At 43.2% G+C, this 288,358-nt stretch overlaps 4 protein-coding genes and 1 pseudogene across 7 annotated transcripts; 2 read left to right on the forward strand and 3 right to left on the reverse strand.

The window, feature by feature from the left end:
• Positions 1-4,887: 4,887 nt before the first annotated feature.
• Positions 4,888-165,287, forward strand: CMTM8 (CKLF like MARVEL transmembrane domain containing 8). Of its 2 annotated transcripts, XR_010410918.1 has the most exons (5): positions 4,888-5,838; positions 97,912-98,085; positions 107,765-107,881; positions 109,911-110,065; positions 165,149-165,287. XR_010410918.1 is itself a non-coding variant. In XM_045903931.3 (4 exons), the coding sequence occupies exons 1-4, from the start codon at positions 5,692-5,694 to the stop codon at positions 109,992-109,994; spliced, it is 522 nt and encodes a 173-aa protein (XP_045759887.1). In that variant the 5' UTR covers positions 4,891-5,691; the 3' UTR covers positions 109,995-110,347. The 2 variants fall into 2 exon arrangements, 1 of the variants encoding a protein (XP_045759887.1); XM_045903931.3 differs by lacking the exon at positions 165,149-165,287 and having other exon boundaries at positions 4,891-5,838; positions 109,911-110,347.
• LOC123834899 (U2 spliceosomal RNA) lies at positions 13,609-13,751 on the reverse strand (annotated as a pseudogene).
• On the forward strand, positions 125,144-177,086 carry CMTM7 (CKLF like MARVEL transmembrane domain containing 7). Of its 2 annotated transcripts, XM_045903933.3 has the most exons (5): positions 125,144-125,363; positions 165,149-165,322; positions 171,584-171,682; positions 174,584-174,665; positions 176,441-177,086. In XM_045903933.3, the coding sequence occupies exons 1-5, from the start codon at positions 125,208-125,210 to the stop codon at positions 176,452-176,454; spliced, it is 525 nt and encodes a 174-aa protein (XP_045759889.1). In that variant the 5' UTR covers positions 125,144-125,207; the 3' UTR covers positions 176,455-177,086. The 2 variants fall into 2 exon arrangements, with proteins under 2 accessions (XP_045759889.1, XP_064445116.1); XM_064589046.1 differs by lacking the exon at positions 171,584-171,682.
• Positions 177,087-187,726: 10,640 nt separating this feature from the next.
• Positions 187,727-210,288, reverse strand: CMTM6 (CKLF like MARVEL transmembrane domain containing 6). 2 transcript variants are annotated; one of them, XM_045903936.2, is made up of 5 exons: positions 210,057-210,288; positions 199,299-199,475; positions 194,865-194,963; positions 191,179-191,344; positions 187,727-187,918 (listed from the first exon to the last, which is right to left on the reverse strand). In XM_045903936.2, exons 1-4 carry the CDS (start codon positions 210,192-210,194, stop codon positions 191,207-191,209), a joined length of 552 nt encoding a protein of 183 aa, XP_045759892.1. In that variant the 5' UTR covers positions 210,195-210,288; the 3' UTR covers positions 187,727-187,918; positions 191,179-191,206. The 2 variants fall into 2 exon arrangements, with proteins under 2 accessions (XP_045759892.1, XP_045759891.1); XM_045903935.3 differs by lacking the exon at positions 187,727-187,918 and having other exon boundaries at positions 188,573-191,344.
• Positions 210,289-220,650: 10,362 nt separating this feature from the next.
• DYNC1LI1 (dynein cytoplasmic 1 light intermediate chain 1) lies at positions 220,651-267,461 on the reverse strand. Its single transcript, XM_045903937.3, has 13 exons — positions 267,173-267,461; positions 266,916-266,989; positions 243,567-243,683; positions 242,574-242,804; positions 240,286-240,455; positions 237,951-238,044; positions 234,568-234,703; positions 233,611-233,722; positions 231,369-231,428; positions 231,202-231,246; positions 230,417-230,537; positions 229,306-229,461; positions 220,651-227,684 (listed from the first exon to the last, which is right to left on the reverse strand). The coding sequence occupies exons 1-13, from the start codon at positions 267,316-267,318 to the stop codon at positions 227,572-227,574; spliced, it is 1,575 nt and encodes a 524-aa protein (XP_045759893.1). The 5' UTR covers positions 267,319-267,461; the 3' UTR covers positions 220,651-227,571.
• Positions 267,462-288,358: the final 20,897 nt, after the last annotated feature.

Raw genomic sequence — 288,358 nt, forward strand, 5'->3', positions numbered from 1 at the left:
ACAGATGTGTCTCCTCAGACAAGGGAAACAAAAGCAAAAGTAAACATTGGGACTACATCAAAATAAAGGCTTCTGCACAGTGAAGGAAACCATCAACAAAACAGAAAGGCAACTTACTGAATGAGAAAAGATATTTGCCAATAATATGTCTGATAAGGGATTAATACCCAAAATATATATATTAAAAAAACTTCAACACACACACACACACACAAATAATTCGATTAAAAAATGGGCAGAGGATCTGAACAGACATTTTTCCAAAGAAGACATACAGATGGCCAACAGACACACGAAAAGATGCTCAGTATCACTAATCATCAGGGAAATGCAAATCAAGACCTGAATGAAATATTCTCTCACACCAGTCAGAATGGCTAGTATCAAAAAGACGAGAAATAAAGGGGTATCTGGGTGGCTCAGTCGGTTAAGCATCTGACTCTTGGTTTCGGCTCAGGTCATGATCTCAGGGTAGTGATCTCAGGGTCATGAGATCAGGCCTCACATCAGGCTCTGCGCTGGGCATGGATTCTGCTTGAGATTCTTTCCCCCTCCGACTCCCTCCCCTTCTGCTCCTCCCCCCCAGTGCACTCTCTCTAAAATAAATTTTTTTTTAAATCTTAAAAAAAAAGACAAGAAACAACTAGTGTTGGTAAGGATGTGGAGAAAAGGGAGCCCTCACACACTGTTGGTGGCAATGTAAGTTGGTACAGCCACTTTGGAAAACAGTATGGAGGTTCCTCAAAAAATTAAAAATAGAATTATGATATGATCCAGTAATTCCACTACTGGGTATACAAAGAAAACAAAAACCCTAATTGAAGATATATGTACCCCTGTGTTTATTGCAGCATTATTTACAATAGCCAAGACATGGAAGCAGCCGAAATGTCCATAAAGAGATGAATGGATATGGATAGACTATTACTCAGCCATAAAAAAGAACAAAATTTTGCTATTTGCCGCAACATGATGGACCTAGAGGGTATTATGCTAAGTAAAAGTCAGACAGAGAAAGACAAATACCATATGATTTCATTTATATGTGGTACCTAAAAAACAAAAGAACAAACAAAAAAAACAGACTTTTAAATACAGAGAACACCCTGGTGGTTGCCAGAGGGGAGATGGGTGGGAGGATCAGCAAAATAGGAAAGGGGATTAAGAGGTACGGACTTCTAGTTATAAAATAAAGAAATCACAACAATGAAAAGTACAGCATAGGGAATATAGTTAATAATACTGTAATAATGTTGTATGGTGACAGATGGTGGTTACACTTATCATGGTGAGCATTAAGTCATGTACAGAATTGTCAAGTCACTACGTTGTACACTTGAAACTAATATAACACGGTATGTCAGCTATACTTCAATAATAATAAAAAAAGAAAATGACTTTATAAATGATAATGCCCCTTGTTCCTCTCTCAAACAGCAGGTAGAAATGACAAGGTGTCCACTTATTTCATTAAATTATTGATGAGTCCTGGGTCCTCATGGAATGGCTTGGGCTCCGCGGACCCTTGAAGTGCTAGGTCTCAAAACTTGCTTGTTGGGTGATACCTTCTTTTTAAATTTTTATTTATTTATTAGATTTTATTTTATTTATTTTGAGAGAGAGCACAAGCAGGGGGAATGGTGGGCAGAGGGAGAGGGAGAAACAGACCCCCCCCCACCAAGCAAGGAGCCCGATGTGGGGCTGGGATCATGACGCTTAATGACTGAGCCACCCACGTGCCCCTGGATGATACAGTCTTATGGAAACCATATCTCAGATTCTGGATAAACCCTCTACCCCACTACACTCCACACACCTCCCTCATTCCATTCAAACAGATCACCTTAGATTCCTCCGTATCTATTTGCACATGGCCTGCTCATGCTGGCACTGTGATGTCACTTGGGCTGTTCCTGTAGGCTCTTTCTCCTCCATTTTTATCAATTACATGCTTCCCACAAGTCCCCACTCAAAGCTTTGTTCTGCATGAAGTCTTATGGGAGAGTAGGGCCTATCTTTTCTTTCTTTGCTGTTTTTCCACACTTAAGAATAAAGTTGGGTTTCAATATTCATTCAATACTTCCTATGGCTGGGGGGAGGCAAAAAAGGTTCATTCATAGACCCTCAAGAAGTGGAAAAGAGAAGTGCACAAAATTAATGAATTCTGAGGCCAAGAAGAAAAGAACAAGCTTTATGGCTATCCAGAGGAAATCACAGAAAAAGGAGGCTGTTGAGCTGGATTTTGAAGGATGCAGATTTTGAGCTGTGGGTGAAGGTAGGAAGCTTTCTTTCTTTTTTTTAAGATTTTATTTATTTGACAGAGAGAGACACAACGAGAGAGGGAGCACAAGCAGGGGGAGTGGGAGAGGGAGAAGCGGGCTTCCCTCGGAGCAGGGAGCCCGAGATTCAGGGCTTGATCCCAGGACCCTGGGATCATGACCTGAGCCGAAGGCAGACGCTTAAGGACTGAGCCACCCAGGCACCGTGGTAGGAAGCTTTCTAGGCTGAGAGTAAAGCTGGTTATAAAGTGGTCACACCTACAGAGACATATGAAAATGTATGTGGGGCTGGAATGGGAAGCATTCTAGACTGGTTGGGAAGAGGCCGGTTGAGGCACCCTATAGAGGCCCTTACAATGTGCACAGTGGAACGCAAGGCCAGCTTTGAGCCTGGGATTTCAGGATAATAATTCTGGCAGGAAGAAGGAGGGGAGTTTGGATAACGGTATTACTGGAGGAAGGAATACAGATCAGGAGGGTTCCAGGCGGAAGAGGAGCACCTCAACTTAGGCAGCAGTTGGAAAGGGGCAGCCCATTTGTCAGCATCCAGTGTGTAATTGCTTCTTTGCAATTCTGGAATTTAAAAGGCTGAAAACTAATATTTTCTTCTTAAGTTTGTAGAAAATTTATTTTATGGAAAACGTGACCTAAACTGATGTGATGATATTTATGGTCTTTTTTAATCCTACTTCATGGATCAAAAGATGGCCACCATTCTATTCTGCTTCTCCCAGGCAGAGGTGGTATCTCTTTCCCCCCTGTTTGAATCTAGGCTGCTCTTGTCACTGACCTTGACCAATAGAATGTGCTGGAAATGATTCTGTGTAGCTCTCAAGGCTGGGCCTTAAGACATCTACAACTTCTGCTTTTGCCCCTCTTGGAATGTTCTGGAAGACAGTCGCCATGTAGAAGTCCAGCTACTCTGAGCCTACCATACTGTGAGGACACCCAGGTTTCATGAAGAGAGAGAGGCTACGCAGAGGAGCACTGATGTGCCAGAATGGGAGCCAACAGAATGTCAGCAAAGCCTTTCTGGACTCTCTAGAACTGCCCAGCCACCAGCTGAAAGCTGCTGAGTGAACGACTCCATGCAACACAACACGGAGCAGAAGAAACTGTCAGCCAAACCCTGCCCAAATTCCTGACCCCCAGATTCATGAGTAAATAAGATGGTTGTTATTTTAAACCACTAATGTTTTGGGAGCATTTGTTACATTGCAAGAGATAACCCAAACACACACTTACGTCATTTATATATTTTTTATTGCAGAAAATGACTGCATTTAATGAAAGTGCCACTCTAGACTTCACCAAGGGTGTTATGTAGGATATGGTCTGTGTATATTTTACCTTTTTAAAATAAAAAAAAAATCTGAATTTTGAAATTCACCTGGGCCCAAGGGTTTTTTTTTTTGAGAAGGAATTGTCCTTTGTATTACAGAAATAGAGTTGTCTAGACTTCCTTCCTGTCTTCCTGCATTCACTAAATGTCATGCATGATGCGATAGACTTTTTCCCAGCCACTTTCTATGTGCACCCCTGATCTCCCCAGCTGCATGGCCAGGTTCTCTAAAGCAGAAGCTCTCAAACTAAAGTGTGTATCAGAGTCCCTTAGAGGGCCAGTTCAAACACAGCTTCTTGGGCTCTGTCCTCAGAATTTCTGACTCAGTGGATCTAGGGTGGGGCTTGAGAACTTGCATTTCTGACAAATTCCTAGGTGAGAGAACCATTGCTCTAGGGGAGATTTATTTCCATTTTTGTTGCATTTACCCACCAGCACAAGGTGCTTAGTAAACTCTCATGGATGGAATTTCTCCAAATCCTCATCTTTATAATGCTGTTGAAGCCTTAACTTTTACTCCCTGAGGTCATCCTGAAAAGGCCCTAGACTTAAAAAGAAACGAATTCCTTGTTTTATTAGATCTAGTTTTTCTTTCTCCTCACCTGATAGGACATGGTGAATAAAATGTCCCTTCTGACCTCTTTTTTGATCTGTCTTGGAGCAGATCAGAGGGAAGGCCTTTCCTGTGACCTGGAAGCAACCCTCTCTTTGTGACCAAATTATTATTCCTTTCCTCTTGGTGGCTTCCGAATAAAATTCGGTTCTTGCCAGCCAGCCTTTTACAAAAGAGAGGGAGGGACCACCCAGAAGATCCTCTTTTTGGCGAGAGGACCAGTCTCTGAGCCTGCATTTTACAGGTGGCACGACTGAGGCCGAAAGGGGTGGAGCCCACTGGCTCATGGTCATACAGCTGAAACATGCAAGTGCCGCGCTGGAGCTCAGGTCTAACTTGACCCTGTAACAAGCTGTCTCACTCACGCGGCACCCTCATCCCCTCCCCCATCCCAGAAAAGCACAGCCCGTTTGACATAACCCACCCCTTTCAACCTTCCACCCCCCTCCAAACATTTCCTTCCGAGTGCGACGGGATGGTCACACCGCTTCATCGTGACCGGGGACCCCCCCCCCAGACTCCCCCGTCCAGTCTCCGGGCCAGGCGCCGTCACCTAGACTCCACGAATCCCCGATAGAGCCACTGCGAGCGCCTGGAAGAGTCTCGCCCTCGAAGCCCAGCGATTAGCTTGGTTCCTCAAATTGTTCCCGGCAGGAGGGGCAGGAAATAACGCCGGCCCTCGGCGGCGGCCGCAGAGGGAGGGGGAGAAGCCCCGGCCGGCTCCCGGGCAGTCGCGGCGGCCTCGCATCGATCTCGGGTCGAAGGTCCGGCCGGGTCAGAGTTCCGGCCGCTCTTTCTCGCGTTCGAGTCACCCCCCGACCCTCGGCCTCCGTTATCGCGCAGGGGGTGTTTCCCGGAGCCTCGGAGCCCCTCAGGGGCCTCGCTTTCCCCGCGGCCGCGCAGCGCGGGCCCCGCCGCCAGGTGGAAGGAGACAGGTCGCGGAGCGGCCGGCGCGAGGGGGCGGGGCCTGGCGGAGGCTGGGCGGGCCGGCTGCGGCAGGCGCCCGGGACCCCCGCGCCCTCCCCTCCGCGCCGCCGGCCCGCGACCCCGGCCGCGCGGTCCCGGGCAACAGGTGGAGAGGGCTCGGCCCGCGGCGCCTCCGCGGGGCGGTCCTTCTCCAGCCCGCCTCGCGCCCGCCCCTCTCCACGCCCCCTCCCCTCCTCCCGGCCTCCGGCGCCTAGCTCGGCGGTCCGGCGCGCTCCCCTCGCGCGGTCTCCTCCTCCTCCTGGGCCCCAGCGCAGCCCGAGAGCCCCGCGCCGAGGAGCGGGGGAAGCCGCGCACTCGCACGACACGCGCCGCGGCGGGACTGGCCCCGGGGGTGCCCCCGGCGCGCCTCGCTCCCCGCGCCCGCCGCGCTCCCCTCCCCCCGCCGGTGTCCCCAGGGCTCCGGGCCGCGCGTCCACCGCCAGACGCGCGGGGGGTCCCCGAGGAGGGGCCAGCGCGGCCGCGGCGCGGCGATGGAGGAGCCGCAGCGCGCCCGCTCGCAGACCGTCACCACCACTGCCAGCTCCTTCGCCGAGAACTTTTCCACCAGCAGCAGCAGCTTCGCCTACGACCGGGAGTTCCTCCGCACCCTGCCCGGGCTCCTCATCGTGGCGGAGATCGTGAGTGCCGAGCGCGCGCGGGGAGGTGGGGCGGCGGCGCTGGTGGACCCGGGCGTCGTGCCTCCGCAGATCCGCTTCCAGGGAACCCTTTTTGCTCAGTCTCGCCTTCTTCCCAGCGTGCAAAACTCGGAGACCCCCTCTCCGAGCGAGGCCCGATCACCTGCGCTCTCTTGGGCAAGAGGGTATTGACCCTCAGGATGTCTACTGGGGGAGAGACCCGACTTGCTGGGCCCTCTCGGTGGTCGTGGCGTCTCTTGGGAGCGGGATGCTTGGCGGGCGTGGGGTTTGTTTTAATGACTGTCATGGACACCTGATGCCTCTCTTGCCCGATCTCCACGTGGATGGCTCCTCCCTAAAAGCAAAGCTTTCTAAAATATAGGGGAGCGGAGGGGACTTTTTTCTTTGCCTATTTATCTCCCTGGTAGTAAAATTGAGGTGAATTAAGAAACTTTTCCTGAGTAAAATCTGAGGGCTTCAGCCCCGTTGAGGACCAGAAGTTTTCCTGCCTGGTTTAGGCTCAGAACATTCCTGGGGAGGAGGCCTGGCATGGGCATTCTCCTCTTCATAGGACATGGAGGCTGAGAGATCAAGTGATTTCTCCTGAAGTCCCAGCCAATCCTTCTTGGCTGGAGCCCTATTAACAGCTAGTGATGGCTACTGTTTATTGTCCTCATCATGGGCCGGAGTCCCCGCAAGACCTTTAAATGCCTTTGTGCCCTCATGTATCCCCTCAAGACCTTTAAATGCCTTTGTGCTCTCATGTACCCCACACAACAGCCCTACCCTGTAAAGGTGGCTTTAGTTATTCCATTTTACATGGGAAGAAACTGAGGCATAGAGAGCGGAAGTCAGTCACACCTGGGGCTGGTGGGACTGCGATTCAACCCCAGGCCAGCCTGACTCCAGGGCCCTGCTCTTAACTGCTAAGGGGTATCCTTCCCAGCTGTCTAACCAGTCCCCTTTCCATCATATGTCACACACATTCATTTACACATTTGTGGAGTTGAAATCTAGCTTATGTGGGGTTAGAGAATGTGAGCTATGGTGGTACAGACGTGGCAGAAGACTCAGATGCTTTCTCCGAGAAGCCCCCAATAAAACCTGTGTACATCAAGTAGCTTCCTTGCTCCTCGAAGTCTCAGACCCCACCCCAGATCTACTGAATCGATTCCCCTGCACATAAAGTTGGAGAAGCGTTGGCTCAGCTCAGCCCCCAGCTGGTTCCCTCAGCTGGTATTGAGGACTTCAGGAGACCCAATAAAAAAAAACTAAGGTATGGGACTCACCTTGCAGGGCCTGGCTTATAGGAATTCGACAAATATTTGCTGTGTGAATGAAGTAGTTGGCAGACTCCCCTGCTTGAGCAGAACAAACAGAGCTAAAGCCAGAGATGGGGGCTTCTCCCGCAGGGTGGATTCGAATCAGGAATGAAGTAAAATGCCTCTTGTTTTCTGATTTCTGCCCAATGTGCTCTATGTTCCATGCTTTTGCAGAAAATAGAAAAGTGAAGGACAAAATGTAAATGGCCCACAATCCATTAGAAATAGAATATCAACCACTCGTGGTTAGAAATAACCACGAGTGGTTGATATTTTGGCATATATCTTTTTAGATCTCAATAAATTTTTAAGATGGAAAAACAGGTGAGAAAAATTACCCGTGCCACTACAATAGTTCAATTTTTATTTTTGACAACTATATATGCACATGTTTTAAAGAGTCAGTGTTACAGAGTTGTAAGTTTGCCCCAGCGTCTCCTCACTTGCAAATCTCTTAGAGCCATAAATGTTTATAATCGGGTCCTTGATTGTTTTTCCCCCCAGTTGTAGGTGTTATCCACTGGCTTCCCTCTCTGAGAGAAGAGGCTTTAGCCCTCTCAGACCACTTTTTACCTTTCCCCCCACCCTGTATTATACATATATCCTTCCTGTCTCCCACAATATTTTAGGTTAGATTAATAACCAGTGTAGTAGTGTTGACCTTAGGACACCATAGACATTGTTCACAGTTGAGCCACTGAGTGGTCTATGAGCCCTTTTCCTTTCCTGCCCAGTTTGTTTCCCTGGAGTTGGTAATTTTCTTTTGCCATTTCTTCATTCTCTAGCTGTTTAGTCACTAATTTTACCTTAATTGTCAAAATCTCCTATCAGGCAAGTGAGAGACATCTGGGAGTCTATTGAGGTCATCTCATGACCAGTCCTCTCTGGGAGCCTCTGCCCTGCTCCCACCTGGCCTGCTCACCTGGGCATGGGGTCTCCTGCAGCAGCACCCTGGAGAGTCTTTCTCTCCCCTTCTCTTCTGGGTTGGGTCCCCTGTTTCTCCTGACCAGTGCCCCTCTCTGTTTTGCCTTACTCCCAGTGGGGAGACCACACAGACTTTAGTCCTTTCCTGAGAAAGAATTATGTGTGAATTGAGATTTACATCTTCCGAAATACCTTGATTTGACTGTTACACATAATTAATAGTTTGACTAGGTAAAGAATGTTAGATTGGAAATTGTTTTCCTGCTGAATTTTGAAAGCAGTTTTCCATTATCTTCGAGCTATACTATTTTTTGTTTTCATAAATTTCAATTCTTCATCCTTTTTTTTCCTTTCCCTTTGGATCTTTCTCCTAAGAGATCTGTCAGATCACACTAATGTGCCTTCTTCTGAGTCCATTTTCTTCCATTATAATGAGGACCTCATGTCTTCTTTCAATCAGGAAAGCTCATGTATGTGTAAGGAGATTTTTTTAAATTGATTTTTGCCTTTCTGTTTTCTATTTTTTTTCTGAAACCCCTTTTACCCTTTTTTTTAATGCATATATTTTCTTGTAATTTTACACATGGGCTCGGACATGCTGTGTTCAATTACCATGCCATAAGCATTTCTCAGGATCTCGGATTTCTCGATTATTATAGTTTCTGTTGTAAGGAAGTACCGTATTTGATTTCCTCCATTTTCATGTTTTGGGGGTGCCTGGGTGGCTCAGTTGGTTGGGTGTCTGCCTCTTGATTTTGGCTCGGATCTCAGGGTTGTGGGATCGAGCCTGCATTGGGCTCTGTGCTGGGTGTGGAGTGTGGAGCTGGCTTGGGATTCTCTCTCTCTCTCCCTCACCCTCTGTCTCTCCGCCGCCCCCCCTCCCCCGCCCCGCTCATCCACAGCGCACACGTGCACTCTCTCTCTCAAAAGAAAAATAAAGTTCAAAAAAAATAAAACCTAACATGTTTCTAGGTTTTACTAGCCTAGCCAGTGCTATAGCAATTTTCCTTCTTTGTCCCTCTTTCCACATTTATCCAGTGATTTTTTTCAAGGAAAAGTTCTTTAAAGTACAATTGTGTGTCAAAGAGTGCACAAATTTAAGGGTTTTGTTACATATTCTGAAATTATCTTTCCACGAAGTTCTGCTGGTTTAAATTATTATCAGTAGTGTAAAGCTATTAAACTAAAAATACTTTTTTAAGTTAGGAGAACTTCTAAAATAAAAAATGTGAAGGATCATCTTAAATGATATATGCTTTCTTGATCTAAGATACTTTTTTGTTCATGTTTTGATGTCTAAATCAGGATGTGGCTTATCGTGGCTGGTTTCTTGGAGGTAATGCAATCCAGTACCACTGATTCTTTATGGGGGGTGAGGGGAGCAGGTTTCAAACTATTGCTGTCCCCGCGCTGGCATTAAGATAGACCGGTCCCCAGAAGAATATTACTTTCTGCCTTAAAAAACCCCCAAATATCGAGACAAAGAATTGCTAAGACTGACTTTCTGCTTGAATCTGGGAGAAATGAAGTAATAGAGAACAATGTTTCCCCAAATCTGTTGTCAAATTCGCTAGCCCTGGCTTTCCCCCAGGAGTGAGTGGTCATAACCTACTCAAACACTTCGGGCTGTGCCAATGTAACATTGTGTTGAAACCAAATTGTAGTCATTTCCTTCCATTTAAAGTTTTATAACAAGCTAGAAGCAATCCAGTACTTGACCTGTGACTTGTAGGGTGCTGTGATCTTATGACAATTACGAGTACTTGAAGAATTAAAGTGATTTGTCAGAAGCTGAGTTAATTGCACCCTTCCTGTTATTGGTGACTTCAAAATGAATTACAGCATCCGTGTAATAATTTAGGTCACCTTTCGTATGCTTACTGTCATGAGCAGACTTAGGTGGGGAAGGACGAATAGAGTTTACTGAGAGCTGGAATCTAAATCACTATCCTGTTGAATTCTTAAAAAAACAACAGTGAACATAGTTTCCATTTCACAAAACAATACCTAGTCTTTGTAGAAAAAATAGAAAAATGTAGTTAAGAAAAACCCCCTGTCATTCTAGCACCCATGGTGGTTCCTAACAGGCATGGTACTAGGAGTGGATAGGATTTAAAAAAAAAAAATTGTTTATTGTAATACCTGAAGCTTCTACTGGTGTTTAGTGCCCTGGGGGTCAGGGTCGCTAAATGTCCTGAAGTGCATGAGACAGTCCCAACAATGAATTGCTTTACCAATTGCCAACAGCACCACTGTAAAGGAACTCTTGAGTGAATCACTATTTAGCACTTGGAATAAACCATTCCAGAATTTTTCAAGTGGTTATGTATCATTTTTCTGTAATTTTTTTGGATGCAGTCACTTGTAAACTATTCTTTCATTTACTGCTATGGCCATCTGTGCTGGATATCTCCCATTTGTCCCTCAGATCCACTCTACACCCTTCTCCACTCTGTTCTCCACCCTGAAGGCTGACTTGCATGGACTGTCTCAAGGGGCTCCCCTCTGATGTTTGACTGGATTCATCCAAAACTGGTACCTGCAGGGGGTTGGGGGGTGAAAAGGGGAGCAGGTTCTGGGTATTCAGTCCCTGGGATCCCTCCCTGCTGACTTTCAGCAGGTTGACTGTGTCCCTCCATGCAAGGCGGGCCGTCTGGCAACCCTCTGCACACAGCTGTTTTCCCTGGCTCTGATAGCCATTCACTTCCAGCTGCTCACCATTGCCAGGCCCTACACTTTAATGTATTCTCCTATGTGGTTTTCCTGCACCCTGCTTTATAAATAACACCTTTATTAAACTCAACTTGGATTACCCAATCTGAAAGTGCCGGGTGTCCTGCTGAGTCCTGATAAATTACCTTTCCTCATTAATAATTAATTTCTTATGACATTCTTAATAGCCACATAGTATTCCATAAATATCCAGGCCCCTACTGTTCAGGTTATGTTTCTTTCCTTTAAAAATGTAACAAACTTCCTTTATGCTCTTTCTGGTGGTTCTTTAGTGCTTTCTAAGGATGAGTACCTAGAATTGAATAAAAAGTCTATGAATTTTCTTTAAAGTCAAGTTTATTGAGGTATCCAGGAAAATTCACCCTTTTTAGTGTAGAGTTCTGTGAGTTAAATTTAGCATATCCATTCTTAAAAAGCAGCTCTATGGAGATAGATCATAAAATCGACCTTTTTAACATGTACAATTCAAGGATTTTTAGGGTACTCACAGAGTTGTACTACTATTTTAGAACATATTTGTCGCCTTAGAAAGAAACCCCATACCTATTAGCAGTTACTTCTTATTTTTCCCTCCTCTCAGCCCTTGGTAACCACTAGTGTACTTTCTGTCTCTAGATTTGGCTATTCTGGACATTTCACAAAAATGGCCCTATAATATGCGGCCCTTTCTGTCTGGTTTCCTTTACTTAGTATAATGCTTTCAGTGGTCATCCATGCTATAGTATGTATCAGTACTTCATTCCTTTTCTTGCCAAATAATATTCCGTTGTTTTATATATATATTATTTTGTTTATTCATCAATTGATGGACATTTGGGTTGTTTCCACATTTTGGCTATTATGAATAATGCTGCTATGAACCTTCATGAACAAAGTTTTTTTGTGGACATATGTTTTCACTTCTCTTGGGCACTTACGTAGGAATGGAGTGACTGAGTCATAGCTTGAAGCACTGCTAGACTGTTTTCAAAGTGGCTGCACCACACTACAATCTGGCCAGCAATCCGAGTTCCAATTTCTCTACATCCTCACTAAGATTATTTTCTGTCTCTTTGATTCTGGGCATCCTACAGGGTGTGAAGTGGTATCTCATTGTGGTTTTGGTTTGTATTTCTCTAACGACTAATGATGTTGAGCAGCTCTTCATATGCTTATTGGTCACTTGTATATCTTCTTTGGGGAAATGTCTATTCAAATCCCTTGCCGTTTAAAAAATTATTGTTGAGTTGTAAGAGCTCTTTACATATTCTGGATACAAGTCTTTTATCAGATAGATGATTTGCAAATATTTTTCTACCAAGCTGTGGGTTGTCTTTTCACTTTATGTGATGGTGTCCTTTGAAGTGCAAAGATTCTTAATTTGATAAAGTCCAATTTATATATATTTTTTTCTTTTGTGGCTTATGCTTTTGATATCGTATCTGAGAAGACTTTCTTAACCCAAGGTCATGAAGGTTTACTTTTATGTATTCTCCTAAAAGTTGTATAGTTTTGTCTTACCTTTGAGTCTGTGATGCATTTTGAGTTACGTTTATATAGTGTGAGATAGGGGTCTAAGTTGATTCTTTTCCATATGGATAGCTAATTGTCCCAGCACCATTTGTTGAAAAGACTATTTTTCTCTCATTGAATTGTCTTGGCACCCTTGTCAAAAATCAAATGTAGTATAAGGGTGTATTTCTGGATTCTCAGTTCTATTCCATTGATCTGTGTCTTTTGGCCAGTACCACACTATACTGATTACTGTAGCTTTGTAGAAAGTTTTGAAATCAGAAGTTGTGAGTGTGCCAAATTTTTGTTTTTTCAAAATTGTTTTTTGGCTATCCTGGGTGCCTTGAATTTCCATATGAATTTTAGTATCAGTTTGTCAATTTCTGCAAAAAGGGGCAGCTGAAATTTCAATATGGATTGTATTGAATCTGTAGATCAATTTGGGGAGTATTGCCATCTTAACAAAATTAAATTTTCCAATTCATGAACATGGGATGTCTTCCCATTTAATTAGGTTTTCTCTAATTTCTTTCAACAATGTTTTGTAGTTTACAGCACACAGGTCTTGTTTTTCTTTTGTTAAATTTATTCCTAAGTATTTTATTCTATTTGATGCTCTTGCAAATGGAATTATTTTCTTAATTTCATTTTCAGACTGTTCATTATTAGATCATAGAAATCCAGTTGAGTTCTGTATCTTTGATCTTGTATCCTATAATTTTGATGACATCATTTATTGGTTCTAATAGGGGTTTTTTTTGGTGGTTTAGCATATGTGTTTTTAAGACTTTTGATTCTGCTGCCAAGATGTACAGAAAAGTTTATACTGATTTGCATTTCCTCTAGTGGTATTTCAGTGTGTAACAGGGTTTGTTTCTGCAAATACTCAAACTTTCTTTTTATTTGCCAATTTTGTTGGAGTGGGAGATACTCAAAATAATAAAAACTAGTTTGGCATAGACACCATTAAGTCAGAAAGAACATCAGCTGATATTTAGGGGACCCCCTAAATATGTGAAAAAGAACAAATTGTTTTTATTTGCATTTCTGTGATTATTAAAGTTGAATATTTTAAATATGCTCATCAACCATTTATTTCTTCTTTTGGTAACTGCTTGTTTTTTCCACTTCATCTAAAACATGGGCTCTTTCTTTCTTTCTTTCTTTTTTTTTTTAAAGATTTTATTTATTTATTTGAGAGAGAGAGAATGAGAGACAGAGAGCACGAGAGGGAAGAGGGCAGAGGGAGAAGCAGACCCCCTGCTGAGCAGGGAGCCCGATGTGGGACTCGATCCTGGGACTCCAGGATCATGACCTGAGCCGAAGGCAGTCGCTTAACCAACTGAGCCACCCAGGCGCCCGGGCTCTTTCTTTCTTTAAAAAATGTTTTAAAGATATAAAAGAGAGAGACTACACTTGATCTTAGCCAAAAGGCCGAGAAGCGATAAAAGATATAAAAGAGAGAGAGAAAACTTAAATGAATATTACCTCCCAGAAGAGAAATAAGATTGGTTTGGAGAATGTGTTTGAATGGGTTGTTTGCTTTTTAACTGCTTATCTTTTTATAGGTTTACATTTTTTATAACGAGGATGTATTTATGGGTTAATGGAATTAAAGAAGCCTACAGCAAAGTAATAAGTGCTCATTGTAAAGATAAATTTCAAATCATTTATATATAGAATGAAAACTGAAAGTCTCTGCTAACCTACATCCTCCATGCCACCCCTCATCTACCCACCTGCCTTGACGTACTTACCATTCACATTTCTCTCAGACCTTTTTCTGTATATGAGCATGTTACATAAATTCTGCAACTATTTCATCATTTAATAATATCTTGATATTTTTCTATGTTCTTTGCTGTTTATAAGTTTTCTATATACTATGGGTATTAATTTTCTCTGTCGCTTATTAATAGCATCAATCATGCCATTTTCATCAAAATAAGTTTCTAATTTGCATGAAATCTAAACTGTTATCTTTGGGTGCCTGGATGGCTCAGTTGGTTAAGTGTCAGACTCTTGATTTTGGCTCAGGTCATGATCTCAGGGTTGTGAGATCGCGCCCCACATCAGGCTCTATGCTCAGGATGGAGTCTGCTTGAGATTCTCTCCCTCCCTTGGATGCTTTCTAAATAAATAAATAAAATCTTTAAACTGTTATCTTTATTTAGTCTTCTAGGGTTTACTTTGCTTAAACATGGCTTCCCTACCCCCAGGATTATGCAGATATCTGAAGAAAATATAGTAGCATTTTTTTTTAGTGTTATAAGTATTTACCATCTTAAGCCATTAAGTTCCTTTTGTGTGTATAAGGTAAGAATGTGATTTCACCTTTTTTCCCCAAATGGATATGTAGTCTCACCATTAATCATATCATATTACCATATATGTGTAACTATTTCTTGACCCTAATGTGTTCTATTCCTGAGTCAATTCCAAGCCCTTTTAATTACTGTAGCTTCATCATGAATTTTAATATCCAGTAAAGTCTTATAGATTTTTGTATTTCTTTGCTATTCTAGTATATTTACACTAATACAAGTGATTTCAGAATCAGTGTTCTTTAAACCCTCTTACAACTTTGATTGAGTTGTATTAAATTTATAAGTTAATTTGATAATTTATAAATTAATATAATTATTAATATTATAAATTAATATGATATTGAATCTTATAATCTAGGAATATTGTATGTCTCTATTTATTTGGGTCTATTTATGCTCTTGAAGTGCTAAGTTTTTTCCAGATGAATCTTATGTGGTTTTTAAAAATATTTATTTATTTGAGAGAGAGAGTGAGCGAGAGAGCCTGAGTGGGGGGAGGGGCAGAAGGAGAGGGACAAGCAGATTCCCCACTGAGTAGGGAGCCCAGCTCATAGGGCTCAATCCCAGGACCCTGGGATTGTGACCTGAGCAGAAGGTAGACGCCCAACTGACTGAACCACCAGGCACCCCTTGTGTATTTCTTACTAGAATTAAGAATTCTCAATTTTGATAAGGGAGATTTGTCAAAAATTAATTGGATTTATAAATTTCTGATTATTTGTGGTTTATAAGGAAGCTGTTATTTTTCTTATTTCAATTTTGTGTGTAGCCATCTTATTTGAGTTACTAGTTCTAATAGTTTTATTTATGTTATAAGTAAATTATAGTAGTATCTGTGAATAAGGATTGTTTTCTTTTTCTCTTTTTTTAAAGATTTTGTTTATTAGAGAGAACATGAGAGGGAGAACACAAGGTGGGCAGAGGGGCAGAGGGAGAAGACGACTCCCTGCTGAGTGAGGAGCCCAATGTGGGGCTCAATCCCAGGACCCCAGGATCATGACCTGAGCCAAAAGCAGACCCTTAACCAGCTGAGCCACCCAGGCACCCTGGATTTTCTTTTCCTTTTTATATTTATACTTTTCTTTTTTTTTTTTTTTTTTCATTATTGCATAGGTTGGGACTACCAGTGTAATGTTGAATGATTGGGATGATATGAGTGTCCTTGGCTGGCTCCTAACTTTAGTTGGGCTGTTTCCAATGTGTTAATGATAGTACAGGTTTAACTACAGGTTCTGGTAGATATTCTTTATTGAGTTAAGGAAGGGAAGTTTAACTTGTACCTATTTTAATCAAAAACGATTATTGAATTTAGAAGATAGAATTTGGGGGGAGGAGTGTTTATCAATGTGATCATCCAGGGTTTTATGTCCCTTAATTTGCTAATGGAGTGAATCATATTAGGAAATCTAATGTTGAATCATTCTTGTGATCTTGGAGTAAATCTCTACTTAGTTATATTCTTTTAATATTCTATTATATTTTAAAACTTTTTTTTACTCTTGAATTTAATTTGTTAATATTATATTTGATTGTTTCTACACTCATGTAAGACCAACCTTTTTGATTCATTTGCTGTGATCTATTTTGTTTGATTTTAATATCGCCATACAAGCTTTTTTGGCTAACACTTTTCTGTTATATTCTTGTCCCTTTATTTTGAATTGAAGTGAGATTCACAAAACATAAAATTAACTATTTTATTTAAGTTTTTATTTTAATTCCAGTTAACATAGAGTGTTTTATTAGTTTCAGGTGTACAATGTAGTGATTCAGCAATTTCACACATTGCCTAGTACTCATCAGAATAAGTGCCCGCCCCTATCCCCATCATCCACTTCACCCATCCTGTCACCCCCTTCCCTTCTGGTAACCATTAATTTGTTCTCTCTAGGTAAGAGTCTGTTTCTTGTTTTGTCTCATTCTCTCTTCCCCCCGCCCCCACGCCTTTGCTTGTTTGTTTGTTTTGTTTCTCAAAGTCCACATATGATTGAGAAGCAGGAGAAGCAGGCCTCCCGCTGAGCAGGGAGCCCGATGCAGGGCTCCGTCCCAGAACCCTGGGATCATCACCTGAGCCCAAGGCAGACGCTTAAGGACTGAGCCACCCATGCGCCCCAAGGGTTTTTCTACCTTTTAACTATTGTTGATTATGCTGCTAAGAATATTCACGTACAAATTTTTTGTAGACATATATTTTCATTTCTCTTTCATGTATTCCTAAGAGTAGAATTGCTGGATCATATGAAAACTCTACTTTTAACCATTTGAGAAACTGCCTGACTTTTTTCCAGAGTGGATGCACTGTTTTATAATCCCTACACTACTTTTTATTTATTTTTTTAAAGATTTTTTTAATTAATGAATTTGTTTTTTAAATAATCTCTACACCCAGCATGGGGCTCAAACCCACAGCCCCAAGATTAAGAGTCACACGCTCCACTGACTAAGCCAGCCAAGCACCCCACTGCACTACTTTTTAAAAAGTTGATTTCTTAGGAATTGTCCCTTGCTGGTTATCTGAAGCTTCCCACGCACATTACTGAACAACTATTTAGACTTAACAAGTTTAGATTTTTTCACACTCTTCTGTCAATTTTTTGTGTCATTTACTTTCTTATTTTTCAATTTCCAGATAACTCCTTGAGTAATTGTTTTAGAAAGACTTTGAAGATGGTAAACTTTTTAAATTATTGCACATCTAAAAACATTTTTCTTTTATCTTCATACTTGAATAATAATTTGGTATAAAATTATAGGTCCTAGCATTTCTTTTCATTAATTCTTTGAAGACCTTGCTTCATTGTCTTCAAGCATCCAGTACTGTTAATAAGAGACATGATGGTCTGGTAGACCCTAGACAGGCCTTGAGGTTCAGTCCCTCCCAGGTCTTGTCCATTCATGATTGTGCATTCCCACACTTAGTTGCAGTCCAGCCTTGCATGAAGTGACTTGCATGTTGCATTACCCATGAGAATGTAGAAAGGTGGCATTGGTGGTATAGCAAGAAATTGTGGGTGGAATGTTGTTTTATTGGGGTGAAATGGTTTGTGAAAGGTAGTTTTGCAGCCGTATCTGGTAATTACACTGGAGCTTCATTCAGGTTGTTGTGGTTGGGAATTAAAGAAGATTGTTAAACCCTCACTTGGAGTTTTCTGAGTCCTGATGGGGTCTCTCGCTGGGTAGACAGAATGCTGTTGCCCCAACCTGGTATTGATGGAGAGGACCTGAAGTCCCTCTCTCAGGGCAGTTCTAGCCTGATGTCCCCTGGTGATCCCTGCTGAGAATATGTCCTTTGCATCTCTTGCAGAACATAATCTTTGTAACATTTAAGTCAGAGGGCTTGTTTACCCTAGGCTATAAAACCACTCCTCTGTGGGAATAATGTTCTTATTTCCTTTTAAGCAACCAAATGGTTTTTTTAAAAATCTCCCTAGAAGCTTTTGGAATTTTCTCCCTATCTTTAGAGATCTGTAGAGATAATATAATTTACCACTATGTATCTAGAAAAACATTCTTCATTTATCAGCCTTCATTGGACCCATGTAACTAATATCCAAATCTCTCTTCAGCACAGAAAACCGTTTTGTATTTCCTGCATCTGTTCTGTTTTCTCCTTCCAAAAACTCTTTATTCAATCCAGAAGTTCCAGGAAAGATTAAACTGTCTTCAGTATCTCCTTGCTTTTTTTTTTTCCCGCAAACTTTCCTTCTCTTTGTTCTTTTGCAGAGTTTTAGGGAAATAACAGTTCCAGCCCCAATTCAGATTTTGGGCTTTGATATTTTAAAATCCCAACAGTTTGTCATTCTTTTTAGTTCGTGGCCCGATTGCTTCTTTTTTTCTAATTGAATCATTTTAAGACCCTTTAGTATATTTACACTTTGCGGAGAGACCTCTTCTGTTTGTTGAATCTGTTGGCTCCTTCTCTGGCTGATTTCCTCAGTCATTTGGTGATTCATGTTTGTTGGTTTGTAATTGTAGATGAGATGGCTGGAGAGTGCTTAGTGTGAGTGAGAATCCCGTGCCCCTGGCAGTGAACACAGGTTTTCATCACATGACCGGTATCTAGTCAGTTTGGTTTTGTTTCGTTTCCAGAGGAAGAGAAATATCAATCCGGCGAAGGGGGGACATTAAGGAGCAGTGTACCTGTGTGGACTTTTCTATGAGGTGTGCACATATAGCTTGTTGAATCATCTGGCTGTCTTGAAGCTTCGTCTTGGGGGCTATTTCCAGAAGTAACTGCTGGAGGGAATCGGGGAGACGATGATTAACTTGGGAGCTTCTAAGCCTTCAAATTCATAATTAGCAGATTACTCTCGGCCTATTCCTTCTCCCACTTCTGTTGTTAACTCTAGTCTGGATTTTTCTGAGGGTCTGTTTGGAAGCTCACCTTTTTTGATAGGTCCTTAATTTTCCTTTCCAGAGCTATAGGTTAGAAATCCCATGTTTGTCATTAGTTTGTTCCTGTGCCCCTCACTGTTCCAGGCTGCCGCTGCTGCGCTATCCAGCTTTTCAGCACTAGTCTGTATTTTTTTTTTTTTTTTTAGATTTTATTTATTTATTTGACAGGGAGAGGGAGAGAGAGCACGCACAAGCAGGGGGAGCAGCAAGCAGAGGGAGAGGAAGAAGCAGGCTCCCCGTGGGGCTCGATTGCAGGACCCTGGGATCATGACCTGAGCCAAAGGCAGCTTAACCAACTGAGCCACCCAGGCGCCCAAGCACTACTCCGTATTTTTAAAGTACTTGTGGGTTTTGTTTGTTTATTTGGTTTGGTTTGGCTTTTTGGTCATTTCAGTGGGATTTAGGGAGGATGAAGAGGTAAACATACAGGTCTGGTCAGCTACCTTGAAAGAGAAGTTCAGCTGTTTTGTTATTCACTTACAGGTATTTTTAATATACAGAAGGAATATTGACCTTCTCTCTGTGTTGCAAATATTTTTTCCAGCCTATCACACCATAATTTTATTTATGATGATTTTATTTACAAAATCCAAAGTTTATCTTCAAATTTATTCATCTCATTCCCCCCCATTTGACATCGTGCTTAAAAGTTTGTACCTCACTAACAAAAACCAAATACATTAGTATTTAACCTTTTTCTTTTAGTACTTTTTAGTATTTAACCTTCATATTGCAATTTATTGTAGCAGAAGGTATAAATTCGAGCTCTAACTTTGTTTCCAAATGTCTGTTCAGTTGTCCCAACAGGATATATTGACAACTGCTCTATTCCGGTCTTTGTTCCCATGTTTCAACATCTGTAGTTCTAGGATACATTTTAACATCTGCTAGGGGAAACCACCTCAGGCATAACTTTTAGAATTTTTTTAAGCCCTACGCTGCTGTGTCCCCTCTCTCCTGTCAAATTGCATTGGCTTTTGATTGGATTTTTATATAATGCATGGATTAATTTTGGGACAAAGTATTTACATTACTTTAGTTCCTACGAAGACGACTTCTCAACTGTTCCCTGTCTTCAATGATGTGTTAGGATTGATTCTTACACTCTTCAAGGTCTTTTCCAGGGTTTTTTACAGTGTAAGTTAATAATGCATCTCTTATGTATTCAATCATCAGGTATGTGGTGAATATTTATTGTGTGCCAGAATCTGTGTCTGGCATTTAGAATATGGTGGTAAGTAGCATCTTTCTATTTTTATTATAACAAATGATCAGAGATAGGATGTAAGACATAAAAAGAAAAATATGCTTAGGGGGTACTGAAGGATAGTTTAAAACTTCAAATTTTCAAATTTGATCTGAAATTCAGAAGGCATTTATTCCTTGTAGGCCTTTGGTCCATTATTCATCTCAAAATCTAAAATATAACAGATGCAAAATATAGTTTGTTTCTTTTTGCTTAGATTTATGACTAGAACTATTCCCAGGAAGGTAGCAGTACTTTTCCTTAGATGAGTATTTTACCATTAATTTTCTTTCTTTTCTTCTTTTTTTTTTTTAAGATTTATTTATTTGTTTGTGGGGTGAGGGGCAGAGGGAGGGGGAGAGAGAGAGAATCTCAAGCAGACTTCCCACTGAGCACAGAGCCAGACTTGGGGCTTGATCTCACGGCCATGAGATTATAACCTGAGCTGAAATCAAAAGTCGGATGGATGCTTAACCACCTGAGCCACCCAGGTGCCCCACCATTCATTTTCATTTAAAATGAAATGTTTTTGTTTTTTGTTTTTTTTTAGATTTTATTTATTTGAGAGAGAGTGAGAGAGAGAGAGCATGAGTGGAGGAGAGGGGCAGAGGGAGAGGGAGAAGCAGACTCCCCGATGAGCAGACTCCCTGCTGAGCAGGGAGCCCTATGAGGGCCTCAATCCCAGGACCCTGAGATCATGACCTGAGCTGAAGGCAGACGCTTACCCAACTGAGTCACGTAGGCGCCCCACCATTAATTTTCATTTAAAATGAAATGAATTTTCACTCTTATTATTTCAATTGATATTAAGCCAGCCCAAGTTTTGGGGAATCCCTTCTTAAATTTACTTTCTAGTTGAGCATTGATTTGAGGAAACAGTTCCTAAATGACACATGAATGAGTCAACCATACTTGTGGAGTGCAAGGTGAAAAAATTCTCACCTGATTGTATCTCCCTCTTCTATAACCACCCATCAGGTTCATGCTAACCTGTCCAGTAAAATCTCCTTTCAGTGGGAAAGCAGGATATCCATTTGTCTTGGTCAAGGTTCAGTTGCAGATGACAATATCCACTCTAGCTGGTTGAAGCAGCAAGAGATTTATTATACATCATTAGATGGCTCCCAGAATTTTTTGTAGGGCTGGAAGAGCAGGCTTTTAAAGCTGCTAGGACTGCTAAGCTTCCAGTAAAACCTTCCAGAATCACACCTCAGAACCCCCTGTCATGGGTAGAAAGGCAAAGAAGTAGGATTTACTCTCACAACTGCTGGATCCTGGGGCTCCATTGCCTCCATTGTGACACACGGCCCCAAAAGGCTTCCCGCTGACTTGCCTCTCAACCCTATGAAGCAAGGGATGGGACACTGGGATTTCAGGATAGTGACCACAAACAAACCACTCCTTGGTTTGCAGTGGGAACACAGAAGCAGGCAAAGCATGTCTTCTAGCCCCATGATGTTGTCTTTTGCTTTCCAAGCCTTGGATGAGTGTGACTGCCCAAGCTACGTCATGTATGGAACCTGGGCTATAATCTGGTTTCCAGCCTCTGGTGAGCAATGAGGCATACTGCAAGGGGAACTGAGTGGAGTTGAGTGGATCTACCTGCCATACTTACCACAGCCACTTTCTTTGGATTCTACTAGGCTCATTGTGTTGGAAGTGAAAGACCTGTGACTTGTCACACTTCTAGGACATTCAAAGGACTTGCCCTTTTTCAGTTTAGACATGCATTCAATTTCTAGCTATATGACCTTGCACAACTGACCTAATATTTCCTGAACTTCCATCTATAAAAATGAGAAGGGTGGGGGCGCCTGGGTGGCTCAGTTGGTTAAGCGACTGCCTTCGGCTCAGGTCATGATCCTGGAGTCCCGGGATCGAGTCCCTCATCGGGCTCCCTGCTCAGCAGGGAGTCTGCTTCTCCCTCTGACCCTCCCCACTCTCATGCTCTCTCTCTCTCTCTATCTCATTCTCTCTCTCAAATAAATAAATAAAATCTTTAAAAAAAAATGAGAAGGGTGATGATGACTTAGAGGGATAGCAGAAGGTAAAATTAGCTAAAATACATGTAAGCCCTGCCCCAGAGGTAAACATTGGTTTATTTCATGGCTAAATATAGATTCCTTTCTTTCCTTCTTCCTTCAGTAGATCCAGACTATGTAGATTAAACCCACTTGGACAGGGCTGCATTGAGAATGAATGGTCATATCTTAGCTTCTAGTGAGTTTTTATGCACCCAGCAATGAGCATGAACATAGAATTTAGCTTCTGTGGTATGTACTGAGGTTAGGAATATGATGATACTTCTAATTAAAGAAAGCTTAAAGGCTACAGTGAGAACTACAAAGACCCATTTACCTTTTAACATGATCAGTTCACTTAGACTGTGAATAGGAGAATGACCTAGCTACAATTATGAATGGTGCCAACTTTGTAGGTGTAGTGGAAACATTTCATCCGTTTATGTTCTTGTGTAAACTCTATTCAAAGAAGGTCTAAAAAGCTATGGGGTAGGTCAGTTTTCCAGAGGTCTGAGTTTAATGGCCTGTTTTGGAAAAACATACAAAGTTCTGACCTTCTTATCTTGCCTTACCCTTTCCTTCTTCTATCAAAAACCTAATTATAAGTGGTGCCACTTTCTGGGAGGAAAATAATTCAGAGGAGAAAGACATCTTTATTGTTGATTTGTAACCTGCCTTGTTTCCAGAAAGGACTGGAGGCAGGACAGACATCTTTAAGTTGAGGTTTTAGGGGCACCTGGGTGGCTTAGTCGGTTGAGCGTCTGTGTTCTGCTCGGGTCATGATCCCAGACACCTGAGATCGAGCCCCGCATCGGGGGCTGCTGCTCCCTCTGCCTGTGCCCCCCCCCCCATGCTGTCTTTTGCTCTCTCTCAAATAAATAAATAAAATCTTAAAAAAAAAAGGATCTATACAATCTTTATCAATCAAGGATTGACAAACATCAAAGATCACTTTAGAAAGAGAAGAACTTTATCATAAGCACTAAACCGTGAGCAGACTTGAAGGGACATTCTTGAATAAGATTCTTTAGAGACAGAGAACAGTTGTGTTTCCTGATACTGTGTGTGGTGGTCAAGAGGAGAAAATATCCAGGACTTGTCAGCTCATCTGCCTTCAACTCTAGGTTTACTTTAGGGGGAAAAAAATCTGTGTGCTTTGAGGCTCTGGCCTCCTTCTGGTTTCACAAGCCCAGAAATTTCCTTAGAGATGGAGACGTTAGAGGAGACCTATGTAATCGCTATATTTAATATTCTACTAGCTTATACTTTGGAAATCATGTCTCAGGTTCCTTTAACTGTGACATGAATCTTGAGTGGTTTTCCTGTTCATTCACATTTCAGATCACGAGCTTATGTTCTCACTGCCCTGGGAAGCTAATGTTGGATTTTTTTTTTTTTTTTTTTTTTTTTTTTTAACTTCCCTCTATGTGACTAGGTTCATTTAGTGAAAGGTGGAAGACCAAAGCTCAGTGAACCAGGTCACTGGTTAATACCAGGCTGGCTTAGCTGCTAGCCGGTAGAAAGAGAGCTCAGGTGGGAGGTGGTGTTTGTGTTTCCTGTCCCTTGGGGGACTTGAAAAGGTTGGGCCACAGTAGCTCAGTTGGTGACTTGCATAATTGAAGAGTAGGGAGGTGTCTTCTGCAGACTCGTACCATGCCCCCAGAACTAAGATTCCTGAAAACTTTTTTGTATGTGAAATATCATACGGTACTAAACTTAAATATGATTTAAAGAATAATAAAACAAGTATATGCCAACCACTCACCTTAAGAAATAGAACTCTACCATATCTTAGAGGCCCCTTGTGTGCCCTGTCCTCTTTCCCAGAGGTAACTCCTGTCCTGGCTTTGTATTCTATAAAGTTCAAAGTGTTCCAGCCATTGTTTAGCCCTGACTCATTTTGTACTTTACAGAATATAGAATCATGTGATACTTTCTTCTGTTACTTGCTACTTTTATTCATCATTGAGTGTTTTCCATGTTGATCCATGTAGCTGCTCATTAACTTTTAAAATTGTATCTATTATAGAAATGTATCATAATTTGTCCCTTCTGTGTTGATGGCCACCTGGATTACCATGTTTTAAAATGATTAAGCTTTCCATTTTGTATTTCTTACCTGTTTTTCTTCTATTTGTTTGGAAGTTCTGCTCTATCTATCCTTTGGTGGATTTGTTAGCTATGTTAACATTCATACTTAGTCTGCTATACAGGTTGAAATTAATGTGTATTTTTAACCTGCTCCTAAGCAAAAACAAAGACCTCAGAACTCTGATTCAGATGACATCCCTCATAATTTATAATATTATACTCTTTTCCACCTACATGTTAGGCATTATAATTATTGTATACAGTCAACAGTTTTGTTTTACCCACAACCCACATGGTTGCCCTGTATCTTTGCTCATTGTTTTTCCTTATATCTCAGGCCCACCATCTGTGTTTGTTTTTACGAAAATCTTTTTCTTCCTCATTCTTGAAAGATAATTACACAGATGATAGAATTCTAAGTTGTCAGTCCTTTTTGTCTCCATTCATTAAAGGTGTCATTCTTTTGTCTTACTGGTTTCCATGGCTGCCGTTGAAGTTGGCAGTCAAATTGCAATTTGCCTCTCCTTTTTAATTTGGCTTTTTTTTTTTTAATTGCCTTTGTCTTTGTATACAGCAATCTCATTGTATGTCTGAGAATTTCTTTTTATTTATCCTTGGGTTTAATAGGGATTCTTGGATCCAATTATGTGTTTCAACAATATTGGAAAATTCTCAGCCATTCTCTCTGGAAATGTTGGAAATACTGTCTTTCTCATTTTATTTCATGTCCTTCTGAAACTCTAATTAAATATGTATTAGATCCTCAGACTCTATCTTCTGTCTTTTAAATTGATAATTTCCGACTCTGTGTTCCTGGCCTGAATTTTATTATTTATTTATTTTTATTATATCTTCTATTTTAATAATTCTTTTTTAGCTGTTTAATCCATAAATTCAACTTTTAAATTCAATTCTTTACATTTGTAGAAATTCCTTAACTTTTTCAGATCTACTGTGTTCTTTAGGGCCTACATAGACTCAGACCTAACCCAAATGAGAGACAGAATGTTGCTCTGAATTGAAAGGGATATTTTTTGCTCTCTACCCATTGCCAAGATTGAGATAGCTGTTATCTTGCTGTTCCCTCTGGACAGTGAGTTAATTCTTATCTGTCTTGACATTGGAGGGATGGTCCTTTAAGATTCCACCTGTACTTGGGGTGGGGGTGGGAGGTTTTTTCCTGTTAGACTTTTCACCTTGGGTGGGCCCTTGGCTTTTTTTTTTTTTAAATCCAACTATCAGGATTTAGAAAAAAATTTTATTATGTTAATCACCATACATTACATCATTAGTTTTTGATACAGTGTTCCATGATTTATTGTTTGCATATAACACCCAGTGCTCCATTCAGTATGTGCCCTCTTTAATACCCATCACCAGGCTAATCCATCCCCCCACACCCCTCCTCTCTAGAACCCTCAATTTGTTTCTCAGAGTCCATAGTCTCTCATGGTTCGTCTCCCCCTCCGATTTTCCCCCCTTCATTTTACCCTTCCTACTATCTTCTTCTTTTTTTTTTTTTAACATATATTATTTCTTTCAGAGGTACAGGTCTGTGATTCAACAGTCTTACATAATTCACAGCACTCACCATAGCACATACCCTCCCCAGTGTCTATCACCCAGCCACCCCATCCCTCCCACCCCTGGGCCCTTGGCTTTAATTATCTTCTACCATCTAGCACCAAGATGGAAGTTTGGCAAAGGATCTGAATGGCAGTTTCTCAAAGAAAATATACAAAGGGCCAATAAGCACATGAAAAGATACTCTTTCTCCTTAGTCTTTAGGGAGATGCAAATCAAAAGCACAATGAGATAACTCTGCACACCCACTAAGACGGCTGTAATTAAAAAGACAGGCAATAACAAGGCTTGGTGAGGATGTGGAGAAATTGGAACCCCCACGGGCTGCTGTTAGGATTGTAAAACGGTGCAGCTACTTTGGAAAACACTTTGACAATTCTTCAAAAGGAAAAAACAGAGTTATTATATCACCCAGCAATTCCATTTCTAGGCATATGCTCAAAATAATTTAATAAAACAAGCTTCTGTTAAACAAAAATTGAACACGGGTGCCTGGGTGGCTCAGTTAGTTAAGCGTCTGCCTTTGGCTCAGGTCATGATCCCAGGGTTCTGGGATCGAGCCCCACATCGGGCTCCTTACTCAGCGGGGAGCCTGCTTCTTCCTCTCCTCCCCACTCATTCTCTCTCTCTGTCTCTTTCTCTCTCAAATAAATAAAATCTTTAAAAAAAAATTGAACACGAATGTTCATAGCAGCATTAATCATAGTAGCCAAAAGGTGGAAACAACCCTAATGTCGATGAATGGATAAGCAAAACCTGATATATTCATACAATGGATTAATTTTTTAAAAAAAGATTTTATTGATTTAAGAGAGCAGGCCTGCAGAGCACAAGTGGGGAGAGGGGCAAACGGGGAGGGAGAGGGAGAGAGTCTAGAGCAGACTCCGAGATCACGAGGTCATGACCTGAGCTGAAACCCAAGAGTCGGACGGTTAACTGACTGAGCCACCCAGTTGCCCCCACAGAATGGATTATTAATTTAGCTATAAAAAGGAATGAAGTACTGATCTAGGCTATGGCATGGATGACCACTGAAAACATTATGCTCAGTGACAGAAGCCAGACACAGAAGGCAACATATTGTAGGATTCCATTTTTATGAAGTGTCCAGAATAGGTAACTGCATAGAAACAGAAAGTAGATGAATGTCATTGGGGCCTGGCCCTGGAGGGGCAGTGGGGGAATGATAAGGGAGTGACTGCTAATGGGTATGGGGTTTCTTCTGGAGATGATAAAATGTTCTGACATTAGGTCCTGGTGATGGTTGCATAGCTTTGTGAATATACTAAAAAAAAAAAAAAAATACTCGTACATTTGAAAAGCTGAATTTTATGGTATACAAATTAGATCTCAAAAAAGCTGTTCAAAAAAAAAAATAATAAGCTCAAGGACCCTACGAGTTTCAACAAACTGTCAGCATGAAAACTGGCTTTGGCATTTGACGATTCCCCAGGATTCCTGTTTTATTTCCTTTTTGGCGTCTTAGGGTTCTTTCTTTTCATGCCAGCTCAGTTAACATGTTTAAAAATGTTTTATATTTTATCTATACTTGTTTCATTTGGGAAGATAACCAGCCTGTCATACCACTAGAAAGTGAAGGCAGAATCTTTTTAATGTTTTAATTTTAAAAAAGTTCAAGTTGCTAAGGAAAATTGTAAAAACAGTATAATGAATTTCCTCCTCCATTCACTCATTTGCTTTCTCAAATGTAAATATCCTACTTCATCCTCCCTCCCTCCCTGTCTACTTAATATTTTTTGTGGAACCATTTTAGAGTAGGTTGCAAAATTCACAACCCCAAATACCCAAGATATTTTGGCCTGTGTCTCCCAAGGACAAGAATATTTTCCTATGGAACCACGGTACAACTGTCAAGTTCAACAAATGTACCCTGGATACTAAGACAGTTCATACTTAAATTTTACCATTTGTCCCAATAATTCGCTTTATATGTATTCACTTTTTCCCTATCTGGATGTACTCCAAGATCACGTGTCACATTTAGTCGTCCTGTCTCTTTAGTGTTTTGTACCCTAGAACAGTTCCTCAGTCTTTCTACCTTTCACGACTTCGGCAGGTGTGAAGAATCCAGGGGAGTTGCTTTGTGGAATGCTTCTCGAATTGGGCTTATCTGAGGTTCCCTTCTGAGTAGATTCATGTTGCCTTGTCCGAGATGCCACTGAAGTGAGGTGTGTCCTGGGTACAGCATAGCAGGAGGCACGGGATGTTGCTGTGTCTCGTGATTAGTGAATCTAACCTGAGTCCTTTTCCAAATGCTAAACATGGCATATTTCTGAGCAGAAATGGCAGAATTTGGAGTCAAACAGATCCAGCTTTTAGTCTTGGCCTAGCAACTATTAGCTCTCCGATCATAAACAAAATATGTAACATTTTTTTTTTTAAATTTATTTGACAGAGAGAGACACAGTGAGAGAGGGAATACAAGCAGGAGGGGTGGGAGAGGGAGAAGCTGATTCCTGCTGAGCAGGGAGCCTGACGCGGGACCCGATCCCAGGACTCCAAGATCATGACCCCAGCCAAAGGCAGATGCCTAATGACTGAGCCACCCAGGCGCCCCAAAATATGTAACATTTGAAAGCCATCTGTGAAACAAGGCCAATAATACCTACTTCTTGAGACTATTGAAAAATCAAATGCAAATTCGTGTAAGTTGTTTAGCATGGTGACTGGCACAGGAGGAAGTCATAACTCTTGTTTTGGGAGAGGTGATGTTACCTCAGTGTCCTAGGAGCCTCCCTGGCCCTCAAGGGTGTTGGTGAAATTACTCAGAATCTCAGTAAAGGAGCCTAAAGGCCTCCCATATGCTTCTTTGATTTTCAGAGAACGAGCACTCTCTTGGTCTTCTCTGCCTTCTCACCCACTTCCCCTGCCCTTTGCTATTGTCAGTCTCCAGTGTCCCTAAGAAGCCCACTTGCCTGGTGGTTGGATTAGTTTTAGGCATTGACCAATGATGGGCAAGAGGCTCTTGGCAAATGCAAACAGACGTCCCACTCCATTCTCCTCCCCCTCTTGTTTTGTCACCTTCCCTCCTGGATTACTCATCCTCCTCACCTCCAAATCCTTCTCCCTCTGTTCAGGGAAACTCTCAAGCTCCTACCTCCAAATTTGTATATCTTATCCAGTGGGAGCACCCACAGAGCAAGGGCTCTGCCCCGAACTGGACCCCAGCTCCCTAGAGGGCAGATGGTGTTAGGAGTAGGAACCTCTTTTCCTGGAACATGATCTTTAGAGTCTGTTCATTGTGCTGCTTGGGCAACAGTAACACCATGGTATTTCTCTTATCTTTAAATCGGCTTTTGACGATGTGCGTGGTTTGAACCTGTATGGGGAGTATCTTCATGGAGACACTGCCCTGCTGGCAATTAGAGCGATCAGTTGCCTGTGGCTAGCCGTGGACGTTTGCATAGACATTTAAACCTGAATTCCAGGGGACAGATGGGCTCAGCTGATGTTGCATCACACGGGATCTTACTTTTCAGAAGTGACTGTAAGTTGGGACCCTGCAGAGTGGTGAGGCCACCTAGGCTATTTTCTTGTAACCTGTCTCGTCAGTGGGTCCCACAAAATGAGCATCGGATGTCGCATCTCCTGTGTCTCATGCCACCTCCCACCCCTTCTCCAGGGAGTGGTTTGTCTGGGTGAACTTGTTTGGTGAGGCTACCAGACCTTCCATATGAAACGGAGGGATGCCTTTCTCACCTTTGATTTTTTGCATAAATGGCTGACACTGGCATGGTACTGTTATCTATCCCCATCTCATGAGAAACTCCTTAATCTCGAAAAGGAGGGGGAAGGGAGAGAAAGAAAGGGGCTGTGTTCAGCCTGGTAAAGGCCACTGGTCTCCAGGGAGGCTGTGCGGTGGGCTGTGGGCAGGTGAGAGCCCATTGCTGTTGGTGCTGCTGACTTACAGGCCTGGGCAGTCAGTGCTCCAGGGAACGGAGCCACCTTGGAGACCGCATTTGAGGCTGGTGTTTGTGGGAACACTCTTGTTTTGCCCAAGCTTTCAGGACTCTGAATATCTTGCCACTGTTATCACCCTAAATTATGTTGCTCATTTCAATAAAAAGTCTTCGTTTCAGGGAAGCCTGTGGGAGAGAAATGAGGATGGCCGCCAGGTTTCATTGGGCTGTATGGTGTTGGAAATCAGAATTACTTGCCAATATGTAAGAGTCAGATATCTTAAGAAAATCTGCATTTCCATCTACATTGGGCAAATGTACAGCATTGGACCCACAGTCTCTCATGGCAATAATCCTTTGGAGCCAAGAAATGGCTGCCATCGGCATGTAAGAGTGTTGGTCAAGATGCACGTTTGACTTTTGTGACAAAGACCAAAGTAAGTGACTCAGACAAGATAGGAACTTGTTTTTCTCTCATTTGACAGTCAAAGTGCTAGTTGTCCAGGGTAGAGAGGATGACTCCACAGTGCCAGAGTTCCAGCTGCTTCTGTCTTGTTTCTCTGTGTCCTCCACGTTGGGGTCCATCTCGCGGCCCCTGTGCTTTGTTTCCCATCATCACGTCCGTTCCAGCTGGTGTAGTAGGAAGGGGAAGTGGAGGGTATGTGCCTTCAAGCCCCAGCCTGGAAGTTGCATGTATCACTTCTTCTCCCACCCTTTTGGCCAGAATGTACTGGTGTGACCACATCTGGTGGCAGATAAGGCCGGGGAAGCATGGTCTCCATCTCTATGGCCATGTGAATAGGTAAAATCCAGTTCTCACTAAAGGGAGAAGGTGAGAGCGGGTATTGTGGACAGCTAGAGTTCTGTGTCGCCACAGGCCAAGAGTCATGGCCATTCACTGCTTTATACCTGATGTGTTTCATTCATTGATGTTACCTGTTTTGTCCCTGTAGACAGTCGAGGTTCCATTCTCAGCTCTGCCCTGATAATCTCATGCAGCACACTTCCATGCTTTAAAAAAAAAAAAAAAAAAGGGGCGCCTGGGTGGCTCAGTTGGTTAAGCGACTGCCTTCGGCTCAGGTCATGATCCTGGAGTCCCGGGATCGAGTCCCACATCGGGCTCCCTGCTCGGCAGGGAGCCTGCTTCTGCCTCTGACCCTCCCCCCTCTCATGTGCTCTCTCTCTCTCATTCTCTCTGTCTCAAATAAATAAATAAAATCTTAAAAAAAATATATATATATATATATATAAATTCAATTTAGGGGCGCCTGGGTGGCTCAGCTGGTTGAGCGTCTGCCTTCAGCTCAGGTCATGATCCCAGGGTCCTGGGATCAAGCCCCGCATCCGGCTCCCTGTTCTGCGGGAGGCCTGCTTCTGCCTGCCACTCTGCTTACTTGTGTTCTCTATCTTTATGTCAAATAAATAAATAAAATCTTTAAAAAAATAAATTCAATTTAATTAACATATACTGTGTTATTAGTTTCAGGGGTAGAATTTAGTGATTTATCAGTTGCATGTAACACCCAGTGCTCATTATATCACGTGACCTCCTTAATGTCTATCAAGCAGTTACCCCATGTCCTGACCCACCTCCTCCAGCAACCCTCAGTTTGTTTCCTAGAGTTAAGAGTCTCTATGGTTTCCCTCCCTCTCTGTTTTAGTCTTTTTCCTTCCCTTCCCCTATGTTCATCTGTTTTCTTAAATTCCACACATGAGTGAGATCATATGGTATTTGTCTTTCTCTGACTGACTTATTTCATTTAGCATAATACCCTCTAGTTCCCTCCATGTCATTGAGAATGGCAAGATTTCATTCTTTTTGATGGCCAAGTAATATTCCAGTGTGTGTGTGTGTGTGTGTGTGTATACATACCACATCTTCTTTACTTTCTGCTGCCTCTGCTTAGAATTCCCTTCCCTGCCTTTCAGGCTGGCAAACTCCTCCTCAGGGTAGCTTGGCCCCTTCTTTCCCTTCCCAAATTGACTTCTCTCTCCATTGTCTCATCCTAATACATAAATGCTAATTTTTATATAATACCTTTTAATTTACTTACCTTTATGTGTTCAGTATACCAAGTGCCTGGCAAAGCACTTGGCACATAACGGACTAGTGATCATTACTGACCATTCAGAGAAAGACACTTTCTAAAACTTTTATAAACGTTATTTTTAATACCTCACAGTGAAATAGTGTGTTAGTCATGGCTTTTGCAGTTGTAGATGATGAAAACTTGGCTGAGACTGATTTCAACAGCAGCAAAAAAGGAGGGAGCACTTGTTAGTTCATGTATCTGGCAAGTGGAAATGTGGGTCTAGCTTCAGGTATGGCTGGGACCAGGAGCTCCAATGATAGAAGTAGGTCTCTTTGGCCATGCTTTCTTCTTTATAGACTTTGTTCTCAGGAAAACTTTCTCTGCATGATGGTAAAGATGCTCCTCACAATTCTGTATTATCCATATAGTTCACTGATTCCAGAAAAAAAGAACATGAATCCATTTCTTCACAGTGGTAACCAAGGACTGGAGGAAGTCCCTCATTGACCTGGCTCGGATCCTATGGCCATTCCTAGTCCATTCAGTAGGGCCAAGGAGATAGAGTACACTGGCCATACTTGGATCATCTGTCTACTTCTGGTACCCGGGTGTGGAGTCAGCCCTGCTCAGATTACATTACAAAAACATGGGCCTGCTACATTTGGAACTATCATTATCCCATTTACAGATATGGTGCCTGAGGCTAAAAGAAGTGTGGTGACCTAAGGTCAAAACAGGAAGTGGCAGAGGTAGGAATCGAACCAGGTCTTTCTGGCGCCAGATGGTAGGTAGGCTCTTCATTCACTACACTTAGCTTTTTCTGGAACGAATGATGCTGGAACTTCTCTCTCTGTGTGGGGAATACTCTGAGGTTTGATGCTTCTGTGTGTGGCAGTCAAAATATAGAAATATCTTGTAGCCCCACCAGGGCAGGATTTTATGTAGAAATACAAATGTAGCTGTGAGCTCTGTTCTCCCTGGAACACCTGCAAGTGGCTATATCTGAAAGCATTTCGTTGGCCAGCAGAAGAATTCATTTCATGTTGATGAGAGTGGGAGGACTTAGGTAGCTAGATTCGTCTCTTCTCTTGGAGCATTTTGGTTACGTTAGCACGTGGATTCTCAGCAGAGGTGATAACTACCCTCAACGAAGTAAAAACTCGTTCTTGGGGGGAGGGTAAGAAAAATCTTATCCTTTTTGTGTATAAAGTACATACATACATATCATATATAAATATACAGTTTATGATATTAAACTTGCATGAGGAGGATATGCCATGGTGGGTCCCCTCTTGAAAGCAACAAGAAATTTCCCCTCAAGGTCATCCATACCTCCAGTTGTCCCCTCTTTTCTCTGCTCGCCTTTGAAGCAAAACTTCTTGAAAGACTTGTCATTATTTCCTGAGTCTTCCTCTCCAATCAGCCTGTCACTAACCCACGCGGCCTGCTCTGGGCAAGGCCAGCAGAGGCATCCACTTCGCCAAACCTAATGGTAAACTTTCCATCCTCATCTTGCTGAACCTGTGGACTACATTGACACAGCTAACCACTCTTTCCTTAAGTACCTTCTTTTCTTGCATCTGGGGTTACTGTCCTAAATTTCTTCTCTCTTATTTAACTAGATGTACTCCTCATCTCCTCAGTTGTAAGCATGGGAGTGCCAGGGTTCGCCCCTTCCAACCTTTCTGTTCTCTGTCTAGCCTCATTCCCCCAGGGCTCTCCAGAATTATGGCTTTACATGTTTTCTGTCCAGGACTTCCAGTGTGTACCACCAGCCTGGACCTCTCCCCTGAATTCCAGATTTGTAATTGCTTGCACACCGTCTCTCCTTGTATGTCTCATAGCAGCTCAACCCTAAGTACCAATTTTCAGGAAATGTAGGGGACAGAGAAACATGTAAAAGGACCCATGAGAATGCAGTCAGCAAAGTCCAGACTGTGTCACTAGGACAATTTCCCCAAACAACCAATGTTAAACTAAAAAACAGAAAGGCATAATGGAGGAGAAACCTACTGATGAAGGGAGACTTAAAAGAGGTAAATGTCAGTCAGTTGAAATATACAATATATATACCTTATTTGGATGTTGATTAAAACAAACAAATGGTAAAAAATTATGAGACAATCAGGGATCTTTGAATATTAATAAGTATTGATGTTAAATAATTATTGTGTTTTTTTTTTAGCTGTGACAGTGGTGATTCGGTTATGTGAGAAAAGAAAGTTCCAAAAAAAAATGTACCCAGAATGTTATCAGTACTCACCACCTCCAGTATTTCTACCCTCAGCCAAACTAACATCCTCTCTTGTTTTGACAGTTGCCTCTTTTTTTAAAAAATTATTTATTTGAGAGGGAGAGAGCAAGCAGCAGGAGGGGCTGAGGGAGAGGGAGACAAGCAGACTCCCTGCTGTGCATGGAGCTGTGGGGGGGTGGTGCTGGATCCCAGGACCCCGAGACCATGACCTGAGCTGAAATCAAGAGTCAGATGCTTATATGTTAATTAATTGATCTTAAATTAAAAAAAAAAAAAAAAAAGAAGAGATGCTTAATCGACTATACTACCCAGGCACCCCCTTGACAGTTGCCTCTTAACTGGCCTCCCTGCTTATACCCCCATCTCCGATCCCCCAGTCTGTTCTCTACCGTATGTCATAGTATGCCACTTCCTGCTTCATTTGGAGTCAGAACCCAAGTCTGTTCAATCTGTAAGACCCCATCTCCCATCCCCCCACTCATTGGTTAGCCCCTCCAGCCACTCTGGCCTCCTCCAGTCTGCTTTCCTTTTCTCCATACCATTTATCACCATCTGACAATCTTTTTTTTTTTGTTCTGATACTTCCCCTAGAATGTGAGCTATGTGAGAGTAGAATCCGTATTGTTCATTACTGTATCTCCAGGGTTTAAAATTGCTCCTGGCACATAATAGGCACTAAGTAAATGTTTAAGGAAAAAAATTTTTTTCATGGGAAGAGGAGTGGGGGCATTAGGAAAAAAGTGTTTTTGCAAAGGTTCCTTGGAGGTGAGGGGCAATAAGGAAAAAAGGTTGAAAAACAAGGCCTTAGCCCAAGCCATGAGGACGGACATGGTTATCTAGGGCCTGCTCTTGTTACTGAATTTTTCTTTCCTCTCTTCCCATCATTGGGACAATTTGTGTTGTTTTATCTATGACGTCTGGTTGTCAGCAAAGTTTTGCTAATTGGCTCCCACTGGGGAAAGGCCATTTGAATTTCTTCTTTTTGGACTGTACCACAACCCCTTGAGCTCTTCCTGTGTGGCTAATATTCTACTAGTTGCCATGGGGAGCTACAGGAGATGTTGGTATGCTTTGCCCTCTGGAGAAGTCTCAGATTTGCAGAGACGAGGCTCCCACCCATAGTGGGTGTATGCAAAATAAGCGGCGCCCAGGAGGGCTGTTAGCTTCCTTTTCCCTATGTGAGCTGGAGCATGCAGAGCAGTAACTGGGGGAGTTTACTGCAGTGCCGTCACCCCTGGGGCACTTGGCATTTTAGGCTGGGCAGTTGACTGTTGTATGGGACTGTCTCCTCCAGGGCAGGATATTCAGCATCTCTGGCTCCCAGGATTTATCTAGACACCAAAAACGTCTGGAGGCGTTTCACACATGGGCACACATCCCCCCAACTTTGAGAGCTGAGGTAGCAGAGGAGGAATAAGGAAGACATGAAGGCAGTCCATTCGGAGACTCAAATTCACCATGAGTTTGTGGCCAGAAAACAATGCTCTAGACATGTTGAGATGTCTCTGGTATCTTTTCTGAAACTGTTTGTAATAATTTGTAATTGCAGCCCAGTTCTTTCTAAAAAGGGTTTGAAGTGTTTATGAGTCCATATAAACCCCCATGCACATATACACTGAGATTTAACAAAACAGAAGTGGAAAAAAAAAATCTGAGAGAACAAGGGGAGGCAGGAAAGTGAGCTGTTGGGCTAGGATGGGGCCTCTGGTGGAGGACCACATGCTGCCTGCCGCACGTGCCAAGGGGCACGAGCTGGGGGGAGGTCTGCCCCTCTGCAGCCACTATACCTTTCTTCATGACGCCTGTAATTTTTCTCCTTTGTTCATCACATTGTGTGTGTGTGTGTGTGTGTGTTTTTAATTAAGTAAACTCTACACCCAATGTAGGGCTCGAACTCATGGCCCTGAGATCAAGAGTTTCATGCTCCACCCACTGAGCCAGCCAAGTGCCCCCCCCACTGTATTTTTTTATTGAAAAATCTAAGTAACTGATTCTATAACCTTATTTTAAAAGGGGACCTAGGCATTTTAGTAGAAATTCTAGACGATCCGTGTCTGTCTTCAACACCAGCTGGCAATCACAGCTCACGGAGGCCACGAACTGTAACTATTCATCTTTGTTCTCCAGTACCTGGAAGACAGGAGGAACTCAATAAATATTTTATTGAATAAATGAATGGTGTTACAGTTCTCCTTACTGGAAAAGAAGAAACGAGTTGATTGAGGGAGAGTTATTTTTTTTGTCTTCCACCCCCAAGTCTATTTTGAGAATTTTCCATGTGGGCAGTTACTATCTTTTTAAAGATTTTATTTTTTAAGTAATCTCCACACCCAACATGGGGCTTGCTTGAACTCACAACCCCAAGATCAAGAGTCGCACGCTCCACCGACTCACCCCTCGTGTGAGCAGTTATATCAAGAATGTTAAATGGTGTCCTGAGTCTTGTTCTCAAGAAAACTTGGGAGAAACTTCTCAGAATTCATGTGGCCTTTCCTCGTAGAGGGGAAGTTGAAGGCCTGACACTGAAGGGCAGCTTAGTGGAGGAGAGTCTCAGGGGCCAGAGCTATAAGGCAATCTAGGTAGGCACATACCTTTCGGTCATCTGCCCCGATCCAGGAACGAAGCTTAGGGTCCTTAGGAAGGGTGGAGAATGGTCCTTAAAAAGACTGCTTCCAGCACAGCTATGTATACACTGGAGGTGGTTCTGTTTGAGCTTATGTAATACAGCAGTAAAGAGCAGGCACCTTGCATAGAGTTGTAGACAAATCTACACCCCCATCCTCCCAAAAAGGACTATATGCAAAAGCGAGTGAAATCCATAAACTTCATAGACTAGTTAAGTATACTGTGCACGTATCTGTGTCTCGGTTTTGGCAAAGTACTGTTGTTATGTAAGATGCCACTGTTGGGAGAAGCTGGGCCATGGGTACAGAAGACTTCTGTCCCATTTTTACACTTCCGTATGAGTTTATGTTTAATTCAAAGCAAAACTTTTTTAAAAGGAGGGTCACGGGGGGCGCGTGGGTGGCTTAGTATATTAAGCGGCCGACTCCTGATTTCGGCTCAGGTTGTGATCTCAGGGTCCTGGGATCGAGCCCCTCGTCGGGCTCCTGGTCACTGGCAACAGAGCTGGATTCAGTCCCATACCACCCCATGCTGAGTGCTGACTCTTTTCTTAGCACTTACCATGACTGGAAACTACGTTTTGCTCTTTGCCTTTCTTCCCTTGGAATTTAACCTCCTTGAAAGGAGAAGTGGATCTGTACCGAGCACGGGGCCTGGCACCCTTTTTTTTTTTTGTATTCGAATGTTTGAGTGAAGTTAGCACCGCTGATTTAAACTCTCTGAGACTGTTCTGTCCTTGTTACAGTGAGAACAATGCCACCTCCTCAGGATCTCGGGAGGAGAATTATGTGTATGGAGAGTAGATGCTCAACTCCAGAGGTCAGCAGACTTTCTGTAGAGGACCAGCCAGTCAATGTGCTAAGCTCTGCAGGCAACACAGCCTTGTCGTTGTTGTCCCTACTCCCCTCGCCACTGTGGCACAAAAGCAATCATGGATAATATGTAACTAGTGAATGTGGCCATGGCCCAGTGAAATCTTATTTGTGAACACTGAGACTTGAATTTCATATAGTTTTCACATCACGACGTATTCTTTTTTTCCCCCCGAGCCACTTAAAAAATATTAAAACCACCCTTCGCTCCTGGGCCGTACAGAACTAGGCCGTGGTCTCCGTCTGGCCTACAGACCGCAGCTTGCTCGGTACAGCCGGCACCGCGCTTTCGGGCACGTCCGTTCTCCATATTGCAGGCACGCACACACTGTGGAAACTAGACACTTCAGTGGCCAAGTTAATGTTCCCTCGCAAAAGGGGATCTGTGGCCTGGACCATCTCTGGGACTGGGAGCAAAGCTGCTCCCGTGGCCTCAGTCTACCCAGTCTGTATTGTACTCTGGAAGCTCCATTTCCCGTGTGAATTCTTAAAAATCCTCTTGCTCTAGGCACTCGAGGGCATTCTCCACGTGCACTTGTCTAGTGGGGAAAGGTCACATAGATTTGGGCTCAGACCCTGCTGGAACAGCCTCTTCAGCTAATGAGCTTGGGCAGGTCACTCCGACCCTCTGAAACTCGTTTGTCTCCATTTAAAAATCAGAATGGTGATGTATAGTGGAGTCATGTTTGTGGCGCTTTGCATCTTGTGTTTTGGGCTAGGTAATATCCATTAAATTCCTTTTCTGCCTAAAGTAGTTCTACTCACCTAGTACATTAACAGGTTGTTTGAGAACTGGCACAAAACAGTATATTAAGGGACTGAACACTTACCCGTCATGTTCACTGGGCACCTTCTGTAATATTTAAACCTAGATGAGGTAGGGGACTTCCCACCTAGAATGGATTAAGGTAAGATTGTTTCCATTCTTTAGACACTCACACACAGAGCTACTCAGTTCTCTCAGTTTGAAGTTTTTCCTTCAGTATTTTGCCTTTATTAGAATTAGCTTGACATGTAGCCATCATCTTTTTTTCAAAGTTTTACCTAAATCTCTCAGATATTTTGTTCCTGAACAGGGTGGAGACCAATGTGAAACTGCTTTTACTCTTAAAATCATGAAACACTTCAGCTGTTAATACTATTAAATTATTACTAGCTGAATTCTTTTCTTTTTTTCTTGAGAGAAAAAGAGAGAGACTGGAGGAGGGGGACAGAGGGAGAGGGAGAATCCCAAGCAGGCCCCATACCCAGCATGGAGCCCAGTGCAGGGCTCAATCTCATGACCCTGAGATCATGACCTGAGCCGAAATCAAAAGTCGGATGCCTAACCGACTGAGCCACCCGGGTGCTCCTAGCTGAATTATTTTCTTTGTGTTCAGATAAGTTGTAGGTAGATTGATTGGGTGAAGACCACTAGTAAAGATTTATATTTTGTCTTTGTATATGCTAGGAATTACAATTTTTTGCCAATTCACAATAAAGTTAAATTAGAACATTATGGAAATAATAGTTTAGTGGAACATATAAATGCCTCTTGGAAGGCTTTTAAAGGTTGATTAGATTGATAGAATCAGAATAATATTTTCAAAAATTATTGGTTAACTAAAAATCTACATTATGTCATGTGTTTCCTCAACTTTATGGAGACAGCCAAATCAAAAAGGCACAAGTCTGTTGATTCAGACTTTGGTTGTGAGCGAAGGAGATGTGAAAATCATCTGGAGGCTGTTGATAGGATTATGGAGAAAACCACGAGAGAAGCTGGAAATACATTCATATGCCAACTGACTCTCACAAAGCAGCAGTGTTCTGGGCTTGAGGTTTGGCAACGAAAGAGACAGTCTGTCCAGGGCTTTTTTAAAAAAATATTTATGAAATCTTAACTCATGTGATCTATACTATTCACTTGACATATTTTATGGTGGATCATAAAACTGAGGCTCCAGAAGATAAGTCACCTGCCAGATAATAGCTAGCCCTGGGATCTGAAGCCATGCAGCCAGACTGAACAACCCATGATCTTTTCGCAACATCTCTGTGTCCAGGAGTCTGCGACCATAAGATGATAGACAACAGAATCCCCGCCCTCAAGGGGCTTAGAATTTCGCCGAGGAACTGACTTTCATGCATGACGGTAATGAGATGAAAATACAGCCATCATTTCCAAAGCCCTTTTTTTCCAAACAGACTATCTCATCTGAACTTCCTGCAACTATAAATTAACGGAGGCACATGCCATTAGCTCATTTTTTTCCTGGTGAGGAGACCAAAACTCAAAGAATTAGTGACTTAAGGTCATGCCAGCAGCAAGTGACAAAGCCAGAGTCCTGATCCTTTGTCTCTCGCAGTTTCCTTCATACCAGAAGTTGCAAAAGCCACTGCAAATAGGGGCCAGGCAGGCAGCATTAATGAACAAAGCAGGCTGGTCGCTGGGCAGCACAGAGTGGTGGGTTTGTGGTGAGCCAGAGATCGCACCTTCCATCTACGGGGAGCTGCTGCTTGTTGCCGTGGAGGAACGAAGGGGCTTAGCAGTAGCAGACCTGCTGATTTTTCAGAGAAGCCGTAGTCTGAATTTTAGTATAAATTTTCTTACTAACCTCTTAAAAAATTCTCAAACCACTGTATTTGTTGGTGAGAATGTAAAATGGCACAGCTACTGTGACACTCGGCATGGAAGGCAGGTCCTCAAAAAATTAAAAATAGGGGCGCCTGGGGGTCTCAGCCAGTTAGGCGTCCGACTCTTGGTTTTGGCTCATGGCATGATCTCAGGGTTGTGAGACCAAGCCCTGTGCTGACTCCACCACACTCAGTAGGGAGTCGGCTTGAGAGTCTTTCCCTCTGCTCCTCCCCCCTGCTTGTGTTCTCCCTGTCTCTCAAACACATAAATAAAATCTTTAAAAAAAAATTAAAAATATAACTACCATATGATCCTGCAATTTCACTTCTGGGTTTAATCCCGAAAGGATTGCAAGCAGGGTCTCAAAGAGATATTTGTACATCTGTGTTCATAGCAACATTAATCACAATAACTAAAACATGGAAGCAACCCTAGTGTCCGTTGATGGATGAATGGATAAGCAAAATGTAGTGTATACGTACAGTGAAGTATCATGTAGCCTTAAAAAGGAAAGAAATTCTGACGTGCTGCATACAACATGGATGAACCTTGAAGACCTCATGCTAAGTGAAGTAAGCCAGTTACAAAAAGACAAGAACTGTATGATTCCATTTAGATGAATTAGTTAGAGTAGATAAAATAATACAGACAGAAGGTTAGAAAGGTGGTTGCCAGGGACTGTGGGGAGGGGGAATGGGGGTTAGTGTTTAATGGGTATGGAGTTCAGTTTTATACAATGAAGAGAGAGTTCTGGAGATAGATGGTGGTGATGGCTATACAACAGTGTGAATGTATTCAATACTACTGAACGGGCGTCTGGGTGGCTCAGTTGGTTGGGCGACTGCCTTCGGCTCAGGTCTTGATCCTGGAGTCCCAGGATGGAGTCCCATATCAGGCTCCCTGCTCAGCGGGGAGTCTGCTTCTCCCTCTTACCCTCCCCCCTCTCATGTGCTCTCTCTCTCTCAAATAAATAAATAAAATCTTTAAAAAAAAATACTACTGAACTATGCACTTAAAAATGGTTAAGATGTTAAATTTCATGCGGTGTGCACAATTTTTTAAAAAATTTAAATTCTTTAAATTAAAAACAACAATCTGAAAAAACACTGTGTGCTAAACAGATTTGGCCATTGGTCCTCAAGTTTGAGAATGAAGTCTGCTGTATACTCTGTGGCTTCTAAGACAAACTCTGATTGCATTTCCCCAAATCAGTAGGAAGTCAGGAAGCTTCAGACAGCCATGGTGTCAGAGAAGGCTTCCTGAACGAGGTGGAATATGAAGGGGGGCTTTAAGATAATAAGAAAGAGGGGCGAGGTCTTTTCAAGCTAGGAAGAGTAATACAAAAAGAGAGAGGATGTACAGTAAGTGCTGAGCACCATGACACTCAAAATATTAGCCAAAGTAATAATACCAACAGTGATACCATTATGCTCTTAATGGCATATTCACAAGAAAGCCAGTATGATAGAAATGGGTGCATGGAGGACGTGGGGCCAGCCACCAAAAACCTCCAGCAAGCCGCATACTTAATGATGAAACTTTAAAAGCAATCTAATCTGGGCGCCTGGGTGGCTCAGTCGTTAAGCGTCTGCCTTCTGCTCAGGGTCATGATCCCGGGGTCCTGGGATCGAGCCCCGCATTGGGCTCCCTGCTCCGCGGGAAGCCTGCTTCTCCCTCTCCCACTCCCCCTGCTTGTGTTCCCTCTCTCGCTGTGTCTCTCTCTGTCAAATAAGTAAATAAAATCTTTAAAAAAAAAACAGAAACAGTCTAATCTGAATCAGGAACATAAGCGTGTTCATTATCACCATTTATATTCATCATAGTATGGAAGGCTCCAACCAGTGTGGTAGAACAAGAAAAAGAAATAGCAAATATAAGGATTGAAAAGAAAGAAATCAAGCTGTCCTTATTCGTGGTCAATATTAATTGTCTACATAGAAAATCTATAAGTGATTAGAATTACAGTGTTCAGCAAGGTTGCTTGATAGAAGATCATAATACAAAAGTCAATTCCATTTCTGAGTACAAGCAACAAACGGTTTGCAAATAGGATTTTTAAAACTTATATATGACCTTTATGGAGCAAAACTATGAAACCTCGTTAAAAGCTAAAGATCTAAATAAATGTAAAGCTATACCATGTTCATAAATGAGAAGCATAAATATTAGAAAGATGGCAGTTCTTTCCCAAATACATTCAAAGTAATTATAATTCAAGTCACAAGAATTTTGTGTGGGTAATTATAAGGGTGTGTAACTTAAGCTGTTTCTAAAGTGTGTTTTATGTGAAGCAGTCTGAAGCCAAATTTAGAGGACTTTGGTGCCAGAAGATGGAATTTTGATCTGATCTGAACGCTAAATGGCAGTTTCTTAGGCTGGGGCCAGTGTTTGTATTTTTGGGGATTTAAAAAATTGTGTTATTTTAGTGTGATAGGCAAATTCTGGACATTCTGAATTTTCCCAAGGGCCTCCAAGGTGATGACTTCACGGCAGACACTTGTGTTTGTAGTCAACTTGGTGCTGTTATAGGAATATGTCCTAGGCTGAGGAGAAAAGAACAAATGGACTGATTGATTATATAAGTATCTGGTTAGACCAAGCGTAGGCCATGTAGGGTGACAGTCCAGTAAGGGGCTTGCAGCCCCTAGAAAATAAATGATTGAATAGTTCTTTTTTTTCTTTTTTAAGATTTTATTTATTTGACAGAGAGAGCACAATCAGGGGGAGCAAGAGAGGGAGAAGCAGGCTTCCCGCCGAGCAGGGAGCCCAACATGGGGCTCGATCCCTGGACCCTGGGATCATGACCTGAGCTGAAGACCAATGCTTAACCGACTGAGCCACCCAGGCGCCCCTGATTGAAGAATTCTTACCACATAGGATATGTTAGATGATACTGGTGTAGGAAACACAAAAGAACTAAGATGACTGGGGCCTCTGGGTGACCCTCTCTCACTCCCCCTGCTTGTGTTCTCTCTCTCGCTGTCTCTCTCTCTCTGTTAAATAAATAAAATCTTTAAAAAAAAAAAAAAAAAAGAACGAAGATGACTGCTGTCGGTACCATATTTGAGTTGCAAATGGTGGTCCAGTTTCATAAAATCTTACTACCTAATAATACCTAATGTCGATTTGAATTTCATTGGATTTGTGGTTTTGTTCTATTTAATTTGCAGATTTGATTTGGTTTTATCATGTGGAGGAACCATAAGTAAAATATGTACATTTAGGTCCTGTTCCTACTGACACTCCCTGACTTAGCCATGACTGAAATTTGTTTCAAGAATTATTTCCACTTTAAAGAGGCCCATACACTATTCAAGCTTGAGAAATACTGAAATAGGCTAAGCAGGGCTGGGGTGGGATGTAGATTTTATTTTTGTTACTCTGCTGGCAGTTTGCAGGATAGATGGGAGGTGAGAGGCAAAGATGAGCTTGGGTAGAGAAGAATATTTGTTGAAGGTCAACTGTTGACAGGTCTCGAAGCATTTCATTTAATCCCCTTAAGACAATCTTGTGAGTTAATTTCCTCTTTTTTTTTTTTTTTTGGTAAAAATTACAAATGGGGAAACCAAGGCTCAGTGAAATTAAGTGACCAGCACTACAGAGCTAGAAGTGAGGCAAGTGGGATGTCAGTTCACACTGCATCCCTTTTCTACCAAATGATAATACAGGGGTGAATGGTGGCCTCACTGGGACGGTCACAGCTGGATCCAGAAAAAGCAATGAATCTGGGAGCCTTATATCTTGAATTTTCCTTTCCCCACCTCAAGGTCTGAGGTACCCAGTAGCACCTGCCCTGTGTGTGACAAGTCAAGCCAGTGACCCTGGCTCTGTAAGGCCTGCTCCTCAGACTCTCTCCTTAGCCCACGTTCCTCTCATGTGAATTTACTTTCTAGAGGAGCAGAGACAGTCTCTGCCCCAACTCTGCATATGGCTAGCGGGAGATAAGATTCCCAGCCTGTGTTACTGTTGTTTTTCCATACATGGTGATTGAACGTAGGATGTAAACTTTTTCTTGGATGTCGGAAAAATGAATCCGGTGAGATTATGTGTCCTTAAGTCCCTCCAATGCTCTGTTGCTCTCATGATCTTCTATCCAGATTTATCTTGTGGTTTGATTTTTAGCTATCTGGTCTGGAAACAGAGACTGTTTCGTGTCTTTCGAGGCGATTATTGGGGAAAAGATTCAGAAAAATCTGAGCATTCCTGTGCTTGAGTTTGTTGTGTGGTAGAAAAGCCTGCCTCCCTCATTCAACTCACATCACCTTGGATTGTGACCCCCACCCCCCTTCCTCTGTGGTTCAGGGCAGCTTGAAATTGGAGCAGATTTTGAGGAGACTGTCAGCTCCTCGTATAGAGATGCCACGCTTCACAGTTGAGAAGCCTGGGGTCTGGAGATGGGCACACTCCATGTTTCTGACAGACTTGGATCCCGAGCCCAGGCTTCTGACTCTCAGTTCCAGAGCTCTCCCGTCGCTCATACATCACAACTTTGTGTGTGTTTCTTCTCTCTTCATTTACAAATAGGTATATACTAGGTACTATGTCTACATGGTTCAAAAGGCAAAATTTGGAAAAGTGGCACAGATATCTTGTTATCCACCCCCCACCCCCCCACCGCTGTCCTTAACCCCGCCTCTTACACAGGGCAACTTTGAGTTTCTTGTTTATCCTTCTGTTGTTTCTGTGGGCCAGGGTTTCTGTACCTCAGCACTACTGATATTCGGGGATGGGTAATTCCTTGTTGTGGGCGGCTGTCCTGCGCATCGTGGGGAGCTCACCATCCCTGGCCTCTACACAGCAAATGCTAGTAGGCTCATGTCCACCCTCTTCCCGCCAAGCAGAGACAATCAAAAATGCCTCCAGACATCGCCAAACGCTCCTTGGGGAGCAAAACTGTCCTTGGTTGAGAACCACTGCTTTAGGCAAATAGAAGCAAATGTGGATATATATATATCTTCATTTCCCACCCCTTTTTCATTTAAAGGTGGCAGTCTGTGTATAGTTAGCCCTTGAAAAACACGGGTTTGAACTGTGTGGGACCACTTACACTCAGACTTCTTTCGATAAATACAGTAGAGTACTGTAAATGTATTTTTCTTCCTTGTGATTTTCTTAATAACATTTTTTCTAGCTTTATTGTGAGAATATAGTATAGAATACATGTAACATAGAAAATATATGTTAACGGGCTGTTTATATTATCAGTAAGGCTTCTGGTCAACAGTAGGCTATTAGTCGTTAAGTTTTGGGGGGGTCACAAGTTATGCACAGATTTTTGACTGTGTCAGGGGTCAGGGCCCTGAACCCTTGTGTGGTTCAAGGGTCAACTGTACGCAGCTCCGCTTCCCGAGTTGCCTATCTGTATTTTTTCCTGTTACATGTATAGATATCCTAGAGATCCCTGGTCAGTACACGGAGGTTGCCCTCACTTTTGGCAGTTGCGTGGCATTCCCTGCCGTGGAGGGGCCATAACTGATTCAGCCAGTCCCCTCTTGTTGGGCACTTCTGTCCAGTCTGCTGTCATTCGGCCGTGCTCAGTTCTTCCTTGTGCAGGAATATCTGTAGGATAGACTCCCCGAGGCAGGGTTTCTGGATCAAGGGTAAATGCGCTGTTGGCAGATTTCCCCTTCCCAAGGGCCATGACCTTCGATACTTCCATCAGCAATGATTGAGAGGCCTGCTTCCCCATGGCCTCACCAGACATGTTTTACAGCCTTTGGATCCTTGCAATTTCTATAGGTGAGAAATGCCTCATGTTTCCTAGTAGACCAGCACTGCATTTATTTTAATAGTCTTACTCATTCTGAGCAAGAGCTCAGTGAAACTCAGCCTTCTCTGCTTTCCCCTGAGTGGCAGGTGCCCTACACTGGTCTGTTTGGGGGCCTCTGCCCTTGCCATGCCCTCCACTAGGAATGCTCTTCCTCCTTACTTTCGAAATTTTTACTGTTCCCTGAGGCTTCCAAGTGCTATCTCCCCTGAGAAACTTCCTGATTCTGTTTTCTACTCCACTTTGCAGTCATTTCCTCCTCCATATCTCTCTGGCTTACCACCGTTGCCTTGTGCTATTGCCCATCACAAGGCTGTCATGTTGCCCAGAGGCAGGTGGGAGTCCAACGTCAGACAGGTCTGGTTTTGAATTCCAGCTTTGCCATTTACCATCTATATGTCTTTGGTCAAATTTCTTAACTCTGGGCCTCCCTTGGGGTGCCTGGGTGGCTCAGTTGGTTAAGCGTCTGCCTTGGGCTCAGGTCATGATCCCAGGGTCCTGGGATGGAGTCCCGCATGGGGCTCCCTGCTCAGCGGGGAGTCTTCTCCCTCTCCCTCTGCAGCTCTGTGCTCTCTCTTGTCAAATAAATAAGTAAAATCTTTAAAAAAAAAAACAACACAAAAAACCTTGAGCCTCACTTTCCATGTCTGTAAAATGGGAACAATGCTTCCTTCTAAGATTATGGGCGAGAGTAACCAGAGAACCCACATGAAGTAAGCAGCAGCATATAGGCATTTAATAAATGCCAGCCCCCCCGGCAAGCAGATCCATCCATTTGTTTTCTACAGTGTCTTCCGTGTACTCTTGCACACAGTAAATGAAGGTATCACATCTGTTCTTTAAAAAAAAACAAAACTCTTTATATAAAATGAATAATAATTTAGTCAACAAGTACTTGAGCACCTATTGTGTTCCAGGCATTGATCTCAGAACTGAGGATTTAGCAGTGAAAAGAGACAAAATCCCTTCATGTGTGGCTTACATTCAGTTGTGACAAACAATTAACAGAAGTGAATGATACATAGTAAATATAGATACATCTATTCAGTACCATTTCTGAAATCCCATAGCGCCATCTTTTTGTTAATTGCTTCAAGAATTACTCATTTCATCTTTATTGCATGGTAAGTTCCTTGGGGCAGGAATGATGACTGCTTTTTGCAGAACCTCCTTGGTGCCCGGTCTGATGGAAGAAACCCAAACCCAAACCTATGCATGTCTGCCCTCTGCTCGAACCCCTCCAAAGCGATGCCATCCAGCCTCCTTCTGGGGCCTGCCTGCTTTTCAGCCTTGTCTATTATTACCTGCCAGTTTGCCTGCCCCTGAACCCTACACAGGCTTCAGCTCCACTGGACCTCTGCGTTCTAGAATGCCCCCGTGCTGTCTCATGTCTGCTGCTTTGTGTGTGCTGTTCCATTTGCCTGGAGTAGTTTCCTTGCCTGCTGCCCCTGGTCTCCATTAGATGTCACTTCCTTCGGGAAGCTATTCTTGATCCACCCCACCCCCCAGTCTGGGTCACATGCCAGGCTTATGTTTTAGTAATAATCAGGATTTCCTTTTCTGCAGACTTCCACAGCCTTATTTTGAAATTGCCAGTTTACTTGTCTCAGGCCCTCTAATTGTGAAGCCCCCCTGGGAGTAGGGACATGTTTGTCTCTCATCTAGTAGTATGTCCACAGTGAGTACCTGATGATGAGTTGATTGGACAGATGGATAGTTGAAGCCTAGAATGGGCCATAGGTACATGTTCCAACTTGTCTTTATTCAGGTCAGCCCAGTTGGAACCTGTTTTCCTTTGTGGGAATCTGGTTTTTCTTTGCCACTCCCTTGAGATAGGCAACATGTTCTGTTTCTGGCTCTATTACTGGTCTGATGACCCTTGAGAGATCACTTATTCTTCTGGAGTCTTTATTAAATGACCTACTGGGGCTCTAGGGTTGCTTAACTCTTGAGGGCTCTGTTGACATTGTATTCCATGGGAATGGTGCCCTTAAGATTGCATAATATGCTGTGTTGCTTCACATGTTCCTGCCAGATTTGAGGTTCCATAGGTCAGGCCCCTGCCTTTCCCAACCAGGTTTTTTTTTTTTTTTTTTTTTTTTACAGGAAGAGCAGTGCCTAATTCAAACACCGGGGGACAGGAGGAGCGTGCTTGCGCACCTCTGAGTGTGCCTTTGTGTGTCTGTTGATCCTGAACTTAGCCAGTAGAGGGCAGCAGAGCAGCCCACCATAATGTCCACATTTTAATTTTTTTTTTATTTTTTAAGGTTTTATTTATTTATTAGAGAGAGAGAGAGAGAGCACGAGCAGGGGGAGGGGTAGAGGGAGAAGCAGCCTCTCTGCTGAGCAGGGAGCCCGTGCGGGGATCGATCCCGGGACTCTGGGATCATGACCTGAGCCCAAGGCAGACATTTAACCGATTGAGTCACCCAGGCACCCCTATTTTTTTTTTCTTTTTAAGGATGATCCCTTTTTTTCCTAAGTAGCCTCTACACCCGGTGTGGAGCCCATCCTGGGGCTCAAACTCATGACCCTATGATCAAGACCGGAGCTGAGATCGTGAGTCGGACGCTTAACTGACTGAGCTGCCCAAGGCGCCCCTTACATTTTAATTATTTTGATAAGCCATCATGAAGTTACCTTTTCAACTCACCCTCTCTGTGTTTGCTCCCAAAAGATGGTTGTTTTCCTGGAAGATCTGTGGTCTAGCCACTGAACAGAGAAAAAATCCTCCTATTATGTGTTAATGTAAGAAGATGATTTTAGGAAAATTGCTCTCTGCTTTTGAAGAGGGATCACACCATTTCCTCTCCTTGAGTTGGTACAGTCTACCTAAATTTGAACTAAGCCATTCTCTTCTGTGAGCCAACATCTATGACTAAAACTCCCCTCGTGGAGTAAATGGTGGCCTCACACAGAGAATGCCCCAGCCCGTGTCAGCCCAGTTTGCTGCTGGGATGGACCTTCCAGGCTGCTGTGTCTGTCTGAAACCCAGCAGTATCATCACAGTATCTTGTGCAAAACGGTGAAAGATAACAATTTCTTCTATTGTTCACCAGCCTTATCTGGAGGAACATTTAATTACCAGCTGTGGGAGTTAAGGAAAAATAAAATTCTTAAACTCGGGGGGATTTGGCAGTTTAAAATAAAGGCCTGTGTGTAGGAAAATAAGATCTGTACGTGGGAAGGATTTGGGGAAATCGTTCAAGTACTAATTTAAGGACTTGAAGTGTTTGTTTATGAAGGAGCTCTGGATAAGAATAACATTTTAAAAGTCAAGATGGTGAGAAACTCAAGGGCAAAGAGGTCTGGTTTGTGTTCTCCAGCAGGGTTTACGGTCATTAGCCATGTTCATTGCTCATAGAATTCCAACAAAATCTTTATAATCTCCTAACTGACTACAAGCTTTCTGTGGATATTAGAATATCTAAAATAGGAGAAATGCTATTGACATGTGACTTTTACTTTTTAAAATCTTTTGTTCTCGGGTGCCTGGGTGGCTCAGTTGGTTAAGCGACTGCCTTCGGCTCAGGTCATGATCCTGGAGTCCCGGGATCGAGTTCCCGCATCGGGCTCCCTGCTCGGCGAGGAGTCTGCTTCTCCCTCTGACCCTCCCCCTCTCATGCTCTCTCTCTCTCATTCTCTCTCTCAAATAAATAAATTAAAAAAAAAAATCTAAAAATAAATAAATAAATAAATAAAATCTTTTGTTCTCTTAAAAAAGTTTTTCAGAATAAGAACTTTTGGTGCGTTTCCAGGGAGACCCTAGCTAGGAATTTTCCTTACATTCAGCTTCCGCTTATTAAATTAAAACAATCCCGATTTCATATTTTATTTGCTCTCCTATCATCCAGCCCCTCATCAGATGAGGTTCACATCTCAAAGAGTGCTGTTTCCATACAGAATGTTCTGTGGACCTGGACGTATCGTGTATGAAGGGAGAGAATGTCAAGGCACCATTTCATTTTCTCTCTACCTCTCCTTTTTGGAGAAGAATTCAAAAGAGAACATTGGTTTGAATCAATGAAAATATTGGCTTAGGTTACCCTGTATTTTGTAAACACGTTGGAATGCCAGACTTCTATCTCCTCCGCTCTCCCTGCTCTGGAGATAGAGATATGCTCTCCCTTCTACCTCCTCCGCTCTCCCTACTCCCTTTTATAGGAGTCATTGACTCAAGGGGGAAAACACACATAAATTGGTAGAAAGGCATTTAAAAAAAAATTATCTCATTGTTGGAAATAAGGCAATAAAAGATTACTGAGTGCCCTTTTAGTATTCTACTAGAACATTGTTTAACAAATTCACCAAAGATCACCTCATGTTCTAGGGCAGAAGTGAACAATTTTTTTTCTGTAAAGTGCCAGATAGTAAATATTTTAGGCTTTGTAGGCCATATGGTCTCTGTGGTAACTACTCAACTCCTCCATTGTATTGTGAAAGCAGCCATAGGTAATGCATCAGCAAACGCACGTGACAGCATTCCAATAAAACTTTATTCATGGGCATTGACATTGGGATCTAATATGATTTTTATGTGTCATGAAACATTTTTTTAAAAACTTCAGCCAATGGTGCCCCTGGGTGGCTCAGTCGTTAAGCGTCTGCCTTCAGCTCAGGTCATGATCCCAGGGTCCTGGGATCGAGCCCCGTATCCGGCTCCCTGCTCCGTGGGAAGCCTGCTTGTCCCTCTCCCACTCCCCCTGCTTGTGTTCCCTCTCTCACTGTGTCTCTTTCTGTCAAATAAATAAATAAAATCTTAAAAAATAATAAAAAATAAAAATTTCAGCCATTTAAAATTTTAAAAATCATTCTTCACTCATAGGGGTTATGAAAACAGATGGCAGATATTAATAAGTTGCAAATGATTTTTGTCTGGTTGAGATGCCGTTGATTTCTCCCAGGTAGAAAGGGACTGTGAAGGGTATTACTTTATGCGCTGCAGCACATTAACTTACTTTTGTGCTGTTTCCAGTCTTCTCTAGAATTCATTTTTCCACAGGTTCTTTCCTTCACTTAGATTTTTGTAAGCCCCCTTTGAGCCAGTTTTGACATCCTGTTGATGCCCTCATCAGTAAGTTAAATCTGTCATGTGCTTCTGTATATTTATATGAGAGAAAAATGTTTAACTTTTTGAAAATGATAATTAGCCACATATACAAAAATACGTGGAACATTTTGAACAATGTATAAATTTCAGTTCATTGAGTTTTAGAACTGAGAACAGGGCAGTTCAACCAATCATTCAGTATAAGGGTAAAAGATTTACACCTCATCTTCCCTCCTGCCAATTAAATGCAGGAAGTGGTCAAGGGAGAGTGAGGGTGGATGAAGGGGGGCAGACACGGAGGGTGGGGCTCCCTCTTGTGCCCACTTGGACTCGGCGGGGTTGTAGTGTTGCTATTCCAGGCAGAGTGGGGGCAAGGCACTGGGGATGCTTGACATCTCCTACAATTTTCCGGAATGATTTTGGTTCCCAGTCAGAGGTTCTTATCCACTGATAATATATTTAGAAAGAAGAAGAAAAGGAATTTTTTCTTTTAGAAGGCATTAATGTGAAGAAGCCAGGTGAGGTCCCCGAAAACATTGAACTGGGTGTCAAGAAGTTTGTAGTTTTGAGTCTGTGACCAACTAACTATGTGACACTGGGTATCACAGGACTTTTATTTTTGCATATGTAAAATGAACAGCTTGCACTCTAGTCACTGACATTTTTTCTGGTGCTGAAATTTCACAACCAAAAATAGACTCAAATTCCATTTGGTAGAATTAAGTGGTCACTGATTCCTATTTTTTTTTCCTAAATAAGAATAGTCTGTGTTCAGAATCTAGATTTCCAGATTTGATTTCTTTTTTATAAAAGCTATAAAAGACTTATTATTATAAAAAATAAAATAATCATATATAGTAAAATGATATGTGAAAGATAACCACTTTCAAGTTAATTCTCTACTTGGAACAAATCGTGGTGGAAAAGTACAGAATGGAATCATCTGCCTTTGTTTGGTATTCAATTCATGGTGCCAGGTGCCTCCAACAGGATCTTTCTGTTACTTAGACTTTAGGGTCACTTCCCTGTGCAAAGTTGGTTTTAAGTCTGAGAGCAAAGATTTCCTTGGCTAAGGGAGGAAACGATGAAACAGAGCTCCAAAAAAGCAGGTTGGCGTCCTGACAAGCCAGCACGTTGGTGAAAGAGATGGAAATAGAAGATAAGGGATCAGGGGCCCCTTTGAATGTAAAAGTACACTTGTGGGTGCTTGAAATTCCCCGGGTATTTCAAGCCCTGGGAGGAGATTATAGCCCATCTCAAAAGGCATTGGCTCTAACCTTTTTGGGAGCCAGGGATCTGTTGAGAACTGAAGAAAGTGAAGGTCCCGTTTCTGATAAACATGTGGGCATGTGCATGCGCCCCTGCACCCCCCACCCCCTCACACCCCCCAGTCTCACCCCACACATCCCCACCAAGTTTTCCCTTAACTTCAGGATCTTCTTTTGAGACCCAAGACACAAAGAGATTGCTTGCTAAATTTGAACAAAGGGACCAGGGCATTTGGTGTAGAAACTTGTTGTCTTTGAAGAAGGACCTGGTCCCAAAGTTTTAACACCCAAGTGGCCCTATTAAAATATTAAACTAATTTTTTCTCTCTAACCCCCTTGCAAACAACCACATGCTCGACTGTGCAGCTTTCTCCTTTTTGCAGCAAACTGTTCTTGTTGACTATTATGTGAACTCTAAACTGAATGTCCAAATTGCACAAGTCCAAAATCCAAAATAAATGAATTCAGGTTGAGAATAAGTAAGGTTTACTAAAGAAAATCTTTGTCGTCTTATTCTAAGTTGCTGATAGTTACTGCTTGCTGAGAGTGCAGGCCCTTCCTGGCAAGGTTTCTCTATATTCTCTTGAGAGCATTTACGTTAACAAATTACAAAGATTACTTTAATCTTTGCCTGGGATTCATTTGGTGTGTGCATAAATCTTCAAGCCCATTGTCATATCGATGAGAAATTTCTAGGGTTTTTAAGAGCTCTGATTCATCAAAACTTCTGATTTCAGCTCATTCTTAATGTGACAACAGAGTCAAAACATGTTGAAGTAGAATCAGAGTTTTTTTTTAACCTTATGCTTCCAAACAAAGTAACTCTGGTTACTTCAGATTTGAGGCAGAATATATAATATTTGGTTCTTTTTTAAATAATTAAAAAAAATTTTTTTAAAGATTTTATTTGAGAGAGAGAGAGAGTGAGAGACAGAACACGAGCAGGGGCAGAGAGAGAGGGAGAAGCAGGCTCCATGCTGAGCACTGAGCCCAATGTGGGGCTGGATCCCAGGACCCTGGGATCAGGACCTGAGCCAAAGGCAGATGCTTAATTGACTAAGCTACCCAGGCACCCCTAATATTTGGTTCTTAATACCTTTTCCCCCTGTGCAATGCATCTCTGAAGCATTCTGGCTTGATTATATATCATAGCAAACAGATCTATACCTACCGTTCTCTGCCCCCCCCAACTTTAATTTTGAAAAATTTCAAATCTGTAGGAAAACTGAAAGAACAATTCATTCTCCCTCACTTACATTTTGTAGATTCCTTCGTTTGCATTTGCCAGCTAATGTTTTGCCACATTTGCTCTATTTCCCTGTGTGTATGTGTGTGTTCATTTATTTTTGTTGTTGCTCAATCACTGTGAGATAAATTGCAGACATGACACTTACTCCCTAAATACTTCAGTTTATATCTCCCAAGAACAAAGATGCTCTCTTATAAAATCCCAGTACCTTCATCACACTGAAGGAATTTAGCATTGATTTAATGCTGCAAATGCAGCCCCTATTCAGATTTCCCAAAATGCCCCTTTCCCCCACTTTTTGTTCAAGGATCCAGTCAGGCTCTAGAAATTGCATTTGGTCGCCATGTCTTTTTAGTCACTTTTAATCTGGGAAAGTCCTCAGCCTTTTCTTGCCTTATGACATTGACATTTTAGAAGAGTCCGGGCCAGTTTCTTCTAGAACGTTCCAAAGCCTGGTTTGTCTGTTTCCTCACGATGAGGCTCACATTGACAATTTGGACAAAAACCAACCTAGGTGGTGCTGGACGTTTCTGATCATATCACACCAGGAGGCAGATGTTAGCAGATTGTTTCCATATTGGTGTCACCGTTTGGTCACTTGGTTGCAGGGATATCTGCAGGATCTTGTAAAAGCGTCCCTTTCACTTATAATAAGTCTGTGGGGACCCATTTTGAGACCATGTGAATGTACTTTTTGCCAACAACCTTTCGGCCACTGATTTAGGCATCCACTGATGATCTTAGCATTATTTTGATTTGAAGTTGGAGGTGGCAGAGGAGGAAAGTGAAAATATAAAGGAAGAGGATCCAGTCAGATCTTTGTAGAACCATCCTTACTTGTATAATTGCAAGAAGTGAATGATGTGAGTGCTCTGTATTTTCCAGATTGTTACACTCCGTCTCTATGAACAAAAGAAACGTAGTTCAGCTCTGTCTGTCCATAGAGGGGCCTCCAAGGCAAATACTTGTCTGGAGTCAGTCGCCTGCAATGATTACTGACGGTCCGAATGAGGTTGTTAAAATGCCTGATGTTTGCCCTGGTGGCACACACAAGACAAATAAGCCAGAATTCTTTTAGCTTGGTTACACATTGGTTTTCATGTTTTAGTTAATAGTATGGAGCAGGAACGTCTGCTTCAGAGGCCTCAGCTGGTGAACAGCCTGTGCAGTGTCATAGAGAAAACTTAGCAGCCTGTCTTGTGGACTTAAAGACGGAGATCTAAACTTTGCAAAGAAAAGGTTTAACTAAAACTTATAAGGAGAAATATTTCTGTGTGGATGTGAAAACTCTCGTGAATTCTGTATTCCGTCTTTCCCCTGGGGTAGTGAGCTAAAACAGCTTCAGGCTGGTGAGTGATAACCATCGAAGAAGGAAAAGTGTTCAGTACCAGGGAGGTACTTCCTCCCTGGGAAGTACCATGTACAGAATGATGTAATTTGAGCAAGCTCTAACAATATCTGTGTCAAACTCGTTAAATGTTTCTAGGGTGCCATCTCAGGATGGTAGCATCGTGTAGCCCAATCCTTGATGTCAGCAGTTCCCAATCAGGGAGGATTTCGACCGTCAGGGAACAGATGGCGACATCTGGAGACATTTTTGATTGTCACAGCTGGAGGGCGCTATTGGCATCTAGTGAATGGAGGCCAGGGATGCTGCCAAGCATCCTGCAGGACACAGAACGGTTTCCCCTACGCACACACACCACTGTCAACGACAAAGAAAAGTCAGGTCCAAAATATCAGTAGTGCCAAGGCTGAAAACTCTCTCTTACAGAATGATAGAGTTCCTTTATTTACCAGTGTGTACTGTGTATTGCTGTGTGGGCATGGGGCGTTCCAAGAAAATGAAGACTCTACACTCAGAGCTACCATCTAGTTAGGAAAACAGACCTGTAAACCACCACAAAATTGTGGCAAATGCACTTTCTTATTCTTTTACAAGCTTTCTTCACTGTTTGAGAGAAAATGGTGCAGCAGGCTATAAAGAGAAGCCTCATTTGGGCTGGAGCTTACCAGAGGAGTGGGCATTACTAAGTGTGGAGGGTTGAGGAGTTGTATTCCTCAGTTCACATCATTATCATGGGTACATGTGAGGCCTCATGTTGTTTCCCCATTTGTCCCTCCTTTTCTGCCACACCATTGGCAACCATGTTTGTGGGTTAAACGTGAATCTTTAATTTTGGCTTTTTTTTTTTTGAGGGATTCCAGCTTTTTTATTTTCCCCCTTTTACACAAAACAAAGTAGAAGAAATAATACAAGATTAAAACTGCAAAAGTAGTTAATTAGTAGAACACATATACACAAAAAAATTCAGATAGCAAGATAGGCTTATCTACAATGAGGAAACACATGTAAAAATTAAGGTAGTTTGTAGTTTTCATAGGAAACATTAAAAAAAAAACCCAGACATATGCTACAATGGTTGCCACTGTTTACAGTAATATTGAAGGGGAGAAAACACTTATTTAGGGGCAGATATACCCCAAGGTCCAGCATCAGTGCAGTAAATTCACAAAACTATATTACAGCTAGTTAATCAGAGTTTAAGAACTGTTCCTAAATGTCACATTTTCGGCCCTCAGAGGTTCATGCCTACAGATTTCAGCTATTCTAAATTTCTAGCTACTGTGTGGGAGAATGATTCTAAGACACTTTCTAAGCAGTTACAAAATCTCTGTAGACCAGAGGCCACCTATTGTCGCCAAAAGTCTGCTCTCCCCAGCAGCCCTTGCATTCTTCAGAGAGAGAGAGAGATTTAGGAAAAAAGTCAGATGCCAGCATAAACATCACCTCCTGTGCCAAATCTCTGGGGACCAAAGCAGCCAGCAATTACCTTCAAATAAGAATCTTGAGGGGCGCCTGGGTGGCTCAGGCGTTAAGCGTCTGCCTTCGGCTCAGGTCGTGATCCCAGGTCCTGGGATCGAGCCCCGCATCGGGCTTCCTGCTCTGCAGGAAGCCTGCTTCTCCCTCTCCCACTCCCCCTGCTATGTTCCCTCTCTCGCTATATCTCTGTCAAATAAATAAATAAATAATCTTTAAAAAAAAAAAAAAGAATCTTGAGGCTTACCTTCAAAGGCTTAGTCTGGTCTCGAAAAATTAGTAGGCTAAGATTATTTTCTACTGAAATGACTCTTGACTAAGTATAGGAAGACTTCTATCCTTTATTAGCTGGTGTTGGAGTAAAGGTCATAGACCTGAGTCTTAACCTATTACATACTTTAGTTTCAGTCGGCTGAAAACCTGAAATTAAAAATATACTAAAAATCCTAAACACAAACTTCTGGAAGCCTGCTGTTAAAAAGCCTCTACAGATCTACTAACTTGAAGTCTAAGAGCAAGGAGAGACGAGCTCAAAGCCTGTCATATTCCCCGTTTGGGAGGAAAGATCAATGTTTCTTACAAATTACTAAGTTTTTCACAAGGCAGAAACCAGCACATACTAGGGCATGGAATTGGTTTCATCTTATTCCAGAGGATTCTTCTCCCATTATATAGAAACAGCATGAGGAATGAATCTTAATTGGCCCCTTCATTGGAAGTGGTCAGCTTGGTCTCTGTATTCATGAAGCCAGGCAGTTTAAGCAGACTGTGGAAGCAGACAGTAGAACCAGCTTCCTGTAGCTACAGACCACTAACTCATATCTAGCTAAAGCAAAGATCAACTGGAACAATTATCCAAAGTCACAGTTAACTGTACTAAAAGGTGAAGTTCACCACTATATTATTTTAAAGGAAGTTGCCTAAAAGTAAGAATGCAATTAACCTGGGTGGAGAAAAATCAAAACAAGTCATACTCACGAATGAGTTGTCCATATAAGGCCAACTGATGAGAATGCATCCAGCTGCACAATTTTGGCATGATTTTTTAAAAATAAGATACGCACTACTGATTTGCATGGCTACCTTAACACAATTACATTTGTATAAATGATCTCAGTTTCTTTTCCAGGTAGCTCTATGCTGTTAAAATCAATTCATGTTGCTGTGGACCCATCTATTCTGTTACTTCTAATTGCTGCATAGTACTCCTTGGGGTGTGTATCAGTTAGTGACGCTTCGCAATAAACCACCCCAAACTTAGTGGCTTAAAACAACAGTCATTCATTTTTTATGTGTCTTTGTCATTGGTTGAGTGGTTTGGCTGATCTGTGTCTGGTTCTGCTCATCTCAGCCGGTGTCACTCATTAATCTGTGGTCTGCTGGGGGCTGGATAATTTAAGAGGGCTTTGGTACATTGTTGTCATCCATCAGGCCAGCCTAAGCTTGGTCACACGGTGGCAGGGCAAGTCCAAGAGAGGGAAAATGCACGAGGTCAGGACTTGGAACCTACACACAGTCATTTCTGTCACATTCCATTGGCCGAAACAAGTCACAGGTCTCACCCAGATTTGGAGTTTGGGGGGGGAAAGATTCTGCCTCTTGAGGGTGTGGACTGAAACGTCACATTGCAAAGGGTATGGTTATGGGGAGGTCCACTGGGGCCATTGATACGAGTAGTCACCCAAAGCATGCATCTGCCGCCTTTCACCTGTCCAGCCTCCCAGTGACACCTGTCCAAGTTGCTTCCAGCCTGGATACTGTGACAAACATCCTTGTATGTGTCAAGGATTGACCTTATGGACCTAAATAAGAACTGTGGGGCTATATTTCCAAGAATAGGATTGCTGAGGTATTGCACACACCTATCCTTACTTTGACTGCACACAGACATTCTCCCAGACAATTGCTGTGGTCCTCACAGCCACCAGCACTGCTCAGGACTCCTATATGTCCACACTGCAGCCAGCTCCTAACACCACCCAACTTTTAGATGCTGGCTGGCTTAATATGTGTAAAGTGATATCTGGTTGTCATGATTTGTTACGCATTTCTCTGATGACTGAGTTGGGACATTTCTTCCTGTGCCTGTTAGCCTGCGGACTTCCTGGGCAGACACACTGAGGAGAGAAGCCGCTTGGGGCAGATGGTGACATCTGTCTGGTATGGCCGCAGGGACAGCAGGAGGCAGGGCTGGGGACTGAAACGAGACTCCCTTGTCGACAGGTGGGGACTCGGTGCTGAGGGCAGCGGACAGCCTGAGGTTGGAGGTGAGGCCTTTGCATTTAGGTTCTTGTTCTAGAGGGGTTCTCTCGACAACAGTATGAAGGGATCAGAAGGGACAGATACTGCATTTTTAGGTGCTGGATGTCTCATTGGTAGCTGGTTTAGTTCAGCTGAGAAATGATAAGGTCCTGAGGTGAGGCCACAGAAAGGAAGAGAACAGGTACAGTCCACCTGACCTGGGGGCTGATCAGAAGGGGGAGATGAGGGGAAAACAGGGGTCTACAATGTCTTGGTGGTGTCTGTCTTGGGTGGGAGGGGATGCGGTGTTGGCATGAGTTTTGGGGGAACGTGGGAGGACGCCCAGACCCTGGGGGAGAAGAGAAGTCCTTTTGGGGTGGCGTTAAGTTTCAAAGCCTATGGAGTGACAAGGCAAAGACGCCTAGAGAGCACAGCCGCATGCATGGATGTGCAGCTTGAGAAGAAGCTGAGGTTCAAGGTGAGGGAATGGGAATCACCAGACAGTACGAGTGGGTGTCTGCCAGGCACAGGTTCATCAGAGGCAGGGAGTCTCAGCCTTCAGCATGCGTCAGAATCACCTGGAAGATGGTTAAGTCACGGGCCACAGATCCCAGCTCCAGAGATTTTTAATTCAGTAGGTCGGGAGGGAAGCCAGGGTGACAAGCTTCCAAGTGATGCTGATGCTGCTGGGCTGGGGACCACACTTTGAGAACAATGCAGAGCAAGAGCACAAATGGTGAAAGGCCATGGCTAACGGTCAAAGAATGGGGGGGAAAAAAACCCCACAAAGCCCCCAAAAGAACCTGAGACAGTGTGAGTCCTTAGAAGACAAGAGAAGAGTGTTTTAATAGTGCACTGAGATGCACCTTAAGGCCATTCATTTTAGAAGCTCAATTCAAAAGGAAAAGAGAGGGACATAGAAAAAGAGAAGATAAGAAGCATTATTTTCCTGGCCTTCTTATTTTTATTAGTAGGAAGATTATTTTAGGATGGAAGAGACCTAAGCATCTTTTTAGGACAAATTAAAAACCAGGTGAAGAGTCCCTCCTGCCTCAGACTCCACCCCACGGCTGTCTCCAAGTGGGCATGGGTGGGAGGGGACCTTTGGGCTAAATGGCTCTGCCCTCTGAAGCATCAGAAAACACAGATGTCTATAGATTGCCAGGGCCATTAGTGATAGATTGTAAAGAAAGAAAAAATCAAGCTGTGGAGTAATATGTTGAGTTTTCTATATAAGGGAAAACAAAGGTATTAACTCTCCTGCCCCATCTATGTGTGTATTTGCTTCAGGAAACCAGACAAATCTGCAAGAGAGCTCTTTAGCATACCTCTTAGTCATTTCCATCCCACAGCTTCCCCAGAGCCATAGAGCACTGGGTGGAACAGTGGAAAGGACATGGGGAGATCTAGACTCTTTGTGCATGACCTTGGTATTAATCTGTGTGCCTCGGTTTCCTCATCTATACAGTGAGGCTAATCATGGTACCTAACTCACAATCCTGGTGAAGATTAAATGAGAATATGTATACAGTCCTTAGAACCCTGCCAGGCACATAGTAAGTGCTTAAAATAAACATGATCCTCGATTATATTTTAACGCGGGTTGAAAGACACAGTGCGGCTTAGTGAATTTTATTTTGTTATCTGTTAGATCACATGGCATAAACTGTTAGGAAAAAAAGGTTGTAGCACCTTTAGGAATCTAGAGTTCAAAACTGTCTCACAGTTTGGGGTCACAGCAGCCCCACCAATTAGAGATGCTCCTTCCTCCACATGCTCTCTGCTGGGAAGTTGTCATGATAGCTCTTAATCGACAATGACTAGAGGTGAGTGGCCCCCACCTGGGGATAGCCAAGGTTGTGAGGGTGATGGCATTAGGAGGTTGGGAGGATTTAGGATGTTTGAATATTTCACAGATAGGACCAGATAGCTGTGTGTTCTGGAGAGTACTTGTGTCTTGGTTCATATGTACTGAATTGCTTATTTCTAGACAAACATTTTTAACCAGCTACTGGCCCACTGAAATGTCGAGTAGTTGCAAAGCATCACCTGGGCCTGCCTTGACTTCTCCTGGTGCGGCAGCAAGACCAGCTAATTTGAGTTTAAACTTGGAAAGGCTCATGCATGCCTGAGCTGAAAACCAGTTTCTTATTTTGCCCCCATGCTGGACTCATGTGCCCACAAAATGTCCCAAATGTAGGGCATCTGGTATCTCATTTTTCCTCAAAGGCCAGCCCCGTGAGAGCCCAGCCATGTTTTGAGTAATTCAGCTCTTTGAACTGAGCCTTTGGCCCATCAGGAAGTCCAGAATGGATGTTCAGATCCCGTGCTAGTCTTGTCTGTGTGCTCTGGGCTTTGTGGGTTCCCAGCTCACAACAGGGCATGGGAGCTTTGCAGGTGACCCCACACCCACCGCAGGCTCTTGGCGTTCATGGTGGGAGAATTTGTTTGCTCCCCTGGGCATCCGATGACTGCGTTCGGTCACCCTGGACTGTGCTTGGTTGCCTCTGCTTTCTGCAGGATTATTTGAGATTCTCACAGCCGGTCTTTAGATTCCTAGCTCAGTCTTCATAAGGGAGAAGAGGAAGCAAGCAAATGATACTCAAAACAGGACTAAGCCAAAACAGAGCAGGAAATTCACTCACTCTAATTTTTACCATATAAGTTGCACGTGTGGAAAAGAGTGGTGGAGTTCTGGATGATTTTGTAAATTCTGTGGGTTTTTTTTCCCTGAATAACTCAAGGATCTCAAGGCAAATATGTAGCTTTGAAGAAGTCACATCTGTACTCATCTGTGGGGGAAGGTTCTGGAGATGGTTTCATTGGAAGGAAGGGCCCATCAGAATGCTATCGGAGGAATTTTGCTAGCACTGTTAGGCTACAGCTTGAATTTACAGCCCAGCTGTGTTTTTGTTCCAAGAAAAATTATACCTGAGCTGCAGATATGCCGTCTGGAGGCTCTTCAGAAATCTCCCATTCAGTAATTAACATCCTTTTTTTTTAATTTTTTTTTTTAGTTTTAAGATTTTTAAGTAATCTCTACACCCAACATAGGGCTTGAACTCATAAGCCCAGATGAAGAGCCACATACTCCACCAACTAAGGCAGCCAGGAGCCCCGAGTAAATAACATCTTACTAGGAGGCTTTGTCCTTGCCTACGAAGGGTGCCAAAGGAAGAAATGAATTTAATGAAAATAGGTTGGAGTTGGAGGTAGCCCTTTAACCACTTTCTCCTAGGGTTATTTTCCTTCAATATGAGGAAGAAATCATATAGCTAGGGGCACACTGCCGTTGTGGGTTTCCTCCTAGGAGCCTGAGAATTTCACCGCCAGGATTATGTGTTGGTAATCCTTTATCATCAGCTGTGGGCACAGGCCTCGAGCAATGCCAGGTACCCAGCATGCCTCTGAACCTGCAAACTATTTAGGAAATACTGTGACTCATTTTATAGGGTTGGTTTGCATTCTTTTTAATTTTTTTATTTGAATTGATTTTTATTTTACTTTAGTTAAGTAGGCTCCATACCCAATGTGGGGCTTGAACTCATGACCCTGAGATCAAGAGTCACACGCTCTACTGACTGAGCCAGCCAGGCACCCCTGGTTTGCATTCTTATGTTATACAAGTAAAAGAATTATAGAAATTTGGAAAAAGTTATAGAAATTTAGAAATTGGGGGAAAAAAGTATGCTTTTCATCCTGGACATTTTGTAGAATATATTGTTAATGTTTTAACAATTAATAAAGATTATGATAAAGAAAATGTAAATAGGGATGCCTGGGTGGCTCAGTCGGTTAAGTGTCTGCCTTTGGCTCAGGTCATGGTCCCAGGGTCCTGGGATGGAGCCCCACATTGGGCTCCTTGCTAAGCGGGGAGCCTGGTTCTCCCTCTGCCTGCCGCTTCCCCTGCTTGTGCGTTCTCTCTCTCTGTGTCAAATAAATAAATAAAATCTTCAAAAAATAAAAAAGAAAATGTGAATAGTCGGGCCCGTTTATCCACTGGTAAACGAATAAACCATCATGGCAGAGCCATACAGTGGGATACTGCACAGTAATCGGCATTGCTGATATATACAATACAAATGAATTTCAGACATTATACTGAATAAGAGAATCCAGACACAGTAGAGTCTATACTGTACCAGAGGTCAGCAAGCCCCAGTCTACAAGCCAAACTGGGCCCACTGCCTGTCTTTACAAAAACACTGAGAGTGACTTTGCCATTTTTTTTAGTGGTTGGGGAAAAAATTAAAATAAGAATGCTAATTTTGCAAAATGTAAAAATCACATGAAATTGAAGTTTGTGTCCACAAATCGAGTTTTGTTGGAACGCACTCACACTTCATTTATGTGCTGTCCGTGGCCGCCTTTGTGCTCCTCAGACTTGGCCGGTCGTGACAGACTCTACGGCCCACAGTGCATAAAATAGTTACTGTCTGGCCCTTTACAGAAAAAGTTGTGCTGGCCTCTGTGCTGTAGGATTCTATCCGTATGAAATTCAAATACAGCTTAATCAGTAGGACAGAAAACAGATCGGTAGGCTCCCAGGTGGTGGCGGGAGGGTCTGACTGGAAATGAGCCCAAGGGAGCTTTGGGGGCAGCAGAAATGTTCTGAGTTCTGACTGTGGTGGTGGCTCATGGATGAATACATTTGGCAAAACTTATAAAGCTATATACTTTAAATGGGTGTCATTTATTGTATGTAAATTATACTTCAGTGAAGTTGTGAAAAAAAAATTGACTCCAAATCCCCCCACCCCCATGGTAATTCAGCTACTTTAAATTTTGAGTTCCTGGGGTACCTGGGTGGCTCAGTCGTTAAGCGTCTGCCTTCGGCTCAGGTCATGATCCCAGGGTCCTGGGATCGAGCCCCACATCGGGCTCCCTGGGCGGGAAGCCTGCTTCTCCCTCTCCCACTCCCTCTGCTTGTGTTCCCTCTCTCGCTGTGCCTCTCTCTTTCAAATAAATAAATAAAATCTTTAAAAAAAATTTTTTTTGAGTTCCTTCCTCTTTATACGGATGTATAAATATTTTCTGCAGCCGGGATGATAAAGCATGTCATTTTTGAAGGTATTTGTAGTATATTCACTCTTTTGTGCCCATTCCTGGGTCAGTTCTGGTGGGAGGAAGTTTGTCACCTAACTTAGGATGATGCTTTCAAAAGGTGCTTCCTGAATCCAAACTGTCCTCCATGGCACTTGGGCCCCACACCGCAGCTTTGCTTTCCGACTGAAGAAGAGTCTGGCTGAGTACGGGCATTTGGCCCGTAGGTCCTCAGAGCCACCCTAGAATTTTCCGCTCGGTGGCCAGTCACCCAGGCCCCCCAGCCTACCTGTGGCTTCCATGTCTGGCCTGACTCTGTCCCCTCCACCCTCTAGGCTACCGGGTTGAACTGCACCGCTTGCTGTCTGCAGCTTCGCTAACCTAGACCCCCTCCCTCCCCACGACACCTGCCTCCCAGCACCTGCGAGCCAGCGCAGCTCGCTTCCCCTCCCTGGGTTCCCGCCCCCGCCTCACGCTCTCCAAGCCCCGCCCACCCCTGGAGACCGCGAGGTTGCCGCCCCGGCCACACCTCCCTCTTCCTCTCAGGGAGGTGGTCAGCTGCCCCGCCGGGTGGTAACTGCCCAATGGAATTGTGAAGACGACGCGAGCCCACGCATGGGAGCGCTCAGGACGGCGCCTGGCACGGAGCAAGAACCGGGGGGCGGGGGGCGCTTACCACCTTCAGCGCCACCGCCGACATGCCCCCCAAGCTGTTCCTGCCTCGGTCTTCTTCCTCCGCCTTTAGGGCCAGAAGCATTTAGATGCGTTCGCCGGCTGGCATGTTTCACCTAAAATATCTGCCTCTTAGGAAGGAGATATATTTGACATCTGGGCTACAAGCTTGACGCAGTGCTGGCTTTTTTTGGGCTTGTCGCTGTTTTCTTTCTTTCTTTCTTTCTTTCTTTTTTTTTTTAAGATTTTATTTATTTGAGAGAGAGAGCATGAGAGGGAGGAGGGTCAGGGGGAGAAGCAGACTCCCTGCCGAGCAAGGAGCCCCATGCGGGACTCGATCCTGTGACTCCAGGATCATGACCTGAGCCGAAGGCAGTCGCTTAACCAACTGAGCCACCCAGGCGCCCCTTGTCACTGTTTTCTTTTGTGTTAGGTTTCCTATCGAGTCTATAACAAACTATGACAGATTTAGTGGCTTAGGGCAACACAGATTTATTCTCTTACAGTTCTGGAGGTCAGAAGTCCAAAGTCAGTCTCACTGGGCTAACCTCAAGGTGTTGGCGAGGCTGGTTCCTTCTGGTTGCTCAGAGGGAGTCCTTGGCTCGTGGCTTCTTCCTCCATCTTTAGAGCTATCTCCAGATCTTTCTCTCTGACTCCCCTGCCTCTGTTTTTCACTTTTAGGGGCCCTTGTGGACCCTTGGGCCCACCAGTAATCCAGTATAACCTCCCTGTCTCAGGATCCTTAACTTAATCACACCTGCCATGTAAGGACTTGGATGTCTCTAGGAGGCCATTACTCCTCTAACCACGATATCATCCCTTCTCCCACTTTTCCCTCTTCACTTAGTCTTTTAAAGCAGCAGTTTTCAAAGTACCGGGCATCCATCAGTCACATGTAAGTTGTTAAATGTAGATTGCTGAGCATACCTCCACCACCCACCCAGAGATTCTGACCCAGGAGTTCTGGGATGGGGCCCAGGCACCTGCATTTTTAACAAACTCACCAAGAGATTTGGGTGCCAGTAGTCTAAGCATCACGTTTTAAAAGGAAGACAATTCAGTCTCAGAGGTGTTCCTAAGGCTAGTTCCTGCAGAAGGTTCTACAGGATTTATTTCTCATCTTGGAGGCTGGTACAGCTGCAGTAGCAGCCAACCCCACAAAAGTAGAGCCTTAATGCTTTGTTCTGCATCAGCTAGTGACCCCTCTGGAGAAGGGGGAGCAGTGGATTCAAGTTAAGAAAGTGGCAGCTTTGTTATTCTATGGTTGTGCTGGGGTGAGAGGAAACACTGTATATGGGGATGCCTGGGGAAGAAAGGGATGAGCGGGGTGCCTTTTGGGAGCACCTGACCCATAGTCACTGTGTTCAAAGTTGAGGGACAGTTAGAATGAATCTTCAGGGGCTGGCCGTGTGAAAGCAGGTCTGGCTCAGGGGGAGCGTGGGTAAGAAGAGTAAGACAGGAGCTTTTTCCTTAATGTGTCCATTTTCTTTCTTTTCATTATCAGGAGGGAGAATCGTTTGGGGTGGGCTTTGTGGATTCGTTTGAGGCATCGCCGATGGGGATATTGACAGCCTTTTACAGAGATCTAGGGTTGTGTGTTCTAGTGAACATAGCTTAACACTTTTGTAAGTGCTAGAAATCTCCACCCTCTGGTTTCTCTGTTCATGCTTCCTGACTTTTGAGTGCCGCAGTCAGCGTCTGGGGTCAGTCATTCAGTGGTAAACTGAGTGCTGTGGGAAAAACAAAGGTGGCTAAGCCACAGTCCTGCTTTCAGAACTTTACAGTTCAAGGGAAAAGAGATGGGGAGACAGTGACCATGAAGCACAAGGCAGGGCGAAGAAGGTGATAGAACAGAGATGTGATTGGCCGGGTGCTCCACGAGGACTCCCCACAGACATTCCCTGCCTTGTTGGGTTTCAAAGTGAAAGCTGTTCCATGGCCAAGTGAGTAAGGAAAAGGCCAGGTTGACAAAGTTAATTTTATTACTGTGAATCCCTTCAGACCCTTTAATATACTACATTTCCAAGAGATGGCTAGAGGCCACCTTTCCCAAATGAATCTAACTATCCACCCTGTTTTCCTGGAGGACCTTTGAGAACATACTTTGAAACAGGCAGGTGGCATATTTTTTGGTGGCTTTTGGTATTAGATACTAATTCCTAAATTATCTGGAATTGACAACCTATACTTCACTCCTTTTAAGAAAGCCAAATGCTTCTCATTCTCTCTTTTTTTTTTTAAATGAATTAGTTCTATCTTGAGAATCTGTTGACATTCCTTGAAATAACTAGACATCCTCTTGGATGTTACAAAAGGAAATCGCTGAAATCTAAAACTTCTGTGATTCTGCCTCTTTACTTGCTCAGGTCCGTCGACTGGTGAAGTAGATTTGATAAAGTTTTGGCCATTGTCTTTGAAAAGAGAATTCCTCTGAGGTTAACTCAGACTTTTCCAGATGCCCAGTGTTTCCATGTTGGGTCTCAAGACTTGACAGATGGGCAGCTTTTTCAGAGCAACTTAGAAGACTGGTAACAGAAGGCATGACAAGAATGTGACCTTTATTGTTAGAAGGTTTGTGGCTAAATGTGTAAGGCCTTATGGAGACATTGAATCATTTGTCGATAGCTATGCTATCTGAATACGAAATGGAAGCTGAATATAGGCGTGCCTGCTTGCTAATTCTGGGGTTCTTTTTCCCAAGACAGCAGTACATTGAGACTCAATGTATTCAAAGGGAATGCTGTTTGGGGTTGAGGAGGGAAGGCAAGTTGAATGATTTGAATTGAAAGCTGAATTTTTCAGTAAAGTTTTTAGAAACCAGTTGGTTATATGGCAAGAGAACTCCTCAGGGCTAACTTTCTTTTTCTTCTGAGTCATAGAATATATGAACTGTTGTGATTTTTTTTTTTTATGTGAAACATTTTCCATTTATAAATATTTCAGGGCTTAACACTCGGATCAAATCCCTGACTGATTGCGAGCCCGATTGAAGGTCCACTTGCCAATATGGTAGATATTTTCCTATGATAGGAAATTGCTTTTGTGTTTAATTTATTCCTAAAAATGTAGGACAAGCCGGTGTTTGAAGATTGAACACCAGACGTACATATTACTGTAAGAGACCTAAATACTGGGAAGTGGCTTGGGATCTAAATTTGGAAGTTTTCTGAGTCTCTAGGGGGTTGTGCACAGATAGGCACAGAGGGAGAGGATGCGGTGCATCTGACATCACCTTGTTGCTTACAAGCCGTATGACCTGGGACACTTACTCACACCTGGGCTTCTTTTCTCATCTGAATTGAGGTTGGCAATAGAACTGCCCTCAAGGCCGTGTAAGGATTCAGCTCAGAGCACTGCCTGGTCCTTGGGGGCTGCTCAGTAAATGTTAATTTATTGTTTTATGGAAGTACTTAAAACATAGATTAAACAGTATGTATGGACAATTGCGATGGCTTTTCTGAAGTGCATTCTTCACATCCAGCTTGGTCCATCTTACTTGAAATGGCATTTAGTAGGAAAATAAACGTCCATATTAGAAGAAAGACTTGCTGCTAAAGAAGAGGAGGCAAGCGATGGTTGTAGCAGGTTTTATTTTTACATTTGGTGGTAAAGTACATAGAAGCAAATGAGAGTCTAACTTTTAGGAAGGGCCACTTAACAATAGCTATCACAAGGATAAATGGTATTCTTGGACCTGGTAGTGTCAGTTCTGTATAAATTTACCCACAGCAAACCTGAATGCATACAGAATGGTATCTGTACAAGGTGATTCTTTGCAGCACTGTTTGCAATAGCAGGAGACTGGAAACAACCAGAATGTCCACCATCAGGGAACTGTCAGGAATATTATGTATCAGTTGAATGAAAAATAAGGATGCTTTCTAAGTTCTTAGAAGAGATCTCCAAAGCGCATTAAGTTGGGATAACAAGGGGCAGGGAGTTGAGTAGAATTTTGGAAAGATACTAATAACAGTGTTTGCCTCAAGGGGTTAAGGAGGGAAAGCTGTGGCAAGAGAGAGACCCAGAAGGGGATTGGTGATAGACTTCTCACCGTCTCATTTCTTCAACTTTCCAATTTCTGAGCCATGTCAGTATATTACCTATTTGAAGAATTTAAATAATCAGGAAGAATTTCAACCTCAGTCTTCCTCCTTTGATACCAAGGTGTCTACAGCAAACTGTTGCCCAATCAGCGGTGCCAAGACTCTGGGAATTTCTCTCTGCCTTTAGGTCTCAATATGTGGTTTTATTTTTACTTCTTTATGGGAAATTTCAAACTGAGCATGATACACTCCCATCTGCCCACTGCCCAGTTTCAGTAATTACTAATTTATGGTCAGTATTGTTTCATCTGTGTTCTTACCCATTCTTCCTCCCTGAGGATTTTGCAGGAAATCCTAGATGACATGTCATTTCATCTGTAAATATTTTAGTATGTAGCTCTAAAACATAGGAATTTTCTTTTAATATTTTTTAAATGTTATATTTTAAAATAGAATTTTCTTAAATTAAATTTCGGTCCCCTGCCCCCCTCTCCCATCATACACAAAATCATTCCACTCTCACACTTGAAAATGGACCATGCTGTATTATTTTTTGAAATATGAATCCTCAACCCGGACTTTTTTTTTTTAAGATTTTATTTATTTATTTCACAGAGACAGTGAGAGACAGAACACAGGCAGGGGGAGTGGGAGAGGGAGAAGCAGGCTTCCCGCAGAGCAGGGAGCCCGATGTGGGGCTCGATCCCAGGACCCTGGGATCATGACCTGAGCCGAAGGCAGATGCTTAACGACTGAGCCACCCAGGCGCCCTTCAACCCGGACTTTTAAAGGTTTTACCACTTCATCCGTTACTCCCCCTTGCATTTCAGACGCTCTTCAGAGAGTGACTTTCAGCATCTCCTGCATGTTAAGTTTGTCCTTCTCTGTTGACCAGTCTGGTGGCTTTCATCCTGTGAATGTGTAGTTAACAATATTATCACTAGCACCAGCGATTCCAATTTTCCACTTCCCACCCAGTTAAAAAATCTAATAAGGGTAAAAGGCAACAAAATGTTGAGATATTGGTGCAAACTAGCTCTGCTGTAAAGGTAGGCATGACAGAGCTGTCAAAACCACCCTTGGAAAAACAACCCTCGGTGGAAATATTGGTTTGTCAGCTGATGTCAGGACACTTAACATTAAAGGCATTTGAGGGTTGCAATCAGTAATGTGCAAAAATTGAACTTGAAAGTTGAGGCCCCTGTGTATTTCCTCATATAGTTCTGCTCTGCTCCGAGCAGCTGTGTGGGAGAGGGGGTGCCCGGAAAAACTTCTGCTCCTTCTGACTAGAGGTCCTGCAAGCCCGTTACCTAAAAATCTAAACTGACCCCCGCAGGGCCACTCCCTCGGATCCTCAGCAAGCTTCCCTTGCTACGTCCGAAATATGATTGGATTTAAGAGAAATGAACATGTATGCACACAAAAACTTGTACATGAAGGTTCAGAGCAGCATTATTCACAAAAGCCAAAACATGGAAACAACCCAGATGTCCGTCAGCTGATGAAAAGACAAACACAATGCGATATATCCTACAGTGGAATGTTATTCAGCCATTGAACAGAATGCATACCGCTGATACCTACCACAACACGGACGATCCCTGGCAGCATTATGCTACGTGAAGGAGACCAGACACAAAGGGCTGTATGTCACATGACGCCGCTTACATGAAATGCCCAGAATAGGCAAATCCGTAGAGATAGATCAGTGGTTGCTTAGGGCTGAGGGTGGTGGTGGTGGGGGTGTGGGGGGTGACAATGAATAGTGGCTGCGGTGGGTCAGGTGTTTCCATAGGGTGATAAAAATGTTCTACAACTGTGGTGATGATTGTACAGTTCTTTTTTTTTTTTTTTAAGATTTTATTTATTTATTTGACAGAGACACAGCGAGAGAGGGAACACAAGCAGGGGGAGTGGGAGAGAGAGAGAAGCAGGCTTCCTGCAGAGCAGGCAGCCCGATGCGGGGCTCGATCCCAGGACCCTGGGATCATGACCTGAGCCGAAGGCAGACACTTAACGACTGAGCCACCCAGGCGCCCCTGATTGTACAGTTCTGAGGAGACACTAAAATCCATTCAGTTGTACCCTTTAAATGGGTGACTTTTATGATGTGTAAATTATATCTCAATAAAACTGTTATTATAAAAATAGGATTTGACTAATGTACCATGCCTCAAGATGTCCCTGAATCCCCTCCTTGTCATCTGTCTTTGTTTTCTTTTTTCCTGGAGTTGGGGTGTGGTGCATTCCCGGGGTGGAGGGTGTGGTAGCCATGATAAGGGCGGGAGGGAGATGTGGCTTCCTTTCACCTTTGAACTCTGTGTAGGACGCCTGGGTGGCTCAGTCGTTAAGTGTCTGCCTTCGGCTCAGGTCATAATCCCAGGGTCCTGGGATCGAGCCCCACGTCTGGCTCCCTGCTCCCCGGGAAGCCTGCTTCTCCCTCTCCCACTCCCCCTGCTTGTGTTCCCTCTCTCCCTGTCTCTCCCTCTGTCAGATAAATAAATAAAATCTTAAAAAAAAAAAAAAAGAAAAGAAACTATGTAAACTTAGTTTCTCTCCCAGAAAAATCACCTGGAAGACAGTAGTGACTTTATTTGACCCCACCATCTTATTTTACTTCCAGTTGTTCATTTGGGGTTATGATAGTTGTTCCTTTAGCAGATAATAGCTTCCTTCCTTCGCTACCCACCCCTGCCCCTTCCAAACTTATTTTAAAGCATCATTGTACTTGTTGGGCGACAGCCGATGACTTTCCTTTTCTGGAGTTTTCCTGCATTGGAAATTGCTTTGTTCTTCAAAAACTAGTACTGGTATCTGCAAAGGACAGGCCCTTTTATTTATATGGCCCAACCAGAAGGCAGGGTGTAAAAACAACGCTCAAGTCAGAGGGGTGGTTTCCTGCCAGCAAAAGAGCCACGCCAGCATTGTTTCCCAGGAAAACACGGAGCTATTTAAACAACACAGGGGACCTATGTGAGGCTCAGGTTATACACCAGCCTGTCCACTTAAAAATTGGCTGAAAACAGAAGACCAGTGTAGGAAGAGGGAAGAACAGACAGCCGGCAAAAGTGTGTATGTACCACGTGGGTGTGGGTGAGTGTGGACGGACTCCACAGGCCCCTCTCCAGAGCTTTGGGAGGAAGAAGGAGAGGCAAGCTCCGACTTCTTCACGGAAATGGAAATGCCAGGGTGAGGAGGAATGTGCCTTTCTGGGTAAGAAGCCCCACCGCATTATCCCCAACTTCGTGTGATATGAAGGGAAACTATAATCTACTAGATTAGGAGACGGCAAACTATAGCCTGGGGGCCAACTCTGGCCTGCTGCCTGTTTTCAGAAGTTCTTGTTCAAACACAGCCATGCCCATTTGTTTACACATTGGCTGCTTTCAGGCCTCAACCATGGAGATGAGTTATTGTAACTGTCTGTCCTGCAAAGCCTAAAATATTTACTCTCTGGCCCCTTACAGAATAAGTTTGCTGACCTCAGGGCCAAATGCTGGAATTCCCTTCCCCTGGGGAACAGGCCTTTATTCGTGGTACTTGGAACATGAGCCTGATATGTGTTTGAGAGGGAAAAAAGACCGCACAGGTCTCAGAGTATATAGCTAGGGGTTCAAGAACCCCAGTTAGCATGCAGTCCCATTTAGATTATTCCAACATGGCATATACTAGCTCTGTATTAATCAGAAGGTTTCTTACGTTTTTCTTCATGGAGGGTCAAGAAGGCAATTATTTGGTCATCTTTCAAATATTTATTGGGAGCATTTGGAGTCAGTGCTGGCTGGCAGGAAAAGAATTTAAATTTTGTATGACTCAAGTTTAATATTTTTCCCATAAGGATTTTAACCTCCTCATAGATAGATAAGTAGATTCTGGGGTGGGCCACTTTTATTTTATTTTTAAAGATTTTATTTATTTGACAGAGAAAGACACAGCGAGAGAGGGAACACAAGCAGGGGGAGTGGGAGAGGGAGAAGCAGGCTTCCCGCCAAGCAGGGAGCCCGATGCGGGGCTCGATCCCAGGACTCTGGGATCATGACCTGAGCCGAAGGCAGACGCTCAATGACTGAGCCACCCAGGCACCCCGGTGGGCCACTTTTAATGCTCTCCTGGTCATGGAGCCCTGTTGAGTTCTTTGCTCTTGGAGTTTCTAGGAATCGTCAGTCCTTCTCTTTACACAGGGTGGTGGTAGCAGGAACAACCGCATTCACTTACTGAAACATACCCCTCCCAGACCCTGCCCCAGCCCAGGCTACCGTGGTGTGGACGAGGGGCAGGCACCTGACACAAGCTGGGCCAATCATTGTGTTCCCCAGGAGTATGGACTTGAGACTGAGTTGCTATAGTTCCCCCCGCCTAAGTGGCTAGAGCCCTGACGATGACAACGTGGGTGGCCTTTTTCTTCCATGTGGCTGGGATACAGAGAAATCCTGAGACAGAGACAGCAGAGGGAGTGTCTTGTGCTCCCCAGAGCATCTTGGTAGATCTTGGTTCCTGCTTCTCCAAACTAGATGGTTTGGGGGCTGGGCGGGGTTAGATCTCATGGAGAACTTCATGTGCTCTCATCAAAGACATTGGCCCAGGTGCCAGCCCTGACCTTTCCTCCAAGCAGGGTGGCAGTGAGGTCAGGTGGCCCGGGGATACTCAAGCCAAGAGAGAGGGTATTCAGATGGTCTGGTCGGAAGACTGGGGGTGAGTCCTCCCAGCTGCTCATCTGGCAGCTGCTGAGCTCCCGAAGCCAGCATGCATGAGCTGGAGTGATAGGGATGGCTGGGTGGCTGTTGTGGGCCAGTCTGGTAGCTTTCCACTGGTCACTTGTCTGTCAGGCCTCCTGGCCCCCGTTTGCTTCCTGGAGATGCATTCATGGATTTCTAGGAGTAAGTAGCAGTGATGAAACAACCATTTCCACATGTCCCCCTGGTTCACCATCTCTGTCTTAGGTAATTTATAAACACAAGCTTGTTTATGTATATGTATAGGTCTATAAAATGAATTTTTAAGTTTAATGTCAGCATGGCCAAACTTTGACTCTCAAACTTGATAACTGTTGCCCACAGTGTAGGCCTGTGGCTTTTATTCCTTTTTTTTTTTTTTTTTTAAGATTTTATTTATTTATCTGACAGAGAAGAGAGAGCAGAAGCAGGGGGAGCAGCAGCAGGCTCTGCACTGAGCAGGGAGCCCGATGCGGGGCTCCATCCCAGGACCCCGGGATCATGACCTGAGCTGAAGGCAGACGCTTAACCGACTGAGCCACCCAGGCGCCCCCTATGGCTTTTATTCCTAATCGTGCTTGCACATAAATAGTTCCCTGTTGTTCCCAAACCAGAGACCAAGTTATCCCAAGCTTTGCTTTGTAGCCCAGAGACTCGGAGAGCTTTGTGGCAAGAGCCCCCTTCCTGCTCGAGCTTACCCAGAATGGTGTCTGGTACCCAAGGAGTCTGCACTGCTATATCCCTTTCTGGCTTTTTGAGCATAACTCAGAAGAGGTGGCCAAAGATTTTATAAGTGAGTATGGCCTTTAGAGGTTAGAAAAATCAGGTGCAGATCCTCCACCTGTTGCCGGCTTTGGGCACATTGCCAATTTTGTCTCTATGTCTCCCATTTTTTAAAATGTGGACAAAATTACCTTCATTGTCAAGCTATTGCAGTGACTGGTGGTGATACTTAGGAATCCCTCAGTTCATGATATGGACTCAGGGAATAGCTAGCTGTTTCTTTTTTTCTCTACAAAATGAGGCAGGCCAAGGCCAAGGCTGGTCAGTTTTGCTAGTTGCAAAAATTTAGGTGGATGCAGCCACGAAAGGCTTTGAAACTGGTGAGGTGAATTTTGGGGATTTCTGGCCAACTTTGATTTGGGTTTGCCAGCCCCATGTTGCTTCCCTTCATGTCTATGTTGTTTACAATTATCAGACTTTTAAACAAACCATTGTTATCAGTCTGGGAGCTGTACCTGTACCTCGTGAGTTCTGAAATATAACAGCATTATATATATTTGTTATATATATTTGTTAAAATCATCTGCCTCCAGTGGGTGAGCCACAGTTCAGTGTAGTCACCTTGGGTTTACTGGCATGTTGTGGTGTGACCTTCTCTGACACGGAACTGTGCCCCTCGCTTCTCTGAGATGGGGGAAGAAGCTAGCAGTCTCATTTAGGGAATTATTCCCTCATTTAGGGAATTATTACTGTTAAACTCCTCTAAGGCGAAGGAGACTGGGGTCTCCCACATCATCTTGTTCAGGAAGGAGTTTAGCGAACTGTTTAAAATCTCAGCCTAACGGGCAGCTGCATCTTGTCCCCATTTTAACGGGAGCACTGATTTATGACTATCCCCAGTGGATCATTACATGCCTATTTAAATTGTGAAGCAGAGCAAAGGGTGTTGAGGTGTAACTCAGTTACAGGGGGAAAAAGAAGTTCCAATAATAGAGATGCGTGGTTATTGACAAGCTTGAAAAAGCCCCCATGATCGCCTGTTCTTCAGAGAAAAGTCTGTGCTGAGCCACGAATAATATGCTTGCTCCTACAGTAGGGGAGGGAGCTTGTCTTTTTTCCACATTCAATGGAAGAAAAATGTCACAATAGGTGTCTAAATTAACGAGTCTTGTTTCTGTAAGCCTGGGTTTATCACGTTTTTCAGCCAAAATATCCCAAACCTCTGAGAGTGAACTCATTCTCTCAGGGATCTGAGGATGAGGCCTGAAGCCGCCCAGGTGAAATTTGGTAGAGGGAGTTTGGATTTTATTTTTTAATTCCTGTGAGCTCTCTTTTCCTCTGCAATATTTCTGGTTTTGACTTTCAATGAAAGGGCACTGTCTTAGTCTGTTTGGGCTGCTATAACAGAATACCATAGACTGGGTTGTTTATAAACCACAGAAATCTTTTTAAAAGATTTTATGTGTTTTGTTTTGTTTTTTTAAGTAATCTCTACATCCATCATGGGGCTCGAACTCACAACCCTGAGATCAAGAGTAGCACGCTCTACCCACTGAGCCAGCTGGGCGCCCAACAACAGAAGTGTCCGTCTCACAGTTCTGGAGGCTGGGAAGTCCCATAGGAAGGCAGATTCGGTGTCTAACGAGGGCCTACCTCCTGGTTCATATTTTCGGTCTTCTCACTGTGTCCTCTTGACAGAAGAGGAGAGTGAGCTTCCTAGCCTCTTTTATGAGGACACTAATCCCATTCATGAGGGTGGAGCCTAATCACCTACCCAAGGCCCCAGCTCCAAACACCATCCCACTGGGGATTAGGTTTCCACATGGGAATTTTAGACGAGCACAGACATCCAGTCTGTAGAGGTGCTGTGGAGGGATTTATCTGTGATTGTACTTCTTCCCCATCATACCCCCAAATCTTTGGATAAAACTGACACTAATGTGGCTTCCCATAGTCCCAGCAAACTGCCAGGTCCCTCCCAAAGATTAGCTGTGTGCTCTACACTCTTCCTTCTCATCACTCAGTCTCAGGGGGAGTCCCAAGGGACCAGTGGCTGACTATAAAATACTAGATTGAGCATCTGAACCCACCAGGCAGAGGAGTGTTATTTCCCCAGGAGCATGGCATCAACCAGGGTGGAGGCGCTTAGTGGGACCCGTGAAATAAGCCAGCTTGGGACTGGCTTAGAACCTTCTCTCAGGAATTCAGGTCTGCTGCCAAGGTGCAGAGGCAGCCAGGAGAAGTCTATAGGCCAGCCTGGCAGAGCTCCCGATCCACACTCTGCCCACCCATCGGCCTTCTAGGCAACATGGCATTGAAACAAATCCTCCTGATGACTAGCCCACCCTCAGTCACATGACTGGTTCTCCCATTGCGAAAAGAGATTTTAAAGATGTGCTGGTCGCCTGGGTGGCTCAGTTGGTTAGGCATCTGCCTTTGGCTCGGGTCGTGATCCCAGGGTCCTTGGATCGAGCCCCACGTTGGGCTCCTTGCTCAGTAGATCCACTTCTCCCTCTGCCCCTCCCCCTGCGCTCCTGTTCTCTCTCTCTCTCAAATACATAAATAAATAAAATCTTTCAAGATGTGCCAATTCTGGAAAGCTGATGCCAGGAATACCTTTTTCAAAAAATGCCTCTGGTTCCATCATGCCTGTCTGGTGAATAAACTCTGAACTCCTTAACCTGCCATTCCGAGCTCTCCACAGGGTGACCCCCACCACCCTTTCCCTCCACAACTCCCACTGCCCTCCCAAGTGTTGGCAACCCTCTGGCCTTTTGCCCACATCTTTAAAGCAGGTAGGTGCCAAGTGTCAGCCTCACCCCTGCCTAGAGAGCAGCTACTCCCATAAGGTCTGGCCTCCCTGATGCCCTCAGTCCTCTCGGAGCACCCAGAGTTATTTATTGCTCTGTTGCTCCCCTTGAAGGAATCCTCCGGCATTTCATGACATGTTTGCACTTCTTTGGTCCTTACCATTGGCTGTGCCACAGGGTTGTTTTCTGTTTATTTCCTTGACCACACTGAGCATTCTTCAAGGGGAAGAACCGTGTCATCTTTCTTATATGCACTGGCCATGTGCAGGGTTGTCTCTTTGGCTGTCCTGGTGTCTGGTAACCTTTGTGACCTCCATTCAGCTGCTGGAAGAATGAAAAATGGAGTTTTATACAGATGTGCTATAAATAGATGCCATCCAGGAAAATCTGAATTTACATGGAAGCTAAATTAGAAAGGCATTTTTCTCCCAAACAGGATTTTATGCATCCTCTTGTGAATGGCACTTCACTAAGGCTTTTAAAAATAAATTTTGATTTACATCAACCTGTTAACATCTTCGAGGAAAAAAGCTCTTAAAAGGTTGGGGCTCACCTATATTTAAAACATAGTTGTTGGTGCATTTTAAAAAGGTATTAGGAGGAAAATGTTAATTAATGACTGTTCGATTTAAAAATAAACTCTTAAAACTCAATAATAAAAAGACAACCCAACTAAAAAAAAAATGGGAAAGGGACCTGAGTCGTTTCTCCAAAGAGAAACAAATGGCCAGTAAGCACATGAAAGGATTTTCAGCATCTTTAGCCATCAGAGAAAAGCAGATCAAAGCCATGGTGAGATACCACTTCACACCCACTAAGATGGCTAGAATCAAAAAGACAGCAGGTGTTGGCAAGGATGGAGAGAAATGAAAACCCTCACTTATTGCTGGTAGGAATGTAAAAACGCTGCAGGCACTTTGGAAAACAGACTTTCCTTACCACAAAAGGTTAAATATAGAGTTTCTATATGACCCAACAATTCCATTCCTAGACACATACCCAAGGGAATTGAAATTTGTCCACATTAAAATGCGTACACACAAATATTCATAGCATTATGCATAATAGCCAAATGAGGAAACAACCCAAATGTCCATCAGCTATCTGATAATTGGTTACATGAAATGTGGCGTGTCCATGCTGGGGGAAGGGGGGGATGGGCCACATGCTACTACGTGGATGAAGGTTCAGAACAGGCCAGTTGATGGAGGCAGTAGATTAGCAGTTGCCTGGGACTTGGGGGCTGGGATGGAGTGTGGTTGAGGGGAACTGGGGAGTGACTGACTGCTAGTGGCTACAGGATTTCTTTTTAGCATGATGAAAACGATCTAAAATTGATTGTGGTGCTACTTACACAACTCTGTGAATATACGAAAATCCATTGCATTGTACACTACTTTTCATTGTGTGCTGTGTTATGTGAGTTGTAGCTCAAAGCTGTTATTTTAAAAAACTGGAAAAATATACTCTACCCAGCCAGATTGTGGGTTCAGTATAAAGGCAAAATAGGCATTTTTAGGTAAAGGACTTCATTAGGAAGCCACCAACAGTAGCTTCCAGTAGCAGCCTGAATGCTGAACACTCCAACTTACCTGATTATAAGGATGATAAGGGGAAACATCTTTAAATACAGTGCCCAGGCTTTCAGAAATGTCGCTTTAGTAGTCTGGGGTGTACCCAGACATCTGCATTTCTAACAAGTGCCCACATTGTCTCCCAGCAAGTTACTGCGCCGGGTGTGGTTTCCAAGAGCCTTACAAATGCCAACCCTTAACTCTCAGAATGACACACTAAGTATTATGCTCCTACTGTTCTATATTGGAAACATTAAGCATTTGAAACGCCTATATCAGAGTGTTAGCGGTAGTGTTCTCTCACTCAAAAAAAGAGTGTGAATGATTTGTTTTCGTTTTCTTAAATGCCTTTCTGGATTTTCCAAGTTTTCTACCATACGTAACATGCCACTCTTCTAATTAAAAACAAAGTTCTCGAACTTGCACAAGTTGTTGGGATACACGTGCTGAATCTGACAAAATGACTGCCTGGAGAAACCCTCCCTGACAAGGTATCAGGGCTCACGGCGAGTCAGAGTCCCAGCAGAGAGAAGCCAGCCAGTATGTCGTCACTGTTGAAGCTGGAAGACCTAGCTGTTGGAGATGCCGTATGAGCCATGGTTCCCTTCCTAGTAAAGGTTCTGTTGGCTTCTCGCAGAGGAACTCAGGCTTGTCTGAACTTCCAGATGCTGGCTGGAGTCTGTAGCATGGGGAGAGCGGGCCTCTCGCCTGGGGCTAGTGTCTGCGTGCTGGGGGAGAATGCCTCCTCAGTCGAGTATCCTGCTGCCCTTCACCTTGAGAACCCAGTGGTTCCCACCATCTTGGTGTGTCCCCTCCCCAGCCCTTGACTATTCAGTTTCTTGTTGGCAGTCCCCCCTGCAACTGCGGGAGCCACAGAAGATGGAATTTTGTTGTCTACAGTTGCTTCTGGGAGGTAGTATATGTAGGTGACCCATTCGTCTGAATGTGAAAAGCTGTTGGCTTGTTTTAGAATTCATTATCTGCCAAGCAGAATTTTATCTTTAAGGAGGTTGTCTTACTTTGATTTTTTTTTGAATGCCTGAAGGTTTTGGTTTTTCACTCTGGGAGTGAAGTTTGAATTTGAGACTCGCAGGCAAAATTGCCAGAATTATCCCATTGCGTTTTTCTTAGTTGCAGAGTAGAAGATGTGGCACATGAGGCGTTTTTGAAGGGCAATTTGGAGGTTCCGTTCTGAACCACTAATGGCGTAAGCTGTGCCGAAGCCTCTCCTAGCCCTCAGTGTAGGTAGAAATTGCGTTTTTTTTTGTTTGTTTGTTTGTTTTTTGGTACGTCTGGTCAAAAAGATTGAAGTGTGGACTGTATTGCTACGGGAAGCTGCCTGGACGATCTTCAGTCATATGGCAGATTAGCCGCCTTCTCCGTGCAGATTTTTCTGTCATGGTAATTCCTTACGCACGGAATATTAGAACCCGTGAATATGTACAGATATCTCTGTGCTGTAAAGGCATGTGACCTTTGCCATCGAGAAAGCAGCACTGAACTGGTGTTTTGAAAAGTTCAACAAAAGTGACAAACCCTTAGGTAGACTAAGAGAAAAGCCTCGAATACAACAATCAGACATGAAAGAGGAGATATTAAAACTGAAGCCACAGAAATGAAAAGGATGATAGGAGACTACTAGGACAATGATATGTCAGCACATTCTAGGATAACCTAGAAATGGATATGTTTCTAGAAACATACAGCCTTCCAAGACTGGATCATGAAGAAATAAAAAATTTGAACAGACCTGTGACTAGTGACGAGATTAAATCGATAATCAGAAACCTCCCAACAAAGATAAAGTCTAGGGCCAAATGGCTTCACTGGAGAATTCTACCAAACATTCAGAGAAGAATCCTCCCAGTCCCCCGGCAGCCCCTGGGCGATCTTGGGGAGGGGGGAGGGGGAGGATAGGGAGAGGCTGCTGGCCTATTTGGGGGTACGTCTCTCCTTAAGTGCCTGCCCGCTCCCCGAGTAAGAGCACACCTCTGTCACACTCCGCGCACGTCGGGAGGGTGGAGGCCTGGCCAGGGGCATGAACTCCATCTTTCCAGGGCTTCTCTGTCTGAGATGGAGGGAAGGGCTGCCTTGGTCTCCAGGGCCACCTGTGGGTCTGTCCGACTGGTTCCGGGCTGTGCCCTCTGCACCACGCCTTTTCTGGGAGAGCTGGGGTGGTGTGATACCTTCCTGTAGATGCTGTTCTCCCTGCCTGTGTGTTTTTGTGCCCACCTCCTGACAGGTGTGGACAAGGGAGGACCGTTCTGTTATTTTGGGGTCAGGTGCATAAGCTGGCAAGGAGTGGGGCTCTCCCATCAGAAGCAAACAAGCTGTATAAAAATGTGGAGGTCAGACTCACCTTAATCCACACCTGGACATTTCTAAACTTGTTTCTAGGGGCCAGGTGGTTACGTAACTTTCTCCATATCTGCTGCTGTGACTTACGTGCCCATGCCCTTGGCCCCCACTGAACCTGCTGCCGCCGCTGCCGCTGGGGCAGAGCCTGACTGGGTAGCACCCGTGTGTCAAGGATTGCCTGTTTCCAGGTGTTTCCTGGACAGACCGTTATGGTTTAGGGCTCCATACATTTCCTGCTGTTTGAAACAGAAAGGCCTGCTAATCCAAGGTGCACAGAATTAAGAAGAACAGACACAGCAGAGGAGTATGGACTCCGAAGAGGCAAGCATGTTGGCTAGGGCCCTTTCAGCTCCGTGGAGGCAAGGGGGCTTGCAGGCCAGGAGACCGGAACTCTCGCTCGAAGATGAAGCATCTCCTGTCCTGCACTCAGAGACGGTTAAACAGCTGGGGGTGAGCGGACCCTGGAGAATAGCAGCCCAGACAGCTGGAGAGCCTCCTGCCCAGGGTACAGTAGTTCTCCACGTGCGGGCTCGGCCCTTCACACCCAGCCTCTTTGGTGGGGGAAAACATGTCATCGTCCTCCCTGTTTGATTTTTATTTCAGTCCTTTTGAGAGCAACATGAAAGAATGGCTGTGTGACTTCTGATATCATAGTGTTTACCTCTGTGTCGGAACCTTTTGGTCTGATCTCCTCCCTCCCTGTGCCTCAAGGTAAGGATAGAGGTGCAGCCAGCCCTGGTGGAAGCAGGCTCACCCCTAGAGCAGTCCCTGTAGGGCCCCTGTGATGAAGTGCGGTCAGCACAAATCAAGGCTTGTGCGTATACGATTTCTCCTTGACCTCCGAGGGAGCTGTGGACCTGTGGGCAGTGCTGGGAGGTTCTGCCGCAGAAAGGAGTCCTCGGACCTGGCTTTGAGCCAGGGCGCTACCCGCTGTGTGGAGTATGGTGTTGGACATGGCTGTTCACTGCTGAGCCCCAGAGCCCGAATGGAGATGGTGATTGTCTACGTCATGTGGCGGTTGTGTGGCTAAATGGGATGAGAGTGTGTAACTGGTGATGCAAGGTGGTTGTTACGGGATCAAGCGTCTCCCATTTACAAGTGAAAGTTGCGATTTTATGATGACTCTCTCTTGCCCCCATTCCTTGCTCGTCCGCCCTTCCTATTACTTCTTTCCTATCAACCTTTCATCTCCTGTTCCTTAAAAGACATCCTTTGTCCTTTCCCTCTTTGCCTTTTATATCCCCACACTCCACTAAAACGGAAGGAAACCAGCCTTCACATAAATTTGCTGAAAGAAGCGAGTCGGGCAGGGAGTCAGGTTGGCATCTGACCACAAAGGGGTGCATCCAGGCCATGGGGTCGGAGGTGACCTTGACATAGCACCACTTCCCATCCCCTCACTCCCGGAGTGTCCCTACCCTACAGCTTGTTCTGGCTCCTTGAAGACTAAGCTGTTTGGCTAGGCCTGGCTGCTGCCTTGCTTTTGGTGACCCGGGACCATGAACAAAATATTTTTCAGTGATTCGTGGAGAAAACTGAGATGGCCTGTGTTCTTTGTGAGACCTGAAAAGATCTTTGATCAGGTCATTGCCATCCGAGATTCCTCTGAAGTCCCTGGTGCCTGGGGCTGCAGGGGGAAAGGAGGAATGGGAGGTGGGGCTTCTCAAACTTGAACCTCAGGGGGGGCTTGTGAAAATCCATCACTGGGCCCCTTCCCCATGAAGGCTGATCCAGCAGAGCTGGGTGGGCCTGAGGGTCGGCATTGCTGGCAAGCTCCTGGCAGTGCTGATCCTGCTGTTGCAGGGACCACACACTTGGTGAAGCAAGGCTCGAGGACAGAGGTTGGCAAGTGATAGCCTGCCCACCAAATCCGGCCTGCCGCCTGTTTTTATAAATACAGTTTTAGTCATACAGTTACTCCCAGCCATTTGCATATTGTCTATGGTGGCGTGACTGAGTGGTGGGGACAGAGACCATATGGCCCACAAAGCCGAAAATATTTACTATTTGGAACAAGTAAATATTTTTGGAATATTCTGGAATATTATTTGGAACAAGTCTGCCAATTTCTGCTCTAGCAGTTCCTCAGCACCCTGAGCCCACTGGTTCTGATTACGGGCCTGGAACCCCCCATTCCTGCTTCTTTCACTGGCTAAGTGCTCTAGGGTCCTCGCTGTGAGGTTGCCAGCGAAGCTGAGCATGAAGTCATGTTTCCTGGAAAACTCGTAGTCACTGCTGTTCACCTAGATCTTTGCACATCACAAAACACCTTGAGACCCTGCAGCAACCTAGCTGGTGCCGTACCCATCCTATGGAGGTACACACTGAGGCCCAGAGGAGAAATGGCTTACCTGTGCTCGCACAGCAAGTTACTGACAGATTTAAGTCTTCTACCCTCTCTGCCTACCACACTGCCTCTTGTGTATGAGCCCAAATTGGGCGGAACTTGGTGTATTGATCATCGATTACCATGTAACAGTCACCCCCAAAGTTAGCTTCAGAGATCAGTAAACATTTATTATGGCTCACATTTTATTATGGGTCAGGAACTCAAGATCAATGTGGTCAGGCCGTTCGGGCTCAGGTGTTCTCCTGAGGCTCAGTCAGATGTCATCTAAGGCTGCAGTCTTTGATGGCTTGACTGGGCCCGGAGGGCCCGCTTCCAAGGTGACTCACTCACCTGGCAGGCAGGTAGGTGCTGGCTGTTGTTGGGAGGCCTCAGCTCCTCTCCACGGGGGCCTTCCTACAAGGCTGCCTGAGTGTCCTCCTGACATGAGCGCTGACTTCTGTAGAGCACACCCTCCGAGATTGAGACAGCAGGGGACAGCTGATGACTTAGCCCCCCAAGTCACATAGCATCAGGTCTGCCATGTTTTGTTCATCAGAAGGAAGTCACTACATTCAGGAGGAGCCCACACTCAAGGGGTATGTCAAAGAATTGGTGGGTGTATTTTAAAGCCAGCCCAGTATGCAGATTTCCATTCCACTGCCTGCTGGGAATATTGGGGTCCTGAGGTATTGTCTCCAGGCAGGTCTTGTTGGTCATAGACTGAAGTCCTAAGCAAGGGCAGGGTCAAGTCACAAGTTCTTAGCCACACCTAGGTCTCAAGCTTTGATTTGCTCTGGAGCACCCAGGGGTGCCTGAGGAGGGGTCAAGGAGGGCCAGAGGGAGACACCCACTCTGATGGCATATGTGAAAGTAGGAAGAAGACCACGTGCTCTGAAATCCCCCAGGTGATTCAGATATGCTTTTCCCTTGTGCTGACCTCCCCACTCCCATTGGAAAACTGCTGTTCTTATCCCATTCTTCCCATTTCCCAGATTGGAAAGAAGAGGCCCAGAGAGGCCAAGTGTCTTGCTGGAGAAAGCAGCAGAGTCTAAAGCCCTTTGGCTGCACTGGTGTCCCTCCGTAGAGTATTAAACACACTGCATTGAAAACATCACAGGGCGACACCAAGAAGGCCATGAACTGCTGGATTCAATTTGTCCTTCTGAGTCTTTCTACTAATTAATCCTTATCTCATTTGGCTGGCTACCTTTCTTGTCCGATCTGTTTCCAAGCAACGTCTGGTTCTAATGGGTGAGTACCAGACCAAGTTTATTCTTCCACGTCCTGCCACCTCTGTGGAATGTGCTGTCAGGATAGAAACGCATGCAGATGGTAGACTCTGATGTCTCTCCATGGAACGGGCATCTTAGCGCCTTAATCTTTCATAAGCGGGGTTTGGCTGCCCTCTAGTGGATAAATGGAGAAGGTCACATTCTTGCCAAGCAGAGGAGCTACGTTATAATCTGGAAGGGGCGTGCAGCAGTCAGCTTAAGGGTAATGTCGTTCTTTGATGGTGCAGGAAAGGGGTACAGGCTTTTATCCTGTGGTCTCTTCTGGCTCAGTGTATTAATAATCTGGTTCATTTGAAACAATGTAGGAACCAAAAGTATTAAGTACCTGTATAGAGGTGCTTGTGTGTGTCTTTCTTGGGCAGAGGGTGGTGTGGGTGCTGGTCAACAGAAGGGGCTAGTTTTTTTTCCTTGTAAAAGGCCAGATAGCGAATATGTTAGGCTTTGCAGCCAAAGGCCACATATGTGGTACTCTGCCATTGTAGCCTGAAAACAGCCGTAGGTAACCTGTAGGTTAATGAGCATGGCTGCGTTCAAGGGCTGCGTCTACAGGCGGTGGGCTGCATGCGGCCACAGGCCATAGTTCTCAATGCCCTGGTGAAGAAGAGTGAGCTGAATTGTGTTTGTCCCACGCTAGATGGTAAATTCCTCAGGGGCAGCGATTGCGTGCCTTGCCCACCTTTGGACCCTCCACCCAGCACTGGGTCTGGCATGTAATAGGTGCTCAGAGCACATTTGCTGACCCAAGCTGGCTCTTCTGTCAACCTCTGTAATGTAGCAGCTTTCTTCCAGGATTCCTTGGAATTCATTGAGTTAAAAGCATACTCTCTGAATCAGGGGTTTAAACGTCAGAGCAAATAGGATTCGCTGCCATCCCTCTTTTCTTTCTACTTGTCCCTCTTGAAGATGAACCAAGGTGTCACATGTGAGACTAATAGATAAAAAGGCCTGGTCATGATCAGCTCCGTGCCATCCTCAAGATGGCACTCCCCAGGGGCCCCACATTAGCGGGCAGCTGCTGGGAAACTGGTTTTGCAGAAGCAGCGATGGGTTTGCATCAAGGCATCTGCTCATTTTACCAGAACCTATTTCTGCCCAGAGACCTGGACTCGGGAGGGGATTGGCTGGTGAGCTTCTGGGTAACGCTACCTCCCTAACAGCAAGAGCGCAGCCAGGGAGCCAGCTTCTCTGTCTCCAGCACCAGCCTTTTCAGCCCTGCAGGTGGCTCTTCCTCCTGGGCAGGTTTGTGGTCAGCCAAACCACTGTTTCTGCCGTTATTAATCACAATCATAGCATCCTTGATAGAGCAGATTGTCTCATCATGTAGAAAACACATATCATCCCCTTACTACAGATGAAGAAACCGAGACACCAATCAGTTCAGTGATTTGGGCATGATACGGGTATTGTACAGCAAAATCGTTAAAAGTTTGGACTGTTATTTAACACACCCTGCCTCAGTGTCCCCATAAAATGGTAGAATGGTCATGATGGAAGTTATGTTAGTTATCATGTGGGTTAAATGAGGTAAGGCATGAGAAGCCTTCCTTACTCTGTAGTAGATATTAGGCTATTGCTGTTACCTGGAGCCTGGGCATAGAGTAGCTGCTCAATAAATATTCGGTATTAAATTAATTTGCCCAGTCACACAGCTGGTAAGAATTCAAAGCCTGAATCTTTCTACCAGGCCAGATGGCCATGGCATCATACTGTTCAACCAAGCAGGAGCAGAGGACACGGTAATGGTGGCGTTGAAGGTGCCCACACCAGACAGGGAGGACAGAGCTTGAGTCCACTCAGCCTGTCACCTTGTTGGTATTAGTGCTTACAGGAGAGCCCTCAAGTTCAAGCCGTACATCCAGGGAGCTGGAGGTAGAAAGGGCTCCTTGGCTCCATGTTAAGTGTAAAGATGCTGAATTACAGAGAAAAGGCTGCTTTTTACCTAAGAAAGGAAGAGGGGAGGCACCCCTGAGTCTTTGTAAACCTGCTAGTAATACTAGCATAGTAGTAATAACGGACACAGCATCTAGCTGGTACCAAGCCACTGTTGTGCATATGTTACTTAAACATTTTGTCTTCTCACACTCTGCAAGGTATGTTTCTGTATCCCCATTTTACAGATTAGAAAACTGAGGCTGTGGTTAGCGATGTGAAAATGTTGGGGTTTGGAGCTAACGGTCAAGAAAGAATTCTTGAGTCTTCAGTGCAAAAAGGGTGGTTTTATTAAAGCACAGGGTCAGGACACATGGGCAGAAAGAGCAGCAATGGGGTTGCGAGAAGTGGCCCATTATATACTTTCAAGTTGGGAGGGGGTCAGGGATAGCCTAAGTCTCTAAGGAATTTGGAAGCAAGGTTTCTAGGACCAGGACCTTGCTGTTGTTAGGAAAAGGTCATTTACTACTGCCTAGTCAAACCTTAGTCATGAGACCCTTCAGATTGTATATCAGTGGGTCATATGCTTGGGGGATGATTGCTAACATGTATCTTGATGTATCTTGGGGTGGGGGGGAGAGGTGGAGATGAAGTTTCCCAAAGGAATTTTTACATGTTAAAGAATACTTATAGGATCCTAGAAGTCAGGCTAATGTTAAGCTAAGATTGCCTTTTGCCTTTAGCGAAGTATCAACATTGACGCAGTTGAGCTCATAAAGGAAGGTCACTCTGCCTGTCTCAAGGACTTATCAGTGGACTATAAGTTATAAGGAAATTTAATTATTTTTCTTTTGCCTTGGTTTTCCACATCGGTTAGTAGTCTGCCCAAGGGCAGGGAGTGGAAGTCAGGCAGGCTGACTCCAGAGTACATGATTTCCTCACTGAGCGTTCTGTGCCTCTCAGTCTGAATTACCATGAGTGGTAGCGTCATTCCGACAGTGGGGAAGGAGAATGAAGAAATGGGAGAATAAAGAAATCAAGACCTTACAGTACAAATTAAAACATCACCAGACTGGAAGTCCCAACTGAATGCTGGTTCCGCTTTGATCACTAACTAGCTCTGTGATCATAAGCTCATTGCTTCTGAGCATCTCCTAAACTTCTCTTCCAGCACTAACATTCTTTTGGCCCTCAGAGCACCAGGGAATGAGCCTTGACTTTGAGAAAGGGTGCTGTCTGGAGACTGCTATCCAAGTGCGGGGCCCTGGGTCAGCCTGTTCTGGAACTGGACCTCCCGCTGATATTCCTGTGTTAGGACAGACCCTCTGGGAGACACAGTGCCAGGCTAGCTGGGGCATCTGTCTCAGTTTTAACATTCCCTCTACCTAGCACATTTTGCCTGGCTAACTCCCATTCACTGATCAAATGTCAGATTTCCTCTGACCGTCCCGGCTTGGTTGGGTCCTTAGGCTTTGATGTTGTCATATCAGCCTACTTCCTTTTATGGGACTCACACAGTTTATAGTTAAATACCCACCGATGCACCTACTCTGAGGGCAGCTGGTAGATCTACAGTAGCTGATTTCCAGGGCCGCTTCATTGCAAGGAATTAAATACGGTAAATGATTGAAAGTGCAGCGAGGTGTAGCAGAGGTGGGCTGAGCTCACACCTGGAACAAGGCAGCTCCCCAGGGCAAAGCCAGCTGGGCACAGCCGGTACCTTGCTCCTCGGGTAGCCTCGTTAATCATCAAAAGTCACTTATCTGTCTTCAAGGCTGAATACAGATGCACTGATGATGCTTGTACCAATCACGACTAAACACAGAAATAAATCAACCAACCTATGTGCTAGAGCAATGTAGCATTTCCTGCCGCCCCCCCCCCCCCCCCGCCCCGCCCAGTGGTGCCAGAGAAACTCCCGCCTCATCATAGACGCTCGGTGGATATTTGAATAAATGAGAGCCTTTAGCATTGCCATCAGGTAATTCCTCTGAGCTGTCCCAAAGTTCACAGGCTTCATAGACTTGACTTCCCAGGAGAAGCCTCATAGACAAACTTATTTTGTCTTTCAGTGTGATTTTTAAAAAGTCTAAGGCATCTGTTTTCTTAGTCTGCAGGGTATTCGAATAAAGATATGTGTGGGCATGTACACACAAAGGGCGGAGGAGGGCTGTTGGAATCAGCTCACTAAGAGCCTCAAGAGGTGATCATTGATGATTTCAATTAAAAAAACAACAACAACACAGATATCTGGTACCATTCAGAGTTGAGGCAAGCAATCCCATGCCAAAGCACAAGGCAATAATTGAAATATTCAGTGTTCTTAATGACCCTGGCTCATCAAAAGGTTTAGCTGTGTTAGGAATACTCTACTTAATTGTAAAAGGGAGATACAAAAAATCCACTCAACTGAGCTCATTATCCTATCATTTATGGGGGAGGTTGGAGAAGAAACCTTAGTTCACCAAAAAATGAAAATCTTTAGCTTGACAAAGGGTATCCATCCACTGTCAACAACAGACCTCCTACAAATGTAAACATCAAAATGAACAATAAAGTAGAATAAGAAGGATGGTCACTGACATGTTGTGGAAGATGGTTCTCTCCAGAAGTTAATGCAACATAAGAAAAACAAGTCCTGTAAATATTGGAAAGCATCAAAACTGTTATTGTAGATGGCTTAGCCAGAAAATTCTAGGGAATCAATTGAGGTCAGTACTGAAGGGCTTAGAACAAACCTTCTCACTCCCATACCTCCTTACTCCAGGGTCTCCCTCCCCAGAGACTACCACTTAGGACACCTCTGGCTTTACTCATATCCGTAGTTACAGATACTGTGAGCAGTGCCATCTTCTGACTCAATTTTACGTGTTAACTAGTAACTTTCTGTTACCATCTGTCTTAACTTGGGCTGCCATAACAATAGTCCATAGACTAGGTAGCTTCCACTCACAGTTCTGGATACTGCAAGTCCACGATCAAGGTGCTGGTAGGGTTGGTGTCTGGTAAGACCTTTCTCCTTGAGTTATAGACGGCTCCTTCTTCCTGAGTCCTTATATGACTTTTCTTCAGTGCATGTGCAGGGGCGGGGTGCGGTCGGGGTGCTTTCTGATACCTTTTCTTATAAGCATTGATCCCATCCCTGCCCTTATGACCTCAACTAAACCTAAGTACCTCTTAATGGCCCCATCTCCAAATACCATCACATTGGGGTTCAGGGCTTCAACATACAAATTTTTTTTGCCGGGGAGGGGGACACAATTCAGTCCAGAGCACCACCCCCATTATTTCCCTTCTCCGTGTTATAATTCATTTAAGTCAATGTTTAGTTTTTATTGTTATCTCTATGCAAATATTATTTAGGGTGGAGTGTTGTAGTGAACACCTAACTACAAACAACTGTTGTAGATTCTTTTGGTTTTTACCGAAGTTAGTAACACAATACTGTTGTTTCTATTGCTGTTTCCATTTGCTTAGGTTTGTGTTTTTTGTGGGGTTTTTTTTTTTTTTTTTTTTGTAGCTAATTTGTCTTACATTTTTCCTATAATAGCCTCTCAGGAAGGTTTCCCACAAGGGCAGTCACATCAGATCATCACAGTCTAATTTTTATCCTGGATGAATTTCTCCTGGAGACCTTGCTTCGCCTTGGAATTCCCTCTGCCTTTGTGTTGGGCTGAATTTTTTGTTTCCTGGATCCCTTATCTTCCTGTTTCTTAGTTTCCTCCCTCATTTTGGTGGAGCCAGTTTTAACCTGCCTCACCAGGTTAAAAAGAAAGTAAAACGACATAAAGCAGGTGGTGATCACCTTTGCAATGCCTGTCTTCTGAGTCACCGTCCCAGGCTGGCCCGGGGCACCTGTCCTGCTTGATTTCCCTTCCTCCTGGGGATTGCCCTCACCTCCTTCCTGTGTTAACTCTAAGTCTAGACCATATTTCCTTTTTAGAGTTTGTGCCCTCATTTTGGTGAGTCATAGCCGACATTGCACGTCTGGGGGAAAAAATGTATTCTCCTCTTGCTCTTCATTGATAATGTTCCTGGGTAAATTTATGGGTTAGGAATCATTGTCCGATTTGAAAGCATTTGCCTGTGTCTTCTAATATCCTATTGCTTTTAGTAAAGTTTAAAAGCTATTCTTTAAAAAAAAAAAGCTATTCTTGTTTCTGATCCTATTCAGGTCTGTAGGTGACCTGTTTGGTAGTTTAAAAAATCCTTTCTTTGTACCTGATATCCTGAAATTTCATGATGTACCTTTTCCATTTGTGTCTATTTTCATCCATTGTGCTGGCTTCTCAGGGGAGCCCTTTTGTGTAGAAACTCATGTCCTTAAATTCTGAGGTTTCTTGAGTTATTTTGTGGTTGATTTCTTTCCCTCTTTTGTCTTTAGCCTCTATTCCTGGAACGTATCATTCGGATAGTTGACCTCCTTCCTGACCTGTCCTCTAATTGTCCTCTTTTCCTGTTTTTTTTTTTCTTCATCTTTTTGTCTTCTTACTATCTTTTCTAGAAGGTTTTCTCAATTTTATCATGTAACACTTTCAAGGAGTTTTTAATGTCTGCTATCCTATTTGTCATTTCAAAAACGAATTTTGTTCCTGAAGGACTATTTGTGTCCTTCCAGTAACCTGTTTCTGGTTCACTACTGTAATATCGTTTCTCCCTGAGGACACTGATCTTTTTTTCTCCCTCTTCAAAGTTACTTTCTTCCAGTTTGTTTTTTGGTCTCAGCTCTCTGCCCCATTATACGGGCTTTTTTGTCATCATAGATCTGGTAACCTTGGTTGTCTGCCTATGTTTTAAAAATACAAAGCTGTTCAGATGCTCTAAGCACATAGATGGGGCTTATCAACTTTGAACTCCATTGTGGATTGACCAGGCCAGGCTGTGTGTTGGTGAATCCCCAAGGTCTTTTCTCTCGTGCGAGTGAAGGCTTCGCTGCCAGTGCCCTAAGAACCCAATGGAAGGGAAAGGTTAGGGATTGAAAGGATGGGGAAGTCTTCACACTGAAGAGTCATTTCAGTCTCTTGTTTCAGCATGATACTCAAACCTTCAACTGTGCCTTTCAATCCCGAGACCACCCCCCCCCTTTTTTTTTAACCTTCTTTAGAGTGGTTCTCAATCAGGGGTGACTTTGCCTCCTAGGAGACACTTGGCAATTTCTGGAGACATTTTTGATTGTCATTAAGAGGGAGATGGGCAACTTGCTGCTAGCATCTAGCAGGTAGAGGCCAGAGATGCTGCCAAACCTCCTGCACAGGGCGGCTCTCAACAACAAAGAGTTGTTGACCCCCTGGGTCAACAGGCCTGAGGCTGAGAATTCCCTACCTAGAGAATAAACGTACAGACCAATCACAGAGGTGGGGCAGTCACCTGGTAGCTTATAAAGTAATCTAGGACACAGCTACTTTCAAACAGCTCTCCGCAAATCCTCCTCACTTGAGCCATCCCTCCTTCTCTCTCAGTCCCTGTTCCAGGCCCAGAGATGCCTGAGTCTTTTCAGACCTTGCAGCAAGCGTGGTTTGGTTCTTTACTTTCCCCCTCCAGCCTCCTCACAGTGGCCAAATCTGTTACCCCTCATCCATATGTGTCCCAGGCTTCTAAAACTGTGTTGCTTTTGTCTCCTTTCCTATTCATCCCATTCTCGTGATAATTTTAGAAGGGTTTGGAGAAGGAGCAAAATCAGACTCGTGTTCAATTTGACATCTTCATCCAGAAGCCTAAAATACATGCTGCAGCTACCGTGGCTGGCACTGGTCCCACCGTCTCACAGATGAGAGGAACAGAAGATTCCAGAACCTGACCCAGTATATGGAAAGTCACCAATACGTGCTAACAGATCAAAGACTAGCTGCTAGAAAAAAATAAAATTGGCCTTTCCTCGCCCCATATATAGAACGCAATTCTAGTTGGATCAACACCCTAAACATATATACAAGCTGTAAGAAAATATAGGAGAATATTTGCATAATCCTGTGTTGAGGAAGACCTTCCTGGGCAGGTGGGAATAGAAGAAGGCTTAAAGGGGGACCAGTTATGTAGACGTTTAAAACTTCCATACGACAAAAGACTCTGTTAAAACAAACAAACAAACAACAAAAAAACAGTTAAAAAACAAACCTGGATGGGGAAAATATTGCCCAATATGTAGTTGGTTACCATGCCTCTTCTGTAAAGACCTTTACAAATCAGGAAGAAAGTGATTTTTTAAAACATATCAATAAATAAGGAAGGAGCTCAATAAGTGAGGAAGGGACTCGAGGTGGCTAATAAGCATTTGAAAAGGTGCTATATCATCCTCACCACTAATCAGGAAAATGTAAACTGAAAGAAAAAGGGTACTATACATCAGTGGTTCTTAAGGTGTGGTCTCTGGACCAAGAGCATCAGCACCACCTGGGGACTTGTAGACCTAGTGAAAAAACTCGGAGAGTGGGACCCAGCCCTTCGTGGTTTAACAAGCCGGACAGGTGATCCGTGTAGCCATGAGAATGGAAAAACGATGTTCAGTGTCATGCTTGAATCTCCCTGTGCTGAGTGAAAGAAACCAAACACAAGAATACATACTGTAGGATTCCACGTATATGAAGTTCAGAAACAAGCAACAGTAATCTAGACTATTAGGAATCAGGACGATTGTTACCCTTAGATGAGGGAGGGAGTAACTAGAAGTGAGAATGGAGCTTCCAGGCACTGGTCACGTTCCGTTTCTTGGTGTGGATGCTGGTTATTAAGGTTTGTGCAGTTTGTGAAAATTCATTGAGTTGTTCATTGCAGATTTGTACATTTTTCTCTATGCTTCAATTCGGTGAAGCAGGGCAAGGTAAATGTGAGATCTCTCTCTTTTTAAGATTTTATTTTTAAGTCATCTTTACACCCAACATGGGGCTTGAACTCATGACCTCAAGATCAAGAGTCCCATGCTGTGGGGCACCTGGGTGGCTCAGTCGTTAAGCGTCTGCCTTCGGCTCAGGTCGTGATCCCAGGACCCTGGGATCGAGCCCCACATTGGGCTCCCTGCTCCGCGGGGAAGCCTGCTTCTCCCTCTCCTACTCCCCCTGCTTGTGTTCCGTCTCTCACTATGTCTCTCTCTGTCAAATAAATAAATAAAATCTTAAAAAAAAAAAAAAAAGAGTCTCATGCTGTACCGACTGAGCCAGCCAGGTGCCCCAAGATCTCTTTTTTTAAAATCAGGTTTTAAATTATTTAAAACATGGGAACTCAGGATCGAAGAGAAAAGCATGCTTTAGTACAATTAGTACAAGGCTTGGATGAGTAAGTTGGCAGTACCTCTAACATTTAAAATAGCCTAGAAATTCTGCCTCTCAGAATCCTTCCTGGGATTCAGGTATATATTATAAGAATGTTCCCTGGGCATTTTTATATAAGCATAAAGGAGACAACTTAAATTTCTCTCAATTGGGAACTTGTTACATGAATTATAGAAAACTGGGCAACTGTCAGAATTGGCATAGATCGGTGTGTAGTAGTGCGAAGGGGGTCCCCCACGATATTGTTCATGGAGAGAAGCAAGTCATAAAGCACCATGTACAGCGTGATCCATATTTTCAAGAGAGAAAGAAAAGGATGTACAGGTGGTAGTCACAGATTCAAGGAAAAGAATTTAAGAAAGGTAGATTTAAAGTTTTTATATTGGTTTCTCTTGAGAATTTACAACTGGTGGATGGAGGTTGTTGCTTCTTTGTGTATTTTTTATATACTTTCTATATTTCTGTGTTTATTTTTACCTGCATTTATCACTTTGGGAATTTTTTTTAAGTCTTAGCTTTACCATTCAAAAAAGTCTTAGCCTAAAAAAATGCTCATCAGTGAAAAAAACAAACAGTATTTTTGTAGTCTAAGCAGATAAAGATTTAAAGTTTGTCTTAAGCAGATAAAGATCTAGAGTTTGTCTTAAACACACACACACACACACCCAGCAGGAGATGACTAACATTTTGTAGAGTGATTTTCATCAGTATTGGTTATAGTGAGAGACAAAAGGCTTGCTTCTTATTTCTGTTACCTAGGAAATTCACTTGGGTAGAATTCTTTTCTTGACGGGGGCGTGCTTTTAACTGTGTTTGCTGGTGAGGTCATGGGTCAGGTATTCCTGCTCTTTGAGAGATGGCTCAGTTAACGATATTGTCCCTGTGTGTAAAAGATGACCACTGCTAGCACATTAGACAAAGCGTCTCTAGACAGTGGACCCTGCTTGCTTTAATAATGAAAAGCGCATTCAGAGCCAAGAGCTGTTAGGTGAGCCGGTCTAGCGGGACACAAGCTCGTGCTGGAGACTTCAACCCTTGCATCCCCTGGGGAAACAACCTAACCCTGTTTGCCGTGTTACGTTTCACGGCAGTTATGTTTCCTCTGTGCATCATCAACAAAGGGCCATTCTGACCTTTTCAGTTTGAATCAAGAACCCCGTGATGTTATTTCAGACCCCACCATGCTGGGTTACATCTAACTACCAGTCTCACTGATCCAATGAGTATCACATCTATGTGTGTAGATTACCTGTCAGTTATGATGAATTCAGGCCCCAAACCCCATTAGTGTGAGGCTTAGCACTTTCTGGAATTCTATCTCATTTTGTACATCTTCACTTTTGATAAATTCTGCTGCCACGAATGTAAGCATAAAAGCACATCTCCGTTAAGTATTGCTTTGGAATTTATATACAATATCAAACAGACAAAAAGAACAGCAACTTTCAACTCTATAAAGAGGGGAAGCAGCAACATTTAGAGTCTGTTTTGTGCTCCCCAGCACAGCAATCAAACTGTAGCAGAGAGGTGGGCTTCTCGCGGTGAGCCGTGTACAATGTCCCTTGGAAACCTGTCTGAGGGCTTCATGACCTCACAGTAAGTCTTCCTTCTTAAAAGAGGGGCCTTCACTCTTGTGCCTGCAGCATCCACTTCTCATCCCCATCTGGAGGGCTCCTGGCCACCTCAGGCTGGGTAGGTTGAAAACTGAGCTCAGGAGCTGTGGTAAAGATCAGCCCCTTCACCTGGTCCTGTTTCATTGTTCAGGTGAGGAAGTGACAGCCCTCGTACGCATCATACATCTTTCCAGAGACTCTGCACGTCTTTCCACTCTATCCTAACCTAAATCTATTCGAGTCCTGGCCCGGCCACTTCGGAAGCGTGTCTGGAATTGCCTCACTTCCCAATATTCGCTGCCACCATCTTGGTCTTGAATACGTCATCTTCTCCCACTGGGACTATTGTGACAGTCTGTGAGCTTGTCTCCTCCCACACACCCCCTCTTCCCCTCCACGTGCCTATTCTCCCCAAGCAGCCAGAGCGGTATTGTAACCAAACTAACGTGCAGTCGCTCCTTGGTGAGACTCCGATGGAAACCACACCAGGTGGAGTTGTTGCACGGTGGATGAGATCACGGAGAATCACTCCCAAAGCCGTGACTCCCTGAGCAAGGGTGAAGGGGTTCCTTTTATTTAGGGTTAGGATGAATATTTAGATTTGTCATTGCATGTAGAGGGGAGCATAAGGCTGTGCATGCACCTTAAAGAAACCTGCCTGAACATACATTGTATGTTATATAAATGAGGCCGGGCTCCTCCTTGGAGCTTGTGCGGAGATTTTTTTTTTTTTTTTTAAAGATTTTATTATTTTTGTGAGAGAGAGAGCATGCGAGTGAGCATGAGCAGGGGAGAGAGGCAGAGGGAGAAGCAGACTCCCTGCTGAGCAGGGAGCCCGATGTGGGACTCGATCCCAGGACCCTGGGATCATGATCTGAGCAGAAGGCAGACGCTTAATGGACTGAAGCCACCCAGGTGCCTGGAGATTTAGTATTATAATGAGGTAAAGGTACCTGTCAGTCATTCCCTGGTTCACTCCATGGTCTCTCTGCAGAGGCGTGAGTGGGGGTTAAGTTCAAACTGATCTGGGGGGTCTGGGCCACCAGAACTCTTTGTCTGGGCAGTCGCTGTTGCTTGAGGGCTAGTTTCAGTTTTCATCACAGGATGTTATACCTGTCAGGTCTTCTGCCTCAGTTAAGAGATAAGCTAGAAAGAAGAGCTTAAGAAAAATATGGGACAAAGGTCAGTGGGTACAAGCAGATGAAGAGTAAAGGTCAGGTCTTGGGGTCTAGCTGGTGACAGTATTAAAAATTTACCCTGGTCCTATCACTCTCTTGCTCAAACCCTGTCACCACCCTTAGGAGAAGGTACAAAATTCTTAGGCCACCTGGGCCCATATAATCTGACTCACGCCCACCTCTCTAACATTTTGCACCAATGTCCTAACTTAGTATACTTTTTTATAGGTTCTAGAAGGGCAGCAAAGCCCCTCCCTGCTCTGGACCTTTGCCCATGCTGTCTTCTTGCTTACCTCTCGCTAGCTCTTACTGGGTCTTAAGGTATTCTTCAGCATGGCCTTCCCTGACACTTCCCATGCTTGCAACAAGGGTATATCTCTCTATTATACACCCATATCATACCCTTCATTTTCCTTCATAGCATTTTTCACAATTATAATTATTCAGATATTTCCTCCCACTAGACTTTAAGTTATGAACAGCAAGGTCTGTTCAATGTGTGCCCCACCCATCCTTGGGGCCTGATAGCAGGAAGCCTGGCAGAGTTTAGTGCTCTCAAGGGTTAAACAAATAAGTGAAAACAATCTTCCTAGATTTGTGATTAAAATTCCTGTAGTAATTTGTTCCGTATGCCACAAAGAAAGCTAAAACAGAATTATTTGTCCTGAGTCTTATCAGCTAGAGCCTGCCCTGGACTCCTGGGGATATGGTTTGGATACTAACTGTTTCATGACCTAGGAATAAAGTCCTGGTCCCTGGAAGATGCTGGAATGCGAGATGCATCCTTTGCTCTGGACTTCCTTTGTTCAGGACTAAAGATGCCTACAGTTTGGATCAGTATCTTTTCCCTTGAGGAAATCTTCCTCTAGTCAATTGGTGACATTGATTTGGCTTTGGGTTTGGCCTTATTCATCAGCAGTGAAGATTTGGATGGCTCTTGCTGGAATAAATGCACAACTTATGTTAAAATGCTGAATGCCGGTGTCTGCACTGGGCCCCTGCGTGTTCTCCTTTCTGAAGGCTCTCTCAGGCCACGTGTTATTTGCCATCTGCGGGGGGAGGGGGGCAGCGGTGGCAGGTGGGGAGTCCTCAGAGGTTCATCCCTTGAGAGCAGATCAGTTCCATGGACCACCTCAAGTGGACCTGCAGTCTTGCTCCTTGACAAGCATCAGCCTGTGAGTAAATTCCAGCCACAGGTGTGTGTAGAATGTCCTCTTGTAGTAGTTTAAAAATCATTATTAGTGCTAACATTCAAAAATCAAGATTGTCATGTACAAACTTGACTTTCTGTGTTTTCTTGAGGGGAAAAAAAATAAAAGGAAGATCTAGCAAAACTGACACACAACCAGGGAGCCTGCCTGGCCCAGTCAGTGGAACATGCGACTCTTGATCTTGGGGTCATGAGTTCGAGCCCCACATTGGGGGTTAGAATTTACTTAGAAAAAGATTGGCCCACAGCAGTTGCCTGGAGCTGAATAGAGACTGCCCCTTACAATAGACACCGTTTTTCTTGTTTTCTGATCTCTATTCAGCCTACCATGTTCATCCTTTATACCTTCCTGGCATTTGTGGGCACGCGAGTTTGCAACTCCTGTTTTGTATTCATAAGTCACGTGTATGTGTAAATATGAACAAATGCTATAAATGACACTCTGTATAATTGTTTTTTTCTCTGTCCCTGCTTCCTTCTTTACTTTCTCCTTGTGTCTCCCTTTTCTTTCAAACTGCCTCTGCCATTTTACAGGTTCTGGGATTGCTGGTGTGGACGCTGATCGCTGGAACTGAGTACTTCCGGGTCCCCGCATTTGGCTGGGTCATGTTTGTAGCTGTATTTTACTGGGTCCTCACCGTCTTCTTCCTCATCATCTACATAACAATGACCTACACCAGGATTCCCCAGGTGCCCTGGACAACAGTGGTAAGGAAGCCAGGGGTCATCTTCTTGTCCACTGCCCACTAGGTAGGATTGAGCTTAGTCCTTCCTAGTCCTTAGTCCAACAATTCAGGATTGTCTCTCTGCCAGCAAAGCAGGGGACAAAGCCAGGGAGAACCCAACATAGCAGGTGTTTTATACCTGAGTATGGAACTGGGCTTGTTGGAAGGTCCAGGAATTTCTTTTAGGCAAAAATAGCAAACCAGTTCTCAGAAGACTGAATGAAGAGAAATTCAGTTCTTCATTAGTTCCTCATAAACACCATCACCTGGAAATAAGTACATCGGGGCACCAGCCTCGGCAGATCTCACTTCCTTTAAACCCCTCCTGGGGCCACGACCTTGGCCCTTTGTGCCCAGAGCTCTTTGATGTTGGGATGCACAGTGTGTGCAGACTTAGAATGAAAAATGAAACTGCTGTTAGAATAAATAGGTGTCTTCATATTTAGAAGCAAGTGTGGTCAAGGGTGATTGGATGCTTGTCCTGGCTCCGGGCACCATGGTGGGTGCAGCATAAACTAAGGGGAACACACGGTCTGGGATGAAATAGATAAGAAAATGTACCTGTCTTAGTCGGCTCTGGCGCCATAACAAAATACCATAGACTGGGTAGCTTAAATGACAGAAATTGATTTCTCACACTTCTAGAGGCTGGAAGTCCACAATCAGGTGTCAGTAGAGCTGGTCTCTGGTGAGAGCTCCCTTCCTGACTTGCAGATGTCTGCTATCTTTCTGTGGCTCACATGGATGGGAACAGATGCTATCAAGAGGATCCCAACCTCTTGATCTCATCTAACCCTAAATACCTCTCAAGCGCCTCATCTCCAAATACCATCACGTTGTCAATCAGAGCTTCAATGTGTGCACTTGGGGGGACACAGACATTCAGTGCATAACATTCTGCCGCTGGCTCCCCCAAATCATGCCCTTCTGACATGCAAAATACATTCATTCCATCTCAACATCCCCAAAAGTCTTAACTCATTCCAACATCGACTGAAGTCTAAGAGCCAAAGTTTCACCCAAATATCATCTAAATCAAGTATGGTGAGATTGGAGGTATAGTTCATCCTGAGGCAGAATTCCTCTCCAGTTGCGAGCCTGTGAAACCAGACAAGTTATGTACTTGTAAAATACAGTGGTGGGACAGGCACAGGATAGATGGTCCCATTCCAAAAGGGAGAAATAGGGAGGAGGGATGGAGTGGCGAGTCCAAGGCAAGCCCAAAACTTACAAGGCAAATTCCATGGGATGTTAAGCCTTCAGGATAAGCCTCTTTGGTTCAGTGCTCTGCCCTCCAGGCCCACTGGGGTGGCAGTGTCACCCCTATGCGTCTGCAGGGTGACCTGCCCCTGAGGCACTGGGGTGGGCACATTCAGGCTCACAGAAACCAGAGAGGCAGCCTACCCTTTGAAACTGAGGAGGAACCAGCCTGCCCCCAGGGCCTGATGATCTCTGAATGAGCCTTTGGGTGACTCATTCTTTTTTCTTAAAAATTGGCACGTATTCACAGCCAAATGGCTCTATGGTTCTATCATATAGATTCCAAGAAGTTCAACAGCACTCCTTTATTTTGTCCCATCTCCACCCCTTTTCATTCAAACTCACAGCGTTTCACCGGTATAATCCCTTACCTGTTCCTGGCTTCTACTGACACATGATTAGATCTGTGGTTTGCACCCATGATCTCTTTATCAAATGGTTGTTTGGCCATACCTGTGCTGTTCTCTTCAGAGCAACTTTTTCTTTCTTTTTTTTTTTTAATAGATTTATTTATTTGAGAGAGAGAGAGAGAGTTGGGGGGAGGAACAGAGGGAGAGGGAGAGAGAGAGTCCGAAGCAGACTCCGTGCCGAGTGCACAGCCCAACACAGGGCTTGATCCCATGACCCCAAGGTCACAACCTGAGCTGAAACCAAGATTTGGATGCTCAACCAACTGTGCCACCCAGGCACCCCAAGTTTTCTTATTTTTTTTGCAATATGGATAGGCTGAGAATTTTCCAAACCTTCAAGTTCTGCTGCCTTTTTGCTTAACAATTTCTTCTTTAATTCACCTCTCTCCTTGTGCATTTTACTATAAACAGGAGGAACCAAGCCGCTCCTTTAACACTTTGCTTAAAAAATCTCATTTAAATATCCAGTTTTTTGCTTGCAAGCTCTGTCTTCCACAAAGCACTAGAACACAGTTCAGCTAAATTCTCTGCCACTTTATGACAAGGATCACCTTTCCTCCAGTTTCCAAAAACATGTTCCCCATTTCCATTTGAGATCTCTCCACAATGGCCTTTAACATCCATATTTTTACTAAGATTCTGTCTGTGGTTATTTATGCGTTATCTAAGAAGATGGAAGCTTTGTCTTAGCCTCTTCTCTTTTCTTCCTAAGTCCTCACTGGAATCACCTTCAACACCCATAGTTCTAGTATACTCCTCAAAACTCTCCAGCCTTTACTCATTATCCAGTTCCAAAGCCAGTTTTATATTTTTAGATCTTTGTTACAGCACCACCCCACTCCTGGTTCTAAAATCTGTCTACCCCACTCTCGATATAAATTCTAGATTAGTCAGAGTTCTCTAGAGAAGCATAGGCATTAGGATGTGTATGTGTGTGTGTATATATAAAGAGATTTACTGGAAGGGATTGGTTCACATGACTGTGGAAACTAAGAAGTCCCAAGATCTGCTGTCCACAAGCTGGAGACCCAGGCACGCTGATGGTGTAGTTCCAGGCTGAGTCCAAAGGCCTGAGAACCAGGGAACCTGATGCTCTAAGTTCTAGTCTGAAAGGCACCAGGCCTGAGACCCAAGAACACCTGATGTTTCAGTTTAAGCCCAAAGCAGGAAAAAAGACTGATGTCCCAGCTCAAGGCAGTCAGGCAGAGCAGTTCCCTCTTACTCAGCCTTGAGCACCTCAAAGTAACAGTCACATGGGAATACCAGGTGAGGGCATATAGTCCAAGGGACCTGGGGGAATGTAAGGAATGCTGTTTTAGAAAAAGAGGGGTCTTAAAAGGATGTCTTGAGCAGAGTGCTTGTGAACTTGGAAGAAGAGAACTTGGAAACTGTCACAGGAGAGCAAATGGGTGAGATGTAGGAATGAGCAGTACCTTTCATTCCACAACTGCTGAGTCTCAATTCCTAGGTATGCTGTCTGAATCAGGGCTTGGCAAACTTCCTCTATACAGGACCAGACAGTAAGTATTTTCTCTTTTGGAGGCTATCCAAACTCTGTCACAACTACTCAACTCTGCTTGCAGCATGAGATTGTCTGTAGACAATTTGCAAATGAATGAACATGATCCTCTTCCCAGTAAAACTTTATTCCCAAAAACTGGCTGTGGGCCAGATTTGGCCTGTGTGCATAGTTTGCTGACTTCTGTTCCAGATCATCTCTGGTCTCTCTCTTCTCTAAGCCTAAAATACTTTTCACTGATTTTTTACATTAAAAATTTTAAATTTTAAAAAATTTAAAGATATTTTAATACATTAAAATTAAAAAAAATAAAGATTGATTTATTTATTTTAGAGAGAGAGAATGGGGAGAGGGGCAAAGGCAGAGGGAGAGCGAGAATCCTCCAGCAGATTCCCCACCGTGGGGCTCAATCCCAAGGCCTTGAGATCATGACATGAGCGGAAATCAAGAGTCAGCCGCTTAACCACCTGAGCCACCCAGTGGCTTAAAATTTAAAATGTAAATTTAAAATTTTTAAATAAATTTTAAAATGTAAAAATAAAATGTTTAAATAAAAATTTAAAATAAAAAATTATAATTTTAGGGGTGCCTGGGTGGCTCAGACGGTTAAGTGTCTACCTTTGGCTCAGGTCGTGATCCCGGGGTCCTGGGATCAAGCCCCACGGGCTCCCTGCCCAGCGAAGAGTCTGCTTCTCCCTCCCCCTCTGCCTGCCGCTCCCCCTGCTTGTACTCTCTGTCTAAATAAAAAAAAAAATAAAAAATCTTAAAAAAAATTATAATTTTAATATTAAAAAATTAAAATAATGCTCTAGCTCGGTCGGTAGAGCATGAGACTTTTTTTTCTCCTAAGCAGTAACATTTAATTTACTTATAAATTTGTAATTTGGGAAAGGCTCAGCAGGACAGTATATCTCTGCTTCCTCAGTCAGCTGGGCTGGCTTGAAGGTGGTTGGAGGCTGGAATCATCATACGTCTAGCAGGTGATACTTGCCTGTCAGTGGGACCTCTGCCAGAGCCAGGGCCAGAATACCTACACATGACCTCTCCGTGAGCCTGCTTGGATGGTCTACTGCCCGGTGGCTTGGGTTCCAAAAACTATATATTTTTTCATTCTTTATTTAAATTCAGTTTAGTTAACATATACTATATTATTAGTTTCAGGGGTAGAATTTAGTGATTCATCCTTTGCATATAACACCCAGTGCTCATTCCATCAAGTGGAGCATGAGACTCTTTTTTTTTTTTTTTAAGATTTTATTTGTCAGAGAGGGAAAGAGAGCACAAGCAGGGGGAGTGGCAGGCAGAGAGAGAGGGAGAAGCAGGCTCCCCCAAGCAGGGAGCCCAATGTGGGGCTCAATCCCAGGACCCTGGGATCATGACCTGAGCCGAAGGCAGATGCCCAACCGACTGAGCCACCCAGGCGCCCCTTAATCCTTCATCTTATCAAGCAAGACCATCGGCCTCCACCTTAGAGGTTACACACTCACACGTGTGGAAAGACCAGACAAGTCATGCAAGGGAGCGTGAATTCAGTGAGTGTTGAATTCTCGCCACCCAGACACACAGTTTTTGGGCATCTTAATCAACTGGGGAATATTCTTCACTTCCCGGAGAAATAAATTGGAAACGTGCTCTTCAGAATTGTTAGATTTTCTGTTATTTCCCTCCCTAAGGCAATCCAGAAATCTGGGCTTTTGTGTGAACTCTTTCACTTTTAAAATATTTTTAGCCAAATTTTAAAAACTTTTTTGCAGCCAGCAGCTGCTACAGGTCAAACATGTCTGACTTCGGGTTGGGGGGTTTTTATTTCCTGCTCTGCGAAGCCCCTTTGCGAAACCTCGCAAAGCATTTGTGAGTGGGGTAAGCAGTGTTAACTGGATATCCAAAGTGGGATCTGGGGGAAAAGTTTTCCTGTGTAACAGCTAAGGTCTCAGATCTTTATTACCTATGCCCAGCAGAACCTCTTGCAGAAACAGACTGGTTCAGATGCTGGCCCTCACTGTATGTCCCACACTAACTGGAGCATGGCAAGGGTCAGGCCAACCCAGGACTCTGCTGAGGCAGCTGATGGGCTTCTGGTGCCAGAGTGAACCTTCTAGAATCTTGCTGCTCAAAGTGCGGTCCCTGGACCAGCAGCATCACATGGGAGCTTTTTAGAAATCTTTGGTCCTGCCCCAGACCTACTGAATCGGAAGCTCTATAGAGTATCTGGCAATCTCTATTATAAGCTTTCCAGATAATTCTTAGGCACCTGAAGTGTAGGAAACACTGGTTTACAGATAATTATAGGTCCACACCCCCTCCCTGGAACCTCTAGGCTAGATATGTTTGCAATCACAATTTTTTTTCAAATTTTAGAAAGAAGTAATCTGGTGCATTTATTACATAAGGTGACCCCTCCCTCTGAGTCTGGGGCAACACTGTAATCAGACATGTTAATATTTCTGCAAGAACACATGCATTTTTCCTGCTAAGAGGGATGCTAAAGACTGCATTGCCCCTGTGTCAGTGCAAGCCAGTTTTTGCTGCCTAATGACTTTGGGGTTTACATTTGGTTGTCAGAGCATTTGAGAAATCTAAGATTAAAGAAAAGGGAGCAGTAGACCTGATTTTAGTCCCCTGGGAGTTTGGCTGGGAGACCGCCCATGGAACACTACAAAAAGCAGAGTCTCATATGTTTTGCCTTTAGCTCTTTGCTTGACAAGGCATGAGCTTTGCACTGGACTTGGCTTGACAATAGGCATTTTTCCTATTGCATCTGAGGAGAATACAGGTGCAGAGTTACTATGTCCATCCTTAACATGGAGCGGAACCACAGCAGGTTCCCGCGAGCACCTCTAAGCTCCTGGGCAATATCATTTACCCAGAGAGGCTGCAATGAATGCTTTCTGACAAATCTGATCTGAGCTAAAACTTCAAAGCAATACAGTCTGTCCTCAGAGCACTAAGCACCAGGACCTCCACAAAAGCTTTTTCTGAGGATCTGTCCTCTGCAGCTCATCCCTGTTGGCTTCATTGCAAGCACTCTGAGCAGTACTGGGCACAGGGCGGAGGGTGGAGGGTGAGGCCTCCTTCCGTTGACAACATCAGCTACCATTTGTGAAACACCTGTGTGCCAGAGGTCGGGCTGGGTCCTTCATATCTTACAACATTTCACCTCACACTAACTGCAAAGAGGGAATGGATTATTTCCGTTTGGCAGGTAAAGAAACTGAGATGCTGAGAGGATTTTGATAGGAATGGGATGCAGGTCCCCGGATGCCAACCACAGTTGTCCACCCTGGAGTCTGCTTGGCTCTCAGGGGACACGAGTGCCCTGGTTCTAACCTTCAGGAATTCTCTGAAACTGAAAAAACCTACCTCCCCTCTACTGGGAAGGGATGAGATGTTCTTAGCAGTTAGGTTTGGTCAGTTGTGGATACCAATAATACAGTGTGGAGGGTCAACAAGGGGGCTAGCTGCTTGAGGGTTTTATCTATGGGTGCCTTTATTTGGGGGAAAGGACATTTTATACCAAAGAGGGATCGAATTTCAGAAAAGAATAGCCTCCCTCCACCTTCTCCCAAAAAGGAACAGTTGGAAACCTTTTGTAAGACACTGTATTTGTTCTCTGTTGCCTGGGGCCCAGGGGTGGCTTGAGAACTGGCATGGGAGTTGGAGGGGCTCCCTGATCGTTCAGCTTGAACAGTCTCGGACTTGGGTCCTATTTCTCAAGAGCAGTACAATCTGTGTTTCCGTGAAGCTCAGTGCTATTCTAGAGCCTGCTGAAGCTTCGCCGTTGCCCTCCTTCCCTTCTGTAGCCACACAGATCTCTTTTTTTAACCTCTATAACAATCTCAGATCCGGGTTCTTTGCCCTTATTTTTTCTTTCCTCTCTCCACCTGTTTTCACTAGGTTCCCACTCCAGGCATCCCTCAGACATACTTACTTTGGGAGTCCTAGGAAGATGGGGGAGCCAGTAGGTTGGGCTCTGAGGTAGCAAAATAGAGGCTGTGAGAATCCGTCGGGAGCCCTTGGGGTGGTGTGTGGGGGAAGGAAGCCCTTCCCGGCTTCCCTCCAAGGGAAACAGAATTTCTCATTTCCTTGGGAAAATGGATTGGGCCACACTTAGTATGGAGTCGTGTCCCCACTCCCTCTCCAGCCCTTCACCCACACGGCAGAGGGGACAAGGGCCTGTGTCAGGGTGGTCCTGGCAGGGCTGGCCTCCCGGAAGCTCTCTCATTCATCTCTCTCCTTGTATGGGGACTGGACATGCATGGGTGCCCCCAAATACATGTTTAAAGACATTCCTCACAGCAGTGTTGGTAATCCCGAGAAAGCTAGGAACATCAAATGCCCATCAACAGGGGAAGAGTTAAATTCTGAGGTATTTGTGTCATGACAAGAAATGAGGTCCATCTGTTTGGACTGACAAGTAAAATTGCCCTTGGTATCGTTCTCAATGAAGAAAAAAATCCGAACAAAACAGAAAAACCCCCACTGAGATGCCTGACTATATGGCTCTGTTTGTATAAGATTGGGTGGTGGCTTATATCTCAAAGGAAAGGGTTGAGGTGAAAGGAGTAGACTGACTTTTTACTCCAGATTGTTCTCTCCAGACGGGATTTTGTTTGGTTACCATGGACATGCATTACTTTTTAATTTTTTTCTTAAGCATTTTAATGTTTCAAATGTACTACATGGCTAATTTATTAAATAAATACCACTACCTGTAAAAGGCCACAAAACGAAAACTAAAGTCTCACACCCCTCAGAGGTAACTACATTGAACTGTTTCAGCATTTAAAAAAAAAAAAAAAAGTAGGAAGTCCTTTACTTGGCAAATAGCAAATGTGCAAATCTCTAGAGGTAATGTGAAATGAAAAAAAAAAAACTAGATTTTTTAAAAAATGCACAGATGTGTTCCTGGACCAAAAACCCCCACAACCAGCAAACATAATGAATCACCAGGGAAACCAGGACTTCCTGGGGACACATTTCTTTTTTTAAGACTTATTTATTAGGGAGAGAGAAAGTGAGGGGGAGGGGCAGAGGAAGAGAGAATCTCAAGCGGACTCCCTGCTGAGTGGGGAGCCCAATGCAGGGCTTGATCCCTGGACCCTAAGATCATGACCTGAGTCGAAATCAAGAGTCAGACACTTAACCAACTGAGCCACCCAGGCACCCCAGGGGACACATTTCTAATGGCAGATGAGCATCCTGGGCAGCCTGAATCCTGGGGCTGACCCTTATCATAAAGTTTAATCTCCTTAACCCAGAACAATATAAGTGAAGTGTGGAGGTGGTAAGAGGGATACACAACCCACCTCCGAAGGACCTGCATCTGGAAAATTCTATGTGCCTTTCTCCTAGAAGAAAAAGATACTGCTTCCCCCCTACCCCTACCCATTCCCGTCTCTCTGAATGACTGAGGGAGAGCTGTAAGACCATGGAGGGCCTACTCCTGAGAGCCACCCTCTTCCTACCTGTATAAGCATTGGTTTTCTGCATCAGTTTTGCCCCACCCCATCCCCACCTCTCACCCTTGTTCAGACGGGGGTGAAGTTTGGCACATTTCACAGTTTGATTTCCTAGAGTTTAAGTATAACTGGAAACCAAATATCTACTGGATTTACACCTCTCTCTTCTCTAAGAATAGGAAAAAATAAGATGAAGCCAGGAGTGAGGTTAGTTCCGAAAGGGTTCTGTTAATATGTATAATCTTAGTTTCATTTTTAAGAACTTGCTGCTAGGATTGAGGAGTTCACCTAAATGTCGTCTCCCCCCCCTCCCTCCCCCCCGCTTAGCCTGGGGAATAGATCAGCTGGGCCTGCTTTGGGAAGAGCTATCTCGCAGCTCTGGGTCAGGGACAGGTGCCGAAAGGCTGTGGCTGCTGGGGCCACAGTCTGGGCAGATCTCGTTGGGGAACTCCAGCTGCCTGCCTTCCTCAGCCAGTAGGTCACCAAGGCTGAAATTGGGATGAAGCAAGGATCAAGAGCAAAGTGAGAGAAAGAGGTGGCCGAAGGGACAAGCAAGGCAGCCTGGGTGTCTTGGGGGCAGGTGAGGGGTGTCTGGGTGTGCTGTGTAAAAGTTGGTAGGAAGTTGGGGCATCTGGGTGGCTCAGTCGTTAAGCGTCTGCCTTCGGCTCAGGGTCATGATCCCAGGGTCCTGGGATCAAGTCCCGCATTGGGCTCCCTGCTCAGTGGGAAGCCTGCTTCTCCCTCTCCCACTCCTCCTGCTTGTGTTCCCTCTCTCGCTGTGTCTCTCTCTGTCAAATAAATAAATAAAATCTTAAAAAAAAAAAAAAGTTGTTAGGAAGCCCCCTCCTCCTGGAGGCACTGCTGAGCTGCCTCTCAGAGCCCTCATCCCTGCCCCCTCCAAGTGTCCGATGCACCCCTTACCACACCTGGCATGCAGTTCTGGCCACTACAGAGATCCAGAGGTGCCCAGACCTTCCACGCTCCCTGACCACTCCACCCTTCTATCTCCCCCAGGGTCTGTGTTTTAATGGCAGCGCCTTCGTCTTATACCTCTCAGCCGCTGTGGTGGATGCGTCTTCTGTCTCCCCCGAGAGAGACAGCCACAATTTCAACAGCTGGGCAGCCTCATCGGTGAGTGAGCAAGCCCTTTCACCTGCCCCACCCCCTTCCTGCATGGTCAGGGTCACGGTCTCCTCCTCCCGGTGGGGCTGGGGGTCCAGGAGGAAGACCCAAGTTATCTGTAGGGGCGGGAAAGCCTCACCTGCGCTCGAGACACTGGCAATTAACTTGTTGGTTAAAAGCATCAAAAATTGGGCGCCTGGGTGGCTCAGTCGTTAAGCGGCTGCCTTCAGCTCAGGTCATGATCCCAGGGTCCTGGGATCGAGCCCTGCATCGGGCTCCCTGCTCGGCGGGAAGCCTGCTTCTCCCTCTCCCACTCCCCCTGCTTGTGTTCCTGCTCTCTCTATCTCTCTCTCTGTCAAATAAATAAATAAAATCTTTAAAAAAAAAAAAAGCATCAAAAATTACTGGGGCCTCCTGATGGCCTGAAGTGCACAGAGGTTAAAAGACCCAGCTTGGGGTGCCTGAGTGGCTCAGTCATTAAGCGTCTGCCTTCGGCTCAGGTCATGATCCCGGTGTCCTGGGATCAAGCCCTGCATCGGGCTCCCTGCTCAGCGGGAAGCCTGCTTTTCTCTCTGCCTCTCCCACTCCCCCTGCTTGTGTTTCCTCTCTCTCTGTGTCTCTCTCTGTCAAAAAAATAAATAAAATCTTAAAAAAAAAAAGACCCAGCTTGAGTGAAAGCCAAATAGCTGGAACAAAATAAGTATTTGAGGAAGAAAAAATATTTGAGGCACTCTAAGAATAATTCTACTGACTACAGTTCAAGTGGGGAGACAGCTGCAAAAAAAAAAAAAAAAAATGAGCACACTATGATTCTATTTTTACTTAAGAAGTGGAGATGTTTGTTTATGCGATGGGAGTGCCTGGGAAAGCATACATGAACAGAGGTTCCTTCCAGAGACTGTGGTTGGATGATGAAGGGAGCAGCCTGAGGGGCTTCTGCTTTTTAATTTATGTGCTTCCATACTATTTGCATATTTAAACCATTAATGGGTATTGTAGTTCTGATTTTAAAAACTAATTTTAGAAGTTCCTCTGAGATTGGCCTTAAAATATTCCATTCCCAAAAGAAGTAATTGGTGGGGGGGTTTGGGGTCAGTTAAACAGGAATACCAAAATGATCATGTTAAAACCGATTGATGATACACAGCCGTTCATTATCTATATATTTTTTTAAAGTGGGCACCATGCCCAGTGTGGAGCCCAACATGAGTCTTGAACTCACGACCCCAAGCCGAGATCAAGAGTTGGACACTTGATCAACCGACTGAGCCACCCAGGCACCCCCCTCCCCTATTTCTTATATTCTGATATTTATATTCAAAAATCTCTATTTAAAGGTAGAGAGCATGGTGCTCTCATGGTTCAGTCAGTTAAGTGTCTGACTTGATCTCAGCTCAGGTCTTGATCTCAGGGTCGTGAGTTCAGCCCCACATTGAGCTCTATGCTGGGCATGAAGCCTACTTAAAAAAAAAAAAAATTTTTTTTTTTTTTTTTTTTTTTAATCACAAGCTTTAGCAGCACTAAGCTCAAGCTATCATACAGCAAGAATCAGCCAGACCTGGGCATTGGCTGCCCCTTCAGAGGCGCCTGCTTTTTCCCTGCTCACCATTCGCACCCTGTGGGTTCATTGCTTCCTCCCACCCACTCAACTCCTTTATGTAACTGACCCTATGGCAATCTGAGGTTAAGCCCTGGTCTAAAATTGTCTATACTAAATTAGGAATACATGTGCTTTTCTCAGATACACACCACCATACTCACCCTGAAGTGAACACCATGTGGTTATTTGAGCAAAACTACAAGCTTTCCAGATATGTTGCAAAAAGAAAAACAAAAAACAAAACAAAACCCCCAAACAACCAGCATAGCCAGAGATCATTTCAGAAGGAAGGTAATTGAACCAATAAAGCAATTTTAGATGAGAAAGCCTGGAGTCAAGGGATGCTATGAGTACCTGATTCAATGGAGGTGAAATGATAACTTTTGCTAATTAGAATGTGCCCTAAGCCCTCTTTCTATTATCCTCTGTTTTCTCCAGTTCTTCGCCTTTTTGGTCACCATCTGCTATGCTGGAAACACATATTTCAGTTTTGTAGCTTGGAGATCCAGGACCATACAGTGATTTGCCATTTTGAGAATTAAACAGGAGAAAGCAGGAAGAATCTCACTGTAAAAAAACAGCAACAACAAACTGTAGGTATAATGTATATTTCCAGAGAATTATATTTAACTAATGTTTTTATATACTTAGTTAAATTTGCTCACAGTGGTTTGTTACAGTTAAACTGGATACTTACTTGCAAATTGTTGTAGCTTATAAGGAACTCTTAAATATCTTGTTGATGTCTTCATGGACCTTGTTTTCTTAGACAATGTATAAATAGATAAATTGCTAATGTTAAGACGGTGTCGAGTTTGTAAACCTAACTTTTTAAAATGCCAGATTCTTTTCTGATTAAATGTTTCAAAATCTTGGGTAAGGTGTCTGATTTGAGAAAGGAGACCTACTGCCAAAGCCCAAGGTTGGGTGCTGTGGGTAAATCTTCATCCTCACAAGGCTGCCCAATTGTAGTATTGCCCAGACACCCTTGTCCACAGCCACCAGGCCAGGGTAGTAGGAGAGACCCTTCTCCCCGAGACTGGGGATCATCAGTGGCCATGGTTCTCACATGCTAACCAGTTGACCCAGAAAGCATGTAATGAGACACTGGCCTTGCAGTTCGGTAATAACCTAAGTGATGGTGCTGAGTGCCCAGACTGATGTGCTGTGTGGCAATTTTTTCCTAATACATATTAAAATAAGTGCATAACCATTAAACCGATAAATACTTGCGTGTACCTTAAGATACTTGCTGACCACAGTGATGCGTGTACTGTACTTTGTGGAAACCACCTGACCCCACGTCTCCAGACTCCAGAACTAATATTTTGTGGCCCTGTTATGAGATACCATCAGATGGTGGGAAGAACCCCAGGCAGCCAGGCAGATGTGTATTTAGAGGAAGTGTGTTGAGGCAGTATGGTTCTTGCTGGTACGGCAGTGCATCTTGGGTGATTTTTCAACGTTGGCTTCTTTTGAAAAACAAAAAACCACAGAAACATGAGTGTAGTTGACGACAGTGAAAAGTCTTAGTTGCGTACTCTGGGGGCATAACTCCTGTGGCCTCCACTCTCGCGCGAGCAATGCTCTTTCTTACTGCTGCTAATTGTTTGGTAGGTCTTCTTGCTTAACTGTAAGTTCTTACCCAAGTTCTGTTTACCTCTACATAGGAGGGTTTCTTCGGCGTCTAACACCCACCACAGACCCATCCACAGTTCTGGATCCAAATAGGTAGTGGGGAGGGGCGGCACCAGAATAAGGTGAGTGTAGAGACCCAGTGTGTGGGAGTGGGTGGGTGTTGGGGGTACAGGAGGCCAGTCTGAGTCCAACGTGCAGATGATCAGGGCTGCAATCCGAGGGAAGCTGCCTCCCTAGCCATCACTAGGACAGCCTCCGACTCGCCGATTTTGCAAGACAAGCTGAAATCACTAGTCAGAATTTGTGTGCTCTGCCTCTCTGTTCATCTCTCTCTCTCACTCACAGAGGCATATTCATCTTCCATGTACTCGGTGGGTGTTTTAAGCACTTTGTATTGCAACCAAAGCTCCACACAAGGCAGAAAAACTGTAACCTCCAGATGGGTCTGTTCTGGAAACAGCTGTCAAGAAAGAAGCCTGTTTTATGTCCTCCCCACCCCCTGTGGGGTGTGTGTGCGTGTATGTGTGTGTGTGTGTGTGTGTGTGTGATTTCTATAATCATGGCCCCATTTATAGGAAGTGACTTCTACAGCGAAAAGTTCCATAAACCACTTTGAAATATTCTCCAAAAAGACTACAACGATAGGTCTTTTTTGAACCAGTAGAACCAGAGAGATCGGTTTCAAGAGAACAGTACTCATTTGTGTCCATGCAGGAGTATTTGTTGTTTGTATGTGTGGTTTCTCGGAGCTTGACCATTTTTGTTATCCTGAGAGTTTGCCAACAAAACAAAACAAAGCCCAGAAAAACATAATTTTTTAACTGAAAGGAAATTCTTATTTCCTCTTTTGAATACTGACTTTGTTCATGAATTTTTAAGTGTGGGTTTTTAGACAACAAAATGATTCTCTTGTTCAGATAAAGCTGTAAATTTTGAACTGCTTCAGTTTTTCTCCTAAGAAAGAAAAACAAACAGCCACATGCGCTTCACCCAACATAACAAAAAGAATAGGTTTCTGGGGTTTGAAGAATATTAGTACAAGGATAGTATACAACGTGTTAAACTGTTCTCTGGTATCTGTGCTCACCATCTGCCCTCCCCAGACCATCACGTCCTTTTTGGTGGAGCTTGGTGGGTTTTGAGTTTGATGTATTTACCCACTTATGGCCAATCAATGACACACTTTAGGCAATTAATCTCTCTCCATTGCAAGGTCCAACTCACAGCCCCAAAGGATAAATATTTAGCCAATATTTGAAAGCTATAAGAAAACCTAGAGACAAGACTGTTCAATATCAATTATTTTTGTACATTTAAAAGTCACTGGTTTCACAGAAAAATCCCTTCAGGCTATCAGCCCACAAAAAGGTTTAAGTACATAAAGTGCTCTCTGCATAGAGCATGGACATTTAAAAACACTAACTGAAGATACAGGCCCAGGTAGAAAATCAATTTAAAGTTTGTATTTCTATCCCCTAGACAATTATTATTTTAATGGAGAAGATGGGTTTTTCACAGGAAAAAATAATTCGGGCATATAAAGCTGGGGCGCATGAGCAAACACACACCCTGTAAGACGACAACCTAAGGAGCGTTTGTTCACTTGGCCTTACGTGGAAGTCCTGGCAGCATGCTGCTGCCAAGTGTGGGGTTCAAGCAGATGGCTGTGGAGGCAAGTAGGGTGACCATCCCCATGTGGCTGACTGAGAGTAATGGGCGAGATCAGAATAAGTCTGGTTACCAGTTGGGCGGTGGGTGAACTTAGGTGTTTGCTCTACAGAAGAAGACCGGGCTTGAGGGAAAATGCTTGGCAACACAGGTGATGATTTCAGAAACTCAGGAAGGTGGCTGACATAGTTGTTGACTGAAGAGACATTGCATTTGGAAGGTATGTTTTGAGAAAACTTGAATGTCAATGACAGAGGTTTTTTTCCCTAGAATATTCAGAATAACTAAATCCAGGAAGGAAGAAAGTAGAGGAGCTTGTCGCTGCCTGGCCCACATCTCTTCTCCCTCCTCTTGTTGTCTTAGTTTTTATTTAATAAACAGCCTCCCTCTTACGCCTCAGCTTCATGGGGGAAGCTGACTGCACTTGGATGGGGGCCTGTGGCTCTAAGCTAATTCCACCTCCCTGGCCACACTGATTGGTTCAGGGATGGGCATGTGACTCAGGGCTTGCCTGTTGTGGAGTTCTGAGGTAATGAGTAGGTGGGAAGTTGTTGGTAAATATTCTGTGACCACGAGGGAGAGCCAGTCGTGGGATGAAGATGACTGGAAGGAAGAGCAAAGGGATGGAAAGAAACTTCATGGTTACATCATTGGGCCACTGAATCCATGCTGTCAAACTCTGGGCTTTGCCATGACATGAGCAATTATACTCACTTTGCCTAAACTAATTCTTGTTACTTGCAATAGCATGCATCCTAACCAGTGCACAGGACATCCTGGCACATGGCTTTCAAGCAAACGTGTAACAACTTGGTTCTGATTTACTTTCTCTAATAGTCGCCACAAGGCTCTAAGGAGATGACAATAATGATGTTATAAGTCAATGTTAGTACTATTTAGCAATAGAAGGTAGAAAAGGGGGGCACCTTGGGCGGCACAGTCAGTTAAGCATCCAACTCTTGGTTTCGGCTCAGGTCATGATTGCAGGTCCTGAGATCGAGCCCTAAGTCGGGCTCCACGCTCAGCAGGGAATCTGCTTGAGATTCTCTCTCTACCTCTCCCTCTGCCCCTCCCTCCCACGTACTCAAGCTCCCTCTCCCTCCCCACCCCAAGTAAATAAATCTTTTAAAAATAAAAGGAGGGGTAGAAAAAGGAAAATTTGAGAGTCCACTTGAGAGACTGACTCAGGCCTTCCCAAAGCTATTGTTTAAGGATGGTGATAACATGGAAAGATACTAGAAAGAGAAACAGCAGGGGGATGGGGACTCAAAGAGTTTCCATGACCTGACTTTGGTCATTGCAATATTGAGAAACATGAACAGTATGGCCTCCGATCATTTTAACTTATAATGAAAACTCTACCTTGTTGTATCTCAAAGACAATTAGTCATCCTTGAGAAATGGCTTCCTTCTCTGAAAGTAAGTTGGCCCTTAGTACCAAAGAACACTGACCCTATAAGAGTGAGGATTACGCCTCCACGCTTGACAGGAACAAGGTACATATTTTTCTAGTTAAAACCACAATGAGAGGCCTCACCAAAAAGGCTAAAATTAAAAAGATTGGTGGTACCAAGTGTTAACCAGGTCATGGAGACTCTGGAATTCTCATTCATTGCTGGTGGGACTGTAAAATGGTATAATTATTTATAAAGTTAAACATACACTTATCATATGACTCAGCAATTCCATTCCTAGGTATTTACCCATGAGAACTATGTCCACAAAAAGACTTAGGCAAGAATAGGCACAGCTGCTGTATTCATAATTGGCCAAACCTGGAAACAACCAAAGTGACTATGAAACAGTGTATTCAAATTATGGTGTATTCGCACAATGGAATAAGACTCAGCAATGAAAAGAAGCAAACTGGACATGTGCAACAATGTAGATGAATCACTGAAATACTATGCTGAATGAAAGAAGCCAAATTTAAAAAAAAAAAAAGTTTGATTCTATTGACATGAAATACAAAAAAAAAGCAGAACAAATCTGTAGTGATAGGAAGCTGATCAGCGGTTGCCTGAGGTTAGAGGTGGAAGGGATTATCTAGAAAGGGGCACAGGGAAATGTTCTGAGGGGGGCAGAAATAGTGTACATCTTGACTGTGGTGGGGATTGCATGTGCATATATAATTGCCAAAATTCACAAACTGTTACTTAAAACGTCGTTTTGTTTTATGTAAATCACCCCTTGATAAAGTTAATTTTATTGGGACACCTGGTGGCTCAGTCGGTTAAGCATCTGCCTTCAGCTTGGGTCATGGTCCCAGGGTCCTGGGATCGAGCCCTGCGTCGGGCTCCCTGCTCAGTGCAGAGCCTGCTTCTCCCTCTGCCTCTCCCCCTGCTTGTGCTCTTTTTCTCTCTCTCTCTGTCAAATAAATAAATAAAATCTTTATTTAAAAAAAAAGAGAAAGTTAATTTTAAAAGAAAAACACCATGGGGCATTTTGAAATGTCCCGATGGCCCCTCTCCTCCTCTGCCATGCTGTCGAATGGTTTGTTACCATCTTCCTCCCATCTGGTTCTGTGATGTGTTGCAGGGGTGGGGTAGTGCATTTTCATCTCCATCTTCCCTCGGGAGCTCAGCACAGTGTGGACCACAGTATGTGTTCAATAAATGCCGGCCGCCGTGAAGATGCCGGAACGTGACTGCCGAGTCCCAGAAGATCTCAAAGGATTCGCAGGTTAGAAGACAAAGAGGCTGAGTGTGGCTGTGAAGCCAGCGCCGGCCGAATGTGAGACTGTTGAGCAGCCGTGGGAGGGAGAGGTGGGTGAGTGAGTGCTCTGCACATGACAGGGGACCCAGCACTGAGCAGGCCACAAGGGACGGACCTGCGGGTGAAGAGCCGAATCTGCCGACCCACTCACGGTGCCTGAAAATAAATGTCAGAAAGTGCTTAGTAATGAGAGCCGCCAGGTGGTTACTGGGCTAGGTACCTGGGAGAATCCACAGCTAGCTGATTGGTTTCTGGAAGGCATAAATGACTAATTGCCTAACAACGTCCAACCACATAATGATATAGCATGAGGTTGAACTATATTAAAATTGCCAATATTTAACTCTTTGACCTACAAAAATTTCATATGAGTCAACTTACAATTTTATACTTGACAGGTCACTTGCATACAGGTGTCAGTGGGTCCTCAACATCTGTGTCTTAGATAAAACAGCTGTCCACAGCCCCATTTATCTGATAAGGACAGTTGAGACTTTTTAGGTATCAGCGGTTTGTGCAAGGTTACACCACGAGTCATTGGAATAGCTTGGGCTGACATCATGCAGGTCTTCTTACCCCGGTCTGCAGTTCCTCCAGTGTAGCTGACTGAAAACATCAGTAGTGGGAGGGAAAGAAGCAGGTGGAAACTTCATAGGGTGTGAGGATAAAGTGGTACAACATTTCCAGAAATCTATTTGGCATATATATGTAGAGCCTTAAAAATACTCATTCCCTTGGATTTGGGGATGCTTCTCTTGGGAGCTTGAGGTTCATGCACAAAGATGTTAATCCTGGTCTTATGTATAGTAGGAAAACAAAACAAAACAAAAACAACCACAGGGGTGCCTGGCTGGCTCAGGCTGTAGAGCATACAACTCTTGATCGCAGGGTCATGAGTTCGAGCTCCGCATGTGGCATAGAGATTACTTAAAATAAAAACAAAAACAAAAAAAACCTGCATCAGCCTAAAACCCTAACAGAAGAATGGTTAAATAAAAAAGTCCATTGAAAGAGCCTTTAGAAATGAATGCACTACAACCCACTCCCTCCCAAGTTTATTCTAAATCAGAATTGATTAGCACCATCATTAATGATTTAACTTTGTATTTTTAACACACTTCTCAAGCTGTGCTGAATCGTGGTTACTAAATTGGCTATTAAATTGAAGATCAGTTGTTAAGGGGCTGTCTTTCTAAAATTACATAATGGAGAAAAATAAGTTGTCTATGAACACACCAATCAATGCTGCCACTGAAAACTGAGGAATTCTTACTAAAACACGTTGATAGTACAACTTGGAGTTGACAAAAGGCAGAGCAAACCAGACTGTAAAGATTGGTGGGATCATGGGGTGATTTTTATTTTCTTCGTTGTTTTGTGAATCTCCCCTAATTTTCTATAAGGAGCAGGGAATACATTCATAATCAGGAAATAGCAAATATCTTTAAATCGAAGACAAGAGCAGGCAGTGGTTTCAAGGAAGTTGGAAAAACCAGGATCCTCATGGTTAGTGGGAGAATTAACATCTTCAGGTCCCCTTATGAAGGCAGACCAGTGGCCCCCAGAGCAATTGCGTGGCAACCATTCAGGGGACTATACCCATTGTCTGTCTCCTTTTGAAGGGAAGCAGAGTCCTCTTTGGCCACCATTTCTCTCATATATGAAAGATTCCATGGATAAAGTAGAAAAAAGAGCCTCTCCCCTCTCCCACTCCCCGCTCCCATCCCTTGATAACTTCATAGAAGGAATACTGATTCTGGTAGAAAACATCAGCATAAAAAGCAAATTATTCCTTATATTTGTATGTTACTTTATTAGCAAAGACAGGTGGTACCCATCCACTTCTCAAAGAGGAACGCTGACCTTCCGACAGCCTCACCTCTGGGCAGAGCTGCAGCCAGAGTCCCAACCCCTCACCCCAAAGGTCAAGCAAATGAAACCAGGAGCTTCATGCAGACCCTCCACTGCATAAGGAAATAGGGTGTCTCCCCCCTGCCCCACCTCTCCTAAAATGCGCAGTCCCAAAGCATGGGTAAGCCACTCATCAGCAAGTTGCAGCCACTGGGGAGCATTCATGGAGGAGATTGTCTACAGGAAGCCTGCAGTCTACTTGAGACATGGCAAACACATAGGAAATCAACAAAATGAGAGAAAACTCTCAGGCCGGGCTTCACTGCCTGTGATCATCATATGTCTCCATGTGCGTGCTGGCCAACAGCAAACCTCACCTCGCCGATCATATTGGAGCAGACAAACATCAGCAGCAGCTATCAGTCTGCTCAGTGACAATCCACCATATGGTGGTTTTTCCAGAAACACGCTTGACAGGAGGAGGAGGTAATGAGGAGCCACCTGTGCAATTCAGTGCCAAATTCTCAAATGCAGGCTGGAACGGAGGACAGATGTCTGGAACGGGCCAGCAAGTGCTAGCAATGGTTCTTGTCCCTTAGTTATGCACAGACTTCTCTTTTGGGTTTCTGAGGGACATGGCGCAAGGCATATAAACAGGATGAGGATGATAACAAGCCAAGTGGGCAGACATGAACCAAAGGCAGCCCTGAGGTTTTTGATTTTTGGGGTGTTTGGGTTTTTGCTTTGTTTGGTTTTGGTTTTTTTGTCTTTTGCTAAGTGCTGGCTTAAAATGCTGTTTGCACCTGTTTGCCCGTGCCCTAACCTGTCAGGCCCAACCAGCTTTTGTCCTAGCCTGTTTCACATTCCACTGACCTGTACCAAATGCCCGAACAAGCATAATCTCACTTAGTCTAGCCTCACAGCAGCCCTGGGATTTACCTTTCCTGGGAGGAAAGCTGTGTCACCCCCCACTTTGCAGTTAGGGAGATTCATGCTCACAGTGGCTGTGAGGCGCCTGGACCCCAAGCCAGGGCTGCTAACTCTGAATCCGATGCTCTTTCCGCGCTGCTCTTTTCTTGACTCTCTGGGTATGTTTTCTCTCACTTTTTCCCCATGTCCAAGTAGAGGGTGATTCTGTATGCACAACAAAGAATGCAGATTGAGCATGCATATTCAGACTTAATTTTACTTTAATAGAACAGTGAAATTGATCTGACCTGTTTAATGAGAATCACAATTATTCTTGGGCTGCCTGGCAAGTAAACATAAATAAATGGTAAATAGTTTGTCCAGTATCAAATTGAAAAATAACAAAGTTGCACTCTTTTGTGCCAGGCATTGTGATTAGTGCTGAGGGCATCAGGATAAAGGCCACGAAGAGCCTGCATACTTCAGAGGACTTGCTATGTGCTCGGCATGCTGCCGAGAGTTTTCCATGCTTTAACTTACAAATCCTCATGGAAGGCATGGCAGGTTGTATTTTCAAAAGATGGCTTGACAATGTCACCATACAACTTCCTAATCAAATGGTGGAGAATATTTTACCACCCTCTAGAATCTGGGCAGGTCCTGTGAACTCATTAACCAGTAGAATATGGAAGAATTGATCATGTTCCAGTTCCAGGCATAGTCTTTAATGGCCCTGGCATCGTCCTTGTCCTGCCTCCTGGAATGTTCATTGCAGTGCTCCCTCTCAGAACCCCACTGTCATGCTCTGAGAGGCCCAGGCCACATGGAGAGGCCACATGCAGGCACTCCATTTGACAGCCATAGCTGAGCTCCCCGTCAACAGCCAGCATCAATGGCCAGACATGTGAGAGAACCTTCTAGGACCTCCAGCACAACCGAGCCTTCACATGACTCGAGCCCTGGTACCCATCTGATTCCAACTGCGTGAGATGCCCAAGGGAGAACTGCCTGGCTGAGCCAGGTCAAATCACGAGAACCATATGAGATAGTAATAAATGCTGGTAAGCCCCTAACCTTTGGGGTGGTGCTGCAGATGATAATTGGATAGGAAGTATTGGTACAAGTTTGCATCCTCATTTTACAGATAGGGAAACTGAGTCCCAGAGGGGCTCAGAAACTTCCCAAATTCACCGAGTTAGTAGATGGCAGAGTTAGGATTCAAACCCAAGGCAGCATGACCTTGACTGCAGAGTTTCCACACATAATTTCTTCCCTCTAGAATCTCCCAGTCTGAGAAGAGAGAAGCTAAGCCTGAAGTGTGGTGCATCAGACATTTGCAGCGGAAGTGCAGAACTGGGCGCACACACAGGAGTGAGGGGACCCACCTGTCTTTGCCATGTCTTGCCACCTCTTCAGCCTCATCTAGCACCTTCCCCTCCTTTGGACCCCCGTGCTCAAACCTCAGTAAGCTTCATGCCCTCTGATACGTCATGGCTCTGAATATTTCTCTGAACTCTCTTCTCCAACCACCAATAGCTCATTATCCTTCCATGTGTGGTTAAGACGGCCCCTCCTCCAGGAAGCCTTCCCTGAGTTGACAGTCACAGCTCCCTCTGTCACCTGACTCTATTCCCCCACATTGTTATGGGCTCCAAACTCCCTGGGTGAGGGAGTTCCTCTTCTATGAATTGTTCTGCCTGGCATGTGGAAGGGTCATGACGCATGAGTCACAAATAACTAGGTGAATCCTCTTTCTCCCCCTCCTCCCCTTCCCAGTGAAATTATCCCCCAGTAGCTCTTTCAGTTACTCAGATTGCCTGACAATCTATTACAGATCCAAGAAGTCTTTTTTTCACCCTTAGAAATGGTCTCTGATGCTTATGGTTATGGAAACAGTAACCCACTGGGGGTCCCTCAGCCTCCAGGTGGTGGAGTCTTCTTGTTTAAATACATAAGGATGTAAGGAATAATTACTTTTGAATGTTTGGTGGAACTCTCCAATGAAACCGTCTGGACCTGGAATTTTCTTTGTCTTTCTTTTTTCTTTTATTTTTAATTAATCTCTACACCCAACATGGGGCTCAAACTCACAACCTGGAGATCAAGAGTTGCATGCTCTACCAACTGAGCCAGCCAGGCACTCCTTGAAGTAATAACTTTTTTAAAAAAAGAGATTTATTATTTATTTGATAGAGCACGTGTGTGCATGTGTGCGTGAGTGGGGGAAGGGGGAGAGGGAGAGAGAGACTCTTCACGCAGACTTCCCCTGAGTTCAGAGCCTGATGGGGCTTGTCCCCGACCCATGAGATCATGACCTGAGCCAAAACCAAAAGTCAGACACTTAACCAAGTGAGCCACCCAGGCGCCCCTGGAATAATAACTTAAAAAAAATGTAACGTTTATTACTATGAGCCAAACACTATTGGAGGCACTGTCTGTGTATATTATCCCATTCATGTCTCACAGTTGCCCTGAGGGTCAGTTCTGTTGTTGCTCCTCTTTACAGATGAGGAAATGGAAGCTCAGAGAGGTTGGGTAACTTGCCCAAGGACACATATCCACAGTGGATGGCACTGGGAGCCAAACTCTGGTGGCTTGGTTCCAGAGTCCTGCCCCTTGGCCACACAGCCAGGTAGCAGAGACAAAGGTTTCAGGGTCCCACCCAGAGCCAAGGACCAGATTTCTTGTTGGCCCTCAGTAATGAGCATACGCTGCTCTCCATCCACTGGGTTTCAGCCACTCTGTTCCACTCAACCCTCCTTAGTCCCTGCCATGGCCCTTCAGCCTCACAACTTTTGCCTTCTGTCTTGTGGTCCTTTGGCTTCTGCTTCCTCTCCTTGTCAACTGCTAACCCCTCCCAGTGCCTCCAAGTCAGACTCCTCAACAGAGAGGATCTGATGGGCTTCTATTGGGCAAAGCTCACATGTCAGGCCACTCCAAATGCTGCTGGCCGACCCCTTGATGGGCTGCTCCTGGCTCATGGGCCATCCTGGTCCAAGTGGATGTGGCCAAGAACTTAACGGACACCTGATGTTCCCCAGAAGGGCCTGAAAGTCTGGCTGGTTCTCAGAGCCTAAAAACTTCTAAAACTTCAACTCAAAAAGGATTTAAAAGGATTAGAAGAGTGTCACGGACATGGATGCTTTTGCCTTCCTGTCTGAGGTTGGGCTGCCTTAACAAAATACCATAGACTGGGGGCTTTTCTCACAGTCTTGGAGGCTGGGAAGTCCATGATAAAGGTACTAGCCAATTGTTTCTGGTGAGAGCTCCTTTCCTGGCTTGCAGATAGCAGCCTTCTTGCTGTGTTTTCACATGGCAGAGAAGGAGGGAAAGAACTCTCTGGTGTCTCTTATAAGGGCACAAAAGGCCATGGGCACTAATCCCTCATGACCTCATCCAACCCTAATTACCTCCCTAAGGCCCCATCTCCAATAGCAAAACACTGGAGGTTAGAGCTTCAATGTATGAATTTGTGGGGGATGCAAGCATTCAGTGCATAACACTGCCTAATATTCCTTCCCCTTTCTGGGACCTACACCCGGATTTCCTTTTGGGAATCACCCCTCCCCCACTCAGTTCCTGTTGTCCTGGAGAACTACCCACACACAGCTACACGGGTAGGTAGAAATTGCCCTGTCCAATAAAAATATCTACTCCCTGGATATAAAGATTGTTTAAAAGATAGAGCCATGACCCATATTTGGACCAATCAGAGGGCCTGCCATAGACTGAATTATGCCCCCCCAAATTCATATGTTGAAACCCTAGCCCCCAGTATGACTGTATTTGGGCATGGGGCCTTATGGGAGATCATTAAGGTTAAATGAGATCATAAGGGTGGGGCCCCAATCCCATAGTACTGGTGTCCTTATAAGAAGAGGAAGAGACCCCAGATCTCCCCCCCAGCCCAACTCTCTCTCTCTCTCACCCCCTATCCCCGTGCACAGAGGGGTGAGGACATGTGAGGACTCAGTGAGAGGGTAACTGTCTACAATTCAGGAAGAGAGGCCTCACCGGAAATCAGCCCTGATGGCCCCTCGATCTTGGACTTCCAGCCTCCAGAACCATAAGAACGTAAGTCCTGACCATGCCTGATTTGAGCACCTGGATCTGCCTGAACTAGGTCTCATGTCTACATACCACAGTTACACAAGCCAATGAATTCTTTCTGCTTGAGTTTCGTTTCTGTCACTTGCAACCAAAAGCACCGCGACTGATACAGAGTCAACTCTCATTTTATTATATTCTTTCATTATATCTGACCAGAGATGATATCATAATTACACTGGTGTAAATGAGTTGTAGTCAGACAGTGACAGTCTAATTGAAGCCTTGGAACCTACAGTCCCTCGGGGCAGGTGAACAGAGAAGAACTTCGAAATTCTTGAATTCTCACTGGCTACTTGGAGACCGTGCATCTGGTTGGCTTTCTCCTAGAGTGTGAGATCTTTAAGGGGGGTTATGGAGTCCTTTGCCTAAGCCCTTGCTCCTCCAAGGGGCAGCCCTTCCCACCAAGAGCATCACCCAGTGTAGAAATCTCCGTGTGCATGGCAGCAGGTCAGATCTATGGAGCCTTTGCTTGACACCAGGCCGGCACATGGCCCTTGTACGGCCAAGCATCTTGCTCAAGCTCTTAATTGATCATGATGCAGTGATTAACTTAAGAGTGGCTGCCAGCAGGGATTATTTCCTGGGCTGGATGGCCACATCGGCCAATAGGAGTCAGAGAAACCCAGCAAATTCTCAACTCCAGTGGCCTCAGGAAATGACAGTGGTTCTCAAAGTTCAGCATGCATCTGAATCATGTGGGAGGTGGGGGGGAGGGGTAACAACTTGTCAAAACACAGATTGCTGAGCCTCACCCCCAGAGTTTCTGATTCAGCAGTTCTGGGAGGGGCCTGAGAATTTATATTTCTCACAAGTTCCCAGGGGAAGCTGGTGCTGCTGGTCCAGGGACGATACATTGAAAATCACTGATTTAGAAGATTGCTGGAGAATTGGATGAAGGCCCTTCAGAGGTGGAGAAATTATCCAGTGCTTGGTGTTTGGGTTTCCCTGAAACCTTCACTCCAACAAAGACCCACCTCTATCATCTCCGTTGTGGGTTCTGAAGCCTTGACAAAGGAAGGGAGTGAAAAATGTAAATTTACAGACAAAACGATATATAATACCAACTTCATGCCAGTGGGCATAGAGCTGGGACTGTTACAGAATGGTTGTGTGTCTGTCACAGCCGCTCCTAGGGACACTTACCTTTGTTTCATGGAGAAAGAAGTAGAGGTAGCAGGGGCGCCTGGGTGGCTCATCGTTAAGCGGCTGCCTCCGGCTCAGGTCATGATCCCAGGGTCCTGGGATCGAGCCCCGCATCGGGCTCCCTGCTCAGCAGGAAGCCTGCTTCTCCCTCTCCCACTCCCCCTGCTTGTGTTCCCTCTCTCGCTGTGTCTCTCTCTGTCAAATAAATAGAATCTTAAAAAAGAAAAAAAAAGAAGTAGAGGTAGCAGGCAGTGTTATCTAAAGAGAAGACAGATAATGGAGTTAATTTTTTTTTTTTTTTTTGGGTCATGAAAATTACCAAATGTATATACAAAAGTAGGGAAAATAGCATAATGAATCCCCAAATGCCTCAAACTTGGCAATGACAGGTTCTCCAAGTTGAGTGTTCATCAGAATCACCTGGGAAACTTGTCAAAATAGAGATTGGGTGAATATCTCCACATTCTAGAATTATCAAGACTTTGCCACATTGATGACAGTCTTCTAATTGTACAGCACCGGCATCCTATAATCTCTGAGAGGCAGATTTTTGGGGTCATTCACAAATGAAGTTAGAAGTTCAGCCACAAGGACACTCTGCTCAAAGGGAACACTGATAACATATCTCACCGTGGTAGCCCCGACTGGGCCTGTCTTCATTCAGAAAATAACCCGGAGGGGCTCAGGTCATGATCTCAGGCTTCTGAGAGCGAGCCGTGTGTTGGGCTCTGCACTCATTGTGGAGTGTGCTTGTCCCTCTCCCTCTGTTCCTTCCCCTGTTTTCTCTTTCTCAAATAAGGAAAATAACTAACTAACTAACTAACTAACTAACTAACTAAACTAACCCAGAAGGGAAGCAACACAGTATGTCACTTGGATAACTGTTTCACAGCTTCTAATGAAAGTAAAGGTAGGCGCACCCTGTGACCCAGTAAATCCACTCATAGGTATTTACCCCAGAAAAGGAGAGCTTAAGTCCACCAAAACAAACAAACAAAACTTCCCAGAATGTTCACCGCAGCTTTATTAGGTACAACAGGAAGATCTCAAACGCGGAGCTGAGTGAAAGAAGCCGGACACAAGTGAGAATATTCAGTACTATTTCAAGTATAGCAAGTCCAAAAGCGGGCAAAACGAATCTATAATGACAGAAAGCAGAATATTGTGGTGGCCTCAGGCTTTGGGGCCAGGGGGTGCTATGAAGGAAGGTAGATTGGGAAGAAGCACGAGGGATCTTTTGGGAGTACTGGCACGTTCTATTAGTTGAGTTGGCGGTGGTTACACAGGTGTGCACATAAAGGAGAATTAACGGAGCTGAACCCGGAGGGTCTGGGCATTTCGGTGCGTGTAAGTTACACTTCAGGCACGTCCTCTTCCCTCACATCCGCAGCCACGCCCACACCAAACCCCGGGAGGCCCCGGCCTCGCTCGCTTCGGAGGGGCCCGGCCCACCGTCCGTGTGCCGGCTCCCTCCAGGCCAGCTTCCGCGCCTCGGCGAGCGCAGGGAGGCCGCGCCCTCCCGGGAAAGCGCCGGGCAGCCCGGGCTGGACCGGGGTCTCCGGCGCGGGGCCCGGACGCGTGCGCCCCGCCCCCGGCCGCCCGCCCGGCCCCGCCCCCGCCCCGCCCCCGCCCCGCCCCGCCCGGCTTATCTGGCCGGTCGGCCGCGGCCGGGCAGGCGGCGGACGGGCAGGGGGCCGCGCGATGTCGCACGGAGCCGGGCTCGTCCGCACCACGTGCAGCAGCGGCGGCGGCGGACCGGGGGCCGGCGCGGGGCAGCCGGGCGCGAGGCCCTCGGAGGGGCTGCTGGACCCCGTCTACCCCCGCACGTACTCGGCCCTGCTGAAAGTGGCGCAGATGGTAAGAGAGGCCCGGGGCGCGGGGCCGGGGTCCCGCGGAGAGGCCCGGCGGGCAGGGGAGCCGGGAGGTGGCGCGCGGCGGCTGGAGCCGGGCCGAGCCCGCCGGAGCATCGCGCCGCGGGCGGGGCGGGGCGGGGCGGGAGGGCTGCGCCGCCAGTCAGGTCCGCGGGGGGCTTTCCTTCGGGAAGTTGGGTGCGCCGGTGCCGCGCCCTGGAACTCAGCCCCGACGCCGCCCTTGCTCCCGCGGACGCAGGTCTCCAGGGCCCCAGGTTTTTCCCAGCCACCCCTCTGCGGGCCCGACCCGCTTTCCGACAGAAGCCACCGGCAGAAGTTGCGTTTCCTCTTCCTTCCTCTTCTCCGGGCCGCGCCGCTTCGAACCCGAGCCGGGGGTGGAAGAGTCGCCCCGGCGGCGCGCTGAGGCGGCGGAACCCGGCCTTCTCCCCCTCGAGGCCGCCTCTCTCCTCCCAACCCAGAGAGCAGGGCTGCCCTGCTCTGGGCGCAGTTTCGCAGAGGGGAAGTCCGAAGTTCTCAGTTCCCTGTTGGGGAAAAGGGATGGGGACCCTGGGGGGCAGCTGTCCTGGACACCTGCCCTCTCAAGTGCAAGGGAGGGTCCAGGTCCCAGGGGGCCGCTGGAACGCCGGGGATCGATGCGGAAGGTCCGTTTTGAGGAGACTGTGCCCTAGTCCCCCTGCTAACGGTTTGGAGTATCCAACCCTGTATTTACTGTTTTTGCCTATGTGTACATACCTATGATGAAGTTTAATTTATCGATTAGGCGTAAGAGGAGATTAACAACGACTAATAATAAAATAGAACAGTTATAACTATATACTGTAATAAAAATATGTAAATGTGGTCTCTTTCTCAAAATGCCTTATTGTACTGAACTCACCCTTCTTGTGATGATGTGAGGTGATAAAATGCCTGACCGATGAGATAAAGGGAGGTGAATGATGTGGGCATTGTGACCTAGCTTTAGGCTGCTATTGATCTTATGACTACTCGGCAGAACACAGGGTCATCCGCTTCTGCCCTGTGGTTGACTGTGGGTAACTTGGCACAACTGTGGACGGGCGGGGGGTGGGGGATACTACAGTACTCATTTGGGGGAGCCAGAGTCAGCTGAGGGAGGGGTCACCTGAGGAGCCAGGCAGGCTGAAAGTCTGAGCCCTGAGTATGACCAGTGTGGTGCAGGAGCCTTCCACCAAGGCTGATGTTGTCTGGCCCGTTCTCATGGTCCCCACTCTTTTCTTTCTTCCCAGTTTTTTCTTCTTTAAACAAATTTTCATCTTAAACACCTTTCCCATTCGTTTGATGTGTTTTGTGACACTAGGTTGGGCTGTTTGTGACTCCACTCATTGTAATGTTTGCAGCAAAAATAGCGGCGGCGGGGGAGTGGTAGTTTTGAAGAGGGGTGTGGAGGAAGGAATGTGGCATAGGAACAAGGTTACACATCCGGACGCTAAGGTGGGCCAGTCCCAGGGTGCTGGACACAGTGAGAGCTGCCGGTGAATCCATAGCACTGTTGTTCTGGTGTGTGTAGAGGGGGCTGTCATTTCCTGCTTAGGCCAGATCTGAAGGGAGGGGGGCTGAGTTCTCTTTTCTCTAAGAAGGGTGTCTGGATGGACCAAAAATTAGGAAGTGTTAGCGACTACCAACAACAACAAATTGTGCTGAGGAGTGTTGGTTTTGAGTAAGGCATTTTTTGGCTCGCGGTAAGACTGCTAATCAGCCAAATAGAGGGGACCAGCCCACCTCTTTGTCCTTAAAAGGTGGGCGGGGGTGAGACAGACCCTAATGGAGCACTGGAAGACATATGTTGAATCAAATAATGAGTTTGGTGGACAAAAATTGGGATCAGAAGCCTTCATCTGGTCCATGAGTTTGATGGACAAAGGTAATGGGGTCGAGAAGGCTCCATGTTGGTCCATGAGTTCGGTGGATAAGGTTCGTAGAGAAGAGCAAGCTCCATTTCACTGAAAGCTCCTCAGCTAGCCTCTTGCCTGTGGCCCTTAAGCCTGGTTGCAGGTGACAGTCACAGGACTTGTTGTTCCATAGCAGGGAACAAAGACCTAGAGAACAGCTTCTCTGTTGTGTCTCTCTTAAAGCCATCCTCACGGGATTCTCATGCCTTCTTCCTTCCTTGGGGAGGCCCCTGTGATTGCAGGCTCTTTGGAGCAGACCCCTTGGAAGTGAACTTGCCCTTGCAGTGTGGTCATATTGAGAGACTCTTTAGGGTTGTCCACCTGGGCCTCTTGTCTAACTCTTTCCCATTCTCCTCTTCCTCTTTTCTGGGGCCTGCATGGACATTTGATATTCTTTCATCTCCTTTCCCAGAAACATGTGCATAGCCAGGAGTTAACAACATTGGGGCAGGGCAGATGCCACTGAAGTGGTGCCACGGATGAGCACTCTATCCACGGGGCTCCGATTTTGACCACTGGTGTCTCATCTGCATCCTGAATAGGCTGACCTGTATGTCCTAGACTTCCCATAAAGTGTTGTCCTCGGTCTAATCGACAGACCTGTCAACCTGTTACCTTAAGAAATAATTGAAAAGGCTGTTCCCTTTGAGAACAACTTCCTTTCTTTGCTTTGAGTCTCTCCTGGGTCCACCACCACCAGAAAATGAGGAGAGATAATGGAAGGAAAGTGAGTTTCTCAGTGAATGTTGGTACTTGTGTCTTTAATGAATTTTTATAATCTTGTGGCCCCAATAGTTTAGTTTTCTTGGGTCTTCCTCTTTAGACTAGAGACTGTCACAGTTGTTGGCCCTATAGGAGGGGGTTTCTTTGTTGTTGTTAATAGGTCTATTTTTTGAACCTTACCATTGTTCTCTGTAAGGCACTAGGGACAGACGCCTGGCTGGCTCAGTTGGTTAAGCGTCTGCCTTTGGCTCAGGTCATGATCCCAGAGTCCCGGGATCGAGCCCTGCAGCGGGCCCCTTGCTTGGCAGGGAGCCTGCTTCTCCCTCTGTCCGCTGTTCCCTCTGCTTGTGCACTCCCTGCCCCCCCCCCGACAAATAAATAAATAAAATCTTTAAAAAAAATAAATGATGGACTAGGAATTCCATGCTATACATCATGTAAGTGTCATTAACTGTTTTTAAGGATCATGTGAAGGAACATGTTTTGACAAGAAGAAACTGACTGAGAGGTTGAACTAGTAATGTCCCACAGCTGTGAGCAGCAGAGCTGGGGCCGACCCAGGCCTGACGGGCCTCGTGTGCCCGAGACCCTGCAGAGTTGTTGCTTGTTAATAGATCTAGGGAAATCAGTGCCCACCGAGGTACCTCTTCACACCCAGTCGGATGGCAACAGTAGGAAAGACATGATATCAGGACAGAACAATATGAAGGACGTGAAGAAATCAGAGCCCTCATACGTTGCCAGTTGGCCAGTGGGGGTGTAAAAGGCAAATAGTCTGGCAGTTCCTCAAACAAACATGGAGTTGCTGTATGATCCAACAATTCTGCTCCTAGGTAGATACTGAAGAGAAGTGCAAACACTTCTCTTAAGTATATTGTGTGAAAACACACAAACACACAAAAACTTGTACACAGAAGTTCGTAGCAGCATTATTCATGAGAGCCAAAACGTGGAAACAACCCAAATGTCCTGATGAGGACTGGACTGATGAATGGATAAATAAAATGTGGTGTATTCATGGGATGGAATATTAGCAGAAAAAAGTATAAAGTACTGACACAGCCTGCAACATGGATGATCCTCGAATACATGCTGAGTGGAAGAAGCCAGAAACAAAAGACTACATATTCTTTTTTTTTTTTTAAGATTTTTGTTTATTTATTTGATAGAGAGCACAAGCAGGGGGAGCAGCAGGCAGAGGGAGAGGGAGAAGCAGACTCCCCACTGAGCAGGGAGCTCGATGCGGGGCTCGATCCCAGGACCCTGGGATCATGACTTAAGCCGAAGGCAGACGCTTAACGACTGAGCCACCCAGACGCCCCAAGAGACTACATGTTCTATGATTCCACTTAACATGGGATGTCCAGAACAGGCAAATTTCTAGAGACAGAAAGTCGATTAGTGGTTGCTCAGGGCTGGGGAGTTTGGGAGCAGTGGGGAGTGGCTGGTAAGATGTAGGTGGTTTCTTTTTGGATGATAAAAATGTTCTAAAATGGATTGTGGTGTTGGTTGCCCAACCCTGTGAATATACTAAAAACCACTGGATTGTATACTTTAAATGTGTGAATTGTATCTCAGTAAAGCTGCTAAAAGGAAATCTAGGGAAGAGTTCAGAGGGGGGTACTCTGCATGACACCACTGGGTGTGGGAGGGCCACAACATAGGAAACTCCCTGGCCATCCCCCCATATCCACTACTAGAGGAAGGGATGTCCCCCTGCAGACCTCACAGAATCTGAGCCCGGGGGGAGTGCCCTGAGGTCTGAAGGGGTCCAGATGGCCCTGTATGTGACCTCGCCAGCATTCCTCATCAGTTCAGCAGACATGAGTGCCACGTCCATCTTCATTTCTGCGGGAGCAGGGGGCTGTGACAGAGCCCTTGCCCTCAGGAAGTCTGTGGTTTCACTGAGGAGACAGACAAGTCCCAAAATTGGTCGGGGAGATAAAAAAAAGTCTGGTCACCTGCACTAGGAAGGAAGGAGAGAGGCTTGAAGGTGAAGGTCACATCTGAGTTGAACCTTGAGAGCTGAGTACAGGTTGTTGAGGTTGGGAGTGCACTCTTAGCTCTCAAAGGCCTTTGTTCAGTATGTTTAAGTTGGAGGTAAGGGATAGGTTGGGGGCTTTGGGGGGAAGAGAATACAGCAGGGCGTGAGGCAGTACTTGGGGCAGTACTGACATCTAGAAAGAGGCGTCATCTCATTTCCTGGGTATCTGCTATGTTCTTATGTGAGGCGTGTGGAATACAGAGGTTAACAAGACAGACCCTTTCTGCGTGTGCAGAAAAACGGGGGCTGTGACATTTGCAGAACCATATGGAAGGAAAATCAGAGTGTAGTTTCCACAAGCCACAAAGATGGAAACTTAAACGTCCTCCCGAAGTTTCATTTATTTACTCAGCAAACATTTGAGCACCTGTTGTATGCTAGAATATGGTGGAAAGAAGAGTAAATAAGGCAGATCAGTCCCTGTGCTCCTTATACTCAAATAGGGAAAACAAACATTAATAAAATGATTATTAATCTGTAACTATAAACTGGGACAAAAGCTCGGAAAAAGAGGTGTTCAGTGTCATAGAGAATTAACTAGAGAGTCTGGCCTGTCTGGAAGGTAAGGAAGGGCTTCTCTAAGGAAGGGATATTTGAAGGAAGAGGGAACAGCATTTCCAGAAGATGGAAAAGCATAGACAATGACTCAGAGTCTGGAAGGAGTATTGCTGTGGTTGGAGGGGAGGAGACGGGTGGGAGTGGTTTGGGTGAGACTGGAGAAATGTGCAAGGGCCAGACTCTCAAGGCCTGCCAGATCATCTGGAGGGTATGGTCCTTCATCTAAGAATATCAGGGAAGCGTCCTGTCACCATCAACCCACCATTGAAGTGGTGGTTTTCAAACCAGGGCTGTACCGCCCCCTAGAGGTTATTTTGGAACTTTGTGGAAACTGTTTCCGTTGTCACAGGGATTAGGATTGTATTATATATACATTTTATTCATTTCAGGATAGTAATGAGGGCGTTGCCAATATTTAATATCCTAAAGAGATGTTTTATCTGAAATAAGATTCAAGGAGCCTACGCAGGCTGGGTGGAAGCTGAGTGGGTGTGTGAGTCCGCGGAGAGTACACTCAGTTTTCTGGCATGAGAGAGCATTCTAAATACCCTCCAGCAGGCCAAGGCGATTATGAGCTGCACTCTGGAAATTCAGAGCCCAGTTCCCAAATAGAATTGGACTGTGGCAGGGAGCCCAGCCTCTGGTATAGCTGTGAAGAGACTTATGCGTGGAGAATGACCCAGCATAACCCAGAGCGGTCCACCCTCTTTGTTCTGCTTTGCATCTGGGTAGCAGGGGAGCACCAGTTTGGTTCCCAAATGCAATCTGTACACCCCTGTCCTCTTTCCTGGAAGCCAGAGGGTTAAAGGCAGCAAAGAACCTCACTGCCAAGATCCTTGTACTCCCGGCCCAATCCTGATCTAACAACAAGAAACTACTTTCAATCAATAGCCAAACAAATAAAAATAATAAAACACAACCAAGTTATGGGCTTTATTCCTGATGACAGAAGTAATGCTTGCTCATTGTAGAAATTTGGGGAAACACAAAAAAGAAAGTAGACTCTCCCACTCTGTTTCCCAAGATTAGTCTTTAAAGTAAAATTTTATACCATTTCATAGTAGACATCTATAATTTGGGGGTGTTTTGTTTTGTTTTACATAGGAAATCAGCATGGGGGTGCCTGGGGGTCTCAGTGAGTTAAACATCTGCCTTCAGCTCGGGTCATGAGCTCAAGGTCCTGGGATCGAGTCCCGCATCGGGCTCCCTGCTCAGCAGGGAGCCTGCTTCTCCCTCTCCCTCTGCCTGCCGCTCCCCCTGCTTGTGCTCTCTGCTCTCTGTCAAATAAATAAATAAAATCTTAAAAAAAAAAAAGGAAAATTAGGATGATGTATACCTATTTTGTAAAATGCCTTTTTTTTTTTTTTTTTTGCTTAATATGCGATGAACGTTTTCTTGTGTCACTTCATGTTTGTCTGCAATTTGGTTTTGAACAGCATCATTGTAGCCAGTCGTGGCTGTACCACGGTCTGTGGGACCAGCCTCCTCCCCCTTACTTTGGCTCGAGGGCTTCCAGTTCTGCCAATGTACAAACAAGGCCATGGTGAACTTCCTTGTGGAGAAGTCCTGGTGTAAATAAATTTTGCAGAGAGAGAAATGAAGTGCTTCGTGCCCTTCGGAGAATGGTGACATTAAGCAATGATGTAAATGTTTTAATATCTAGAAATTAATGGGTGTCCCTTTATCATCCAGGATGATATTCAAGGAGACAAGTATGATGGTGATAATATTTTAAGTTGTAATAGTATTTTTGGTGTCTGATGGTTTGGGAAAGGAACAGTGCCATCGAGGGGCTAGAAGGTTCTGTAGTGCTTTTAAATGCACTTGCATTTAAGTAATGGCAAGAGCATCTGCATAAATTTGAGGAATGATAGTACCACAGCTTATTTATTCAGGCTGCAGAACATGTGCAATTCTTAACTACTGGCAAGAATTCCCCTCCAGGGCACCCCCACAAACCACCTGCCCCTAGATTGGAAACCAGTGGCCAGAGGAGAGGGTGCTGATGGGGGCCAGGGGGGAGCACAAGTGGGTGCGTGTGTGGTCCCCTGTGAGTCGGAAGAGAGTCCCCAGGTTTTCGGGCATTACAGCGGGTATTAAAGACCCTCCAGGGCAATCCTGGGCCTCACTTGGGGGACTCCCTGTGGGGGTCAGGGTGTGGAGGCAAATTCTGGGGTCAGGGAAGCGCTCCTCTGTGCTCCCTTCCTCCCAGGCCCTCGCCCTCCCACCGTGCTCCCAGCACTTCCTGCCCAGCGCCACTGGACCTCCATCTGTTTCCTCCTCCTGCCATCTGCCCCGGCGTGCTGCCCATGGAAGCCTCCCTCTGACCCGCCGCCTGCCACAGGCACGCCACTCTGTCACCGTTTGGCTCGGTGGCTCCCTCGCCCGCCGCTCACTCTCCTGGCATTCCTCACGGGGGCCTTTGGCGCAGAGCCCGGTACTGGCTGTGGGGGTGGGGGGAGGACAGGAGGACGGGGGGTGGGGGGGGGAACCTCTCCCCACCCCATCCCAGCTCCCCGGTGGCAATCGGGAACAGAGAAGCTGCTCCGCCTCCTGCAGAAGAAGCAGTTCACCTGGTCTGTGTTTTACTCAGCAATGATCGGGACCTGGCCCTTCCTTTTCCCCGGGGCAGCCATGCTCTTTTCCTCCGTCCTTCCTTCCTTCCGATAGCTAAAAGGATAGGTGGCTTGACAGAGAAGGCGAAATTGTCTGTAAAGCGGTTTCCATGTGTTACCCATGGAAAGGATCGCCGTGGAACTTAGGAGAGGTATCATCCTGAGTTTTAAAGATGGAGAAAACGCAGTTCCTTCAGAAGGGGATGGGAAGGCGGAAACAGAGGAGAAATGAATTAAATGCTTCCCAGTACAGAGTAAGTTGGAACCTTCTGGAAAGCATGGAGAATTACTAACTACCCTGTGACTGCAATGTAGTTTTACTCACTCTTCCTCATAGGTTTTCTTTATTCCCCTAAGAAGGCGACCGCAATGCTAGTGATTGTGAAGTCTTTTTTTTAACTTTTCCTCTCAAGTGATAAAAGTGGTACTTTAATAATAATAATAGTGTTGATCACTATTCACGTAGCAGCCTCTGGGCTAGGTGTTTTACATGTGTTACCTCGTTTAATCCCCATGATGAGTAGGTCCTATTGTCATCGGCATTTTACAGATGAGGAAACGGAGGCAGGGAGGTTCGGTAACTTGCCCAAAGTCACAGCCATGAAGAGTGAAGCTGGGTTTTGAACCAGCCAGTTCGCGTCCAGATCTTGAGCTCATAAAAGGACGATTTGGGGTCATTTCATTCTCGTTATCAATACACCATGAGTATTGTCCCGTGTCCTTAAACCTCGTTTGAAAACGACGTGAGGCGTGCACGCGAGGCCGTTGTTCGGCTGTACCATGACTGGTCGCGTTGGCTCCGCGTTGGTGGGCAGGCTGTGGCAGATCTGAAAGGAGGTGCTATGAGACGCGACAGCAGGTGCTACTGGTAATTTCACCCTTTGCCAGAGAAGAAATCAGCCAGGGTAGGGAAAACCCCTCACTGGGGTATTGAACAGTATGTGTGTAGTATTTTAGCGTATTTGCATGTCACCCGCAGGGCTGCTGGCAGGCTTAAGAGAAAACCATCACTCTTATTCTCGTTTGTAAGTCACAGGCTCCTCCCGGAAGGGTTGGGAACAGAGAGGGGGACTAAGGTGTGAGTATCTGATGTACCATGTCAGCCAGTTGTACATGCAGTGTCCCTTTGTTTAACCCTTTCAGTGACTCTATATTATTTATCTTCCCCTTCTTTTGGTTTCAATGGAGGCTGAGAGGTTTTGTAACTTGCCCAAGGTTCAAAATATTCATTAAATTCTGGAGCCAGCATTTGAACCCAGGTGTGGGCAAGGCCTAGCCTTTTGCCCCCATGGTGTGCCATCTCTCCATGCAGGGTGAGCAGGCTCCCAGGCTAGCCCACTGTGGCAGACACCCCCCAGGGTGACCCCCAGTGAGTCACAAGCTTGTGTGTGGGTGGGGCCTGGGACTTGCTTCTAACCGACAGAATACAGCAAAGGTGATGGGATGTCATTTCCGTGGTGATACCATGTCATATGCCAAGGTGAATGGATGTTGCAGATGTAATTACGGCCCCAGATCAGTTGGTTCTGAGTTAATCAAAAGGAGATCATCTCCAAGTGAGGCTGACTTAATCATGTGAAAGTCCTTAAAAGAGGTACTGGGTCCTTCCCAAAGAGGGAGATTCTCCTGCTGGCCCTGAGAAGTCAACTGCTTTGGGAGTGGGGCAAGGGCCTGGCAGAGACCCACATGGCAAGCACCTATGGGTTGTGTCTAGAAGCTGAGAGCAGCCCTCAGCTGACGGCCAGAAAAACAGAGACCTCCGTCCTAGAGCTGCAAGGAACTAAAGTCTGCCAACAACCATGAGACCTTGGAAGAGGACCCCAAGCCTCGGATAAAACCCCAGGCTGGCCAACATCTTGTCTGCAGCCTTGCGAGACTCAGAGCAGAGGACTCCCACCTGGGGCTCCTGACCAATGGAAGCTGCGACGGGATAAATAAATGTTGTTTTAAGCTACTTAGTTTGTGGTCATTTGTTAGACAGCCGTAGATAACTCCTGCACCCACAGAAGCCGCTCTTGCGGCTGCTCCTTGGCAATGGAAGATGGGACAACAGCAGTACCATCCTTACAATAATAATAACCATATGATTTTTCTATGGGCGATGGTCATACGTCATTGAATTCCTGTGCAGTACATCTGCTGAGCTCTTGCTCTGGGCATTGTGCTGTCTGCTTGCTCTGCAAGAACTCACTTTGTCATTACAGCATTTCTGGGCGGTGTCAGTATTCCCATTTCACAGATGGGGAAACACGCAGGGCCTTCTCTGCAGCCTTTAGGCTTGTAAGAACTACCTCCATCTCCCAGTGTTCTTCTTCTCCTCCATGGGCCCTTCCGGAGCCATTCTAAAAAATAAAAGTCCTGATCCAAACAGAAAGTATGACTGTGTAATTGCTCAAATTATGTTTACTTTTTAAAAATAGGTAACGTGATCAGGGTGCTGGGGTGGCTCAGTTGGTTAAGTGTCCAACTCATGATTTTGGCTCAGGTCATGATCTCATGGGCTGTGGGATTGAGCCCTGCATCAGGGTCTGCGCTCAGCTGGGAGTCTGCTTGAGATTCTCTCTCTGCCTCTGCCCCTCCCCCCCTTTTCTCTCTCTCAAATAAATAATCTTTAAAAAAAAACAGATAACATGATCAAGATTTTAAAAGTATAAAAAGTTCTCCAGTTTCCGCATTCCCTCCCTGGAGGCTACCGGTGATACCAGTTTCTTGTATATCCTTCAGGAATTATTTTGTGCTTCTGTGTGTGTGTGTGTGTGTCCCTGCACGCATGCATGCGCGTGTGCGTCTCCTTTCTCACCCCTGATGGGAGCATGCTTATACTCACTGTTCTGTACTTTCATTACTTAACTTTCCATCTTGGAGATAATTCCACATCCATCCAGAAAGTGTTATTCTCTGTAACAGCTGCATTTCCTTCCAGAGAATGGATTTACCATTGAACTAGTCCCCACTGACAGCACTTAGGTTATTTCCCATCTTTCGTTCTCTCAGGGCTGTGGCAGATACCTTTCTACATAACATAGTTTTACATGTATACAGGAATATCAGAAGGAGAAGTCCCTAAAAATAGAATTCCTGGACCAAACGTTGCCCGCTCTTGGAAATATTTCATCTATCCTGAAACTAAGATTTGCAAACATCACCTTGTGATCTTCTCCAACAGGGCTTCAGGGGTCTTCCACATCCACTGACATTGAGAAAGACTTAGTGTTCGGTGTTCGGAGTTCCATGTAACATTGAGATATTAAGAACTGGGAAAGTTTAGGTGACAAGAAAACTTGTGTGACCAGCAGTTTTCTTAGAATTTCCCAACATCCATCACAGGGGGTGTTGAAGTCAGCTTCCCTAGTAGTAGAGCTAGAGATGGGGTTCTTGTGCATTTGGTCAGTTCTGAGTGAGGGACACAGGCAGGGGCAGGAGAAGGAGCTCGATAGAGATGGGTTTTAGAAGTCTAAGCCTCAGCCTGATCTTTCAGGGATCTCTGGAAAGTGAGGTGCACCAGATTCTCCTGTTTTGAGGCAGTGGAGCTGGGCTTTTGTACCCTTCATTGACTACAGACCTGGGGGCGCGGGGAGAAGGAAACTCCCAGGAACCTCTGAGCCAGACAGCTGCAACTGTCCAAAGGGAAATCATTAGCGCAAGGTTGTACGTGGGCGGAGTTAGCCGCAGCGCCCCCTGCAGTACCTGGGAAGTGGTGCATGGGCCTGGTTCAAGGGAGCGCCATTGAGAAGCGCACCAATGGACTGCCTGCTTGTGTTCCTTCGGAGCCGTCTTTCTGATCTCTGCTGAGGCTCTAAGCTGATGCAGTCTGGGGACTTAACAAACCTGACTGCAGACTGCTTCCACCCGCAAAACTGGTTTATCAGTATTCTTGCCCCGTCACCCTCTGGATCTGCAATGCCAGGCTGCTCAGCCTTCCAGACCACCCAGGACTTTTGATGTTGCTTTTTTTTTTTTTTTTTTTAATTTGACAGAGAGACACAGCGAGAGAGGGAACACAAGCAGAGGGAGTGGGAGAGGGAGAAGCAGGCTTCCCGTGGAGCAGGGAGCCCGATTCGGGGCTCGATCCCAGGACCCTGGGATCATGACCTGAGCCAAAGGCAGACGCTTAACGACTGAGCCACCCAGGCGCCCCGATGTTGCATTTTGAGGTCCACTTAACCAGTCCTGTTATTTTTTTTTTTCATTTCCTATTTGAAACAAGAAGAGAGGAAAACAAATCAATGTGTACTGAATGAAAAGTAAGCTCAATAGGGAGCGACATTATTTCTGTACCCTTTTACAAGAGAATTACAAGCAATGTCATGGTAGTATAGATAACTTGACCCTATCTGTTTTAACTCCTTGGAAAAACTTAAGAACAGAACCACAGGAAATTCTCCTGGAGAAAAGCAGTTTGATTTCAGAGATGGGGCCTCATTGGCACGTACTGTTGTAAGTTTCATGTGGAAAAGGTAAGAGAGGCACCACTAACCCTTGTATTGAGGTGACACTGGGTTTACGAGGGTTCCGTAAATATCACCGTTACTGAGCAGTGCGTCCTGTTTATTGACCGCTGCCTAAGTCAGAGGAAAGAACTCTGCAGCATACCGTGCATCCCCTGGGTCTAATAGAGGTCTCCTTGCTGACCTACTCTCACCACTTATGGTGACATCAATCCCATATTTAGAGATGTGATTGCCACTTCAACATACAGTTGTGTTAGTGTGATTTAGGGACGAAAAATTGCTTTCCCAGTGTAGTGGATTGAATGACGGCCCCCAAAATATATGTCCGCATCCTTATCCCTGGAACCTGTGAACGTTACCTTATTTGGAACAAGGGGTTTTCAGATGTAATTAAGGGTCTTGAAATGATTATCTGAATTTCCTGGGAGGTCCCTAAGTCCAATGACAAGTAAGTTTTTATAAGAGACACACAAAGAAGAAGGTGATGGTGACTGCTGGTTTGAAACCCTCTCCTAGCTTCCCAGGTGTAATCTGAAACCAGCCACCCCCATACTGGGCGGGCAGGGGGAGCAGAGGAAGGAGGCACATTTAATAAGCAAAGGGAACTTACATATGAGGCTTGTCCTGGGCGGCAGCAAGATGAGTGGATTCTGCACCTGCCCACCAAACCTTAAAAGTTTACATCGAGGCCTTAACCGGGTTCAGTCACATATACCGTCCAGATGTTCTCAACACCACATCACCATCTGAAGGCTGTGTCCTCGGAGCAGCCTCTGGGAGTGGGAAAGGTAAGTGGAACCCATGTTCCAAGGACAGGGAGGGGGCAAGGACCTCCGAGTGCCTGGGTCCCGCTCGCAGGTCAACTGGCGGTCACATCTATTTGATGACCTTCTCCAACGGTGATGTGAAGATGTGGTGGAGATTGTGGTTATGTGGCCATGAGCCCAAGAACACCAGGAAAGCCACCGGAGGCTGGAAGAAGCAATGAATGGATTCTCTCTAGAATCACCAGGGAAAACTCAGTCCTGCTGACCTTGGGTTAAGCCCAGTGATACTGATTTCCACTTCTGACTTATAGACTTGTGAAAGAATAAATTTCTGTTATTCTAAGCCACCAACTTTATAGTAACTTTTTACAACAACCACAGGAAACTAGTACAACCAGTTCCAGACTTTCCATTGTGATCAGATTCTAAAAATCCTCGGCATCGTAGACTGTAGACATTGAATATTTTCTCCTTGTAGAAGCATTGCTCGTTTCTAGAACAGTGTTTCAGAGAAGAGATGGCCATCCTATGACACTCTGGATGACAATTACATCTCAATCTTCTTTATTTTGGTACATCTTTTTCCTTAATAGCTTATTCAAAAAAAGAAGCGGTCCTTGAAATTCTGCTGAGAAAAGCAGAACCATAAAGATAGAGCAAACATGAAGAGAACATCGGACAGTCATTCTCAGATGGCAGAGTAGAGACAAAAGATGAAGAGTACCTTCCAAAGAAGAGCTGCTTCTGGCTTTCTGCAGGCATCGAGTGAAGTGTCCCCAATTCCCCCAAACCATTAGATTGCCAAATAAATTTTATAGCATTCCAGTAGATTTTTAAAGATAGGATATTGCAGCCCAAAAATATGTCTTAAGGAGGTCACGTTAGCTCTGCTTGTGAAATAGTTGCAATTTTTTAAAAAAGGTTTGTAGGGGCTCAGTCATTAAGCATCTGCCTTCGGCTCAGGTCGTGATCCCGGGGTTCCTGGGATCGACTCCCGCATTGGGCTCCTTGCTCAGCAGGGAGTCTGCTTCTCCCTCTCCCTCTGCCCCTCCCCTTGCTTGTGTTCCCTCTCTCCCTCTCAGATAAAATAAAAATTTTTTAAATCTATAAAAATAAAAAAAATGTTGGGAGAAGTGCCCAATGACTTAAGTCTCTAAATTATAAATACTTTTGTACTTTTTATTTATAAATAATTCCAGATTTACAGAAACTTTACAGGAACAGTACAGAGAATTCTCCATATACCTTTCCCCCCAGGTTCTCAACCGTTAACCGTTTAACACACTTGTCTAATCATTTTCCATACACACACACACACACACACACACGTTATTTTTTCTTTCAATCAGTTGAGAGTAAGCTGCAGACATCATGCTCTTTTGTCCAGAAGTACTCTTTTATAAAAGTGTGCATTTCCTAAGTCCTACATAATTTCAGTACAGTTACCTAAACCAGGAAATTATTGACACCAGCCCTATTAGCTCCTCTACCAGCCTTATTCAGATTTCGCCAGTTGACCAATTAATGTCCCTTTTCTCCTCTAGGATCCCATCCTGGATCACGAGTTATATTCACTTGTCCTGTTTCCTCAATCTCCTTCAATCTGGAACAGTCCTTCTTGTCTTTCATGACCTTGACATTTCCGAAGAATCCAGGACAGAGCCACCCCATCATTGGATATTAAAGTTGGTTTGGAGGGCAGTATTTTGTAGCTACAGTTGATGCAAAAAGAAGAAGGGGAAGAAAACATGTTTGGATCATGGCACACATCTTATCTTGATTTTAGTGCTTTTGTTCTCACAACAGACCCTTTTGTAAACTTCCTATCTTAAGTTAATAGTTAATAGTTCACGTGGAGCTTAACTGCACGTCCTAGTCAAAAAAAGAACCAAAAACAAAAAAGAGACACTTAGCTCAAATGTCACATCCTTGGGACAATGGCTAAAATTAATTGAGGACTCATCACCTACCAATTCCTAGTCTATGAGTTTGACATGAATGTCCTCATTTAATCTTCCCGATAGCCCTATCATTTAGGTACTACTCTTTTTCATATTTCGTTGCAAGCATCTGAATTCACAGTAATTACACAGTCAGTTACCGGGGTACAGGGTTCAACGCAATGACAGGTATTTAGCTCATGCTCCCTCCTTCCCGGTGCGGGATGCTTCCTGATTGGTAGCTGTGTAGCCAGACATTTCCTGTCGTCTGTGTCGTCTGTGTCCGCGTCGCTCTGTCACTAGTTCTCACCACTGGAGTCAGAGTAGAAGAGGTATTTGTCGCTTCCTGCCGGAGGCTCTTAAGGGGCAGGATTCTCTCCTCTTTCCTTTTCTGTTAGCTGTATGTGGAGGCTCCAAGGCCCTATTTTTCATCTTTTATAGATCAGGAAACAGAAATAAAGCCAGGGGTAGAGACTGTTTGCCTCCCCACTGGACGGCTCCCTGTCCTGCCCCTGAGGGGCCTTTTCCAAGGCCCTCGTAGGAAGTCATCCCCCTAACACCACCCTAACCCCATCACCCTGTCCTGTCGCCCGGTCCTGATTCCTTCCGAGCAGTTCTTTTTTTTTTTAAGATTTTATTTATTTGACAGAGAGAGAAAAGCTGACTCCCCGCTGAGCAGGGAGCCCGATGCGGGGCTCAATCCCAGGACCCTGGGCTCATGACCTGAGTGAAGGCAGACACCCAACTGACTGAGCCACCCAGGCGCCCAGCTTTGTTTTTAATGAGTGAAAGTATATTTTCTTGCCAAAGCCCTGGTCATAGCACTCCCTTCAAAAAAGTCAGCCCGGATGAAATGCTTGAGACCTGGATCTTCCTTGGAAGATGTGGTAATGCTGCGTGGGGAGGTGCCTGTGGAGGGCTGGGGCGGGGGGGGGGGGGTGGGGCCCGGTGTGGAAAGGGCCCCTGTGCCAGGCCTGGAAGCACCATGGTGCCCGGGGCGCTAACTTCAGGCCAGGAAGGGCCGGGGGGTCTCCCTGCAGAGGGAGGAGAGGCCAAGGAAGATGCAGGTGGGATGCCAGCAAGGAGAGGTTAGGATCCTGGAGTGTCTGATAAAGTCAGAGTGGCCTTTCTTTCTTATTTAGTTGCATTGACAGGTTTCCACTAACTCACCCAGTCAAAACAGCGGGGTCCTGCACCAAAGCAAACAGAGAAGCCTAGGGATGAGGGAAGTGTCTGTCAGTTTGTCAAGCTGTCAGGACAGGACTCCGAATTTAACACAACGCCAGGCAACACTGAATAGTGGCATTACTGTATTGGATTAAAGGCTAAAAGAATCAAAGGCCAGATGTGGCGAGCTCACTTTTGGATTTCTATTTCTGACTCAGATGCTAACCCTGGGGTGTGGCCCTTTGCCTGGCAGGGCGCTATTTCAAGGGACTTCATCAGATAATTAATGCCTATTCGCTCCGCCCTGGGCTGGGACCGAGGCTGAGGCTCCAGGGATGAACAAGGCACATCCGCCTCTCCCCTGGGGGCAGAAAATCCAGACCCTGAACAATTGACATGTTTCATTACCTCTGAGGCACCGCTGTTTTAGGCACCGCTGTTTTAGGCACTGCTGAGAAAGAAAGAAAATGGCAATTCTATGACAAATCTCTTACTTAGAATTTTTATTTTATGCTCAATGGAAGTGTTCTTTCATTTTTATTATTTACTTACTTATGTGAGAGGAAGAGAGAGGGGAGGGGAGGGGCAGAAGGAGAGGGAGAGGGAGAATCTTAAGCAGGCTCCATGCCAGTGTGGAGTGCGACTTGGGAGTGGGGGGACCCTGAGATCATGACCTGAGCCGAAATCAAGAGTCAGACACTTTAACCAACTGAACCACCCAGGCACCCCTAGAAGAGTTCTTTTAGACTTGATTAAATTGAAATTTTATCTGCTTGTGAGTATATAAAAAGAAAAACTTGATGAAGGAAAATAAATTGCTTAAGATATTCCTACAACCTCTTTACCGTCAGAGCCCTCCTCTTCTAAATTCCTTTTTTCTTTTTAAGTATTGTTTTAATGTTTTATTTATTTATTCGTAAGAGTCAGAGAGAGAGAGACAGAGGCAGAGGGAGAAGCAGGCTTCCCGCCTAGCAGGGAGCCCGAAGCGGGACTTGATCCCAGGACCCTGGGATCATGACCTGAGCCGAAGGCAGACGCTTAAGCATCGGAGCCACCCGGGCACCCCCTTTTTAAGTATTTTTACACACCCTGTTGTTCTTTGTGCCATCGAGAGGTGTGAGCAATGGAGAAGAGTCCGTAAAAGAACTAAAAGCCATTGGTGCTGGGCTCATAGGCTGGTTTTTGACTCCCACTCTGGCAGTGATGCTAAACCTCCCTGACTCCCCATCCCGCCATCTCAGCCCCACAAACCTCTGGTTCTTGGGGCTTCAAAGAGTGCGCCACTCCTGTCTCTGGAATGTTCCTCCATGCCGCTGACACCCTTCCAAATATTGTGATGCAGGCACATTGGCAGATGGCAGACAGAGATAACTAGATACTGGTCTGGCCGACAGTATTTGTAAGTTACAGCCCCGAGTCGAGGGAAGTAAAAATGAGCAAGACTGAGCATCTTTGAGTCAGTGAAGTGTGGTTAGCGTAAGGGTGGTGAGCATCATGAAGCAGGAAGTACGGGCCACTGGGAGCACAGATAACAGGGGTCCTCTCTAGTCCATAGTCAGACTTTCCTGGGGAAGGAACCTCCCCTGAGGATGGGAAGGGACAAGGCGGGAGTGTCCTGGAGGAGGAAACAGCCTTTGCAAAGGCCCAGCATTGAGAGAAAAGGTAGAGGGTTTGAAATCATCTCGGTCAGTTCACAAAATGGGCTTTTTGGTTGTGGTAGAATATGGAATTGCTGCTAGCCACAGAAACTAAAAACAAAATTCACCCATGGCCCCACCATTCCACAAATTCCACAGATGATCTATTTTGGTCCTTGGCTGAGTGTGTACATGAAGTTTGCGGAGCTGTAATCCTACTGATTATAATCATGGATTCTGCTTCCTCTCTTTTTTTTAATTACAAAATTCAGTATTTAGTAACATGTCTCTGTTGCTCTAAAGTCTTCATAATTGTGCATAAGGTGTACAATCATCTAAACGGATGTTCTTTAATTTACTTAACCATTCACTTTTGAACATGTGGGTTGTTTTTGAGCTTTTAGCTGCCATAAATGATATTACATTGAACATTTGCAGAGGTTGGCAAACTATAGCCCCCCGTCCCAATCCGGCCTGCCACCTGTTTTTGTAAATAAAGTTTTATTGGAACACAGCCAAACTTGTTCACTGATGTATATTGCATACAGCTTCTTTTGCACCGTGATGGCAGAGCTGAGTAGTAACAGAGATTGTATGGCCCTCAAAGCCTAAAATACTGACTTACTGGTCCTTTACAAAAAAAATTTGTTAATCTCTCAGGGTGCCTGAGTGGCTCACTCTGTTGAGCATCCAACTTTTGATTTTGGCTCAGGTCACAATCTCAGAATCATGAGACTGAGCCCCATGACGGGCTCCGTGTTAAGCCTGGAGTCTGCTTAAGATTCTCTCCTTCCGGGCGCCTGGGTGGCTCAGTTGGTTAAGCGACTGCCTTCGGCTCAGGTCATGATCCTGGACTCCCTGGATCGAGTCCCGCATCGGGCTCCCTGCTCAGCAGGGAGTCTGCTTCTCCCTCTGACCCTCCCCCCTCTCATGTGCTCTCTCTCATTCTCTCTCTCTCAAATAAATAAATAAAATCTTTAAAAAAAAAAAAAAGATTCTCTCCTTCTCGCTCTGCCCCTCCCCACTTGTGCTCTCTCTCTCTCTCAAAAAAAAAAAAAAATTGTCAACCTCTGTTTTACAATGGGTACTAGAGCTTTCTTCTGGTTAGCATTCATTTTCTTAAGATAAATTCCGAGAGAGAGGATTATTCGCTCAGAGCATAGGTATGTTATTTTGTTGATTTCAAAATGATTTCTAATTTACAGCATGTATATGGTCCATAGAGATAGTGAAATGTCATGGGAACAAATGAATGAGCTAGTTCATTGACCATTATAAGTTATAATAACTAGAAGTTATTATTAAAACAACTTTGGTCAATTTTGTTTGTATTCAGAGTTTACTGGTTTACATCTTCATTATAACCTTCTTTTCATTCACAGCATTTCTCCCAGCTCTTAACTGTATTAGTTTAACACTAGCTTCTGTAACAAAAAGACCCTCAATTCCAGTGCTTTCACACAGTAGCCCTTGCTCTTCCTTATTCCCTGGCTAGGCACCACTTCTCACCTACAGCTCTGTACTTTGGAAGGAGTACAGATTTTGATATCACTTAGCCATCTCTGCTACAGTTGCTAGTTTTTAACATTTTAAATTATTTTAAAAATATATAATATACATATTATATATAATATATACTCAATATATAACATATATAATTATATATATTCACATAGTTCAGTTCAGAATTCACAAAGCCTAGGGGTGCCTGGGTGACTCAGTCCATTAAGCATCTGATTCTTGATTTCAGCTCAGGTCCTGATCTCAGAGTCATGAGATCCAGCCCTGCATTGGGCTCCACACTGGGTACAGAGTCTGCTTGAGATTCTCTCTCCCTCAGCCCCTCCATCCCCCCGCTCAACGTGCTCTCTCTCTCTCTCAAGAAAAACAACAACAACAACAACAAAGAAACCCACAAAGTCTAAAAGGGTAAGTTGGGAAAAGTTTCTATACACCTCTGTTCTGTGGCCACCCTTCCCTGTGGCAACATTGTTTCTATAGTTTGCTTATACTCACTGTGGGTATCTTGCTTTTTAAAGTTTTTATTATGGGAAATTTTCAGCATAAGCATGCTGAGAATAGTATAATGACCCCACACCTACCCATCACGCAGCTAAAACAATTATCAATACATGGCCACTCTCGTTTCATCTATGTCTCTGATCTACCCCACAGATTATTTTAGAGCAAATCCTAGACTCCGTATTTCAGTACGCATTCTTTTTTAATAACAAACACTTATATTATATTACTATTGTCACAACTTAAAAAACTAACAGTAATTCTTTAACATCATCAAATATCCAGTCTGTTCAGGGGTCTTCAATTGTGTGTGTGTGTTTAAACAACTGGTTTGTTAAAATAAAGATCCAAACAAAAACCACACATTGTATTTCATTAAATGTCTCTCAAGTTTCTTTTATTTTTAAATGAAATTTTTTTTTGAGAGAGAGCTAGCATGCATGCGGGAGTGGGGGAGGCAGAGGGAGAGAGAGAATCTTAAGCAGGCCCCATGCCCAGCATGGAGCCCAACATAGGACTTGATCTCAAGACCCTGAGATCATGACCTGAGCCAAAATCAAGAGTCAGACGCTTAACTGACTGAGCCACCCAGGTGCCCCTCTCAAGTTTCTCTATTAATCGGTGCATTCCTCCCCCTCCTTCTTTTTCATGTTTGGTTTTTCGTCTTTGGTCTGTTAATATGACATATACGTTGATTTTCAAATGTTGAACCAGCCATGCCTTCCTGGAATAAAGTTTAGTCACTTGTTGTGCATTTATATTTTTTTTATATATTGTTGGATTTGATATGCTAATATTTTGTTGAGGGATTTTGCTAGCCTAGAAAAAGTTTATCCATAAGCTTACTAATGATTCCACCCACTTTCAGTCTGTCCCTTCAAGACATTTACATACTAAGAGTCTGATGTGGGTTACTCAGAATCCTTGTCTCTCTTTCCTCTTCCTTCGACTGCTGTTCTTTTTGGCTTTACCTATTTCTCACTTCTGCCCACATGTTAAAAAAACAAAACAAACATGAGATTCTGAGCTCAGTTCAGAAACAGGATTTAGGAAGAAGCATTTGAGCCCAGTCGCTGGATTCAAGTTGAGGGGCCTCCCCTTACTGAGGTGCTAAATGCCCTGTTGCCCGACTGCCTTTGGAAAGCTGTGTGTTTGTGTTGGATTAATCCGAGTGGGCCCTTCCCCATCGGCAGGTGTGGGGGGGGCGGGGCTTTGTTTAGGCCACACCCTCTCTGCTTTCTTCAAAGGCATCCGGGGACCCAGACAGAAGCAGGGCTGCTTCCTGGGGACTGAAAGGCCCTCTTTGTCTTGTCACCAGGAGGCTTTTGTGGAGGCAAGGAGGACTCACAGTGACCCTGCAGGGCGGGTTAGGGGAAATGCAGGGACTGGCTGGGTGCCAGCCTTCCTAGGTTATTTTTAATGAGTGAAGGCCAAGCGGGTGGAGAACTTTCTGAAGGGAGGTCTTTGTTTTCACCTGGCCACAAAGATGACTCAGGAGTGAGAGAGCAGAGGAGAATGCAGACATCGGAGAAGGGCCTACTTGACACCTGCCTTCTGAAATGACTTCGTTGAACCTGGCCATGCAGGTCACAGTAGTCGTGGCTTTGATCCGGGGACAGGGTAGCTGGAGGAGGGAGGCAGAAAGAGCGAGGTGTCCACACGCCCCCTGCTCTGGCCTGGTGGAAGGAGGTGGTTCCCCATGGGCAGGCTTTGTGCTCTCTAGAAGCTCAGGCAGCCAGAGGGCAGGCGGGAGGGGGCCCCTGGGGGGGGGGGGGTCGCTCTCCAGAACGGGGTCAGAGAGCAGCAGAGGGGACAGCTAATGGCCTGCAGAAACGGTGAGGCCTGGCAGATTTTTCTTTAATCTGTGGTTTCGTGTGTGGAAGTGTTTGGACAGATGAAATTGCCGGCTCATTTTGAGCATTTTGTCAGCACTCTGAGGAATCTGAGGCAGCTACCTCCCTACTGAGCTAGCAAGGGGAGTTTCCTGTTGGAGCTCACCAGCTGCCTGGATCTGGTGGTTGGAGGGGGGTCTGCTCCCCGCATCGTCATGCAGGCTGGGTCCTCGCGGGCCACCTGCTGACCTCCTCTCCCACCTGTCCCCTCTGGCTGGTGCCCTGAGTCTAGTCCTCATTGTCTTGCTGGAACTGACACAACCTCCTCCTGACTGACCAGAGTCTCTTCTCCCCCATCTCCAGTCCACCTGTTCCTGGATTCTGTGTCCAGAGATACAGTTCTGCCTGTGGCTCTTCTCTGCTCAGTAACCTTCACTGGCTCCCCATTGCCCATCAATAATGTCTACTTTCTCAGCCTGGAATCTGATGCCCACCCTCCCTGCCAGCTTCGTTCCCATCATGCCCCTTTACCCACAGGTGGGGTTTGCTACAGATGGACGCCTCACCTAGTCCCAAATATGCCCTATCCTTTTGCACCCCTAGGCCTTCCTTTGTAATGCTCCCTCTTCTGGAAGGCCCCATGTTCCCTTCCCTGTATGTTCAAATCCTACCTCCTACAGAGTCCTTACAAGGGCCACGTCCGCTTCTCGCAGAGGACATGCCTGACCTTCTCCCTTTTCCAAGACCCTTCCTCACAAATTGCACCTCCTGGACTGCATTTGTCCTGTTTTCTTTTAAGGTACTTGTATCTGGGTCTGAAGCTCCTTACCCTTTAGGACAAGGCCTGTGTCTAAGCTGTCCTTACACTGTGCACATCTCCGAGGGCCAACACGCTGTATTTAGGTGAATCACTGTTTAAGACCTGGTCTGTGCTAAGAGCTTCTCAAACATCCCATTTACTCTTCCCAACAAACCCCTGAAAGGACTTTTAATACCGAATCTTTGTTGAGTGTTTCCTAGAGATGTTCCAGGCTATTCTAAATGTTTTGCCCAAATCGGCTCATTTAATCCTTATATCAACTCAGTATGGTAGGTTTTATTATCCCCCCTTTTAAAGATGAGGAAACTGAGTCCCAGAGTGGTTGACTGGCCCACTAATACTTGTGTTTGCTGAGTGACTGTTGGACCTGTAGAGGTTGCCAGCCATGCTTTAGTACCCCCACTCAGCTGTACTTACTCTCATTGGGCACCAGCCTTTGGCCAACACTCAAGACTCCCTCCTCTCCTCCTCCCCTATGATGATCAGATGTCCTTAACAACTGTGGTTTTCCATCAGTGACACAAGCTTACAATCCCTTAATGGTTCTTGTATACTTGCCTTGTCATTTTTTATCCCAGACTAATTTCTTCTTCCCCAGGCTGGCACTTTTTTGGCATTAAGCTGCCTGGGTTTTTAATCAAGGCCTCCCACGCCCACATTCTCAGATTCAACAGGCACTCACTTCTGGCACCTGGCCCAGGGCTGGATGCCAGACCTCCTGCTGAGACTGGCCCCATAGCTTCTCCAAATATTTACTTCTCCAGGACAGCCGCCAAAGTCCGGAGCAGCGTAACCAGTTACCCTGCATCACGGTTTCCTTAGGATTGTCTTTGGCAAAGGGGAGACCAATGTAGCCTTGTATCCCTCGTGCTGAGCACAGGGCTGGCAACGTGGTTGGTCCTTCCTAAATAATCCCTGAATTAATAGCTTTATTCTTCTCTCCTTTTTATTTTATTTTTAAATATTTATTTCTTTTAGAGAGAAAGAGAGAGGGCATGCGAGCGCAAGCAGGGAAGGGGGGCAGAGGGAGAGGGAGAGAGAAACCCAAGCCAACTCCCTGCTGAGCATGGAACCCAACACGGGGCTCCATCCCAGGACGCTGAGATCATGACCTGAGCTGAAATCAAGAGTTGGATGCTCAACTGATTGAGCCACCCAGGCGCCCCTCTTCTTTCCATTTTATTTTTTTTTTAAGATTTTATTTATTTATTTGAGACAGAGAGAATGAGAGACAGAGAGCATGAGAGGGAGGAGGGTCAGAGGGAGAAGCAGACTCCCTGCCGAGCAGGAAGCCCAATGCGGGACCCGATCCCGGGACTCCAGGATCATGACCTGAGCCGAAGGCAGTCGCTTAACCAACTGAGCCACCCAGGCGCCCTCTTCTTTCCATTTTAAAAACTAGGGTTGCCTGGCTGGGAAACCAGGGCCGTTCTGAAATCAGATGTATGAGTTAGCTTTTGCTGCCTGACAAATAGTCATAAACCTTTGGTGGCATATGACAATAAGTGTTTATTGCTCACGTGACTGAGGTCGGGGGGGTTGGCCCTGCTAATCATGAACTAGGCTTGCTTCCAAGGCTGGGGGTTGGCTTCTGTCATCTGATGTGCGCTGGGTTCTGCTGGGGTCACTGGAGTGACTCAGCACTGTCCACATGTCTCCCATCCTCTGGGCCCCTCAGGCCAGTAGATTGAGTAAAGAAAAGGGGTAGGAGGGCTCCTGGGTACCTCAGTTGGTTAAGCATCTGCCGTCAGCTCAGGTCATAATCTCAGGGTCCTGGGATCGAGCCCCGCGTCGGGCTCCCTGCTCAGTGAGGAGTCTACTTCTGCCTCTCCCTCTCTCCTCCCTCTGCTCATGCTCTCCTTCTTTCAAATAAATGAATAAAATCTTTAAAAAAGGGGGGGGATTGGAAGATGGCATGGCCATAGAGCACACGTTAGGCAGTGTGAACTCATCAAACCCAAAACCTACGTGTTCAGCAGCACGTGGAGTGCATGTAGATATATTTGGTAGTTGGATCCGTTTTCAAATGAAGTCGTACCAGGAAGCATACATAGATGATTCTTACAAGCTGAACTGCTCAGGGCATGTAGAGCTGGCGGTTCTTTGTCCTCCTACTTCTCCCTCGTGGATTCACGGTGACAGGGTGGCCCAAACCAAGAGCTCTCAAAAGTTGCCTCTGACCATCACGGGCATTTTGCATTTACTTCAAGCAAGCTTGGGCCTCCAGGTGCGGCGGTTTTAGCTCGGTCAGAGCCTCTAGTCTGCAGATGATTGAGGATGAGCATCCCCTCAGGGACGCAGGATGGAGGCGGGCTCTCTGTCATCCTTACCATGGCGGATTCATTATACAGTATTTAGCGGCGTGACAGCTACCTTCCCGCTGAGCCTGGCCCGAGAACATCTCTGCTGAGGGGACATTTCGAAGCCTGAGTCCCAGGTATGGGTCACAGATGTTGGCTGTCTCTCATCTGCGCCCATCGCTGCCCTCTGGACAGATCTCTACTTCCCTGTACAAAGAATCAAAACCCGAAACCCAGAACAATTCATATGCTACTTTCAAAACAGACCAAGCGGGGCCTCTTCTGTTTTTGCTCCTAGTCCAGCTACCCTGGTGGCATATGAAGTTACCCCAGAATTTGGTGGCATAAAACAACCACTTCTTTTCTGGAATTCTGTGGCTCAGGAATTTGGCAGGACACAGTGAAGTGGGCTTGTCTTTGCTCCGTAGTGATAAGACCTGGGCTGGGAAGACTTGAAAGCTGGGGCTGGAATGAACTGATGTCTCACTCTCTCCCATGTCATGGCTAATGCTGGTTGGTGACTGGGGCCCTTAGCTGGGGCTGGGGGCCGGACACTTTATGTGTGGCCTCTCCAAGAGGCTGAGCCTCCTCATAACGTGGTGTCAGGGTTCCAGGGGTGAGCGTCCTAAGACAGAGGGCCAGAAGGAAGTCAGTACTGAGATCTGTGACCCAGCTTTGGGAGGCATGCAGTGTGTTTTCCACCACATTCTAGGTGGCTGGCAAGGCTGCTGAGTTGGGGAGAGGGGAAATAGATTCTGCTTCTTGATGAGAAACAGCAAGGTTCTGGAAGAGTCTATGAGACTGGAAATGTTGCTGTGGCCATTTGGGGGAGACACACTCGGTGACAGTGCACAGATAGAGTGTTGGGTACTCTTTTTACACCTCATTACTGAGGCCAAGGGAATCAGAATATTTGGCTGCGGAGAGCTGGGTTAAGCCTTTTGTTCCAGTCCTCCCCTCCGCCCCTGCCCCCCCAGACCACTGAGCCCTGGGGAAAGCTTTACAAGTTAGGGCTTTGCTGATGCATTCATCTGCTCAGTCTCACAGCTTGGGAAAAACATAAAAGAGGCAGGAAGCAGTATACTGTCATTAAGAAGTCCATTCTGGAGCCAGATGGAAAACCTGAATCCCACCTCTGTGCATACAGCTCTACGACCTAGGGCAGATGCCTCTTCCATGCCTCAGTTTCCTTGGCTGTGGAATGGGGGCAATAATAGAATTTATCCCCATGCCTAATGAAATTAGCCATTCATAGAAATAGTAAAAAAACCCGCTCAGATCCCAGCAAGGGCTGGAAAGCCCTTCCCCGCCCCCTTCCAGTCCTGGAGAAAATCCCTTGGCAGTCACACTCTTTTATTTTGTTAATCACCTCATCAGGGAACCTCTGAGAAACACTAGCTCCTTCTACCGGTAAGACCATGGCTACACACAGGGGTCTTACCCAGCTGATTTTATCCAGTTTTTAGGTCTTACAATCTTAAAAAAAAGAGCATTTAATAGATTTTCTTTGTTTTCCCATTTCTGAATTAATATGTTGTGTTGTCTTGGTTCCAAGATCCTATTGACTGTAAGACCCACCACTAATTTTAGAATCTAGGAGCACGGGGAGGTCAGGAGCGCCAGTCTGTTGTAAATTACATTCCAATCTCAACAGCATCAGTGTGTGTGTGTGTGTGTGTGTGTATTGCGGATTTACAAATTATAATTAAGGAAACACATTATGTTCATTAGAATTTAGAAATATTAGAAAACACAAATGGGAAAATTAGAACCTGTTATGATTAGGTTAAGTGTATAGATTAGCAGAACACTTTTGAGAGCTAAGGGGGACACCAACTGGCCAGCTGGTCTGGAGCATAAACTGGGATTATCCTGAACAAACTAGAGCATCCACACCCCTCACCTAAAACCCTGAGTTACAATGAGTACGAACCACATGCTGGGGACTTGGCTTCCATTTTTTTCTCTCGCCATACCTGCAAGTATATTTTCACATTGTGACCTTTGTCACTTTGGGAACTTTTTTATATTTATTACTATGTTGGGAATATCTTCCCGTGTTATTAAAGCAAGGTTGTTTATGTTTGCCATATGAAAGTAATACATCTCAATGTAGACATTTAAAAAAAATATGAAGAAAACACACAGGGAATAAAAACCACCCATAATGCCATCACACCAGAATTTTCACAGTTAACATTTTGTCTGTGGTTGTGTCCTTTACATATATTGTCTCTAGTTTTATTTGTGGGGTGGGTGGTGGGAGGAATTACAGCTTTGTGCCTGATTTTCTTTTTTTTTTCTTAGCTAGGTGAACATTTTCGTTAATGGATACATAGTATTTTATCATGAGGATGAGCCATAATTTAATCAATGTACTATTGAATATTTAGGTTTTTAAAAATGTTTTCACTTTTGTAACACTGTGTTATTCTTATAAATAAATCTTGGCTTATATCTGTGAGTACTTTTTTTTAATCCATGAGTGTTTTAATAGGATAATTTACTAGAGGTGATGCTGTTGAATCAAAGGATATGCATTTTTATAGATATTTGATAGTTGGGTGTTAAGCCCAGAGGTACATGTGTTCACTGGTTTTTTTCCTCACACCGTCCTTGTAAGGTATGCTATCTGGATGAGGAACTTGAGGTCTGGAAAAGCGAGGCCTCACGGCTAGAAAGTGGCAGCAGCCATTGAGCTGAGGCAGTTCGCTGTACCAAAGTCAAGCTGCCTGTCAGACATAAAATTGGATTTACGTAGAATAGAACTGATGGCTGGAGCATCCACTCTCTTCTCGTATCTGTGGAAGGTCACCAACCTCTCTGGACTATATGAACAGCCATTCCTAGAAGCCCGATACTTAATCCAAGGAGGGACAAAGCACTTGGTAAGTGAGTTCTCTCACTGAATGGTTCCTTTGTGAGATCCAGGGAGGCCCAGACCCTGCCTGGATCTGCACGGCGTTTCATCTTGTGAGGGGCGTGAGACCGGAAAGAGGATATGGTAGATGGGATGGGAGTGAGGCGCTGGAGAAGGGAGAGGCCCCTTCAGTCTGGGGAACAGAAGGACAGAGAATGCTTCGTGGACAGTATAGAATTGTATGATATGGTAGCCACCGGGCACATGTGGCTATTTCAATTTAAATCAGTTAAACATAAATTAACAATTCAGTTCCTCAGTCACACCAGCAACATCCCTTTTTTTTTTTAAGATTTTTTTATTCGTTTGAGCGAGAGGAAGAGCAGTAGGGAGGGGCAGAGGGAGAAGGAGAGAGAGTCTCAGGCAGACTCCACACTGAGCGTGGAACCCGACGTGGGGCTCGGTCCCAGGACCCTGAGATCACGACCTGACCTGAAACCAAGAGTTGGTCGCTTAACTGACTGCACCACCCAGGCGCTCCCCTCACCAGCCATGTTTCAAGTGCTCCATGGCCACTCGCGGCCATTGCCTACCATACTGCCCACACAGGTAGAGAACGTCTCCACCATCACAGAAAATCCTGTTGGACATTGCTGGCCTAGAAGCTTGTGTGTCACCTGACCCTGGATCCAGCCGGCTGAAGCAGAGACCGCATTGTCAACAGGACATAAGGGAGATCCAAGGCCCATGCAGGGACTGGTTCTGGGCAGTGACAGATGGAAAGGGGCTGCTCCCTGTGGAGAGTGTGGGATGAGGGGCTCAGCCCTGGAGTGTGTGACGCAGTCCGGGGGGGAAGATGCCCACATGTAGGCTGTGCCCTGAGCGACGAGGGCTGCCTACCAGCTCTTCCTGAGGCCTGTTCGGAGCGGTGCTGAGGTGGCTGCCTGTGTCCTTACCCCAAGCATGGTCACCCGAGGTGACCTGGGTGAGTGGCTTGCTCCCCGTAGCCTCAAGTCTGGCTGCCCTGCCTTGAGTTTTCCCTTTATTTCCTTATCTTGGCACTGACGGGCCAGGTAGGGGTGCTTCCTAGAGAAGAAGCAAAGATACACAAACCGGAGTTGAGAGGACTGTCCCCTGGGAAAGGGTTTACGAGACTGCTCAGCTTCTGGAGAGCAAGGGTCTAGAAGCCAAAGGTGTTGGTAAGATTCAGGCGGAGGAAAGGTTTTAAAAGAATGAATCTGAAGTGTTATGGGGCAGCTGCCTCTTTAGGGAAGGAATGGGTCTCATCTCAGTGTAAGGCTTCTTGCTTCTTCTGCTCGCCAAGGCTCTTTGGCTTGTAAAATCACACTGTGCATTTCCAGACATCTCAGGGTCTTGGATATGCTTTCCACACCGCACTGCCAAGTTGATCGAAGCAGCTTGGCTGTTTTTCCAATCAATCCGGGAAAAACATTGCTCTGGAATGTCCCATGTATTCTTGGCAGAAGGTTGGCCATGCTGTGTTCAGCCCACCTTGTACCAAGAACTGTGGGAACCTGAAGGCAGCTGTTCACCTGGGGCCACCTGGTCCCCCCCTTCCGTGTCCCCCCCATTCTGACCCCAGGGTGCTTGCTTGCCTCGGAGACGCTCTCTGCACCTGGTACTTGTGCTGGTGACTCCTGTGAGTGCAGAACTTTATCGCCTGGTCTCCCTGTGGTTGGGATTCGGTTTATCTGAAGAAAGCAAAACCGTTGTCTGCTCTTGGATGAAGCCTCGTGGCATCACACAGCCAGAATTGCTCATGACATGGGATTATTGCTTTATAGTTTTAAAGATAAAAATAGGGGCGCCTGGGTGGCTCAGTCGTTGGGCGTCTGCCTTCGGCTCGGGTCGTGATCCCGGGGTCCTTGGATCGAGCCCCGCATTGGGCTCCCTGCTCGGCGGGAAGCCTGCTTCTCCCTCTCCCACTCCCCCTGCTTGTGCTCCCTCTCTTGCTGTGTCTCTCTCTGTCAAATAAATAAATAAATAAAATATTTTAAAGATAAAAATAACTGCTCCCTAACTCCCACGGGTGCCTTGATGTAACAGGGATGACTGCAAATTTCAGTCCCTTAGTTATTAGTTTTTTCCCTGAGCTTATTGGGCATTTTATTTTTTAACTCTTTATTACGGACAATTTCAAACGTACACGAACGTAGAGAGAATAGCACAGTGAATGGTTGCGTAGCCCTCAGCCAGTGGTCACGATCCCCAACCCATGGCCAGTCCTCATTGAACTATATCCCCACCCACTTAATCCCCCCATATTATTCTTTAACAGCTTTGTCGCGGTATAATGTACATATCATAAAAGCTCCTGGTTTTATGTGTGCAATTCAGTGATTTTTAGTCAATTGACGGAGTTGTGCAGCCCCTCCCATAATCCCATTTTAGGATATTTCCATCACCCCCGGAAGATCCCTTATGCCCATTTGCTCCTGTCTTATTGTGAGGCAGACCTTCTACTGTGTTTTATGTCATCCATAAATATTTCAGTATGCGTCTAAATGCTGGGCAAACTATTTGCTTGTCATGGTGGCATCTGCTCAGGCGGCCCCTCTTCTTTTTTTTAATTTATTTGAGAGAGAGAGAACGAGAGAGAGAGCACATGAGAGGGAGGAGGGTCAGAGGGAGAAGCAGACTCCCTGCCGAGCAGGGAGCCCGATGCGGGACTCCATCCCGGGACTCCAGGATTATGACCTGAGCTGAAGGCAGTCGCTTAACCAACTGAGCCACCCAGGCGCCCCAGGTGGCCCCTCTTCTGTTTATGTCTAGAAGCAAAGCTGCGCATTCAGTGCTGCCTTTCGGTAAACCCTGGAGAGCCTGAGGGCAAGTGATTAAGGTAAGGAGGCCGTCCCGGCCAGCCAGCCATTTTTACCCCAGGAGGGCTGTTGAGAATCCAGCTTAACCCCAGGCTCAGATCTCAGTTTACCACTGAAGGCCTGTGCACTTGGGGATACAACAGGGAATTAGTCATGGTCCCCACCTGTGTGCCCAGGGCTCAGCTGTATACACACTGAGGAATAGGGTGAGCAGGGGCAGCCTCAGCTGGGATATGAGCTTAAGAGTCAGCTTGTCTCAAACTAAAACATCGCTCTGGCGTGATCTACATCTGAACAGGTGCATGTGTATTCTACACACTTCCTGATGACCCCTTGCTTCTGGGTTTGAAGCCTCTACTTGTTTCCGGCTGCACAGGAGAAGAGTGAGTGTCCTGGTCTCATCCCACATGTACAGGTGGGACCTCTCTAGGGTGATGCTTTTACTAACTTCCTCTACTCCACTCCCCGCCCCCGCCCCTGCCCCGCTGACCACCTCACTCCCCTCCCAGGCATGAGGGGGTGGGTGGAATGGGGCCCCCCACAGTGCCTGGGACACAGAAGGGTCTCAGATTGCAGTCAGCCATCTATTCATTCATGTACTCACCAAATATCCATGGGGAACCCAGGTACCATTTAGGGTTCCTGGCCGTGGGGAAACAACTGGACAGTGATTAAAACCCCCATCATCACGGGGCTTACATTTGGGGATGACAGCCAAAAATAATAAATAGGTAAAAAACAGCTTGCTAGGCCATGATAAGAACTCTGGAGCAGAATAATTGAATAAGTCGCAGCTACAAATGATAAAATGATTATCTTTTTGGAAAGCGGTATATGTACAGTATGAGCCAATCTTTGAAAAGAAAAAATAAAAAATACATATGTTCTTTAAACATACCTAAATTTCTCGTGATCTTTGAAAAACCCTGGATGTACATTATACCTCAACAAAGCTGTTAAAGAATAATATGGGGGGATGAAGGGGGTGGCAGCTAGTAGGTGTTCAGTAGGTGAGTGTGCCTGTCACCACTCTGGGTTCCTCACCCCCAAGGGCTCCCAGGTCACTCCCTGGGCCTCCGTGCCTCCTGGCCCGCCTCAGCCAGGACTTCCCTCACCCCTTGGGGGTTTCCATGGCAGTGGCCTCCAGACCCTTCAAGCTATATCATATATTATTATTATGTTATATATTCTTCTTTTTTTTTTTTAAAGATTTTATTTATTTGAGAGAGAGAGACAGAGAGAGAGAGCACAAGCCAGGGCAGTGGGAGAGGGAGAGGCAGACTCCCCGCTGAGCAAGGAGCCCCACACGGGACTCGATCCCAGGACCCTGAGATCATGACTTGAGCCGAAGGCAGACGCTTAACCATCTGAGCCACTCAGGTGCCCCGAGTTCATCTAAATTTCTTGTGATCTTTGGAACACCCTGTACTTTGCCTTCTGAAAAGTTTATGATGAATTTGTGATGGCGTAGGTGTGGGTGTTTCTCTCTTCCTTTAGATTGTAAGCTCCAGGAGGGCAGGGACTCTGTTACATTGGTAACGATTCTGTCCATAGTGCCCAGCACAAAGGAGGCAGAAGGTAGTTTTTGAATTGTGCATCAACAGGCGGATAAGTTGGAACCAAAAAATCCACCCCAGCCATTCCTCTCTGTCCCGTTCCCTCTGCTGACACACACGTTCGGTAGCCAGTGTTGAGGCTGGAGTGCCCTTGGGAGACGCAGCTCCGGGGCTCCGGCCATCACTGCCATGGCAACGGGACGCTGCAGGTGCTGGGAGCGCGCGCTGCAGCGGGCAGGCCTGGGTCCCGGCCTGGCTCCGACTCACTGCTGGGTGACTGGGGCAAAGCGGCTTCCTGTCTCTGTAGCTCAGCCTTCTTTCTGTGAACCTACATGATAAAATGGGCAAGTGCTCGTCAAGCACTTCGAGCTCGGTGCGCGGTGAGCGGTCAGTGTTAGGTACTGTCTTGGCCCTTCTCGTGATGGGGAGCCATGCCGTTAGGCTCTTCTCTTCATGGTTGAATCCTCCCATCCCCTGTGGCGTCTCCACACTGTCTCAGCTGCCCCTGGTCCTCTCTGATGACCCATTTCTCGGGGAGGTGACCACCCCGACCCTGTCCTTCCACTTCCATACATAGACGAAGCAGAGTGCCCTCCCCTAGTAACAGCAGGGGCAAGAGGCCGAGGGTGTTGCTTTTGTTCTTGAAATTCAATCAGCCATAGCAGAGACCAGGAAACTGAGTCAGATACTGAAAGAGAAACGACGTAGAGAAACTATTACTTGGAAACCAAACAAAAATTTGTGGTTTCAGTTTGGTTCAATATTAGCACCAAACCACCAAATTTGCCACCGAATAAATGTCAGTTGTGCTTCTCTGATCCTTTCTGGTAGGATGATGTTTTTGACAAGCTGAGCATTCTATCTCGGTGGTCTAAGTGGATCTGATGACCTTTGCCAGCGAAGGGCCGTGGTGACGCAGGTGACAGGATGCTTGCCTAGATTGCCCTCCAGACTCTGTGGTGGAAAATTGATTAGGGATAAAGGGAGCATGGCCTGGCCTGAATAACAAGCAGAGAGTGTTCTGGCTCCATCACGAACGAGGCGTCTAGAAACCTTTACACCCCATTCTCTGGGAGAGCCTGAATGCCAGACCTCCTGGGGTAGTTAATGAGCCCATTCAGACAACTTGGAACGGTGTTCCAGAGTAGCCTCCAAAAGTCATTCTTTTTTTTTTTCCTTTTTTTTAATTGTTATGTTAATCCCCATACATTACATCATTAGTTTTAGATATAGTGTTCCATGATTCATTGTTTGTGCGTAACACCCAGTGCTCCATGCAGAATGTGCCCTCCTCAATACCCATCACCAGGCTAACCCATCCTCCCACCCCCCTCCCCTCTAGAACCCTCAGTTTGTTTCTCAGAGTCCATCGTCTCTCATGGTTCGTCCACCCCTCCGATTCCCCCCCCTTCATTCTTCCCCTCCCGCTATCTTTTTTTTTTCCTTAACATATGTTGCATTATTTGTTTCAGAGGTACAGATCTGAAATTCAACAGTCTTGCACAATTCACAGCGCTTACCAGAGCACATAACCTCCCCAGTGTCTATCACCCAGCCACCCCATCCCTCCCACCCCCCACCACTCCAGCAACCCTCAGTTTATTTCCTGAGATTAAGAATTCCTCATATCAGTGAGGTCATATGATACATGTCTTTCTCTGTTTGATTTATTTCAAATACTCAGCATAATACCCTCCAGTTCCATCCACGTCGTTGCAAATGGCAAGATCTCATTCCTTTTGATGGCTGCATAATAATCCATTGTATATATATACCACATCTTCTTTATCCATTCATCTGTCGATGGACATCTTGGCTCATTTTTTTTCTATATGCCAGGCATTGTGCTAGGTTCCTAAGTGAAGTTTAATGAAAAAGCTCAATTCTCTTATCAAAGCACTTGAGGTCAGTAAGAGAGGGAGACATGTATTTTTTTGTGTTTTGGGGGTTTTGGGGTTTAGTGCAATAGAGTGTCGTGGAGCAGTCATGGAGGATGGCAGGATGACCCCAGAAACCATTCATTCACCTGATGTTGAATTCAGTACCTATCATGTGCAGGGCATTCTGCTAGGAGCAGAGAGAGTTAAGTGTGAAACCAACAGAGTCCCTGGAGTAGTTGGGAGAAGAAGGGTAGTGAACAAGGTAACCAGCAAGCAAATACACTCAACCAACAAACAAGTAGATACAGTATCAATCGCAAAGGTTCCATCAGAGCGAATACAGGGGACCCTGAGGGGCAGCCCGTGAGGCACTCTGGGGACCCAATGTGCCCAGAGAAGCGGGCCTGGTTGGGACTAGAGGTGACTGTGTCTGCAGGTGGAGTGTCAGACACAAAACCCAGAAGCTATGAAAAATGATGCATAGATTTGACTGCATAAAAAATTTTAATTTCAGTAAAACAAAAAGACTAAAAATAAAGGCGAGGGAGAGAATATATTTGCAATATCTGTAACAGACAATAGGTTTATCAGAATATATCAAATCCATAATAAAAATACAAACAAGAGAAAAATAGGCCAAGAGTATGAATAGGCAGTAACCAATAAACTTATGAAAAGATACTCAACCCACTAGTAATCAAGGAGATGAAGATTAAATAACAAGATACCATTTCCTTTCTTTTTAAATACTGATAATCTGTATGGGGAACCTCCTCTTTTTCTGGATAGCATTCTAGCAGCAAACATCAAAATCTTCAGTGTGAATATGCTTTCGCTTAGTCATTTCACTTGTCTGAGAACCTTTCAGAAATCTTCGTACGTACAGAAAGAAGCGTGCCCAAGGATATTCTTTTGCAGGGTTGTTTGTATTAGTAAAAAACTGGGGATGTGACAAATGCCCGTCGGCAAAAAGTTGTTTAAGGTAGTGGCTCGTGACCAGAGGTGCTTTTGCCCCCGAGGACCTTTGCCAACATCTGAGGACATTTTTGGTTCTCTCACCTAGGAAAGTGCTACTGGCATCTCGTGGGGGAAGACCAGGATGCTGCTAACCATCCTACCGGACAGCCCCTACCAAAAATTACCCAGCTCCAAATGTCAGCAGTGCTGAGGTTGAGAAACACTGGGTCAAATAAAACTGCAGCCAACTGAAAGAAAAGGGTAAATCTGTGCCATTAAAGATCTCCAAGACGTGTCATTTTTTAAAAAATGCTTTTTTTACAGCTTAATATGTGATTTTTTTATAATACAAGAAAACAAAATAGCAAATTTGAAAAACCGCTAAATAATCAGTTCTCCCCAGAGGCGGCCAGTTTCTTAGGTGTCCTTCCAGAAATAGTCCCAGCATGGGCAAGCATATTTGGTTTCTAATAAGCTGCAGGAACTTTGCTGCCTGGTTAGAGTCGGAAACCAGCGCATTAACTAGCGAGCTGCTCGAGACCCGCACCTGAGGACCCCTGACACAATGTTCTTTCGATTATTCCCCCTCCCTTGTGCTTTCAGTGGCATTTTTTATTTTTGGATACAGAACAGAACTGTGTGCTGGGGCTTGCGGGGATGGGAAGGAGCCTGTAGCAAGAGTCTGATACTGATGAGCGAGACGGGGATCCAGTGGAAGTAAGCCGGGTGAGGGTTCTCTCTCACGTGGGTGTTAATGAAGTTCCACAAGGGCTGTTTGGTGGTGATGACCAGCGGGGGCTTTAACAGGAAGGCGGGGGGGAAATTTCCTTCCACCGCAGGGCAGAATTCAGCCGAAGTTAGAAGCATATCAAATTCTCTTCCTGCCTGCCCACAGCCAAGCAAAGTCATTTATGGGCCGCTTGCATCTACAAATGCACTTTGCACACTGACTCACCCCATCTCTGACTTTTTGAACAAGCCTGACTTTCATCTCGTGGGCTTTTCCAGAAAAGCCTTTTAGAATTGGGTCTGAGACCTTTTGATGTGGGCTTTCATCCTACTTCTCTTTCTCCTGCCTGTCTCCCTCACTGAAACATTATTCCAAGATCAGGATAAAAGCCCCCACAAGAAGGTTGGGTGACCTGCCTGCATCCAGCCCGGGGTTCTTGAACCGTAAGGTGTCTGGGGCCATCTTCAGCCAGATGCAGGCACGTGACTCAGCACAGCAGACCTGGCAGGTGCATGGGAAGATCAAGCCTGCTTGAAGGAATGTTCCAGGTCACAGACTACAGGCAGCGGGTGATTTCTTCCTTGAGGGACCCAACCAGGCTGAGAACCTGAGCAAGCTGCCTGGCACCTGGCTGTGGAGACAAGGACTTTTATTTTATTTTATTTTATTTTATTTTATTTTTTTATTATTTTATTTTTAAGGTATTATTTATTTGACACACAGAGAGAGAGAGAGCACAAGCAGGGGGAGGGGCAGAGGGAGAAGCAGGCTCTCCGCTGAGCAGGGAGCCCGATGCGGGGCTCGATCCCAGGACCCTGAGATCATGACCTGAGCTGAAGGCAGACGCTTAACCGACTGAGCCCCCCAGGCGCCCGAGACCAGGACATTTTAGTTGCAGAGTTGTGGTGGAGGGACATTCGTTCCTCTCAGGTGATGTCAGCCTGCTTCATCTGTAAAATTTAAACCCACTGCTGCTTTCACAAAAATCATCTCTTCTCGAAAGTAAAAACTCTGACAGAATGAAGTCAGAAATGACAGTTTGGGGGACGAGGGGGTGGTTTCGATCTGAGATGATTTCAGTGATCTGAATGGTGCCACAGCTGGTGTGTGAGACCCTGGCTCTGAGTCGAGGGTGCTTGCAACATACTTTTAAACCCCTGGACATGTGTGCTAGAGATTTGATTCGCAACTTTCATGGCAGTTCAAAGTAAAAGAACACACCTTTATGAGGGGAGCTAAGAGGGCCCCCGGGGAAACAAGTTAGTCCGTTGGATAGTATCACATTTAAGTTCCACTAAACAGAACCACGCGTGCCTTCCAGAAAACTCCCAGCCTTCCTCACTCAGCCTTGAAATCAGAACTCCTCCTTCAGGTTGTCTGCATTACGCTGTGTTTTGATTTGCTTTTCTAACTGGAAACAAGAAGAGGTCTGAGGGGCTGTGGTTGTGGGGGGGGGGGGGGGCGGGATCCATACCCTAGGGCGTTTTTTCCACGATGGTCTGGCTTGCTCAATCTTCCTTTTCACCTTTCTGCCTGCCCTCAGAGTATTGATCTACAAGATTCAGGGGTCTCCAGCATTTGCAGAGGTTACCTGCTGGCCTTAGAAGAGTTCTGAAAAGTTTGGTGTCAATTAATTTTTTTTTTTGAGTGTGCTGGCTAGGATGCTGGCCATTTAAAGTAGGAATGAGTGAATTATTGGACCAAAGGGAAGCTTATAGTTGCATGTGTTAGCGTATATCATCTGTGGTCTGCATGAGATTTTGCAAAATTGGGATTCTTGGAAGAAGAGCACATGGTAGGCAGCCTTAGGCCGATTGAACAGGATTTGGGAAGCCTTCTTTCACAAGAATGTTTTCCAGGGGGGTCTGAGATGGTTTTGTGATAGAGCACGAACATCCTTCCTGCTGCAAGGTCCTCAGCCCTGGGAGCTCAGAGGGGAAGACCTGCACAGACCTCTGTGTTCACTGGGAAACTCCCCCATCTCTGTGTCACTATGTGAAAGAGGTGACTGTCACAGATGAAGAGTCGTACAAATTAGTCTAATCTTTGCATTAAATTTGGCACAAATTTGCTTCTCCACCTAGGAATGGCGCTGCATAATTCTGAGTTCTCTGTATTTTAAGGTGAGCCTTGAAGGCCGCCCCCACCCCGCTCCTCCGCCATGCAAAAAAAAGTCAGCAGGAGGTGGCGAGACCCGTAGACTGAGGCCTGCAAATAGGGACTGATGAGCAGCAAAACTCTGGTGAAACCGCCCAGTCCTGGGTGAAGCAAAGCCCCCCCTCAGAGCTTTAAAACAACCTCAAGGCATGAATCATTATATTACCAAGGCTGGCTGGCTTGAGAGGAACTGAAAAAATGAAAATACTCACGTTGCTCATTAGCAAAGGGGAATACGCAAATGTTGAGGGTCCCGTTGTGTCAGAGTCCGTCTGCTGTTTGGGTTTGGCAAGCAGAGCACTCCTCTTGCACATACCTTCATTTTCGTGCCAGATTCTCTTCTCGCCCTTGTGCCTTTTCTGAGGAGTTTGCCAGAATGGAATGAGGGGCTTGAGAAAACAGAGTGTGTTTCGCACTGACCCTTTTAACCGGTGTTAGGTCATTTTTGTGATTTAATGCTTGTTATAGACTCACATTTTCTTCCTTTTTTTCTTTTAAGATTTTATTTTATTTTTTTGAGGGAGAGAGAGAGCAGAGAGAGAGAATGAGCAGGGTGAGGGACAGAGGGAGAAGCAGACTCCCCGCTGAGGAGGGAGCCGGACGTGGGGCTCGATCCTGGGACCTGGAATCCTGACCTGAGCTGAAGGCAGACGCTTAAGCGGCTGAGCTACCCAGGCGCCCCTGGACTCACTTCTTCTACAGCAGGTTTCTCCATGACAGCACAAGAGTCTGGGCCACATTTGAAACCAGATGGTTCTTTGTTGTGGGGGCTATCCTGTACATTGTGGGGTGTTCAGTGGTACCCCGGCCTCTACCCACTAAATGCCTGCAGCAGCCTCCCATCATGGTGACAACCAAACTAGACATTGCCGAGTGTCCCATAGGACACAAAATCTCTCTCTCTCTCTCTCTGTCTCTCTCTCTCACACACACACACACAGCCTTTGTTCACTGTTCTATAGGAAAGAAGCAGTAAAAAAATCATCTTTGTCCTAAATTAGTTGTACTTTTAAAATAGATCCTAAGGTTTTCCATCATTTAACACCTGTGTGTTAGTGGTTTCTTCCCTATGTGGGGTAAATAAGATTTTATTCTTTTTGAGTGGCCTTCACAAAAACTCAGAATCTTCTCTCTCCTCTTCCGATCTGCTCTCCCGTGGGATTCATATGTTGCTAATAATTTACCAGACCTGTTAATTCATTAATAGGTCATTAATTTATTAATCCTGCACGTTCATTCATTTGCAACAGTATACTTGGTGAGCTCTCACCACATGCCCAGTGGTGAGCAAGCGCCGCCTTGAATAACCAGGATTCCTTTCTGTTTCATAACAAATCTACCTTCCTCAGTTTGTCTATGAGGAGGGCTTACATTCTTGGAAAGCAAAACTGCATCTGACATGGAGGAACGGGTCCTTGGAGTCAGACACACTTGGGTTTTTGAATCCCACCTCCCACTGCTTATGAGCTGGGTAGCCTTGGAACCATTATTGAACCAGTGTACCTCAGTTTCCCAGTGTGAACATGGGGGTGATGCCCTCTCCATGGCAGATTTCTGTGAGGCCTCAAGGAGATCATGTACATCAGGCATCAATAAATGCTACCTTACCGTCCGGCCGCCAGCCAGTAAGTCGTGACATAGGAGCCGCCATCTTTGTGGGTCCAAAACGGCCAAATAGTGGCAACTTCCTACAGTTCAACCTAATAGGTAAATAAATGGAATGATTCTGCTTGGTTATTTTCCCGCGTTCCCACCCTCTCTCTGAGGAGGCATCCCACTGGCATAACAGAAGGCACTTCAGAGGATAAGCCCACTCGGCTGCAGCGACAGCTCGCGTGTGTCTTAAAAGCTTGCACTCTGGGAACTGGCACTTTCCCAGCCTTGCAGCCGGTTTGTGAGGAGATCACCGGAATTGCAGCAATTTCTCCGTGTGCTCCGGTTGTTTGTTCCCTGGGCGTCCGTCATGGGCTGGCCTGTGTCTGACGCGTCTGTATTTCTGTTCCAGGTCACGCTGCTGATCGCCTTCATCTGCGTCAGGAGTTCTGTGTGGGTCAGCTACAGCGCCTACAGCTACTTTGAAGTGGTCACCATTTGCAACTTGATAATGATCCTCGCCTTTTACCTGGTGCACCTCTTCCGCCTCTACCGCTTGCTCACCTGCATCAGCTGGCCGCTGTCGGTAAGGGGGTGGCCCGGGGCCCTGAGACCCGACAGACTCTGTCCCATCTGCCCCTCCCCCACAGCCCCCCCCTCCTCCATCACCTCTTCCTGCTGCAGCCCTGAACTTCTCACTGTCTGGTGGGCATCTCAGCCCATGTCCCGCTGGTTTCTAAAGCTCACCTTCCAGGGGCGCCTGGGGGGCTCAGTTGGTTAAGCGTCTGCCTTCGGCTCAGGTCATGAGTCCAGGGTCCTGGGATCAAGCCCTGCGTAGGGCTCCCTGCTCAGTGGGGGGCCTGCTTCTCCCTCTCCCTCTGCTGCTCCCCTTGCCTGTGCTCTCCTGCTCTCTCTCTGTCAAACAAATAAATAAAATCTTTAAAAAAAAAACAAAAAACAACTCACCTTCCAGCAATAAGAAAGCTGTGTGTGTGTTTTCTCAAGGGACAGAAAAGGGTAGGAAGAGGAAGCTGATAAAGGCGATGGGTGTTTATACTGTTGTGATAAGGTTTGTCAGCTAAAAGGGACTGGCAGAGTCTGAGGAAAGATTCCAGAAGTTTCCAGGATTTTTTTTCTTCCCGCTATATTATTATTTAAATAGCTTGATTGACATACAGTTCACATGCCATACAATTGCCCACTTAAAGTGTACAATTCAACAGAGTTTACCATAGTCCCAGAGTTGTGCAAGCATCACCACAGTCGATTTTAGAACATTTTCCTCGCCTCAAAAATAAACCCCATCCCCTTTCGCTATCACCTCCCACCTCTCATCCTCTCCAGCCTGAAAGCAACCGTGAATCTACTTGCTGTCTTGTGAATTTTCCTATTCTAGACATGTCCTGTAGGTGGAATCATATGTGTGGTCTTCTGTGACTGGCTTCTTTCACTTAGCAGAGTGTTTTCATGGTTTATCTATGTCGTAGCATGGGTCAGTACTTCATTTTTTTAACAGCCACATCCATTGAAAGGATAGACCACGTCTTGTTTATTTGCTTATTGGATGGACATTTGGGTTGTTTCCACCTTTTGGGTATTATGAAACGTTATGAATAATGCTGCTATGAACACTCATGTACAAGTTTTTGGTATGGACATGTTTTCATCTTGCTTGGGGATATACCTGAGAGTGGAATTGTGGGGTCCCATGGTAACTATGTCTCATTGTTTGAAGAACGGCTAGACTTTATTCCACACTGGCTGCCCCAGTTGACATTCCCATCGGCAGTGTATGAGGGTTCCAGGGTCTCCATAGCCTTCTCAACACTCATTATTTTCTGACTTTCTGATTTCAGTCATGATAGTGACTGTGGAGTGGTATCTCATGGTTTTGATTTGCATTTCTCTGATGACTATTGATGTCAGTCATCTTTTGATGAGCTTTTTGGCCATTTGAGTATTTTCTTCAGAGAAAAGTCTGTACAGATCCTTTGCCCATTTTTGGATTAGGTTGTTGTTTTATTACTCAATTCTCAGAGTCCTTTGTATATTTTAGTTACAAGTCCCTTACCAGATAAATGATTGGCAGATATTTTCTCCCATTCTTTTGGTTGGTTTTCATTTTCTTGATAGTGTCCATTAAAGCACAAGTTTTTAATTTCAATGAGATCTAATTTAATTACTTTTCTTTTTTTGGTATAAAAAAATGTTTGTGTTTTGGTATAAAATCTAAAAGGCATTGCCAAATCCAAGATCATGAAGGTTTGCCTCTATGTTTTCTTCTAAGGAGTTTCATACTTCTAGCTCTTACATTTAGGTACTTGGTCTATTTTGGATTAATTTTTGTGTCTAGTGTGAGTTAAGGATTCAACTTCATTCTTTTGCAGGTAAATATCCAGTTGTCCCAGCACCATTTGTTGGGAAGACCATTCTTTCCCCCATTGAATTGTCTTGTCATCCTTACTGAAAATTAGTTGACCATAAACTCATGGATTTACATCTGGACTCTCAATTGCATTGATCTTACCCCACTATCTTGATTGCTGTAGATATTTAACCAGTTTTGAAATTAGGAATTATGAATCTTCCCATTTTTTTCAGGATTGTTTTGGATTTTTGCAATTTCATACAAATTTTAGAATCAGCTTTTTAGTTTCTACGAAGCAGTCAGCTGGGATTCTAATACAAACCATTGAATCTATAGATCGATTTGGAGAATATTGCCATCTTAACAATATTAAATCTTGTGACCTAAGAACATGGAAGGTTTTCCCATTTATTTAGATCTTTAATTTCTTTCAACCGTGCTTTGTAGTTTTCAGAGGGTAAGCTTTGTGCTTTTTGGAGGGGGGAGGTTAAATTTGTTCCTAGGTATCTTACTCTTTTTGATGACATTCCAAATGTAATTATTTTCTTAATTTCATTTTGGGATTGTTCATTGCAAGTGGATAGAAATACAAGAGATTTTTGTATATTGATCTTGTGTCCTTAACCTTGCTGAACTCATTTTAGATCTGACAGATCGTTAATGGGTTCCTTAGGATTTTCTATACAAGATTATGCCATCTATGAATAGAGATAGTTTTATATTCCCCTCCAATCTGAATGCCTTTTATTTCGTTTTCTTGTCTCACTGCAAGAAATTAGTTGAATATTGAAGTGGCAAGACCACACATCATTATCTTGTTCCTGATCTTAGGAGGAAAGCATTCCGTCTTTCATCATTAAATATGATGTTATGGAGTTAACTTCCAGTCCTACTTTGTTGAGTGTTTTAATCATGAAAAGGTATTAGATTTTGTCAAATGCTTTTTCTTTGTTGAGATAATCATGTTTGTTTTCCCCCTTAATATTTTGTTAATATGGTGTGTCACATTGATTTTCATATGTGAAACTAACATTTGCATCCCTGGGATAATTTATGATATATAATTCAGCTTATGTGTAGCTGGATTTGGTTTGCTAATATATTGTTGAGGATTTTCATATTTGTATTCATAAGAGATATTGGTCTGTGGTTTTCTTGTGATGTCTTTGTCTGGTTTTGTTATCAGGGTAATACTGGTCTCAGAGTAATTTGGGAAGTGTTACCACCTCTTATATTTTTTAGAAGAGTTTGTGAAGAATTGGTATTAATTCTTCTTTAAATGTTTGGTAGAATTTTGCAACAAAGGCATCTGAGCCTGGGTTTTTCTTGTGGGTAATTTATTATTATTATTAGTTCAAACTTGACTTTTTATAGATCTATTCAGATTGTTTATTTCTGCCCGAGTCATTTTCAGTGGTGTGTCTTTAGAGGAATATGTCTATTTCATCTAAGTTTTCTAATTTACTGGTATATAATTGTTCATAGTATTCCCTTAAAATCCTTTTACCTCTGTAAGATCCATAGTGATGTCCCCTCTTTCATTTCTAATTCTGGTCATTTGAATCTCGTCATCTTTTCTCTCTCTTTTTTTTCTTGATTAGTCTAGCTAAAGGTTTGGCTATTTTGTTGATCTTTTCAAAGAACCAGTGTTGGTGTCACTAATTTTCCCTATTGTTCTTCTGTTCCCTATATCATAATTTCTGCTTCAGTCTTTTTTTCCTTCTTCCTCCTTGCTTTAGGTTTAGTTTGTTCTTTTTCCAGTGTCTTAAGGTGAAGATTAGGTTATTAATTTAAAAACTTTCTTCCTTTTTAATGTAGGTATGTATAGCTATAAATTTCTTTCTGAGCACTGCTTTAGTTGCATCCCATAGTTTTAGTATATTATATCATCATCTTCATTCATCTCCAGGTACTTTCTAATTTCCCTTGTGATTTTGCATTTGATTGACCCAGTAGTTAGGAATGTGTTAATGTCTACATATTTGTGGGTTTCCCAAAATTCTTTCTGCTATTGCTTTCTAATTTCATTCTGTTGTATTTGAAGAACATACTTCATATGATTTCAATCCTTCACATTTATTGAAGTTTGTTTTATGGCTTACCATATAGTGTCTCCTGGAGAATATTTTATGTGCATTTGAGAAGAATGTATATTCTGTTGTTGGGTAGAGTGTTTTATAGATGTCTGTTAGGTCTAGTTGTCTTATAGCATTGAGTCTTTATTTTCTTGTTGGTCTTCTCCCTAGTTGTTCTATACATTATTGAAAGTGAGGTATTGAAGTCTCCAACTATTATTTTTGAATTACCTATTTCTCCCTTTAGCTCACTGAGTTTTTGCTTCATGTATTTTGTTGCTTTGTTATTAGGTGCATACGTGTTTGTAATTGTTCTGTCTTCCTGATAGATTGCTGTTTTTGTCATTGTAAAATATCCCTCTTTATCTCTGGTAACATTTCTCTTTTAAAATCCATTTTGCCTGATACTAGTATAACCACTCCAGCTTTCTTTTGGTTGCTGTTTGAATGACCTATCTTTTCCTTCTTTCTGCTTTCAGTCTATCTGTATCTTTGAGTATAAAGTGTTTCTCTAGGGCGCCTGGGTGGCTCAGTTGGTTAAGCGACTGCCTTCGTCTCAGGTCATGATCCTGGAGTCCCAGGATCGAGTCCCGCATCGGGCTCCCTGCTCGGCGGGGAGCCTGCTTCTCCCTCTGACCCTCCTCCTTCTCATGCTCTCTCTCTCTATCTCATTCTCTCTCTCAAATAAATAAATAAAATATTTTTTTTAAAAAGTGTTTCTCCAATAGACAGCATATAGTTGGATTTTCTTTTTCTTTAAGTAGGCTCCACGCCCAGTGTGGATCCCAACATGGGGCTTCAACTCACGACTCTGAGATCAAGACCCGAGCTGAGACGCTTAACCCAACTGAGCCTTCCGGATACCCCTGTATCTTTTTTTTTTTTTTTTATCCAGTCTGACAACCTCTGGATTGTTTAATTATTCACATTTAATGTTATTACCTGCTGTGTTATTTTGAGAGACATTTCTTTTGTGTTCCTAAGTTACAAGGCCCCTTTCAAAGTTATGGCACCTTTCTGCTTCTTTTGAGAGCAAAGTCCTCTGGTAATGATGCTGATACTGAAACACTCTGAGGAGAGAGAAAGGCCGGGGGCAGGGATGGGGGTGGGTGGAGAGGGGAGTGCATGTTGGAGGGGTAAGCTCAGCCCCACATTTTTGATGAGGTATATTGAGGCACTTTCATTTAGGACTCTCTCGAATCAGTTTTCTCTACCCCATGTCCTATTCCTCTTTCTTCATGGGTGAGAATCTTGGAGGTAGGGAACTTCAGTTACTAATCTGCTCTTCAGTCAATATCTCTGCGGTCCACCTTCTGATTTTCCTTTCTAGTCGCTAAAGGAGAAATTGGGGTCTTTGATTTCACACAGCTTTCAGAGGAGCTGCAGCTTAAAAGTGGAATGCTTTTCCAAAATTTAATAGGTGCCTGCCCTGATGGGCAGAACTTCACGGAGGACTAATTTCTGAATCCTCATGGAAGACAACTAAAAATGAATACACTCTGGATCCAGAGGGAGTCCTCTGGTGGCCCTAAGCCCCAGTTCTCCTCTGATCTGGTGTTTAATGGGGAGGAAGAAGGAAGAAGTGGAAGCCTTACCCTGCTGCTGAATGACAGAGGTTCAGCCTCATTCAGGGCCTGCAGAGAGGGCATTTTAAGTCCGGAGGGTGAATGGGGTGCAGAAGGATGGAAGCAGAGGTGGAATCTGCCCTGCTAGCAAACTCCTCAGCAGTGTGGCCTGAGGGCACACTCCCAGAGAGCAGAGAGAAGATGAAATGAGGACAAAGTGAGGAGGCTTATTAGGAGCCAGAAAGTCAGCTCCTCCCACCCCCACAAGCACTTCACAGAGGGCCTCTGACCTCACCCTGGGCTGTGACTCCAGGTCTGAGGGGGCCAGCACCTCCAGACCGCACCTAAAACTGTTCACAGAGTGGGCAGGCACTCCAGGCAACCACCAAAGCTAGCACGTTGTTAGCCCAGAACTTTCTCTGAAGCAGAAGTGAGAGGTACACATCTCTTGAAGGGGCTCTGCTTCTCAGAGCTGGAGCTTCCTTTAAACTCTCCAGCCTGGGAGTTGTGGGAAGCTGTTGGCCCGAGGTCGGGGTGCTGTCTACAGATTGCTCTCAGGAGTGGAGCAGTCCTTAGTGGGTATCTCTCCTCACCCGACAAGTGTCCTTTCTCTCTGTCACCTCTCTGGCTGCCTGCCCGGCTCCTTTTCTGTCTTGCAGGGCCTCATCCTGGCCGGCCTTCTGCAGCTGCTGCCTGTGAGCAAACTGCTCTGCAGGAGGTCATGAGGAGAAGAGGAGATGTCACTGCCTCCCCTCTGTTCCTCTCTTCTGTGCCCACTTGCCTCTGAGAACCAGGAGTGGACCTCCCGACCCACAGCTTTGCTTTGTTTTTGTCCCCAGGAACTTCTGCACTATTTAATCGGTACCCTGCTCCTCCTCATCGCCTCCATTGTGGCGGCCTCCAAGAGTTACAGCCAGAGCGGACTGGTAGCTGGAGCGGTGAGGACACTCTCGGGGGAACCTTCACGAATGAGTTCACTTCTTGCGCATTTTCTTCCTGATGGGCAGCGAGGAGATTGTTTCCTGGGGCCTTTCTTTCCCAGAAAAGTACCCATCCGAACCCACCTGGATCCAGCTAACAGCAGCCTCCAAAGAGCCGGGTCCACAACAGAGGGCCTCAGCAGGTGGATGGTGGGGTTCCTGGCACACTCAGATGGCGCCAGCGGCCCAGCCCTCCCTCAGACAGCCACTCCTTACATCAGGGGGCCAGTCGGTCTTAATGCACATGCCCGTTCGGGTCATTCATTGGGGGCTGCCTCAGGCTATGCAAAGATCCTGAGGCCTCTTTGGGGCCCAGAAAAAGAGCATGTGATCAGTTAGTGATCCCTGCCATGAATGGTAGCTCTGCTGGTCCTGATTTATAGCAGTATTCAGGCCAGGAAACAACGCTCCTAGACCTTGCAAAGGTGAAAATTAATCCATCTGATAGCCTGAATAGAAGGATGGAAGTGTATAAAAATACAGTGCTGTGGGAGCTGTGTTTACCACACTTATGCAAATATATATACATGGGTGTGTTCATTTGTATGTATTTATTTTTAAAAGACATAGATTCCTGCCATCTGATTTCTGATTTAGCTAATTGATTACAGCTGATTTAGCTAATTGGTTACAGAAGTTTTTTCCCTGATTTCTGATTTAGCTAATTGGTTACTTCTGGCTATGACACTGATTTGCCTCACTGATGAGCAGATGAAATTTTTTGAATGAGGGTTTTTCTTTTGTTTTTGTTTTTTTTTTTAGTGAGAGGGAGAGAGAGCAGGTGGGTGCGAGGGCAAGGTAGGGGCAGAGGGAGAGAGAGAGAATCTTAAGTGGGCTCCGTGTCGGCACGGGGCTCCATCTCACAACCCTGAGATCATGACCTGAGCCAAAATCAAGAATCAGACGCTTAATTGACTGAGCCACCCAGGCACCTCAATTTTTTAAATGAGTTTGAAGAAAAGCTCTATGAGACAGGCACTCTTTCATTTATATGTTAGCAAAATTCTCCAGACTTTGGGCTGGGAGTGGGTTAATGCCTGGAATTCCACCGAGGGGTGGGGTCTGTCCTCCAAAGATGGGCACGGCGCAGCCAAGCCTTTGAATACTCATGAGCTTAAGTGCCGCCCTCTGCGGTTCCCAAGGAGAGAGGTGGGCACCACCTACAGCTTACCACCCGCCTGACTACAGACAGGCTGGTGAGGGAGACAGAGGAAACTGGTGCCCATTGTGTTTCGGGACCACATGGAGAGGTTCCCCCTGGGTTTTACGATTCAGGTTGCACATAACCATGTTTGTTAGCCCCAGAATCCCAATAAGCCCCATTTATCATACACCAGCTTGGTGCCTAGGACCAAGCCTCGGCCATGGGGGAGCCAGAGGAAACAAAAAGATACAGTCCTTGCTTATGAGAAAATGGTCATCCAGTTTAGGAGTCAAGGCTGAGGCCCATGAAACAATCAGCAAACAAGGCATTGTCATCCAGAAGAGCACCACGTAGCAGTATAATAAACTGTTCAATTATGCAGTGCAGACAGTAGGAGACCGGGATGGTATCTAATGTGCTAATTGTGCAGAACAGACAATGAGGGGCCAGGACAGGCTCCAATAGGCTAATTATGTGGTACAGACAATCGGTGCAAAGGGAGCCAAGGAAAGGGACCTGGGGGCGGGGAAGCCGGGTGTGGGCCTGTGGGGGCAGCCTCTTCTGTGAACCAGCAGCCAGGCTTGAAAAGCAAACCAAACCCTTGGAGACCATGCCCTTGGTCTGGCTGCTCCCGGGCTGTGCCTACTGCACGTCAGCCCGTGGTTGTGGCCACGTCGCCAACCGGAGGCCATTTGCAAGTCCGGGAACATCTGGGCAAAAATCGAGCAGGGCTCTGGAGCCAGATTCCTAGGGCGCACATCCCATGTCTGGCCCTTGCTGGCTCGTGGCCCTGGGCAAACTAGTTGACTTGCCGTCCTTCCCTGTCTTTAGCTGCCAGATGAGGGAGATGGGAGGTAAGAGCAGCACCCACCTGGCAGAGGGGTGGGACTTGAAGGGACCAGCACCCCTAATGGGCTTAGAACCCCGGCAGGCACAGAGTCGGTGGTCAGTAAGTCATAGCTCCTACGTTGCTGTTCACAGGTCAGGAACTGACTGCAGGCTTCCAAGTGCCAGACAGACACCAGAGTGTGTGCCTGCTTCTCTCTGGACCATCGGATGAGCCCCACCCGAGGCCCTTTTCCTCCCTGGCCGCCCTGCTCCTCATCTTTAAGTGAAGCTGGATGGGGCTGGGTCAGCTTTCCTAGGTCAGCGAGGTCAGCCACTTGAGCACTGGGTAGATCCCCCAGAAAGGGAAGGAGTGCTGCCTTCACTGATTTTAGTCTAAGATTGTTGAAATACGTGCAAACGTAAAACTGTATATCAAGGCCTCAGCTTCTGGCTATGACACAGCTATAAAGTGAGACAGAACAGAAAGCCATTAAGAGTGAAATGCAATGCTGCCCCATCCAGTAAAATCCATTTGAATGTTAGAAATTTAAAAACCCCTACTGAAATGTACAGTTCCACCTTCTTCTCTTTCATTAGCCCAGATAATTGTCTTTTACAGCGCCTTGGCCTCAGCTCAGTTGTAAATACGAACCCGAACATGGGCCCTGAAGTTGCCTGGAGTGAGGAGGGCCAGGAGGTGGAGCCCAGAGCCTGAGGGCCAGGCCTGAGCTAGGGCCCTGCACCTGAGCAAGGACCAGGTGGTCAGGTCACTCGGTTCCCCCAGGCTCCCCCTGGGCCACAGCTGGTACAGGGATGAGAAACATAAAGGACAGCCTGAGTGATTGGCCCTTGGCCTGGGAACCTCCTTTCTTCTCTGTCCTGTGCAGATCTTCGGTTTCGTGGCCACCTTCCTCTGCCTGGCGAGCATCTGGATGTCCTACAAGATCTCGTGTGTGACCCAGTCAGGAGGTGAGTTCCAGTTGTCCGAACACAGGCAATCTCTGAAAGTTCCCTCTGCTGGGGAACAGGAGGACGGCCTGTTGTGGAGTTCAGCAACAGGGAAGGGCCCCACTGCAGGGGAGGCCTTGAGGGGTAGGGGCCCAGGTGGAAAGGCGGAACCCAAGGCCCTCTGCTCTCGTCCTGTTTCCATAGCCCGGGGCATCCTCACGTGTCTACCTCTGATGCTGAAGCCTTTTCTTTAAATCCATTTCCTAATGACAAAAATGAAGTGTAGAGAATTTAGAAAGTGCACATAAAGAAAAAGAAAAAATTTTTCATGCAAACCATCTGTCATCACATTACCCAGAAATAGCACCTGCTGGGTGTCTGTCCTTCCAGTATTTCCTCTCTCTGGATGGATGGATGAACAGATATAAAGATACATAGATAGGTATAAAGATACATAGATCTATTTGTTGCTTTTATTAAAGGATCTGACTTTATGTGTTATTTGTAACCTGCTCTTGTTCTTCTATTTAACCACCAATCAGGCATTTTCCCCACATGGTTGGGGATTCTTCTCCAACATGTTTTTTTTTTTTAAAGAATTTATTTATGCATGCATTCATTCATTCATTCATTTTTAGGATTTTATTTTTAAGTAGTCTCTACACCCACCGTGGGGCTCGAACTCACACTCCTCACTGACTGAGCCAGGCGGGTCCCCTCTCCTCCCTCACTTTTAATGGCTCCATGCCTTGGGTGCAGTTCACTGCAGTTCCACTGCACGTCTGTGTCATAGTTTACTTGTCTCCTATTTGGGGTCATTATGTTTTGTTTCTTTAATTCTTTGCTACTAAACAGTGTTGTAAAGAGCATCCTTATAAATACAGCCCCACACTCATCCCTAATACCATTTCTCTTTAGAATGCCTTCCTAGAAGTAACACTGCTAAGAGCTATTTTGATTAGTCCCCTTCTCTACTCCAGCCCTTCCTCTCTTTGTTCTTCTACACCACAAAACATCAGAGCACGCACGGCCTGTGGGCTGAGCTGCCTCGCAGAAGGGTTGTTTCATCAGAGCTTCCATTTCCTTCCAGAAGCTACTGATGCTGAGGGCAGGGAGCCAGTCACAAAAGACCACAGACCGTAGGATCCCATTGATGGGAAATGTGTCGAATGGGCTCATCCCAAGAGGCAGAAAGAAGATGGTGGGGGGTGGGGGGCGGGTGTTGCAAGGGGCTGGGGGATGGGATGGCAGATGGGCCCTCTTTTGGAAGTGATGAAAGATTCTCACATTGTGGTGGTCAGTGCTTGAGCCATCCTGTGAATATTTGAAAACCTTGGAAGTGTACACTTTAGACGGATTTAGTGGATTGTATGGTACGTGGAGTCTATGTCGGCCAAGCTGTTTAAAGAAAAAAAAGAATGAATGATGAAAAGTAGAGAATGTGAAAGAGAGTTACTAGGTAACAGCTAAAGGTGATACATGTGTAAATACTGGCAGAAACATAGGCTGAAAATTCAGGAAGGAAGAGCCAAAAGAAAGAGCTAAGACACTTCAAGTCCCTCTGAGGATGGGCTGGGGGTTGCGGCGAGGTGGGGAGCAACGATATCCTCCCCGCACTACTGAATTTTTTTCTCTTTGAGTGTATTTAGAAAGGCTAAGATCATTCCAAGGGCGGTGGGTGCTGGGTGGAGGAAGGAGGAAGTGCACTGAGCCGAACCGGGTCAGCCCCCTGCTGTGTGGCTTCTGCGTGGGCCCTGCCCTGCCAGCCGGCCTAACTTTGCCATTTCCTTCTCAAGATGCAGCTGTGTGATGCCAGCCCAGGCCCGGCCCCGCGGGAGGCCCTGCGCACAGGAGGGTCAGTGGGCCAGCCCCCACGAAGGGCTTCTGACCCCATGATCTTGTGCCAAAGCCCCGTCCACGCGGGTGGGCACAGGAGGGGGGCTTCGGCGTCCTCCAGGGCTCCTGAGCCGCGCGGAGCCTCTCTTTCCAGTCGTCCTTGGAGAATAGTCCTCCCCGCCCGGGAAAGAAAACCAGCCTCCAGGGAAATCTGGTCTCTCCCTCCTGCTTTGAGAACCACCTGCCTCAGGGACTGATGACCCCACTTAACCCACGAGGGAGGGGTTTCTGAAAACTCCTGCCTAACTCTGCTTCTACTTCACATTCCTCAGGGGAGTGAAGCCGCCTTAAGTCCTCTTAGAGAAACCAAGCCATCTCCTAATTTATCCAGCTTGGAAAGCCTCTCTCTGGAGAGAGCCTCTTCCTTAAGTGAGGCATGTCTGCAGAAGCACTCTGTGGTCAGCCTGTCCCCAGAGAGGAGACCCCGGCTCCTTCCGGGCTTCAGCCTGAATTCCCATTGTGTGTGTGTCTGTGTGTTTGTGTGTGTGTCGGTGTGTGGGCGTGTGTGTGTTTTGTAATAAAATATTGACTTGGCCAATTGCACAAGGATTTCTTATTAACTGAGGCTGTCGACCAGGAGTAAAGTGATGGGGCCCACAAAGCTCGTGGGGATGCCTGGGGGCCCACTCCTGCATGTGCACGCCAGCCCCTCCCCGGAGCTGAGAACACCGAAGGATGCAGAAGATACGGGCCGCTCAAGATTTGCATATTTTCAGAGTAAATCGGTGGTGAAGGGTGGCCAGTACCGTTCACACAGGACAGAAAGCAGTACTCAAGAGCGACACAGGCAGCCCTAAAAAAAAGGGGGTAGAAAATTCTGGTACCTACTACAACACAGATGAAGCTCGAAGACATGACGCTGAGTGAAATAAGCCGGACACCCCAGGACAAGCCCTGTCTGATTCCATTTGCACGAGGTTACTAGAGAAGTTACAATTCAGAGACAGAAAGTCGAAGGGGGGTGGCCGGGGCCTGGGGCAGGGGCCTGGGGAGTTTGTGTGTCCACTTGGGAAGATGGAGATGTTCTGGAGATGGATGGCGGTGGCTGCCCAACAACATGAATAATACCACTGCACGGCGCACCTAAAAATTGTTAGATTGGTACGTTTTATGTTCTGTATCTTTTACCACAATTTTTTAAAAAAGCAATACAAGACATTCTGTCTAGGCACCTCCACAGCTGGAAGAGCCACTTGGGGCGCGGGGGAAGACAGAGACCCAGGTCGCACCCAGCCCAAGGCCGGCAGCACGGCCGGCACCATGTTCTAGCGGGTGCTTGAGAATCTGGGCTGTGGGACGTGGGCGTCTTCCCTAAACCAGGCCCTCCCTGGGACTGCTCAGCCCAGGGGCCATACCCCTGTGTAACCCAAACTCCATACCCAGCTCCCCGGCTCCCAGCACCGGGAGGTGACCCATGGGGGCAGGCGCGGCCAGGCTGAACCAAGTAGAGGAGGGAAGACTGGACCTGGAGGGAGGACAAGGCGTCAGGGGCCAACCTGAGCCCCCAGGAGGGGGCACTGGGAGACCAGGCCAAAGCTGGTCTGCCCACATCCTCCCCCACAGTCAGCCAGCTCCCTGGTGGGCAGAGCCTCCCTGGGGAGGGAGGGAAGATGGAGGGTGGCGCTCTCCCTTGGGGAAGCCTCTGCCACCCACAAGAAAAACCTGCTCAGAGAGGCCCTCTGCTCTCTGCTCAGAGAGAACCTCGCTGGGGTTCTCTTGGTGGGGTTCTCTCCAGCGGGCTGGTGTGAGCAGCAATAAAACTGCCCACACCTACCCTGAGCGGGCTGGCGGGGACCCAAGGAGAAAGCCAAGAGGGAAGCCAGGCTGGCGACAGAGCTGGGATTTGAGTCCGGGTCCAGCCCTGCCCTGGGCCTGGCGTGTGACCACCGTACCCAGGGAACGGCCAGGCCAGAGCTGGCCTGGGCCAACTGGCTTCGTCCACAGGCAGTTGGCTCTGGTGTCTGCAGACGGGCCCAGAGGAGGAAACAAGTGTGTTCCTGAGGGAGGCCCTGCCAGGGCCTGACACACTCCTTGTGCTTACAACCGTGTGCTAGAAGCTTCTCTTCCAGACACCTTTACCTGCTCAGCCCTCCGGCCAGGATGCTAAGATGACCCCGAGCTGGCCCATCCCCTGTACCACCATCTCCCACCCAGGCCTCCTCCCCAGCATGAAAAGCTGACTGTTGCCATGGAAACACAAGGGCCTTTGGGGCGTCTCCTCAGCAACCAGCACTTTGAACATCCTGTGAACTCTCAGGGGTGCTTCAGGGGGATCGTGGCTGTCTGATTTTATGTGCAAAATAGGTTAACCCCTTAAACCGCACACTCTCCTGCTCTCAGTAGCAAACACTGACCCTGGAACCCCTCGACCCTCCCGCCCGCCCCCCCCCACCTCCCTCACCTTGGGCAGCTTCAGGGGACCCTGGCCTCGCGCCTCCAGGTGAGTGGCTCTGAACCTGCCGCGTCCTGGGCGTCCTGGGTGGAGCGGGATTTCTCCGACCCGCACAGCCAAGACAAAGCAGGGGAATGAATGCAGAGATGAGGCTACAGCCCCAGTGCTCTTACTCCAAATTGTGGGCTTTTCAAATTAATCCCGTTCTTATGGACTGACCTTACAGTAAGTATATAGAACTGTAAGCTGGCCATTTATATGGATACCTTTTTCCTGTTTTACAGAGTGGAGTTTCATACAGTTTAGATTGAAAAGGGGGGTTTCTCTGTTTAAAAACGAAACAAAAAACAAAACTAAACGTTCAGAACCCCCTGAGAGGCAGGTTGCTGCCAGGCTGGGCACCGGGGGGCTGGCTAGAGCAACCAGCCCAGGCTGGGAGAGGGGACATGGAGGGGCCTCCTCACGAAGGCCACCAGGAGGCTAACTGGAGCGTTTGGACCTTGTGAGGTGAAGGGGGCAACTGGTGGCTCGCTGGGGTTTTACTGTAATTTTCTCTGTCCAGGAGAATTACGCAAATGAGAAGGACCACGGTTAACTCCACTGCAGAGTTGTGCAAAAAAGGAAACGCGGTATCAAGTGCGCCCCTTGGCTCAGGTAACAGCCAGAATAATGGTCCCGCTGAATATCCACCTGACCAAAACGATGAAAACCCCTCCCTTCCCCGGGGAAGGGGGTGCTAGGGGGCGGGGGGGAAGCACCCCAGGGCTGCCAGATGCCCCGAGTGCCCGAGGGACGGGGAAGTCTGGATTTTTAGGCTCCGCATTTCCTGAGTTTAAAAAGGCTGCCAAACGAACTTTTAAAAGAGACGCTTCGGGCCGAAGCAAGCCCGTGCGGAGGCTCTGCGCCGCCCGCGGGCCCTGGGTCTGCCCCCCTGCGGGGCCCGCGGGCGCCGGGGACCGAGGGTGTCTGTCGCGCCCCAGGAAGTCAGGGCTGAGGCCGCAGCGAGCCGACGCTTCGCGGGCCGGCACCTGCTTCCTCCCGAAACCCAGGGCAGCGCGCGGGGCGGGGGCCCTCCTCGGGGAGTCCCCGGGGTCCCCTGCCAGCAGCCGCGCCCGCTGGTGCCCTGCCACCCCTCTCGCAGCGGGCCTCAACTTTCCTTTTTGCGAAAACAAAACCCCGCGGCGGCGCACGTGGCCGCTAGCAGCGCGCGCCCTCTTGTGGCAGCGGGGCGCAGCGCGGCTTTTAACCTTGACCTGTGACTGCGCCGACTCCCGTTTCCTCGCCCCTCCGCGTCTCTCCTCTCCCAGCATAACTTCCCGACCCTCCCGTTCACCGCATCTTTGCTTTTCTTATTATATAGCTCTATTGCAGTTATATGGATTGCCTAGAAAGTGCAGACAACTACGGTAGTTATTTGTAATTAAATGAAATGGTCATCGCGCCAAACGAAATCTTTTGGGACTTCATTCACTTCCCGTTACGTAGCGGTAACAGACACCCCCTTTCCCCCTTTATGCAACACTTTACATCCTCGGGGCCTCACGAGTCTTGATCCAGCCACCACTGCAGTGCCGGTCCTGCAAGGGCTGTGACCAACTTCATGCCGTCGTAACCACACAGCTGACGCCTGTGGACTCTCACGTGGGAGCTTTCCTGTGGACGCTGCCGGGTTCCCAGCCAGCACCCACACTGTGCAACCCCCAAGTGCAGGAGAGTGCCTGCCCTGGGGGGTAGTAGCCGCCGATGGGACACAGGAGTCAGTGGATACGTCTGTTCTCCTCTCCCGGGACAAACTGTCCTGAGACAGGTTTTACATCACTTCTCGAGACAGTTCCGTGGGACTGATGAAGTTTTAGAATATAAGTGAGGTCCGGAGCCCACGACCAAGAACGAATTCTTGAGACGTCTCTGGGGCAAAAAGGTGATTTTATTAAAGCCTGGGGACAGGACCCGTGGGCAGAAAGGGATGCTGCCCTGCAGTTGTGAGGGGTGGCTGATTATATACTTGGGAGTTGGGGGAGGTAAGGAAAAGGGAGGTTTCAAAAGGATTTTTGTATGTTAAAGACTCACAGGATACCAGAGGCCTTGCCATGGTCAAGTTAAGGTTGCTTTTCCTTCTAGTAAGCGTAGATAAGTAAGATAGTTGGAGCTTCCTGGAAAAACATTACACTTTGCCCTCTTCAAGTATCTGTCAATGGGCTGCAAATTATAAGGACATTTAATTGTATCTACATTCCCTTCTGGAAGCTAGGCCATTGATAGAAACGCTTTGTCCTTGTAAATTGCGAAGACTTTCGTAAACTGAAGGAGATTCCTGTCCTGCAAGACTGTGATCTCTATCAGTTAACCATTCGTTTTTCCTTTAGGGCAACCAGGAGTGCCTGAGGAATGTCACACATACCACATGGTGTGTGTGTGTGTGTGTGTGTGTGTAGGGTGTCAGCTTCTGCTTTGTCCTCAGCTAGCCCTCTGCTCCCTCATCGGGACCAAGGGAAGAGTCCCACAGTGGTGGCCAACTCGGCTACGCATCCTTCTATTGGCTCTCTCCTTCCCAGCTTCACTCCTGCCACACGTGGTTCGTTGGGCTGGATCTGTGGGCACAAGAAGCAGGATATACGTGGTGGCTGCATGAATAGCCTTACTCAGGGGGTATCCTTGGAAGACAGGAGTGAGGGGAAATAACTCCAAAAGTCAGAGCTCCGCGCAGTGCATCTGATCATCCACTTGGGTGGAAGTGGCCCAAGGACCAAGTATAGAGCCTTGGGGAGAGGTGAATGGCCAGGGGTCTGGAAAGAGAAAGACCAGGAAGGCCCTGCGGGGTGGGTGGGACAGAAAGCCACCAAAACTCTCAAACAGGCAAGTCATTTGACAAGACGTGGATTTCCTACAAAATAAAAATCCTGGGTGATGAGGCCACTGAATGCCAGAAAAAAGGCAGCGCAGGGGAAAAAAAAAAAAAAAAAAAAAAAAACCTTGCCCATGGCCATGTATTTTAGGACTAAGAGGCAAGGGAAGACAGAATGAAGAGGCCAGAGCTGGGCTGGCTGGGGGCTGCGAGGGCGCACAGAACAGCAGAAGCGAAAACCTGGGGCAGATTTCACAGGTCCGGTGGAGCAAAGACCTCAATCTGAGCTGGTCCCATTCCGACTGCACCAATTAGCCGCGGGACAAGGAGGGACAAGAATCAGGTGTGGGACGGGGTCTCCGGATTCTACCCCACTCTGGAGGAAGCCCCAAATATCCCCCAACTTACTAGATCCTGGCTGTAGTTTTGTGGTTTTGTGGGCGTTTTGTTTTTTGGTCTGGACTGTGCTCGCTGCTCTTTTGCAAGAACCTGCTCACAGGACACACTCATGGCGACCTCTATTGGTGGTTCATATAAGGGTCAGTCAGAGGCCGAGCCGAGAATGGTGTTTACCCATAAAGCTTGCCAAGCATGAGGATGGAAGCCGTGCCTTTTCCTGGGAGAAGAAAAAGTACATTGTCTTCGCGCACAAGGTTTCATCTTGCCAGGGGTGCCGTGCAAAGCTTCAGAGCTTCCCTTCAGTGGAACACCCTGGCCAGCCAGCGACAGCCGGCTTCACCGTAGACTGTGGAAGCTTAAAGAACATGGTCTTGTCCATTTCCACGGTGAGCGGCATCATCAAAGCGAAGGGATGTGTTGCCACCATCATACCTGGTTCTTGGTTTGCAGCTGACGGCGTTGCTAATACTTGATTTTCAGATCTTGTTACGAGTGACAGCACACACTTGTATTGCTCTGAATTCTCCAATGACAGAGCATCGGTGTTTGGGACACAGCTAGCATAATAATGTGAACTTCCGGTGGTTATGCATTTCCATGAGAGCCCCACGGAGAAAACTGCCTTTGCTGCATTACATGCCACCCAAGCACCGCTGCTGAAAGCCAGATGGGCCCTAAGTGAGGACGGAATCCAAGTGTCCTGCCTTTCAAGCGATCATCTTGGAAGCTGTGTCACAGCTCAAGGAGCTATTTCACAATCAAGTTAAGACAAATTGGGGGGCTTAGTTGGTTAAGCGTCTGCCTTCGGCTCAGGTCATGATCCCAGGGTCCTGGGATCGAGTCCCGCATCGGGCTCCTTGCTCAGCGGGGAGCCTGCTTCTCCCTGTCTCTGTCTCTCATGAATAAATGAATAAAATAAAAAAGGACAAATTTTATAGTAGCCACCAACTATGAGAGAAGTGGCCCCACACCCAAACTGGCTGCTTTGCATATTAACTATCGGGGACAGTATGTCCCAAACCTGGGACTATTCCTCCAGCCTCCACCCCAAGTCACCAGACATGTGTCCATTTGAGTGAAGGCCACAACAAGGAAATCGTAGGGGCAATTCAGGCAGCAGTAAATGCCTTCCCCTAGAGCCTGTCTCCCTCAGACTTCAAGGAACTAGAGGCATCTGACTGATCACCCAGCTGACTGGTGCCTCCAGCGATGAAAACTCCACTTCTGGGCCTGTGAACTTTGGAATTTGAGGACTTCCTCTTGCTGCCGAGAGTCAACTGCTAGCATTACTGGGCCCTAAATCAAACCGTTTCCAATTTGACATTCTCATCTGGCAACTCTGAACTAGATTCCATAGGTGGGACAAGATCCAGAAAGTCCTCTCCTGAGAAGAAAATGGATCTTCTGATGAAGGGCCAAACCCTGAGCCTTTAACCATCTTCACAAACAGGTGGTTGCCCACCCATTAGACAGAAATAGTGTTTTCCCTAATGAACTGCTGGTTAAATGAAGGTCTCACCTACCAAATAAGCCAGCTGACAAGAATCCGTGATGAAAGAGCCCACCCACCTCCAAGGCGAGCAGGTCCTCTGCAACGCTAAAGCCATCCAGGGGTGGTAAACGGGTCACGGCCCACAGCTGTGGACACCCCGTGCAATGGGCTGAACACGTGGGACTTCTAGCCAGAGTTCACCTCCCTGGGATCTAGTGAACACCTGTATGCCGGCTCCTGGGCTGTCACTAATGGCCTAGCCGTATGGTCGGGTGTTTGGGCCACCCAGGACTGGGCTAGTGATGACATAATAAATTGAATGTGGCCCCCATGGAAACACATAACTAGTTAATTACAGGCACAATATTTATGTTATATCCATGGTTATATGAAGCAACCACATCTAGAGAAAAGCACTGAGACGAACTCGTGGAAGGCGAGGGAGGTGTTAAAACACGATCAAGCAAAAACTACTAGGCCATTAACAGTGGACAGGAAGAAGACAGGAAGTAGCAGTAGACAGGAAGAACTGATGGACATTCCTTCTAAGGACTTAGTATCGTTCAGGAGATGAGTAGGAGTACCGATTACCGTTGTTTTTAGAACGTCAAATATGTGTGCTACAAGTGTGAAGAGCATTACTGAAGAATTTTAGCTAATAAAAGTGGCAGGAATGACAGTCACCATTTTGCAACTTCTGATAACAGATGTAGAGAAAGGTCAAGGGATGGAAACCTTGAACTACAAAGTTGATCGGAACCTTGATGCTGGGAGGGATCCGATGTCAGCCCCCCAACCACAAAGGGTACAGTTAGTGCAGGCCTGCTCGAGAGCCTGGTGAAGTCCACAGCATCACCCGCCAGAAAACCTTAAGTAAAGGAAAAGACTAATCTGATTTTAAGCAAGCCTTTAGAGCTCTCTTTCAGTTAGAGGAAACACAGGGAAGAGAGGAACAGGTTAAATGACACGAGGACACAAATAAATCCAGGATGTGAGACATCCTACAGGAATCCAAAAATTCTCAGAGGTAACAAGAGATGCCAGCAACAGTGCTGGATTCAAGATCAATAACAATCTATCACAATCCCATCCCACTATTCTAACCAGAATATGTAATTTTTAGAATAAAGATCCCATTCTGGAAACCTGCAGAAATGAAGTATCTAGGATAAATCTGACAAAAGACGTGCAGGACCTTTATGAAGAAAACCATCAGACTTGGGCGCTTGGGTGGCTCAATCGTTAAGCGTCTGCCTTTGGCTCAGGTCATGATCCCAGGGTCCTGGGATCGAGCCCCTCATCGGGCTCCCTGCTCGGCAGGAGGCCTGCTTCTCCCTCTCCCACTCCCCTTGCTTGTGTTCCCTCTCTCGCTGTGTCTCTGTCAAAAAAATAAAATCTTTAAAAAAAAAAAAACCATCAGACTTTACTGAAAAACAATAAAAGACCCAAATCAGTGGAGATTCTAGGTTCATGATGAAGTTTAATGATAAATCATTTCCCCCAAAATTAATCTATAAATTCAATGCAATTCCAAGAAAAAGTTAATGAGGGCTTTTTATGGAACTTGCCAAACCTATCGTAAAATTTTAGAGTAAAAAGTGGAGTACCTCTGTATCCTTTCTCTCAATTCTACTGCAAACCTATAACTATTCTTTAAAAAGTCTTTAAAATAGGGGTGCCTGGGCAGCTCAGTTGGTTAAGCATCTGCCTTTAGCTCAGGTCATGATCCCAGAGTCCTGGGATTGAGCCCCACATCAGGCTGCAGTGGGGAGTCTGCTTCTCCCTCTCCCTCTGCCCCCACACAACCCGCTCGTGCTATCTCAAATAAGTAAATAAAATCTTTTTTAAAAAGTGCCTAGAATAATTTTGAACTTATTAGATATTAACACTTTATCAAGACTGTGGTATTAGCCTAGGTATAGAAAAACAGCCCAAGAAAGCCAGCCCTGGACCCACACATATACACAAACCTGGTAAATGACAGAGGGAACTCTGTCTCTTAGAGGAGCAAAGAGTCACTTGCTAACACGAGAAATCAGATGGCATGTGGTATTCACACCACAAACAGAAATCAAGGTACATTCAAGTACTAAATATAAAATGCAAATCTTTAAACATTTTAGAAAGCAGAGAACATCTCTGACCTTGAGGTAACAAGAATCAATAAGCAAGGACGTGAAGTTAAAATATACAGATGTTGAGAAGATATTTCCAAGGCTTATTACTAACAAAGGATAACATTCATAATATGTCAAAAATTCTCAAATGAGTTAAAAAAAAAAAAACAAACCTCAATGTGAAAGAAAGGCAAAGGATATGAACGAGCAACTCTTTGATGTGGGGAAGCCTAAAGGGTCACCAACCAAATGAGAAGATGATCAGACTCACCAGTAATAAGGAGAGTGTACAATCAAATGAGAGACCACTTCCATCCCAGCTCAGAACTGTTCAGCCGAACTAACACTCAATGCAAGACAAGAATAATGAAACAAGCACCCCCGTACCCTGCTGAGGAGAAGTCTCCACTTTGGACACCATTTGGAAATATTTTGCCGTGTTGGAATTGCACACCAACTGTGACCCAACAGTTTTATTTCTAAGTACACATTCTATATATAACTCTTGCACATATGCGTGAGATGTTCAAATGTTTGTTCACTGCAACACTGGTTGAAATGGTCAAAAATAAACCACATTAAAAGCTTTCTATCGGGGCACCTGGGTGGCTCAGTCGTTAAGCGTCTGCCTTCGGCTCAGGTCATGATCTCAGGGTCCTGGGATCGAGCCCCGCATCGGGCTCCCTGCTTGGAAGGAAGCCTGCTTCTCCCTCTCCCATTCGCCCTGTTTGTGTTCCCTCTCTCGCTGGGTCTCTCTCTGTGTCAAATAAATAAATAAAATCTAAAAAAAAAAAAAAAAAAGTTTTCTATCAACAGAGGAGAGGTAAGTAATTTGTGGCCTATCCATTCAATGGAATTCCAAGGAGTAGTTAAAATGAATGAACTAGAGCTGCACGTATCAGATACATTTCAAAATACTACTGACTGAAGAAAGCCATCTGTAAAAGGATAACTACAGCATAGATACCATGTTATACATTGCTTATGGGTACATCTCTATAGAGAGCACAGACGACAAAGCAGGAAAGACAGCCACCAAATTCACGGTAGTGTTTGCCTTTGGAAAAGTAAAAAGAGCAAAATTCGAGGTGGTGGTACTTCACAAGTGAAACTTCATTTTCTGTTTTAAACAAGGACCTTTCAAGAAAATCTGGTAAAAAGTTAAGATCTACTAAAGCTGGGTGGTGTCTACCACAGGGTATTGATCTTCCATACTTCCGGTGCTTGACGTAGTTCCACAATTAAAAGTGAAGATCTCAGGAAAAGAACAGTACTTACCATCTTTTATTAAACCAATTTTCTATGGTACCCATTACTTGTACAACTATAATTTAGTCTAGACATCAAAACCGTTAGTTTTTCTATTTTAAATTGTTTTGGGGTAGTCAGGCCTGCGAAATGTTCTTAAATGGAATTTTATTTCCCCTAGCTGGGGTCCGATCCTCAACCTGCTTATGACAGACACTGTTGAAACCCAGGCCAGTGGCCCTTCTCCTGCTACAGAACCAATCTGTTCGGGTAATGGAAGGCTATATGCTTCCAAGGGTGTTCCCATCGAAGGAGAGGAATCTGGATTACTTTAGGCCATTTCTTCAGTAATGCCATTCTCCAGGTCAGTAAGCGATTTAGAAATGGGCATTTAAAGTCTTCTAGTAGAAGGCAAGTAGGTGAAGTCCACTGAGGGGCTTCTGGGAAAAAGGAACACCTTCGGGACAGAGAAATACACAATCTCTTCCCTTCGGGCCTTTGGACATTGTCGTGCAAGTGGACGATGTCTGGACATGTTGCCTCCATCTTGCTACACCATCAAGGGTCAACCCTAAGGATAAAAACTCACAGCAGAAGATGGATGGGTAGAAAAACATGGAAAGAGTCTGGGCGCCTGATTATACCACTGAGTCACTGAACTCTGACCAGTCCCAGAACTGCCCTACCCGGGCTTCTTAGGAAAGACATTGTCCTTACTGGTTAAGACCTATTTAAATTACATTTTTGCTCCTCGAAGTTGACTGCACGTTGATACACAATGTTCTTTATCGAAACAAAACACAAAACTCTGAAGAATGTACAAATTCCAGGGAGTTCTTGATGACAATAAAGATCTTGTTCTTGTTCAGACCGGAGGCAGGAATTCTGCAACGACACAAACGATTGCAGCTTTACCAGAACCACCCTGGTTTTGCTTCACACTTTCCCAGTCACTGGACAGTCTGAAAGAGAATGTGCCTATTTTGTTTTTAGCATTGTTTAGCCACATTGAGAGATGTGATGGGAGAGTCCCAATATGCTTCTTTGCAAGTATTTCAAGGTGTTTATTGCTTTGTGACTTTTCCTATATGGCTCCTTAAAAATACCATTTGAAGGTGTGTTCCGTCTTGGCAACGGGAGGGGCGGCGCCTGGGTAGGAAGAGGGTTTGCTTCCTGTGCCCCACACCTGGGTGGACCCCCAGTTCAGTGTTCTACACAGGCACTTACCACGATTGTAGAGCCAACTCCTAGAAGTCTGGAGAAAGTTTTCATCTCAGCATCAGGCTTTTTTTTTTTTTTTAAGATTTTATTTATTTATTTGAGGCAGAGAGAGAGAGAGAGAGAGAAAGCGCGCGCAGGAGAGGGGGTAGGGGCAGAGGGAGAAGCAGACTCCCCGCTGAGCAGGGAGCCTGACGTGGGGCTGGATCCTGGGACTCCAGGATCATAACCTGAGCTGAAGGCAGCCGCCTAACTGACTGAGTCACCCAGGCACCCTGAGCATCAGGCTTCTGAAGTAACAATGAAACAACTACAAAGGCAGACAATAAAATGGATTTATTTAAAAAGAAGACTACAAAATTTGACATTGAGCAAGATAAAAAAAAAAAAAAGACACACAGGATTTAAATTGATAAATACAAAAGCGATTGGCTATAAACAATGTAAAAATACATTTCCCAGTCCCCAAACAGAACATAATTTAAGTACAGCAATTAGAAAATTTTTATACTGTATGTGCATTTCCCTTATAATTTTTAAGAACCACTCTAAACAGTTTATTTGTACAAAATATAACAAATTAAGTCTAACATGGCTGTTAATAAAAAATTATAACTTTCAGTTTATTGAGTGTGCCCTGTTTTGGACATAGGAGGGGTTTTGGTCCCTTTTTATTTTCCACATGGTCTTTTCCCTCTCATTCCTTCTACAACAGAAGAGGGAGGCTAATCAGTCATGGGTCCCATAACAAACAATATGAAGAGAAGTTCTGGAGTGACCAAAAGTACTAGTGAATATATGATCTTCCCGAAAAGGGAAGGATTAAGTGGCAGCTATGAGGCTCACTTGTGCTCCAATCAAACAAATGGAAGCAAAGCCTCAGAACAAGCAGAGCTGAAGTTCAATGTCAATGCGCTCCATGTGTGAGGCCGGCGGGGACATGTCCATCAACCTCAACTAAATCCATGCGCGCGGGAGGCCCCTGAGGTAGCCCAGACCATTTGCTGCGAAACCCAGCTGGGTCTCGATGGTATTTCAAATGACAGTGGTACAGTTAGATGGGAAATTCCAGAACCTGCCGACCAGAAGTGAGTTATTTTTGCACCACTCTATTCTTGGAGCCCAGACCCAGGCTATTTCTCCTCTCTTGGATGGTATGCCCAGTAACGACAGCATCAGTAATCGGTTTCATTATCTCCCAGGGAGGAGGCAGTGGTGACTACCCACCAGAACTAGCTAGCACCCGAGCTCTGGTACAAAGGGATAAGGTCCTGAGTCAGCAAAGACAGGAGAAGCTGTGTTTGGCCATAATGAATTCTGACCACCACATTCGCCACATCGACCACACATAAATGAGAAATTTAAAAAGGACACGGTCACTAAATTGTCTCACTGGAAACATAATTCCACTCCTTCCAATAGATAACCCAGCCCAGCTAGCCCAGGAGACCTCCACCAAAGTCCTGAAGTACCTGACGCATGGGCTCATTGCCTTAACTCTAGAGTCCTGAGTCAAAAATCCAAGAGGAGGACAAGAGAGGTCTACTCTGTGAACCACTTGGTCAGAAAGGTCCTGTCTTGAGTGCCTTGTCTGGCTGGGTCTAAGACAACCTGCCAGCAAGAGACAATGCTCCCAAATTATCAGAACTAGTTAGGAAGTGTCTCTTGAGAGTGGGTAGACTACTCCCTTACACCATCATCAGTATTAACCTGGGCAGGATTTGCTAGATGCTCACTTTCTTAAGAAGGGCTCCCCCAAAGAGAAGTTAGAGTAATGCACAATGTGGGAACAAGAACCCTAAAGATCCTGCTACATATTCTATGCAATTAAAAGGGCCCCAAATTTTGGACCACCTAAAGACCACTGCCATCAAGCAAGAGTCACAGCTAGAGGCTCACCTCTGTCGGGTGATGAAGCAGTGTATGGACCATGTGGATAAAGAGACAGAAAAGGGAGAATCTCAAATAGATGAAAAATCAAAGGCTGGGGTTTTAAAAAGAGGGGAGGCTTAAAAGAAAACTCTGAATGGGACCTGCAGAGCTGTATTAACTTCAGTAGAAATAACCATATGCCAGTAAGGGAATGGACCAATTTCTAACTCATAGTATGAACTTATCTCTTCAGACAGTGGTAGGTGGTTGAAGCCTGTTTTTATAATTACTTTCACTGTATTGTGCAAAAAGTGTATCTTCTTTATCTTTGGTCCTTAGCCATGAGAGTTTCTTCCATTTTTCTGTGTGTTATATAAACTTTTTTTTTGCTTATCAACAACCACCAAAGTGCAGTAAAAACATGTGGTTTCTGATGTTGTTGCTTTTATACATATAAAATACCAACACCTCCCATACAGTTTCTATCAGGCTATAAAAGGTCTCAGAAAGAGTTATTATCCTAAAATGTAACAATATAATTTTAAGGCTGAGATACAGTAAAGCCTGGGTATTACATTTTTACGGGAAAAAAATCTAGACCAATATTTTAAATAGTGATCTCTTAAATATACATTAAATTTTATCTGATCATCATCAAAAAAAAAAAAAATCCTGGCTAAGCAAATTAATTTAAAAATGAAACAATTTCTAAATGGATGAACTTAATCATGCTGGCTGTGCAGCCTTAATTTGAAAGCTAGGCCTAGTAACGACAACAGAATAAATTATCATCAGTTGAGCTATGTGATTTAAAGAAACAACTGTCCTCGCCTCCAAAACAAAAACAGAACCATTTCATGTGACAGAAGTTTTAACTGTTATTTAAAAAAAATTTTTTTAAGCCCCAAAACTCTCTGGCCTAATTTGTGGTGACTGACACAGAGGCCAATGTTAATAAAACTGCCTTCCTGCCCTTCCCCTTGCTCTCCAAAAGAAGTGGCTTAACAATTACACAAATTCTACACAAGCGGCCAGGGCTCAGGCACAGTCAATACCTTATGTAACATGTAGTCCCCAAAGTCCTTAAGCATTAAGGGGTTCTGTGAGGGGCCCTGACCTCCTGGTAGCCTCTGGTTTCCTCATCTGGGACTCCTGTCGTCTCTCACAGAACATAATGACAACGTCAGACAGGAACATAATACTTGCTAGAAATCCAAACACCTGAGGAGAAAAAAGAACAAGGGTTTATATGACAGATTTGGAATATAATCTCACATTTCCTAGTTGGCTCTGGTAGTGTTTTATACAAGCAAGATGTTTCATCAATTTAATCCACATTCGTCTTTTTTTTTTTTAAAGATTTTATTTATTTATTTGAGAGAGAGAGTGTAGAGAGAGAGCACGCGAGCGAGTGAGCATGAGCAGGGGGGAGGGGCAGGGAAGGAGAGAGAGAGAGAGAGAGAGAGAGAGAGAGAGCCCGAGTAGGGGGAGGGGCAGAGGGAGAAACAGACGCCCCACGGACCAGGGAGCCTGATGTGGGGCTCGATCCCAGGACCCTGGGATCATGACCTGAGCCGAAGGCAGGTGCTTAACTGACCGAGCCACCCAGGCGCCCCTATCTTATATACATTATTCTTAACCTTAGTAATAAAAGACTTTTTAAGGGCATCAAAAAAATAGATGTTACAAAAAGAAATTCTAGACTAATGGCTATTAGTTGAAGTTTCCCAAAACAGAGATGTCCTGTCTTACGTGTGTGTATGCACGTGTACGTGTGGGGTGCCAATCTGTGAAACTAAGGTTAATAGAGGAAAACCAAAATCTTATAAAATGATACAAAACACAAGATTATTAGCAATGGTTAGACTGACCCACAGAGAGGGTAAGGGAAATGAGTGAGTAGGGAGCTGAGCGCAGGTGACAATGGCAAGAAGTAATCAATATCCATTGACTGATCAACAGAAATTCTATTTTGAAGATACTTTTAGGTTAAATTACCTAAAAAATATTTTCCAGTTAACTGTCACACTGTAATAATGACACAGCAACATGACACCACTACCTACTTCCTCTTCCTTTAAATCACTTCCTCATTGTACTCTTCTAACATATGATCAAACATTCTGAGAATTCTGTCAAGAAGAGATCTTCACTAGCAAAAGCCTTAAAGGAATGGGGGCCAAAGAACTGCTCTGTTAAAAGAGAAAATTATGTAGGTAATGGCTAAAGTCCCTTCCACCTCTAACACCCCATCTCTCCATGATTTTTATTATTGTTTGTTTTTATTTATATTCCAGTTAGTTAACATACAGCATAATATTAGTTTCAGGTGTACAATACAGTGATTCAGCACCTCCATACATCACCCTGTGCTCATCACAAGTCACTCCTTCATCCCCATCACCTATTTACCCATCCCCCCACCCACCTCCCCTCTGGTAACCAGCAGTTTGTTCTAGATTTTTTTTTAAACATTTACTTTACACAGACAGAAGAAGGGGAAAGAGCAAGCACAAGCAGGGAGAGCGGCAGGCAGAGGCAGAGGCAGAGGGAGAAGCAGACTCCCCGCTGAGCAGGGAGCCCGATGGGGGGCTCGATCCCAGGACCCCGGGATCATGACCTGAGCCGAAGGCAGACACTTATCAGACTGAGCCACACAGGTGCCCCTGTTTAGATTTTTAACATTTTGTTGTCGTCTGCTCCAGTTTCTTGACCCTTCACACCCAGCTCCTCTATCCTAAAGAATATGCTTTCTGCCTCATCTCACTGTAAAGCAAACTCAACTTCAAATTCATGATTTCACCCCCATAGCCCCAACACATCCAACCTCCATTTAAATTATCAATCCCACATCTCCAAACCCAAGTCACTTCTCCCCTCTGGAGTCTTCATTTTGGCTTGATGGCATCTATCCCTTTATTTGCCCGGCAAACATATTACATGCTCTAAGGACAGACCAGATGTCACCCTGTCTGTGAAGTCATCCCTAACCCCCTTGAGAGCTTTAGTCCAAGCAGCGCCCTCTACGCCATATCATCCAGACAAATGATCTTCCAGAGCTTTTGCTCACATACTTCACAATTTTTTTTTAAATGGATTCCCTCCCTCAAGTCTGTAAATTCTTTCATAATTTAAATAGTTACAAAAGGTAATTTCCAGCATATTATAAATACTGAGTTTTTAAACGACCATTAACTCTTAAATATATCCAATGAAATCTAAATACTGCACTAATCTAACACATCACCTTATCGTCACACACCAATAAGCTCTGTTTTAATAGCTGGTAATTTCATGCCATGCTCTCTTTCCCCCTTCAACTCAACTTTCCTCAACTCTATTTCACTTCCTCCAAGGATTTTATTTTATTTTTTAAAGATTTATTTATTTATTTATTTTAGAGAGAGACAGAGCAAGCAAGCTGGGGGAAGGAGCAGAGGGAGAGGGAGAGAGTCTCAAGCAGACTCCCCGCTGTGCGCAGAGCCCAAGGCAAGGGCTCAATCTCACAACCCTGAGATCATGAGCTGAGCCGAAACCAAGAGTCAGCCGCTCATCCGATTGAGCCAACCAGGTGGCCCCCTCCAAGGATTTTATAGTAATACATTTCCACACTGCAAAACATTTTACTGATCACCCTTATTAATACTCCTCCGCAACAAAAATATGTATATAAACTGAAATTAACCGAAGGGTCTATTAAAACTTTGACATTTCTCTTCATGTACCCATTGGTTCATGTGCCCATGCAGAAATATTACTTATTGCTGGAATGAGTCGAGGTTCAGCATTAATTTAATTTCTGTTTTGTTTTACATGTTTTACATGTGTGCTAATAAACTGTGCTCACATGAACAGGTAGGTAGAACCATGCAAGGCTCTGAACTCCTTTTGAGTTGTTCTGTAATTAAAAGTAGTTTTAATGATCTACTAGCTGACAAGTCAATTAATTATAACTTCAGTTTTGTCATGAACCAAGGATTAATTGGAACCCAGCTGACGTGCAAGAGGATTTGTTACTCAGTTATCAGTTATTCACGTTCACAACACTGGTACCAATTCAGGTGCATGATCCTTGATTTGTAATTCTCAAATCCAGAAAGCTACAAAAGTAGTTTTCATAATTTACTGGGCTCAAAAGTGGCACGAAGTAAAACTACTTACAGTCTTTATCCTTTTTACTGTGAATATTCATGCTTCAGAAATATTAACATGTTGGATTATAGGGTGCTGCCCCAGGGCCTCTGAAGTTGAGATATGATATGTGCAAGATTATCTTTCTAAAAACCAGAATATTCTGAATTCTAAACAAAACAAAACTGCCCCCTCCCCAAGGATTTCAGATAAAGACATTTACTTATCTATCTCTTTTATTATAAAGGCTGAACCCTTGGATCATTTCTCCTGTGTATTCTCTACACCTAGAACAGCACCTGGCATGTAGGTATATTTTTGCTGGACTGCAAAGTAGAAAAGTACGGGATAATAAAGTCAATTCTATCACTTCCATTAGCAGTGACACGTTCATATGTGGAGTAAATGGGCTTTTATTCTAAAGTCTAAAGACAGGTTCTCGGTTTCTAAGGCTATCCTATTTATTTGCTCTTAGGTCCTCTGTTCAAAATTACTAAAAAATTACAAGATAAACTACTCTCCCATATTGTATCACTTGTCAAGTACTTTCCAAGTTCCATATTTCTAAGGAAACAAAACTAAGCAAGGGTTCGAAATACAAGGTACTCACAGTTGCAGCAATCTCAGCTTTGGTCCTGTCATGTGTGGAAACGAAAATGATGGATGCCAACAAAAACACGCATCCTGTTCCCATAGTAATATAAAAATCCTGTAACGTGTGCATAAAGAACATGGTTAGGTTGATGAAACAAATACTTTTGTTTTTTAGTTTTAAAAACCTTTGTGACACAGTTTTTTCTTCATACAGCCCAAACCTACATACTTCAGCTCCTAACTTTTCCATAAATCAGGCATTCACTAACCTCCCTATAAAGGAACACTATCCACTCTTTGCACAGGGCATATTCAAAGTACACCACAAGATAATCTTTTAATAAGAGCAGCTCCCCAAAAGGTTGTGTGTGTGTGTGTGTCTTTTTCTCAAGGACATATTAAATTATCAAAGCCAAAGGTTTATTAAATCATCTTACTGCCAGCCAAAAAAAACCCCAAAAACTAGAAGCAAAAAAATTTTCCTTTCCTTTCAAAGTACAGATGGCCCCTGGCTTACAATGGTTGCACTTATGATTTTTCACTTTAAATGTTGCAAAAATGTTCCATGTTCAGGAGAAACTGTACTTCAGACTGTGAGTCTGGATGCTGTCTCAGGCTAGCGCTGTGTGGGACGATCTTCCATTGTGATGCTGTGCAGTGGGAGCAGCTCCGGGTCAGCCACCAATCACGAGGGTGAACGACAGGTACGCGGACAACCCTTCTGTACCCACACGACCATTTTGTTGGTCACTTTCAGTATAGTATCCAATTACATGAATCAACACTTTACTATCGAACAGCCTTTGTGGTAGATGATGTTGCCCAACTGCAGGCTGATGTAAGCGTTCCGAGCACACTGAAGGTAGGCGAGGCTAAGCGATGATGTTTAGGAGGCTAAGTGTATTAATGCACTTTTGACTCAGGGTCTTTTCAACTTATGACGGGTTTATTGGGATGTAATAACCCCACTGTAAGTCGAGGAAGATCTGTATTCTATGCTAGGATGGCCTCTCTGAGGGTACTTCAGTGCTTTGAAAGCACTCTGGAAAAGAGAGCATCAGAAGAACCACCCGTCATTAACTACATAAAATATGCCAACAGTATGTTTTCTAGACACTTAAGCTTTCTGCAATAACATATTGCTTCCAATTGTTCCAAGTGAGTAACCCAAAATGAGCTTGTATCATGAGTTTATCTACTCTACAAAAGCTTCCGTATCTCCTCATAATGCAGTTCATGACATGAAGTTCTCCTTGGGTTTCCAAGGGTTCTCTCAGGCACACTCTTGTATGGCTCCTCTCAGATGCCAAGTGAAACCAGTGCTTGACATGCACACTTGACTCAGAGGAGAAACTGGTAAAATGATGGCCATTCCAAAGGGTTTTAAGTCTGATACTTTCGGGGTTTTCTGAAGTGCAGTCTCCACTAAACCTAATATCAATAACCCATCCAATACAGAATTCCTATACTGTCAATTATACACTTAACATTTATAAAACAAAGTAAGAGATTTTCTCTTTGCTTCTAAAAGAGATGGTTTTTCTGCAATATTCTGTTTTTCCTGTTCCTTTGAATATTATTTCATATCTGTGACATACAAATAAAACTCCATTTACTAATATCTGGAGTACATTCAAGGAGGTATTAAACAAGACAACCATTTTGAGGCAGACTAATGTGGTGTTCAAGAAACATGGATTCTAGAACCAGACCGAGTTCAAATCCCAGTCATGCTACTTCTTGGCTCTACGACTTTGAATTCGTTACTTAACATCTGTCTTCCTTAGTTTCATTTGCAAAATGGGAGTAGTAATAGTATCTTCTTCAGAGGTGATTCTAAAGATTAGAGTTAATTGGTAGAAAGTGCTTAGATCAGTGCCAGGCACACAGTAAATGTCCCGTAAGTGTTGGCTGTTGTTACTCTTGACAGAATCTGAGCCCCAACAGCACGGAACAGAAAAGATTCTCCCTTCAAAAAGCTTATTCCTCCCACTCCCTAGGCATTACCACCACCACCACCCTCTCAAAACATTCTCTGTAAAACAGAAAACTTCTCTGACATTAAAAAGTATGTAAGTACATTAGTAAGTTGAGAGTAAAAGTGATTTTTAAACCTTTTAAACAAACATGAAATCCTTATGTTAGGTGGAAAGTACAGCATATATGACTCTTAAATCACCTATGAATAGACAAAAAAGACCCAAAAGAGATATAGTAAAATATTTACAAAAGCTGTTTTAGGATGAAATGACTGATTTATTCCCCCCTCCAATATTTTAAGATCAGTACTTACTCTAAAATAATGTTTTTTTTTTTAATTACTTTTAAATGCTCCTCTGATGTAATAAATGTTTTACATTTAGTTTAGTTTAGTTAAACCATTAAACCGGAAAATATTGTTTCTTGTCAAAAAGATCAATGTTTTCTTGTCAAAAAGATCAATGTTCTTAAACATTACAGATGCAACACTAAAGACTAAACCTTTCTAAAATATGGACGGTGATACTGTTTTGCCATTGAGAGATAGGAAAAGAAAAAATAATTTCGATCTTTAATGCTTAAAATATAAATTTATACACTGGAACTACAAATCAATCAGCTCAAATATACTACTAAACTTTTCACTCATCCAAAAATCTTACCGAATACCTCTCTGTAAAAAGGAAGGATTGACAAAGATTACAAATAAAATTAACAAAAATTCTAAGGTATTCTCTGCATCCTCTTAATATGCATTCCATACAATAAATGGGTTCTGCTGTTGCCATCATTATAGGGAGATCCCTGAGGTGATAACATTTGCCACAAGAGCATCAAAAGTTGGTAGGGCGCTGGTTGGTAGGCAGGATTCGGGGGAGGCCAGAGAATGGAATGCAGAGTGTTGAGGGCTTTCCTGGGTTCCAGTCTCAGTTTATTTTTACCCTAGCTGTGTAACTTTGGACAAGGTATGTAACCACTCTGAACCCAAATTTCCTCAACAGGAAAATGGAGCATTATGGTGTGAGGATTCTGAATCACAGTGCATGAAGTGTCGGGCGCAAGTCCGTGCTGACAGCAACTATTATCAGGAAGGGTAATGGGCCAGTCCTGTATCGGCCATACCAAGAGCTGCATGTATGTGCTCATCAAAAGGCTTGGTGGATGTGATTCAGCTCCAATCTGGTTTTCAAAGTTATTTTTTTAACTGTTGTGGTATCAATTTTTTTTGCTTTTTAATTTTTAAACTTAAAATATTCTGTTAAAAGAAGGTAATGGATTCTTAGAGCACCAGACTTAAAAGGCACCAAAGTGTATATAGAAAAAAGTAAATCTCTTAGGTGTATATTAATATCTGACCCGATGCTTACTTTGCATTAATTTAAAAAATTAGGGGCGCCTGGGTGGCTCAGTCGTTAAGCGTCTGCCTTCGGCTCAGGTCATGATCCCAGGGTCCTGGGATCGAGCCCCGCATCAGGCTCCCTACTCAGCAGGGAGCCTGCTTCTCCTTCTCTGTCTACCACTCTGCCTACTTGTGCTCTCTCTCTGTCAAATAAATAAATAAAATCTATTAAAAAATAATAAAAATAAAATAAAAAATTAACAGAATCGTACTGCTTTGTATTGATCTTGTTATCCTCCGTTCTTAATAGTTAAAAACTCACCCTAATTGTATCTTTTCCCTCAGAGGTGTGAATGCTTTTATATGTCAACGCTGACATGTACTTGTCACAAACCACTATTAGCTTAGTTCCAACACTACTGAAGAAGGAAACTGCTCAATTCTTTCTCAAGTGCAGTAAACATGTGAATCATGTGTCATCTCACAAATCCACACTATACTCAAAAACATGCACCAGCAGACTGTCTTTAGAAAGTTATGCATCACTGATTCTGTGAAAATAAAATTCTCATGTGTGCTTTCATTAAAAGGGAAATTTCTGAACAGTGAATTCAACAAGTGCCTTAATTCACTCACTGATAACTTCTTTCACAATATCAAAATCAAAACAAAATAGGCAGCATGATGTGGTGCTTTATTTGAGAAGCTCCAGAAATACCTCACATGAGTTTATCACTCTCTCTAACGTCGAGCCTAATGCCCGGCGCACGGCAGGTACACAAGGGACAACTGTAGAACCCAAGAGTGACGCAAATCCTAGTTTTTAAAAAATACGTGTTTAAAAAAGAAAAAAAGAAAAACAAATACCTCGTGTGAATGAGATCAAACCAATTAGTTGTAAACCCTTGGCCGAGTCTGTCTCCCCCTTTCCCCTTTCTGATTTCCCTTTCCCCCTCTCCCACCCTGCTTGGCAGGGAAAATGGAGTTGCTCAGGGGCAGAACTGGAACCATGGGGAGCGTCTTCTCGAGCTACGGAGTTTTGAAAGCAGCACCGTTCTGAAGAACAAAACTACGCGAGATTCCAAAGGAGCCACGTTCTTCGTAAAGGGATTCTGTTTTTCTCACGCTTACCGACTGCTTGACTTTGGTAGAATCGACTTGGTCATAAACGGGAGTGCAGTACACAATCAGGATGAGGAGACTCAGAAGAAAGGCACTGCAGCTTACGAATTCGAAAAAGTAAAGTCCTCCACACAGTGTACATTGTGACACGACCTCCTCACAGACAAAGGCCAGCAGGGACAGCAACTACAAAAGAAACAAAGCTGCTTACTCAAGTGCCTTCCAGGGAAACCAACAGTACTCAGAAAACCCATCTGTTCACTCCACTCTCTGGAGAGTAGAGACTGTGGCAAACACGATTACTGAATGGACCCCATCTCCACAGAACTTCACAATCTGGTTGCCTGCAAGGGAATCCGAGTACACAAATAATTAACTACCCAGTGCTAAATGCTAGACTTGGGGGAATTACAGGGTGCCAGGAATTACAGGGTGTTGCTGGCACCCTCCCACCCCAAGGCACGCAGAGATCCCCCCACCCCCACTGAGCCGAGAGAGCGGGTTCAGTCAACATGGTTCAAGCACCCAGTGTGAAGGAAGGGGATGGCAGCACGAAAAGGATGAGACGAGACTAGAGAGGTAAGCGGAGGCTAGATCTAAATGTCCTCGCTTACTAGTTTAAAAAAATCTGGGTTCTAAGGGTTTTAAAGCAAAGGGGCGAACATTCAGGCTTCCAGCTGGGAAGCTTTGTGGAAGAAACCAGGGGAAGACAGTGAGCTGGGGAGTGGTGATGGAGAACAGTTCCTGCAATCACTGCGAGAGGCAAGAAGCGGCAGAAGCCCTTTGTCAGGACCAATACAAATAGAGTAGGAAACAAGATAACAGACGTGAACGCTTTATTTTAACTTAAAGCAAAAAGGCATGTTTATTCACCAATCTTTGGAAATAGGGCTTTTCTCTGGGTTTGAGCCTACTGATTGGAATTCCACGTCATGTTTTCTGCACTAATCACTTTCATCATCTATAATTACCACTTGCAGACTAATGTTTAGTTGAAGTGGAGCAAGACCTTGGACACTAGAGAAGCGGAGGGCAGAATCCTTCTAGATTTGGACTAGTTTTACTAGCCCTTTACAGTTATCTTGCTCTCACTTAATTCCGCAGCAAATATTTTAGTAATTTATTTTCTGGACTTTCCAAAGCATTCAACTTAGTTTTCACAAAAACAATTCCTTTTCCCACTCAATTTCAGTCTGTGTGATATTTAATTAAATGTCTGACCATAAAAAGTATAATTGGTAGTAGTGGGAATAACCCAAGTCAACTGATGGCAGAGGCAAAAGTGCTCAGACAGGCATGGGTCAGAATGCCGTGCACTGAATGCACAATGGTAAGGTCCGGTGGATTCGGCAACTCAATTAAATGCAAGTGGGATTTAACAGCACTCCCACTGTTGTATGTAAGGTATTAATATACTGGGGCCCCACTGCAGGAAAAAGAGTCGGGGTTCTTTTGTCTTTTTTTTTTTTTAAGAGGCAAGGATGCTGGGAAGAGAATACATTGTTTTAAATGTGTATGAGGGGGTTGCAAAAGAGTTAAGGGAGGTGTCTAGGGGGCAAAAGGATATACAGGTCTGCAGCTCAGGGGAGAGGTCTAGGGTGGAGATGAAGACGTGGGCATCGGCCAGTGAGATCACCCAGAATGAGGAAAGCTGCAGAACTCTGAGCAAACCCAAGATTTAAGGGATGTGCAGAGGGGGTGACATCAGCAAAGGACAATTAGGAGCAGCAGTCCAAGGAGGTAGCAGGCCAAGGAAAAAGTATTCCTACCAAGAGAAAGTAAGCACGGGTAATGAATGCTACTCAGAGGTCGGGTAAGAACAACACAGAGACACTGACATGAGACTGAGCTACAAGGCGGCTGCCGGTGACATCAGCAAGCCCATGTCAATGTAGTCACCCAGGGAGGCTGAGATTACAGTACTGTATGGTGGGAAGTGAGGGGAAGACAAAGCAACGGGAGAGAGTCGGGAGAGTCAAGAGGTATAGCGTGGGAAGAGTGGCCAGATAGGGGAGCAGTGGACGAGGTCAAAGGGAAGGGAATTTCAAGATGGGAGAGAACTGAGCATGATTAAATACTTAGGCAGAAACCAATAAGATGGGTCGGTCTAAGACAAGGAGAAAAGAGGCTCTCTATAGATAGGATTCAGAGCCCAGGTCTGGGGCTAACTCTTCTCTAGAAATAGGAAGAGAGAGAAGAGAGGTTCACTTGGGCAGTTAGTGTGGGTTTTGTGAAAGCCAAGGGAGTTTCCTTCAAGCATTAAGACCATCAAAATGACTGGTGACCTAAATCAAAGCCTATCGGGAAATGCCATTTTGCCCCTCAGATCAGTAGAAGCAACCAGATATACTAATGACAACAAGTGTGCTACCAAAATCAGCAGATACGTTGCGTATTATAAAAATGTTATCCTAGGGCTGGGTGGCTCAGTCGGTTAAGCGACTGCCTTCGGCTCAGGTCATGATCCTGGAGTCCCGGGATCGAGTCCCGCGTCAGGCTCCCTGCTCGGCGGGGAGTCTGCTTCTCCCCCTGACCCTCCCTCCTCTCATGCTCTCTCTGTCTCATTTTCTCTCAAATAAATAAATAAAATCTTAAAAAAAAAAAAATGTTATCCTAGGGGCGCCTGGGTGGCTCAGTCGGTTAAGCGACTGCCTTCGGCTCGGGTCATGATCCTGGAGTCCCGGGATCGAGTCCCACGTTGGGCTCCCTGCTCAGCAGGGAGTCTGCTTCTCCCTCTGACCCTCCCCCCTCTCATGTGCTTGCTCTCTCTCATTCTCTCTCTCTCAAATAAATAAATCTTTAAAAAAAAATAAAATAAAAATAAAAATGTTATCCTACAAAATATTTTCTTTTCTTTTTTTTTTTTTTAAAGATTTTATTTATTTACTTGACAGAGAGAGACACAGCGAGAGAGGGAACACAAGCAGGGGGAGCGGGAGAGGGAGAAGCAGGCCTCCCGCCGAGCAGGGAGCCCGATGCGGGGCTCGATCCCAGGACCCTGGGATAGACCTGAGCCACCCAGGCGCCCCAATATTTTCGTTTTTAAAAAAGATTCTATTTATTTAGAGAGTGAGAAAGAAAGCATGAGTCGGGGGAGGCTCAGACGGAGAGAGAGAACCTCAAGCAGACTCCCCACTGAGCGTGGAGCCCAACGCGGGGCTCAATCCCACAACCCTGAGATCATGACCTGAGCCGAAACCAAGAGTCGGGATGCTTAACCGACTGAACCACCCAGGCTACAAAATATTTTCATCAAACAGAAGTCAGTGGTACACCACTCTGAAGAACAATCAAGCAATTTCTTAAAAACTAAACACACCACTGCTGTATGACCCAGCAACCGCATTCCCACATTCTGCATACGACCAGGAGAAATGAAAACATGTCTGTGCAAAAACCGACACATGAATGTTCATAACAGTTTTATTCATAACAGCTCTGGAATCTGGACACCAGGCAGATGTCCCTCTTTGGTTAAGCAAACTGTGCTACATCCATACCATGGAATACTACTTAGCAGTAAAAAGGAGCAAACTTCACATATGCAACAATGTAGATGAATGTCCAAATTATGCAGTGAAAAAAATCCAAAACTCAAAGGTTACATTCTACATGATTCCATTTATTTAGGTTTTTAAAGATTTATTTATTTATTTATTTTGGGTGGGGAGGGGCAGAGGGTGAGGGAGAGAGAATCCCAAGCATTCTCTGTGCTGAGTGTGGAGCCCCACTCAGGGCTCGATCTCACGACCCCAAGATCACGACCTGAGCTGAAACCAAGAGTCAGTGGCTTAACTGCTCCACCCAGGCACCCCCATGATTCCATTTATATAGCATTCTTCAAATAACAAACTACAAAGCTGGAGAACTAAATAGTGGTGGCCAGGGGAGAGGGGAAAGGTGTGGCTGTAAAGGGGTGGCATGAGGGAACCCTGTGGTGATAGGATGGTTCTGGACCAGCTGTGGTGGTGACTCTAGGAAGCTACACAGGTCCCACACACATACACAAAGTGCAGAGGAGCTCCCTGTATGTTTTGTTTTGCAAGTTCCTGTGAATCTATAATTATTTCAAAATAAAAAGTTTAAAAAAAAAGGGTCAAACCTAAATTGGTATGAAGGTCTCTAAGGGATTTTTCCCTCTCCAACTGGTTAATACAAAATTTCATATATCCCACAACTGAAAAGAATCCATATAAGGATGAAAACAGAGCCTACTGGTATGATTTCCTAGAATTTAGTAAGACATAAAATAGTCCAACATATCCCAAACAACCGCCTTCAGACAGCTGTTAGGTTAGGTAAGGTGTTCCCAATTATTACACCATAGGATACAAAGTGACACACCAAGACAAATCCCAGAAAGTCATTGTGTAAAGGTACTTCCTTAGTCTCCTGTAATTATAATTACAGGGTGAGTTTTTACATGACTACAGTATAATAAAATACTAAACATCTAATATTCCATTTGCTTTATTCTTGCCTCTGTGTTAAATCTTATCCAACTTTTTAGGAGTTCCTCCATGACAAATTTGCAAAATATACCTCAGGTATACAAAAGCCAATTAACTGTGAGAAGATATCAGCCTAAAGCTCTAACTGGGGTCTGAGACTAGTTGATCGTGAGCCATTCTTATCACAATAACTAGGTTATCAGGAATGTTCATCTATGTAAGCCATATGATAATAAAATCTTTTCTGCAGAGATACAGACTGCTTGTCTATTCTCAGTAAGAAAGGGGCAGGACCCAGCTCAGCCAGCAGCAGTCAGGGTCTTCCTTACCAGTCCTGTTCCAAACTTATGAACAGGAGTCAAGCCTCAGAGCAGTATTAAGAGGCAGATCCTACCCGGACATCCTGAGAGATTAAAGGGGTACGATATCAAGTTTGGACGTTTACTAGTTCCTAGTCCCAGTTTAAGACCAAAAAATCAGCACTACAAACTATATTCAGTATGAAGTTTTCTCCTGACTCCTCCCATCTGTCTGATGCTCCGAACCTTCCTATATAATCTCCCACAGCACTCTACAGTATTTTTACGTTATACATCTGAAACTAATACATGTCAATTATACCTCAATTACAAAAATCTTTTTTAAGAAGTGCATTTGGGTATTGTGTATCCAACACTATAATATGTATAGGAACATGTAATGACAGAGCAACAAGATCAATGTATAAGAAAACAATACACCTCATAATTGACCATCCATTATATATAGATTCAGGAAATCTCAGGAAAATGCTCGGATCCACCTGGACTAACAGTAGCTAGAGAAGGATAAGTGGAAAAGCAAGACTCAAAGCAGGGCTAAGAGATACATAGGATCTGGAAAGGAAGAGAACATTCCAGGTGGAGGACAAAAAAGAACAGATTCATGAAGGCAAGAATTTGCATGGTAAACCCCACAGGGATAATAAGGCAACTGACCTGAGTGGGAAGTGATGATGGAAATGTTTAAGGAACTGGATGTGGTTATGTGGTGATCAGGCCAGGGAGTATGGACTTTTGGATGAAAGCAACAGGGACTACCTGCCTGGTTGAGCTGGTTAGAAGACAGGAGGAGCAGAGGACTGGGTGGGGCCTGAGTAGGAGGGAAAAGAGTAACTCGCACCTGACAAGCAAGTCACAGGGGGTCTAACACTTCTTAGGAAGACTCTTTAATAAGCAAGTGAACATATTCCAAATCATTAATTTAAACAGTGATGTGGGGGGGTGAAGCATGGCTGATTTTAGTCATATTTCCTAATTTATATATATTTTTTGGTAAACAAACACTTTTTGTATTAAAAAAGAAAAAAAAATTAAGTGTAAAAGTTAAGGGAAGGAATAATTTCAAGAAATGGGTAATCACCAGCATTAAATACCAAAGTGGTTAAGGATAAAAGAGGTAAGGTCACTGGGTAAGGAAATCATAATGAATGTTAAAAGTTAACATTCAATTATTATTTTCTGGTAGTTTTACTCTCAGTAGCATGAAAACCTCACATTAAATATCGCTTACTGACTATTAAGAACCTAACAACATTACACCCAATGTGACTGCTTCTGATGACATAAAATTTTACCCAAATAGAACTATGGGAATTGTCAAGCCTTTAGAGCTGGGAGGTCCTTGGAGGGCACAGTCTCCCACCCTTGTGACTACAGGCGATGGAGGAACGAATCTCTGACTGCTAGGTCCCACCCTGGCCAGACATGGCCCAAAACCCAGGTCTCCTGACTCCCACTTTGCGCTTGTTCCCCTCCCCCACCCTCCAAAAAATGTTTTTTTTTTTGTTTTCTTTTAAAGATTTTATTTATTTATTTGACAGAGAAAGAGCCAGCTAGAGAGGGAACACAGCAGGGGGAGTGGGAGAGGAAGAATCAGGCTCCCCGCAGAGCAGGGAGCCTGATGCGGGGCTCAATCCCAGGGCCCTGGGACCATGACCTGAGCTGAATTAAAGGCAGACGCTTAACGACTCAGCCACCCAGGCGCCCCCCAAACACTGTTTATTAAGCTCATTTTACAGCTATGTATGTTTGCGTGGGTTTTCCCTTAAGACTGGATTTTTGAAGTTACAATCAGAGTTTTTGCGCATTTCCCCTTTTTAAATTTTACATTAAGACCAATGTGCTAGGATCAACACATTTGGAAAATCTTAGTGACTAAAACGTGGCTTAGTCACAGTTCTGGTGATTTAAACATTCAGATAGTGACTACCCTGTGTCTCTCTTCATTTCAGTTTCACTACCCCTTCTGAAACGTCCGTCTTCCTTAACATTAACAGTCTTTATATTAAACACAAATTCTCCATTATCGGTCTTTGTTAAAGTCTCCTACTAAAACATTTCTTATAAAAATAACTTTTTAATGCTTTTTAATGCCATTCATTATAAGGCCCCACTACAAAATTAATTTGTGAATTAATGAACTTGCTACTAAAACCTGTAGTCCTATGTAAGGTCCAAGTAAACAAATCCGTCAGTCAGCCTGAAGTTAGGCTAGGCCTCCCTTGCCTTCGGCAAATATTTACTCTTACAAAGGTTCAAAGGTATAATTTGCTGACCTTATGGATCTTCCTCAAGGTTAAAAATAGATGATTTCAATTTACAGATCAATTTTCACATTGAAATAATGAAGAGAGCACCAATATAAGAGAAACTGCTTCTAAGTGACTTGTTTCTTGGCACTTACAGAGTAACATTATTTTATAATTTGATAAATTTAAATCCCTGGTGAATTCTAAATCAAACTGTCTGCCTGAAGAGTCATTATAATCACAGTACTGAGAGGCCATCACGACATTCAGCTGGTACCATAAACACAATGTCAGCGTGTACACATATTCAGATCACTGCACCAGCTTACCAGCAAGGAATTAGGTTGCCTAATGTCAATTTTCCCCTGAAAACAAAAACAAACTCCCTCAAAATAACAACAAAAACTTCACACATACACAAATATACATTTTTGTGTATATATATATGCGCATAAGGAACAATCTAAGGATAAAATAAACTGATAAAGAAATAAACTGCATAAATTTAGGACTGCGATGACTCCTTACATTGCATTCCCAGCTGAGTATTTCTTCTTCAGCTCTGGAAGGGCAGATGGTAGTTAAGGGATGCTTAGGTTTTGGACAAGCCTTTGACAAAATTAAGGTTTTATCTGAATGGTAGCAGACACAGCTATATAATTCCAGGGGTATGTAACTCAAGAGCTAGTTATGCTCCTTTATCTCTAACCTCTCCTTCTGTTTGTAGGCTCCACTCTCTACTGGTTTGGTGTTCAGCTCTGTACCAGCACACCCCACAGAGCCTCAGAGATTTGTAAAAATCTTAGTGAGAAGAACCTCGGAGGAAATCCAATTCAATCTCCTTGGACTCTTAAGAACTTCCTAAGTACACAGAGTCTGATTTTTTAAGTTTTAGAATAAGGTTCCTTTCTCTTTTGGGGTTTTGAGACTTTAATAAGATTTACGGGTCTAGAATAATATACTCAAACACAGAAATGCACCACATTTTGGATAAAATGTCACAGGGCTTGCATGTCTCTTATTAAAGTACCTCTTCTGATTATGGGTTTCTACATTACAGTTGTTTCCTTATCGGAGCTCTGCAAATCTACTTAAAAAAAACTACTTAAAAAAAAAAATAAGTTATCTAAAGTAAAACAACCTAAAGGCAGAATATGACTTTGCCTGTTGCCCCAGGCTGGATGACAGCTTTAATTTATTTCATTATAACTTCCTTGGAACTTTCTGGGTAACTCCTATAATATACACTATTGTGAAAAGATAGAGGCCATCACTCAAACAAAGCAGGAACTAAAAGACAACAATCAAAATGGAAAGCAAGAATGAAATATTTTTTAAAATCTCTATTAAAGAAAGCTTATAACATTACAAGTTCCCCATAAATAAATAAACGCATACCTGTTTTACTGTACTTTGCTTTACTGCATTTCATAGATAATTAACATTTTTCAAATTGAAGGTTTGTGGCAACACTGAGTCAAGCAAGTCTATTGGTACCATTTTTCCAACAGCATTTGCTCACTTCATGTCTTTGTCACATTTCAGTACTTCTTGCAATATTTCAAACATTTTCATTATTATATTTGCTATGGTGATAGATCAGTGATTACAACTCACTGAAAGCTCAGAAAATGGCTGGAATTTTTTTGCGATAAAATATTTTAAATTAAGGAGCCTGGGTGGCTCAGTCTGTTGAGCACCCGACTCTTGGTTTCAGCTCAGGTCATAATCCTGGAGTCCTGGGATTGAGACCCTTGTCGGGCTCTGCGCTCAGTGCAGAGTCTGCTTATCCCTCTCCCTCGTCTCTACTCCTCCCCCTGCTCCGGCTCTCCCTCTCAAAAAAATATATTTTGAATTAAGGTATGTACATTTTTTTAGACATAATGTTACTGAACACTTAACAAACTACAGTATAGTGCAAACATAACTTTTATATGCACTGGAAAACCAAAACATTCATTAGGCTCGCTTTATTGTGATATTCGCTTTATTGCGGTGGTATGGAACCCAACCTGCAGTACCTCCGAGATAAGCCTGTAAATGGATTTCAAGAAGAGACATTAGTTTTTATTCTTTCCCTCTTTCTCCTTATGATGGGGAACAAGCTGGAACAGTCCACCAACCCCTACAAGGCAAATTCATCCCCCCCCACCCCGCTTCTCCACATCTAAGTAAAAAGTCTATCACCAAAATTTCTGGTTGTATGTCTATTCCAAGGACATGGAACTACAGTTTATTAAACTACAAATAAGGTAATGGGAAATTTTACTTCAGCTTTGCCATTTCTGATTAGAAAAGAAAAACAGACAACTGCAAATGAGATTTAACAGGCAGGACACGAATATTGATGATGTCTGTAGAGCAGCAAGAATACTTCAGATATGGCTACTAATCTTTTCTGTTCTAAAGATTTCTATTTGTGTAGAAACATTTGGGCTCCACTGCAGAGAACACCACTGATATCTAACAGTCCTGTTAGAACTGACAAGAGAAGAACAGAAAGGAGCACCTCTGGGTAGAAGGAGCACATGATACAAAGGAACAATGGCAGGAGGGAGCCCCTTATGCCTGGTAACAACTGGGAACTACCTAAAAAGAGGCTGGAGAGAGCGAGCCTTACCCTCTTGGGTTCCGTAGGCCACACTGTCACCTGCCTCCAGGTGATTTCCAAACTATTCCCAGATGTGATCATTTTGACAACCAGAAGTAGTGCCAGTTTTCTGAGAGCTATTTTTTTATTTAATAAAAGTAGGTCATCTGAGTTCTAAGAATGTAAGTTCTCGTTATCGGAGTTCTAAGAATTTAAGTTCGTCCCAAGGAAACCAAACTGGCTATTTTTACTTGAGATGACTAAACGCAAAAAAAAAAAAAACAAGCAAAAAAAAAAAAAAACAAGCAAAACCAACTTAGGAACATTCTAGGCAGTCTGATTTTTCCTCTGGCAGAAAATGTTCATCACTGCTTAAAACAGAACATAGTATGTCAGTATGTGCGTGACTGGAATTAAAATCCAAAGATGTTTTGACATTTTCACTACAAGGTTTAAGGTACCTTTACTGCCTAAAGTAAACTAAGACTCAATGAAATTCAGAGAGGGGTAAACCATGCCCAACTTTTGCTACCTGCATGCAAATACAAGCTGTCCTTTTCTCTGTGTACTTCGCACACACATACTGCTCATTCAGAGGTAATTCTTTTCCAGTCAATATAAAACACTTGGGAGACAATTTATTGGAAACACCCATCCCAATGCCGTGCGTGGTAACGGAAGACTTCGTCCAACAAATTAAACTGCCCCCCACGGGCTCGGGCCAGGAAAACCACAGGAACCAGGGAAAGATAAAAAGCACTTGGGAATCTAAATACAGGCACTTCGGGCGATAACGCAGAGCAACAGCTCGGAGAGGAGACGAAGGTCGTAACAGAGGATGGAGTGAAAGAAGTCTGAGCTGTTGACTTGGGTTTCCGAAGCATTTCCTGGACCCGCGGAACACGCTCGGGGGCCCTACGTCGTCACCGGGGACCCAGCGGGGGTGAGGCTCGGGTGGAGACGCCGCCCGGCGGCGGGAGGTAACGCCCCCCTTTCCAGCCGAGAGAGAAGGAACTAGGTGTGTGGAAACCGCCGCTTCCTGAACAAGCAGGTCGAGGAGAAGCAGCTCGGCAGCCTCCCGAGCCCGCAGGCCGGCGGCCCCGGGGCCAGACCCCCTGTCCCCGGGCCCGGCTCGCCCACCCCGGCAGCGGACTTACGAGCTGCAAGCCTTTGAGCGCGAGCCGACGCAACGGAAGCCGGCCCAGGGAGAAGCAGGAGGCGAGGCCTCTCCGGGCGCCCCTGCCTGGGCCCGGGTCCTCCTCCGTGGTGGGGCCGTATACCACTCCATTCTCCATGGCCCAGGAACGCGGTGGCCGCAGAGGTGGCGCCGCGGACTTGACCGACACCAGGACCACCAGCACGGCCGTCACTTCCTGGGTCTCCGCCCACGCTTCCGCCCCACCCCGCCCCGCCCCGCCCCCGCTCTAGCTCCGCCCCCGCGCCTTAGCCACGCCTCAACCTTGCTCAACATCTGGAGAAAATTTCCCGCAGAGAGAACAGCATGTCCTAAGGCCCGAGTAAGGGAGGAGAGGAGAGGAAGTTGGAGATGTAGGCAGAGTCCACATAATGTAGGGGCCTTGCAGAGCAAGGAAAGAAATTAGGTTTCATTTTGAGGGCAGTGCGTTGTCTGAAAGGACTTTCAGGATTGCTCCCTCCTGCATCTCTCTGAATTCCTTTTAGTCTTACTTGTTAAAACCATTTAGTTTACTTGTCTCTTCCTTGTGCACCAACTCCCGCAGTCATATATGTTAATTTTGTGTGAACTTAAGGAAACTCATACTTTCATGTTTTATTTTAGCAACTGAAGTTGATTGCGTTACATGTCAGGCACACCTATTTTCTCAACAGTGTAATGTAGGTACTATCATTACTTTCATTTTACAGATGAGCAAACTGAGACCAAGAGGCGGAATATATCCAAGGGCAAACAGCTAAGGGTAGCTGGAATGCAGACCTACACAGTCTGACTCACAACCTTGTTGCTAACATGAACCCAGCAAACCTCAGCCTCTAACCCATCTCTCCATTAGAGCCTCAAAACCCATGGAACAGGGGAGGGGCCACTGCTGCCACCTACTTCCATATTTAATCTACTCTCCTCCATGGCCCCAAATCTCCCTTTCTTCCTCTGGTGACAGAACAAAAGCTCTTATTCAAATGAATAGAGACAAGTAGATACTACTCTGCGGGGCTGTCTATACAGCCAGCCCAAACTACCCTCTGTCTTTGATTAAATGCATTCTAAATGTCCTGCCAAGCAGCCACAGATCCCGTTCAATAAAACGAAGCCACCGTGTTTTCACCAGGGCTACAAGGACTCACTGCCCTGTAATTCTTCAAGTTGCCATAATCCCAAATCAGACATTACCGAGGTCTGAAATTTACTTTGAAATTCATCCAAAAAAAAAAAAATAAGACAGGTAGAGGAGCAGAGAGAAGGATAAAAGGATAAGCTTGTGTTAAAGCAACCGCTGTGACACGTTAACGGGGTAGTATATGGGTGACTACTGTGCTGGTTTCTTAATTCAACTTTTCTGTGTGTTTGAACATTTTCAAGATAAAATATTGAGGGGAAGTAATATTTAAAAACTTTGAGCAAGGAGAGAAGATGGACAGATTCTCTCAACCCTCTCAGTTTATTTAAGGTGCACTTAGGCATGCTCTAGGGGGTCTCTACCTCTCTTTGAATTCAGAAGAAGATAAGAATTCAGCTCATGATTCACAAACTTCGGGATGCCTAAGAATCATCTGGGAGGTTAACTAAAAATAAAGGTTCTTGGAGATCTGCCCCAAAGTTTCTGAATTTGGGTGGGTCTTGGGAGTATACTTTTGTAACAAGCTCTCCAGAGGATACTGGTGAGAAATCCATGCATGTGAAGGAACATTGTTTTATGATGTGATAAGAATGAAAGCCGTTACGAAGGAGACAGCAGATGTGCCATAACTTCCTTTGTCCTGATTGATTTAGCGGTGTCCAAATCAATTAGACTAAGGCACTAATATTCCTCCCAGTTAAAAACAACAACAACAACTGTGCATTGCTTAAGTTTTCTTAATAAAAGACCAACTAAAGAGTTTAGGGCTTCATGAACAAACACTTGTATTAGGGACCCCATTTGATGGGTGCATCAGCTAGGAAAGCTGTCATGTTTGTTCATGAATAAACAGCACCGAACAGTTACATGTCACAGCAAAATGAGGAATCTTATTTATGGAGAAAAGATATACCAAAGAGAAAAAAGAAAGGCTCATTTAAGTTTTGAAGAATATTCATTTTTCTCCTTCAATATTATGTAGTTAATATTTTTTTAAAACGAGGAATAGGAAACATTCACAAAAAGTGATAGTTTGGGAAAATATACTTTGGTGAGATTTTAGACATTCAAAAAATAATTTGGTGCTACTTTTTTCAGTTCAGGTTTTGATTTTTCAGCAGCCCCTACTCAAAAACTTTTACTGGCTTTCTTATCTATTTTACTGGCTTTCTTATCTATATTAGCACAGTTAGGCAATAATGTGGATACAAAGCTGAATCACAGATGAAGTCCTACAATAAGGCCACAGAAACTTCCATAAAGGACCATGTCATAAAATAGAAAGTGATACTTGCCATAAAAGAGATACAAATTAAATGTGCTGGGAATTCAGAGAGAAATCACTTGCAACTAAAGGATCAGTGTGGTGGAGTTTCAAGCTGGGGGTTAAAGGATACTTACGTTTGGGTATGCAGAAAAGGACGGAGGATACTGTAGGCAGAGGAGCCATAGGAAGGAAGGCAAAGAAAGTACACACAGGCACAGAGAATGGAAGGAAGAAAGGACAAAGAGGAGTCAAGGAAGACAAGCTTGGAGTCAAATATTGGAGGGCCTTAAAAATCAGGCTAAAGAACTGGGGCTTTCCTTTATTGTTGAACAGTGAAGAACCACCAAAGGGTTTTAGGTTAGGGAAGTAAAATGACCAGAGCTCTTCCTTGAGGATGTTTTTCTAGCAGGCTGATGTAGACTGGATTGGTTACAAAGAGCCAGGTAGGGGCTGTTATAAAAGTTCAGGAAAGAGGGAACAGGAGCTTCAACTCAGAAAGTAAGTCATGGAAATAGAAGAAAGAGGATGGCTTGAAGAGAAACTGTGGGAGGTAAAATCAGTGAGATTTGGAGATCGGTTTGTTTGAAGAGGAAGGAGGCGTTAACCCTTGTCAGTGTCAAAGTATAAATTTCAAAGAATTAAAAAGATGACTCTCATACAAGTATATAGTAAGCATGCTTCAAAGATTTACTTTATTAGTAAAGTCATCAGGAGAAAGTAAAACTGGTTCAGAGGAGGATATGAGAGACCGTGGTATGTGTGTATATGCATATCTGTATATATATGGATGTATGTACAGTGTTTAAAAATATACAGTGAAAGGGAAAAATGCTGGAATATGGTTACTAGGTTAGACTCAAAACTGACTAAGCTTCTTCAAGGACAATAAAATTGTTGCCTTTGTGATGAACTCTAGCAGAGAGAAATCATTTTCGTCTCTCTCAGCAAACATCATTTGTAGCTTATCAATCTTCTGTAATTAACACCTAACTTCACAGACTCTGGGTCCAACTCAATAATAAATAGTAAGTCACATAAAATTATCTTTTAACCAACAAGGACCCGTAAGAGGGTTTGGTAGATGATGTGCTGCTGGTCCAGGGATTGGCAAACTTTTTCTGTAAAGGGCCAGATAGTAAGTCTTTCAGATTATGAAGGACATATAAGTCTGTCACAACCACTCAACTCAATCCTGCTGTTATAAAGTGAAAGCAGCCATGAATGATACAGAACTAAATGCCATAATGCCATCATGTTCCAGAAAACTTCATGAAAACAGGCATCGGGCTGGATTTGGCTCATAGTTCGCCAGCCGTGTTCCTGTTCAATATTTCTCGAACTTGAGTGATCATCATACTCACTGGAGGGCTTGTTAAACCACAGACTTCTGGGCCCCATCTCCACAGTTTTTTCCTTCGTAGATCTTGAGTAGAACCCAAGAATTTACATTTCTAACAAGTTCCCAGGTGATGCCTGATGCTGCTGGTCTAAGACCATACTTTGAGAACACGACTCTCGTATGACATGGAAAGGGCACTCAATAATCCGTTTGCCTTATTTCCAGGTTTTGGATCATTTGTCTTAACAAAAGGAAGATGAAGAACTCTGATTAGGACAGAGGTCTCAGTGCCAGAGGGCACCAAGTAGAGTTCCTGATAAATCGTTTTAAATATGGATCTAGAGCATTGGAAGAGATAAGGCATTTGGGGGATACACATAGAACTGACAGAACCATACAAATGTTAAGGGGAAGCTCCTATAGAAAGAAAAGGATTTAGGCTAGAACTTTGGAGGCAGTGGGAGAGAGAAGGTAAGGAGGAGGCAGAGAAATAAAGGGGTGTTTACAGACAGCAGGAGAACACAGGAAGTGGTGCTATGAAAGGCAAAGAAAAAGTCTTACGTTTTCCTTGCCAACATTTCCAGACACTGCAGAGTGGACAAGGATGCCAGATATGCAAAGAAAAGTTTGGATCAGAGATCTTCTTGGGATGATAGCTTATCAAGTTCCTCTCCCAACAAAACTAGGTTAGAGAGGATAAGCGATCAACGTGGTCAATCTCCACATTTCATTTATTACCAGCAGAGGGCTGCAAGGGCAAAGGAATGTTAATAACGCTCTTTGGTCTAGGGTTTCTGCCCTCCGCAGGGAGTTAATTCCACAGTGGTATTTGGCCTGGGGGGCGAGGCGGACACCATGGATCACTTAGCCTCTTTGCTCTCGTTATCAGTTGGGTATTTTTTTTTTTTTTTTAAGATTTTATTTATTTGAGAGAGAGAAATCATGAGCAGGGGGAAGGGGTAGAGGGAAAAGCAGGCTCCCCACTGAGCAGGGATCTCAATGTGGGACTCCATCCCAGTACCCTGGGATTATGACCTGAGCCAAAGGCAGACACTTAACCGACTGAGCCACCCACGTGCCCCATCAGTTGGGTATTTTAGTACAGGACAGTTTGATTAGTTGGGTGACAGATGTGATGAAGAAGTGTAGAAGATTTTGACTGGGGAAGAGAGAAGGTGGGATCCAGTTTGGGATTTGGATTACAGGGAGTCCCTGTCATCACAAGGCAACCCTTAACACAAGACTTCCCCTCATGGCCCATAGTGTCATTAAAGATAATAGAAAACCGTCTTAGAGGGGTGCCTGGGTGGCTCAGTTGGTTGGGCGACTGCCTTCAGCTCGGGTCATGATCCTGGAGTGCCACGATCAAGTCCCTCATCGGGCTTCCTGCTCAGCAAGGAGTCTGCTTCTCCCTCTGACCCTGCCCCCTCTCATATGCTCGTGCTCTCTCTCTCAAATAAATAAATAAATCTTTAAAAAAAAAAAAAAGAAAACCATCTTAGAGGTTTTTTTGTTTTGTTTTGTTTCTTAAAGATTTATTTATTTTAGAGAGAGAGAGCATTCGAACAGGGGATGGGCAGAGGGAAAGGGACAAGCCGACTCTCGGATGAGCATGGAGCCCAATGTGGAGCTCAGTCCCAGGACCCTGAGATCACGATCTGAGCCAAAGTGAAGTCAGATGTTCATTGAACTGCACCACTCAGACGCCCCCGTCTTAGAGTTTTTCATTGTTGTTGATTAAATATGATTACTATTATTTTTTAAACAGAAAGCCAGACTTTTTTTTTTTTTAAGGTTTTATTTATTTGACAGAGAGACACAGCGAGAGAGGGAACACAAGCAGGGGGAGTGGGAGAGGGAGAAGCAGGCTTCCTGCCAAGCAGGGAGCCCAATGTGGGGCTCGATCCCAGGACCCTGGGATCATGACCTGAGCTGAAGGCAGAGGCTTAACGACTGAGCCACCCAGGCGCCCCTAAATATTATTTTTTGAAAATGTGAAAAATTAACAAAGATCTCAAAGGAAAAAACATACAAAAGGGTATATTTAGAGAAGTGCTGCTCAGCCTTTATATCTTCCATCTCATTCCACCCAACCACCCTCCGCAGGTAACAAATTGTGATTGTTTCTGGTGAACTTCCTGTGTCTCTTCAGTGGAAAAAGACAGATACCATCCTGGAAGTATCATTTCATGGAAATCAGCCTTATTATTTTTTTTTTTCTGAATAATCGCATAGTACACCATTGTGTGGCTGTCCTGCAGTTTATTCATCCAATTTCCCGTGTACAGGCATTTAGGTTGTTTCCAATACCTTGCAATTACAAATAATGCCACACTGAATAACTGTGTGAATACTATTTTTGTATTGTCAGTATGAAAGTTTAGGGTAAGTTCCATGATTGCTGAGTTTGTGTGTGTAGTTTCATTAAATACGGCAAATGTCCCTCACTAGAGATTAAGCTGTTTTGCACTCCCAGGAGCAGTGAATGAATACATCTATTTCTTTTTTTCTTTTTTTTTTTTTTTTAAGATTTTATTTATTTATTTGACAGAGAGAGACACAGCGAGAGAGGGAACACAAGCAGGGGGAGTGGGAGAGGGAGAAGCAGGCTTCCCACTGAGCAGGGAGCCTGATGCGGGGCTCCATCCCAGGACCCTGGCATCAGGGCCGGAGCGGAAGGCAGACGCCCAGTGACTGAGCCACCCAAGCTCCCCAATACGTCTATTTCTGCATCACCTCTCCAACAAACTGTTGTCAAGCTTTTGAATTTTTCTCATTCTAATAGGAAGAAATAATATTTCAGTGTAGTTTTGATTTGCATTTCTTCCTAGGGAAAGTTAAACATATTTATATATGTTCAAGGGCTATTCTCATATTATTTTTTACTTGTCTGTTCATGTCTTTTACCTATATATTTATATTCTATAGGGATTTTGGTTCCCCACGCCTATTTTAAGAGTTCTTCGTGTATTAGGAGTATTAGCTCTTTATCTGTGATATATTACAAATATTCTCTCTACATTTTTATTTGCCTTTTGGCTTTGTTTATGGTGCTTTTTGTCATCGTGTATTCTTCAATCATTTTTATGTACTTTAATTTAAAATTTTTTTATTACATGTGGATTGAATTAAAGTTAGAAAGCCTTTTTCCACTCAGATGTAAAAGAATTTTCTATTTTCTTTTAGTACTTGTATGGTTTCATATTTTATATTTAGGTCTGATACTTTTGGAGTTTATTCTTGTGACTGATGTCAGGTATGGATCTAATTTCATCTTTACAAATAGCTAGCAGTTGATCTAGTATTATTACATATATATATCTTTTTTTTTTTTTAGAAACAAGCACACAAGGCAGCAGGCTTTTCAGAAGTGGTCTAATTACACTAATACATTTAGGGTAATATCTAAAAATGCTCACTTGAATCATTTATGCATGGGACTAGTATATATGAAGTTTATGCAAATTAAAACGCCTTCCTGGGGCGCCTGGGTGGCTCAGTCGTTAAGCGTCTGCCTTCGGCTCAGGTCATGATCCCAGGGTCCTGGGATCAAGCCCCGCATCGGGCTCCCTGCTCCGCGGGAAGCCTGCTTCTCCCTCTCCCACTCCCCCTGCTTGTGTTCCTGCTCTCGCTGTGTCTCTCTCTGTCAGATAAATAAAATCTTTAAAAAAATAAATAAAATAAAATAAAATAAAATAAAATAAAATAAAATAAAATAAAATAAAATAAAACGCCTTCCTCCGTGGTGATAAAAATTTAAATTTGTGTAACACTTCACAGTTTATATGGCACCTCTACACCCTCCATCTTGTTTATCCTCACTTGTAACTCTACACCTGAGCAGGCTGTCCTCGCCATCATCCAGATGATGAAGGTTTCAGGACAACAAATGCCTCTTCCACGGTCATGTGATTAGTGAATGGGGTAGCCCAGCTCTTCTGGCTCTTTCCACAGTGTCTCGGCACTGCAAGTCTTGTACATCAAGGTTCTCGTGGAGGTGGTGGCTAAGATGCTCAGACATCTTGTAGAGCAGGGCTGAAGTAAGTCTATACAATAAAACTTGAAGGTTAAATGTGCTCCAAGTATCAAGCCGTGGTAGAGCAGCAAAAGATGTGGTCATCACCTACCATCTAAATAGTACTTTCTGTGTGAGCAAAGCTTGGAGAGGGCAGAGTGCATGCACACCAAACACAGACCAATACGAGACTAACTCAGCTAACTATGGCAAAGTTGTAGCGTTACAGACAGAAAACATTTCAATAGAAAATGCCTGGAAGAGCCACATTCTACAGTGTATCAACCACAACTTCTGAATCAAAGCCTTGTTTTAAATTCTAAGCCAACATGGGGCAAAATCAAAGGAGTAATTTGACTTTGGATTATAACAGCAGTTCTCAGGGTGATCAGAGGACCCTTAGAGGTCTTGAGACCTTTGCCAGGGTTCTGTGAGGTCAAAACTATTCTCATAAGACTACCAAGAGGTCATTTGCCTTTTTCATTGTGTGGACAGCTGTTTGCACTGCTGGTGGAATAAAACTACTGGCATTCCAGCCCAAAGCAAAGCAGTAGCACCAAACCGAATTTGTAGTCATTGTACTCTTCACCACTACGTGTGAAAAAAACAAACAAACTCAATTTCACTTGAGAATTCCCTTGATAAGTGAAAATTATTGGTTTTATTAAGTTGTAACCATTTGGTACCAGTCTCATTTCAAATTCTGTATAAGGACATGGGAGGTGTACATACATTACTTCTGCTCTGTACTGAAGTAAATGATGTTTCCAGGAAAAGCATTTATGCTATTGAATAGTTATAAGCTAAACTAGCCACTTTATTTCACCATATTTACTTGAAAGAACGACTTATAGGCCAACTGGTTTTTCAGACTTCAGTATTTGGCAGGCATTTTCTCAAATATGAATGAAGTGAGCCTGTCAGTACAAGGAATACAACTGATGGTATTCACTCATTGATAAAATTTGAACTTTCCAGAGAAAATGAGAATTTTGGAAAACTTGTATCTGTCACTGAGCCTGATAGTTTCATTTAAACTTTTCTTTAAAAAAAAAAATTTTATTTATTTGAGGGGAGAGAGAGACAGAGCACAAGCATGAGCAGGGGGAAAGGCAGAGGGAAAAGCAGACTCCCCACTGAGCAGGAAGCCCAACATGGGGCTTGATCTCAGGACCCTGAGGTCATGATCTGAGCCAAAAGCAGACACTTAACTGATTGAGCCACTCAGGCGCCCCATGTCTTAAACTTTTCTAAAGAGATCAGTAATAATACTAAAAATGTGATTTGTTTGATATTTTATAAGACATGTCGATACTTGGAAGAACTCTAACTCAGTGAACTGGTATTTCCTAAAGATCAATGAATAATGTTATAAAATCACATGGGGAAAAATCCATTCAAAGTGCAAGACAGATCGACGCATTCCACACTGCAACTGACCTTTATAAAACAACTTGTTGAGTTTTAGAAACAAAAAGAAAATCTACAATTATCTGGAAGAGCTATTAAAATACCCCCATCTTTTCCACCTATATATTTGTGAGGCTGCATTTTCTTCATAGAATTCAACCAAACAACATATGACATCAGATGTAATACAGCAGATATTAGAATCCAGCTGTCTTCTATTAAGCTAGACATTAAAAAAATTTGTAAAAACATAAAACAATGACACTCTTCTCAATACATTTGTTTTGTAAAAGTTATTTTCTATAAAAAATGTTATTTAACATGTAATAGACTTACCATTGTTATTTATAAATATTTAAAAAATTTCAGCTTTTATTTATCATATGGTAAATATAGATAAATATGACCCATATTACTATTATTTTTTAAATATGACCCACGTAATTAATTCTTTGGAGTTTCCTTATTAAGCGCAAGTATAAAGGAGTCCCATGACAAAAAATTGGAGAATCGTGGTATTTGAATTTTAGAAAAAATCTTAACCCAAGAGAAGACAGTCAAGAATTGTCACCGGCTAATTCTAAGATTTTGGTGATACAATGGATTCAAGGTACTACTCTGCCCCCAATGTGTGTGTGAGCGTGTACATATGTGTGTGTATATGCCTCTATGCCTCCATACTTCTAGAAAATGGATAGTAACAGGGCGCCTGGGTGGCTCAGTTGGTTGAGCAACTGCCTTCAGCTCAGGTCATGATCCTGGAGTCCCAGGATCGAGTCCCGCATCAGGCTCCCTGCTCCGCAGGGAGTCTGCCTCTCCCTCTGACCCTCCCCCCTCTCATGTGCTCTCTCTCTCTCCTCTCATCCTCTCTCTCAAATAAATAAATAAAATCTTTTAAAAAAAATGGATAGTAACAACTATTATTTCTCTAAGTATGATCATATCCATCTATTCTCTAGTTATAGGATTGAGCTGTATATTTAAAAATATTCTTGAATCCATGTACTTCTTCACATTACTTTGTATTTTTTATTGTATGTATGGATTATAATTTTTCCCCAAATTCCCTAAAATAACTACGATCATATGAGAAGACTTACACATTCAGCAAGAATTCCCTGATGTCGACTGTCATCCTATTTCAGCAGAGGGAACAACTGTTTGGTACAGACATTAATGAGGTGCTACATGAAGGAGGAATTCCCATATTCTGGCATTTTGCAAACTGAAAAAGTAATTTCTCTGAAAAATGAAGCCCAAATAAGAAAACTGTAATGGATATTACCATTTGGGTTGTTAATTTCCACAAAGGGCCTTATAAATTGATGTTGGATAGTTTTAAAGAAACAAATTGACAAGATTTACACCAATCTTTCACAAACTCTTCACAAAGAACACAAAAAGAGAATACTTCCCAACTTGATTTATGAGGTCAACATAATCTTGATATCAAACACTGACAAAAACATGATGAGAAATAAAAATTACAGGCCAATCTTTCTCGGGTGCATAATGCAAAATCCTAACAAAATGTTAGCAAACCAAATCCAGCAATATAATAAAACTAATACATCAAGATCAAGTTAGATTTATTTCAGGAATACAAAGTTCGCTTAATATTCTTAAAAGGTAATGTAAATGATACCATTAACAGAAAAAAAAATGATTATCTCAATAAAGAAAAAACAGTTTATAAAAGTCAACACTCATTCATGATAAAACTCATGATATGAAGTAACTAGGAAAGAAGAGAACTTTCTTTCTTTGAGTATCTACAAAAAAACATGCAGCAAATACACTTAATAGTGGAATATTAAAAGCTTTCACTCTGAGATGGGGAACAAGATAAAGATGCTTCCTCTCATCGGTTCTATAGTATTCTATATTGGTGTACAGGTGTCATAAACCAGGACAACATTAAAAAGGAGATAATAAAACGAATTATTTGCAGATGACATAATTCTATGTAGAAAAATCCGTAATAAATTATACATGAAATATTACATTAATAAAGGGATTTGAATAAGGTTTCTGGATAACATGAAAAAGATGTGTTTCTATACACCAGCAACAAATAAAATGAAATTTTAAGAGGATGTCATTTATGAGAGCATCAAAAAATTCACTGGAAAAAATAATCTACCAACAGGAGGTGCGAGATGATACATTGAGAAATATAAATATTGCCAGGAGAAACGAAAGAAAATCTATGTAAGTGGAAGGATATTCCTGTGCATAGTTTGGAAGATGTTTTAAAGATGACAAATGAACCCCAAATTGATATATAAATTCAATGCAATCTCAATCAAAATGCAGGGTGTGTGTGTGTGTGTGTGTGTCAATGGACCAGTTAATTCTCAAGTTTATATGGAAATGCAAAGAGTCAAGAATAGCAAAAACAATCTTAAGGAAAAACAACACTGGAGGACTTGATTACCAGATAAAGGACAGAAATTGAGACTGTAGTATTGGTACATTATAGGCAAACTGGCAAATGGAAGAGAAAAGAAAGTCCAGAAACAGAAGTACACATAAATGGACAAATTATGACCAAAGCGGCACTGCAGTGAGGTGAAAAAGGATGATTTTCCCAACAATGCTACTGAACTAATTGAATACCCATGGTAAAGAAAAAAAAAAAAAAGAATCTTGTTCCCTACTTCACACCATGCATAGAAATCAATCCCAGGATTGTAGAAAAGTAAAACAATAAATCTTTTAGAAAAAAAAAGTCATAGAATATCATCACCTTGAAGGCAAAGATTTCTTTAAAATAGGTCATAAAAGCAAAAACCATAAAGAAAAGCTGACAGGTGGAACATTAAAATCAATAACTCCTATTCATCAAAAGACACCAATAAGAGGGTGAAAAGGCAAACCACAAAATGAGAGATGATATTTACAATACATACTGACAAGGACTAGCATCATGAATAGGTAAAGAGTAAGTCAGTAAGAAAAAGTCAGATAGTTTCCCCCTCACCTTCCTCCCACCCCTCTCCTCCCCCCAAAAAGAAAATAAAAGGGACAAGACTCCTAAGACTCCTGAACAGGTACTCTACAAAAGAGGGGATCTATATGGCCAATAAACATGAAACATGCTTAATTTTATTAGTTATCAAGGAAATACAATTAAAACCACTAGAAAATCCTACTGTATACCTGCCAGCATGTCTAAAATGAAAGACAGACTACTAATCTACTTTGTCTCAATGCATTTGCCCATTCTGGAAATTTTGCATAAATGGAATCCTGTATCGTGACTTTATTGACTAGGTTCTTTCACTTAACATGTTTTCAAGGTTTATCCATGTTGTAGCATGTATCAATACCTCATTCCTTTTTATAGCTGAAAAATATTCCATTGTAGGATATGCCACATTTTGTTTATCCATTTGTCTGTTGGTAGATGTTTGGGTTCTTTGCATCTTGTCGCTATTATGAATAATGCTGCTTATAACCATTTGTATACGAGTTTCTGTGAGGACATATGTTCTCATTCTGTGTATTTATCTAGGAGTGGCATTGCTGGGTCATATGGTAACTATGTGTATACCCTTATGAGGAACCACCACATTGTTCCCCAAAGTGGTTGCCATTTTACATTTTATATTCCCACCAGCAATGTATGGGGTTCTAATTTCTCCACATCTTTGCCAACACTCATTTTAAATTTTGGTTGTGAAGTGGTATTTCATTGTGGTTTGGTTTGCATTCCCCCAACTACAAATGAGAATAAGCATCTTTCCTTGCACTTGTCATTTGTGTTGTTTTTTTTTTTTTTGAGAAATGTCTGTTCAAATCCTTTGGCCATTTTAACTTTAGGTTACTTGTCTTGAGTTGTAATAATTCCTTATATAATCTGGATACTAGACTTATTAGATATATCATTTGCAAATATCTTCTCCCAGGAATGGAAATTCTTACAGCCTTTTTGGAAAAACCATTTGGCATCTACTAAAGCTGAATATACACTTAGCCTATGGACCCAGCAATCCACATCTACATATATACTCAATAGAAATTAGAATGTACTTCCCACCAGACACATTTGAGTGTTCGTAACAGCACAATTCATAATAGCAATTGAAAAGCTTAAAGTTGCTAACATCTTGTACGGAGGCTTAATGATGATCCTACTTAGGTGTCCATATCCTAATCCCTGGGGACCTGGGAAGGTTACCTTGTTTGGCAAAGGGACTTTGTAGATGTGCTTAGATTTTGAGAGGGAGAAATGAGACTTCCAGTTTCCAAGCCATCAAGTAAGGAGTTTGGAAGTCATCTCTCTACCCCAACAAGTAAAAGGCTGAACTGAAAAATCAACTCCATTTGTCAGAGAAGTGAGGTCCCAGGACCAACTCCTGTTCCCAGAATTGGAGACTGGCAAGTGGACACAGAATAACAACTTGCTTAACTAGAAACTCCCAAGCAGAAACCTCTGAGGGAGACAGTTCTGGGAAAAGAAAGTCTGAACTGTAATTGACAAATTGCTGGAGACTCAGAGTAGGCAAGTCTGTGAGTTAAAAACCCTAGTCACAGGCGGTTCCCCCACACTTTTGTGAGTTTTACCTCCAGAAGCTCTACCAGGATCTCAAAGGGAAAAATCAGAGAAAAATCCCCTGGTGTTCCCCATCTAGCCGTCCTGCCCCACCTAAGGTGTAAGGGCTTGGGGGTGGAGATGGGGTCTGGGAAAGACTTGTGAAGTTCACAGCCCACGGGTGCAGGCTCACTGAGACCTAATTACAGTACTAGGGAATGCTTTCCCTCCCTGCAACACCTTACCACTTTACTAACGGTCTATTCACTGGAGTTCTTTATACCCAGTGCATCATGTCCAGCTATCAACAGAAAATTACAAAGCACAGTAAAAGGCAAAAAGCATTTTGAAGAGAGAGACGAAGCATCAGAATCAGATTCAGATATGGCAAAGATGATGAATTATCAGGCCATGAATTTAAAACATCTATGATTAATATGCTAAGGGCTCTAACAGAAAAAGTAGGCAACACGCAAGAACAGATGGGCAATAATAAGCAGAGAGATGGAAATTCTAAGAATAAAAAAGAAATGCTAGAGTTAAAAAAAAAAACTAACAGAAATGAACAGTGCTTTCCATGGGCTAGTTGACAGGATATGGCTGTGTCAAGAATCTCTGGGTGACAATATGTGTGACAACAGAAACTTCCAGAACTAAAAAGCAAAGAGAAAAAGACCGCAGGGGGAGGGGGCAAGGAACAGAATATCCTAATACTGTAGGGCTACAAAGATGTAACATATATATAATGGAAATACCAGAAGAAAGGAACAGAAGAAGTATTTGAAGCAATAATGACTGAGAATTTCCCCCAAATTAATGTCAAGACACTAAACCACAGATCCAGAAAGTTCACAGAACACGAAGGATAAATTCCAAAAAACTACACCTAGGCATAACATATCAAACTGCATAAAATCAAAGATAAAAAACCTTGAAAGAAGCCAAAGCGGGGGAAACCTATGGAGGAGCGAAGAATGATGCCCAATTTCTCCAGAAACCATGCTAGCAAGGAGAGTGAGGTGTTGAGGGAGCTTACATTGGATTGCTCAGGTGGGTCCAAGTTAATCACATGGATGCTGACACGAGGGAGGCAGCTGGTTCAGAGTGAGAAGCCATGTGATGGAAGCACCCAGCTGAAGATGCTGTACGGTTGACCTCAAAGATGGAGAAGGGGCCAGGAACCCAAGGAATGCAAGCAGCCTCTAGAAGCTGGAAAGGAAGGAAATAGATGCTCCCTGGAGCCTCCAAAAGAAATCAGCACTGCTGACACCTTAATTTCAGCCCAGGAAGACTGATTTTGGAATTCTGACCCCCAGAATGGTAAGATCATAAATTTGTATTGTTTTAAGCCACTAAATTGTGGTAACCTGTTACAGCAGCAATACGAAACTAATATACATCCATCAATAGCATCATGGATAAATTACAGCATATTTGCAAGGTGGTATATTATGGTGCAATGAAAAGATATAATTATTGCTACATGGATTTGTTGATGTGTTACAGAACGAATATTGAACAGAAGCCTTGCACAAAAAGAATATAAACTCTCAGATCCCATTTATATAAAACTTAAAAATAAATAAAACTTATATATGGCTGTCGAAGTTGGGACAGTGGTCACTTGGTGGGTAGGAGTGCTGATGAGTGGGGCACATAGGAAGCATATGGGATGCCAGTAATGTCTTTCTTGACCTTGGTGGTGATGTGATTAGTGGTCTTTCAAACATTATACCCCATAATTTGTATACTTTTCTTTAATGTATACTTGAATAAAAAGTGCTTAAAAACAAAAAGTTTTAGGTAGTTTTAAAAACAAATTTCCTTACAAAAAATAGGGACAAAAATTGGTTTAAGGTTTAAACATGGTAAACACAAGGTTTTAGATTAGTTAAAACTGAATGCCCTATAAAGTGAACAATTACAGTTATTTCCGCTAATGACTCAATTTCAAGGATTTTCTAGTACGTCTCCAATGTCACACAGAAAAGAACGAGTTGGCCTAGACATGCAAACACAGCAGACATATCAAAGTATACCATGATGCCCAGTCAGTGATTTTCTTTCATAAGTCTCCCTTATTTCATCAGGTACTACTTTAGAAAAACTGGTCTTTACAACACCATGACTGCAGAACCCATTCCAGACTAAAGATTCTACCAGTGGCATTTTTCATCTCGTATTTCCTCAAGCAAAATGTTTTTACAAATTCATTTTTCTGTTCCCATGAACAACCTAAGTTTTCCCACCTTGAAACTAATTATTACCCTCTCATGTATTTTTAGCATTTATATTCAACTATTAGGAGACAAATACTGTTTAAAAGTAAAGATTTTAAAGTTTTAATGAAAGGATTATGTTAGATAGTAGAAGTACTGTCCTCAAACATTTTGCTGAAGAAAAAAACTCTTTGGAATATATATTTTAAAGTAATAACAAAGGCCAACGTAAAGGGCAGTAGCCATTTTTTCCCGTTATCTGTAATGATTCAATAAGTTAAATGTGCATGTGTTCTCTAGCTGAACTTCAGCAAGAAGTCAAATTGTTCTTATGAAGGTTCTAAAACAAGCATTTAAAAACAGTACTGAAAATTCAGGTGGAACTACTAACAGGTGTTCTCACCTGTAAGAGAGGACCTATGTGTCAGTGCATTTGCCAAGCTTTTAAAATAGCTTCTGCCCGATAAATAATGGTAAAAGGCTACATTTTATCTACTAGAAATGCTGACATAAGATTCTGTAGTTCAAGACATGCTTGTGGGGAAGTTGTGTTGATCAAGGTAAACTCCCAACTTAAGGAAACTTACAGGTTAGTGAATCTCATGTATTCACTTGTCTCTTACAAAGAAGATCAGAATGCTTAATAATCCTATTAAGTCAAACACCTCAAAATACTAATGAATCATTCATTGTCCAATAAATACAAATTATGTATAAGAGAATGCAACAAGTTATTTGAACCTGAATGCAGAGAATAAATACTTTATTAACTGATTACAATTGAATGTCACAAACAAAAAAGGGGTATATTAAGGCAGAGCCATATATATATCTATATCTATATATTGATACAGATATAGATAGACAAATCCAAAGACTGTTACCTCTTTACGTTTTAATAACCTCTGCATTTTTCTTTTATGCATCTAGGCAGTGTGCTTTTCTTTTCTTCTCAGTTAAAGAAATGAATCTTGGCCAATATTTCAAAATCATATTTTGATGAGAGCTTACAGATCGTGGGTTGACACAATGACTAGTGTATAAAATGCTATCTGATAGTTTTCTCAGTATATTCCATGTGTGGTGTTATATTTACGTTGGTGTGGAAAATCTGACAATTGACCATTTTCTCTTTTCCAGCAAAACTAACACATAATTTTTCAAATGATTTTAATAGTCTTAACTAAAATAAGCTTGGACTTCCAAGTCAGTCAAATGCCCAAAGCATATTATTTTCTGCCCTTTCCTAAACCCTCTTATGTTTTAAAGAGCCTTTAGAGTATGATCACATGGCTGTATTTCAGATCTATAAATTTTGAGTTTTTCAAAATCCAAAATTATTTCCTTATGCAAAGTGGCAATGCAAAGAGCAATCCTACATAGTGTAGAATAGTTTTTCTTCTGTATAGCTTCCTTTTATAAAAATGGGCAACCACAAAAAAAAAAAAAAGAAAGAAATTTAGTCCATCTGAAAAAGCACTCCAGTTCCCTAATTCCACTTTTCAAGGAGAAGGCAGAGACCAGTTTACATAATCCCAAAAAACTGAATAAATGGCTTTATTTGGTATCTTCAAGAAGCTTCTCCTTCCGTAGGAGATGTAGGTGTTGTAGGAGAAACTGTAACTGGTTTGCGTGCAATTCTGTCTAGTTCTGCATGAACATCTGATAGGACAGGCTTCTGGCCTACATTGAAGGAAAAGAAACAAGATTTAGATAGAAGTCAAAGTATCTTTTACACCAATGTCTCTTCATTTAAAAGCTGCCAACAGTTTCATTAACTTTATCTAGCATACTAAGTTATATAAACATCCTTAATTTAAAAATAAATCCCCTAAAAAAAAATAAATCCCCTCATTTTACATTATGGGGTCTGTTACCAAATGGAAGTAAAACTAGCACCTATCACTTAATCTCATAAAGATATTTTTTAAAAAGGTGTAGGACAGTAAGAACAGTGAAACAAAATAGCAACAAAATTTTGGAATGTATAAAGAATATGAATGGGTAGTAACTATATTAGCAGTCTCGGGAAAGCTTAATCTACACTGGCAGTGGGAAAAGCCAAGAAGTAATTCAGTTTATACCCAGAAACCTGTAAAAGGTTACAAAAATGGTAGCTGCACAATGATTTTTGTGAAAAGGGTGGCAAAAAGATGGGATTAAAAAGGAAAATGGGTTAAAAAGTCTGTTTAAAGGGCAGTTACAACACAAGCAACAAAAGAAAAATAGACTGGACTTCATAAAAATTAAATACTTTTGTGCTTCAGAGGACACCATCAAGAAGTGAAAGGACAACCAACACAAGGGGAGAAAACATCTGCAAATCCTAAATCTGACAAGGGTCTAGGACACAGAATATATAAAGAACACTTAAAATTCAACAACAAAAAGACACCCCAACTTAAAAACGGGCAAAGGACTTGAATAGACATTTCCCAAAGATCTACAAATGGTCAATAAACAGATGAAAAGATTCTCAACATCATTAGCCATCAAGGATATGCAAATCAAAACCACAATGAGATATGACTTCACAGTCATTAGGATGGCTCTAATCAAAAAGATGGACAAAAACAAATGTTGGAGAGGATGTGGAGAAATTGGGACCCTCATTCCCTGCTGCTGGAAATATAAAATGGTGCAGTGTTTTGCAAAACAGTTTGCCAGTTCTTCAAAAACTTTAAACACAGAGTTACCACATGACCCAACAATTCCACTCCTGGGTATATACCCAAGAGAAATGAAAACACAAGTCATTTGTCAAACATCTGTCAAAAACACATGTTCACAGTGGATCTATTGATAATGGCCAAAAAGGGAAACAATCTAAATGTCCATCAACTGATGAGTAGACAAAATGTGGCATATGTACAATGGAATTTTATTCAGTAATAATAATGATACATGCTATAATGTGGATGGACCTTGAAAACATTATTGATTAAAATGTTTCAAAATTAGATTATGATGGTTGTGTAACTCTGTAAAAATACTATAATACTGAATTTATACTTTATTTTTATTCTTTTTAAAGATTTTATTTATTTATTTGAGAGAGAGAGAATGAGAGACAGAGAGCACGAGAGGGAAGAGGGCAGAGGGAGAAGCAGACCCCCTGCTGAGCAGGGGGCCCGATGTGGGACTCGATCCCGGGACTCCAGGATCATGACCTGAGCCAAAGGCAGTCGCTTAACCAACTGAGCCACCCAGGCACCCTGAATTTATACTTTAAATGAGTGAACTTCATGGTATGTAAATTTTATCTCAATAAAGCTATTAAAAAAAAAAGCTCTACGAACATTACCTGATTTCTTGGCGGATGGCGGTAAACCACTGCTTCCAGCTCCAGTCCCACCTCCAGGGCTACCACTGCCAACACCAGGGCCTCCTGGAGAGCCAGTCTTTTTACTTAGCAAACTATTGAAGAAATTTGCCAGGACACCTTCACTTGTAGCTCCCGCTATTAAAAAAACAAAAACCAAAAAATTTCACTCAAAACATTAGATTCTTCTATACATTATTATTACAGTAATCACAGAGAGCAATTAATATTTAAAATTTAAGAGCTGTGTATTCCAAATTCAAGTCTAGTTTGATCTTTTGAGCCTGGGTAACTTATCTCTAATCTATTCATGTGTAAAACAAAATATGAGTAAACTTTAAGAGTGTAAGATAATTATTAAAAAATTAGAATGTTATTTTTAAAAAAACCAAAAGCATTTAAAACAGGGATTAGATGCTACTATACCTCCCTTCTGAAAAAGTTTCTTCAAAAATGAACTGTTGAGAAATGTTTGCCTCAAGTATTACAAAAAGCTACCTATTCCTGTGTGAAAACCAGATCCAAGAGATAAATGCGTAAAGGATAACAAGAAACAATTCACAGAAGAGAAGCAAATAGGAAATACCAGGGACAAAGCTCTTACTAGTATTTAAAGAATGCTGATTAGGTTGTGGCAAAATTGCAACACTCTGTTGATGACTTGTAAATTGAATAAGCCATTTGAAACATATTATCAAAAGCCATAAAAATGTACAAACTCTCACCTACTAATCCCATTTATGGCAATTATTCCTACTGAAATAGCTATTACGCATATAGCTTTTCTCTTTATGTTAACTGCAGATAGCCTATTAACATATGAATTTCTTCAATGACCTACCTTAGGAGAAGTTTAAATATAACACAAAACTTTCATAAAGCTCACACCATAGATATCATATACTAAGGCTATACTATAAAACGGTGTGAAGTCTGATTAACTATGAGATTATAGGTTAGAGACAGAGACAAAGGTTAGAAGCTATTGCACAAAAATGTAAACAGCTATGGAAAAAAGGCGGGAAGCTAGGTAGATTTCTTTTTAGTGTGAAATGTATTGTGTTGTTTTCTCTAGGAAAAGAGAGAAATGTACCTTTCATGTTTGGATCAATTTTTTTTGACCCTGCAGGAATGGGTGACACGCTGGCAACATTGGATGACACAGATCGGTTTGGTGTTCGAGGGGAGCCTCCTGGGACTCTTGGTGAGGCATCCTATGTAAAAATAGGAAAGCCATAACTATCAAAACAGGAAATTTCCAACTTCACCAAAGTTATTATAAAAAGAAATTACTTTTTAACTGTTCCATCTGTTCTACTGGTACATTTACACTGCAAGCCATTGCATGTTTAACAATTGTGTCCTCATTATCAGAAAATACCACGAGACCCATCACATTTTAGAATACAAATTCCCCTTCAATGGGAAAAGAACATATTGAATAATGGGGTGTGATTACGAGTATAAGCATGGGAGTCAGATCTGAGTTCCAAGTAGGACTTGCATCCTATTATCTATAAAATCTCAGGCAAACTATAAGGTCCTCCAAAGCCTCCGTTTCCCCACCTGCAGAATGGGGCTGGTAGTACCTGCCTCCCCACAGGGCTGTTGTTTAAGGTTTATATAAATGGTAAGAAACCATATAAAAATGGTTCCACACAGTAACTCATGCATGACAAACAAGGCAAAATGGATCTTTAGGATTTAAATATTCTAAAAAGGAGTGAAGTTTAAAATGTCACAAATTCCAGAAGAATTTTTAATTCAAGTTTATATCAAAACACACCCACAGGAGACATGTATACGATTAAGAAAAAAGGGAACTAAACCAATAATGTATGGCACTTTAATAATTTTGTCAAAATCTGCAATACTGACCACAGGCCTTCCAGCTGCAGTTGGTGGTTGCTTTGCTAAAAGGGACTGAAAAACACAAAAGAGTTCTAGGTCAGACACTCATAGCATGTACTGCTGTATTTTAAAAAATATGTAAGAACAGTTTACCCATTAACCATACCAAATCTGCTTCTGATATAATTTCATACCTGTAGCTTCATAAGAAACACTTGGTCATCTTCTGCCACAATTTCCTTCTCATGTACAAACTGAAATGAGCAATGCATAAATGAGCAAGTCTAATATATTACGCTAAAAAGCCATTAATAACATACTCTCTAGATTAGACTAATTAAAAAAAATTCAATACAAACATTACCTATACTTACACAAGTGAACTGCCCGACCCAAGCCCCTACAGCAGAGCTGTCCAATAACCATCTGCAATAGTATGAATCTTTGATAGCTGTCCTGTCCAATACTGTAGCCACCAGCCACCTGTAGCTATTGAGCATCTGAAATGTGGCTACTATGGTGCGCCTGGGTAACTCAGTCGTTTAAGCATCTGAGTCCTGACTTCCGCTCAGGTTGTGATCGTGGGGTTGGGAGACTGAGCCCTGCATCCAGCTCTGCACTGAGCATGGAGCCTGCCTGAGATTCTCTCTCTCCCTTTCTCTCTGCCCTCCGCCTCGCACCCTCTCTCTCAAAACAAGAAAAAGAAATGTGGCTACTGTGACTCAGGTGCTGAAAATTTAATTTTATTTAGTTTTACTTAATATGTTTAAAAGCCATATGTGACTAGTAGCCATGATATTGGACAGCACAATCTTAGAGTCAATAGGTATATTAATCATGCTTCTGTTACCCAACAGTTAGGTGTTTTAAAAGGGCCAATAATACCCCAGGTGAGAGAAAAGCAACTTGCCCCTGGTTTCTCTGAAATAAAAATATAATGGCTCTTCTACCTGCTGAGTAATTAGGCAAAAAGAAGCAGCAACCATCTCCTGCTTCTACTATTTCTGTACAATGCACGCTATGGGACGATTTTCCACCAGCAGCCAGAGTGATCCTTTCAAAAGGTCAAGCAGATTACATCACTCCTCTGCTCAAACTCCCCCTCCAGGCGCTTTCCATTCCACTCAATGAAATTCAAAGTCCTGACTCCAACTGCACGAGAAGGCCCCACAAGATCTTAACTCCGCCTTCCATCTCCTATCAATCTGGCCCTCCTCTTCACTTTTTAGAGGCTCTTTGCCCTCCTTCTACATTCCTGCCTCAGGGCAGGTGCACTTTCTGCTCCCTCAGCATGCAACACTCTCCCTTCTTATCAGAGTCATTCCCTAACCACTCCTAAAACAGTAACCCTCCCCGTGCCCCTGCTCTCCCCCACCCTCCCTCACTGGGCTTTACAGCCACAGCACTTATCAGCACTTGAGCACTGGCATGCGCACCGATTTACGACTGCATCATTGTCCTATTTAGCACCTAGTGCCTAAACAGTGGCCCAGGAGGTATTAGTGGGATGAATAAAAGATAAATTACAGCACAATTTTGTTGGTAAAAGAGAATGGGAAAAACTGTTGCTTTTTTTCCCCCCCTGATGTCTGCACTTCTTTTAATAGACATCCAAACCAAATACCATGCCAACTGATTTTTCATTTGTCATTAACTTTCTTTTTTCTAATTACCCACAAACATAAGACAGATGCTCAATATCAATGTTTGGAATTTTTTTTTGTTTGGATTTTTAAGTAAGAATCTTATTTTATGTTAAATCAAAATTATTTTTCCTAAAGCATGTCCACTTAAAAGTCACTGAGAAGTACTATATGTAAATGCTTTTTATACAACTTTCTAGAAACATCTGTAACATCTAACTATAGAACATGATATATTACTTAACATGAAATCAAAATATGTGAAAGAAGAGTACTTTCTGGAAGCAGATTAAATAGGCATACGAATGCCATATAACAGTTTAAACTGGAAGCTCCTGGATAGCTGTGGGCTAGCATGGGTAACTAGTGACTGTGGAGAAGACTCCAGATCTACCTCAACAGAGAGAAGCTAACACATTTATTCTACCTATATTTTCTTGGCTTTTGGCTGAGTTCTAGGATGGAAAGTTCACAGCTTCAACCTACTCTCTTCAATATCCATACATTCACTCCTACCAATTCATTATTTCCATTAGACTATGGAATCCACACTAATATTTTCTAATATAAATATGCCAAAGGCTAAGTAAGAATTCAGTAACTGAACAGCTGGTTTATATTTTGATAACACAGATTTTTATTTTGAATTGACATTAGCAACACCCAAATTATACTTAGAAAACCCCTTGATAGGAAAGGACCCCCTTACCTTTCTAACTATAATCTTAAAGTTATGGACTCCCCCTCAGTTTAAAAGGCTAAATATTGAGACTATATATACTAAAACTGTTACCTTTCGGACAGGTGGTTTAGTTATAATGTCTTCAAAATTATCTTCTGCTTTTAATGTTTGAAAATTTTCATGTAATATTCCTATTTTCTTATCATTATCCCACCCTGCTGGACTGGAAAGAAATGCATATGATAAATCTCAAGCATTTATACAGTCATTCCTTCATTAAATCCATGATCATATTAAAGGGAACAAATCTGACCAATTATGAACAACTAATAAGCTTTTATTTATTAGATTGGGTGGATCAATCGGTTAAGCATCTGCCTTCGGCAGGTCATGATCATGGGAGTCCTGGGATGGAGCTCCGTCCCAGATCAGCGAGGAGTCTGCCTCTTCTCGCCCTCTGCCCCTCCCCCTGCCCCTCCCCCCATCCTGTTCGTGCTCACTGGCACTATCTCAAATAAATAAAAAAATCTTAAAAAAAAAAAAACAAACCAAAACTAATCAGATTTTTTATTATAATGCTCAAGTTATAGTTTAATAATTACTACTTAAAAAGGTTCTTAATCTTCCTGATTTTAAAAATACACAGTTTGGGGGGTTCTTTCACGGGGGGGGGGGTGTCTGGTTAATTATTATTACCTCTTAGTGTATTCACGTAACTTTTTGAAAGCATGTCTAGATTATATACTGGGTCCTTTATGTATCAAACCCAATCAATAAATGAGTATCAATCAAAAAGTAAGTAAAAAGTAAGTAAATACACTGATATATGCACTCAACGGTTTAGCTATATATAATAGCAAGGCTTTCCAAAAGGGGCTCAGGCCAGCAATAAATCCAACAGGCAAAGATAAATGGATCACAGGTTATAAATAAAACAATCTAGAAGAGATTCTCACCTACTCATCGTGGAAAGGTCTACTGGTCTCACCTCAAAACCAAAAACGAGGATTCACCATCAAATTGCAGCAATAACACACAATAAAATAATACACTGAAGAGGATACTTACATAAATACTGCATCTTTTTCCACAACAACAGCAGGAATCTTATAAGGAAATCCATACAGTTTCTGAACGATATATTTATATACTAAATCTATATTTTTGTTTTCTTTTACTGAAGTGTAAATAAGTGCTGCACCATCTGAATAATACTGTTAAAGAAACTTTTGGACAAATTCCATGAACAGCAGGTACCATAAAATTCTGTGTTCTCAGGTTAACAGTTATATGCACAGCACTTTCAAAAATAATTCCGAAAGGTACATTACAGGGTAGTCAAGAATTTCAAAAGTATAAAATACATATAGGCTAAAATGCAAATAAAACTATCTTTACATTATCAACTTCATTTAGGAGGGCAAAAGTCTCATTAAACCAAGAAAGTAAAGGTAAATTTAATAATACTGATACTGCTACTACCTCTCCATTTAAAGCACAAGAAGAGGTAATTGGCTTTGTTTTTGACCTTCCTAAACTTCACGAAGGAGGGATATTATTTATCAACAACTATTTTGCTTGCGTTTAAAAAAAAAAAATGGTGTATACTAGTATTTCTTGTGGTTTTCACTAGCCCCAGGAATTAGAACTTCAGGAGCAAAGCTCAGGAGACCTACTGAAGAGAAATGAACGAATAGGTATCATCAGGAAACTTTGAGGCATAATTCAAGGCAAAAGTTGATTTCATGACCAAAACTTGAGGTAACACAACCTCACCAGAGGATGTGTTAATTAAGGCAGACCCTACCAAATGATATGGTAGATCCAAAGATCAAGAGAGGCCTGTGGAAAAGGGGCAATGTGACTACTAACAGATGATGTGGTCAGAGTGACTATCAGAAATTCTATGGCCATTGCTAAGGACCACGCTCTAGCACTGCCCACTGTGTCCTGAGATGACAACTTAGACCAAGGGAAAAGGCTGGGAATGGTCAAACTTCTGCTTCTGGATTGGGATACTCATATTTATTAGTGCATGAACTGAAGCTTATGAACCTAAAAGTGGTATTGCTAAATAGGACTTCTCATAAAACTTAACTTGATAGAAACAAACATTATCATTTTAAGTAAAAATTGTGTGAACTTTTCATTAATGAGTGATCTTTTCTCATGAGAACCAACTTATGATATAGCTGAAAAATTTGTATTAAAACTAACATTTAAAAGACTTGGAAGATGATTTTAAGCGGCTGCCTTTGGCTCAGGTCATGATCCCAGGGTCCTGGGATCGAGCCCCGCATCGGGCTCCGTGCTCCGCGCTCCGTGGGAAGCCTGCTTCTCCCTCTGCCTGCTCTGCCTGTCGCTTCCCTGCTTGTGCTCTCTCTCTTTCTCTTTCTGACAAATAAATAAAATCTTAAAATAAATAAATAACACTACATCAAAAACTAATGATGTAATGTATGATTAACATAATAATGATTTTGAACTGTTGCCTTCACACACACACACACACACACACACACGTGTGCCTCACTATCTTGAAGTGACTTCTCAGTTTGTATTCTTTTAAAATCAGTGGGCTCTACTAAAGGTCTGTAATTATTTCAGTGGACAGTCTCCTTGATTACATTTCTGTATGTACATTTTCAAGAACAGTATTAATTAAATGTTTAAAGAGACTGCTTGTTCCCAAATTTGCTATCTTCAAAGATAACAAAAAGTCTATAGACATCTACTTCAATTACTCCCACTTTTTTTTTTTTTTAAAGATTTTTATTTTATTTGACAGAGAGAGACATAGCGAGAGCGGGAACACAAGCAGGGGGAGTGGGAGAGGGAGAAGCAGGCTTCCCGCTGAGCAGGGAGCCCGATGCGGGGTTCGATCCCAGGACCCTGGGACCATGACCTGAGCTGAAGGCAGACACTTGACGCTTAACGACTGAGCCACCCAGGCGCCCCCAATTACTCCCACTTTTTGTCTTCTTTTTAAAGTCTCTTATGTAGACAAATGCCCTTCAATTCAACCAAGTCAACCATTATGTGACAGGAGAAAAGAAAGGGCCACAGAGAGGACAAAGTACTGAGGAGAAAAGGGGAAAGGGAAGCTGCTAGTATCAAGTGCTATTATTCATTATTCATCTAGGCTTCTTGTAAGTGGTCCTTAAATTAAATGTCCATTAATGAAAATGAAAAACTACAGACACTATAAACATGTATGTATTACTTATGATTCCTACCTACTGCTAATGTCATCATTTCTTCACTTTTCAGACACAAAAGCTTTGGTTAGGGAATGTAACCACAGACTCTCTAATCCAAGAGGGGTGGGTGAGAACAGCTCTCCTCAGTGCACTCAAGCTGTGACAAAGTTTTCAATAGCAAATTCTCTTAAAAGCATTCATGTGCAACTCTCATTTTATCCTTCTTTTAGCTCTGAATGTTATTCAGAGGTTCCTCCAATCCTTGCAACCTAGACAAGATTCCTTATAATAGGTTTTCTAACCTTGTGATTATCAAAATCACCCAGAAAGCTTTTTATTTATTTATTTATTTATTTATTTTTAAAGATTTTATTTATTTATTTGAGAGAGAGAGAATGAGATAGAGAGCATGAGAGTGGGGAGGGTCAGAGGGAGAAGCAGACTCCCTGCTGAGCAGGGAGCCCGATGCGGGACTCGATCCCGGGACTCCAGGATCATGACCTGAGCCAAAGGCAGTCGCTTAACCAACTGAGCCACCCAGGCACCCACCCAGAAAGCTTTTTAAAAGTCGAGATTCTTCAGCCTCACCTTGAAATGTTCCAATTCAGCAAGCCTTAGCTGGGCACACCCAGATTTTGAAACCATTGCATTAGACTATATGTAGAGATGGTAACATAGTGAACATGTTAAAAATGGGAATACACAAATCTAAATATTGATCTTGCCCCAACACCACTCCCAATAAATGAATACTGCTTTATAATCAGAATGTTTACAATGTCAACTCATTAGAATTTTCCAAAAAGACTGATACTTGATAAATGATTTTTCTCAGGCATAATCCTTTAAAACACAGCAAATCAAAATTACATATTTCAATACTTGCTTTTATAGCTCAAAATACCCAGATATAAATGATTGGGGAGCTAAAATGAAATTTCTAACCAGAAGCAGGAGGAAAATAGTTTATGGAATTTCTGAAGTCCATCAATTTAATTCCATTAATTAAAAAGAGCAGGGGTGCCAGGGTGGCTCAGTCATTAAGTGTCTGCTTTCGGCTCAGATCATGATCCCGGGGTCCTGGGATCAAGCCCCACATTGGGCTCCTGGCTCAGCGGGAAGCCTGCTTCTGTTCCCTCTCTCTCTGTCAAATAAATAAATAAAAATCTTAAAAAAAAAAAAAATTAAAAAAATAAAAAAGCAAACAAACAGGTAAGGTACATTGCACTGATGAATGCAGGAAAAGGATACACTGTAAACAAAACTTCCGGATATGTGACTGAATAAAATCAAAATGTTCATCTCTGTAGTCATGTTCTTTCTCCAATACACTAATGGCATCACACTGTTGAGTTAAAATAATTAAGAAAAACAATAATATTAACTTTAATCAAAGTTAAATATAATGATTTGAGCAGTTTTGGAATGAAATGGGGGAATTTCACAAACCTACCACTCTGATATGGTGACTGAATATCAGACTCTTAGAGTATCCATTACTCTTACATGTCTAAGTTCTTTTAGTTAGAATCAAGACTAAGGAATAATTTCCTTAAAAAGTATTAACGTCCATGTTCTATTGAATGATGAAAACACCAAAGAGAAAGTTTTGGTACATAAAGGAATGAAGAGTAACAGGACAAGCAGATGGTTGCTCATACTTGCTGACTCAACAACTCCTTTTGACTTAAACGAAGTTTTTAAGTTCTAAACTCTATTCTAGTTCTATAAAACACTGTATATCTGGGAGTCTGCACCCTTCCCTATTTCCTCTTTGCTCCTCTGTTTATCTGATAACTCTTAAATGACCTTCATTTCTTTTCTGGTTCTTCTGTTGACTCTTACTACAATCTTACCAACAGCAAAAAAAAAAAAAGGCGAATTACAGGCTATTTTTGAAGTGTCACCTGTATGGTCACTGAGACGATTCTGAATTCTGCTTGCTACAGAAAAATGTTACAAAAAATAAACATGATATCCAAATTACTTCACCAAAACCTCCTGAAACTGAAGGTATGAAATCTAAAAATAACCCTGTAATAATAATGTTCATTATACCTAATATTAGTTTGAGGTCAAATCTGACATGCAATTTTTTGTTATGCATATATACATCATACAACATAGTCTCTGTATAATCATGATACAGCATGTTTGTCCATTTTATAGAACACAGAGTAATTACTTCAAATTACTAAAGATATTTATAATTATTGTATTGTTGACTTACAATACTTTTGGTGGAACATATTTAAATGCAATAAGAGGATCTGGACCTAAGGCAAGACACTTAAGTCTCTCTGAATCTCATTTTCCAGAGTCTTTAAGAAGAGTTAAACCGCCATTATTTCTCTGTCCTGAGACACCTCTCCCACCCCCCCTACACATTTTAAAAGCTCCTAAGCTAATACAAAACTGAAGATTGTCTTAGAGTCTGTGAAATACAGTAGATAATCTCTTTTGGCTTAAAAATCTTATGACTCTGACTCATTTGATACTAATTCAGGTCCCTTTAAGCTTAACAGTTTTCCTTTGAAAATAAGAGGTTTTTATAAGAGGCAAGTTGTGCTATAAAACAGGGAAGTATCTGCCAACAAACAGCTCTCTGTCAAACAAAATAAAGCAAAAACAAACCACACAGAGAAGGATTCTAGTGTGAGAGTTTAAAAACAGTTTTAGAGAAAAGGTGTAAGTAACAACTACACAACAATCACTACTTGAAAAGCAGATACCAGATTTTGATTTAATTATTTTAAATGCTACCCCCACCCTTTGTTACTGATAATTTTTGTAGAGTTTAAAATAAAACTTAAAAATATTTTTTATCATTTTTATTCCACAGATGAGTAAGTGCCATACCTCCCTTCAATTACATGTGCAAGTTTTTACATGTTATGGAAAACATTAATAATTTTAGATCTCAAAAAGGTTTGTATGTTCTGTCATTTCCTTAATATTCCATGATCTATAAACAATAAAGACATACTACTCAAGACCAAATGGGAAGAAGATGAACTTGAACTAGAAATTATTTTTAAGGGGAATTTGATTTTATTATAAAGTGTGCACAGTGATGGAACTAAATTAACAGAATTTGGTAATAGCAATCCTATCAGAACCTCTTTAGTAAATAAATAAAAAGCCCTTAATAACTGCGTATCAACTTTACATAATGAGTGTTGGTAGGTGTTTAAGTCTATTTTAAGGGCATAATCTTCTGATATTAGGATATTAGTGTATCACAATTTATTGTGGAAAGTATTTTATAAAAATTAATACCAAAGTTACCATCTTACCTGTAGTATTTCTAGTCAACTGACTGGACAATGAAGTCTAATTGAAATTAGGAATATGAATTCAATCAAGAACAGAATATTTGAAGTAACGTTTTCTTTCAAAGAAACTAGGACTAAGATCACAAAACCAACATGTGATTATCATTCAGTATTTTAAACTATTATTTCTATTTGTTAAGAAAAAATATCTAGGAAAGCTAGGAAATCTCCTCCAAAAGGAGGCTGGAAAACAAAACAACTGTTTATCCTTGGTTAATAGCAGCAGTAGAATCTCTAGGAAGGAAGCTAACCTTTGTGCAAACTACTAGTACTGGGATGCCCAAGTTATGTGTAAGTGTGTCCGCACCCAGAGGTAAAACCACACTGTCGTCTTTGTCTTCCTGTGACCCAGTATTTCTTCTCTGAGGAGAGGCTGGGAAATCTTCTCCCGGCTCTACATATTCTTGGAAGTCTCTAATCACTGAAAATCAAAGTAAATAATTTAATACATAGTTTAGAAATTGCTTTATTTCAGCAGGTAGCTTTTTCTGCCATAATCTAAATATGTATTTTATGAGACTTTATACTTAGTCTTGCACAAGAGAAGAAACAAAAAGTTTGAGAAATCTGTTTCAAAGACAGGACAGAAACACTAGACCCACATTAATTATGAGGAGGCAGAATACAACACTGAGTGGCTTCCAAGAGTAGGGTTCAATGTAAGCCCAGTTCTGTCTGTGCAAATTACTTCGGGTAAGTCACAATCTAGCTTTGCTTCGCGACATTCTCTAATTCACAAAGGGCACTGAGAGGATAAAAAATAGGTGTGTGTGTGGGTGGAGGGGAGGGGAGGGGAGGGGAATGTTCCACAATTTAAAAGTCAGACCTACGGGTGCCTGGGTGGCTCAGTCCGTTAAGCATCTGCCTTCGGCTCAGGTCATGATCCCAGGGTCCTGGGATCAAGCTCCACATCGGGCTCCCTGCTCGGGGGAGCCTGCTTCTCCCTCTCCCTCTGCCCCTCCCTCTGCTTGTGCTCTCTCACACTCTCTCTCTCAAATAAATAAATAAAATCATAAATGAGTGAATGAATGAATGAACGTCGACCTAGATGACTTTCTAACATTACTTTCCTTTCTCTAAACCCTTTACTCAGGTCTTTTCCTTTTTACCTAGGTGCAATCTAGGTGCAATTCACTCTGTAATTCTGGTAAGAATTAATGAGATATTACCAATGCTGATAAATTTTTAGAACTCATTTGCAAGTCTGTCAAAATCTCCATTTAACAAAAAGTTAATGTGAATGTATTAAGAGCCTTAACAATGTATACTTTGACTCCATGATTACTCTTTGAGTAATTCTCAAGGAAATAATCAGTGATGCAGGATGTCTACATAAGGCTGCTTTCCATGTTTAAAAGCAAAATAACACATCTGGAAACAAATCCACAGCATAGGATTAAAACAGTATATGAGGGAATTCTATATAAAGCCATAAAGGAGGAAAACTGTCTTAAACTTAGATGGGGTCAAGGAAGAGGGAACCTTGAATAGTTGAGTGCAGTTCCTCTAGGAACATAGGGGAATGCATACAACCCTAGCAGATCTGGTAGCTATTACCCTTCAAATCAGAAGCTGAAATCTAACAGTGGTTCTCAAGTTTTAGCATGCACCAGAGTAACTGATTGAGTTTGGGGGAGAGCCTAAGAATGTGTATTTCTGACAAGTTCTCAGCTTGTATTTCTGACAAGTTCCCAGCTGTACTGATACAGTACAGGGTCCTAGGACCCACAAATTGAGAACCAGTGCTACAGTATAAACTTCTGGGGAAAAAAAGACCCACAGACAATGGCCAAGAGGGAAACACAGGTATAGACTAAAAGCAGTTACACATTTTTTTCAGTGATTTAGGACATACATTCTCCTAAATCTCTACTATTTCCTAGCATATAAATTCCAGTAAGCTGTCAATTTTCTCCTAGAAGTTATAATCAGCTAACAATAACAAAGAAAAGCAGCATTCATCTGTATATTTTCTTAAGCAAAGTACAACATTGGCAAATGAAGAGCTCTCAGTGAAATTAAGAACTGTGACAACTGGCTTACAATTTGTAAAAAATGACCTGTATCGTTTTCACAATTTACTTAAAAATTTCCAATTTACATGGGTATATACAAAATACATACTTTGTTAATCATAAAACCAGCTTACCATCTTTATGTTGTTAACGTTTTTGCGGCACATTTCATTTTGACAAGGTTGATAAGATTGCTCTACTTATTAAGAAATGAAAGTGCTGAAAATGAACAGCTGAAGAAAGATTCAATTTTTTTTTTTTTAATCCTGAAACCTACTTCTCAAAATGAACATTTATGGCCTTTCAGCAAAGGAGAAAAGACACCTCTATTAAAGAGTCTGCCATTATGTATAGGTTTCCAATTTAAAACTACATTAAAACCTAGCACATCAAATTGAATTTCAAAAGCAGTAGTCACATTATGTATCCTTCATTAAACCTTATTAAAAGTAAAAAATTCCTACAATTACAATAGCTAGGACATAGGTGTTTGAAATCTATATTAGTATTTCTAGACTACTCACGCTTTTGTTCCATTTCTTTCATTTCTTCAGGAGGAATTTTCAATTTGTCAATATGTTCTCTAACAACACTTGCCCATTTCTGTAGAGAATCCAAAGCAGTCCAAGGCTTTGACATATCCACAACCAGCATAACTAGAGTGTCCTTCAGAGAAATGGCATCCAGTGAAAATTTAAGGAGGCCCTTGTGATACAGGTCTCCATCTAAGATCCATACATTACATCTTGTTTGATCTATAATAGACAAAAGAAAGTTACCAAAGCAATAGGATTAAGTTATTTCATTATCCAACTAACAACACTACTTGGTATCTTAGGGCACCTCCACAGGAGAGGTCTCCTTTGACAAGGGTCAACTATTTAGGTAGGCCACATCTATCAATTTAGTAAAGGCCTAACAAACATTCAGGAAAATGATTTAACTGCCAACACAGAACACCAGCAGCCTCTATTTTCTTTTTCTAAATCCCAAATCACCAACATGAATTACATGTTTCTATTCTTACCATCAGGATCTCTCTCTCTCTTCTTATCAGCAGAGATAGCCATGCATATTCAAGATATTATACACAAAAATGAGAAGACAAGTGATGTATACAAGAAAAAAATGGCTGATCATATTGAAAAAAGCAGGGGAGTAGATGACATTTTTGTGTCAAAAATGAGAAGGTGAAAAGGGAGTCAACAAAAGAAGCCTAGGATACTATTATTCCACTCTCTGAGGGAGAAGTGAACTGAAGCACTGAGATTCTTCAAGGCCAGCAAGAAACCTAGTCTGCACACCAGAATACCTTAAGATGTTAAAAAATATCACTCTATGAATCCCAATCCCAAACCAATAAAAGTATGCCCACACAGAACTACTCACTGACTAGCGTGACAGACTAGGACTCCTAGTGAAAAATGACACACTAAGAAAAGTCAAAGACTAATATGAGCAGCAGTGCAACTCGGAAAGGCCTCAGGAAACTTGTTTTACATATAAATGACACTCACCTTCCCTGTCTTCATCATGAACATTTAAGTACAAATATTCCAACCCTCTTCCTTTCTTGTACTCTTCTATTCCCTGAATTTTTCTTATTAAGCTTGTTTTTCCAGCTCCATCTTCACCTGTAAAAGAGGACAACTCTTTTTAATTATAATATAGATTATTTAAGGATGCTTTCTAGTGTCAACTGAAAAACCCAACTGGAACTAACTGCAACCAAAAGGGTAATTTGATGGAAGAGATCTAGGTAATTATACAGCTAAAGATGCAGACTTCACCTCCAAGATTCTTTGTCCTGGTGTCTCAGCCCTTCCTGTTAAGTCTGGTTCTACCCTATTACAAATGGCTTCGTCTTTGGGTACTTTTCAGGAAGTTCAACTCTTATGTCATCCCAGTTTAATATACAAGGAACAAAAGACTCTCCCTACTGGCTTTCAGTCTGAAGCACCTCAGTTGTAAAGACTCTTAACTGGCCCAGTTTGGGTCATGTACCCACCCACGGGCCACACTCATGGAGGATGGATGGTACATCAAAACTGACCAGGGCAGGGAATTCTGGCTGTAGCCTCACCAAAACCATGAAGTCATAAGAAATAATAGTAACGGAGAGAGGTGGGGGTAATATATTGAACAAGAGTAGAAAGAATGTAGAACAAACAAAAATAAAATGTAGACTTAAAAAATATTAATAGCAAAAACACAAAAATCAAGTGTTAGCAAGGATGTGGAGAAAAAGGAGCCCTCCGGCACTGCTGGTGGGAATGCAAACTGGTGCAGTCACTGTGGAAAACAGTATGGAGGTTCCTCACAAAGTTAAAAATGGAACTATCTTACCGTCCAGTAATCACACTACTGGGTATTTACCCAAAAATACAAAAGCACTCATTCAAAGGAATACAGACATCCCTGTGTTTATCGCAGCATTATTTATAATAGCCAAACTATGGAAGCAGCCCAAGTGCCCAACGATAGATGAATGGAGAAAGAAGATGTGGTATATATATACAATGGAATATTATTCAGCCATAAAAGAATGAAATCTTGCCATTTGCAACAACATGGATGGAGCTAGAGAGTATAATGCTAAGCAAAGTAAGTCAGACAGAGAAAGACAAATACCATACGATTTCATTCCTATGTGGAATTTAAGAAACTAAACAAGCAAAGGGAAAAAACGAGAGAGACAAACCAAGAAACAAATTCTTAACTATAGAGAACAAACAGGTGATTACCAGAGGGGAAAGTGGGGCAGATGAGTGAAATAGATGAAGGGGATTAAGCGTACACATTTATCATGATGAGCACTGAATAATGTGTAGAATTGTTGAGTCACTCCATTGTACATCTGAAACTAATATAACACTGTATGTTGACTATACTGGAATTAAAATAAAAAACTTGGGGCTCCTGGGTGGTTCAGTTGGTTAAGCATCTGACTCTTGATCTCGGCTCAGGTCTTGATCTCAGGGTCATGAGTTCAAGCCAGGAGTTGGGCTCCACGCCCAGTGTGGAGCCTACTTAAAAAATTTTTTTAATTAAATTAAATAAAAAACTTAAAAGAAAAAAATGGGGAGCTGGGTGTGGGGATGAGCTAAATAGGTGATGGATATGAAGGAGGGCATGTGTTGTGATAAGCACTGGGTGTTATATGTACATGAGGAATCGCTAAATTCTACTCCTGAAATGGAACTACAGTATATGTTAACTAAACTGAATTTGAATAAAATCCTGGAAAAAGAAAAGAAAAAGAAAAAGAAAAAAAACCTGCATCTTTATAAATACCTCAGATAGAAATGGTAGGTAACACATGAGAGTTTGTCTGCAGAATATGTCTTCATTGGCCTTCTCAGATGTTTTATGAAACAGGTTTATTTTCAGATGTCTGCATTTGCCATCAAGACAAATCACGTCAGAGTTCATTTAGATGTAGAAAAAGTGACAGCTGCAGAAATTGGTCATTTTAATGGAGGCTTAAGACTTATGAAAAGAAGAAATGGGCTTAAAATGTGTGTAAAATATGAATGTTCAATTTTCAACCAACTGTAGCTTCCAAATATTGTTAAAGCTGAAGGAGAGAGGAGTAGTGGATAGAAGTTTTGCTCCCAGAAAAATTCTGTTTCAGTTAGCAAAGTGCTTCTTCAGACATCGTGAGAATCTTCTCTGTGCCAAGCACTATGTTAGAATATTCTTGGGAATAGATATTCTGTTTTTGCCTTCATTCCATTTTCTCCTGAGAGTAAACAAGAGTCACACTCTTGAGAAGGCTGACTTGGATTCTCTTGCAAGGCTTGAATTATTACCATGCTCCCACAATCTTTGTGACTAGCCTGGTCCCAATTTTCTCATCTCTAAGTAGAGAGGAGTTCATTAGATATCCTTACAGCCTGCATGTGTCTATGAACTGTTCTGTATTCTCAATGTGAACACTTCCAATTTGTTACCAGAAGTGAGAAATTCTGAAATTGCAGGGTAGGGAAAAAAAATCTCAAACTACCGTATTTACCATATTACATTTATTTGATAGTATACTCTTTTTCAAAATTAATGTTGTAAGGTTTATCTTAAAATGGATCTCCAAGGTGCTGAATATTAAGAGGCACAACTATCATCGTTTAAAATTTCAGGAGCGAAGAAGTTACTAGTATAATAAAACAAACTTTATTCCCAGTCCTTAGAGGTAGAATCAAGAGGAGAGGAATATATCCACCTGTCACTCAGAGGCAGCCCACAAAGAATGTATTAAATCATTTTCTTCTTCTTCTGAAAATAGAAATGACCCCTGGGAGCAGAAATATCTTTTTCTCTTATGAGTCATAACGTAAAAATAATAAACAGTATTATTTTAATGGCCTCTAAAATAGCAGCACTGTTGCATATTGGAAAGAGTGTGCTTCGAACTTAAATTTATATGAATTTAGATCTTGCTCCTGTCATTTCCCATGAAACTTTGAATAAGATACTTATCTTTGGCAGTTCTGAGCTCCAGTACTGTCATCTGCCAAATGGGAGATAATCACCATTCCCCATTCAGGGTTATGTTAGAATTACTATTGCTTAAATGAATGTAGAGGGCACTCTGGAAAGGATTGCAGCTCCTGCTATGGAGCTAGAAACAGAAGCCACTGATGGCTCCATCTGACTAGGATATGGACAAAGGGAGCAGTTAACAATCCTTTGTTTTTTGTTATATAGAAACACATTGACAGACTTGAAATTTTATCCTTTTTCTGTCCTAACTTCTTAGGCTTTTGTATTTCAAACTCATTAATACACAATAAAGTTTTAAAATAATCCCGAAGTAGATTAAGGGAACAAAATTTATACCTTCATTCAGGGATTTGTGAAATTCATTAATATTTTGGGGCAATTTTTGTTGTCTGACACCAGATGTATCAGTGGCTGCCCTGTAAGAGGCTTAGGAATGTACATTTCACTATGGAAAGTGCAGAGTTAACAGGCACTGTAGTCACAGGTACTTTCTGGGTACTGGGGATACAGCAGTAAACAAAAAACAAAAATGCCTGTTCCGCTGGACCTTTTGAGGGTAGGGGGTGACTAAGTAAAATCCATACCATGTTAGTTAAGTTCAGTGGAGAAAAATAAGATGAAAAGGAATAGGAATGTAAGGGAGGTTAAGATTTTAAATGAGGTGGTTAGGAACGGCCTACCCAAGGAAGTGATATTTGAGAGAAGGCAGAAGTTTAGGCAACATAGAGGTTTCTAGAGAGAATATGTTCTAGGTAGAGGGAACAAGCATTTAGAAAGTCTTTGAAGTTGGAATTTTACATTAATAATTATATAAGCGAGTGTTTGCGGGTAAGGTAGCAAGAGAATGATACTGTTTTTGTGCATACTGAAACGTGAGGTATTTATGGGACATCCAAGTAGTGATGACCAGTAAGCAGTTCAGGAGAGGCTGAGGCTGGAAGGAAATCTGTGGGTCACTGGTATAGGTGGTGTTGAAGTTGTGTGTGGAGCTGCTGCCGGAATTACATTCAGAGTGAGAAGAGCAGAAGTCTGAGACAGAAACCCTGGGCAACACAAACGTTGCGTGGGGATGGAAAAGCAGCCTGCAAGGAAGACTAGGGACCAGCCACCTCAGAGGTCAGTGGTACAGTAGGAGAGAGGGATGTTACTGAAGCAATGGCAAGGGAGAGCCTTCTCTGACTTCTGAGTCTTCCTCCTCCTCTCTCTGCCAGCTCCCAACCAAGTCTGCCTTGAGTACAGCTGTCCCCCCTACTAGCTAATACCTTAGTTCAGGCCTACCTCATTTCTTGCTAGGACTCCATTAATATCGAGTTACCTAGTTTTCTTACTCCTAAATTTATCCTTGTCAGTCAGTCTTCCACACTTCTGCCATAGCAGTCTTTCTACAATACCTAAACACTGCCAGTGGCTCCCCATTATCTTCAGGATAAAGTCTGACCTTCTCAGCCTGGCAAAAGATGCCCTTCCTGATCTGGCATGCCGTACTTGTTCTCACTTTCCAACTCCTTTTCTCCCTCACATCCTAAAGCTCATGCATTCAAATTATCTGTCCTTTGTAGAAAGACACTTCTTTGCCTCCAGGCCTCTGTAGATGCTTTCCTTATTGCCTGGAATGACTAACTGTCCATGGCTCATTAAACACCACAAGATTTGGCTAAAGTATTACGTACAGTCTCTACAAAGCCCTTTCTGACTTCCAGGCAAAACCAGAGTATTTCCTTAGGGCTGGCTTCCTGGTTTGTTGCTTATCTCCAGCGTAGTCCTAATGACAGTATCTTGAAATTATCTCCTGTTTGTTTTCCCTCTCCAGTTTATGAGCCTTCTAGAGGACAGTGGCTTTGATATAAGGATCTTTGTATTCCTAGTGCTCAGTGTAGTAAATGTCAAATGCGATGGTTCTCAAAGTGTGGTACCTACACTAGCAGCATCAGCAACACTGGTTACTTGTTAGAGATGCAGACTCTTAGACCCTGCCCCAGAAATCCAGGAGGGAGGCCCAGCAATGTGTTTATTAAGCATCCCCAGGTGAGTGTGGCACATTTGAGAATCATTAGTCCAGTGAAATGAATGATGGACATTTACTCAGAGGAATAAACTCTGGTCTCGTAAGTAGGGGAGAACTCTTCAACTTCAGTTCTCAGAAAAAGGAAACAGCCATGCTCTAGTGATGGCTACAAGAATTTAAAATAGAGCATATGTAGTTAAGATTGACTGTATTGTTGATGTCATGAATTTGGATTCAAAACCTATTTGGAGCCTATGGATTTAAACCTTTACAATTAGAATTAGATAAACTAAAAGGAAGATACAAACTTGTTATTTAAAGAACCACTCCATAATATTTTTTTCTTTAAAATTCAATTAGCCAACATATATTACATCATTAGTTTCAGATGTAGAATTTAATAATTCATCAGTTGCATACAACACCCTGTGCTCATCATATCACATGCCCTCCTTAATGCCCATCACCCAGTTACCCCATCCCCCCACCTACCTCCCCTCCAGCAACCCTCAGTTGGTTTCCCAGAGTTAAGAGTCTCTCATGGTTTGTCTCCCTCTCTGATTACTTCCCATTCAATTTTCCCTCCCTTCTCCTATGATCCTCTGCACTGAAGAACCACTCCATAGTATCACCACTAGAGATAACCAAATCAGTGACTATTTCTAGGTGATATTATTATGGTTTTGGGTCTTTTGTTATGCTTATCTACAAGTGTACGTTTTTTAATTCAGAAACCTTTATATTTAAGTCATTTGAAATACTAAAAAGTTGAAATAAACCGATCTGATTCTGACCCTTTTTTAAGGTATCTTTTTATTTTCTAACATCTAAACTAGGAATTAAAGAGAAAAGATAAATCCTGGGTTTAAAAAAATGAAGTTTTATCTGATTACCACTTTTATGGATGCATATATACTTTAGAAAATTAGGCATTTTATTGTTGATTTAAGCTTCTATTACAAGTCTGGGCACTAAGTTTTTGCCTATAATATGTAACATTGTTTCTGTGGGATAATCAGTTTTCAGTTGATGTCAATTTAACTTAGAAGACTCCTTTCAGGAAAGTCTGTCATAAGAGAAATGTCGATTCTTTTCTTTCTAGTTCTAGAATAGACTCAGATTTTTTAAATTAATAAACTTTGGGATTTTTAAATTTATTTTTGAGAGAGAGAGAGAGAGCATACATATGCAAGTGGTGGGGGAGGAAGCAGAGGGAAAGGGAGAGAGAGAATCACAAGCAGATTCCATGTTCAGCGCAGAGCCCAAGACAGGGCTTGATCTCACGACCCTGAGATCATGACCTGAGCCGAAATCAAGAGTCAGACATTCAAATAACTGAGTCTCCTAGATGCCCCAATAAACTTTGTTTTTTAGAGGAGTTTTAGGTTCACAGCAAAACTGAGTGAGAAATTCAGAGAATTTCTGAATATCCCATCCCCACATCTATACAACCTCCCAGACTCTGGACACAGAAGTACATTTATTACAATCAGTGAAATGACATTGACATATCATTATCACCCAAAGAGTCCACTGTTTAGGTGAGCGTTCATTCTTGGTGTTCTACATTATATGGGTATAATGACATGTAGCTGCCATTACAGTATCGTACAGAATAGTTTCACTGCCCTAAAAATCCTCTGCTTTGCCTATTCGGACTCTTTAAAAGAAAGTTTTCACAGATCTCCTCACATGGTGATTTAAATTATTCTTATGTCCAGTGCTCCTGAATACTGAGGTGACTAGATATAAATGCTTTAAATTCTTTTTGTTTACAGTTTTTTGTGTTTTTTTTAAGATTTTATTTATTTATTTCACAGAGAGACAGCGTGAGAGGGAAATATAAGCAGGCGGAGTGGGAGAGGGAGAAGCAGGCTTCCCGCTGGGCAGGGAGCCCGATGTGGGGCTGGATCCCAGGACCCTGGGATCATGACCTGAGCCGAAGGTAGGTGCTCAACTTAACGACTGAGCCACCCAGGCATCCCTTGTTTACAGTTCTTGAATAACTACTTGAAGACATTATATATTAAATGCCATAAAAATTATAGAATTGATAAAATTCAAATTAGCAATCAATATAACAAATGATGTTTTGCTGAAATTAAATGCCAGTATTGGGTTTAATAGAAGCATTTATGTATTTTTTACTAGTTAATTTCATTATTTCCATTTTAAGCATGACGGATCATCATGGAAATACTCATTGTCAATTATCATAGATATTACTATTTTCAACCCAATCTATTATTTTATTGGTCCATTTTAATAGTACACTGCAAAAATAGCCCTGAAAAAGAAGTACTTATTTAATGACAAGTTCTTTATTGCCTATTCAAGGTGATACTTATTGCTATGAAATGTTGGAAAACAGTTCATAAAAAGAACCAGTCTGGCTAATACAACCGAATATAATACTAACTGCTCTGGGATACTTCCTTTGAGCCTGAGATTTGTGTGTCCTCTCTCTGTTCTGTCTGCATTACGTGGCCTCAGCTTGTCACCACCAGGACTATAAACACCGATGCAGGAGTACTGCAATCTTGTGGCAGCATTTAGATCCAAAGATGGTCATTTAGAAGATCCAAGACATATATAATTTTTTTTAAGTTTAACATGAAAATGAAAACAATTTTAAAATTTTCAGAGAACCCATGAATGTTCTCTAGGAATAAGTCCCTAGATCTAAGAAACTCAACTCACCTTTATTATAAGTATTAACATGATATTGCTACTAAGTTCATGAGACAATAATATGTAGTATTTACATAGATTTACAATATTAAAAAAATCCTTACCAAAACACTGAATAGCTAGCCTAGTTTTAAAGTTTTTAAACTTGTGCCAAGTTTATTTATTTTTTAAAAAGCTTTTATTTATTTGAGAGAGAGAAAGAGAGAGCTTAAGAGCACAACAGCAGGGGGAGGGGCAGAGGGAGAAGCAGAGGAGGGAGCCAAATGCAGGGCTCCATCCCAGGACCCCGATCCCAGGACCCCAGGGATCATGACCTGAACTGAAGGCAGACACTTAACTGACTGAGCCACCCAGGTGCCTTATAACTTGTGCCAAGTTTAAATTGCATTAATTTCTTGTTATTAATATTTTTTATTAAGTTCTTTATTTTAATTTCAGTATAGTTAACACACAGTGTTATATTAAGTTTCAGGTGTACAACAGAGTGATTCAACAATTCTATACATTATTCAGTGCTCATCATGATAAATGTGTACGCTTAATCCCCTTCATCTATTTCACTCATCTGCCCCACTTTCCCCTCTGGTAATCACCTGTTTCTCCTCTATAGTTAAGAACCTGTTTCTTGGTTTGTCTCTCTCATTTTTTCCCTTTGCTTGTTTAGTTTCTTAAATTCCACATAGGAATGAAATCGTATGGTATTTGTCTTTCTCTGACTGACTTACTTTGCTTAGCATTATACTCTCTAGCTCCATCCATGTTGTTGCAAATGGCAAGATTTCATTCTTTTTTTTTTTTTTAAGATTTTATTTATTTATTTCAGAGAGAGAGAATGAGAGAGAGCACATGAGAGGGGGGAGGGGCAGAGGGAGAAGCAGACTCCCTGCCGAGCAGGGAGCCTGATGCGGGACTCGATCCCGGGACTCCAGGATCATGACCTGAGCTGAAGGCAGTCGCTTAACCAACTGAGCCATCCAGGCGCCCAAGATTTCATTCTTTTATGGCTGAATAATATTCCATTGTATATATATACCACATCTTCTTTATCCATTCATCTATCGATGGGCACTTGGGCTGCTTCCATAGTTTGGCTATTATAAATAATGCTGCAATAAACACAGGGATGTCTGTATTCCTTTGAATGAGTGCTTTTGTATTTTTGGGTAAATACCCAGTAGTGTGATTACTGGATGGTAAGGTAGTTCCATTTTTAACTTTGTGAGGAACCTCCATATTGTTTTCCACAGTGACTGCACCAGTTTACATTCCAGAGGGCTCCTTTTTCTCCACATCCTTGCCAACACTTGTTGTTTCTTGTGTTGTTGATTTTAGCCATCCTAACAGGTGAGACGTGATATCTCACTGTAGTTTTGATTTGCATTTCCCTGATGATCAGTCGTGTGTCTGGCCATTTGTAAGTCTTCTTTGGAGAAATGTCTGTTTATGTCCTCTGGCCTTTTTTTTTTTTGGTCTTCTGCCCACTTTTCAATTGGAGTATTATTATTATTTTTATTTTTTGGGGGGTGTTGAGTTGTATCAGGTCTTTATATATTTTGGATACCAACCCTTTACCAGATATGTCATTTGCAAATATCTTCTCCCATTCAGTAGGTTACCTTTTAGTTTTGTTGATTATTTCCTTCACTGTGCAGAAGCTTTTTATTATGAGGTGGTCCCAAAGTTTATTTTTGCTTTTACTTCCCTTGCATTAGGAAATAAATCTAGAAAAATGTTGCTACGGCTGATGTCAGAGACATTATTGCCTGTGTTCTCTTCTAGGATATTTATGGTTTCAGGTCTCACATTTAGATCTTTAATCCATTTTGAGTTTATTTTCGTGTGTGGTGTGAGAAAGTGGTCCAGTTTCATTCTTTTGCATGTTGCTTTCCAGTTTTCCCAACACCATTTGTTGAAGAGACGGTCATATTCCTTCCTGCTTTGTCAAGATTAATTGACTATATAGTTGTAGGTTTATTTCTGGGTATCCCGTTCTATTCCATTGATCTTTGTGTCTATTTTTGTGCCAGTACCATACTGTCTTGATTACTACAGCTTTGTAATATAACTTAAGTCCGGAATTGTGATACCTCCAGTGTTATTTTTCTTTTTCAAGATTGCTTTGGCTCTTCAGGGTCTTTTGTGGTTCCATACAAATTTTAGGATGGTTTATTCTAGTTCTGTGAAAAATGCTGTTGGTATTACAAAGATGCAGTTTTGTCCTACTGTTATATACATCTTCTAATCACATTATTTGTTAGACTATTTTCTTCTCTTTTTATGTCTTCAGGCACTTAACCCATGGCCTCTGCCTGGTTCTCTTCTCACTATACAAACATGCTCCTCAAAAGTGAACACCCACTAAATTCGTATCACACACCAATCCATTCCCCATCCTGCAGCTGAGTGATCTTCCTGCAACAATCTCCTCATGCCACTTCTCCTTCTTAAGACCCTTCGGGGTATTCTAGTTAATGACATACAAAAGCTGAAGTGTTTAGAGTGAAGTAAAGTAGTATCAGCAACTTACTTCTAATGCTTAAAAAAAGGGGTGGGACAGTGATAAAGCATATACAGTTAAGTTTAATAGTAGAATCTAGGTTTGGGTATATGAATATTCACTGTAAAATTCCTTTAACATGTTTGGAAGTTTCGCAAGATGTCGGGAAAAACCCTCAGGGTCTTCCTGCTGCTCTTGCCATAAAGTGCCAACTATAAAGCCCACTGTTCCTTACAAAAGCCACCTAATTTTTCTGCCCCTCTCCCACCATGTCCCACAACCCACATGCTAGGCTCCAGCCATTCACAACGTCTTGCAGAGCATTAGAAAGGGTGGTCTCTCCCAACTCTGAATCTTCACACATGCTGCCATTTCTTTCTGGAGTATTTCTTAACCAACTGAGCCACCCAGGTGCCCCTTTCTGGAGTATTTCTTCCCTTCCCCTCACATGTGGGAGAACCGCAGCTTATCCTGGTCTCAGTTTAGTTTGCTCTAGAAAGCTTTCTTTGCCCCTTAGGTCTGGTTAAGCTCACTCCCTCGTACTCCCAACAACACACTGTACACTTAAGACACTTCGGTGCAGTGTGTCAGCTCATTTATGGGTTTCCTTCAGCAGAACGTAAGTCTGTCAAGTCTGTCCTCCTTCATTCAACAAATATTCTTTGGGCAAGTTCTCTTAACAGTAAGCAGGATATAAAGTCCTTGCTTTTAAGGTACTTAGAGATCAGAAATTACCCTATTCTTAACAGACACTGTCCCTGCTTGCTCAACAAAAACAGAAACCATGTTGTCTTAGTCTTTTTGGGCTGTTATAACAAAACACCATAGGCTAGATGGCTTTTAAACACCAGAATTTATTTCTCACAGTTCTGGAGGCTGGGAAGTTCAAGATGAAGGCACTGGCAGACGTGACATCTAATGAGGGCTTGTTTCAGGATCAGAAACAGCTGTCTGCTCACTGTGTCCTCACATGGCAGAAGGGGTGAGAGAGCTCTCTGGTGTCTCCTTTATAAGGGCCAATCCCATTCATGAGGCCTCTGTCCTCATGATCTAATCATCTACAAAAGACCACACGCCCTAATGCCATCACTGTGGGGTAGGATTTAAACATACTCATTTGGAAGGTACACATTCACCCTAGAGCGCCCATGCTATAGTCAGAAGATCCTTTACCAATGTTCATTACCTCTTAATCACAACTACAGTCTCTATTTTCGTAACTATACCTCATCTGTAATCACTTGTCCTGGGCCTTTCCCCACAATCTATTAAAATAGATTAAAATCCATTCATATCTGTAAAACTCAAATGGCTACCTCTCATCAATAACAGATCAATTAATTGTGTAAGCTCATAATACATACCTCTTTCACTAAACTTAGAAAAGCTTGGACTGAGTTGTCAGTACTCAGCTCCCTGCCACAGCCAAGATTAATATGCTTGACAATACTAAAAAAGTCCATCATGAACCTCTTCTCTTTATTCAATTATGCAATTAGAAGGATTAAAAAATATTAAAATGCAGGATACCTATATTTGGCATTGACAGACATTTAAAAACCATCTTTACTGGCCAAACCACTCAAAAAACAGAAGTCACTAAATTCCAAATTATTTCTGAAAAAAAAAAAAAAAAAAAAAAAAAAAACCAGAACAAAAGAAAAATAGCTATATACATACTTAATTCTAAGCAATTAATATATCTTTAAAGTGGCAAGCAGGGCCATGGGGCTTATGTGGTTTCAAACCCAAAGTAATCTACAGATTCAATGCAATCCCTATCAAAATTCTAGTGGTATTTTTCACAGAAATAAAAAAAAAAATCCTAAAATGTGTATGGAACCACAGAAGACTCTGGATACGTAAAAGCAAACTTGAGAAAGAAGAACAAAGCTGGAGGCATCATGCTCCCTGATTTCAAATTCTATTACAAGTTACAGTCATTAAAACAGTATGGTACTGGCATAAAAATAGACACATGTATCAATGGAACAAAACGGAGAGCCCAAAAATAAACCCAAGCATATATGGTCAATTAATTTACGACAAAGGAGCCAAAAATATACAATAGGTAAAGGACAGTCTCCTCAATAAATGATGTTGGGAAAATTAGACAGCCATATGCAAAATGAATCTAGACCACTATCTTACACCACACACAGAAATTAATTCAAAATGGACTGAAGACTTGAACATAAGATCTGAAACCATAAAGCTCCTAGAAGTAAACATAGGTGGTATGGCAATGATTTTTTAAAATCTGACTCCAAAAGCAAAAGCAACAAAAGCAAAAATAAACAAGTGGGACTACATCACACTAAAAAGCTTCTGTACAACATGGGAAACCATTAACAAAATAAAAAGGCAAACTACTGAATGGAAGAAAATATTTGCAAATCATTATATCTGATAAGGAGTTAAAACGCAAAATACATAAAGAATTCATACAATTCAACTAGCAAAAAACCAAACAATACAATTCAAAAATGGGTAGAAGATATGAACAGACATTTCTCCAAAGACACACAGATGCCCAACAGGCACATGAAAAAATGCTCAACATCACTAATCATTAGGGAAATGCAAATCAAAACCACTATGAAATATCACCTCACATCTGTTAGAATGGCTAATATCAAAAAGACAAGAAAAAACAAACGTTGGAGAGGATATGGAGAAAAGGAACCTCTGTGCCCTGTCGGTAGGAGTCTAAACTGGTGCAGCCATTGATGAAAACAGTATAAGGTTTCCCAAAAAACTAAAAATTTTGATCATATTTTGACCATATGATCCAGCAACTCCATTTTTTGGGTAACTTATTCAAAGAAAATGAAAACACTAACTTGAAAAGATACATGTACCCTCATGTTCATTGCAGCATTATTTATAAAAGCCCAGATAAGAAAACAACCTAAGTGTCCACTGATGAATGGATAAAGATGATGTTAGATAACACACTGTTCAGCCATAAGAAAGAATGAAATCTTGCCGTTTGTGACAACATATATGGACTTTGAGGGCACTATGCTAAGTGAAATTAGTCAGACAAAGACAAATGCAGTATGATCTCTCTTATGTGTGGAATCTAAAAAGAAAAAGAAAAAAACCCCAAGCTTATAGATCTAATAGAGAACAGATTAGTGGTTGCAGAGATGGGAGGATGGGTGAAAGCTGTCAAAAAGTAAAATTTAAAAAAAGAAAGTATTCAATGCCAAATACATAAATAAAAGGACCAAAGACAACCCCCCCCCCAGAAATATAGGAATATTTGGGTGACTTTTATGACACTAAGTGGCATTACAATACATCAATCAATGATACAAACTATTAAAATCACATAAACACTTCTTAGAATCACTTAGAGTGAGATCTTAAAATTCTCCTACATTATCAAAACCACAAAGAACCACGGAGAGCATGGAGAAACATAAACAAAATAAAAACCATCTCTAATGACCAAACCACTCAGGAAACAAAAATCACCAAATTCCAAGTTATTTTCGAAGAAAACACAGAGCCTAATGGTTTGAGCAGTAATATAAAAGGAAAATAACTATAGATATACTTCATTCTCTACAATTAATCTAGCTTTAAAGGGGCAAATAAGGCAATGTGGCCTGTGTGGCTTCAAAAAATGCTGGAAGAATTCATCTACGTGTCACGTATAAACTGTAAGAAAGCTTTACCTTCGGTTCCTCGGCCTTCCGCTGGCAGTGAAACAGACAGACCAGCTTTAAGTATGCCAGCCAAATAGTTAATGATCTGTAAACACAGATTTACACAAGTACTGAGAGCTCCTGTTGAAACAGACTAAGATGAAAGTCCTTCTATAAAGAACCCTTTAATGATGATGCTAAAGTTATTCTCTAAATATTTTATCTAAATTTTCATTTTATATTAGAGTTTCTTAAAGAGGGCATATTTTACAGATGTTTTTAAAACAAACTGAAATATTTCATTAGATCAAATTATATTCTAATAGGGCTGTTTTCATGTCCTCATCCAGGTGCCAGGAAACTTTTTATGTAAAAGGACTAAATAGTAAATATTTTAGGTTTTGCAGTTCACATAAGGTCTCTGTCACATATTCATCTTTGATTTTTTTTTAACCCCCAAATCTTTAAAAATATAAACAAACCAACCCCATTCTTGGCTTGCTGGCCATACAAAAATAGTCTACAGGCCAAACCCTCTTAGTGGATGGACCAGAGGAAAGACTTGTTGATCAGATTATAGTGAAATTCCTCACAGCAAATAAGCCTGTATTCCAAATTATTTGTCTGAGTACTGTTCACATAAGTCACTCTCTGTAAGCCAAGTATAAGATCCATGCACTTAAAAGAACTTCAGTTTTATTTTAATTTTTTTAAAGATTTTATTTTTAAGTGATCTCTACATCTAATGTGGGACTCGAACCTACAACCCCGAGATCAACAGTCACACACTCTACCGAATGAGCCAGCCAGGTGCCCCAAAAGAACTTCAGTTTTAGCATAAAGCAATAATAACCATCAATTCTTACTTCTTTTCAGCTCAATTTTGAAAATAAAATTGATTACAAAACAAAGTTTCTATAAATTCCACCAAAACAATAGAGGGGTAAAGGTATGCTCATGATACTGTTTTATCACCCCAACAGATCTCTAATTCAACACCACAGGTAATGTCCATAAACTTTACATGATAATTTAATTAACAGATTCAGAAACAGGAAGATTCAGAAGATGTGATTTCCAACTGTAACAATATCACAATTAGTTGTGTAAACCTGGAAAGTCAAGTGTTTCCATTTGCTCCCCATGTTCTAAGTAGAGGGGGGTAAAAGCAGACAAAATTTATGGTGATGGACTTAAAGTTCTATGACTATTATCAATTCATTACTTCTTGGTCAGTGATACACCAGAAGTAAAATTCTTTTATAAGATATCAACAGTGTTTTAAAAATGTAACATAAAAACAAGAATCACAGGCGCCTGGGTGGCTCAGTCAGTTAAGCGTCTACCTTTGGGTCTCATCATGATCCCAGGGTCCTGGGATCGAGCCCCGCATCAGGCTCCCTGCTCAGCTGAGAGCCTGCTTCTCCCTCTCCTCCCTGCTTGTGCTCTCTCTTGCTCTCTCTGCTCTCGCTCTCTCCCAAATAAATAAATAAAATCTTAAAAAAAAAACCAAACCCCAAAATCACATGAAAACGAGCAGTCAAAGCAAAACACTTAAGTACTCATAATATATTAATAATAGCTATCTTGAACACTTCCAGTGTATGCCACTGTTATAAGTGTTTTACAAACATTATCTCCTATAATCCACATGATAATCCTAAAAGGTAAATAGTATAATCTGAAAGATTAAGCAATTTGCTAAAGAAGGGTCAGGATTAGAATCCAGCAATGCTCCTAAACACTACAGACATTGCCATTGTACTTGGAGCAGCTTCTAGTCTTCACTTGAGATAAACAGGGATGACAAAAGGTAAAATTAAGCTGTACTCTGCCTCCCTTTTCTCCCAGGTTCCTCTCCTGTTGTGATGGAAGGCTGAGACACTGTGCTCTTCTTGCTTTGCACAGATTTGTGTGCCTGATACCTGCTTTCTGTGTAGAGCTTTGATTCACATCTCCACAGCTCTATCGGATACATTATGGCCTACAGCATCATGATAATCAGAATAGAAAGAATTCTAGCCTTCCATATTCCTTCTTTATCCAAGTGAGATACCAACATTGTGAAGTTGACATTTTTTATTTGGCCTGACATTTACTGCATATTAGGTGCTGCCACTATTAAAAATATATCATGTGTAGTGTTTTGAGACTCCAGTGACATACTGGTATTTTATATTGGTCAGTCAGTGACCTATTATGTAAAGGGCCAGATAGTAAATAATTTAGGCTTTGTGAGCTATATGGTCTCTGTTGTAAATATTCAACTCTCCCCTTGTAGTCCTTTCAGATAAAATAACTTACCTATTTTATCTGAAAGCTCTGGTGACAAGAGCCATGAGGGGTCTTCACTGGAACTACTTTTGGGCTCATACCTGCTATGTGGCCTTCCATAGGTTATCTGGATGACCCAGGCAGGGTGGGGGCTTTTGGTTTGCTCCCCATCTCACAAAGAGCATCTCCTCCCTTGCCTCAGCTGGCAAGAACAGGGAGAGGCTGTTAATCAGCTGCAGCATCTGCACCCCGTGGTTCTAAGTAAACATGTACGCAGGCTGTTAAGACTAGATCCCTCTAATATGTCAAGGAGTACCTGTACAGTGGAAAGTTAGACAAACTCAATTTTGAATCCCAGTTCAGCTGTGTAACCTGGGGCTCAAAACCCTCTTCTGTAAAAGAGTGAACATGCTATATAATAAAGCAGAACCTCCAAGCAACACGCATAACACACGATGTTCCCATCCCATCTGTTGGCCAAAGCTCTACCTTTGAATATCATCATTCAGTAATCCACATTAAAAAACAGAATTTATCCTTTATCATTTCCTTCACTCTCTCAGACTGACTAGACATGAACTGAAAACCACTGAGTTTAATTAAATAAAGATGTATCATAGCCAATAAATGCTAATCCCAATGGTTATTAACAGTTCCTATGCTCCAGTAGGTCAAAGTTACACTAAAGTAACAGTTTTTAATCAATAAATACGGTACATATTCTACAGTTCAACTGCCTTTAAATTAGGATGCCAATTTTTAACCTATCTACCAGACAGGTAAAGATTAAAGTGAATAATCCTTAGTGTTAATAATGGTGCTAGGTAAACAAGTACTCTCACATACTGATGGTAGGAATGTAAAATGGCACAACTTTCCTAAAAGACTGTTTGGTAATATACAGAAAAACCCTAAAGATACATACTTTTGATCTAGCCATTCAACTTACAGGAATTTATCCCGAAGATAATATTGGGCAAGTGGAAAATTAAATACAACAATAATCTGTCTACCCATTGATTACAATTATGGCATAACTATACATATTATTCAGTCACTAAAAGGGAGGAAACCATATCTACTATCATGGGAAAAAAAAAAACCCAACCCTGATGAATTAAAAAAAAAAAAATCTGATTTCAAAATAGTATATAAGGTATGAGCCTATTTGTTTAAAAAACAAATACAGGGACACCTGGGTGGCTTAGTCAGTTAAGCGTATGCCTTCGGCTCACGTCATGATCCCAGGGCCCTGGGATCGAGTCCCACATCAGGCTCCTTGCTGAGAGCTTCTCCCTCTGCCTGCCTTTCCCCCTGCTTTTGCTCACTCTCTCTCTCTCTGACAAATAAATAAATTTAAAATCTTAAAAAAAAAAAAGCCCAGACCTTTAAAAAAAAAACAAACAGAGACACATAGAAAAAATGAACACTGGTATCTCTAGGTGGTGGGATCATGTGTTTTCATTGTCTTATCTTCATAATATTTTCTCTCACTCTGACAAGAAACATGTATTACTTTACAATTTAAAATAGTGGCTTCCAATTTTGAGAGGAAAGTGCTTTAAGACATAATTTCTTTTAGTTCTTTTAATCTCAGTAAGTATCAAAGAATCTCAGCTAACAGATCAGGAGGTTGTAATTCACCCACAATCCCACAGCTTCATACGGTAGGAAGGCTGACTCCCAGACTTGGTGCCTGTAGGTAAGGATCCCACCACACCTGAGCTGCCCTGGCCTTTCCACTAGTTTTTTAGCTACTGCAACATGCTCCCTTAGGCGGCAGCCACAGTGTTCTCCTCCCCATCTTACTTAGCAAAATTTTACTCAGATACCACCTTTTCTGCAAAATCTTATGTGACCTATTTAGCAATTATTTCATACAGACACATTTGATTTTACTACTTTGAGTCTTTTCCCACAGGAGTTTATAAGCTCCTAGAGGGCAGGGACGGAGTCCTATTTACTTCTGGTTTCCACAGATGATTCAGCAAAGCATTTTATGCACAGCATGTTCTAATAAATTTTTGATGAACAAATGAATAAAGAGATAATCTGTGAGGTCCTTCTAACAGCTACTCCCTGATTTTATAAGTAAAAGAAGGCCCAAAAAGATTGGTTCATGGTCACTCACTTACTGAGTCCTTTCTTTTTCCTAACTCAAGCTGTGCCCTTGTTCACTCATGCTCAAGCTCTCTCTCAGCACTGGAAGAAATATATGAACTCCTCTTAACACCACTTAAATCTATACTCAGACTATAACTCTAGCTGGAATAACAATGATACTTTAAGTAAAAGCTCGTCATCATTCATTCAGCATTTATTTACTGAGCCCCTATTATGCACCAAGCATCATACTCCATTAGCCAGAAAACTCTATTAACTGGCATCTGTGCTTATTGGTAAAATTGATGTCCATAATACCCTAAAGGGTCCACAAACCAGCACACAAATCTGGTCTGCTGCCTATTTTTGTAAATAAAGTTTTGTTAAACAATGCCATACCCATTCATCTATGTACTGTCTATGGCTGTTTGGGGGCTACAAGGGGAGAGTTGAGTATTTACAACAGAGACCATATAGCTCACAAAGCCTAAATTATTTACTATCTGGCCCTTTACATAATAGGTCACTGACTGACCAATATAAAATACCAATATGTCACTGGAGTCTCAAAACACTACACATGATATATTTTTAATAGTGGCAACACCTAACATGTAGTAAATAATTTTGTTATTCTTTGAAATTACCAATCCAATATCTTTGGAAATTACCAATCCAATATCAACCACCAATAGCTGTGTGACCTTGGAAAACTCACATCCATATCCAATATGTGGTAACATTCCACTCCTTGTAGCATATTCCCATAACCAATCATTTCAGAAAACAGCATTAACATACTTCAACTGATAAAAACTAGTGTTTTCCAGAAGTCATGAAACCTTGATAATCTTTAATCCCAGCTAGCTCCTCACAAGGTAACAGTTTCAGAGTGAACAGTCTCATTATTTTCAAAGTCCGTCCTCACATAGAAGTTAATTCTGTGAACAGATCTCTAGTTCCACTATATATCTAGTTTTGCTATGTATCTTGAGGTTTCCTACCAATAATTCAAGCATAAATAGAAGCTAGTTTTATTCCTGATTAAGAAAGACTGTTTCAAACATACTTCCTGAAGATGCTCAGCATTTTGTGGGGCTTTGCTGGCTGTACATAATCCTGGACTAGTGCCTTCAAGGAAAAATATAGACTCTAGATTTCTTCCCTGGGTAGAATCAAAGAGCCCACATCTACAAGGAAATACTTTATTTCAGTCCAACTGCAATATGTCCTCAAAATACCTCTTTAAAAATATTTTTAACCCACAAGCTTTAGAATTTAAACAAATTAAAGAATGTGGGATCAGACAAGACTTCAGAGATCACTAAATCCAAATATCTTAACTTACAGATGAGAAAGATGAGGCTTACATGATTTACCAAAGGGCCAACTAGTTTTCATTAATTTATGTTGGCCTCAAATCAGAAAGTTATACTGACGTTCTATTTATAATCCAGGCAGTGTGCTGGGGGCCAAGATTATATATGAGTCTTAGTAAATAATGAATTCATTTAATCTAAATCAGTGAGATTTTTTGCAATGAAACAGACACATCAGGAGAATCAGATAAAATTCCTTAATATAAACTGTTAAACACCTTACTTTTCCTACAAAGAGAACTCTTTTCCTTTAGGGAGGCAGTTCAGTGTATACGTTAAGTATACTGGCTCTGGAGGTAGGCTACGCATTTTAGACTCCTGATGTTGACTCTTTCTGGCTGTATAACCCTTCAGCAATTTACTTAAAAGCTCCGTGTTTGTTTCCTAATCTTTAAGGGGATAATCAAATTCTGTAAACAATCCTTTCATGGCTGGTACATGTACGTGCGCTATAAATGTTAGGCACTATTATTTTCCTTAGGGAGTTTTCTTAACAAAACAGAAGAAAGTAGGGCGCCTGGGTGGCTCAGTTGGTTAAGCGACTGCCTTCGGCTCAGGTTATGATCCTGGAGTCCCGGGATCGAGTCCTGCATCGGGCTCCCTGCTCGGCAGGGAGTCTGCTTCTCCCTCTGACCCTCCCCCCTCTCATGTGCTCTCTCTCATTCTCTCTCTCTCAAATAAATAAATAAATTTAAAAAAAAAAAAAAAAAAAAAAAAGAAGAAAGTAACCAAGATATGGAGAAAGTGCCCTTTAAAAAGCAGCTATTAAAATATAATTACAATCACTGTAGTAAAAGTTGATTAAATATAAAGGGTAGAGAGGAAAAAATAGTTCTTCCAAGGGCAATTTATAAGTTAAATCCTACTTAAAATACGTGCACGAGTTTTACCTTTAATATTAAAAACAAACTTTACTGAAGTCCATTCTCAAAATCTTTCAAGAAAGAAAATGGTTAAGCACTAATGTCACAGTGTTTCTGGATTTCACTATGGGTCAGTCCTAGGTAGATTAAATGACTGCTTAAACACGACTGCCATGGCCACAGTGGTGTGCCTCAATAAGCTGCATCCTAGAATCCAACAAATATTTGGATTTTACTTTAAAATAATTACTAGTATTTTTACTCAAAGATAGCCTTTTTAAAAAGTTACGCAGTAGGAAGCATCCGTGGCACTCTCTCCCTTGCAAGGGACTATATCAAGTTGGAAAGCCAAGCCAGAGTGACAGAACAGAGGATCTTAATAGCTGTGTGACCTTGGAAAACTCACTTAACAGGTCTCTAAAATTCATTATCTCATCTATAAATTGGTGCTAACATCTACCTCTCAGATTTGGAGGTGGTGAAAGAAGGAGGGCAGCAGAGGAGATAAACTAGGATTTATATGAAAATGCTTTGAGAATGGCTCATACACATGTATACATTACTGGTCCTCATCCTCTTCTCCCATAGGCAGTGGGAGGGGAGGCCATGTAGCAAGCTAAGGTTAAACTACAATCTGTGTTGGGGTACATAAGCAAGCCTTGGTCATTGTTCCTTTTTTAGGTTGTTTCTGGAAATGTAAAACCTTATTACAGTCCCAGATTTTGTTTTTTAAATACAGGACTCCAGAGATCACCATAATTCATGAAGACACATTAAGGCCAAGCATCCTCCTGCTTAGCACCCTCAAACTCATAACAAAGTTTTCTTTGAGTTATACCTATTTATATATTTCTTCCCTCCACCAGCACAGACTGAATGCTGCCATAACGTGTGATGGTAAAATGTCTTTAAGAAATCTTTAGAGATATTTTAAAAAATTAATCCTATTTATGTAATCATTATAAAAATCTGTTCTTCCAAAGCTGAAAAGAACTTTGATGAAAATCCCAGTAGTACTCAAAGAAAAAGTTTAAGTTTCAAGCTTGTATCACTTGATACTAGGTGGAGCCTTACAAACTATTAAGCTCATAAAGGAGGAAACTTAATCTATTCTAAGTATGGAAGGATAGAAGTGTCTGGGGCCTCTAAGTATACTCAGTCACATACATTGATCCAGTGTCAAAAGCAGGGTCAAAAAAGGGTTAAAAAAAAAAAAAAAAAGCATGGTGCAACCTCAGCACATCAGGGACATCAAAAATGAACAAAACTGTCACTTTTGTTTCACTACAAACAAACCATCTAAGTAATATCTAATGCATAGAAATAACTGGGAGGAACTTACAAAATGAAAACAAAGTTCAGGAATCTTAACCTTATAATGGCAGTATTTGAAGTCTTTTTTAGAGTCATTAAAAAATAATCCGCTTCAATGAGGTCACATTAAGTCCATTTTAGTTTAGCAATTAAGAGTAATTTGTTTAAATTAGTAAACTTAAAACATTTTCTGGGATTTTTTTTTTTTGCATTTGGATCCTAATCCATCTCTGCCCTATAAATATCACTTATGTGGACACTAATTCAATTTTCAAAAAGAGAATTCTAATAAAACATTTTCTAATTCAGTTAAGAGAAATCCATCACAAAAAGTCACCGTGCTGTTATCACTTTACAAGTATTATCTCATCAGTCCTCCCCATAACTCTAGGAGGGAGGCATTATTATTTCTATAATACCCACTGTGAAGATGAAGAAACTAAGGTTTATAGATATCGAGGAACCTGTTTAAGATCATAGGGCCGTGACTGAACCCAGGTTAATATGCAGTAGGGACTTTCAGTCACATTAAAAATGAGGTAAAAACTAATTTTTCAATGAGCTCCATGTAATAAAGAACATCAAGAATCCTATACATACTAGATTGGCAGCAATTTATAAAAATAGGTAATTCTTCTCTATCTAAACATTTTTATTAAAAGCAGACCCTGTCATGTAGCATTGGACTTCTTTGTTTCCTTTTCCTGTTTTTACATGTACATAAAAATAGTCTTGAGATACCAATACCAAAGTTTTAAAATTTAACCTTCATTTTATAAGCAAACGTCACTATCTCGCATTTAAAGAATATGAAAGAAATGTCTTCTGTAATTGACTCAGGAGCTAAGCCTGCAAAAATGTGAATCTGTGATTTATTCTCCCTCCATGTCCAACACGCCCACCCTCAGAATCAGTAAAAAAACATACCTAACTTCCAGAGAGCAGAGGAGCTACAGAACAGAATTGAGACATTAGACCATTTCTCCTTATTACAATCATTTGGCTGAAGGGACTGGACTAGTAAGGTGTTCTACTGTCCTTTACAAATTTCAGAATTATAAGTGACAGTTAAAAAGGCATTTGCAACACGAGTCCATTGTACCCGAAAAAGCTGAATCAAATAAGAACATTTGTCACGATTACCCGGTCTCAATTTCTAGCTTCTCTGTCAATTACACAAAGAATCAGCTATTAAATATTAATGGCATGCCATTTGCACTGGAGCTCTTGCAAAGAGCCTCCTGCTAGCAATTTTTGTTATGAAAGAAAAACCGTCCTTTTTTTCTAGGTAAACCTCAAGCCTCTAGAATCCCTCAGATGGGCTACCGCATTTTGTCCTACCCACGGGAGGCTGTCAGGGCCACCTCCACATCCTGGGGAGAAAGGGCTCTGGGGAAGGCGGGTCCCCACAGGTATCGGGGCCGGGGTCCCCGTTCCCCTTCTCCCCCAGCTGTCAGCGACAGGTCCGGCGGCGGGGCGGGGCCGGGCCCGACTGTCCGCACAAAGCGAGCGGGCGGGCGGGCGGACCCTGACCGGGACCGGGGTGGGGGCCGAGCGGGGCGGAGCGAGGCAGGGGACACTTACCCAGCAGCAGTACGTTCTTCCCGGCGGGGAGCTTGGAGCGCGAGCGGGTGGAGACCTCGCTGAGGATGCAGGACCTAGCGGGGAGCAAAGGCGCACGCTGAGGCGGGGGACCGGGGCCCCACCGCGGGAGGGACCGACCCGGCCTCGGCGCGCTTGGGCGGGGGCTGCCGAGAACGTAGTGGCCTCGGCAAGGGATCCCGAGGTGTCCGCAGGGCCGGGAGTGTCAGCGGGGACCCAGGGAAGGGTGGGGTCGTTACCAAAGGTTCTGCCCGTCCTCGTCGTCTCCCGCCGCGGCGCCGCCGTTGCCCGATGTTAGCTCGTTAGCCAAGGGGCCCCCTGTGTAAGTCGAGGCTAATCCCGGCGGAGAGGAACCGAAGGAGCCAACTCGCCCCACAGCCGCCATTTTGGTCGGGAATCACACCACTCCCGGCAAAGCTGAATGAGCGAGGCGGCGACGGCGGCGGCGACGGCGGCGGCGGCGGCGGGAACCCGGATATGGAGCATTCGGCACACGGGAGCGGGGCGTGGTCTGCGGGGGCGGAGCCGCGGGCTCTGAGGGGACTGACGGAATGAGGGAGGACGCACCGCGCGTGCGCTGCTGTCCGTCGACCGCGCGGAAGGAATGCGCGTGCGCGGGCAGCCCCGCAGGCGCTTGTGCTGTGTTCCCCGTTCTACAGGACTCAGTTTGAGAAGTCTCTTGCCCCCTCCACCCGCAGCCTTGGGCTGCAGCAGAGCGGGTTGGGGTGTGTCGGGTGAGCAGTGCTCCCTCCCACTCTTCATTCGGGTCTACAAACCCCGCAATCGACTTGGAATTCCTGCACTCTCATTGCCGTCCCACCCCGCACCCCCATTCAGGCTGAGCGGCGGCGGTCCCCCGCCTACACCGGCGCTTCACCCGCGCCGAGATGGAAATGGGCCGCCCCGCTGCAAAAGAGGCTTTGTGCAGCTCGAGTCCGGAGTGTTACTGGGGTCCCGGGATTTCTGGGCTCTCTGCTTTGCATTCTCACGTGGCGCCGTGTTCCTCAGTCTTGGCCCCACATCTGAAGCAGGTTCCCCCGGACCCTAAGTAGCTGCGTGACAGAAAAAGTATTGACGGGGCTTTCTTTAATAATAGCCTCTGTGTTTTCGTATGAGATGCCCCGCGTGAGATTTGACAAGACCCACTAGATGAGTCATCCATACATCCGTTTATTCAGCACTTACTATGGCAGGCACAGTTGGCACTGGGCATACACAATGGAAAAGAACCTAAAGTAGCCCTAAAATAACTCTTTTTCTATCAAAACTTGACTGGTTAAATTGATTTGAACGTCTGAGCCCCACCTCCAGAAAGAGTTGATGGTTTTTGTTTTTGTTTTTGTTTTTGTTTTTAGATTTTATTTATTTGACAGAGCACAAGCAGGAGAAACAGCAGAGGGAGAGGGAGAAGCAGGCTCCCCACTGAGCAGGGAGCCCGATGCGGGGCTCCATCCCAGGACCCTAGGATCATGACCTGAGCTGAAGGCAGACGCTTGACCGGCTGAGCCACCCAGGCAACCCAAGAGTTGATGGTTTTGAGGCTTGTCCTAGTGCATCTTGTCAGAGCCTTTGCTTAAAATAGTGTGTCCCTTTGTACATTATTGCTGTCGTATTTGAAGATCACTAATCTAATATGTGATCTGATCATTGCTGTTAGGCTAGTGAGAAAATCCATAGCTAAAGACTTTTTTTACAGGTTAACAGTGCAGGTAGAAGCCTAGAAGGCTTTGGAGGCTGGCAAATCTGAGTTGAGATTCAGCTCTATCAGCAACCATAGACCATTTCCTTAACCTCTCCCGAGTCTCAGTTTCCTTATCTGTAAGATGGAGATAAAAGGACCCAGAATTTTTATGGAGATTACATGGGATGATTCTTGTAAAATGGCTTAGAACAGTGACTGACAAATCTTGAGTGCTTGATACACGTTTATTTTTAATGACTAATGTTTTCCTTTACCGTTCAAACCATTCATATCTGACCAACCCCTAGAATTGATAGGCCTAATGAACTCCTGCAGCTAAAACTCTTCATTTTTTGTTAGTTTGTTTATATGGTTAGGAAAGGAACCAGAACCCAGTCTTGGGATCCCAGGCTTTCTTTGGTGACACGCGTCGCAGGATAGGGACTTCTGGGGGAACCTGGGTATTTAAGTCACTGCTATAAAGGAGAGCTGTTTACTGCCCTGGGCCCCCCTCTGAGAGTTGATTCACTCTGTACTTTACTCCCTCAGTCATCTTTTCTTGTCAGAGCATTGTTTTCCCCAATTTTGTTTGTATGCAGAGTTGTTAGTTCCATTATTATATTTACTTAACCTGGGAAGTATTAACTTTATAATGGTGTCAGGCTTCTAATGCCCCATGACTTTTAGATGTCCAGCTACCCACTTATACCGAGGTCAAAGTTGTATTACTTGTGGTTTTATAATATTCCTTATCCAGCATTGTTCTATTAAGATGGCTGACAAAAGTGGTTATTTATGATACCTACTAAGTGTCAGGCACACTATATGTTATGGTTTGTAATCCTCATACTTTGTAAAGAATCAGTGAAATTAAGTAATTTACCCCACAGGTTGAAAGTAGATAATTGAGATTTTGACTTTCTAACCTGTCAAAGGGCCTAGGTCAAATGACATTAGAATAAATGTCCTGGCAACTTTTGATACTGTTATGGTAAATATCTTCTATAAAAATCTCTACGTAACAAAAATAGAGAACATTTGTAGTATGAGGAAATCTATAAAAGGAAAGATTCCAGCAATCCCTTGGAATTTTTGTTATATAAATGCTACTTACAATTGAGCTATTTCCTATACTATGATTACTTTTCTTTCTTCCCCAACTTTTTGTTACATCCAAAATTAACAACTGTCTTGGTTTTTCATTTGCTTAGATTTCTATGCCCTTAATTCTCATTCAGTCTCAAATTCTTGTCCCAGTTGTTTAAAACCTCTCATTAGGTATTTGAACAATTTCATCTTAAACACATCTTTAAGAACTTTCTTTCTGCTTCAATTTGAATTGGTTCTTCTGTGTGCCTAATACAGAACTGTCATCATGGGATCTTCTCTCACCATTGTTCTGGGGGATTTCCTTTGCCTCATTCCTGTGCCTTCTCTTATTTTAGTGGAGAACTTCCTCAAATAGTTTTGTGAAAAAGGGTGTATGGTTACATTTTTGGAGATACCCAGCCAGGGTCTAGCTAGGGAAAAAATGGCATTCTTGAGGCAGTGCGAGATGAAAGCTCAACAACTATTTACAAAGGTGTGAACAGTATTGAGATGGGGGTAGGAAGACCAGGAAGATTTAGACCTGAAGGGGAAAGAGGAAGGAGTGTTTACTAGAATCCAGAAAGAGTTGCAGTTGTAGGAAAGAATTTCTCAATAAGGTCTGTGACTTCAGTAAAGGAACACAGCACTGACTTCTCTCTTTCTCCCCCCGGTATCTTGCCAGTGTCTCATGTTGGCCAAACCCAGCCAGAAGCTGGAGGACAAGAGAATTCAAGTGAAGCAGTCCATGCAGGTCTACCTCCCAGAGCAAAAAGAAGGATAGAGAAGAGAGGAAAGTAGATCTGTAGGGGCAAACGGAAGATATCCAGCACACATTACATGTTTGAAAGTACATTTAGTCTATACTCAGTGATAGTTTGGCTGAGTATAGAGTTCTTATGTTGCAGATTATCTTCCCTTAGGTTTTTTGTTTGTTTGTTTGTTTTTAATTTTTATTTATGAGAGAGAGAGAGCACAAGCAGGAGGAGTGGGAGAGGAAGAAGCAGACTCTCCGCTGAGCAGGGAGCCCGATGTGGGGCTCGATCCCAGGACCCTGAGATCATGACCCGAGCCAAAGGCAGACACTTAACTGTCTGAGCCACCCAGGCGCCTCTTCCCTTAGGTTTTTACCTTGACCCCTTGTCTGCTGGATTCTAATATTGCCACTGAGAAATTCAAAGACATTATGATTCCTAATCTTTTGTTATATGTTCTTCTTTTCCCCTCTTTGGAGGCCTCTAGAACTTCCACGGATTTTCACTAACACATTTACCCCTCCCCCCGTCTGTAGTTTCATACCAATTTTCCTCCCAATTATCACAGAAGAATAATCTATACTCTTAAACTAAAGCAATCTTTCCACTTACACATTAGATTCCATCTCTTCTCCTCAACTCTAGGACATTGCTCCAACAATTCTCCCCCCTTTCTTTATATAATCATTTATTGATCTCCACTAGATCATTTCCCTTGCATACCAACATGCTATTCTCCCATTAAAAAAAAAAAAAGAAATCTCTCTTAATCCTACTTCTTCACCAGCTACTGCTACATTTCTTTCTTCTCTTTGACAGCAAAACTCTTTTTTTTTTTTTAAAGATTTTATTTATTTATTTTGACAGAGAGAGACACAGTAAGAGAAGGAACACAAGCGGGGGGAGTGGGAGAGGGAGAAGCAGGCTCCCCGCTGAGCAGGGAACCTGATGCAGGGCTTGATCCCAGGACCCCGGGATCATGTACTGAGCCGAAGGCAGACGCTTAACGACTGAGCCACCCAGGTGCCCCATACAGAAAAACTCTTTAAAATAGTTGTCTTTATTTGGTGTCTTCAATTCCTCCTTCCCCTTACCCTTATAACCCACTTCAGTCACTTTTACCCCTCTGACTCCACAGAGACTGCTTTTATACCTGTGATCAATAACCTCCTTTTTGCTAAATCCAGTGGTAAATTCTCCATCCTTGTCTTTCTTAACCCATCAGCAGCACATGGTACTCCTTGTGGATATCTGTCTTCACATAGCTTCCAGGTCAGCATGTTCTCCTGGTTCTTTCCCTACCTCACTAGCTGCTCCTTCTCAGTCTTCACCATTTCCTCATTTTCCTGACCACTTAATGCTAAAGGACTGCAGGGCTAGGTCTTTGTTCCTCTTCTCCATCTATACTCCCTTGGTGATCTCATCCAGTCTCATTACTTTAAATCTCAAATGTATGATAAAAACTCCCAGATTTATCTCTCTAGCCCAGAGCTCCATGTGAAACTCCATATTTATATATCCAACTGCTTATTCCACATCTCCACTTGGATATCTAAGCACGTTTCACACTCAATGTGTTCCAAGCTGATATTCTGACCTTCCCAAGAAAAGGCTCCTCAACCCCAAGACCTTCCCACTGGGTAGCAACTCCTTTTTGCCTGAGTCATTCTTGACTTCTCTATTTTTCTCACACCCCACATTGAATCCATTAGGAATCCTGTAGTCTCTACCTTCCAAATATACCCACAATCCAACTTCTTATCACTCATCCACTGATGCCACCTTGGACTAAGCTATCGTCTTTGCCTAAATTACTTTTTTTTTTTTTAAAGATTTTATTTATTTATTTGACAGAGAAAGACACAGCAAGAGAGGGAACACAAACGGGGAGTGGGAGAGGGAGAAGCAGACTCCCTGCCGAGCAGGGAGCCTGATGCGGGACTCGATCCAGGGACTCCAGGATCATGACCTGAGCCGAAGGCAGTCGCTTAACCAACTGAGCCACCCAGGCGCCCTGCCTAAATTACTTTAAAAAGCTCTTCATTATGGCATCTAGAGGGATCCTTTAAAAATATAAGCCAGATTGGGGCGCCTGGGTGGCTCAATCATTAAGCGTCTGCCTTCGGCTCAGGTCATGATCCCAGGATCCTGGGATTTAGCCCCACATCGGGCTCCTTGCTCAGAGGGAAGCCTGCTTCTCCCTCTCCCAATCCCCCTGCTTGTGTTCCCTCTCTCGCTGTCTCTCTGTCAAAAAATAAATAAAATCTTAAAAAAATATATATATATAAGCCAGATCAATACTTAGGGGCACCTGGGTGGCTCAGTCGGTTAAGCATCTGGGATCGAGCCCCGCATTGCGCTCCCTGCTCAGCAGGGAATCTGCTTCTCTCTCTCCCTCTGCCCTTCCCCACCCCCCACTCGTGCTCTCTCTCTCTCAAATAAATAAATAAAATCTTAAAAAATATATATATATGTATATATACACGTATGCACATATATATAAGCCAGATCATGCCACTCCTCTACTCAAAATCCTACAGTGGCTCCTTACTTTAATCAGAGTAAAAGCCACTGTCCTTACAGTAACCCAATAGGATGTACAGGATCTGGCCCCTACTGTCTCTTTGAACTTTTCTGCTCCATTCTGTCCATCGATTTCTCACATCTAGCCACATTGGCCCCACTGCTGTTCCTTAAACTTACTGTGTATCCCTTTGCTTTAGCTGTTTCCTCTGCCTTGAAGGATGTAAGGAGCCGCCCAAGCCAGTATCTTCCCGCAGACAGCCACTTAGCCAACTCCCACTCCTGCAAGTCTTTGTTCAGATCTCAGCTTCTCAGTAAGGTCTACCCTGACTTCCCCATGTAACACTACAATTTGAACCTTCACCCCTGCAATTTCAGATTTTTCTCACCTTGCTTGCCTTTATTTACCATAACACTACCTTCTAAGATAGTATAACATTTGCTTATTATTATCTTCTAACATAGTATAGAATTTACTTATTTATCAGAACATATCAGAACTTTAAGGGCTTCATTAATGAACCATAAGCGCTTTGTGCCTAGAATATAGTAGACATTCAGCAAAGAGTTGTTGAAGGTATGAATAAATGAACAGACGTACTCCTTGTCACCAGGGTTCTAAAATTTCGGGATGATGATGATGTATATGTACGACATGTGTGTGTGAAGAGGGCACAAAAACATTCTTCACTCCAACACTTGAAAGCAGGACCTCTCTTTTACAATATTTTAATTATTTTTTTATATAAATCCTAAAATGTCTTACATATTCTCTTGCTTTAACAGGTTATGTGAATACAAATTTACCTTTTCTTGGAGGCTGTGGACGTCATTAAATTCATCAATAACAGTACCCTGTGTTTGTATGAGGAAGTGCTTAGATCCTATTGAGATGCCCCTGAGGTATACCACAGATGTCTTCTTTAGTCTGATTTCTAATTCAGCTGAGCCCTGGGGCCTGGAAGTGGGAAATGGAACACAAGCCAGAAGAGAGACAGCTCCTTCTTTCTCCCGCTTTCTGTCTCCTGGGAGCTACATGCCTCTTTTCTCTCTGTTGACCATCATCTCCTGCTCAGTTATCAACTTCTTAAAGGCCACAGTTGGATAATCCTTCATCTCGAGGAAAGGGGTCGTTTGGCAGGCCCAAGAGCTCTGAAGAAAACCAGTCCGGGAGGGAACCTTCTGTGGGGCTGAGGTGAGGCAATACAGGCCACTTCCTCTTTTTGTTGGGGACGCCTTCCTCTGTGTTTGAGAACTGGGACAAGGCAGCTACCCCTTGAGCTGCTTCCTGTTGTACCAGCTCCCACAGGCTGCCTCCAACAGATTTTCAAATAAGACCTGCTTCACCCACTGTGCCAAATCCTGGCAATCACAGTTGATATAAATGCCATCTGAAAAGCCAAAATAAAAAAAAGAAAAGAAAAATAAGCAAGATGAGTGGACCCTAGAAGTTTGACTCTGTGAGCAACTCAAATAATAAAATAGTGTTGGAAAGAACTTCAGTGATTAAATAGTCCCCATCCACTACTCAATTTGTGTGTGTGTGTGTGTGTGTGTGTGTGTGTGTGTAACAAAATGGTAATGTTAGAATTGGCAGATTCCTTGCTTACGAACTCTCCCAGCAGTAGATCCAGGGATCCAATTAGAGGAAAAACAGATGCCCAGTGTTGCTTGTTTTTCCTTTCCTTTGAGTCATGTTTATCTCATTCTAAGTACCTATGTAGAATGAATGAAATGATGGGTATCTAATTCATTTTTCAGTCACCAGTCCCTTGAATTACAGACCTGTCCTCTCTCTTACTACTCACCTAGGATTTTTATCAGGTTAGCCCTCACAGAACTTCATATCTTAAACAAAGAGTTGGGGAAATAAATACCCAACAGGAGAAATAGACTTTCTTGGTATTTTTGTTTTTCCTTCATAGAAAACACTAGGAAGAGAATCTCCTCTATTTCTAGGTCTAAAAAAAATTTTTTTTCATTTGCTTAGAAATGTATCATTGAAAAAGAATACCTCCTGAATATTTTTAAAATTCCAGGATAGGGTAATAGTTAGAATTACCTTTTCTTTTCAGAATCAGCTCCTAACCTGTATCCATTCCTGGAAAATGGGTGATGAATGAAAGGGGAATAGCTTATAAATCAATTCATGTTCACAGATAGTGCAATGCACAGAGAAAACAAAAGAGACTTATCTTTTAGGCTAGAAGAATGTTTCTTTTTCATCTAAGTGTTGTAATTACCTACTTATACATTTTTAAATACAGAATAGATAGGATTTTAAAATGCTTAGTTGTCATTGTTTTAATCTGTTCTTTATCACTGATAAGAAGAAAGAAAGGTTCACTGATTATAATTAGTTGGATATTTATTTCGTAGATTTTTGGAAAATCTCATTTCCTTGTAATTAAATACTCTGAAATTCAAGTCCATTTCCTTTTTTTTTTTTTTTAAGATTTTATTTATTTGAGAGAGAACACGAGGAGGGGTGCGGCAGAGGGCAAGGGAGAAGCAGACTCCCCACTGAGCAGGGAGCCCTATGTGGGGCTCTATCCCAGGACCCTGGGATCATTAACTGGCTGAGCCACCCAAGTGCCCCCGAAGTCCATACCTTTTTTAAAAAAATAGTGATTTTAATGTCACTTACTTATTAGATTTCCGGTGTTACTCTGCCACTCTCCTTCCTAAAAGAGACGATAACTATTAACTGATTTTATAGATTGAGATCTGCAAACATTAGGTCACAAAGGGCATTAAGTTTTTCTGCTTTGGGTGCTGTACATGAGGCAAAATAGAAAAAAATATGAAATTCCCTGGTATTTTTAGAAATGTGCTATCTTTTGTAACTGCAGGTGATATCATATTCGTAACAATTTAGTATGCTTTAGTCTAGAGCTAATTATGGTCTCATTGCTTTTACTAAAAGTATGCCTAGAATTATAACCTATTATATTGTGCACCAACAAAAGCGTTATATTATGTTTCTTTTTTTCCCCACATGGCAGAGGATGAAAGAGTTGCTCAGTGGGAGATTTCTTTTAAGCAAAATGAATCAGTTATTTGACACTATATAAGATCAGAGTTGTTTATTTGAAGGTGTTTAAGGAGAGTCTAATGACCCTAAACTTTTTACTAGTAGGAAACATAGAGTTGCCTAGTAATGTAAAAGTGCAATCAAGAAGCAGAACAGAACGTCCTTCTGATCCTTTCTCAATAAGTCTCATTCAACTTCATCTTATATTTCAGTTCATCCATTGGTAAATGAGGAATAGCCAGATAACCCATTAGAATTTGCACCTTGATATATGTGTGTGTGTATGTGTGTGTATACACACACACATATACATTTTTTTTCATATATCAGCTCTAGTCTAAGAAGTGTATTAACCATATGATCTCATGGTTTAAAATTTTAAATAGCAATATCATATTAAGTCTGACATTTTAGACTCTATCCATACCATCAAACCTAAGTAGTAGATTAAACAATGTTAGTTATAAATCGAGTGATAATAGACAGCTAATCTGCATCATTTAGATGAAATAAAACATTTGGACTCAGTGTTTGGAGTGAGGCACATGCGCTAATGGGTCACAGTCCAGGCTCCAGAATCAGACCAATCTGAGTTCACATCTCGACTCTGCCACTTACTAACAGTGTGACCTTGAAGTTGTTTAAACTTTGAAGCCTCAGTTTGCTCAACTCTAAGAGAATTGTCATGAAGAGTAAACAAACAAAATCTGACATATAGTGAGGACTCCATAAATGTTAGCAGGAATATTTACTCTTATTTGAGATATAAAGTGTTTTATAGAAAAGAGTTTCTCTGTTCAAATGGTTTAAATGTTCCGCAATTCCCCAGAAACCTTGTTAAAATGTAGATTCTAGTTTAGTAAGCCTGGGGTGGGGCCTGTGAGCCTGCATCTCCAACAAACTTCCAGGTTGGTATCCTTATTGCTGGATCACAAACCAAGGGCATGTAGGAGAAAAAACACAGGCTTTGGATTTATCCATCCGTGGACTGGAATTCTGGCTCCACGCATGGTAGCAATATGACCTTGGCAATGTCAAGCTTACTCATTTCTGAGATGGAAAGAATAATATGCATTTCTAATTAAATCAGTTTTCATTTAAATAAAAAATAATGTATTCACACAATACCTGGCATATTATAGGTGCTCAAAAATCTAAATTCAGTTCATATGAAATGCTTTAGTGGTCCCTCTAGTATGGGAGACTGATAGTTTCCCTTCCTGAAAGAGCTGAAAATTCCAATTTTCTTTGAAAACTTAATTAAAATTCTATTATTATGAAATCAACATCAACATTGTTTTAAAAGTTTGTCATTACATGGCAAGCAAATCAATTCATACCAGATGTTGTGGGAACAGATTGGGAAATTGCCCCAGGCAAATAGTGGGTTTAAAGTTACAGTGGATAGAATTTCTGCAAGTGTAGGTAACTGAGAAAAGCTAGCTCATGAAGCATTGTATCTTACTAGTATGACTTTTACTTTTTTTAGTATGAAAAATTAAAAGCATATATCACAATAAAGAGGTTTAATGAACCCCACATACCCATTACTAAGCTTCAGTAGTTACTAGCACATAGCCAGTCTTTTAGTTTGACTCTCGCCATCTTCCTCCATCTCTGAGTTATTTTAAAGCAAATCCAAAATATGGCATTATTACATCCATAAATATTTCAATATATATCTTAAAGATTTTATTTATTTATTTATTTATTTATTTATTTATTTATTTATTTATTTATTTATTTATTTGAGGGGTGGAGGGGCAGAGGGAGAGGAAGAGAATTTCAAACAGAGCCCAACTCGGGGCTGGAGCTCATGATCCTGAGATCATGACCTGAGCCAAAATCAAGAATCGGACACTCAACCAACTGAGCCACCCAGGTGCTGCCCCTCAATATATATCTTTAAAAATAAGGATTCTTTTTCTTAAACACACACACAGAGAACCACTATAATACCATTATAATAATCATTTCAAACAAAAATGCAACTATTGAATTTATATTTAAATTGCCATACAATTTTTACTACAGACAATAAGATATACATGTTAAAGTAGAATTCAAAATAGCCCAACACTTAAGAACAGAGTAAATACACTTGTTCCCTAACCACTGCTATTGTCAAAGGAGGCAGAACAATCATTGTCTCATCTACAGGACTGACCTTCTCAGCATCCCTCCTCTCAGGGCTCCCTCTGGGTCCTAATTGGTCTGCCAAGTCTAGGTGTCGATTTCTGCTCCACATTGTCCTCTGTATTCTGAGGCTTCCCTGCTTAATTCTTTCTAGCTGAGGGGGGAGCAACTGCTTTTCACTTTAGCTAGGAGCAGGGCACTCCTGACCAGCGGATCTGAGGTCTAGGCTCTCACAAAAAACCTTAGAGCTGGAAGGGATTTCATGGTTCAGCCACTAGATATGAAAACAGGCAGGAGTGTTAAGGGACTAAACTTTTCAAGAAACAGGCGATTATTGCACATCTAATCTGACCTTTCTGTTATAAAATTTCAGTCAAGGAGTTTGATCCTTATTTTACAGCATTTGGTTCGTTTCTAACTTCCTGCTAAGGCCCAAACTTTCTTGGTTTGGACATTTAAAAATACACACTATTAGAGTAAAAATAAAGTTATTGAAGAAGATGAAAGGTTTTTCAATGTTATCTCACTGAAATCTTCCTTGAACTCATGAAATTTCCATTTTAATTTCTAATTATAAAATATTTCAAGTATATACATATCAAAAATATATTGCTATTAATATGCATCAATAATATACACATTATATAAAATTAATGTAATAGCACCACGGGAAGTTTTCCCCTCTTAGAATTTTCTTTTATTGAATATATATGACGTATAACATAGATATAAAGTGTATAATCCTCTTAGAATTTTTTGAAGAAAGCCCACTCTACTCGCATACTTTTCCAGTCCTTTCTTCATTAGAGTTAGTCTTTGTCTTAAAACTAGGTGAACTTAATTCTCATGCAGATGTCTATTCATAGTCAATTGTTTTATGTGTTTTCAATTTTTACAGTATTATATACTACATGTACATTTTGCAAATCACTTTTTTCATTCAGTGTTATATTTTCAAGATTGAGCCATGTAGATATACATAGGTGGGTTTTAAATTTCATTTTAATTGCCATATACAATTGTACTGTATGACTAAGCCACAGTTTTTTAATTAATTCACTGTCCCTCAGAGGAACAGTTAGGTTGTTCTATTAGACATCTGTTGTTAGAGTTATCACTAGGTGCCCTATAGTTTTTGCAAATAGGCTGAATGGCATCTTTGTAAATATATATTGATTCATTTATTATTTATTAGAATAATAATAAAGTAAGGTTATGTAATTGTTGGTTATATATGTGTGGGCATGCTATTGATCTTTATGTATCAATCCTATATCCACCAGTTTTGCTGAACTCTTATTCCAATAGCTTATCTATAAATAGATTTTCCTGTGGGGATTCAGGTTATCTTAGCTCACTGTTTTCCTTAATATTTTTTACTGTAACAAGATGGAGATTTTGGATTATTCAGAATTCTAGGGGAAAGAGCTGTTGAAAGCTAGAGAAACAGATGGGTTGGTGGGGCTGTTTCCCTTGAGAGAAGCAGCCAGAGCTGGGGGACTGCCCACCAAAAGCTTCCTCATGGAGGATGGAAGGGTTTTCGAAAGGCCTGTGACCAGCAGAACTTGTTGGGGCTTCATGAGATGACAGATGGCTGCATAATCTGTGATGTGATCCCTTTCTCTGTGTCCTAACAAGTTTTTAGCAAAAATGAAAACAATCACATGCTTGGTCTCATTGATATTTTTGCAGGAACATCTAAAGACATGATGGCAGGGACAGTAAGCCTGAAGCTGCCTTGTAACCACTGAAGCCAGGACTCAAGCATGAGGAGGTGGATTCTGAAATCCTGGAGAGGGACTGCCCAGCCTCCAGAAGGAGAATCTAAGCCAAGTTTCCTCATCCTTTTAGGGTAGGAAAGCTCCTAAGTGATATTTGGGTTTTCATTGACAGCACCTGAGCTGCATGTTCCTCAAACACTGTCAAAAGACAGGATTCATGTACATTCCCCCTCAGATTTCTTCTTTCAAGTTTTGAGTTTGCTGATTTTATGGCTTTCGTTGAAATTAAAGTATTTGTGATCTGAGGAGCATGAGAAAAAAACATCATACTCAAATTATCTCTAATGGTTTGTCATAAGGACAAAATTCCATCATTAGATTCATTTCCTCGGGGCCCTCTACACATGTAATGAATTATGGCTTTATATTAGCTGGGGAAGTAATAAACCAATATTAGATAACAAATTAATGTTAATGCATATTAGTTTATCCATTTAACTCATCGCTATGGAAAAAGGAGAAGACAATGGGGAGAGCTTGGAGCCTAAGGGCAAACCACCTAAGTTGAACTTCCCTCTTCCACTTACTAACTCACTTATTTGGGGCCGTTACTTGACTGCTGTGTGCCTCAGTTTATTCATCTATGAAATAGAGATATTAGTAGTACTTACCACATAGTGTGGCTGTGAAGATTGACTGAGTTCAATTTTGTCAAGCACTTAGAACAGTGCCTGCCACATAGAAAGTACTATTTATTCTTAGCCTTAATTATTACAATCATTAGACCGAAAGCAAAACCCTAAAGAATGGCCCAAAGGACAGGAATAACCAGACAGAGAAAATCTACCTACAGCGTATGACTGAAACTAAACAGGTGGGGGCAATGAAGGGAAGGGGCATCTAGAGTAACTCTGGGGGCTTTGAAGAAGAGGTACCAAATAGAAATGTTTTATCTTTTGAAGTTTTACATAGAACAATGTCTAGATACCTAATTCTGGCATTTGGGGGATTGGAAAAGTTCTTCACCATATATACCTTCCATAGTGGCAAGCAATAATGCAATAATGCAGCATAAAAAGGTACCCCCAAACTCAGTGGCATACACCCCTAGGCACATATTTATTGCTGTGGGTCTGCAGGTCAGTGGGAACTGGTTCTAGACTGTGCATCTGCTCTATGGGGTTTATTCCATGGTCCAGACTGAGGGCTAGTGGCCACCTGGACCATGTTCTTCTCCTGGTAGAGGTCAGAAGCTTCCAGAGGCCACATTCCATTGGCCAAAACAAGCCACGTGGCCAAGTCCAACATCCAAGGGATAGGGAAGTACTATTTTCCTATGGAGGTGGGCAGGGAAAGTGGCGGAGTTATGCTGAACAATAGCCTTACCTCCCCTACCTTCCATCTAAGACTTCATAGTTTTGATCATGTCTCTTCTCAGCCTTTGTTTTTTCAGACTGAGGAATTCAAATCTCTTTCTTCTTCCCTGATAAAGAAGTCACTCTTCCTGCTTTGCTTTCCCCTCTAATCTCCCTACCTTGTTGGAAATGACCCAGTTTGTTGGTCTTCTTGATTACATGTACATATTGAACTGTTGGGCTTTAGGATAAAGTTGGAAATAGATTCCAATATACTTTTCTGTGATCAAGATGAATAAACTAAGTGAAAGGAAACTAACATTTTTGGAGTCAGCTACACGCCAGGCACCAGGCTGTATATTCTTTATACCATGTTAAATATTCTTCATACGTTATCCCCTTCAATCCTCAAAATCAAATGCCTTTAGGGACTAGGCAGGCAAATGAGTGAAGCAGGTAGGATATAATTTTCTCACTTCATATGTATTTCACAGAAGTACCATTTATTTTATTTTATTCTCAATCAAAAAGAGCCCCTGTTGAAATTTAAGCCCCATTTATTAGTTAATAAATTTTCAGCAGGCATTTTTCTCTACACCCAGCTTTTCCTATGGGCCACTTCAGAATAGCCCATTAAATTGCCTTCTTTCGACATGAACACACTTTGCACACTAAACACTTAGAAATATTCTTCTCTTCCACAAATAACACTGCTCTCTTTTAATTTTATTTAAATACATAGCCATATTTAATTTGGCTATTTTTAATTTTCCCATATATTTAATTAAATTAAATTATTATATTTAATTTTCCCATTTTTGTTAGGGATATGCATACAGAGATATTTCACTTTCCTCTTGATAAAAGAAAATGAGTCCACAAGAGTGATATCAAGTGGCAACTGACATTCAGCTGTATCACTGGGGCTTATGAAAGGAAGTGTATTCTACAGGAAATGGCAAGGACAGTGGTGAAATAAAGAGTAAAAGATGGGGAGGCATCGCTCCACTCTAGACAATTATTGCCATTTAGGAATTGAAGCCCAGCATTGCCAGATCTTCTCTTTCCTTAGACAAGTCAAGAATCCAGATTTTTTTCATGTAAAATTTCCCAATTTTTAAATGTCACCAACCACCCAAAATATCATTGGTTTAGTACATCATACAGGTGATGTATGCAGGTGAGCAGGATTCTCCTTCATCTGCTGCCACCTCAACCTATGGTTCCCAAGGTCACCACTGCAGAGGAAGAAAGACATGAAGATGCACACCAGCTCTTAAGTGCTTTGGCCAGGAAATGATACACATCATTTCGTTTCACAGTCCATTGATCAGATGGAGTTGCTTGATTCCAAAGAAATGAAGGGAAATGAAGGGGAGAAGTTGGATATTTGATGACTGCTCACTGCTCCGCTCATAACAATTAATTCAAAACAAGCGGACAAACCAGCAAAATCTCTGGGCAGATCAAACAAAATAAAAGTGCAGTCTAGATTCAATCTAGGGGCTAACATACTAGAGTCATTTTATAATTGGAAACAGCTACAGCTCACAGAGATAGAATGTCTTGCCCAAGCTATAGAGCTAATGAATGGCAGAACTAATTTTATATTATTTTCCACACCTACTGCTGGGTATTTTTTAATTGATTAACTAGTATAGGTAGGTGTCCATACTTCCTATGTATCCCCTAAAACTAGTCTATGTCTGATATTACATAAAATTTCACAGTTAACAAGAACTTGATGAACTCTAATATTTGATTTACAGACTTTGGTGTAGTCCAGTATCCCAAACTTGAGCAAGCATGAGAGTCATCTAGAGAGCATATTCAGACAGTTTACTGAGCCCCACCCCAGAGTTTCTGATTCAATGGGTGGGAGTGAGGGGTAGATAAGAATTTGCATTTCTAAAAAAAAAAAGAAGAAGAAGAAGAAGGTAGCGGGAGGGGAAGAATGAAGCGGGGGAAATCGGAGGGGTAGACGAACCATGAGAGACGATGGACTCTGAAAAACAAACAGGGTTCTAGAGGGGAGGGGGGTGGGAGGATGGGTTAGCCTGGTGGTGGGTATTTAGGAGGGCACATTCTGCATGGAGCACTGGGTGTTGTGCACAAACAATGAATCATGGAACACTTCATCTAAAACTAATGTTGTAATGTAAGGGGATTAACATAAGAATAAAAAAATTAAAAAAAAAAAGAATTTGCATTTCTTTTTTTCTTAATTTTTAAAATTTTTATTTAAAAAGTTTTTAAAAAAGATTTTATTTGAGAGAGAGAGAGAGGAAGAGCATGAGCAGGGGGAGAGGCAGAGGGAGAAGCAAGCTCCCTGCTGAGCAGGGAGCCCAATCTGGGGCTCAGTCCCAGGACCCCCTGGGATCATGACCTGAGCCAAAGGCAGATGCTTAACCAACTGAGCCACCCAGGTGCCCCAAGAATTTGCATTTCTAACTAGTTTTCATGTGATCTTGTCCTGCTGGCCTGGACACTGGACTAGAATTTAGGCCCTAAGTTCTAGAATGAGCCCAGACAACAAATTAATCACCCTGGGAGGATCACTTGACCTCTGAGTTTCCATTGTGTCATTAGCACAGTAAGCATTTTTAATCAGTTCTACCAGTTTGTGAGTCCATGATTAGGAACTATCTTAAAAAAAAAAGCCAAACCAACAAAACACTAAATTACCTGGGGTTGATGGAAGGGGTGCATATTGACTGGGAAAGAACACGAGGGAGATGCTGGGAATGTTCTAGTTCTTGATCTGTATGGTAGTTATGTGTGTGTACCTAGGTGAAAATTCATCAAGCTGTACATTTAAGAATAATGTACATTATACATACATATGCATATGAACCTTATTAAAAAGGTCAAGAATATGCTTCTTGCCAAAAATAAAATTTAAATGCGTTTATACTAATTCTGATTTTTTTACTAATTCTGATTTTTATTTTTAGTGTGATACAGCTAATATTTATTTTAAATTTTATTTTATTATGTTATGTTAATCACCATACATTACATCATTAGTTTTTGGTGTAGTGTTCCATGATTCATTGTTTGCATATAACACCCAGTGCTCCATTCAATATGTGCCCTCTTTAGTACCCATCACCATCCCCCACCCCCCTCCCCTCTAGAACCCTCAGTTTGTTTTTCAGAGTCCATAGTCTCTCATGGTTCATCTCCCCCCTCTGATTCCCCCCTTCATTTTTCCCTTCCTACTATCTTCTTTTTTTTTTTTTTTTTTTTAACATATAATGTATTATTTGTTTCAAAGGTACAGGTCTGTGATGCATCACTCTTACACAATTCACAGTGCTCACCATAACACATATCCTCCCCAATGTTTATCACCCAGCCACCCCATCCCTCCCATGCCCCACCACTCCAGCAACCCTCAGTTTGTTTCCTGAGATTAAGAATTCCTCATATCAGTAAGATCATATGATACAAGTCTTTCTCTGATTGACTTATTTCGCTTAGCATAATACCCTCTAGTTCCATCCACATCGTTGCAAATGGCAAGATTTCATTCCTTTTGATGGCTGCATAATATTCCATAGTATATATATATATGCCACATCTTCTTTATCCAGTCATGTGTTGATGGACATCTAGGCTCTTTCCATAGTTTGGATATTGTGGACATTGCTGCTATAAACATCGGGGTGTACATACCCCTTCGGATCCCTACATTTCTATCTTTGGGGTAAATACCTAGTAGCGCAATTACTAGGTTGTATGGTAGCTCTATTTTCAACTTTTTGAGGAACCTCCATACTGTTTTCCAGAGTGGTTGCACCAGCTTGCATTCCCACCAACAGTGTAGGAGGGTTCTCCTTTCTCTGCATCTCCGCCAACATCTGTCATTTCCTGACTTGTTAATTTTAGCCATTCTGACTGGTGTGAGGTTGTATCTCATTGAGATTTGGATTTGGATTTCCCTGATGCCGAGCAATGTTGAGCACTTTTTCATGTGTCTGTTGGCCATTTGGATGTCTTCTTTGGAAAAATGTCTGTTCATATCTTCTGCCCATTTCTTGATTGGATCATTTGTTCTTTGGGTGTGGAGTTTGATAAGTTCTTTATAGATTTTGGATACTAGCCCTTTATCTGATATGTCATTTGCAAATATCTTCTCCCATTCTGTCAGTTGCCTTTTGGTTTTGTTGACTGTTTCTTTTGTTGTGCAAAAGCTTTTTATCTTGATGAAGTCCCAATAGTTCATTTTGCCCTTGCTTCCCTTGCCTTTGGCAATGTTTCTAGGAAGAAGTTGCTGTGGCTGAGGTCAAAGAGGTTGCTGCCTGTGTTCTCCTCTAGGATTTTGATGGACTCCTGTCTCACATTTAGGTTTTTCATCCATTTTGAGTCTATTTTTGTGTGTGGTGTAAGTAAATGGTCCAGTTTCATTCTTCTGCATGTGGCTTACCAATTTTCCCAACACCATTTGTTGAAGAGACTGTCTTTTTTCCTTTGGACATTCTTTCCTACTTCGTCAAAGATTAGTTGACCATAGAGTTGAGGGTCCATTTCTGGGCTCTCTATTCTGTTCCATTGATCTATGTGTCTGTTTTTGTGCCAGTACCATACCGTCTTGATGATGACAGCTTTGTAATAGAGCTTAAAGTCTGGAATTGTGTTGCCACCAGCTTTGCTTTTCTTTTTCAACATTCCTTTGGCTATTTGGGGTCTTTTCTGGTTCCATACAAATTTTAGGATTATTTGTTCCATTTCTTTGAAAAAAGTGGATGGTATTTTGATAGGGATTGCATTAAATGTGTAGATTGCTCTAGGTAGCATTGACATCTTCACAATATTTTTTCTTCTAATCCATGAACATGGAACGTTTTTCCATTTCTTTGTGTCTTCCTCAATTTCTTTCATGAGTATTTTATAGTTCTCTGAGTATGGATTCTTTGCCTCTTTGGTTAGATTTATTCCTAGATATCTTATGGTTTTGGGTGCAATTGTAAATGGGATCGACTCCTTAATTTCTCTTTCTTCTTCCTTGTTGTTGGTGTATAGAAATGCAACTGATTTCTGTGCTTTGATTTTCTATCCTGCCACTTTACTGAATTCCTGTATGAGTTCTAGCAGTTTTGGGGTGGAGTCTTTTGGGTTTTCCACATAAAGTATCATATCATCTGCAAAGAGTGAGAGTTTGACTTCTTTGCCGATTCGGATGCCTTTTATTTCTTTTTGTTGTCTGATTGCTGTGGCTAGGACTTCTAGTACTATGTTGAATAGCACTGGTGATAGTGGCCATCCCTGCTGTGTGACCTTAGGGGGAAAGCTCTGTTTTTCCCCATTGAGAATGATATTCGCTGTAGGTTTTTCATAGATGGCTTTTATGATATTGAGGTATGTGCCCTCTATCCCTACACTGTGAAGAGTTTTAATCAAGAAAGGATGCTGTACTTTGTCAAAAGCTTTTTCTGCATCTCTTGAGAGGATCCTATGGTTCTTGTTCTTTCTTTTATTAATGTATTGTATCACATTGATTGATTTGCAGATGTTGAACCACCCTTGCAGCTCAAGAATAAATCCCACTTGGTCGTGGTGAATAATCCTTTTAATGTACTGTTGGATCCTATTGGCTAGTATTTTGGTGAGAATTTTTGCATCCATGTTCATCAGGGATATTGGTCTGTAATTCTCCTTTTTGATGGGGTCTTTGTCTGATTTTGGGATCAAGGTAATGCTGGCCTCATAAAATGAGTTTGGAAGTTTTCCTTCCATTTCTATTTTTTGGAACAGTTTCAGAAGAATAGGTATTAATTCTTCTTTAAATGTTTGGTAGAATTCCCCTGGGAAGCCATCTGGCCCTGGGCTCTTCTTTGTTGGGAGATTTTTTTTTTTTAAAGATTTTATTTATTTATTCATGAGAGACAGAGAGAGAGAGAGAGAGGCAGAGGGAGAAGCAGGCTCCCAAGGAGCAGGGAGCCCGATGCAGGACTCGATCCCAGGACCCTGGGATCATGACCTGAGCCAAAGGCAGACGCTTAACCATCTGAGCCACCCAGGCGTCCTTTGTTGGGAGATTTTTGATGACTGCTTCAATTTCCTTAGTGGTTATAGGTCTGTTCAGGTTTTCTATTTCTTCCTGGTTCAGTTTTGGTAGTTGATACATCTCTAGGAATGCATCCATATCTTCCAGATTATCTAATTTGCTGGCATGGAGTTGCTCATAATATGTTCTTATAATTGTTTGTGTTTCTTTGGTGTTGGTTGTGATCTCTCTTCTTTCATTCATTATTTTATTTATTTGGGTCATTTCTCTTTTCTTTTTGATAAGTCTGCCCAGGGGTTTATCAATCTTATTCTTTCAAAGAACCAGCTCCTACTTTTGTTGATCTGTTCTACTGTTCTTTTGGTTTCTATTTCATTGATTTCTGCTCTGATCTTTACTATTTTTCTTCTCCTGCTGGGTTTAGTTTTGTTGATCTGTTCTACTGTTCTTTTGGTTTCTATTTCATTGATTTCTGCTCTGATCTTTACTATTTCTCTTCTCCTGCTGGGTTTAGGTTTTATTTGCTGTTCTTTCTCCAGCTCCTTTAGGTGTAGGGTTAGGTTGTATATTTGAGACCTTTCTTGTTTCTTGAGAAAGGCTTGTATAGCTATATACTTTCCTCTTAGGACCGTCTTTGCTCCATCCCAAAGATTTTGAACAGTTGTGTTTTCATTTTCATTGGTTTCCATGAATTTTTTTTAATTCTTCTTTAATTTCCTGGTTGGCCCATTCATTTTTTAGTAGGATGCTCTTTAGCCTCCATGTATTTGAGTTCTTTCCGACTTTCCTCTTGTGATTGAGTTCTAGTTTCAAAGCACTGTGGTCCAAAAATATGCAGGGAATGATCCCAATCTTTTGGTACCAGTTGAGACCCGATTTGTAACCTAGGATGTGATCTATTCTGGAGAATGTTCCATGGGCACTAGAGAAGAATGTGTATTCTGTTGCTTTGGGATGGAATGTTCTGAATATATCTGTGAAGTCCATTTGGCCCAGTGTGTCATTTAAAGTCTTTATTTCCTTGTTGATATTTTGCTTAGATGATCTGTCCATTTCAGTGAGGGGGATGTTAAAGTCCCCTACTATTATTGTATTGTTGTTGATGTGTTTCTTTGCTTTTGTTA

Source organism: Mirounga angustirostris, unplaced genomic scaffold (genome assembly GCF_029215605.1).
Source record: "Mirounga angustirostris isolate CCGP_5_RB_7025 unplaced genomic scaffold, mMirAng1.0.hap1 SCAF_1, whole genome shotgun sequence".
NCBI lineage: Eukaryota > Metazoa > Chordata > Mammalia > Carnivora > Phocidae > Mirounga > Mirounga angustirostris.

Excerpts from the sequence above, each read along its gene's own strand:
- CMTM7 (XM_045903933.3), top strand. The coding sequence starts at position 125,208 with ATGTCGCACGGAGCCGGGCTCGTCCGCACCACGTGCAGCAGCGGCGGC. Across the intron at positions 125,364-165,148 it reads TGCTGAAAGTGGCGCAGATG|GTCACGCTGCTGATCGCCTT; the intron begins GTAAGAGAGGCC and ends TTTCTGTTCCAG. Across the intron at positions 165,323-171,583 it reads GCATCAGCTGGCCGCTGTCG|GAACTTCTGCACTATTTAAT; the intron begins GTAAGGGGGTGG and ends TTTTGTCCCCAG.
- CMTM8 (XM_045903931.3), top strand. The coding sequence starts at position 5,692 with ATGGAGGAGCCGCAGCGCGCCCGCTCGCAGACCGTCACCACCACTGCC. Across the intron at positions 5,839-97,911 it reads TCCTCATCGTGGCGGAGATC|GTTCTGGGATTGCTGGTGTG; the intron begins GTGAGTGCCGAG and ends GCCATTTTACAG. Across the intron at positions 107,882-109,910 it reads ACAGCTGGGCAGCCTCATCG|TTCTTCGCCTTTTTGGTCAC; the intron begins GTGAGTGAGCAA and ends TGTTTTCTCCAG.
- DYNC1LI1 (XM_045903937.3), bottom strand. The coding sequence starts at position 267,318 with ATGGCGGCTGTGGGGCGAGTTGGCTCCTTCGGTTCCTCTCCGCCGGGA. Across the intron at positions 243,684-266,915 it reads GAAGAACGTACTGCTGCTGG|GTGAAGATGGAGCTGGAAAA; the intron begins GTAAGTGTCCCC and ends CCTCTTTTACAG. Across the intron at positions 227,685-229,305 it reads GCCATCCGCCAAGAAATCAG|GCCAGAAGCCTGTCCTATCA; the intron begins GTAATGTTCGTA and ends CCTTCAATGTAG.
- CMTM6 (XM_045903936.2), bottom strand. The coding sequence starts at position 210,194 with ATGGAGAATGGAGTGGTATACGGCCCCACCACGGAGGAGGACCCGGGC. Across the intron at positions 199,476-210,056 it reads CGCTCAAAGGCTTGCAGCTC|TTGCTGTCCCTGCTGGCCTT; the intron begins GTAAGTCCGCTG and ends TTTCTTTTGTAG. Across the intron at positions 191,345-194,864 it reads AAGCTGAGATTGCTGCAACT|GTGTTTGGATTTCTAGCAAG; the intron begins GTGAGTACCTTG and ends TTTTCTCCTCAG.